Source organism: Mangifera indica, chromosome 7 (genome assembly GCF_011075055.1).
Source record: "Mangifera indica cultivar Alphonso chromosome 7, CATAS_Mindica_2.1, whole genome shotgun sequence".
Lineage (NCBI taxonomy): Eukaryota > Viridiplantae > Streptophyta > Magnoliopsida > Sapindales > Anacardiaceae > Mangifera > Mangifera indica.
In genome coordinates, this window is record NC_058143.1 from 14,615,483 (window position 1) to 14,858,429 (window position 242,947).

Below are 242,947 nucleotides of genomic sequence, written 5' to 3' on the forward strand. Positions count from 1 at the left end.
AACGGCTACTTTTGTCTCTGTTCATTTGTGTTTCTCTTCCATTTAAGTGTCTCTTGATCAATCTCAAATTGACAACAAGCAAAGCAAATCACCACCTGACGCTCAGTTTTCATCCTTTTCAAACCCCACTTGAGATCTTCTTATTGATCGCAAATTCGCAATTCCCGTTTCTCTGCTTCCTTCAAGGAGGTATACAACACCAATTTCATCAGCCGCTTAGTTTTTTTCTCTGCTTCCTTCAAGGAGTATACAACACCAATTTCATCAATTTTCATTTTTTTTAGTTCATTTTTATTGCTTCTATAGTTCAATTTTCATTTCGAGTTGAAGATATATTTAATCAAGAGCAACAAAAAAGGTTTTTTTTTTTTTTTCCCAAAACCCCACTTGTTGTTTGGGTTCATTTTTGCATGATTACTTCAGTCTAATTTTGGATTGTTTGGCTCATTTAAGAGAGTGAAGAATCTAAGTTCCAAAGATGAATGATCTAATGACCAAGTCTTTCATGAGCTATGTTGATCTCAAGAAGGTGGCTATGAAAGATCTTGAAGCTGGTCCTGACTTTGATGTGGAAATGGCATCCTCGGCAAACACTATGGACCAAAACCCACAACCTTTTCCTAGAAGAAGCTGAGAATGTGAAGAAGGAAATGGGGGAAATCCGGAAATATTGAACAAACTCCAAGAATCCATGAGCAAAGCAAGTCCTTGCACAAACCTGAGGCTCTCAATCTTTGCGCAATGAGATCAACAAAGATATTGTCACAGTGCTCAAGAGGGCCAGAACAATTAGGTCACATCTCGAAGACATGGACCGTGCCAATGCTGCTAACAAGCGCCTCTCAGGCTGCAAAGAAGGGACCTCAATTTACAGGACTAGGATTGCGGTTACTAATGGCTTACGAAAAAAGTTAAAGGAGTTAATGATGGATTTTCAAGGGCTGAGGCAGAGAATGATGACTGAATACAAGGAAACAGTTGGGAGAAGATACTTCACTGTGACTGGAGAGTACCCAAATGAGGATGTCATTGAGAAAATCATATCTGATGGGGGTAATGGCGGTGAGGAGTTTTTGACAAGGGCAATACAAGAGCATGGGAGGGGTAAGGTGTTGGAGACTGTGGTGGAGATTCAAGATAGGCATGTCACAGCGAAAGAGATTGAGAAGAGCTTGTTGGAGCTGCACCAAATCTTCTTGGACATGGCCGTAATGGTAGAAGCACAGGGTGAGCAGATGGATGACATTGAGCACCATGTGATGAATGCCTCACATTATGTCAAGGACGGCACCAAGCAGCTCAAGGCCGCAAAGGACTACCAGAGGAGCAGCAGAAAGTGGATGTGTGTGGGTGTGATTCTTCTGTTGTTGATCATTCTATTGGTTATCATACCTATTGCCACTAGCTTTACCAGTTCTTGAATTTTAAGGCTCTCTTTATAGGAGGATTTAATGCCCTGTTAAAAATGTCTGGTTTGGGTTTTGAGAAGCCTCAAAGTCCTAATGCAGGGACTGGCCTGTCTAAGAATTTTTTTCTTTCTTATTCTTTTCTTGATTGTAGTTTGAATAAAATCTCTTGATTGAAAATTACAAAAATTTGTTTTTGGTTTCTTCTTTCATGGGTTGGAGAACAAAGATCTCAGCCAATCATAATTAGCTCCTCTTTATTTAGCTCTGTTAAGCAATTTCCTCATCTTGTTGAAGTTCTTTGACCACCTTCTCCGCCTTTCCATCTCTTCAACCTCTTCTGCTGTTTTTTTTCTCAGTCTCTCCACTAAGTACACGAATACGTAGTCATCTGGATTATTCTTTATTTTGGAAGACAAATTAAAATCTGTACTTTTCATCGGACATACTAAGTATCCGTCGATTGTTTGATATACCAATTGATAAATTCAAAGCGAATTAAATATTCTTGTCCACCGCAGTTTCAAGTTAATTAATTACATGCTCTTCTCTGCATTTCTAGATTGATGTGATGATGAGATTACTGTGAATAATAACAATGAAAATTTAATTTCATCAACTAGTTTCATCTGCATACAACTGAATATGAGTGAAATGTTGAATTTTAAATGATCTAGGAGTACTTCAATCCAGATGCTATTGGTTCTATGGTCTAGCATGGTGTTAGTGAAAATTTTCAGTTATGGAGACTTTGTGGGATAATGGTGAAAGAAATTAGTTTTTCCCTTTTATCTTCCCACCTAAAAGAAAAAAACGAACTTCCAAAGTTCAAGTTTTGAGCTTTGGAGGCCCACCAAGAGCTAATTAACCTATAAAACTTGAATTCATCATATTGGTGGAAGAAATGAGACTTTGGTCATATGGAAATCTTTTTAGTGGTTATAAAGTCTGCATCAGCTAATGACGTTTCTAGGCCTGTCAAATTATGTAAAGGAATATGTAACCTCTTGACTAGAAAAGTTGAAGTTGAAATGATATTCATAAATATTGCTCATTGTTTGGGAAAAAAAAAAAAAAACCAGAATTTCATGGAGGAAATTTCATGATGCCCTGCATTTCAAATAGCAGACCTGCAACAAATGGACCTTCTATTTCTTTGATATTTGGAATTTATGGGCACTTGTATTGTCCAAATACAATCAACTATTTGGGTTGTTGCCTTAGTTTCTTTTATCTATTTACACAGGCAGTATGTAATTCATTGAAAGGGAACCTGGATACAGCCAACCTCTTTAGATTTCCACACTATCAATTCCATTATCATCTCCATTCACGGAGCTGAAATGCCCTCTAGAGATCATATTCATGATCGTCTTTGTGGCTTGGCCAACAGCATGGGAGGTCTTCTTTGCAGCTCCAGCAACAACAGGTTGCAAAGAGATGATAGGCAGACTCGCCCTCTCTTGAATCATTGCTGGATCATATAACGTGTTGCAGAAAATCAGTCATGGTAAAGCAAAGTAAGGAAGAGATAATTTTAGTGGTTATAGAGGGAAATAGCAATGGACACCACTATATACTTACAGATTGTTTGTTGTCGAGCAAGTGTGCCAATCTGTCGGATTCCAGCTTCCACTGCCTGCACAGCTTGGGCTGATTTGTTGACCCCATCAGCAATTTCTTGGCTAAATGACAATTCCCATAAACAATAAGGTAAGTACTTTAAATCAGTGATAGAAAATATGATTCTTATTTACAGGATTAAATGGATACACGACTCTGTTACAATCTCCATTTGAAAGGCGTTCTTTCCATAGGTTAACTGAAGAAGTCCTGATAATACTTACTAAGGAAAAAATATAGAGATTCCAACATATACAAGGGTGCAAAATTGCCAGATCAAAGTTATAAACAATTTAGTTAAATCATAAAGATCTAAATTTCACCTTAAATCACTCAGCTCCAGAGTGAGATCACTGATTTCCATGCCTGAAAGCCTAATTGCGGCCATTGTACTGGGAAGTTCCTCTCGAGCAGTATCTGCCAGCTTAGCAAGAGAGGCTGCTGCTCTACTCATTGCCTACAGGCCAGAATATGAAACAGATAAATAGTACCAAGCTTACATAAAATGAACCTTGGAACCATAGATTGCCTACAAAAAGGCAGAAAGAAAAGAAAGAAGTCTATAACACTTTCACCTCCCCAGCACAAAATACCCTGTAAGAATCAGAACCGTGGGTGCTTGGCTTTACATTCCGGTTCCAACCCAGAACTGGCCTACCCCTAGTAGGTCAGAGTTTCCAGTTTTTCTAGAACTGTCAGGTTCTGATTCCACCCCCTAATGAATTGGAATCAACCTGAGAATTGGATCCAAATAAAAGTTCGGGTGCACAACCCAATTTTTTTCAATTTCTTTAACAAAATGACACATTTTATTACTATATAAAAAACGACAGCCCTACACACGCTAGACCTCCCCGTGAACCCTAAAATCAATTTCTCTGCAAATACTCCCAATCTCCTTGTTCAACTTCTGTCTTCTCTGAGACAATAAAAATGGTTGAATCAACATATCAGAGTGCCAATGGAGAAGAAGAATATGATAACATGGATGACCTCACTCAGTTCTTCCCTCTGAACCCTCCAACCCCCCCACGCCCCAATTCTTCTCTCAAAAAGGTCACTCTTTTAGTTCTACTATTAGGTTTATTTTAGTCTTGCAAGAGCTTTGATCGCATACTCTGCACCATTGTTTAATATTCAATTTGCAACCAAGTTATTTTTTAAGTCTAGAATCAATAGTGATCCAATTGGGCCATTCAATCAACAATATCTTTGTATAAAATGATGACATCTGTGGTGTTCATGTCTAGTGAGCAATTGGGAGTCAAAACACTCTAATCTGCTTCTTATCTTTTCATGTTGATAGCAAGAACAATCAAGAGGAACTTCTTGTGGAGTGAGATAAGTTGGTGCTAATTATTTTGTATGTTTTATAAGTTTAATTTTCATAAAATGTGATGGTAATTTTGGATTTTTATATTAATGTACTTTGAAAATAATTGATGTCGATTCCTATATAGTCTAAAAATTGTGGCTTAACTTTTATTAAGCTATTAGATGGGTATGATGATTGTGCAAATTCCCTGCACAATCCAAGTAGTCAACAGTGTGGGCAGAACCAAAACTGACTGAACAGGTTCCAGGTTGGAACCTGTTTTAGCCAGTTTCAGTTTTGGCCCTAAATTTTAAGAACCAGCCGGTTCCACTTCCAGATCCAGTTCTTGTATTTTCAGTATGAACCCAGACCCGCTCACCCCTAGCATCCATGAGGGCTGGACTCGAGCCGAGCCGGCTCGAGCTCGGTCGAGCCCGAAACGAGCCAGACTCGGCTCGGCTCGATCGAGCTCGAGCTGGCTCGGGTTGGCTCGATAGATTTTTTTTTTAAAATTTTTTATACAAAACGACGTCGTTTTGATCAATATATATTAAAAACGATGTCGTTTTAATAATGAAAAACGAGCTGAACCGAGCCGAGCTCGAATCGAGCCGAACTCGAGCCGCCCATATATGAACCGAGCTGGCTGCGAGCCGAGCTCGGCTCAGCTCAAATCCAGCCCTACATGAGATCAACAGTACTTTGTGAGTTCTCATTTGAATATCCAACTACTCGAGGGCATTAACTTAGATGGTCATAATATAAGTTGATAAATTCCACTTGAATAAGGAATATAATGTTGCCAAGCATAATACTCTAACTAATTAACTGCTGAGCTAGATACAACCCGCAATAGAACATTCTCCAATAATTATAGGATTCAAGAGCTCATGAAACTCTAAATACTCATGGTCACTTTCTAACAGTCTGGTAATTTCATATTAGAAACAACGACTATGGCTTTTGGATTTTTTCATGCCTTATATTGATTCTCATTAACTGCAATTAGACACTCTGATGGCCAACAGTAGCACAGCTGTTCAAATTTGTCGAACATTCCAATACTAATTTAGCTAAAATAAAGATAATTGAAGCTTATATTGGCAGAGAAATCTCAAAATTCCAAGTTAGGGATGAGGAACAATATCTATTAGAACATAAAATATTATGCAATACTGAATATGCCAGACCATTATGGAAAGAAAATGTTCAATTACTTACATAGAGTGTCGGAATAGCTGTAATTACAAGGCTGGTGAAAGCAACAGAAGTCTGCATGCAACAGAAGTAGTTTGTATTTGTGAATAATGGAAAAACTTTGCCAGTTCAGTCAAGAAACTCATAAAGCCAAAGGGGTGAAAAAGAAACATTGGGCATATATCAACTCGAAGTTCAAGCAGAACAACACTATAAGGATACTGAAAGAATTTCAACAAAATTCAAACTTTTAATAGGATACAAAATTTTCCTCATAATTAACTCTTAAATTTGTCTTAAATAATCCACGCACTTGAAATAGTTAGATTCCAAATAGTTCACTGATCCAAACTTTTTTTGTGAGATATCTGATGCTCAATTATGGTTGTCCCTATCATGTAATTCCATTCTACAAAAACCCAAACAAAAATTACACTAAGTACACCTCTCAGAATATAAAATCCCAGAGTAAAAGAATGATTTTCGATATTGCAAGACATAATCTCATCATTACCATTTAAGTAACCTAATTTGCACACCAATCAAACAGTTAACATCATTAGACCACTACAGGGATAAAATGTTGAAGAAATATAAACTAAATAATTCAATTTAAGCTCTCAATCACAAGAAAACCCATAAAACCATTTTCAGAGCCTAGTACAATCTTCTTTTGTTTTTCCCCGCTATGACCAGCCAACCAATAGCAGTGCCTTGTTCGAATTTGCACAAAACCACATGTAACAAACAATACCAAGAAAGAATTCAAAATCTTTGAACTCCTAATCACTGCAAATGCCAAAACAATAAATTAATCATTCATAATGCATTTTCTGTTTTTGCAACACCATTATAGAGCTACTCAGTAGCATAATCTACTTCAAATTCATTTATCATGCCAAACAAGGAAGACCCATCAATAAATTCAAACCTTCTAAGCTCCATCAGAACAAAACCACAATACACAGATCCTAATTACACTCACGACCAAATAACAACATAACGAACTTGAAACTCACACAAAATTCATATGAATAATTCAAACAAAAAATACCCATCAAAGAATTGAAAGCTTCTAAACTCCCGACCAGAAAATCCTGAAAATTGCATACCGTGCAAGCAATAAAAGCCAGCAAAAAGAAAGCTTGGTCACTCAAGCTCAGTTTAGCGGGCGGAAAATATGAGGGAACGATGGGACTTGCTACTTGTACATTAAATTGAGGTTGCAAAACCTCGTCAGGAACTGAACTTTCTGATATGGGGTTTGATGTTGATTGTTCATTGGAGGATTGTGGTGTAGTAGTAGTTGTTGAAAATTGAACTGGGGGCAAAAGAGAGTGTTTTCTGATTAAGTGGGAGGTTAAAGGGAGGAATTTGGGTAGCGAAATTGAGGTTTTGGGAATTAAAACAGGGTTCTTTGCAGGAATTGACAGAAAAGGAGTGAAGGAATAAGAAGAGTTTGGTGTTAAGAGATTTGGCTTCATTGGGAGAATTGGAGAGAAAATACGGAAGAATGTTTCTTTCTGGAAGACTATGCTACTGTTTTGTTGTTCATGAGTATTTCTCTTTTTATTCTTTCCCAAAACAAAAATAAATAGAATTTTTGTGAGATTTTAGGAATATTGATTCAAATTTTATTACAATTCAATGATTTCACCGACCTGAAGAAATTGTTTTGTACTAATAATTCTGGTTATGAGAGCCAATAGACAGAGATCAAGTTTAACAAGGAGAAGTTTTTGATCAATTCTATATATTTTTTTAATCAAATTTAAGAGACAATTATGTTAATTTTTATAATTTTAAGAAATATTTCTTACAAATTTTGAGATCAACAGAACTTTTCTTGTATGAAAAAGTCAATCAAAATCACCCTTTCATTTTCTCCCTGGAAGGAACATCGATATGATCATATACCATCATAATTTTCATTTCATTTATATAAACTTTTCAAGAATTTCATTAAAAACAAGAGGAAAATTCAGCACAATCTTCAATGGTCCTAATGAAAATGGGAAACTTGAATGGTTCACCAGTTACTTGTGTTAAAATGCTAGCTTAGTGAAAGTTGACAAGCAAAACAAAAATCCACAAAACCTATTTGAGAAAAATTGAGAGTCCAAGGAAGAATATGGGTTTAAATCATTTATAATAATATTTCAATATTAAACTTTTAATTTATCTAATATAATAGTTATGAAATCGATCACTAAATTAGAGGATTTATCTATTCGATATAGTTGGTTTAAAAGAATTAATCATGTATCAATCTTATGGTGTGTTGGACATATTATCGAACTATATTCAAGTTTTTCTTTTGTAGAAGTTATAAGTTCACGTATACTTCTCTAATGCGAGAAAAGCACAAATTTAGGACATAAAAAAATTCACTTTCAATTCAGTCTATGATCATAAAGCAACAGCAAATGACTGACTCAATTAATGAGCTAGTTATTTGAAGAAGGCAGCCCATTCATTGAGCCAAAAACAGGCCTCTTTATGGCACAATGCACAAAAAGGCAAGTCATGCAACTTGCCCTCCTCCTCCTTCGATGGTATCATAAACTAAAAATGAAATTTCAACATTAGATTTCTTTGATTCTCATGGATATTGCAAGCAGCTGGAAACTCAAACAATTCTTTGTCTCAAATATTAGTGTAAAATAATCTCTTCAATTGTCTCAAAGTGGCTTTCAGAAACTTGATCTCCTCTGCTATTCTCTAAGCTCACTGGATTGCTCCTGCATGAAGAAAATCTGTAACTATAGTTCCTGCTTAGCCCACTTATAAATCAAAGTTTAACAGATGTTTTCTTCACATTACAATATAGTAGGAGAGGCAAGAGGAGATTTGCATTCCCTAAATGAGACATGATGTGAGTGCTCAATAAAAAATAATAGCATGGAAATGGATTAATTTTTGTCTAGCATCAGTAATCAAAATATAATCCAGTGAGGCAAGAAAACCAATGGTATTTTTCATTACTTGCGTAAACTCTAAGTATCAAGTACTAATGACTAAGTTTTTTTTTCCCCTTTAACATAGGAATTAAGAAGTGAAGCACAGAGGAAATGTTTGTGCATGTCCAAGATGGGTTTAAGCGAAAAAATTTGATCTTGAGTTACTTATGGTTCAGATAAACAATGATTAATTAAGAGAAAAAGAGCAGAAAAGCAATGCACAGTTCTTTCTCTTCTCTTTTGTTGTCAAGTGGGTGAAGAAGAACTCATTGATTCCGAGTTTTACAAAATTTCAAGTGTAAAGTATGAGACTTAGATATTATATTAAAAAGTATAAGTTTCTGATGTGAGATTTATATGAGTTTAAATTCTTTAATTTCAACAATTGGTTTTTAAGTATTATTCGACCGAAGTTCCTACTACTTTCCTTTTTTACTTACCCACCTAAAATCCAAGAAAACCTACAATTTTGCACTGCCTATAAGTACCCCAAGTATAGACATTATATCATTTTGCAGTCTTTGCACTAAAGCATCCTAGACAACTGAAAGCATCTTATATGCAGCATTCAAGTTATTAAAACAAATGAAATGACAGCAGATTTGTGAGAGCTAGCCAAATATCAATGACACCATTATAGAAAAGTGAACCAATTACCCAGTATAAAGAATCTTTCCACATCTAGCAGCCAGTATTGGCTTCACTTTTTCATACTTTTGGCAGTCCATTTCCTTTCTCACAACCACAGAGGAGACACTAAACCTGCCCGTGCGGTCTTAGGCAAATATTCCCACAGGCGTTTTAGGCCAAAAAACTTATTCCTACCCAAGGTTTGCTGAAACCCCAAATTGGTATTTATTAAGTACTGAAAACTCAATCTTTCATGTATGATTAGTTAAAATTAATATAATCAATTAATTATAGGGGTAAAATCGTTATTTAACTAATAATACATTAAAAATAATAAAAATTTATCTCATTATTTTAGAAAACTAACAATTTTTCTTATGATTAAGTTTTAAAAAATAACATTATCCCTCTTAAGGTTTAGGGCTGGACTCGAGCAGAGCTAGCTCGAGCTCGAGCTCGGCTCGGCTGGGTTCGAGCCAGAAACGAGCTGGGCTCTACTCGGCTCGATCGAGCTCGAACTGGCTCGGGTTGACTAGGTAAATTTTTTTTAAAATTTTTTATACAAAATAACGTCGTTTTGATCCATATATATATACAAAACGATGTCGTTTTGATATGAAAAACCAATCGAGCTGAGCCGTAAACGAGTTGAGCTAAAAACGAGCCGAACTCGAGCCGAGCCGAGTTTGGTTTCAGTCGAGCTCGAGCCAAACTTAAGCTGGTCATAAATAAATCGAGCCGAACCCAAGCTAGCTACGAGCCGAGCTGAGCTCGGCTCGAATCCAACCCTATTAAGGTTTCATTTTCAACCCATCCTTCCATCCTCCTCCTGCAACCGGAATAAGTCTCACTCATTTCACCATTTTCAGTCAACCAAAACAAAAAAATCAACATTACAACAGTACCAAGTTGAACACCTGACTATAATTAAAGAGCAATTAGAACATATTAAGACAATACCAAATCTTATAATACATTTCAAATTGTGGAAGACCTTATTTTCTAAAAGCATTGAAATTATAACTTAAATATTTACTTAATTTGTTGATTCCCCAATTCATCCTCGTTAATTTAAAGATCATAAGGAGCAAAATGCGCATTATACTGGGCATAAATGGACATATTATGGGCCATTGCAATGGTTTTTGGATGGGCTTTCTATGGTTACCAAAAGGCCAAAGAACTATTTACCACCCAAAATATGTTATTTCCCCTCTTTAACTTTGAAAATCTCAAATACCTATCCATAACTGATTAAAATTAACTATAGTAAAGGTTAAATCATTATTTTATCTATAATATTAAAAATAAACTAAAATATAATCTTTTTTTCCTCCCTTAAACTTTAAAAACTAAAAGTTTTTCTTCAACCAAAGTTTTAAAAAATGATAGTTTCCTCCTAGAGTTAGTTTCTAGATCTCCGACACTAAATCCGGTGCCATTGTTGTCGTCTATCCCTCCTGAAGCTTCCTCTCCCTTTGGCAGTCTGTCTCCATCCATTTGGACGCCCGCTATGTGTTGATGGATGAAGAGCTTCATTGGGAAAGATGAAGCTCTTTGTCCTCCCAAAAAAAGACTTCTGGAAAGACGATTATCTTCTCAGATGAATATCAGAGAGACCGTCTGAGAAAGAGAAAGCTTCGAAGGGATAGACAGTGGGCAATGACGTCAGAGATCTGAAAACTAAACCCTAAGAGGAAACTGTTATTTTTTAAAATTTAGTTGAAGGAAAACTTTTAGTTTTTAAAGTTTGGAGGGGAAAAAGAGATAAAATTTTAAAAGATTAAGGTCCTGTTAATTTTAACTATTTATAGAAAGATATTTGAGATTTTCAAAATTAAAAAAGAGATACTTACAAAAATAGCATGCTTATAGTCCTTTGGCCTTACCAAAACCCAATTCAGCCCATTCATTTAAGAAGTGAAAATAGCAGTGTATCCATCCAAATCCAATCACAGAATACACATGAATACTTGCGATATTCTTAAATTCCGTTGAAAACTTTAATATATTGACTAGAATCAGAACCAAATCCTATTGAAATGAATTAATGGAGGGGAAACGAAACTCACGAGTATTTAAAGAAATGTTACAAGAATAAACGTAGTTATTAATTCAAAGTCTCAGTTAAATTTATTATTCTATCAATACAATACATTGTATAAACCCATTTATCACGTGATTTATTATAAATAATATTATAAGTATAATTTATATATAAATAAAAATATATTATTATCTAATTGAGTTATTTTAAATTAAAAATAAAAAAATATCTAATTATATAATAATATATTATTATTTTTTCGTAACTCTGAATCGGTGGACTTTGATCAAATTTCATCTAACCCAAAATCTTTTGTACAAGTACCAAGATATCCTTTTTTCTTTTTTTCTTCATGTAAATTTATAACACATTACAAATTCCAATCAAAAGCACAGAACAATTAAAAGAAAAAAAAATTTCTCCCTGAAACAAATTATGGCAATGGGAATGGGTTCTGCCATCCTGGGGTATAGCCTGCAAAAGCGGATGAGCTTTAATAAATATGTTACAACTTTTAAAAATTTCACCGATTAACGTTCTAAGATTTATTATCTTATAATTTGTTTATTTTTATACTATATAATATAATTTATTTTTATTTTTAAATAATATAAACATCATGAAATTTTTGGAGCTATTACAAAATCAACAGAAGAAAAATTTAAAAATATTAAAATAATATTGATTATTGTATCTACTGTACTTGATTCCAAAGAAAAATTACAAAGAGTGAAAATTAGTTAGAAGTTATTGAAAAAATTCTGAAGTGCTTTAATCATAAACAACAAAATATGTTAGGTAATTTTTATTTGAAATTCACAACAATTCTCTAAAGTCGTGCCATAGACTTTAGCTTTGAGGCAGACCAACACAACCCATCTAAAAGGATTGTGCCAAATTAGGCGCGACTCAGCTGCACTTGTGGCCTCATCACCATGTCGTTATTCCTATGACTTTAGATAGTCTCACCATCCAGTTTTTGCAGGCAACCGTTCTTGGCTAAGATAACAGAAGAGCCCCTTAAATGTATGTTGGATACCTTTGTTATTATTGAAAAGGACAAAAGTGTTTCATAATGAATTTGCTGTCGTCCATGGTGATGGCGGTGATGGCCGGTACTTCTAATCAGGCAAAAAGCAAAGAAACTGTTCAGTCAGAGCAACATGATGATCAACTAAACCAACCATGTTAATTATAAACAATAATGGCGTGTTGGTGTTAAGTTTGACTTCCAAATTCAAGCTAAGACTTTACTTTGTTTCGTTGGGTAAATTGCATGTGCATTGGCCGGTGGCCCCAAGTCAAGCTAGGAGACAGAAGGAAGACAGCAATGGTGGCACACGCGGCAGCGTGCACAAACCCCAACACTCGATCGACTATTGAAGTCAAAATATTGCTCCATGAATCACTCCACGAGGTTTTGTTGGGTTTAGATTAGATCAGAAAGATATGCACCAATGGAAGCCTTTTGTTTGTTGTATCTTTCTGTGATTCATACAGGGCCTAAACCCTAAACCTCCCTCTGCCTGTTTCTTCTTCTTCTCCTTTATATTTCAACTTATTGTCAACACTGTTTCTTTTCCTCCCACCTTTGTCATTTTCGGTTAATGCCCTTCAACCTCCACAAACCCACCTTCACCATTGATTTGGCACTAGAAATTCGTCTAATCTCTTAGTTAATTACTCTATTATGACAAATTTTAAAGATATGTTGTATCTTTCCAATGGTTTTTTTTAATAAAATAATTGTGGGGTCAAAGTGGGGTTATTTTATTGACAGACACTTGAACTAATTTCTTGTAATTTGGTTGTAAGTTGGCTCACATGGAACAAGTTTTTTACTTTGACGCCAGGTCAACTCATTCTTCTTAGTTTACTAGATTTAAATAATTCATTTCATTTCATATTAATTAGATAAAATTTTAAGTATAATAAATAATTTAAAATTATTATATTAGATAAATTAAAATTTTAATTTAAAAAAATATTATAGAATGTATTGATCCACAGAGCCCCTCTATTATCTTTCCAACATCTGTGTGGAGACTCATTTCACAAATATTGAGAACTCCATATATGGGATGATGGTAATACCCAAAACCCAAAAGCAACTAAAAATAATACTCCCTCTAAATTACCTTTGAATTGATCTCACTGACAAGTACTTCCTAAAAACGCACTTTGATTTTCTTCTTTTCCCATCAAATGCAAACAGCAGAACCCAAGTACCAATTACTCGGTAAACGTATGCCAACCCCTTAAACAGGAATGCCAAAAGCACTTTGTAAGAAAAAGGGCTTTTTTTGTTCTGAGTTTGGCGATGCCGTCACAACTACACCCACTTCCACTTTCTGTAACAGTTAAAAACCTCCAAATTTATGTTGAAAACCTGAGCCTTTGGCCCCGAGAGCCGCGTGAATCCCGGATAGCCCTTTGAATCAGAAACCCATTAAAATAATCTGAAAAAGTTTAGCAAACTTACCAGTCTCCCGTGGGAGAGCGAGTTCAGACTTCTGCCTCTTCTTTCTCCTTATGTTCTTTCCTTTTTGCTTTATGTTACTGTAGTCTGTAGTGTACTTGCTACTATTTTCCATTTAAAGAACTGATCTGAAGTATCTTTCTTGCTAGATTCTCCCTCTGTAATTCTGACCAAGAATTTATTTTTCTTCTGGGTTTCTTCAGAACCTCATGCCCTTTTTCTCCTCCTTTTAAACTTACTCTAATTCTTTCAACACCACACTTTTCACTTCACATCTCTCTTTGTTTTTGTCTTCGCCTTCTTGTCTTGTCTTTAATCTTCTGCATTACAATGGATGTAAGTATCAAAATCTTAGTACAAGTTTGTATTTTGATAATAATATAATAATATTTTGTTCTTGTTCTATCAGGAATATCACTGCAAAAGAAGTGGACAAATTCCAGCTTTTGGTAACTGGGATTATTCAAACAACCTGCCGATTACTCAGTATTTTGAGTCTGCAAGGCAAGCTGGGTTGCTTCGCTACAGTTCTTCTTCCGGTGAATCTGATCTTTACGTACGCCGTAGCTGCGGAGGCCGTGATTTACCCGCCGGCGATTCTAAGAAACCTTCTCGAAGTGTCAATGGTTCTCTTCCCAGAAAGGTGTCTCCATTTCTTGGTTTTCAGGGAAAAAGCATTAATTTTTCGTACTTGAATTAATCAGAAACATTTGGTTTAAGTTTTGATTAGTGTATAAATGCGGTATTAAATATGAAATGAAGATTAAAACATAATGATGAAGGAGTGATTATTTATGTTGGAATATGAAACACATTTGCAGACAAGAGTGGGAGAAAAGCGAGGCCCGCAAGTCAAGGAGCAGAAAAAGCAGCAACAAGTGAAGAAGGTGTGTGACAATCACGTGACTCAACCCCCGAGAAAGCAACCACCACCACTACCACGCTCTAAATACGGCGTCGTCACGCCCACCCAACCACCTGTTCGTCCTCCCAAAGCCGTCGATGAAGATCTCTACAAAATCCCCCCTGAGCTCCTCCACTCCCACAACAACAGGGTAATTTCCCACTTCACTCAAACAGTTTCTAACTTATTTTTTCATTTTATGTAAATCAAAGAATATGCAAACAGATGAATTTTTAGGGAAAGAGAAAAAAGTCTCTATTGGGTCCCCTGGAAGGATTGTTGGCAAAAAAAGACATTTATTAGACGAAAAAAGTTAGCAAAACTTTTGAATAAAATGCCCAGGATGATACAAAATTCAAATCAAGTTATCATCACAAAGTAGCCCACAGGAAAATGATATGTATCAACTTAAAGGGTGTGTTTTTTTATTATTATATATGGATGGAGTCATTAAAGGCAAGAGAGCACCTGATCCTGATGGAGTCAGGCAAATGCTCGGCCTGAATAAAACAGTGGGCTAGAGCTCGGGAATGGCAGGCCCCGGAGGCCTCCTGCTCAGTCTACTGGGTAAATTTAATGTTTACTTTCTGTAATTATAAAAATAAATTTCTGGATCTATCAATTAATGTTGATTGTTTGTTTGTTTATTTGGATGTAGAAGAAAATGACAGGATTCTTTTCATGCCTGGTGCCTGCTTGTGCCTCTTGAGTTTGGACCTTCACAACCAGCTTGTCTTATGGTTGAGGTGGAATGTTTAATTCAGTAATGTAATGGTCTCTGTGCACATTATTTTCCAGTAAAGTTAATGTGTGATATTAGCTAAAATCAAGCTGTGACACACTGAGAAAGAAGAAGAATAGATGTTAAATTTCAGTAGCAGGTAAATTGTGAAATAATAAAGTTAGTGATTCTTAGCCTTATTTAGTGCATAGTTGGTAAGGAAAATGAGTGGATATAATTTTTGGTGAGAAGGGTCAAGTTAATGGGCACTAAATTGAATTATTGTGCTAGACTCTTCAAGCCCAGATGCCAAGACAAACAAACTTTGCTTTGCTGCACAGCTCATATTTAGTGGATTCTGTTATGAGTAGCATTATTAGCAAAAATAATAAATATAATTTTATCAATAAATATCGATATATTATTATATAAGTAAATATTATTTTATTTTTAATTTATAATCATTTAATCACAGGTGATATATCGTTGTTTGTGTATGAGATTGTGCTCATCATCTATGTATATAGTCGTATCATTCTATTATTGCTCCTTCATCCAAGTGTCCCAGTGAAAAAAAAATTAAGGCCAACCAATATTTTTCATGTGCAAAAGTCAACAGAATGATTGCTCTCATCGTACAGAGGCATAATATATTGTTGTTATGACAAGAGATGTCAGCGGCATGGCGGGGCCTGGCTTTAGCTCGGTCTATTGTGCTGGGCTGGGCCAAGGGCCGCTACAGTATAGGTTAAGTTAGCTAGCTAATGAGGGCCTGTAATATGGCGCAAATTATGGTGCATCGTATCATACTGAACCTCACAGAATCAGCCAGCGAGTTTGTGGCGGGTTAGCTCGTATTTTTTAATAATAAATTTTTTTAAATTAAATAATTAAATATTATTAATTCATATTCAATTTCAAATTAATATAATCGAAGGCAGTTTGAAAATTGTGGGACGACCTTCTCAATTACATTTTTTAATTTATTTTTAAATGATTTAAAATCATTTGTGTATTTCTATTATTTATATAAAATTTAAAATATTATTAAAAAATTCATTTTCTGGAAACTTTAAATTTTCTTCAATCTCAAATTCTCTTAATCAAATTTTAATTATGTCTAAAATTTAGTTTTTATTTTATTTTATTTTTTCTTTTGAATACTTTATCTCTGAACATATTTTTCATTTAAAACATATTAAGTTTTTTTTTTATTATCAAAGTATTCAAAAAGATTAAAAAAGACAAAATTGTAAAATAAATAGAAACTAAATTGTTAGAGAAAATTAAAAATTGATTAAGAAAGTTTGAGAGTTTATATAGGGGAAAAAATATATATATAAAAAAAATAAAAAATTTAACCAACAGCCTGTAGTCATTGGATTGGAGGAGGGGGCCTTTTTATTCACAATTTTTTTTAAAAAAAAAGTTTTTCATGGCCCCCTATAAAAATGAGTCACGCTGAGTCGACCCAGGAGCCTAATTTCTAGACTTGGGCATGGCTTAGACAATCCACAGGTTTGACACAATCTACTATAATAATAAGGCCAAACGACTATGTCCCACTCAAGGTATGCTGCAATCTCAAGTTTTCATCCTTTAACTATAGAAATATCAAACACCCACCCATGACCGATTAAATTTAACGAAACCCTAACCCCTAAAAATTTAATCTCATTTTTCTCCCTAAAAGTTTAAAAACTAACATTTTTTCCTTAAGCTAAGTTTGAAAAGATCGCATTTCCCCCCCTAGGGTTTAGTTTCCAAACCCTTTCACTTTCTCTGACGCCATCGCCTGTCGTCTCCCCCTCCCGATGGTTTCTCTTCCACCGACGACCCCCCTCAACTCCACCTCAACCCATCCGATGCAAAGAGACGTCATCTGGGAAGAGAAATCGTCTTCCCAGATGATGTCTAGTCTTCGTCGTCTGGGAAGACGATCATCTTCCCAAATGAAGACGACGATGACTGGGAAGACTTCGTCTTCCCCGATGAAGTTTTTCATCTTCCACAACTTCTCAGACACCGATCGGGCATTCAAATAGGAGGAAAGAGATCGTCAGAAGGAGAGGATGCTTCGGGAGAGAGAGGTCATCAGCAATGGAGCCGGAGATGTCGCCGGAGATTTCAAAACGAAACCCTAAGATGAAACTACCATTTTTTAAAACTTAGATTGGGGAAAAATTTTAGTTTTTAAAGTTTAGGGGGGCAAAAGTAAATTCTATTTTAGTTTATTTTTAATATTATAGAGAAAATAATGATTTTACCCCTACCACTATTAATTTTAACTGCTCATAGGTTGGTGTTTGGTATTTCTATAGTTAAAGGGTGAAAACTTGAGATTGAAGCATACCTTGCGTGGGAAATAGCCGTTTGGCCTAATAATAAACCATACCTTTTATGGGGCTTGCCTGAAATGCGGATCCAATCCAGGCTTTAAACCGGCAAGGCCCTTGACAGCTCTAGTTATATTATCATTGATTTTCTCATGTGGTTGCAGTCTTAAATTGAGATGTTTTGTGTATATTCAGTTTATTATTGCACCAACCTGGTCTGGTTTTGACAGATGACTTATGGGTTGAGAGCAACACCCTAACGTCTTAAAACTCCTAACCGCGTCTTCAGTGCAGAAAGACAAATGCTTTTTCTTAGCTGGGAATATTTAGAGGTTGACAGTTTTGCCAATTTGTTATTGGAAACTTAGAATAAATAAATAAATATATGGTGTCGGTGAGAGCTTGATATTTGACAGAAAATAGATTGTCAACTATTGTGGCTGCTTCAGGGAGCCATTATATTACCCACTCATGCGTTTCAAATGTCTCATATCAAAATTAGTAGAATTCAAACCTTTATTAAGTGTAACCCTAATTTACCTACCGAATGTAGTGTTATAGGTCCCTCTGGACGTGACCAATGACTTGATGAATTATGTACACATTTTTAAATAAGGGTTTGTAAAAAATTGGGTGATTGTGACACAAAATGGCCAATAAAATGTTGAATATTTACCGGCGTGACAAGTGAAGCAAACAAAGCTGCCGTTAACAATATTAAATTCAACCAATCCAGATCATCTCTCAATTCATGCTTGACTATCAGTGGTTACTTGTCAAAGTGGACTATGGACAAATGAAGCTGCTAAAATCAACCACAATCAGTGGGAAGTTGTAAAAGACCAAAGATTTCTGAAGAATGGTAGAGATATTACTGTGCAAGTCATATTTAGGTAGGAAGATTAGCTCATTTCAAGACTTTTAAAAAACCAAAAGAAGATTCAAAATCTAATGAGCATGAGTTTGACAAAAACTTGCCTGAGCATTGGAACTCTGTGTAAATATGTTAAACTTTTTACAGAATTCAGCTCAATTCAATGTGTATATTGGGGGAAAAAGGAAGAGTATTTACACAATGAGAACTTGGGATTCTTCCTGAATTTGGGGGTTTGTATCATCAAGCTGTATTTGAAACTAAAGCAGCTTTATTCAACCTCTCAAGGATGGCACTGGCTTTCCTCTTAGCCCTTGAAGTCCCGTCTAGCGCAAGTCTAGAAAGTGTATGATTGGCATTTTCGTCTGCCCCGATCTCCCTCAATTTACTGCGATCGTTAAAGCAGATATTATACAGAATAGCAACACAATTTTCTTTGTTGCGTTCACAAGTGCTCTCTCTTATGATGCTTAGCAAGCAAGGCACTGCACCTAGTTCTCCCATTTCCTCTATGGCTGTTTGATGACTCGAAAGCATCGAAAGAATAGCCAACAACTCATCTACAAGTGTATAGTTTATGATCTTTCCCATAATCACTCTGACTGCTCCTGCTTGGACCGCCCTCCTCTTATTCTCCAGGAGAATGCATAGATTGAATATTGCAGAAGCAACATCCTTCATGGCTAATGGATGCCCTTCCTCTAGAAGATCAATTAAAGGTTTGAGAGCCCCTGATTTCCCAATAATGAGCTTGTTAGAATCTAGGGCCGATAAAGTGAATAGTGCTGCAGCAGCATTTCTTCTAGTTTCAATGGTTCCAGTTTTCAAGGAATCAATAAGCAGAGGTATGGCCAATGGATTCTCTGCAACTAGTCTCTTATTATCGTCATGAATTGAGAGATTTAGTACAGTTGTAATCAAATCTTCTTGAAGATCAGGATCAGTACTTGCTCTGCCAGGCGAAAGTGGATTTAGCAACTGGGGAATGGACTCAGTTGCCTCGCTGAAAAGGGCTCGAAATGAAGGCATCCTCTTTGTTAGCAACCGAAGCTCTTTCGCTGCTTCTTTTTGATCTGAAAGGGACAAGGACATCTTCTCAAGCAGCGAATTTAAATAGCTCTGGTCAACATCAGTAACAAAATCCTCATCAATATCCTGAATGGCTTTCGGCAGCTCATTGCCATGCTCCTTGCACCACCGTGAAATCATTCCGTGCACCAAACGATTAGAAGTGAGGACAGTATGGGAGAGGACTTGATGGGTTTGCGGACATGTCCGATTGCCTTCATTTAGCCACCTCTGAATGCTAGGGCGATCGAAAGTCTGCAAATCCAACACAGATAACTAAAATGAACAATAAACCATAAAATCATCATACAATACAGAGCTCAAACTTTATGGTTAGATGATGTAATCAATGCCTTGTAACTACCACACAACATTCAAAATTCTACACCATAGTTTCGCTATGAGCCAACAAAAATATTGTTTAAATAGAAAAGGAAATCCAAAGAAAAAACTCTTAGACCAAAGCACGTTTCCGAATTTCACGAAGTGGACAAAATTACAGTACCCCAAAGCCTAAAAAGTAGAGACACCTAACACAGGAAAAAAGTTTCAAATTAAGTTAAAAAATTCTGCAAAATCCAAACCCCATATAACAAAATTCCAAAGAAGAATCATATTTCAAAAAGATTGAACACTTAACAATCCTATTATCTCTACCCCACACAAAATTTAACCAAAAAAAAAAAAAAAAAAGAAGAAAAAATGAACAAACCCAGATATTAACAACCAAAATTGAGAAAAAAAAATAGGAGCCCAAACTAACCTGGCCATTAGCCAACACAACAGCGTCAGCCATAATCTCTCCAGAGATAGGACACTTAAACATCTCAGGGACATTCAAACAATCATCAACACCAAAAGAATGAGATTTCTTCAACCTCAACTCTTTTAAACAAGACAACACTCTCAAGGCCTCATCAGTGGCTTGCATGCCATAATCGTCTTCATCAAGAATGGTCTTTACAAGTCTCTGTAACTCCTTTTTCAACTCAAAAACCTTTCTGCTACCATGATCAGCCTCCTGAACTTTTGGGTTGGCCATAAAAGACCAGTTTTGAAAGTGAAAGAGACAAAAAAGATTGAAACTTTGAACCAGAAAATGAACAAAGAAGAGAATTCAAAACTGGGTTTGCAACTCATAACAAGTTGAGTAACCCATAGAATTTTCTTAAGAAAAGCATAAATTGGGTTTGGCTTACACTTGTTACTTATAGACTCCACTATTTTATGTGAACCGTTTTTGGCTCTTTGTTGATGCTGGCCGCCTTCTGAGGGAAGAGGGCTGCTGGGTTATGATAATTTCATCGGCTGAGGTTGTTCTTTGGTGACAGTCACAGTTAACCAATCATGTGTTGCCATGCAAGTAGGTGGAAGAAGAAAGCACTTAAAAAATATTAATAGATATTTATCATTTTCATTTTTTTCAATGTTTCGATTGAAGTTATCTAAGTAAATTCAATATCAAATAGTATTATTATTGAATAAATGTTGAAAACTTGAAATAGGTATCATGTGATGCCAAAAATTAGATAAGTTAAAATTTTATAAATATGATAAAATTTTAAATTTAAAGTTTTTCTAAAAATTTTAATACTTTTATAGAGAGAAAATAAATATTTTATTTATTTTTGTGAGATTGTTATATGCAACTTATTCAAAATTATTAAACATTAATATTTAGAGTTTTCAATATTTTTACAAAAGATTTTAGAATTTTTTTATCATTATAATATTTTTTTTCCTAAAATCCTTGTATGTTGATCAAATATAAATTGAGGAATAAATTCCTTCAAAGGAGGCCATGTTTATATGTAAAAGTGGCTTCCCAAATGATTTACATGGATATTAATAATGGTATATATTGTACCCACTTGAGATTTTGGATACTATTGTGGTCTCTTTTGTTATAATCAAATAATATGATAAAATTACTGAATTGTAAATACTTACAATTTTGATATGAGTTTTTTAATGTCTAAATATAATATTTATTATATTTTATTTTTAATTTAAAATTACTTAATCATATGATGATATATATTAAACATGTATTTATTTATGTATTAAAAAATACATATAATTTTATTATATAAATATAACTTTTTATTCGCATAAATACTTATATCCTTACCAATAAATAATATTGAAAGGATTTTCTTTGCAAATGAGTTTTAAAAGCAAAAGAGAGTAAATATCCTTTATTATTTTTTATTTATTTGACATAAATTTTGAGATAACATATTTAAAAAAATTCATAAAATCCATTATTATTATTATTATTATTACTATTACTTTGAAAAATTATTATCCAAAAGTGTTTAACATGCACAATATCGGTATAGTCTTTCCTTGTAAGATTCCATCATTATTAGGTTGACTACATATTTCATAAATTATGAAAATAATATCCAAAAGGCACTCAAAATCAATAAATTAGATTCAATTAATGAAACGATGAAGCTATCAAAAAAACTGTTAAGTGTGATTAAGATGTTAATCTAATCTATTTTAAAAGATAAAAAGGGTTCATGTATTTAGACATTTTAAGTTAATTAGGATCACTATTTAATTAATTGGCCACTTTATCTATGGAATGACTTTGAAAAAAAATGCAAAAGCAAATATTTTCTATAAATATATAAGTAGGCTAAATCACTATGTCCCACCCCAATTTTGATACAAGGGTTTTTAATATTTAATTTTGAAAAATCTATTTTTACACCCATCCGTCAAAATCAAATGTTAGTTTTAGTAGTCGAAAATGTATTTTAATTACTTTATATAATGTGGTTAATATAACTTTTATCCTTAATACTACAAATAATTCCACCATAATTATTTTAGAATTTTCTTTTCTTTTATTTTTTTCTCTTTCTTTCTCATTTCTTAGTAGTCGGAAAACACTTAGGATGTGCATAGAGACAATCTATTGTAATTTTAGTACTCGTAGCATTTGCATAATTTTCCTTATGAATATGTGTGTTTACGTTGCGAATCCCTTGGATTTCTTACTTACATACAAAAAAGAGAAATTAAACTACTTCACCTATGTTCAACTTGGGCTTTTGATTGTTTGCATTCAAAGATTAAAAAGACAAGAATTTGAATTATTATATAAACGAGGTGACAGGTAAGGTTCGTTTGGTCGGTGAGATAGGTGAAAATATGGGTGATATGAATGAAGTAGAAAAGTTGGTTTGATTGTTGGGTCACATTCGGATGTTATTGATGAGTGGTGTGAAGACTAGAATAACAGGTGATGAGAAAAAAAGTTGAAAATGGTTTGAATGAAAGTTCAAGCCAAGATAAGGCTCCAACATATGGTGGCGGTAATGGGTGAGGGCGACAAATTCTCCTTATCGGCAACAACAAAAGTGGATTATTGGAGTTCGACAAGGACTAGACAGATGGTTAATGACAAAACTGCAAAAAAAACAAAACCTTTTATGAGGGGTTTTCTGTCTGTCTTTCTAAAACCTATAGGCTTTTCAATCATTTCAGAAATTTCTTTTGGTTATTGATTTTTTTCATATAAAATATCCTTTTACCCCCTCAATGTTTATCTTAAACAACAAAATTAGCATGTAGAATGAAACTCTTGAAAATTTTCATTTCATCCAAATTTGGGTGAGAAATAATCATTAAGGCATTATATAATAATTAAGTAATAAAGACAGTATCAGTTGCAATCAAATCTCAATTACTGTGCCTCTTAAAAAGCTTTTTTTTTTTAATTTTAAATAAAATCAAAATGGCCGAAAATTAATAAAATTAATAAAATATTATAAAAATTTAAATTTAAATTTAAATTTTATTATATTTATAAAATCTTAATTTATTTAATATAATAATTATAGATCTAATCACTATATCGAGAATTTATCACCTTATTAGATAAGTGTTTTAAGTGTTCCTTTGAAAATAAACGAAATAAACATATGTTATAATGGTAATAAGCGAAATAAACATATGTTATAATGGTAATGTTTCAGTGCTTCAAAAAAAAAAACATTTTTAATGGGTCATGGTAAAAGTGTAACAACAGTTACATGTTCTCTTCTCTAACAATAACAGCAAATGAGTCTTTACTCAAAACACATTACTAATTTTAAATGTGAATTTTGGAAACTCTCAACCCTTCTACCCCAAAGGTATATTGAGCATTGTTTTTGCTTGAGATCTCTCAAAAAAAAAAAAAAAAAACTGGTCTTGTGTACAAGACTTGACCAACCCATATCAAAATTAAATTCTAATTCCTCTAATATAGTAAGGTTAATTGCTGACCTTAGATATTGAATTGAAAAAGATTATTTTTTATTTAAAAAAAAAAAAAACTCTCAACCCTTCTGGATAAATCTTTCCCAAACCAATAAAAAAAGAGCCACCAAAAGCCCTTTGGATATCAACTTTCCATCTCCCTGATACAAAAAATATTCCATTGAGACCCTTTTCTAGAAGAAAAAGCTGACTTTTTATCTTCCTGAATAAACCTGCCTCTATGAAAAATTAAAAGATGGCATTATTTTAAAAAGAGAGACTAGAGGGTGACCACACAGTTGTGAGATTCTGTTACTGCCAGGGCAAAGTTGCCAACCATTTGGTCTTGTGAATTTTCATGACTTGTTCTTTTTTGACTAATAATCCAACGATTCTATCATCATATTGACAAAATGATTGGTCAGAAACAATGGTCCCCAAGTTCTGATATATTTGCTTTCATATTCTTGGGTTTTATCTTCACTATAAAAGAAGAATTTGTTGTCACTATCAACAACTGCTCATCAATTAAACAACCTGGAATAAATTATAGATAGAGAGATTCTACATAGGAAGAATAGCAAAAATACTAATATATTGATTGTGCAGCAATCCCAACTGACCCTGATGATACTTTAGTAGAACAATAACTACTTCTGTTTTGCATTCTCAAAACCTTTGCAAGTATGAACATCTTCTCTTGCAGAAGCAGTGGCCTTGTCTTGTGCTTGTGATCTACAGGTAGCAACATAAGCTATTATTGACGTGCAGATTATTGACCATGAGGTTTTAGGCAAGTGAATTGGATGATAAAAACAATTATAACAGGAGATATTTTGCTTTTGGCCCAGGAAAAAAGAAGAAAAATCCTAGAATATTTTGAGGCTTGTGGCCTTGCTCAATTGATTATTGGACACACAGAGCCTGATGATTCTTTAACGAAAGCTTGTTCTCTTACAGGCTGTAACTCATCATTTTTACCTTTTTTATGAGCTTTAAGTAATTGACTTCAAAGAATGTTGACCTCTTATGTCATTTACTTTTGTATTACGTTAATATGTGCAGCTCTTACCCAGGAACCATAACCAAGAGAAGGCATACTACGCTAGTATTCTTTGAGCCCTGTTCATAGTTTTAAACCGGCTTTATCTCACAAACCAACTTTAAACATCTCCCACAGCAATAAAATTACGTATACCCATTTTAGATACACAAATATGTATATACTTATATATATTATTATATGATTAGATGATTTTGAATTAAGAATAAAATTATAGTTAATCATATAATAACATATAAGTGTATACATAATTACATAATCAAAATAAGTACACAAAATATTGCTCTTCGCATAAATACAAGCTCGGCAAAGAATAAAGCTTTTCAGCACTTAACCTTGCTCCTTTCATGGTTATTATGAAGGTGAATGTCGAGGGGGAAAAAAAAATAAACGCCCTAACTCATCCTTTAGGTTTAAAGTGACATTTAAAGTGACACTAATGCACATTCTAGATACCGTTCCCAGGTTTAATGTTAAAAGCATTACTGTGTTGCTCCTAAATAGCCATCCCACAGACTGTCTGTTTATAATTGAAAAGAGTTAGCTGGGATTTTTAACATCCTGTTCATAATTGATAAGGTTTATTGTTATATTTCTAATTTTTTTTTTTGTACATTCATATATTGTTTTGCTTTACTGCTTCATCACCAATACTACCCATAATTTATCCATAAACTAAAATTGAAGAAAACCAGATGAAAATGTTAGCCGATCTTTCAGAAAACCTAGAACTCTAGCAAAAGAGAGAGAGATTTCTTACCTCCGACTCATATCTGGTTATCATGGTCATAATAATGAAAAGGCCAGATGGATGTAAGATGTCAACTGCTGACAGGAATATAAAAGGAGAAACTTTTGGTAATTTTATTACTTCTAATCTCCATGGTTTTCACCAATCCATCCTTTTAAATAAACAAGTGCTTCATCCACTCAAATCCATCAGCACAGCCATGGCATCATCTGAATAAGTAAAGATATCATTTTGATTTTTTTCTTTTCTTGGTTTCTGTTCCTAAATACAATCATCTTTCTGTTATTTCTCTTTGATTTTTTTTTTTAATCTACAATCCCACTCACTTCCCTGTACCTTATTTATCGCAAGGGAAGTCCAAGTCATTCTCAGTTACTTTAAAGTGCTGGGGCTTCTGCCCTGAGCAATGGAGATTCCACATTTTGAAATATGACCTCTCCAGATTCTTAACCTGCATTTAATTCATCAAAAGCAGATTTTAAGCTTTTTTTTTTTTTCATCAAATGGGCAACTGCAGAATGACCGGAACATATTATGTTAGTTTTCACTCACCCAGCGCGTCGTGTCAAATAGAGGACAAGTTAGGCGAACAGACTTGAGTTTATTTGTAAGTGCCTGGAGTTTTTGCTGATTCAATGCCAAAGATACTGCCCTCTCTTCATATTCCTTCATACTGTATCACACGGACGGGCCAAAACAATCATAGGATGTCAACTTCATTTTTTACTTTCATATGAAAAATATGATTACAATTATAACAGTGAATGCAAATTAAATACTAAAATGTAAATGCCTTACTTATTAACAATCATCTCATCTCCTAGTCCAGTAGCGAGGCAAAGTGATCCAGCAACCCTAGTAGCCATTTTCTCAAGAGGCAGAGTAATCATAGGCAGACCTGCCCATAAAATATCTGTGCCTGTAGTATGAGCATTGCACAAAGGCCTGAAAGGAAATCAAGCACCCAAGCAGCAAAACATGGTTTTCCTTGTAAGCATACAGAAGATACGAAACAAAACCTTGATATTTTATTTGAAACAGAGGAAGGAAAACAGCTAACGTGTCAAGAAATAGATCTGCTAAAGCACTGCGCCTGATGTGTTCATTTTTCATAGCAACATCAGTGAAAATAATTTGATCGGGCTGCACACCCTGGGCAATAGCATCTGAACAAAATAATCCAGGGACACTCTTTAATCAAATGGACTTATCATTTAAAAGATTTTACACACACACACACACACACACACACACACACACACACACACACATATATAAAAACCTTACATGCCCGAAGTCTCATCTCCCCTGCAGCAGGGAACCTAAGGAGCCAGAGAGCACTGTTGGCTACACGTTTAAGAATATTGCACCTAAAACGAACAAAATTGTTAATTTGAGATGGAGAACTGTGTGCCTACTGTACATGTAAATATATTAATTTAAGGGCCATCCTCATATTACCAAGTATTAAAGATTTCAGGATCCATTTTGTACAACTGGTTGAAGCATGCAAATATGAACTTGTCTTCAGGGAGACCATAATCTGATCGTTTGTGCTCGCAATTTGGATCCAACACATCCAGATTTTTCTGCAAACGAAATTAACAGATACTTGTAAGTTTACACAACCAGGGGAAAAAAGACAATAAAATATGTCAAAAGAGCATATAATAATATTAATTGTTTTCTTTCTGCCATCATATAAAAAATTTGACCTGTTTATAATCGTTAACAAAGTAGCAATGTGGAAGATGCACCAGCTTTTCTGAATAAATATGTGCATAGTGTAGAGGTGAAACAAACTGGCAGTCAAGAGAAAACATGTTAGACAAGGAAAAGAAATTCAATATTTAAAAACTGAGTCACCGAATACCTCATCAGTGACCAAATAATCAATGTATGATGCACCAGTGGTCCCAGGAAACCCCATGTATGAAACCTGTATAGGTGCAGGTTGCATAGCAAATATTTCATTCCTGGCTCCCTGCATAGTTACAATAGCTACGGATTTAAGTACTAATTCAAAGTTGCCATACAAAGTGCCGATCACCATCCCAACACAAAAAAAATATAAAAAAGAATTCAAAGAGAGTTAAATTATACCTTGGTATATCCGTTGAGGTTCACAAGGACCTGTATCTTATCCTCATTGATCAGTTTGGAAATCATATCTGACGACATGGCAGAGACGTCAATGAAATGCTCTGCTTCAGATTGGGTACGCTTTCTCCATTCAGTACCATCACTGGGACTCAACGCATAACAGAATACCTGCAAAAATCTTATAAATTCCTACATTTAATGATATAAAAAATAAAGCAAGACAACTGAACTTTTTACTCAGAGGAAACAATTCAAATTACAGACCTCAACATTTTCTCTATTGTGCATGCCAAACACAGATCCCATTAGATGTGACAGAGGATGATTACCAAAATCACTGCTCACATAACCAACCCTTAGCCTCTTAAATCCACCCTCGTGTCTAATACGGACTGGGGCAGGATGGTTGAATGGAGGAAGTGCAAAGCGAGATGCAATAATAGAGCAATGTGCTGCATATTTACGGCTGCATAAGAGAAAGATAAATTGTTAAAAAGAGAAAAAAGTACATATATACACACAAGCAAATGCAGTTCATTACATGCTGTGATAAGAGAATAATCATACCTTATTTCAAGTGCAAGCATTGGATCAATGGGATACGCTATAGCATGAAATGGTTGGACACTAGGAAGAACAGACATCTGAAATAAAAATTGCAGCAATTAGGACTCCAAAGGAAACACTCAAGAAAAAATAACAATAAAATATCACAGAGAAACTTATAGAGATCGTTTATTACATTGATCTGCCGCCTGATGATACCTTCAACCTCATTGAACATTCTGTCACGGTCTTCCCAACTACAGACAAACTGCAACATATAAAATCAATATCAAATTGCGTAAGTTATAATCCCTCATTTTCGGCCTAAATAAAATAGCATAAAAATTTTAACGTATAAAAATTAAGTAAATAAAACCTTAAGAAATCATAGCATGGTCACTACACAACAAGACACTTGTATGCTCAAAAACTTGGAGGAAGGGTATGACCATCAATGCATTCCACAGCATTAGAACGCAAAGTTATTCCTAGAATAATCTACAATCATATCATTACAAATAGAAATTATTTTGAAATCTCAGATCTATGGCAGAAATGAATGTTCCCCTGCTTCATGCAGCATTGCAACTCTTACTTCTAATCAATGTTATTAGAATGCCACATTGATGAAAATACTGAGATAATTGACACTAAAATACTATACAATGAATCAATACAGCTCATCAACAAAATTAATCATAGTGGAATAAAATAAACAGGTTATATATCTTCAAAAACTTCTTTAGAAGGTATAGGCCATTGGAAACAGAATGATACAATAATACACATCAAGACTGCACCTGTAGGGTATGTAGAAGGTTGCAAGTGGCTTCTGGAAAGTCAGCTCGAAAAACCAATGCCTGCTTGTAGCTCTTGATGGCAGCCTCCACATGTCCACTGCATATCAAAAGAATGTCAAATTAATGATACCACGATATTTACATTTAATAGCACAGCCCAACAGAAAGTCTTGGTACTGAAAGCAATAGCATTCAAATTCAATGCAGTGGAACTAAGATGGCAATTCACACATTTTCTAGGATTGAAGAACTCCAGAAGACATTATCTACATCAGAGACCCCAGATATATGTAGAAAGATCCACTGCACAAGTAGAGCAACAATTACCTATCTTTGTAAGCGGATGCCAAATTTGCATGGGCTTCAGCCATGGTAGGCCGAATTGTGATAGCACGTATATAGTCCTGGATTGCATCAGTCACTCTACCAATCTCCTTGTAAGTGTTTCCCCTATTGACCAGTCCATCAGCAGCCAAAGGATCAATGCGGAGAACCTCATTGTAGCAAGATATAGCATCAGCATAATTTCCCTGTCATCACAACACATGTAGAAAATTCAGAACTACAAAAAAGAAAACAAAGGCCAGGGCTTAAATCCAAACTCTACTTAACATACCCCCCCCCCCCCAAAAAAAAAAAGAAGATTGCAGAAATGGAAAATCAATACACTAGCTCTAGGGGTGTTAAAATTTTATTGATATCCAAACTGATCTGACATCTGAACCAAAAATTCGGATATTGTAAAAATCTGGTTTGGATATAGGGTTGCAAATATTGAAAACCATTTTTCAGTTCGAATACCAGTGATTCCTAAATTCACCAAAATATTGCAATACGCACATAGGCCAAAGGAGTCTGAAATTGGAGGTGAGATGGTTTCTAAATTTTCTGGATGTGACGGCAATGGGGTGGTTTGTAATGGAAAGGTGAAAGCTTCCGATTTGGAAGTTGAAGAAACAAAGAATAGCGAGGTGGGTTGTGTTGCTGATTTTGAAAAAAACTAGTAAAGATTCTGTGAAACTGGAAGTGGGTTGTCCTAGAGTTCAAGAATGTGATAAGTTAAATGAAGAGAAGGGATCTGAGGTTAAGGTTGAGATGAGTTGGGTTGTGGAAGGTGACAATGAAGATGGAAAAGAAACGAAATCTGAGGCTTTGTTGGAGGCCAAGAAAAAGCAGTTATTGGCTAAACTTGAAGTTTCTGGTCTCACAAGTCAAGAAATGCACAATTGGTGCAAAATAATGGTGTGGAGATTGATGGTGCAAGAGTAAGCGATGTGAATGTTAGGCCTTCTCTTAAGAGTGAAGTAATTGATGATACAGCATTGATTGAAACTATTAGGGTACCTAAAATGATAAAGAGAAACAGGAAGTAAGGAGAGAAGGAACAAGAAGTGGATGGACAGAAGGCCAGAAGATCAAGAAGGAATTTCAATTTTAAAATTCGATTCAATTACCTGGTTTATTTGATTCAGCTCAAAAACAGATCTGCCCCAAATCGGTTCAGTTTTAGTTCAACATATTAGTTTAACCAAATTTTCCATTTGGTTGAAAAAACCACAGAACCGGTTTGGTTAACTAGTTTTGAATACCCTAACCAGCTCTAATTAAAAAGCCTGACAACTACCTGTTGTTTATAGATTACAGCAAGATTGTTGAAAGGGGCAGACAATCCTGTTGTCACTATCAATGTTGCCTTGTAATATGAAGCAGCAGCAGCTAACATGTTCCTGCATATTCCAAGTCATCATTTCTCATTAGCAAACTTGTTAACATAGTCATTAAAGTAAATCAACCAATAAAATATGCAGCATCAGAATTGCATACCATTCCATGTATATATTCCCAAGATTAGTAAGCGCTTGTGGATGGCTTGGTTGTAAGGCCAGACATCGCTTCACCAAGACACAGAAAATGTCAATTCCAGAACAAATATCTACGGAGACATAAAAATCATAAGAAAAATAGCACACATTATAGCACTGAATTGCTTCCTCAACTCGACCCACATCTTTCAATGCATTACCCTACCAGTAACAGAACAAACCAAACCAAACCAAACAAAAAGTTAGAAACCTCTGTATCCATAGAATATAAAAACTCAATACTAAAACATATGATACTGCATTAAAAAAGAAGACCAACCATATTATTGTAAGCCTCCAAAAATCTTGGATCACAAGAGATGGCTTGCTTATAATAAAGGATTGCCATTTCTGTTTGACCTCTCTCATAATATGCACTAGCCAAGTTACCTGCAGCATGAAATATTTATGTGGTCATGTAATTGATGACGTAAATCATTCTCAACCATCAATGCTCAGCAAAATATATCCAATAACAGTTTGGAAGCCAACAATATATCAGGCTCGATCAGAATTTACAGATAAACAAAGTCAACTCCTACAAATCATTTCAAATGAATCTAAAATCGGTAGCAATATAGTTGCACTTACCAAAAGCTATAGCATTGGGACGAGTCTGAACAGCACGCTGATAACACACAATAGCTTCTTGAGGCATTCCCAAAGCCTGAGGCAAAATAAATATCTTGTTTTTCTCTGATACAGAAGACCATTCCAGGCAATAGCAGCCACCAGACCTTATGAACACAAGGCATGACATCTTACCTTATAAACATTTCCAAGGTTTAGGTAGGCATCAGGAAATGTAGGTTTCAGTTTCACAGCTTCCTGAAAATTTTACAACATTAAAATAACATTAAGAAAATAATACAATAAACAGTTGAAACACATGATAGCAAGACAGATGGACACATTTGCAAAAAAATACCTTGTAATATTGAAGAGCTCTATTAAGATCTCCAGATCCCATAAAAAGACCCGCAAGATTAGACCATGCAATAGCAAAAGTAGGTTGTATGCGTAGAGCCTCAAGGTAGCAGCTGTATGCCTGCACAAAATGTTAGATTCTGACAATTGGGAGTCTTGCACATGGAAGTTACAACAAGACCAACCATCATCTGAGCCCTGGCCTGTACATAACAACTTGACATCTGTATAGAACTGTAAATTAAGACACAGTTCCACACATCAATTACTCCATTAGTAACTTCACAGGAAAAGGGAGATGCTGTGACAGACACACTCTAAAATTCCAAAATAGCAATGCCTTCAAAAGCCACATGCAGGTTGGTCAAGGAAGAGTCAAGGCCAGGTGAACCAACCAATTCAGCATACAGTCAAAATGAAATAGATGTGTAGATTTCCCACTACTGGTGGCAGTGGGAATATGAAAAAAACCAACAGCATATATACTAACTGCTGAGAGCATCAACAACAATAAGTAGATATTTTGTAGCCCAATATTCCAAATCAAGGGCTATATGCTCTTAAGGAAAAATAATATTAAGCCGAACTATATAAAGTGAATGTATGTGCCATCACTTACTTCTTGCACCAATCCTTGTGCCTTCATTAAATTCCCAAGGTTGCTATGTGCATCTACCTGTTATAATAAACCATATGGAATTGGAAATTACTTCTAAACTTTAAAAAAAAAAAAAAAAACTTCTCATCAAGACCAACTAGTTGATAAACAATGGAAACATAAAAAGAAAATGATAAACCAGATTACAACATACCAAAAGAGGATTCAATGCAAGCGCCTGACGACAGCATTGTGCTGCTTCATTAGGTCTTCCCTTTCTCATGTATGCGCTAGCCAAGTTTGACCATGCATCAGCAAAGTTGGGACGAAGCTGCAGTGATGCATATAATATAGATAAAAATAACTCAGTGACAAGTAGAATAGAGGAAGGGAGAAGATCTCAAGCACAAACCTCAATGGCAACCAGATAATAGCGAATGGCAAGATCAATATCACCTTTCTCCTGAAACAAAAAAGTCACAGTGCTGAGTGGGCTTTTAATATTACTCAGTAGACTTCATATGAATAGTGGCAATTACCTTCCAAGCATTTGCCATGTTTCCATAACACTCAGCAAATCGTGGCTCAAGTCGAAGAGCTTCTTCATTTCTGGCAATGCACATATCATACTCATGCAACTGCAAAAAAATGGAGAGCAATGCTTAATGATTAGATGCATCCAAGATCCTAAATAATTAAACTAAGAATCAACTTCACATTAACAGTACAAGGCAAGAAAAACAAATGAAGCAAACTAACCTGATAGTAAATTGCACCCAAGAGAAGAAGATTATCCGTGCGTAGAGGACTTCTCTCGTAAACACAGTTGCTATGCTCTAGAGCCTGTTTAAAGTTGCCAGCCTTGTACATTTGATGAGCAAGGGCCATTTGCATATCTTCATCGACTTTAGCATAAAAAGGTTTGCATGATTAGCCCCAATTATTATGATTTCAAAATATAGCCACAATAACCTCCCCAAGATTAATACCTGATATTCCACACGAAACCACTAGGCATAAAACTAGACTGTATTTTTAAATAAAAAATTCGATTGATTACAAAAAAAGAAACACCATGATCACTAAAATAAGTCAATCATTTGCTTTAAAAACCTGAATTTTTTAGACAATGGGATCATTTTCGTGAAACATTTTTAACTTAAAAAGTAAAGAGAAGCACACAAGAAACAATCCAATGAAGATTAAAAGCCCACTTACAATTCTGGACGAAACAATATCATAACACACACAGATCTAGTTTCACCAATCAAACACCCAAAACCCCTAACAGGTACCCCAAAAAATTACGGAAAAAAATGCAAACCTTCATGTGAATCGTGACCCTTGAACGACGAGAGACTCAGCGATGATGCCGGCTCCTGCTTCACAGTCGGGAACCCAGCCTCACCGGCCCGATCCGAGCCCACCGACGCCCGGGAAACTCCGTTTTGCAACGAAATCATCATAATCTTTTTCCCTCAAATCAAATTAAAAAACTCAAACATCCAAAACAAAACCCGGTCATCTAACAGAAATCCAGATCCAACAGCGTACGATTAAACCCTAGCGCGGTGTTTTCGCGAGCTTGCTTCAAAACGACAGAGAGTTCAAGCGTTCTGTATGTTTTTATTTTTTTAAAGAGAATGTTTGAGAAAAAAAGAAAGAGAGGGGGAATAATGATAAATAAGAGGATAGAGAGACACGTGGCATGATCTTAAGCGTTAAATGAAAATACTACAGTTAACATTCTACCGGTGGATGTTGTGGAGATTCTGTTAACAGTGACACGTATCTAAAGGGGTTAAGACAAGTTGTTAAGACTTGACGTGCGGGGACTTCAGACTTTCATGAATCATGACATTTGGCCAATCATCTCTTTCTTCTCAGTCATGTCAGCTTTTCTGTCTTAATTTGGTAAATTTCTATTAAACTCATTTGGGCAAGTTTATTAACCGAAAATTAATTAAAATAATTTAATTTTATTGGATTAATTAATATTCTTTGGATTTTACTGATATAGCTTAAAAAAATCCGTTTTTTTTTTTTCTAAGTTGTTTAAATATATGAAGATGAATTGAGTGTCCTGTTAATGGTTTGAGTACCGTCGACCATATGAACAATTAAAAATCTGCTTATAAATATTGAAGTATTGCTGAATTCTCTGCATATTAAACCAGAACAAGATTTAATTTGAAATTAATTCAAATTCAAAAATGTCAATATGATATGAATAAACTAAAATTCAAACTTGATTTAAAAACTATTTAGCTTTGAATTCAAATACGAATTATTTATGAAAATATCCAAATTTTTAGATTGGGATCCATCTAAACTCAAATTAAAGTTGAACAATTTAAATTGAATCTAACTCCTCATGAAAGTTGAATCCCATTGACTTTTAATAGTAATTGAGACAACGGTCTAAATGCAGAAAAAAGATCCACCCCCTATCAAAAAACATTCACGCTACATTTTATACTTTTTTTGTATGTAATTAATAAAAGGGTTTCACAAACGTAACATAGATTTGAACCCATAATTATTATATAAAAATTTTAATACTCTATCAGTTTTGATGATTACTCCTACTTCTACATTTTATACTTGCCATTGCCAAAATGTGAAGACGTTACTCTTGCTACAGCACTCCTACAACTACTAGATGGCGCTTTCAGTTATTTAAAATCGGGCTATAAAATAAGAATGGAAGGCTACATATATATTTGCAGCTATGATGATGCATCATCGCCCGGAGTTTCAGCTTCAGCCGTTTGTCTAGCAGATATCACCCTGTCTAATGTCTGGTCAGGTACCGTTATGCCACTAGTTTCCATGTCTGCAACTATCGCAATGGCCGCATCCAGTTCTCCCAGATCAAGACATAACGATATTATTTCATCGTAAACGGGACTGCAACACCCAAAAAAGCCAAAGCAATTTATGCTAAGCAGAAACAATGAGCATTATCAAAACGAAACATCCAACGTGCTTAGTTTGCCTATTTGTGAATTAAGACTGCTAATAGAGTTTTACCTGCCAAATACATAACCAAGGCTGTGTGTTGTCTGTAAGATTTTCAAGAAAGCTGAAGGCAGAGGAGCCCTTATGGTGGCTCTTAATATCATAGCACAGTCCCCGATCGTAGGCTTTCCACCCAATTCTATAACCTGAAACATATGCCAGTATTTTGGTCAGCTTGAATCTGCTGGCGTAAAATTAGGAACTAATGTTTATATGAAAGCCCACCGGGTATAGAAAGCGATAAATGTAAAGCAAAGTTTTATTGATCTGAAATAAAATGGAGCATATAACGAATTGTTTGCACAGAAACGCAAGTTATGGAAACTACCTTCTGCATAACTTGGATTGCCAACTCAGCTTCCCATTCCTGTGACCATTTTTGAGGAGGTTTATTCTTCAGTTCTTTCTCCCATGTCCAACCCCAAACATCTGCAATTGTATACATGTCAGATACATCAAACACCTTCCTTTTCCTCATCTCCTTAAATGCTTCAGATAAATCGTCTGGAAACCAGTCCTCATCATCATCATCCTGCACCAAGGCGTAAAAATGATTTACAGAAATTCAGAGTTCAGCAGTAAAGTGCTATCAACAAATATAGGAGGGGATAACAATTACCTTCAAAAGAGGGTTTTTTTTTTTTTGTCTGGTTTGTTTTTTCTTTTAAAAAAAAAAAATAAGAAAGGAAAAACAAGTACCATTCATCACCAAACCAATATCTGACATGTTAATAATTCCAAGAACTCACCTTGACACCCAAAAGAAGTTACATAAAAAGAAAACAGAAGCACACTTTATTGACTTTATATACCTCCACCATTTTGGCCATTTTTTTCCTAGATCTTTTTGACGTGGTAGTAGATTCATCAGAATCTTTCAACAGCTGGACTCCGATCATTTGAAGAGGGTTCTTGGCTTCAACTTCCCTCTCCTTAACCCTGTCAACATCTTGGGACTCAGTCTCAGGTTGTTCTACTTCCTCATCTTCATCAACCTCATCATCTTCAACATCTTTTGCAGCAACTTCTACATCTGTAACATCATCATCCAATTCATCTGGAAGTTCTGATTCATCCATGTCCATAGTCTTATCATGATCATCATCCAAGCCTTCCCCAAGAAATCGGCGTTTCCAGAACTCAGTGTTTCCTTCTTCCAGTTTGATCCTTGATATGAGCTCATCTAGCTCTTCATCAACCTGCCATTAGAGACTCATTTATATTATATATCAATCACTAAAACCTTGATAGAGAACACTTACTGTAGAAATATAATATGAGAGAAAAGCAATGAATATCATATTGAAAAATATAAATCAGAGACAGTTTATTCAAGCAATTGACCTCCTCCTCCTCCTCCTCTACAGGTGGAACCCAAAGAGGTCGACCTCGAGAACGGTTAATTCTTCTTGCTTTTTGGACACGCTGATAAAGCACATTTCTAGTTCCATCAATCGGTAGACCTTGTGCTTCTAGCTCTTCCTTTAACTCAGACACTACCATTTTACTAGCAGCCTTGGGCTTTAAAACATTTCGCTCTGGACTCCTTATTATTTTCCTTAGCCTCTCTTGAACTCTTATATAATCAGATTCAGACACATCCCCCAGAACTGCACGTCCTTCATCTTGCAGTTTTTTCAAAAGCTTTTTATGGTACATCCTCCAATCCTCCTGACATCTTTGCTTGAAGGAGGTTTCAATTGGACTTGAATAAACGAATCCAACAGTATCAGGATCTAAAGGAGTTTTTCCTCTTCGAGGCACCCATCGTTTTCGTTCACCAGTAAGCCCACCTTCGGCAATGTACCTAAATTATGCACAAAGGCATGCATTAGGCCATTGATAATATAAGCAAGAAAAAGGAAAATAATTAATAAAGATCAATTAATGAGTTTCAACCAAAGGACTTTTTCAAATTTCAAATATTAGGTCAGATTGGGGAATCAGATTCCAGATAAATCCTTGTGCCAGAAGCTACAACAATTCACTCAGTACTGTACTGACACTGATTTAAATTACAGAATGCACCTCATTAATGAACCCATTTCCATCACCCAATCTCATGTGAAGCAAGCCCAGCAGGCCCTGAGTGCTCTATAACACTATTTGCTAATGTCAATTCCATGTGTCTAGAAAATGGTAAAATAACTTACAAATAATGACTAATGACTGGTGTTTGGGGAATAGAGTGAGAAAAACAACTTATGACCACTATTTTCTTGATGCAATTTATCATTATTATGTTCACTAGGAACCAAACCTAGCAATGTAGTCAATCTCGTATCCCAGTTCAGCTTCTTCTTGTAAAGGTTCAATCCATGAGCTAACTAATGTCCGATATTTTCTGCTCAAGATCATGGCTCTTGGTGGAATGGATTGATTATCTTTGGCCATTGCTTCTAAAGCTTCAAGTAAATCAACTATCCTTCCTGATTCAGCGAAAAGACATTCAGGATTTATATAAAGAATTCAATGTAAAAATTGTTAAAACCTAGCAAATCATCCAAGAGATTGTAATTCTGCAAACTGCAACCTAAACATTATCTTACAGAATGATAGGCCACCTATTGACAAAGTATACCAAAGGAAAAGGGCAACAGTGTAAATCCACCACATGATGAAGTGGGCTCAGTCGATAAAGCTGGAACATTCAAACTGGAGTACTTAAAAAGAAAGCAGATAAAGCTGGAGCATTCAAAAGGGAGAATGATCCCAACTGGGGTGATTTTAAAAAGGGAAGAAGCTGGAGGAGGAGAAGGCAAGGAAAAACAGAAGAAAGAGTGGGTTTTGGGGGCTTTAGCCTGGTTGGATCCAGCACCTCTGTTGCCAGAATTACATTGTTATTATTATCATCTTTTTAAGTGTTATCAGTGCTGAACTGGATAAATTTATAACTCAGTTGTTCATTCAATTAAAGATATTCAACTATTTCCTGAGATTATCTTGAGTTGTCTGCATTATCTGTGGTTGAGAGTTTGCTTGTTGCGGTGGACTGTGAAATATATTTCTGGACAGGAAGCAATTCTGCAGGGCTGAGGCAGGCTGACCAGAGTGAAGACAGGCTGGCTGCAGGGAGAAAATTCAGCTGGGACCAGGTATATATCACAGTACTAACAACAAAAGACCTAAATGGTAACATGAATGCAATGTGACAAACCCAGTAACGCCACCACATATCACAAAAATAAAGAAGTGTTCTGATCTAAAGTCTTAGATAACAGATTGGCCTGAAGGAAGAAATTCCTATGAAAATGGAGAATTATGACTAACTATAAACAAGCTAATAGCTTTATAAAACACTATTTTGATTTATATCAAACTCAAAATAATTTCCAGTTGGCTCACTCTGGTTGTTTTGTGATTTGTTTGCAACTCATCTTATGTGGAGCTCCAGAAGGCTTAACACAGAATTTGCAGGTTTGTAATTTTGACTGAAAGCTAAAATCAAGTTTTTTTGGCCATAAAAATTTCTACAATAAAAGAAAATGAAGAAGAGATTGGGAGATATGCCAAGACGAAGAAAATAAAGCAAAAAAAAACACTTGCACATGAGACCTCAACTCCCTATAATACCCTTCATATTAGGGCTAGATTCGAGCCTAGCTTGAGCTCAGCTCGGTTCACATATAGTTGAGCTCGAGTTCGAGCTCGTAAAAGTTAAGCTCGAACTCGATTCAAATTTGGTTCGGCTCATTTTTCGTTATTAAAAAGCTCGACTCGGTTCACATATATAGTTCGAGCTCGAGCTCGTAAAAGCTAAGCTCGAACTCGATTCGAATTCGGTTCGACTCGTTTTTCGTTATTAAAAAGACATCGTTTTAATACATATTGGTCTAAACGGCGTCATTTTGTATCAAAATTTTTAATTAAAAAATCTGACAAATAGCTCGAGCTCGAGCTCGGCTAGGGTTGGCTCGTTTCGGGCTCGTTCGAGCCGAGCTCAAGCTGGCTCGATTCGAGTCCAGCCCTACTTCATATGATAAAACATACCTTCAATTTCAAAATTTTAAGGCCACATAAATCACAACTTCTACTTGCATATTTCAATTCTCGAACAATTGTATGCTCTTTAAAGAAGAAACAAAATGCTTAAAATCTGAGATCGTTTCAACAAGAAACTGTACCTTCTCGGCATAAAGCCCGTAGATATAAAGACAGTGGATCCCCAAAGTTTCCTTCGTGATGCAAATATGTTGTTCCCCCCTCATAGTTTTTAAGTGCACGAAAGTGTCGAATAGCTTCCTTTACTGCACAGTACTTGGTAAAACACTCAACTATCAGCCTGTTCATGAAGATACAGTGTCATCCACAGAAGCCAGAAAGAATAAAGGCGCAATTTAACAAAAATAAACAGTAAAACACAAAATTATAGGATTGTTTACTCTTTCGCCATTATTCTTTAGTTAATCACAAATCCCAGATACACAATCACACATTTTTGTTTAGCTTCTGTCAACTCAATGATATAAGTCCATTGTTTCTCATTTAAAAAAAAAAAAAAAAAACAAAAATGAGAAGGAAAATTTACAAAAGAGTTGAAAAGTTTTCCACAGCAACTAAGGTGAAGCAAGGACAAATATAAGAGCAATGCTATGTGCACTTCTAATGAGTATTAATTTGGGTACCAATAATATGTTTCCATGTGATTGAGTATTGTTTTATTCTTAATTCAAAATTACCTAATCACATAGTGACACATCATCATTGGTACCAAATTTGGTATTCACTATAATTGCATATAGTTTTATTGCAAATTTATGAGAAGAAATACTATCAACTCCTAAGTTGCAATCCAACAAAAATAATGTTGCCTATAAATCTGCTCTCTATGGACAAACTCTCATCAACATTTACATAAAGAGCCAATGGCCCCTCTAAATTTAGGTTTATGAAGAAGTGTCATCTCTCTTATTGACTTCAATAATTCTCTTATTTCTCCCTCATCATTCCACCCAAACAAGAGCCAAAACAACTCAGTTCCATTAAATTTTTACTTTGCCTCCAATTACATATATCAACCCATACCTTGCCACTACTGTTAGAACAGAAGCTCATCAGGAGTCTTAGGTCTTGAGTATTTCAAGTATTTTCCTCTCAGTTACCATGCATGCCATAATCATCCTTGATTTGGGTATTATTGTTGGAAAAATCAAAACACCAAGTTACAAAAACCCTACACTGAATATATGCAATAAATGATGGCATGCCTAGTCTCACCTTGCTAGAATCACCAATAGGTTGTGAAAAGTAAAGGAGAAATAATTTACAAGTCACCGAAGATGCTAAAGAATCCTTGAAAACACTTTAAGATTTATGAAGCCTTGTCCGTCAACTTGGTTTGCCATTTAAAAGTTAAATATCATAGGATTGACTACAACAAATCCTTATATTGATTGCATATCGGACAAAGTAGAAGTTAACTATTAGGGTCAAGTAATAGTAACATAAAATTGTGCCTTAAATTAGGATACAAATTCTCAACCACAGGTTTATAGCAATCCAATGGATGTGAAAAGGAAGTTGGAGGTGGTTATTTCCTTTGCCACCTAAACAACTCTTAAAGCATTGGATTAAAACAGATTAATGGCAGATTAATTTACAGGAAAATATGGGAGAAGATATTCAATTATTAAGAAACTATTAATTTGTAATTAAGGACAACGAAAAAAGAAAATTTTCTTTACGCATAGGTTTTCATATTAGGTTGTAGACGTTTGTGATCTTCAACCATCATGCCAAGTAACTCAGCAACATCTTGCACCCTACATTACAAAAAGAGACAAACAACTTAAACCAAGGTCACCTCCTCCAAACAACCCAATTTTATTGTAATCTGATTAAAAAAATATATTTTTTAAATTAAAAGTAATTTTGTTGATGTCATTAATGTCTTAAGGAATTCACCTGTCATAAGATTCAGCTCGTGTATATGCTTGAATCACCCAATTATAAGTCTCAGTATCAGGTTTCATATAATCTGGAATGGAAAGAAAATTCTTAGAGCAATAAAAACTTTGGACATAGAGGGAAAAAACTTCAGAATTTCATGCAACTTGAACAAACATTGAATCCAACAATCAATTATATTAGTGGTATAACAGAATTTATTGGTTTAAGTATAACCTTTCATCACACCATTCCCTTCCAACAATTTGTTTGTTATTTGAGATGGTAGTTTGATGTTAACGATATCCAACCAATACCAAAATTTAAATTTAATTCTTCAAAGGGTTGAGCAAAAATGAACGAAAGCTAAATTTTCATCCATGAATAAGACCCCTCATCACAAGAAGAGCATTATAAAAAAAATTAGGGGCACAATTTTTATCTCAAGTATGCCTTCCATAAAACTGATTCTCCTCTTGATATGACATTAATGTTTATGATGCGCTAATATTCATGAAATTGCACAAATATATTGAGAGAATGTGAACCTTCTCCATATTCCATGTTCTCAAATGTTGCAAAAGCTACTTCAGGTATTCCACAAGTAGCCTGAAAATAAGAAAACCATGATGTCAGTGTACTGTGGAATCTGTGAACAAAACAGCCAGGTCAATCCAAACAACTCCAAAATCTTAAGCTATATAGAATCAGTAAGAGCGAAAATTGCTTAATGACATCCAGATTATGGGCCACAATGAATGCCTCCTATAGTGATTTTCACACATGCTTTATACAGGGGCATAGCCAGAACATTATCTAAGACCAGTCTAGATTTTTTCAACAAAATATTTTGGGTGCACCTCAATGACATAAGAAGTTAAAGATAAAAAGAATTTGAGGTATGCACTTAACAATGAATGGATATAATGAGCATTACTTTCATAATATATTTAACATATAATGAAATCAAAACAAGTATATATAATTAATTAAGAAATAAAAACACCATAATTCACAACCAATTTAACAAGCATAAATATATATCATATTTATGAATGAGAATTGAGATAATACTTCAGGTGATAAATAAAATTTATTTTGGTATAAGAAAATTAAATGAGATGAAAAAACAATTGTTCAAAATTTCTTATATATTTGTTTCAAAATAAAAATAAATAAATGAAAACTGAGTACTTGATACTTAATTACATAAATACACACACACACACACACACATTATTTATAAAAAAAATTCTAAACTTCATATTATTATTTCTTATATAAAATCCTAAAATTTAAATTAATTTTTTTACTCAGGCAGGCCCTCTCTAGGGTCTGCATTTGTCTTTGTAGGCAGATTATTCTACGCAACACCCATAAAGTTGTATTTGACATTAAGTTTGGTCACATGGTGAGATTGTTCAAATATTTGTCAGGCAGGCTGTTCCATGAACAGGAAAAAATCAAAGTTAGATTTAACATCGCTGTCCAATTTTATGATGATCAACAAGTAAATTTCATATTCTTAACAAAAATCACAAATGAATGGACACATTGAATACATGGCACATTCTACTGGCCAAGTAGAAAAACAAAGCTTGTGAGTGTTTGAAACAATCAACTATCTGAGTCAACTATCATCCATCAAGACCTTTACAAGCTGATAAATAGGAAAACTTAAAGTCTACAGCATCAAAGTTTACATATGAATTAGCTTTAAAATAGCCAACACTTTAGCATATTCATACTTGACTGATGCCTAATTCCACTCCATGCATAACTGTAATTGATGTATAGTCAAGAAGAAAATATGTATTCAAATGGAAATAAACACAGGTTGGTATTATACATTACGAGCTACATCACAGAGATAAGTAATCTAGAGGGAAAGATTTTGCACAATAGAACCCATGAGATATTAGTGAAGCCTGATTGAGGCACCAGAAATTCATAAGACAATCCTCGTTTCCCTATGCTATGTGTTTAATTTCCTCTTTCCTTAGTTGCCAATTACTGTTCCATCATTTAGGTACAATAGCAGTGGAGAAAAAATCTGTCATCACATTACTCAAAGTCTTGTTTCTTAATAAACCAAACAACACCTTTTTCTGGTAGCTTATTAGTTCAATTAAACCAAACCTCCAATTGCCTAAGGTTACCATTCCTGTAATTATAAAAGAAAAACTGTTTGCATGTAGCCACAAAATTCCAATATTTGATTAAAAAGATAACAACATTCAGAAAACTTACTTGCACACTGAGAAGATGATTAAAATGACGAGTAGTTGCCATCCGCCCAGCTGCCTCCATTTCATAGGCAATTTCTAGGGCATTGGAATGGTCCCCAGCTTTACAGTCTTCCTCAATCATGAGATCATAGAGTTCGTCGGTAGCTTTCAACCCCCCTTTGGCACCCCTCAAGAACACTTGGTTGGCACCTTCCAAAAACTTGTTCCTCACAAGCTCCTCTAATAAGGAACTTCACCAACTTAGATATGTGATCTGATAAAATGTATAAAGGAAACTGATTCATGTGACCTAATTAATGATGTTAGCAAAATATAGTACCAACAAAAATCACCCATGCTTGGCGAATATCATAGTTTAAATTTTCCATTGCTGCAAGGATTTCCAAGCCTTTGGTAGCATGCCCTTTGGACCCAAACAAACGAATGAGTGAAACAAGTGTTTCACGGAGAGGGACGAGACCTGCACTCAACTCCCTTTTGAGTGATTGCATCTGCACTTGCATAATAAGATTCTTCATTGTAATGTCAATCCAACTCGTGTAAAACAAAGAATCAAAATTACAACATATACATATTTACATTTATACAAATATGTTCATGAATTCATAAACCCCATATACACTCAAATTCCACATAGACAACACCTAACTCCTTACAAAAGGAATCATTAAACAATAAAATTCAGTCCATTTCAACTAAGCAATACTAATTGCCCATGGATTGCTGTGATTTCCACTTACGAATAAAACTACGGTTGCTCACACCAATGCTAAGATTAATAAAAACAACTAACTACTCCACTCAAACAGTCATGGAACAGATATTCATCCTTTGAATAAATTAAAGAAAGCTAAATGCAACACCGAATAGCATAAAATTAACAGCTACCTGTAGATATACACACAAATATAAAATGAGAACATAATAAAAGTTGAGTAAATACTGTAAATTTTAAAAATTAAAAAAAAAATCATAAAACACGAAAGCTTGCCACATTAATCCTCCTTACTCTCAACCTTTCCACTTGTGGAATATTAGATCAACCTTTTCAGGGTTTTCGGTAGGCAAATGTTATCTCTTTACAATTTTCGTGCTTTTTACTTAACGATTAAATATCAGTATGTTAACAGGAAAATGTTAACTTCTCACAACAATTCAGTTTCAATGTATTAATTGACTTTGATAGTTTAAGAATATGTTATATCTCGGCTCTTAAATCAAAATTCTGGTTCCACAATTACTGCTAGTGTTTGTAACGGATTGCACAAACCTCAATATAAATCGAATTTATCACTTTTAATAACAGAATTTAACTCTAAAAAATCTTCAAAAAAAAAAATTGTTTCCAACGTTGGTTCTCAAGTAACAATGTCATACAAATTTCTTTGGAGTTCTTCTAAAAGTTACAAACGTATAATATTTATGCCTTCATACCGCGCCTTGATCGTCGCCATTAAGCACATGGGCCACGACGAGCCCGTGGAAGGACCTTGGGCCGGGACTAAGCCCGGCGGCAATCATGTCATAAATGACATCATTAACTTTCTGCGCGTCACGATTCCTCGCATGCTGCATCAACTCCTCCATGAATATAAGTCTAAGCCCCTGCTCTGCCGCGGAAACGTCGTGATTTGACGAAGATGAAGAATCATCGCCACTTTTTTGCTTCCTCCTCCCGCGAGTTTTTTTCTGCGGTGGAGTGGACGTTGCGGCGCGAACCAAAACACCTTTGTTTTGATTATGACATTTAAAGAGTACCGATGTCTTGAAAGGGACAGGAGAATGGAGGAAAAGCGACATTTTTTTGGGTTGGGGTGTTTCTACTGCGGATAAGAGAGTGGGGGTTTACAGGGTTTTGAAATGAAATTTTGCCGAGGAAGATGAGAGTTTCAGTTCAGATCACGCGAGTTGCACGTGTTAAAGGCAACTTTCAGCATTGTGCAAATTTATGGAATATTTATAATTAAAATTAAAAGATTATCATAAAAATAAATTATTTTTAAAATTATTAAATATAAATTATTATTTTATTTAAAAAATTAATAAAATTAAATAAATATGAATTATTATTATATTTATTATATAAGGGAGAATGAAAGAACTGTTGATTGCCCATATCAAGAAATGAATTAAGAGAGTAATTCATAGATTTGATGGGCCAGTGTTCTCTTTGATTAAATTTTTCCTCTATTTGAAAGAGACCTACTCTTACCATGGTTAATAACTTAAATATGAATAATAAATTTCCATCTTTTATATTTATAAAAACAAATTTTCATCTATTTATTATCAACAAATTTTGTTAATTTTAGTGAAAAGATTTATAAAAAAAACCATAACATTAAATAACATTTTGTCCCTAAAAATTTATTAAATAATTTTATATCTTAATTTATATTAATTTTAATTAATAATAATAATAAATTTTAGAAGTACAAATATAAATAGAGGTGTTAATGATGTAAATTCATATATGTGGGGTAAACCATAACTTTTTGAAATATTAGAGATGCTAATGAGAATTATTAGGGTCTTTTGAAATTAAAAATAGTTTGGAATCATTTTAGAATTTTTTAAATTTCAATATGTCTTTGGTAGTTTAAAAAATGATTGTTATAACCCTAAAAACAACAAACATAATAAATTAGATGTGTAAATATTATATTACAAATTATTAGGGTAATAGTTATATTTTCAAAATATATAAGATAAATACGTTAATTTTTGTAACAAGATAGGGGAAAATTTTATATTTGCCTTTAGTAAGTTTTAAAAAATGACATTTACACCCCACATTACAAGTATATATAAAGAAGTCAATGATATATAATCTTTTGTTTAAAAAAAGTTGTAATTTTTCAAAATATCAAGTGTGCCGATGATAATTTTTAGTGGGTTTTATGAAAATTTAAAAAATTTTGGGGTTTTTCGAATTTTTTAATTATCGATATGCCCATTAATAGTTTCAAAGATTATGGTTACACCCATTAAAAATTGAATAAAAAGGCCAATAAAATAGGAGTATAAATATTATGTTACAAACTATTCGCACATCCAAGAAACAAACCGATGTTTCTTTATCATTAGTAAAAGTTGAATATCAAGCTATGACTAACACATGTTTAGAGTTAACTTAGTTGCAATATCTATTATAAGATTTTAAAGTTTCACAAACATGTAATAGATTATTGTTTTATAATAATCAAGTAACGTTATATATCGCAGTAAACCTCGTTTTTTATGAATGTATTGAAAAACTCTTTGATAGCTAAAATGATCCTAAAATGGGGTGAATAATATCTTTAAAAATTTAATGCACAAATTTAAAAATCAAAACAATAATAAATACAAGCAAAATTAAAGAGTTAAGGGAAAGAAAGTATTCAATATATATAGTGATTTGGAGTTTTCTCTTACAAGTCTCTTATATTCACTTCTTTAAACAATTGGTTTGAAATTTTACTATACACTTCAAATTTGTACATTTAGTTTGTTCGGGATTTCGCTCAATACAATGTTTGATATGAGATTTCGCCAACAAATGATTGAATACAAGTATAAGAGTGTTTGAATGCCTTGTAAAGGCGGATAACACAAATTTAGTACAATGATTCTCTCAAATATTTGAGTTTGAGCTTAGTGAGAGAGTGAGAGTGTTTGAGCTAAAAGAATGGAGCTTAGGATTTTTTGTCAATATAATGTCTAACCTTTTCCAACTTCAAATGAGCTCAACTTATAGGCAAATGTTACTGGAAGAGACGAGATAGCCATTAGAGTGACGAGGATGCTTTCTTGTGCATGGGTTGAAAATGGTCATGAACGGATGACACTTTTTGGTGAATGATCATTCATTACCTTATCTAATTTGTCCATAATTCTATAAGCGTGAAAGATGAAAGGAACGACTTACAAACGACTTCATGAATGGGTCAATTTTTGTTTGGTGACGATCGTTCATTCTGTCTATTCCTGTAAGTTTTATCCATTTTGTAATGTTTTAATATATTTTTTTAAACATGTTAATAATTTTAATTTATATTTTTATCATCATTAAAATACCTAAGGGTCAAATATGTAAGAAAACACATAAAGATAGATTATCATATAAGTCGAGAGAAATTATAAGTTGGAATGATTAGTCCTTCATATGTACCTACCCACTTACAATTGGCATATGTTATGATATTCATTCTCTAACTAGAGAGAGAGTATCAAGAAATATAACTATAATACATATAATTAAATTCATTAGTTGATTTTCCTAAGTGTGTATAGACATATCCCATGTATAAGAGGATTAGGATTTCTCAACCTAAGAATATTAACTCTAATTATTTCCCTTTATAATACTAGCACAAAGTCTTTATATTTTGTGTTCTATTGTGTAAATATATGGAAAGCTATTCAACTAATTCTTTCGTTACGGAGGTACTCCATTTTTATCATTGTCACACAGAAGGATGGGCCAGTAAATAATAAGAGCAATACTATGTGTACCCACTTTGGGTACACAAATGTATACACACTCATATGTGTCATCATATGATTAGTTATTGTTTTATTCTTAATTTAAAATCATTCAATCACATAATGACATATATAAATGTGTATATATTTGTGTACCTAAAGTGGGTACACATAGTTTTATTGAAATAATAAGTACTCACATGAAAACTTGCTTCAAACAACAAATTCCTGCAGACATTAAAACGGATGAAATGAAAGTTTACCCTTTTCCCCACTCATTAAATAATTTACATTATATCTATACATTAGCTTTGTCTTTCCATCAGTTTCTTAACTGGATTTTTCTGTCAGCATCTTTTGATGGCAGCCTGGTAGTGTACAAATTTAATTCAATATGTACAACTTTTCTTCAATGGCACCTCTATCACCAATCATCATGTGATTTCACTTTCTTTTCTTGATCTGTTTCTCCTTTTCTTGTTTTCCTTTTATGAACTATTCACAAGTCTATACCACCCAGCCTCTGCTTTTCTTGTTTTCCTTTATGACACGTTCACAAGTATATTTCATCAATCTCAATCTACTATTGTCCCAAAAGAGTAGTTTAAGTGACTAAGTATGTCAAATCTCTTGGGTTTGAATTCGAGACTCGACAATACCATATTGAAATCATACATTTTGATTATCTAATTAGTAATTATATAGTCAGTTACTGAACTTGAGTTTAAAACAGTTTGGTTTTAAGTAGACTTTATTATCTTAATTAGGAGAGAAATAATAATACAAAAAGTGAATTCATACGTACCTACACAAAGCAATATGACAATTTCAGTGCACTGATTAACTAGCACAACTACCCTTAATAGCTTACTTTTTTTATCACAGACCCTTTTAATATTATTCAGTACAGCGAGATTATTTCACAAGCTCTATATAAAGCTATTCCATTTAGCAGGTTCATCACAATTCTAAGTCCCTTTCAGTAAGCAGCTACTGAGGGGTTTTTAAGAAATTAATCAGTCATGTCCACAGCTGCTTCCCGATTCAATTTCTGGCTCATTTCGCTTCTTGTATTGGCAATGGAAGCCATTATTGCTCCTACCGCTGAGGCTCGAGCCTTCTTCATATTTGGTGATTCACTTGTTGATAGCGGCAACAACAACTATCTAGCAACAACTGCCCGAGCTGACTCACCCCCTTATGGGATTGATTTTCCCACTCGTCAACCCACAGGCCGTTTCTCTAATGGCTTCAACATCCCAGACTTAATCAGTTAGCTAGACTTATTAACCTTTTTTTAACATTATATTTATACATATCATGTTTAATAATTTACATTGTAATATATGCATCCACCACTTGCAGGTGAGAAAATTGGCCAATCACAACCCCCGTTGCCATACTTGAGTCCGCAGCTCACCGGACAAAGGCTTCTGGTTGGTGCCAACTTTGCTTCGGCAGGGATTGGAATTCTCAATGACACTGGAGTCCAATTTGTAAGCCAACAGTTTGCAGCTGAAATGAAAAATCATACAGTGTATTGCAAAAGTAGTTTTCTGAATTTGAAATGAAAATTTTGCAGCTGAACATAATTAGGATGTTTAGACAACTTGACTACTTCGAAGAATACCAACGTCGACTGAGTGCTCTCACAGGAACTAAACAATCTCGCCGACTTGTGAACCAGGCGCTTGTACTTATCACGGTTGGTGGCAACGATTTTGTAAATAACTACTACTTGGTTCCCTTCTCTGCAAGATCTCGCCAATTCGCTTTGCCAGATTATGTCAAGTTTCTCATTTCAGAGTACAGCAAGCTATTAATGGTAATTCCATTTTGAATTGGACACATGTTGAGATATAATACTGATAAAAACTATATGCATACATTTTGAATTCACAAAATAATTATACAAATGATATGTTATAATATGATTGGATGATTTTAAATTAAAGATAAAATTATACCCAATCAAATGATGATATATTATCATCTATATAGTTTTTTATGCTTGAAATGTCTATTCATAACATTATTTGGAAAAACATGGTCATAATTCACTTGCATGCAGAGGCTTTACAAACTGGGAGTATGTAGAGTTCTAGTGACAGGCACAGGGCCGATAGGTTGTGTTCCGGCGGAACTGGCCATGCGAGGAACAAACGGCGGATGCTCAGCTGAACTGCAAAGAGCGGCAGCCTTGTACAACCCGCAATTAGTTAATATGCTACAAGGGCTGAACAAAAAAATCGGAAAAACCGTATTTATTGGAGTAAATACTCAACAAATGCACACGGATTTCGTCAGTAACCCTCAAGCATATGGTATGCCAGTTAATTTATTCATCGCTACAGTGATTAATCAACTTACAAGCTAGAGAAATTGATTATTGCGTTTAACGTTGCAGGATTTACAACATCACAGGTAGCATGTTGTGGGCAAGGACCATATAATGGGCTTGGTTTATGCACAAGATTGTCGAATTTGTGCGCCAACCGTAGCCAGTATGCATTCTGGGATGCATTTCATCCATCGGAGAAGGCGAACAGAGTAGTAGTTCAGCGCATCATGAGCGGCTCTACCAAATATATGACCCCCATGAATCTCAGCACTATCTTGACCTTGGACTCCATGTCCTCATGATTTAATTTCTTTACTATAGAAATTATGTATTTTGATAATGCATGTCCAATGCTTTATCATATTGTTTATTTGTCTTTTGATTATGATTTTCTAATCGTAACTGGTGATTATTAAGTTATTTATGAAGAGGAAGAAATTAAGATAAATAATGGGTTTGGAAGTGCTTTATTTTTATAATAGTTCAGAAACTAAACTTATTTATTTATTTATTTATATCCTTTGGATTCCATTAGATTAATAAACAAAAATTTGTATCTCAAATTAATGGTAAAATTGTATGCTTCAATAATAGCTTAATTTGATTCTGAATTATTCTACATATTTTAAACTCGATCACCCCCAAATTAGAAATACGCAGCATATCTTCTTCCTATGCCGTAGGACAGTAATTGGCTTCGAAAAAGGAAACATTGGTGAAGAATACTGTCATGTATTTTAGCATATTCAATTCTTAGTTTTATTTTGGAGTAAAATGTTCCTATAGTCATACTTTACATAGGAATAATTCCTACGTGGTTATAAAAAATTTTGGTCCCAACTTGGACTAGATATAAATAGAAATAAACTCTACATCATAGTAAGTCATAATTTTTTTTTTAAGATATTGTTTTAAGAAAACTTGATACAGAAGATATTTTTGTCGGATGTTCATTGTACACTTTACACAACCTTTATAGGAGTATAAAAATGTACCAGGATTTGAAAAGGAATTTTTGGTGGTCAGATATGAAGAGATACAATTTTTTTTAGATTTTATTGTTGGACTCCCAAGGGTACAAAAATAGTATAATGTGTCATAGTTGATAATTGACAAATTTAGAGTTGAATTTGAGCCGAGTCAAGCTTGAGCATCTCTTTGCTAGACTTCGGCTTGCTTCAATAGATCCAAGCTCGAACTCAAGCTCATTTCAAAGGTACTCGAAATGAGATCAAGCTTACTTCATTTGAGAGGAGTCAAGCTCGAGTTTAAGTTTTGAGTTTGATTTAATTCTAAAACAACATCGTTCTGATGTGTATTAATCAAAACTATATTGTTTTAATTGATTTATATCAAAATTTTTAAGCTCGTAAACTTTACGAACCAAACACCTCTAAAGATAGAGCTCGAAAATATTGAACTTTTATACTCGAGCTTAAACAAACTCAATTTAAATATAGCTCTAGACAGATTGACTAAGTAAACACATTTCCTACTAGTTAAGGATACCACCTCCATAGGCCAGCTAGGCTAATTGTATGTGAGAGAGGTAGTTAAGTCACATAGAGTGCCCAGGACAATTATGTCGAATAGAGGCATCTGGTTTGTTTCAACTTTTTGGAGGAGTTTGTAGAGGTCTTTAGGCACAAATTTGACATTTAGTACAATATGTCATCCCTAAATGAATAGTCAGAGTAATAGAACAAATAAGTTATTAGAGGTTATGTTAAAAGCTTATTATTTGAATTATAGGACAAGTTAGATTAAGATTGCGCCACCAATGTAGTTCTCCTACAATAATAGTTATTAGACAACAAATAAAATGACGTCTTATGAGACATTATATGGTATATAAAGTGTCATTCTCTTGTACACTTGGATGATATGGGTAAATGAGACTCATTGCGCACATGCTCATGGGCTTGATATGACATAAAAAATGATTGAAGATGTTCAATTGACTCACATTAATACCCTTAGTATTTTAAAAATTACAGGTCACGATCAAACATACGAATACATGTTATTGACAAACCCAATTTATAACAATACTACTATCACTTATCATCATTCCTAATTTAAAATCAAAAGGAGAGAAAGAAAGGGGTGTGAGTGAAAGGAAAGGAAAGAAGTGAGTTCTTTTGTGATTTAAATATCTAAAAAGTTTATTTTTAATTTTTGTTGATAGGAAATTATATAATAATTTTAAAAAATGAAATGGTTGAGATAAAATGATAGTTTCACTTCATAACACAATGTCAAGTTTTTTTTAATAAAGATTAATTTTGGATAGAAAAATATTGGATGGGAAACTGCCATTTGCTCTTTATCATATAATTTATGAATTTGAGTCCATCTCCTTATCAAATTTTTTTTTTTAATAAAAGAATCAATATTCAACGTATTCGGTGGATATACTTTTAAAACACTCATAAATATCTAAAACTCACTTGTCATTCTCAAGTTGTAATTGAATTAAGCGATAGAATTCATAAATTCACCGATCAACAATCCAATAAGTGCAGCATCCACTTAAATGCTCTCTTTCTATTCACCTGCAAATTTAAACCACCACACATGGATGGTTGCTCCCCATCAAGTGACAGCTTCAGTCTAATCATACAATCCACTAATTATTTCAAAGAACCCTAAGAGAGAGATGACAGAGACTCCTTGAGTCATTCATTAATTCAACATGAAGTTCTTGCCAACAGCGATGGAGTCCAAACATTAAAGAAAATATTCGAATCTCTTTTAATAATATTTTAAAATTAAAGAAAGTTTTTTCCTCTTGGGAATTATGAGCTAATGAACTAATCATAGATTGTCATTGGCCAGAAGTTTACGAGAGGACAGAAAGAGAGATTTAATTCCCGATTGCCTCTACATAATACATAGAATTATTTTTTAAGACAACACTCCTAATTTCGGTACATTTCAGCACAAATGAAAGACATTGACTTATCAAGGTAAATATGTGGTTCCCTAAGTGATCATCAAATCCTGGAATCCAATTCCATTATGGTGCTGAGATTCATGGGATACATGTATTCTGTAGAGCCACTAGCCATGAACTGTCGAACTATAATCCCGTTTGCCTTTTCTGATGGATGGAAGGGATCCCAGAATGCGTATATATCCCGGTTCGGGCACAAATTTGATGCCGGCGTGCACAGTCCCAGACCGTTGTAAGGTCCTTGCCCACAACATGCTATCTTCGAAGTGGTAAATCCTGAGTGAAAATGTAATTACGTAAATATGTAATAAAAAATATATAGGTATAATTTTATTGATTTAAAATACGAAATGGAACCATCAGACTTGCCTTCTTTGGCTTCATACGGTTGCAAATCGCTATACCTACTTTACCTCAAATATCATTTTAAAATTAAAACTTTGTTCTTCCCTTTTAATATGGTCGAGATGAGGCATCAAATCGAAGTCTTAATGACATGAATCTTAAAACAACAAACAGATAATTTGTTGGAATAGGTTGCTTTAAATTAATTTAATTGATCACTTTTAATGTCTTGGCACACTCATTTGGTCCACGTAGTAAATAGAAGAGGTATTAATTAAAATAGTTATATTTTTTTGTTTTATATATATATAATTATTTTTTTATTATATAAATATAATTATTTTTTAATTAGGATATTTAAAAAAAAAATTATGAGACTTAAAATTAATTAGATAGATTGGTCAGATGGGTTGATTGATCGGTCAAACACCTGACCAATCGATTTTTAAAAATAAATTAGTTAGTTGGATGTTTGACTAGTTGACCAACCACCTTGTTAACCAATTTTTTACAAATAAATTGGTTGACTGAATGCTTAGCTGGTCAGCCAACCACTCAGCTAACCTTTCAACTGTCAAAGTTGTCAAAATTTTTTTCATTTTTATTTCATTTCACTTTATATCTCAGTCTTAATTGGATGAATGTGTGAGTTTTATATCTTCACTGAGTGAGTTTACATTTGACAGGTGAGTCTTGGTTAGATAAGTACAAACCCTAAGGTATTTTAGATATTTTCTGTTTTAAACTATATATGTATAATAAAAAAAAAAAAGATTATATATGCATATATCGAAAAAAAAGAAGACTATTTTAATTAATATCCCAAACCAAAATGCATCTTTTCTTATCTTTAACTAATTTTTTAAACATGGGAGTGACGACAATTTGACTTGTGAAATTGGTTCTTTTGATCTATCTTTCTTTGTTTGAAAAAGAAATTCTCTAATAATAACAAAAAAAGATATGGGAATGATTAAAATCTCTATCGTTGAAAACAAAAATAAATATATCTTTGACCTATCATCTCTTTAGTTTATTTTTTTTAATTTGTCTTCTCTCTTAAATATTTTTTAAACCCTTATTTATTAAATTATTCTTACAAAATTTAAATTATTACAACTATGTTTTAAAATCTAATAATTATTTTATTTTTTTCTATTAGAGATGAAGAGAAAAAAGTACGAAAGAAAATTTCCAATTCCCCACAAGAATGGGCAAAGATTCTTTGTTGGGTTGTTACTTCAACCGATATCACTATTTCTATCGCCTCTTTCTAGTCGATCATCTTCATCTTTGCTATCAACTAGATTCAATTAATCTTTGCCATTAATTGGAACTACAATATTGGTTTAGGTTTTTCTCTGCATTCTTTTTCTATAATAAATGAAAAAAAAAATAGTATTAACATTTTAAACAAGAATATTTATTGACTTACAGATCAATGTACGTACCATATGCTTGAGGATTAGTAATGAAGTCATTTTGCATAAGTTCTGTGTTAACAGCAACGAAGACATCTGAACCAATTTCACTATTGAGCCCCCGAACCATTTGACTAAGTTGGGGATTAAACAAGGCGGCAGCTCGTTGCAAATCAGCAGCGCACTCCCCATTTCTGCTTCTCATGGCTAGTTCCGCCGGAACACAGCCCAATGGCCCCGTCCCTGTCACCAAAACCCTACGTGCTCCAAGTTCATACAGCCTCTGTAATTAAACAAAACTATTGTTTCAGATCGCTTTGCATATCATTGATATATTAGTATTAAAAAATTAGGTCTTCGTGTATACCGCTAAAAGTTTTTTGTACTCAGAGATGACAAACTTGACATAATCTGGAAGAGAATACTGGCGAGATCTTGCGGAATAAGGAACCAAGAAGTAGTTGTTTACAAAATCGTTGCCACCAACGGTGATGAGGACGAGTGCATTATTAACTAGCCGTTGAGCCTGTTGAGCTCCAATACGAGCTGCAAGTCGGTTTTGGTATTCTTGGAAGTACTGAAATTGCTGGAACATTCTGATTATATTTACCTGCGAATACATGTTATTTCAATCACTACATGGAGTAAAGCTTAGGGTTTCACTAATTATGATAGAAGCTTAAATTCAAATCCATTTTTGAAAGTTTTATTATTTCACTAGTTTTATTAACCCTAAATAATAAACCAATATTATGGCGAATTTTCTAACTTACAAATTGAAAACCGGTGTCATTGAGAATTCCAATTCCAGCAGAAGCAAAGTTGGCACCAACAAGTAGTTTTTCTCCATTGAGCTCCGGGCTCAAGTATGGCAATGTCGATTCTGAGCCGAGCTGCCTACCTGAATACACACATTTTCCGTTAATCCAATTAGTTGGATGAATATCAAGAAAATTAATCTAATGTTCATGTTAAATGCAGCAAATCAAATGAACCCTACTGATAAAATCAGGAATGTTGAGGCCATTAGAGAAACGCCCAGTGGGACGATGAGTTGGGTAGTCAATGCCATAAGGTGGCGAGTCAGCCCGAGCATCGGTTGCCAGATAGTTGTTGTTGCCATTATCAACAAGCGAATCACCAAAAACAAAGAAAGCTCGAGCTGCCTCTGCTTGAGGGGCAAAAGTTAAACTTCCCATGGCCATGAATAGACCTAAAACTATAAAGACCAATGAGCTCGCCATGGAAGGAAATAAATTAAAATATTTTTTAAACATCTTTAGCATGTGAATATATTAAGATATAGACGGCTTTATATAAGTTGTAGTTCATTGAGTAGAAACGCTAGGCTCCGTCAGATGACAAGCTTATGAGGTCACCATTGTCATCAGATACATTAACGAGTAATATCTACTTTTACTTTCTAATTAATGAAGATTTAATGATTTGTCTGAGCAATTTGCAGTATTGCTTGTAGATGATTACCTTTGAATACTGAGTCTTCTAGTGCATTTAATTTTTTTTTTGTCTTCAACAAGATAAGTAATTCAAGATTTGAATACTACATTATTCACCAATCAATTACCAATAGAAAAATACCTGACAACTATTATTACCCAAAAAAAGTCAAAACCCTAGCTGAATGCCCTGGGTTTGAAATTTAGTATTTCACTTATAATTAATAAAATTATAGCAGGTGATGACTTCTATGAGCAAAGCTATTAAGATCTTTAAACGTATATCACCAATTTCCGCAGGTAGCTTGGGACAGTACCTATTATCATACAGAGAAAATTACTTTGTTTTTTTTAACCAACCCTTCATCCATGTTAGTTAGGTTGATAAATTCAAAGTATAATAAGCAGTTATATAATTACTGTATTAAGTAAATTATAATTTTATAAACATAATAAAAATTTGAATTTAAATCCAAATCTTCTTTCTGATGGTTCTAATTCTCTTAAATTATAAACTTTTGTCAAAAGCACAACTTGGTTAGAAAGAAGATTAACTCTAGACCATAAAAGTCGTACCATTTTCCAAAACTTTGAAAAAAAAAATTGAAAATATAATCTATGAGCAGTGGATAGTCAAATTGCATCCGACAAAGTGTAATTCAACGAGATAATGATTCCTTGGAAAATCACACTTAAAAAGGTGAAATTTAGTCCAAATACACCTCATAGGGTGTGATTTGACAAGATCTCACATTGACTTGCGATTCTAGTAATTAGATTGGACCTTGGCTGCAACTCTAGCCAAATTGCTAGCAACTACTTTTAGAGGTAATGCAATAATTTCAAAAAATAAAAAAAGTTTTGTAATATGATAATTTACTTGTCAACATCCTGTCAAGACTATTTTCCGTGAATGGAGTTGAGTTTTTGGCAGTAGTTTGTAGTTTAAAAATTCAAAAGTTTGGCATTTGTTTTTTCCATAAACCATGGGTAGGAAATAGTCATTTGCTCCTGCACTGCAACAAATCAATGCCACGTTTATAGGGTAAGTACACTTTTCGCCCCTATTTTCCTTTATCTTGCTTCATTAAATATCAATAGTAAAATGTGTAAGTATTTTTTAATATATAATTAAATATTATTATATATAATTAATAATAAAAATATAAATAATAATAATAATACGATGATATATTATTTATATACTTAATTATATATTTAAAAGTGTGTATACATAATATTTTTATATACATAATATTTCTATGTAAATAAACTGATGGTAGTGGGGTTAAAGTAGTTTTCCAGGAAACACAGTTGATGCCCATATTATAACTTCAGGTTTCCACATTTTAATTTGTTATGCTGATCATCCAAAGTTATATTAAGGCCAAAAGACTATATCCCACCCAAGTTTAGGTGCGTTTTCAAAGTTACATATGTGGAGTTTGAAAAAACCGAAGTTTCACTTATAACGTAATTACAGTTAAAATTCTCTGTTAGAGGTAGAAGTAAAATCATTATTTTACTAATAATATTAAGAAATATAAAATTCATTTATTTTCTATCTTAAATTTTAAAAACTAACAACTTCACCTCTACTTAAAGGTTTTTAACTTTAAAAAGTTACATTTTTCTCTTAATTTTTTTTTCACCTCTCCAACGCTGACGAACTACTCTCTTTATCCTAAACCGTTGGTCGACATATATAAAAAAATTTGAAACAGATCTTTTCGTATGAAGATGAAAAGATTTGGAATCTCTTCATTGAAGACGAAGAGATCCAAAGCCCAGATCTCTTTGTCGAGGAAGAGATCTGGAGTCTCTTTGCCGATGAAGAGATCTAGATCTCTTCAGCGAGGAAGAGACTTCGTCATTGTCGTCTTTTTCATATCACCCGAGAAAGTGATTAGAGGGGAAGAAAAAAATTCTAAGGTTTTGGGGGAGGGGAGAATATGACTTATTAAAGTTAAAAAACTTTAGGATGAGTGAAATATTAGTTTTTAAAACTTAAGAGAGAAAAATATAATAAATTTTATATTTTTTAATATTATTAATAAAATAACAATTTTACCTCAATTTCTAATACAAAAATTTTAATCTCAATTAGTCAAAAGATGAGATTTCAAATTTTTTAAACTAAAAAAATATGACATTTGAGAATGCAACTAAATTTGGGAGTGAAATAGTCCTCGGGCCTTATATTAAATATAACACAACAAATAGTGCATCTAATATATGACAAAATATTATCAAGTGTCGGCAATTCTTTTCAAATTATCAATGTACGTACATTCCTTAATTATAGACATGTCCACTACATTGAAGAAGCCCTTTGATTTAATTTTACTTCACTAAGGGATAGTTCAGTTTTAATAAATAAAAATTATTTTGGTATTCTATTTTTTATTATTTATATTATTTTATTTAATTTATCAATAATTATTCATGATAATGTAATATAGGTATTAAAATATTATCAAAATAATCTTGATTTTATTATATTATATTTTTATTTATTAATTTTTAGAAAAAAAATAATTGTATTTATAACTAATGTAACAAGTAATATAAAAAAAATTAGAATAATTATACTTAAGTACATTTAAGTAAATTAATTTACTAGTATTTTTCTATTAACTCTAACTAAATACAATAATTATTTATATCTTTTCATTTTTACTAAATTTTATCAAATATAATAAAAATTTATACATAATAATTTTTTAAGTAATAAATTTTTAATATAACTTTTTAATTTTAATAATAAAATATTATCTAAACTAAACGTATCCTAAATAAATTCTTGAAGTTGCTCATTAGATCCAGACGCATTCACCATTCATTTATGAGCCGGGACACTTTAGGTGAAGCTGGCCATGTGACCACTTTGACATTTTACCAAACTTAATTTTATGAATATATTTTTGGAATACACATCATTTATTGGATGTTCCAAGAACTTAAATATTTTTGGACGGATGATAAGTGACCTTGGAAATGACCATTAACAGAAGCCTAAATTGGGGACCAGAAATTAACTTATGCAAAGTATTTGCGAAGAGGTTCTAAAGGACACTTCGAACGAAAAAAAGAGAAGGTTTTAGATATAAAAGAGTAAAAATTTAAATTATTTTTTATAAAACTTCAAAATTAAATTTTTAAATTTTCTGATACAATAGTTATAACGATCCGGAAATCACGGTCTAACTCAAGTAAGACTTTCTCCTAATCAAAAAGTATTTGCCAAGAGTGCTAAGCTGATAAAGCTTTTAAAGATATGCCAACTACTCTCTCTCAAACTCAACCTAAGTTAGCTGGAAAAATAGTTCAACTAACAACTTTCAACAAGATTCAATTCCCAAATTAATTCATCGGTACTTTTCGACCTGCTTTGCTGACCCTTTAATTCCCCCGAAAAGCAACTACACGGAAGAATCATGCATATGCTTTTGATTTTGTCTAATATTTTGATTGACAATGCGGTCTATATATTGCATTGCACATTGGCTAAAATAAAGAGTTACTAAATCAAATTTCAATTTCATTTCTAAAAATATTTTTCTAATATAGTTTACCTTGAATTATAATACATTCTCCATAAACGTGCATTTCCAGCTTGCTATTTAATGAAACAAAAAAAAAAAAATTGTGAATATCTAAAACAAATCGATTGATTTTTATATAATTGAATCTAACTGAATATTTACAAGTTTATAATCCCATCTAATCTAATTTCATGTGAATCGATATTAATCAAAATAAGTTTCATTAGCTTAATACTCTAACGTCAAATCAAACTATTGAAGTTATCCTCAAATAATAGTTTGCGTAATAAAGAAAAAAATTTTATATATGAAAAAATATGAAGGCAGGTTTAGGGATTTAGGAAAGAGAGGTTGAAAGTGGAGTTGGTGGATTAGATTGTAATACAAGCTAATTGATTTGTATAATATGAGTTTTGATCTTCATATATATAAGTCTAATAAATATTTTTACATCCGACAACATATTAAAATCAAACATTTGAGTTACTTAGTTCAGTAATTGTGAGATTAGTCATTAAACACAGAATTTATCTTATTCAATATGATTGGTTCAATCTTAATGTGGTAATCCAACTTAAATGAGATTTCTCGTTTAAAAAAAAAAAAACTATTGAAGTTGAATCTCTAATAGATTTATGGGTTTCACTATCAGAGCAAATAATTAGAATATGATTTGGATTAGTTTGATCGGATGAGAGTGCATTTTTGTGAACTAATTTTAGACAGTGACATTCATTATGGATGATTAATGATAAGTTGAAAGAGGCAGGTAGATAGAAATAATTGGACCTTATGATGCAACAAAATTGGAGGCTAATTTAATTTGGCTTGTCCGCCAAGTCTTGCTACATTCATAGTTAGATTGGTATATAGTTGTAATCTAATAACTTAATTAATTAAGGCTCTTTTATGCTGTGACATTGCTGGCAGGCACATTTGCATACAGCATGTGTATTTTCGATTGAAATTAATGCTCCGATCGCCCATTGTGCCCCACACGGTCGCTCGTTGGCATTTTCGAATTTTCACCTTTTTAATTGGTCTAACTAAGTATTTGAGTAATTTTACGCGTATCTATTTTGAATGCATAAATAAATATATATTTATATATATTATCATATGATTGAGTTTTATTTATTTTTAAATTTAAAATCATATAATTACATAATGACATATATCAAATATGTACATATTTATATACTTAAAACGGGTATGCATAATTTTATTATAAACATTTTTGTTGATATAACTAGTGTTTTGCAACACTAAACTTATTTGGTTGTGATCTTACATCATATGCTAAAAAATATATAGATTTAGTACTTTAAATTAAATTATTAATAAGATTTTACAATGACAGAGTGATCGATATGATCAATCAAATGTTAAAAGTGTTTTAAATAGGCATAAAAGAATGAAGAGAAAGAAGTATGGATATCATCATTTTCCTGCAGAGAAGAATAATTAACTCTTCCATGAAGTAAAAACAGTAAATTTATAAATATTAACTTGTAAACTTAATAAGAAAAGTTAAATGAATACAAATGTGTGTTTATGCATACATGCGTGCATATCTCTGTGTGTGCGTGCATGCATGCATATCTCTGTGTGTGCGCGCATGAGTGTGCCCTTTCGCGTGTGTCACTCCTATAAGCTCCCTCTGAGTCCATGGTAATGGCGAAAGACTCAATGCTATCACATTTTGCCATCCAAATTCCCTGGTTTGATACCTGCTTTTGATCTATGCAATGTAAAACACTTCAAATGTGATATTAAAATGTCAAATCACTTGTTACATAACACTTTTTCAATATATCTCAAAGTTTCTTTGAAAATTTATGATAACCAAATTCTTCATACAAAAATCGATGTATTTTGAGATCAAACAATGAATCGATAGTTTTTGTAATCACAATCTTTAAGACATTTTTCATTAATAGTTCTTTACAATTTTTTACCTTTAAGAAATTTGGACATAGATTGAGACCATGTGACATAATTTGTTTCATTTAAAAGAACATCAATAGGCCTGGTCCTTCAGTAGCAAACATAATTTCAAAGGTATGAAAAAAATTAGTAGAAGAAAAGGATGAAGTTATTGAAATTGGTACTTTCACGTTGTCACAAATTTGCTAACAAATTGTGTGAATTAGCGACAAGTAAATCAAGTGGGGAAAAAGAAAAAAAAAAAGATGACAAAACAAGTAAGATATTTTTTACAATAAATGACAAATGAATATAATATGTGGTGCAGAATCAAAGAGGGGGAATTGAATCGGATAACATTGGTTGGAATGGTTTTGCATAGGTTCTGATAGCGTGATAACTTTTATGTATAAATAATAATATATTTTTATATAATTAAATAGTTTTAAATTATAAATAAAATAATATTAAATTATATTATGACATCTTTAGAGAAATCTCATATCGATAAAATACGAGACACATATTAAGTCTGTTTTTATATCTCACATCAGTTAAAAAGAAGAAGAAGATTTAATTAGTTAAATAATCTGTGAGTTTTTTAAGCTATTAAAACACGTTTTGGGTTTTAAAGCTAAAAAACAAAATCATAATAGATTGTATATACAAAGTCGACAATATTTTGACAGTGAATCTGACTATTAGACTAATGATGTTACAATAGTATTAGAGCCGTTTTTCATTATGAGACTCTTAAATAAATCTCGTATCGATAAAACACAAAAGAGATATTGAATTTGTAAAACCATGATGAACTATGACACCTTTAAAAAAATCTCATATCGATAAAATATAAGAGGTATATTAGGTTGTAAAAACAAATCTTAAATTTATAAGATATGAGAGAGATGTTCGGTGTACAAAACTATAAATAAAACACGAAAGAAATATTAGGTATATAAAATTATGATAAATTGTATATCCGAAATGAATAATATAATGATAATAAACTAGATTATCGGATAATAAACTGAATTATCGGTTCAGGGAAATTACGTGCATGATGAACACATTGTTTTATGTTGGTAGAATGTTTTGCTCTTTCTCATATTTCTGTCTTCAACTTAACTATAAGTTGCTCATTCTTCCATGGTTGATTATCATTCAATGCAGTCAATATTGGCTTTCAACAATTAGATTATTAACAATAATTAATCTGATCTGGTTTTTAGAGTCTATGATGTTCATGTTATATCTACCTCTTCCCTTTTAATAAGGGTGTGTCCACATTTTTCTCTTTAAAAATCTAACCACAATTTAGCATAGTCTTGATATTTTAGTATATTTTGATTGAAGAATATGTACATATGGCATCCATTAATTTGATTCTTTTAGGTAGCTATTGATCACAAGGGCATGTATCTATGGAGAACTACACGGCTAGCATTATGGTAATTGAATCGTATATTATATCATATATTAAAATTTTAATTTTTTGTATTATGTATTAAATATTGTATGTTACAATTTTTAAAAAATAAATAATAAAATATAATAAATCTATATGTATTTATTTTGGATACATAAATATGTACATATTTATATGTCTCATTATATGATTGAATGATTTTAAATTAAGGATAAAGTGTTATTTAATCATATGATGACACATATAAGTGTGTACATAATTATGTATCTAAAGTAAGTATATATAATATTGCTCAATAAAATAATAAAGAAATTATAATTGACACATCAATATTTTAAAATTTATCATAAACACCTTTAAAAATTTAAAATTTCTCATATACATCTTTAATATATCATTGTTTTCTTTAAAAAAATGTATCGATCTATATTAGTAAAATGTATCATATCGTATGATATGTTCACTGTATCATATTAATTTAATACATCTTATGATATATATTGTTTTTTTTCCTATACCATATCATATTGTATATTAAAGGGTGCTAATAATTATGAGCAACATGAAAGTTTGTAGTTTTCTTTTCTCAAGAACAAGAAGCTTCAACGGATGCCCGGCCCATTGCATATAAGGAACCACCTTAATAGGAGTGAGACATATATAAAGTGAGACGTGCAAGGCCAATTTTGATATGAAGGCCATTGAAATAACAAGTCTTTCCATTGGATGCGTTTTAAGATTCCTACATATTGAAGGGTTACTGTGCTTTGGGAGCCTCAAGTGTCACGCTTGGCTCACTCGTACTACAAATTGAAAATAATTTTTTGCCTACATCTACATCTTTGTTCTTCTTAATTGAGCTAAATTAAAAATTTGGAAACATTTACCGAGCCCATCGATGAAGATGTTGAAAGCATTTGGGAGGCCTCAAAAATCTAGAAAAGACAACGGTGGACCTCTGCTTATTCATGCTCTGAAGTTTGGCCCATCTAAAGTTGTGTTTTGGAAGAAAAATTGAAGCAAATGTATGTAAGATTCATATCTTCATCAATGACAAGTCATATTGATTTCGAAGAATTTGTGGCAATTTTTAATCATATTCAGATAGAAGCTCTCTTATTTACTTGTATAAACCTCTTTAAAGATGAACAAATGTAAAAGACAAAGTTCAGGGAAAATGAAATTAAACTTACATCATGCTTAGATTGCAATCTTATGGATGAACTACAATCTGTCCACTTGATGATCGTTACAGACATGAAGCTGTTATTGTTTTAAGAGTCCCACATGCAAGCTAATACTGCAGACAAGCTTAAGAATACTACCATATTTATATAAGACAACTGATGATGAAACTGTATAATATAATCTTTCAAACCCTGGAATCTAAAGCCATGATGGTGCTGAGATTCATCGGATTCATGTACTTGCTAGAGCCAGTCATGATCTGGTTTATAATAATTCTGTTGGCCTTCTCTGATGGATGAAATGGATCCCAAAATCCATACAAATCTCTGTTTGGGCACAAGTTTGAAGCGGCTGTGCAGAGGCCAATGCCATTGTATGGTCCTTGGCCGCAACATGCTATCTTTGATGTCACAAACCCTGTGAAAAATTACCATATTTCAATATTTACAGGCATCTCACTTCTGCTAATAATCAATATTCCTATAAATGCGAGGGGACCAATCAGGAGACATCAATAAAGGGCATTTATTCGAAATCTGTTTTCACCATTGTATCATCTTATTGCCAAAACTGGTAGTTGAAGTTATTAACTCGTGAAGTTATGACTGATTGACTTACCATATGCTTGAGGGTCACTGATGAAGTCCGTGTGCATTTCAAAAGCATTTGCATAAATGAAGACATCCGATCCGATTTCACTGTTGAGATTGTTTATCAACTGGACAAGTTGTGGGTTGAACAACCCAGTTGCTTGTTGCAGTTCCACTGCACATTCACCATTTCTGCTATGCAGGGCCAGCTCTGCAGGGACACAACCCAAAGGCCCAGTCCCTGTCACCAAAACCCTTCGTGCTCCCAATTCATATAGCCTCTGCATTAATGGTTCGAAGTAGCATTTAAATATAAAGTTATTGAGATTGAAATATACATTTCAAGTAATTAATTGTCTAAAAAGGGCTTTTTAAAAACAAAATAAGTACATGATGTTGAATGTTTTAAGGCTATTGTAGGTAATTATGATTGATGTGGATCTCATGATGAAGGCTCTTTAATAAGGACATTGTGATTCATGAATGTTATAAACAGCTTCTGAATGAAACAGCAAAATCCCTATTGGCCTCACCAATCAACCAAATCCTGCATTAACTCATTCTGTCTTCACAAACCAGAGAAAGGACATCTCATCAATCCATGATAAATATGAATAATAAATACGTCCCCACGTAACAGTATTATTGTTTTAGCTCCTTGCTATTTCATGTGCATTATTAAACAAAAAATTTCAGTGATAATAACTTAATCTATTTACCACTAGGATTTTGCGGTACTCAGAAATAAGGTACACAACGTAATCAGGGAGAGCAAACTGGCGAGATCTTGCAGAAAAGGGCACCAAATAGTAGTTGTTGACGAAATCATTGCCGCCAAGAGTCATTAGGACAAGGGCTTGGTTTACAAGACGCTGAGTCTGCTCAGCTCCTATAAGTGCAGTCACTCGCTGCTGGTATTGCTGAAAATATTCCAACTGCTGGGTGATTCGAATAATGTTCAGCTGCAAAAGACATGGTGAATTAGTAAAAATGAAGATTTGAAACGGAAAACTAAAGTGAATGAGTAAGTAGCATTTACAAATTGGAATCCAGTGTCATTGAGAATTCCTATCCCTGCAGAAGCAAAGTTGGCACCAACCAGAAGCCTCTGTCCAGTGAGCGCAGGGCTCAAGTATGGCAATGTAGGTTCCATGCCAATTTGCTCACCTGGTCATGATAAAACATGTCAACATGAATCTAAATATGACAGATACACACTCTAGGATTAAATAACATAAATTTGATTCTTTATCTCTTACTGATAAGATCAGGAATGTTGAGCCCATTAGAGAAACGACCAGTTGCTCTGCGAGTGGGATAGTCAATGCCATAAGGGTAAGCATCAGCCCGTGCAGTGGTGGCAAGGTAGTTATTGTTGCCATTATCAACAAGCGAGTCGCCGAACACGAAGAAAGCCCTAGCCTCAGCAAGAGGAGCAACAGTCCCCATTGTGATTAACAGGCCTAAAATGAACACTGAGGAGCCAGCTGCTGCCATAAAGAAATACTAAAACAGATAGGTAAAGCCTGAGTTTGACAAACTTACTTGGAGATGAAAGAGTGAACAAGATTAGTTATATTTATATACAAGGATTTCGTTGTCTACATTTTATGTGATATTAATGGTGAGTTCTACCACAACTGGAGTAAGATAGGGACCGCCATAACAAAAGCTCGAATGAGTAGTTCAGTATGTTAATGGAGAAAATTAAAATATATATTTATCTTGAGATGAATTACACAGCACATGGCCAACAAATTAAATTGCAATGCAGACAATTTGTCTCTGCAGTGTCCACTCCATTTTATCTATTGTGGAAAAAAGCAAATTGAGCTGGCATAAAGGTAAAGCTCCATTTTATCACCATGGAAGATCGATAGCTTTAAAAGACTTTAACAACATTTTATAGTATGAGCGACACAGGAATCATAACCATGAATTGGGCGAAGAGCAAATCGATGGAGTTGGGAAAGAAAATGAGTTCAATCAATTCCAACATAATCAAAATCTAAAAAATATATAAATTGCAAGATTCCTTGAATAACTGAGGTATAAGATTTCCAATGTAGTTCAACCTAAACAATATTTGACTCCCCAAGGTGTCATTAAGTTATCACTAAAGTGGAGAGACAACAAAAAAATTTTAAAGGTAAGATTAAAGATACAAACAAAGGCTCTGTTTCTAACTAGGGGAGCACTTCAACACAGTATACTAAAGCAAAAACCACTGAGCAGTTATAAGAGTAGTAATTCCAACTTCGAAAAGTGTTTCAAGAGTCAAAGCTTCAGTCACATTGTTGCTAATTATCCAAATCGAAGAGTAGTATATTTCATTGATGAAGCTTCTAATGAAAAGTATGGTGAAGAAGGAGACATAAGGGACACAAGTGATGATGGACACCTTTGTGGACAATGGTGAGATGTTAGTAGTATATTGATCTTTAAATCTTGCCATAATTGAAAAAGATGATTAGATCTATCTAAATGTATTTGACAAATCAAGAACATTTATGATCACATTTCTTAAATTGTGTGCACATATATGACAATTTACAAATTATAAACAAACTCTAACAAAACATCATGAATCATTATGTAAAAAGGTGTAGAGTTTTTCACGTTACAAAAACCCATGGACAGAATAATGGTCTTTACACATAGATACTAGTTCCTAAAGTGGCCAAAGCACTTATTTCCACCCAAGTTTTGATACATTCTCAAAATCATACTCACGAGATTTGAAAAACTTAAAGTCATGAGCCAACTACCGTTAAAATTTTTTATTAAAGATAGGAGTAAAATTGTCATTTTACTAATAATATTAAAAAATATATAACTCATTACGTTTCCCCCCAAAGTTTTAAAAATCAACAATTTCATCATTGCCTAAAGTTTTTTAATTTTCAAAAGTAACATTTTCCTCTCCAAAACCTAGGGTTTATTTTTCAAAAGCTTTCTGATCACTAGAGACAATGTTTTAACCCACAAATCTCCAGTCATCCTTCATCTCTCCAACACTTTCAGGAGATGCGATGAAGACGCGTCTTCGTCGATTCGATAAGAATCGACAAAGATGAGTTTTCTGGAATTGATGAAGTTTTCATCGATACTAAACGAATCGACAAAGATGAGCGTCTCCGTTGATTCCAAAAGAATCAACAAAGACTTTCATCTTCGTTGATTCGTCTGGAATCAACAAAGACGAGTATTTGTAGCATCTTCTTGCGTCAGAGAGGGAAGATCCAGTGGTTGAAGATGGTAGGTTGAAGCGTCATCACTAATAGCCAGAAAATATCTGTAAAATAAACCTTAAGATTTGAGTGGAGGAGGGGGGGTATTGTTTTTGAAAATTAGAAAACTTTAAGTAAGAGTAAAGTTGTTAGTTTAAAAAAATTTTGCGAGAAAATATAATAAATTTTATTTTTTTATTTTATTAATAAAATAATAATTTTATATTTCTAAAAAAAAAATTAATGATAGTTAACTTATAAATGATATTTTAAATTTTTAAACTTTATGAGTGAAACTTTGCATATGTGTGAGAACTTTGGTGAGAATAAGTCCTTTGGCCTTCCTAAAGCTCCTTGGGATGATGCTAGGATGGATTTTTGTCATTGGTCTACCGTGAGTAAAAATTTGGTTATGCGGCTCATTTTGTACCATGTAACAGGATTTATTATGCTACTCAAGTTGTCAATTCGTACTTTTGGGAGATTGTGCATCCACATGGGATTCCAATTTTGGCGAACCTTTTGATGCAAGATAGGGCCACAACTACAATTTAGATTGGGAGCACATCCAAAACTAATGGTAAAATTGAAGTTGTGAATAGAAGTGGGAAATCTAGAGATGCCAATGGGTCGGGTCGGATCAGATCGGATCGAGCTAGCTCCGGTTTGGTTCATTGGGCTAATGAGTCGGGTTGAAGACCCAAACAGTAATGGTGTTCGGGTCGGATTGACCCATTAAAATATAAAGGCCCAAGACATGACCTATATAATAACAGGTTTTAATTGGGTCGGATCGGGCTTTAATCGGGTCAGATTGGGCTTTAATCGGACCGGCCTTGTCCATTTAATCAATTTTTAAAAAAATTTTTTAATTAAAATTTTTTAACATAAATTTTTTTCAATTATTAAAACCGATAACAGTATCCCAAATATTTTATTTATAATCCATCACTTGTAGCAGAGGAATACCATGGTTATATGATGAAAAATATTATAAATTGATAACATAGTACAAATAAATTAATTTACATACGGTATAAATTACAAAACATAAATAAAATATACCTACTATATAACATTTATCTACTCATCTTCTATATTTAAATCTCTGAATTCTTTAAAGATAAATAATTATTATTTGTGAATTTAGATATTTTATAATATTTTGTAATGATAAAATTAAAATAAAATGAAATTGTAAATATAAAAAATTATTATTTACGAATTTAGATATTTTTCGAGAGAGAGTTAATAAGATTGAAAATATAATGAAATAATTGAAATTGAGAGATTAAAAGATTTATAAATAAAAATGAAAATAAAGGAAAATAGAATATATTTATTTAAAAAAATAAATTAATTAAAAAAAATTATGCAGAGGCTAATCTGCCCTTCTGCTGCCTTTTGTTTATGCCGCCTAGAAAAAAAAAATTTATTTTATAAACAGTGTCAGATCAGGCCAACCCATGGGCCTAATATTAAAGCCCTAAGTCCGGCTCGATAGGCCCATGGGCTTGGCCCGACACTCTACAGTGTCAGGCCCAACTTTATTGTGTCCGGACTTTTTTTCGTGCTTTGGGCGGGGCCAAGACATGTCTAGGGAAATCTATAAAAGGATTGATGTTGGCTATGGGATTTAGTCTAGCTCAAGAAGTTTGCCTATGATTATCTCCAAGTCAAACAACAAGTCAAAGTCCTTTTGAGATTGTTTATGGACAAAATCAGTGCAAGCCCATTGAACTTGCACCAAAAAATACTAATCAACAATTTAGTGGAGACACTAATAAGAGAGCCAAAGAGATTAAGATGCTACATGAGCAAGTTAGAGAAAATATTTTGAAGCAAATTGAGCACTATAAAAGACAAGCCTACAAATTTCACAAGCCTGTTACTTTTATGAGGCATTTGATTTGGGTAATATTTTATTATTAAAATTGAGAGATTATCTTGAAGATAGATTACTGAAAAGATTACTGGGTATAAATGATTATTACGTTTAATAAAATTTAGTAAAAATAGATGATATAAATAATTAATGTGTTTGGTTAACGATAATAAAATAACACTAATAAATTATTTTACTTAACGCCCTTGAATATAATTATTTTCAAATATTTTTATATTATTTATTATATTAATTAAAAATAAATTTATTTATATCTTAAAAAATTAATAAATAATAATATAATTATAATAAAATCAAGATTACCTTGGTAATATTTTAATACTTAAGGTAAAGATGGTAATCAGATTACCACCTATATTACATGTCACGTCAGTATTAGTATTACCACCTATATTATCTGTCACGTCAGTATTAGTAATAGAAAATTATTATAATCTTTTATTATTGATAAACCAAACAAGGTAATATAAGTAATAAAAGATATATTACCAAAGTAATCTTTAAAACACCCTAACCAAACGGTCCTTTAAAGAAAGAGATTTAGTATGGATTTATATAAATAAAGATTCCCCTCGTATCCCTATATGAAACTTAATTCTAACATTGATGTATTATTCAAAATATTTAAAAGCTTTTATAAGAATGCTTATATACTTGAATTGTCACGAGACTTTTATGTATCCAATTTATTTAATGTTATTGATTTGTTAATTAGGTTCATTCATTCAAACGCAAGTGCATTAAATAGAACAAATGCACAAGTAAATAAATTAAAAAAAAAAAAAGTTGATGAAAGCACATGAAGCTCGAAACATTTAAGTTTTTTTTTTTTCTAAGCAAATAAGTATTATAGACAAAACAAAGCGTCACCTTATGGAAAAAAGGAATTAAGCATTTAAGTTTATGTCCATTTAACAAGTTCGAGCTTTTCTATCCAATAAAAACCAATGCATGTGCATTATACATACATAAGAAAAATACTTAGATAGTTATTGTACATGTATTTGTATATAGATTTACAACATAAGGTAAAAATAAATATCAAAGTGGGTTGTCGTTATGGTAGAATTAATTGCCAACTACTTAACAACAAACCTCAGTAGGGCAAGAGTGACAATGAAACCTCGCATGCAAGAACAACAAAAGAGCATTTCCGCAAATTTCAGTGGAGCTGGCGCAAACTAATTTTTCAGAGTCGTTAATTCTCCCTAGTCCAATCAAACCGAAGTTAATGTTCTTCCTTTTTTACTTTCGAATTTACTCTCTCTCTGTGTGCTGCAAATACAATGAACAATCTTAACTTCTGACCCTAGTCAATGCCAGTAATGCTTCACAATGTCTCAGGAAGATTACTGGTAGCACCGTCAGTATGTTTTAAGTTAATTAACCACAGGAATCAAGCGTACAGCAGAAATTTTTTATGTTAGCTAATAAAAAGGGGGAATGGCAAAAGCACTGCATTTCAGTATTCAATTATGGGGCAGAATTATTCTCCATTTTTCCACACTATTTTTTATTTTTTGAGTGAGTATTTTTTCATACCATTCGCGGTGTTTGTTATATTAATTTTTTTTCTAAGAAAAAGAATATTTTATACTAATTTAAAATTAAATAATTATATTCAAACCAATATCAGTCTATCTAATGTTTTAAAATAGGACCAACAAAAAAAATTATATTAGAGTTTTGATTGACATTGTTAATAAAAATTTAAAATCATAAATATAATTATCCAAGAGTATCGAAATGACAGTTAAAATGTAATTATTTTAATTAATCTCAACTCAATAATTTTTTAAAGTATTTATGGATAAATTTATGTTAACTAAAAAAAAAAATTAAATTGCTATAAATAAAAACCCTAATTTGAAGTCTCTTCATTAAGAAAATGGTGTGAAGAAGACCTACGAGAAATCTTTGTCCCATAATAAATCCAAAACGAAACTCCATAATTAATCTTTAATTTTCGTTCTGATTACAGTTTGATTTGACATCAAATTGTGAAAATAGATATAAAATTTGATTACAAAGAAATGGAAATAGACAGGAAAACGACGATGCAAAAGCCAAGGCAGCTTGACTTCTTCAAACAAAGCATTTTGCAATTATTGAAATGATCATGACCCTGATGGCGAAATTTAGGTGTCTAACGTTATGATTTTATTTTAGATATTTTGGATTGCTTTTAATTAATTCGTGAATTTCCTCATTAAATGTAAGCATGCATGCATATATATATATATATATATATATATATATATATATATATATGTCGAAAGGGTTTAGATAGCCCGAGTAAAATTACCGAATGTACTAAGACCGCCAATCACGAGGCATGTTGGGGCCTTGGATAACGCCTGCAAATCGATCCGGTGAATTAAAAATAATAAAATATTATAAATAATTAAAATAAAAAAGATAATTTAGTTAATTAACTTTATAAAACATACATGTAAATCTGTTAATAAAGACGTATCTAAAAAACTTATAGTTGTATTACAAGTTTAATTATGCTTATAGGCCAACCTAACCTACAAGATCAATCAATTGATGAGCTTTAGCATGACACGATCTAATGTCATGATAGATTGTATTAGATTCGACCGATATGGTGTACTATCGTATCTATCCTTGCTATTTAAGCAAGAGTAATGAAAATGAGAAATAACTAGAATATTTATTTTGTAAATAATATAAAATAATTATTTTGAGTTACCTCTCAATATAAGTTATTATTTTAATATGGTAATTCGTGTGCTTCTGATCTGCTTTTCTTTGAAACAATATGGTGTTTTCTTCGTAAATTTATCAGTGACAAATGTGTAGCTTAAAATCCTATATGTTTTTACTTTTGTGTGTTAGTTCATAGTACAGAGGGAGGTATGATTATATTTATCGAACTTTTTGGATCTCGGTGTTCTTCTTAAAACCTAGGACAAGTTTAGTAGAATTCCCCCTTACTTAATATTATAGAACACAAACATATTTGTTGTTGACTTCCGTCCACTATATATATAAAAATATATACATATTTAGTAAAATTGATGAAATATTAAAATTTATAAAATGAAAATCTGATTTCAAATTTTTATCATATTTATAAAATTTTAACTTATCTAACATAATGATTATAAGTCTGATCACTGTATCCTAAATTTAAGCCCTGACTTAAAAAAACAAACCCACCAGATTTTGCTAAAATCATAAATTATAATTCATATTGCCATTAGCATTGTTGGGGATTGTAGTTAGACAGCACACGGCATGGTGCCATCATACAGTAGCCCTGAATTTCAGGCCTTTATTTTATACATAAACCGAAACGAGTTCAACGGTCTGCAAAATTGAGCTGGAAATTTGAAATCTCACACACCTTTCAAGAAATTAATTAACGCAGCGTCTTTTGGCAATTAAAGAGCAAGTATGGACACTCTAAGGGGGCGTTTGGTTTGGGTAATGTTTGATTACTAAAATAGAAAGATTACCTTGAAGATAGATTACTTAGAAGATTACTGGGTATAAATGATTACTATGTTTGATAAAATTTGATAAGTATAAATAATTATTGTGTTTGGTTAAAAGTAATAAAAGATTACTAGTAAATTATTTTGCTTAAATGCCTTTAAATATAATTATTTTTAAATATTTTTTACATTATTTGTCATATTAATTAAAAATAAATTTATTTTTATCTCAAAAAATTAATAAATAATAATTTTTCTATAATAAACTCAAGATTACCCCAGTAATCTTTAAATACCTAAGGTGAAGGTGGTAACCAGATTACCACCTATATTACCTGCCACGTCAGCATGGGTAATAGAAGATTACTGTAATATTTTATTACTGATAAATCAAACAAGAGAATAAAAGATAGATTACCAAGGTAAACTTAAAAACCGTCAACCAAACGCACCCTAAGGTTCTCTACCATTATGGTAAAAATATGCGAAATATTCAGCCCCGTATTTATAGTCTAATTTGTGTAAATTTCTGCAGAGTTGCTGCTTGTATGAATAAGATTCAATACTTTATGTATTCGGGTTTTTTTTTTTTTCTTTTTGGTGGTTTGAGATAAGATAATGGTAATTATAGTAAAACTAATAAAATATTAGAATTTTTGGATAAAAGACTTAAATTCGAATATTTTTTTGAGTACAAAGTGTATGCATATATGGCCTCTGTTTCCGGCTATCTACCAACAAATTTGCAAAAAACAAAAGAACAGCTGAAGGCCACCACCCAAACTCGAACTGACCCCAAGCATAGTAAAGTCTCATGAGTGAAAAGAAAAGGCCACTAAAATATGCGCATATTAAGCCACCACCAAGGACCAAGCTGAACACCCCAAAATCTACACTTTATTAGCTTCTGAAACATCAACTCTATACCCAACAGCGAAGAACCGGGGTCCAATATGAAGAGGCCCGTAAAGTAGTTGAAACTCAACACCCAGGTGACCAACAAATTAAAACATATATGTCATCGATGTTATTTGTATATATTTTTAGATAAACAATTGAAAAAAAAATTGATATATTATTATATGATTAATATTATTTTATATTTAATTTAAAATGATTAAGAATATATCATTCGTACGTTCAATTGTGCATTCAAAAAAGTTTTGTTTTTTTTAATGTCCGGAAGCTGCATGGAGATTGGAACCTTTACCACTCCTTCAAATCTTCTCCACCCAACAAATCACTCATCGAAAATCCAGTATCATTCACCTCCAGCAACTGCGGCCAACACACATTTTCTTCACCATCAATCCACCCAGAAAACGAACTCCCCTCCACAAAACCATCCTCCGAAATCCCACTCAAACGTCCAGAATCCCCAACAAATAAACTCCTCCCAACTGACTCACAACTCTAGCTCATTTCTTGTCTCAGCACAACTTGATCCGAAGAGAAACCATAGCCAAAAACTGAAGCACTAGGACAGTTGTATGGGAAGTTAACGTTTGCCGCAGGGCCATAGAGTTTCCGCCCGGCTTCATCATAAGCCAGCGCCACTTCAAGAGAAGTGTTGAACGGTCCAAGCCAAATCCGGGCGCCGCCGTTCGGCTCTCGGATTTCAGCCACCCATTTACCCCAAGTTTGCTGCCTGACGCCTTTGTAAGTGCACGTAGCATTCTCTGGACCGCCTTTGCCTTTCATGCAGCCTCTTCTTGATCTTCCCATGTTGGTTTTCTTGTAAACTGCTGGTTTCTGTGAACTTGCTGCTTCAGATCTCCCCATGTTATAAGAAGTAAGGTTGTTTGTCTTTTGGAGTCTAATTTTGCACTGAATTGAACGTATGCAGACGTTTCTTTTATATGCATGTCATATAAGCCAAGATTGAGTTTCATATTTTCCATGGAGGACTTGGCCATGGACACGTATTGTTTTATGCAACAGCTAAGGCCATATATATGTGATATCAAGGGTAAATGTCAAGTGTCATAATTAAAAATCACACTTGTCTTTGAATCTTATGAGCTCCTTAACCACGAAGTACCTTGATTATAGCTAGCCTAATTTTTATCTCAATTTTATGTCTTCTCCCTTTAAACAATCAAATACCTGGTCAGAGTGGTTCGTAATCCAATTCAATCTGCAAATCGATTCATCGAATCTAAGCTAAATATATTTCTATTCCTCTCTGTTGATCATTCTACTCAAAAGTACTAGTAAATAAATGGTTCTTTGAAACAAAACACTTTTATTATAACAATCCTTTTAAACGTTGGATTAAACTAGGCCGCACAGTCATTTCTGAGATTGAATTGGAGAATGTTGGATCGAATTTTAACCATTGATTGAATGAAATCGAATATAAAAAATCTCTAAACCATCGATCAAATTTTGGGGCGGATACAGATGTGGCATATCATATATTGTGTGAAAGGAGCTTGGATGTCAGTGTGAAATGAGATAGAGAAGAATAAAGATAAGAGACAGGCAATAGTTTGACTTTGAAGGGATGTTTATGCACCCTCTTTATACAGGTCGTCCACTATGACCTATTCTATGTATCACACATGGTCGTAATTATCCTTCGCACATACGTCAATCAGTTGTTAGAGTCTCTAACCTGTCAGACACGGGCATGCATGCTCTTGTGCACGGTCATACGTCATGTGCAGTTCATCTATAATATTGCATATCACAGTTGCGTCTGTACTTAGAACGACCATACATGCATGTATATAAGGTCAATTTGTACCTTTTTCCTAAAAAATTTGAGACTTATATGAACCCATTCTTGTAGTCCAAATTTCAGCATTCCGAACTCATCAAAACACAAAAAGAGCCCCAAAGAATATAGATCCGAAACTTTTGAAATCTAACAAAGTTGCACTTGCGAATTCATAGATTTTGAGCATATAACAATGATCATGCATTCTACACAACATCACCCCATACAATTGTCAAATGTTATAATAGACTATTCAATTCAAGATCAAAACTACCGGTTCAAATCTTTAACCAGGAATTCCTACTTGCAAAAGTTGAATAGTAAGCTAATCTTATTATTCTTCAAGAACAATCCTAGTTTATAAATCAATTTGATCGACTTTCCTACTGAAAAATAGAAAACAAATTAAAGTAAAACAAACTGAATAATAAGATTGTAACTAAATCCCTAACAAAATAATAAATCTAGAGTTTCCTAAATAATAGAAAAATTAAATTATATGTCTCAACTCTCAACACTCCCTTGATCAGTGGATGTCTCTTCTGTTTTTAAGCATTATATCGTTTTATATGATACTGACCTATGATTGCAGAATCAATACCCAATAGTAGTGATATGTATGATTAACACCACACAAGTAACATATAAAGCCAAATACCAACTTTTTTGAATGTATAGCATACATTACTCAAAGATAAATACGGGATACGGTTATACAGTTATACAGTTAAGTATCGAAAGAAGATGATGGAGTTGAAGAAGAATCAAATTTGTAGTATTTATCCATAGCTACAGAAACATGCCAAGTACAAGTTATTCCCTTGGGGATTATCACAAGATCTCGTGCGCCAAATTCTAGAAATTCTGATGACCCTTTGGGAAACACTTTCACCTTGCCTTTGAGCAAGTAACATGTTTCTTCTGCGTTATATTTAAACGTATACTTCCCCGGAGGACAGCCCCATCTGATGAAAGAAGAAAGAAATTTCAGAAACGAAACAATATCTGCCTGCAGCAACAAGTAATAAATAATATATTTATAATGAACTTACTTAGGCCACGACTTGATACCCAGTTCAGATAATTTAGAATCTGGGGGATTGCATTCAATTATGATGCCGAAATTGGAGGATGATTCAGGTGTTGATGATGATGTTGCCATGAGACTAAAATAACAGAAACAAAAGCAGAGAACACGATAAGAATTTGAAGAAGAAGAAGAATAAAAACAGTTGGGTTTGGCTTCTTTAAGAGTATGCAGATGCAGTGTGGTTGGCCTGCTTATGTATGTATAAATAACATATTGATAGGTGTTCGTTTAAGGAAAACAGATATGGATCTCTCTCTAGCTTAGCCACACACATATCATGTATTTATTAATAATTACATTAAATATTTTGAATTAAAAATGAATAATAATATTAACCATATCCAATTTTGAGTACATAAATAAATATATATGATATCTCTTCACGAAATTAAATATTATTTTATTTTTAATTCAAAATTATTTAATCATTTAATAACATATATTAAATTTGTATCTATTTATATAATTAAAATAAATACATATAATTTTATTAAAAATTACATATTAATATTTATTTTTAATATATATATATATATGCACACTAATAATTTCGAATGTTTCTAATATTTTGAAGAAAAAAATGTTTATATAATTATATATATAAAAATATATTATTATATAATTAAATATTAATTTATTTTTAATTTAAAATTATTTAATCATATAATTTATACCAATAAGAGCTCACTATTTTGATTTATGAGCAATACTATATATACTTATTTTTTGTACATAATTCATATATACAGTGATATATCATAATATAATTAAGTGATTTTAAAATATATATTATTATATGATAAAAAAATATCTAATCACATGATAATATTTTATTTATGTATATAAATTATATATTAAAAATAAACATATTTCGATGCATGTGATAAACGGGTAAAAGAGTTGACCAAAGGAGTTGAATAGAAAAAAATTAGAAGGGCGGTTGTAAGGAAATACGTGGCCATGTTGAGTAGAATGTTTGACCGGTGACACCAATGGCAATGGAGACGTTTTCATTTGAAAGGTCACTGTTTCGGCTGCCAGTTTGGTAAAACCGTGGAAGATTCTCTTTCCGAATTGGTTCATTGTATATGTTTTTAGAAGGATTATTCAAATTGAATTTAACAATTTAATTAATCTAAGAAATTATTACATGTTCAATTTACAACGTGCTATCTTGTTATTTTCCTTACATAACATGTGATTAAATTTAAAAAATGTTCAAATATAAATTTATATGGCATATCTTTTTTATTACTGTTTCTCCTCTATTCACGTTTCTTAAATAATAAAATTATATATATTTATTTTATGTATATAAATATATATACATTTATATATATCATCATATGATTAGGAGATTTTAAATTAATGATAAAATAATATTTAATTATATAATAACATATATAAATATATATATTTATATATCCAAAATAGATATACATAGTATTACTTTTTGTTAAATATTTATTAGAATAATTGTTTATATATAATTTATTTATCAGTCTATTTTGTCTCACAGTGATTTATATTAAAAAAATTGTATATATAATTTTTTATCTATTATTATGAGTCCAAACAACTATTTTCCACTCGAATAATGACAAACTAACAATTTTCATCCTTCAATTTGAAAAGTTTATTTATATATCAGTCATTTATTTTTATTAATGAATTTTGTTTAATTTTATAATACATTATTTTTTTGTCCTTTGTTAGTGTAATAACAAAAATACTCTTACCATTTAATATAAATGTCAATTATCAATATGTTTTTAATTTTATTGAAATTACGAAAACAATTATTATCATTATCTTCTTCACCAACACTACTAACCATTTACGACTTTATATTTACAGTAATATCATGCTTACTTTTGATACTCTAGAGAAACAAATCTTAATTGAACTGATATTTTTCCAATGGATACGATATACTTACGGAAAAATTTTATATGGTTTTGATGTCTTTTTATCTTTAATGATTAGCCCAACATTCAATATGAGTTGAACTATATAGTTGCATGGCTGGTTAAATGTTGTTAGCCTTTCGTAAAAGAAGGGTTTTACTTTTACCCTTCCTTCTTAGCTTCAATGGAATGCTTAATTGTTTGTCCTGAATGAATGAATGACAAGTAGAGACCAAATGGCGTAGGAATTGTAATGAACATTTGCCAGAACGGTGCCTAGAAAATAAAATTTATCGGCCCAAAAACAGCTTTAAATTTTCAATTTTTCATCTTGGTCCGAGATTGTGCTTGCGAAAAGATATGACACATATTCAGATGAAGTCAATTACAACACATTTTATTCAGAGCTTCGTGGTTGTAGCTAGGGTAACACTTGAACTAAGTTCATTCAAACTTGAGCTTTAATTTGGTTTGAACAATTCTAAAACAAGTCACTCTTATAAGAATTCAATCAAGTTTGAGCTACTCGTCAAATTTTCTAATTAAAATTTTTGATATAAAACAACGTCGTTTCGACCAATATATATTAAAACGATATCGTTTTAATAATGAAAAATGAGCCTAACCAAATTTAAATCAAGTTCGAGCTTGACTTTCACAAGCTCAATTATATGTAAATCGAGCCGAGCTTGAATCCAGCCTTAGTTGTAGCATATAATAAAAAATAATAAAATTATGTATATTTATTTTTTATACATATATAAGTATATATTTAATATATGTTATCAAATAATTAATTATTTTGAATTAAAAATAAAATAATATTTAATCATATGATAACACATTATATATAGATGTATTTATGTTTCAAAAAGTGAATATGTATAACATTGTTCAATAAAAAAAGTTCGTGATTGAAGCAAAAATTGGAGATTTTCCATTCAACTTTTCATATTTTTTGACCATTAAAAAAAATGAGAAAGGCGCGAAAGAAAAAAAAAATAAAGGTGAAAAAATAATTTATTTGCATTGTTAGGTTATGAATCATATTATTAATCTCATTATATATTTTACAAAGTAACACAACAATAAAATTATGTGTATATATTTTTAGTATATAATTTGAATACATAGATAATGTGTGATTATTAGATTTAATTATTTTAAATTAAAGATAAAATAATAATCAATCATAATATAAAATATCTCAAGCTTATTATATGTAGGGCTGGATTCGAGCCGAGCCGAGCTCGGCTCGCAGCCAGCTTGGGCTCGGCTTGCTTTATTTAGGGGCGGCTCGAGTTCGGCTCGAGCTCAACTCTAGCTGAACTCGGCTCGGCTCGAGTTCGACTCGTTTTTGGCTCGGTTTGGCTCGTTTTTCATATCAAAACGATATCGTTTTGTGTATATATATGAATCAAAACGACGTCATTTTGTATAAAAAATTTTTAAAAAAATTTGCCCTGTCAAGCCAAGCAGAGCCTGACTCGTTTTGGGCTCGAACCGAGTCCGAGCTCGAGCTAACTCGGTTCGAATCTAGCCCTAATTATATGTGTGTGTGTGTTTTTTTTTCATGCAGTTGGTCGATATACAAACGTACGCTCAACATGTATAGTTGTACATCGAACTACAATCACAATCAAATTCTAAATATAACCATATTCAATTTGGATTCAAATTAAATATGGCATTATAAAACTTTGTCCATACCTTTATGTCCCTCTAGCTAATACTAGAAAATTATACATCCGAGGAGAATATCTTTCTCTTGCACATACAATGCGACTCACTTCATCACCTTTAAATCTCTTGCCTTAAACTCTTAAAACAACTAATAGGAGAAAGAAAAAGATGAAAGGATCCAAAGAAACCACAGACAAGAAGGCTAAGAAAAAATCCAATGAAAAGATCTTGTAAATCCAAAAGCGAAATTTAGACGTTGGTACGTCCATAAGTGTTACTGATGTAGTCATATCAAAACATTGCATGAGTGTTTGGATGGAATCAGTTAAAAGATTTTTGTGTCACCACTTATAAGAGTATAACATGTCGTCATCCATTCGTAGGAATGGGTTGGTTTTTCGATAGTGGTAGAGATGGTGAACCATGATCATGGCCTTCTTCATTAATACAACTAACAGTAGTCTTTGATAGAGTGACTCTTCTACTTGATGACATTGTTGAAGTTATAAATTACTGTAGCGGGCTTATCTACAAGCATATGCTCAACATGTACAGTTGTATATACGGGTGAATGAGTTTGGATACTCTATAAAATTTTTAAGAATCGGAATAAGTCAAATTCCTATTTTTGGAATCTGAGATCTGAAACCCGTAACATTAAACAATTTTTCTATCTCTTCAGAGTTTGGTGATTTATGAAAAAACTGGAAAAAGGTATTTAAAAAAAAAGGGGAAAGTCAAAGAAAGAACGGAAAGGACACACTAATGGAAATAAATGGGACTCTTTTCTGTTTCTTCAGAGTTTGGAGATTTATCATTCTTCTTCATTCACCAAACTTGGGAAACAGCAAATTGAAAGTAACGCAAATTGAATTTTCCCTACCAGGATACATAAATTGGCTAGAATAGCCTTCTTTTAGTCTCTACGTGGATAGTTGTTCACTGCACAGAAAATCCCTTTTTACCTTTCATAAAATAAAGTTCTGACTGTTCCTTATAAAACAAAACAAGAAGGAAAAAGTGAGAAACAGGGGCGGCACCAAACGAAAAGAAAAAAGTGAGAAACAGGGAAGCAGAAAGGAAGCAGGAAGGCTGGGAAAGAAACGATAACGGGGAAGCAGAAAGGAAGCAGCGGTTAGGAAATAAAAGAAACTAGGTTAATTTGGATTTTTACTTTTAAATTAACAAGGCCAGGAACCTAGCCCATTAACCAGGTCGGTTCTGTTTCCAAAGACTGAGGAATCCGAACCGGTGTTGGAACTTGTAGGTTCCTTTGATTTAATTCTCAAAGTCTACCATTTTTTTTTTGGTTCTAGGTAGGAACTAAAACCAAATATCGGATACCTGATGGTTTTAATTTTGAACAGGTAATTTGTTTGCGCCTAATTGTGTATGAGACTAAAATCACAATTAAATTTTAAATTTAACCCTGTTCAATCCGGATTCAAATTAAGTATCACATTAGGAAACAAACTTTACCCACACCCTCATGTCCCCATAGCTAAAAACCAGAAAGCTATTACATCCAAGGAGAATATCTTTCTCACACACACACAATGCCACTCACTCCATTGATTTTCAATCGCTTACCTTAAACTCTTAAACAGCTAATAGAAAGAAGAAAAGAGAAAATGATCTAATGAAACCTCAGACAAAAAGGCTAAGAAATGATCCAACGAAAAGATCTTGTAAGCCCAAAAACAAAATTAAGACGTTGATGTCTCTACAGAATTTTTGGTCAATGGAGTAATTTTTTACTTCAAATAGGATTTTTTATGGCATGACAGTATCTAAGCAAGCAACACTAGGAAGTATAATTTTTTTACACATTACAAAAGGAAATGTCACTGTTCTTCTGCACTTGAAAAACACAGAAAAATACTATAAATGTGTACCTTGAATTATTTATTACCATATCTCAAAATTGGTCGTACTGAATATAAATTTTAATCATATAATTCCAAACTAATCCTGTTTCCCTTTTGGCCTATACTTTTGTACTAAGTAATCGAGATTTCCATAACAAAGAAGGAATCATGTTTTAGTAAAAAAGTCCGACTTGAAATTGCCAAACTTTCTTAGGTAACTTTTTCCTTTTCCCCTTAAGATTTAATTTCTCAATGACTTGCGCATTAATATTCCTAAATAACCCAGGACCTCTCTGCTCTTCTCAACCATATATACTTACTTCCCACATCGAAATAAAAGAAGTGAAATAAAAATACAACAGTAATGCCTTGTTTTGAGAAGGCTTTTTCAATGGGGAATAAATCTTTCGACAAACGTATTAAAAACCTCGAAAAGAAGGTCACTCAAGAACATGAAAAGGCTTATAAATTCACTGAAGCTCAGAAATTCAAAGCTGCAATGGAATGCTCAAGGAGAATCAGGGATTTAGAAGGTAGAATTGAAAAGCTGGTCAAACAGAAAAGCTCTAAAATTTTAAAGCCGCGGCAGCCATTTTAGAGAGTCACAATGTGTTGTTGAGTACTGAGTTTATCAGTTGATTCAGGATATTCGTATGTTTTTGTTTTTCTTGCTTGATAAGTAATTTTATCATGTACTAAATATTTTTAATATATGAACTTAATTTTTTCTTGTGGATTCTATAACTATATAATTTAAGAATTAGAATCATATAAATCATGTTGGAAAAGGTTCCAAGTGTTATAATTTCAATTGGGTTCGAGACTAAGTCTGAACATAAGTTGGTTTTATCTCAACTTTAATTCATAATAATCAGTTTGGACTCATTCAAATTAATTAGAAATGTCGTTAACTTTAACTTAAATTTAATTCGAATTGAACTAAAGACCAAATTAAGTTAAACAAACTAAATTCGGATCTAATCTTAATCGTAATAAAAAAAATGTTCTTAATATTATTTTATATTTATATGAACTGAATTTTTTTTCTTTAAGATTGTGAAATATATAGTTTCAATGGATGTGAGCACAATAAAACAAATAGGAAAGTTAGCATTTCTTTTCATGAGTTTGAAGTTTTTTTTAAAATTAAGTTTGAAGTTGACATAAGAAATAAAAATGGTATTTTTCACCACATTTTAGTTTAAAAGAAAAATCTCGAAATAGTTGAAGTGGGAGATTTTATTTTGGTCCTCCGATAATGGTAAATGATTTTTTAGTATACTCAGTTTCAACCACAAGCATTTTGGTCCTTTTTGCCTTAAAAAAAATAATGAAAAATGTGATACATAAACTATACTAAAATAATTCCAGCTCTTTCCCTTCAAATTATTGAACAAACACATTAAGCTCAAATATATGAAGTTTCTTTTTTAAGGTATCCTTTGAGATCTTTATTAATACTAGATTGCTATCATAAAAAAATAAAATAAGATAAAATAAATCTCTACATTATAATTTAGTGAGTTAAATTATAAATAATTATCTGATAAGATAATATGATGTTGCTGATTCAAAGAGAAGACTAGGGTTTTAATTTTATGATATGAACATTTCCAGGAAATAATATTATTAGATTTTATATAAAATAAAAATGGTTCCTTGGTTAAATAATTAAAAATCAAATTGAGTAATTATATTCCTATGTGTGAATAATTAAAAGACAAATCGATCAAGTTGAATCGTCGACACGATCTTAAATTACGATTAGATAGATCGTGTATAGGGTTTATATAATAAAACCGTGACAATAAGGAGCTAACATCGGTTAAAATTTTTCATAAATTACAAGATTTTGATCGTATATTTTTAAACCATTATAAGGGGATTTGTAAAAAGTTATTTTTAATTTTTTTTTAAAATATCTAGATAATAAAATTGTTATTTTATCTCCATAATGTTAATTTTATGTATTTATTTATTTTTATAAAATTTGATTTTAAATGAAAAAGTGTTATTTATATTAATATATTAAAACAATAACATAAGGTTTTGCGGTTTTCCATACTGCTTACTCACCGGTCACAGGTCAAATTATGAGGGAATATCTAAATGGAGAGGCAGGAGCCATTATAAATAACTCCTATTTTCCAACACCAAATAATTGGTTTTTCACATTGCTCTTTGTTATAATAAACCTTGGCTTATGTGCAAATCCAACAATAGAAAATGTACATTTATTTTATATAAGAGAAATACAACAAGTAATAAATACAAGATTTAATATATCTACCTCCCTATAACCATAAACTGTTCAAATCTCTCCTACAACTTTCAAGCAAAAGGGAACAGAGTGATATCCAAGACTAAGAGTCATAAACAATCAAAATAGCAATTTTGTCCATGAACCCAAGAATGGGAAAACAGCAATCAGCAGCCTCAACAACAATGGCTTGTCTCTCATTCTCCCTAACCTGCTCAGTTTATCTTTCTTCTGTTGGTTTGGTATTTCGTTTTCAATTTGGCTTGATGGGATTTTAGAAGCTTTCTGGTTTCCAACTTCCTTGTCTAGCTCATCCCAACCACCAAATCTTGGGCCAGTTTTGCCACCTTTCTCATGTGAACAACCCTCTGTTGCCACCCATGACTGATAATTTCCCTTGCCTTTGCGACTTTCATTTTCTTGTTTAACATGGCTTGTTTTACTATTTGTTGTAGTTCTTGTGAAAGGTTTTCTTCTGCTCTTGGTCCTGGGTCTAGATTTTTGTCTATTGCTTGGACTCCCCCAGACTCTATCAACTGCAAGAGAGACCAGTGACTGTCCTAGCGGAACCGCTAATGCCATTAAGAAGGCATTGGGGCCTGTCCCCAGTAACAATGATATGGCAATAGCTGGAAACATCCAACCAAAAGCTCTAAATATCTGCAGATGGAAGAAAAATATCAAGAAATCTGTAAGGTAACAACATTATGTTTACTTAATATATAGTAAAAAGAATTCATGATTAACCAACTACATGAGCCACAAACTTTACTGGTTGGGAGAAGTAAAAATGAACAAATATTGGTAAATGCAAACAAGTTTCATCAAGGGTCAAAAGAACACAAACCAAAACGATAAGGCAAAAAACTTGTGCATATTTGTCTAGTAAATTTGGTTGTGGTGGCAACTTCCAGTAAAGCTTTATCTTTATTTAAGCCCTTTAAGTTATATATGACTAACCTACCTGACTATTCTTATAAGCTTTCATCAAGAAGAAAAAAACTTGTGTTAAACAAACATGATTTGACTCGAATGATGATTTCTGTAATATGATTGGAAAGTAAGACTAAAACGTATCACAAATGCCAGAGTCCACAGTCTTGCCTCCCTAGGATAACTCTAATATTAGTGCAGTTTAAAAATCATTTTGTCAAAGCAAATAATTTTGACATGGGAGAATACTCTTGAAATTGCAGAATTTACCCTGCCGCCTAATTTTATTGAATTCCACGCAAGTTCTTGTGACTTGCTAATAGTAGAATAGCTCTTTGAATCCAAACCAACTACTGTTGCCCACTTTTTTCTGTCTGATAAGTTACTAAACTTTTCAAAGTTCTTGAAGTTGTCCCAGCAGCAAATAAAGAAAGGGGGAAAAGAAGGGAAAATAATGATGTAGAAAATGGGCATAAAAATTTTAGTTGCCTCCCCTGACCAGATCAAGCTACAGCATAATAATCAAACAAATCCAGTTAAACCGATATGTTCTGTCACAAAAAGTTTTGCAAGTGCCCTGTTAAGTAATTTGATGCTTTTTTCTTGGCTCATTGTTATCAAGTATGCATCAAACTCTGTGTGTGTGTGTAGCGATTCAAGTTGAGAGTTAAGTGATAAGATTAACATAAATTACTACCCATCTTTTCCTCAGGTACTCTTCTGTTATATAAAAATCTCAAATGACCTGTCCCATAAAATCCAGAAAGTGGAGCTCAAAGCTTGGCAAAGACAACAGATTTTGGAATGAATTTCAGCTCATCTGGATCTCACCTAGCATAGTGAAATGCTAAATTGTTTATATTTGATCTCAATTTCAGACAGAGCAATATAACATCTATAACATTTTCTGAAAAAGATAAGTTATAATATTCCAACATGCTTAAAAAATAATTCAAAAAATTCAAAATTTTCCGCAGGTACATTGTCAATATTATCCCCTTTCTCTGCTATCTAATTCAAGCGACAAAATAACGGAATTTTACATCAGTAGTTACTGTATAAAAAGTATAGTGATTACCTTAAAAATCCAAAACTCGTCTTCTTCATCAACTTCCCATGGATTATCAAAATCAAAGTCACCTTCATTTTCGGACCACCAGACCCTCTGCTTCGCGGAGAAGTCACGAACATCGTCATCACCATCGGAGTAAAACCCATCATCATCGTGATTGAATCTGGAGCGTCCAGAGGGTGTGAACCCAGCATTGGTTTCCCATTTAGAGCGGTGTTTCAGAGGGCAACAGCTGGAAAATTTCGTGTCGGTAACTTTACTGGGTTTTAGCGAAAAAGAAGTGAAGAGAGTGTGCGGTTGAAGTTGCGGAAGAAAGTGAGCTTGAGCTCCCATAGCTTATAGCGCTAGCTTTTAAAAGGATAACATAATAATATCTCGTGGAAAGTACACCATACTTCATTTTCGCGAAACTCTCGTAATACTAAAATAATATTCATTTATACATTAATAAATTATTATTTATATATAAAATTATACATATAATTTTATTATAATATAAAATAATAAATTATTATTATTATATAATTGAATGAGTTATTTTATATACTCAAATTACATACATGTAGGATTGCTGTTTAACAATAATTAAACTTGTTTCCTATTTGGTTTAATTTTAATTGAGCTTCTAAAAAATCAAAACAAAAAATTCCCTTCTCATTTGAATCAAATTAGGAATATATATTTATTATAACCCCTAGAGGATAGAGGATCTTGATCCAATCAAATTTGAATTTACTTTTCTTTTCAAAAAAAGATTTTATATATACCAATAACGAGGGAGAAAAAAAAGGGAGATGAAAAGATCAAAGAAGAAAAAAACAAGATTGATTTTTAAACAATCTTTGTTAATTAGACATCAATATCAATAACAATATCATGAACGTAAGTATTCTGTTTATAACATTGAACTTCATTAAAAACCTCGTGTTTTATCACTTTATATTTGCTTTCTTTCATTTACATTAAAATTCATTGTAGAAAACATAATTGAGCCTTTTCATATTCTAGTTATTGCTAATGTAACTTATCTTTTATAGAACTCAAAATTACGTACATTAATTAGTGATGAAAAACTGCATTAACAGTTTAGCGCTAGAAGTAAGGCATGACCATATACCAGCTTCTCAACTTCAACAAATCTTAACAATGGCTCGCAACAGATGTTACAAAACCCCTCTATTCTATCGAACATATCAATTCCACTTCAAGGTTGGCATGACATAGCTTAAACAAGTTTCAACTTCTAAGCCTAAACCAATGATAGACAATCTCCCCAACATTGCTTAACAAGTACATCATGTATCCCATCACTATGCACCTCACCAAAAAGGCTCACCCTAATAGGGAAACTATCACAGTAACATATGTACCATACATAAAGACTTCACTCTCAACGACAATGAGAGTGATGAACCAATAGCCAACAAATCTCAAATCCTCCACAACACCTCTCCTAACTTGAACTTGTTGGCTCCTAATAGAGACATCCCCCCTTGCCCGACAAGGAACAAATAAAAATATATTGGAACATCTGACACCATGACAAGCTTTCTTAGGATGATACCATAGGCCAATACCTGCAATCCCTAAAACTTACAAACTTAATAAAGTTTTGACCTTGGATGACGACCAGATAAGTAGCTAGGATTGCCCAACCCCAAGGCCATTAGTGTATAACCACTTGAATGCCCTTCATGCTTCCCAGGAGAAGGTGGTCGAATGTGCCCAATACATATCACTCCTCAAGTCATGGGATAGGCTTCTCGCCTCACTAGTCATGCTCATTAATTGGTCTTTAAGACCAACTTTTTGTTTAGTTACAGTAGGCAAGGTAACCCAAGTCAACCGACTTGAGGTACAAAATGACATTTAATGGATAATGCTTATAGATATCAAAAGCAAACTTTTCGTATACATGATAACATTCGTTTAGTGTCCAAGGACATTAGTGCCGAAACTAACTTAATTCAGAGTTTGAAACAAGTTATTAGATTTACAAACTAGCCTGTAGCTCACAATTGAGGAAATTTGTATGCAATAGTCTATAGCTCGCAAAAATTCTACTTGAGACGCAAATGTCTCGACAAATGATTAACCAAACAACTTTTGCCCTACATTTTGCGAACAAAAAGACTTTTTAGATTGAGGAAATGATTTCATTCCTAATAGAAGGAGAATCAATTCAAAATTTTGAATTCAAGATTTTGAAAGATATTCTCATAACACTTACCTAACAAGAAGATATTAACAATTTTCCTAATTGGGATAATGCTGATAGTTATTATAATTCTTTTTTATTTAAATTAAATTAGAAATATATTTATTATAACTCCTAGATCAAGGATACAAGATCCCTGATCAAGTCAAATTTAAACGTATATTTCCCTCCAAAGAATCATATATATACAAGCAGAGGGGTTAAAGAAAAGAAGAAAGAAAAAATAAAGATTGATTTTTAAACAATCTATATTATTCTCTTATAATACATCACTGTCAACAACAATTAATACAATGGATGGATACATTTTGATCATTTATTGTAATAGACATACCCAAGTTTTTTCATATTTGAATAGTTGTTATTGTAACCTATATTGCACAAAGTTTATAATTGCATACATCAATCAACAACGAAAAATTGCATCACCATTTGTTTTATTTTTTAACTATTAGAAAATAATAAAATACTTTTTATTAAAATTTTATAATTTGGATATAAAGATGATATATTATTATGTGATTGAATATTATTTTATTTTTTAATTTAAAATTATTCAATCATATTATAACATACTATTTATATATTTTATGTACCGAAAATATATATAAATAATTTTATTTTTATAGAGCTTTTTTCTCCTGCACAGGTTTTCTTGATGGATTTAAATAACAAATAATTAATTTTAAATGTGTGTAAAATATTAATCTATTTTCTGACCTCAATCTACGCAGTTAAGATTTGTAAAATTCCAAAATAGCTCCGAGAAACAATTTAAATAACTGAATTTAAGTAATAAATAGATAATCTAAAATTAATCTTCAAACATAACTATCATTGCTATACGGTAAAAGGAGGTAAATTATAATAATAATAATAATAATCAAATTAGAAGATTGGAAGAATCAATTTAAAGTGTTCTAAGATTCTTGTTTTCTTTGACCTTTTACAATCATTCAACAAAATCAGACTCTTCAGAAATCACAACACATTCTACGAAATCAAAGCCTTGCAATACTAATCAAAGTTCAAAAGAATCATCGTCTTCCAAAATTTGTCTGGCTTCACTCTCTTCTTCATCATCAATCAGTAAATATGGATTCTTCTCAACCGGCCTAAAATTATAGAAAATGAACATATAAAACGCCAGGCTCGCTCCCTCGTCCGCCGCATAAATAAGCCATTCGTATCTGTAATACAAAACAGCCCCTATTGCCGGACCGACAATTCTTGTGAAATATAAATATCCCACCACAACAATGTAGAATTGCTTGAAAAGGGTTAATTTTTCCAGGTTTCTGGCTGCTTTTCCATCCGTTTTCGATGCCTCTTTCAGGCTTCTTATCGACCAAATTATCGGAAAAAACACAGAACAACAACAAATGATATCAATCAACAAGAACATATGATTCCAGGCCATCCAATCTCTTGTTGCAGGTCCTGTTTCATTAATCACAACATAGGCTATATTTTCCAGGACCTGTAAAGGAATTACGGTCATCAAAACATTTTTTTCTCGCTCCTGGAGGTAGGGTTTCAGGAATGACCAGCCAGTGCCTATCAGGATTATCACAGTGAACAACATTATGCCTTTGAAGAATCCGAAAATGTAAAATGCCACATCCCAACCATGGGGAGTTCCAGTTTTGCTCACATACATTTTGTCCTCAGAGGCACAGATCATTTTCAAAGCCTTTACAAGAAGCAATGCAGCCATTATGATATGGATCTTATCAACTGATTGTCTTTCATTGATGCAAATGCAAACCCACAAACCGAGAAAACATGTATAAATGAGGAAGAAAATGAGATAAAGTTTTGGCAAATGTGTTTGGCCTGCAGGAAGGTAATCTATTGCACCATCTTTCATGTTATGCATTTCAGTTTTAACATCCATTGAGACCTCAAATTCAGGCTGGCAGTTTCCAAAAAGCAAATTGTATTCATCAGGATCATCGATAGCTACAGAACCGGAATAGGTTGAATTGGGTGTAAATCTTTCTATTCTGTAGACCAATTTCACATACCTGCTTGATAAAACGCAAAAGTCACCAGTGTGCTCAGACTCATTCACAATCTTGGGAAATGCAATGTCCCTGGCAAGGAAAAATCCCAGGGAAGAAGGCTTGAGTTGCGCATTTGGTTGATTTGTTTTCCATGAAATATCCCTGATGGTAATGGCTGCCTTGCCACCTTCTGCAAATCCAAATCGCTCGAATAAGATCATGGACCGCGAATCATGGGTAATGTGGGTGTTCTTGATTTCAGAAAAGGAGCCTGGAAAGCTAGAGATGATGACAATGATGAATAATGCATATAAATGTTCCATGTTGTGAAGGAGATTGAATTCCTTTGGAAGAAGAGAGAAAATCAAGCAAAGATTAATGAAATAATGTTAGCGGAGAAAAGTGATTGAAGATTGGGAAACATGGAGATGGATGTGAGCTTCTCCATGGACTGGTGGCTAGATTTGAGCGAAAAATAGTTATGGTATAAATAAAAGAGAAATGACTGGTGTGGCAAAGATTCGGGAGAGTGAAGGAACACACTGAAGACATGTGTTGAGTTTACACTAATACTAGTAATGAAAATTTTGTTTGTTGGCAGGAAGTAATGTAAATAATCCTGTCATAGGTTTCAATTTGTATAATTTATTTTTTATTTAGTCTTCAAACAAATCTCCATATGTCTAGTTAATGTAATTAATTTTTCATATTAAAACGCCTTCTAATTTTCTTTTGAGAATGGGGAACAGGTGTACTCTATCCACAAAAATTGGAAACCTCAGCCACAGTGCGTTATAGGTCCATTAGTATATTACGGGCTCAAAGCGTCGATGAGATATAAAACAAAGCATTAATACATCTCTGCTTTAGAATTTCACCATCAAAATATTAGTCCAAGTTAGAGATGTCAGTGGGTTAGGTCAAGTTGAGGTCTGTCAATCGGCTAGACTCAACAAAAACAGAAGCCCAGGGATATGACTTATAATCCTTAACTGAAACCTAGAGATAGGAAATAAAATATATAATTTTAACGCGATTTAATTTAGTAGTCAGAATATTTATATCCATGGTGTAGTTATTGATAGTTTTGTATTAAAATTGTTATGATACTTTTGTAGCTTGTTTCTATGTTTTTCCTTTTCTTGTGTTTTCATCTCTTGTACTTACATGACCATTGGAGAGAAAATTACATTCAGTCTAGTGAGATTAGGATTTTGAATCCTAGTGAGATTATAATTGATATATTCTTATTTCAATTTGAAAAAAAAAAAATTGAGGATATCATGAATATTTTAATTAGGAAGGTGAGAATATTTCCCTATTTGCCATGAGAATGTTTGTAGAAGATTTTGGATGTATTCCTATTTGGGTGGGAGCGTACTTGTTATTTCAACTAATCTATAACGTCTTTCACCTAATAGCGTGATTCATTATTAAAATATTATCTATTTTATAGATATAATTTGTCATGATTTTGCTTTTAGATTTTGTAACTCAAAACACGTCTTAATAGTTTAAGGAATTTATAAAATATTTAACTAGTTACATTTTAGCATTTTTAAGCGATGTAAGATATATACATACCCAACATCTCTTGTGCTTTGATGATATAAGATTTACCTAAAGCTATTACAATTTTAGTTATCAATGATGATATGAAATTTGCCTAAATGTATCACAATTTTTGTTATCAATACCGTATAATACGATATGATACAAATAAAAATTATGTGTATATTTTTATATGTATCTTTGTATATATAAAAGATTGGTACAATACAGTGTGCGTATCATACAATATGGTACATATAAGTTTTTATCAATAAAATTAATGATATAGATCGATATTCTTTTTTGAACTAAATTGAGTAAGTCATACTTAAAATCGGGTCACCCAATTAGATATGAATAAACCCAGTTCAAAAATTTTTTAATGTTTTTAACTTTTTCTAACTTATCGTAATGGATCTATCTATCTGCCTCATTTTCTCTCACTTTGATTAACTTTTCTAAATCCTTCAATTGGAGAAACATAGTAATTTTTATTCTTGGGGTGTCGTTGGTTTGGGTCTTGTTTCATTAAGCCTGTTGACTCAAATGGATAGAATCATAGCAACAAAGGTAAGCATCAAGTTTTGTTTCTGTTGCGTTATTTTATAAGCATGTCAACTCAAGTGGATAGAATATGAAAAGGAATAAAGTTTTGATTTTGTTTCATTCATCGTTATTTAATTAATATTCTTTTAATATCTTCAAGTGATAGAAGATGCACATATATACCAACACCTCTCGCATGTTTTGCAGATGTAAGATTTTTGTAAGGTTGTCATAGTGACTTCGAGAGTTCATCCAAGAGTTTGACATTTCCCTGGTCTGATATGTTTTTCCTGCAATGGTTTCACAACCGTAAATGGTATTTATTTCTCTCTAAGCTTTTCCTATTGTGTAGCATGTTCTAAATGCTCATATTGTGTGTTGGCAAGCTCCAGGTTGCATTCTCCCGTTGCACAAAGAGAGGGGCCGATGTGAAGGTAGGCCATGAATTAGAAGGGAAAGTTTTTGTTCGTAAAGGAGAGCTCAGACTACTCATACTGGGGTCACTGTAGATTATACCCCATATAGGCTGATTAGATGGGTTCTAGATGGATGTGTGAACACACCACGGAACTCTTCTTTCTCAATGATTTGTTGGAGAGTTCCCAAGTTTGAGTTTAGAGAGTAGCTCCAAACTGAAGGAAGATGTTACAAGCGCGTGGTGTGTTCACATGTCATTGATTTGTTAGAGAGTTCCCGAGCAACACGTGAAGGAACTTTTCTTTCTCCTTGATCGCTGGTTCTGTGGGCATGTAATCTGTAAAATGCTGCAAGCCAATACCATCTAAGGTATTTCCAAAAATGCCACAGTTCTGTTTTTAACAATGCACCTGTTATAGACATTCTTCTGGGTGTAGAACCAGCAGAGTTTTATAAGCATAATATCTTATTCCGAGATCACAATAACAGTGGGAAAAAAAGAGCTTTCAAAACTTTGATTATATTGGTATTGTATTAACATGTATTCTCACTGAATGTTTTTGCATTCGACGTGTGAAATTCTAATCCTCATAAAAGGAGTATCAAATGGGATGAAACTGAAAGCCAAATTAATAGTTTTTTAATGGAATACATCTCAAGACTTTGTGGCCTATATCAGCATCTTCTAAAACCAGCTTTCCAAACCTTTTTGCCACACTGCTTTCCCAGATTCAACCTGACAATATTGAAATAATAGAGTAATGATTACTAAACATAGTACTTTTGGCAAAATATCACTGACTTTATAACTTTTGATGCTCGAGTTTAAAGAATGATAGCAACCAGTGTTATAGTGAACTTCAATAAACATTTTGAAGTTTGAAGCAAGCAAAAGGCTGATAAACAGTGGTGTCTTAACAGTATATTGTTCTTACAATCAGGTAAAAAGCAGAAGGCAGTACACCAACCTTTCTCATAACTGAATGAAGACATTCTGTGACTTATTACAGTCAAGTGTTTTCGCATATAGTATGTAAATATATGAGCGTGTGTGTATAAAATGAAGCCAGTAAACACAGGAAGCCAGTTACAGTAATTCACCTTGCAAAGATCCAAAGAAGTATGAGAAAAGGCCATGGAGCATTTTCTAATCTGGGACAGTGTTGCCAAGTGCTCATCACATATGATGCTCAGATCAGCAATAATGATGTCCTGCAGCCATTGGTGTTCTAAGTTTGTGACTGCAAAACAATATAAGGTGCGAGCAAGTCATATGAAGCAGGCATCCTTAAAAGTCTAAGGGAAGCTCAAGCTGAAAGAAGAATCTGGAAAGCTGGCCTTAGAAGAACCTGACATGGTCTTGAAATGTACTTGTATCAAGATGCTAATTATTTCTGCCCTTGGATTTATTGATACTCTATTTATAGGAATTAAAATGCAAAAAAAAGAAAAAAAAAAGAAGTCAAAACTCTAATGATCAGAACATAAACTGATGCAATATCAATATGACCAAAGTTTTGAAGGCTCAGCTGTCTGCCTTCCCCATGATATGTTCTCAAGGTATAAAGATGACACCCACCTGCAAAAAGTGTAACTTAACTCATATTCTTGGCATGTAACAACCAAGGTTTATTGCCATATAGAAATGTCTTACAACTGAAACAAGGTGACTAAACATGTTTCCATGAGAAAGGAGACAGAATACAAATTAAAGAATTCTTCAGCTGCCAGACCATAACATTTATTCCAAATCCACTCAGCATTGTTAGTGAAATTATAGAATTAACTTCTGTACATGGAAGAGTATCTCAGATTTACAGCACAAACCCAGGCAAGATAACGCCGACAAATTGTCACTTTTCCTTTGATGCAAGCTGTCTCGCATATAAGAAAAGCCCAACAGTAGTGAAAGCAGACAAGACAGTGGATGAATAGCAAAGTGCAAGTAGAGCTCCCCTTAGAGACTGCATCCAAAAGTTTTTGAGATGGTGAATTATAATGCCTCATAGATTAAAATGAGACAGGCCATGCATACAATAGAAAATCGTTTTGAAGAACCTTTGCCAGCAACAAAGCATTGTCATTTGCATACTGCAATGAACTCTCAGGAATGCTCTGGATGCCTTGCCCTAGCTTCCAGGAAAGAATCCTACATTGCAGATTCTCATTATAGTTTTATGCTTTTCTCATTATAAATGAATTCAGAAAGAGAATTAAAAGCTGAAGTTTGATATTTACCCAAAAACAAATCCAATTGCTGCACCAATGTTGGCTTTTTCTGGTGTTACTTCAACCTGAAGTTCTCCAAACTACAGTAGGAAATGACAATAAGTATTGGTATTGCATGCATCTGCTTGAGGTAAAAACCTGAGAAGTTCGGAGTTTTCACCAACCTTGAACATCCTAGTTTCCTTCTTTGGTTGTTCTTCAGCTGTTGTTGACATTGAACTCACAGAAAGAAGCTTTCCAGTTGCAATCATTGTCTTTGCAATCTGTAAAAGGATCAATTTGGTTTTTTCTATTCAAATAATAAAATATACTTTCTCAGGCTAACGTAGTTCTTTTAGACCATAACAAAATTAGACGAGAAAACTCTAAGAGTGGCATGCCAATCCCCAATTAAAAGTTGACAATGAACAGATGTACATCATTTCTTTACTTTTTTAGTCTTCACGCGCAATTTTGCTCCACAAACTTGTAAGAGAAAATTATGTATAAAATGATAAAATATAAATAATAAGAATAATGAAGAGCAACCACAGAAACTGCAGGTTATGCGTGATACCTTTTGTAGTTCACCTTGACCATACTGTCCCATAGATTGGAACCTCCTTCCAGCTGATATCAAGCGCTTGCCAAATGCTAAACCAGCAAATAGATGGAAACAAGCTTCAGAAAAACACTTCAGAATTTATCTAAAGCATCAACTGCAGATGCTCTTGCTCTTGCCTGATTTCGAATTGTCAGTCAAAGAGCTCTCTAGTTCAGGGAGTTTCTTTGCCAAAGCACAAGAAGTTGAAGTATCGGCAAGCTCCCAAGCCCGAGAGAGATTTAACAGTGTTTCTCCCAGCTCTTGACCACACTGTAATAGAAAATTCAATGAAATAATTTGGCATTAATAGTATACTCCAATCATGATATAAAGCCTATAGATAAAAGGCCTTAAGTTTGATTTGAATGTCAAGCAACTGATGACTAACATAACTATCATTATTTGCACAAATGAATGAAAAATGACGCAAAGACTATATGTGAATTAAATGGGATCCAATTATTTTAATAGCACAAATATACTAAGTTATTTTAACATTGAAACATACCAAGTGGCCAAAATTCGGAAGTATGTCAGTTGGTATACAATCTTTAATTTGATAAATTTATCCAGTAGAATAAACAACCAGAGTTAATTATATAAATGCATTCTAGATCATTAATAAATAATGCTTCGAAATCAGAATAGAGCATCTTTTTACCAGTAATTCCACTTTGCTACAAAATCCCTATTCAATAATCAAGAAAAATAGAAAGAAATAAAAGCCCACCTCATTGATAACTGGTCCGTTTGAAAGATCAAAAGCAGCATCGTTTAGCTACAAAAGAACAGGAAATAAGAAACACCAAAACTTTGTCAATTCATAGCTTATAAACTATAAATCAAAATCAAAATACGGCAACCCAACTTTGTATGTGATACAACATTAACCGGCGGTCCTGAAACACAAAAGAAATAGACTTACATCTAAACGAAGATCATTTGGTAGCTGTGCAAAATAATCAGACTTAAGATCAAAACAATCCTGCACCTCCACCAACAAGAAAAACGTTAAATATATCTATTCCAAGAATGAGAACAAGTAAGAAAGGTAAACTGATGCTTACAGCGAGATTTTGAAGGAGAGAGTGAAGGGAGGGTGGGAGTGAGTCGGGAGAGTCAGATTCGGTTTCAGTGAAAGCAAAGGAGACGGTAAGATGCTTTGAGTTTGAGAGAAAGGGTTTTCTGGAGAATTTGAGAGAAGAAATTGAGTTGGGAGTTTGGTAGAAGAGAAAGGCTGGAGACTCAGAAGGAGAAAATGAAAACGAAGAGAAGAATTGAAGGGGAAGAACAGAAGAACAAGAAGACGAAGCCGCCATTGGTAAGTGAAGTGAGAGAGCCAGAACCATAACTGGAAATTGAAGTCACAGATCTTTTCAGTGTACTTAGACCCCCGCCACGCAAATTTATAAGGATAAGATACGACACAAGGGAATTTAGACCCAAATTTAGCTTTGATTTTCTGATAAAAAGGGATAAGTGGACGAAAACGAAAATATCTGTATAATCGATCACCGAAAAAACATATGTTTCTATTCTTTCCTTGCTTTATCTTTGTCCTTTGTTTCCGTTTCCATTTTTTGTCATTTAAATTAATATATTTATTTAAAATATTAATATTTTTTTAATTTTAAATTATTTATATTTTTATTATACATATTCAAATAATTAATATATAATATTTATAAGATTTTATAATTTAATTTTTATCATTCAAAGTGATAAAAAGAATTAAAGAAAAAATCGTCAATCTCAGAGAAGAAAATTAAAGTGGATTTGAGTTTAAGGTTTTAAGGAGAAAATGGTAATTTTTTAAAATCTAGGTTTTAAGAAAAATTATTATTTTTAAAAATTAAATGGAAAATAAAAAAATTTTAATTTTTTAAATATTTTTAATAAATAATAATTTTAGCTTAATTTAATAGATATTAACCTTGGGTGGGAATAAATAGAAAAGAGTAGAAAAGAGTCTATAAAAATATGGATAATGTAGTTTATTCCGGTGAAAACAAGCCCAAAAACAAATAGAAAAGAGTCTCAAACTGAAAACGCCAATCCAATCCATTATCCTCAACACGACAAAGCAACAAAGACAAAGGCACAAGAAAAAAAAAAATTCCGATTCACATTTTCATCTCTCTCTCTCTCTTTCTCTTTCTCTTGCTCTATTCGATGCGTGCGCTCTTTACGAACCCAATCAAAACCCCATTACTGTCCGATCTTTTCTGTTGCTCTAACTCCCTCTCACTCCGCCTTTCTAACTCAGTACTCTTGTCTTTCCGTCGTGTCCATTCACCGCCCTATTTCACAACTCAAAGATCGCCACTCTCGATGGCGGCAATTCCTCCGAAATCGCCGAGCGCTGAAGAGGAGGGACTGGCCAGAAAGTTCTGGATTAAGTTTAAGAGAGAATCTGTCTTTGCCATGTACACTTCCTTTGCACTCTCTTTAGCTTCTGGGAATCTGAAGATTGATACCTTCAGGAATTACATCGCCCAAGATGTTCACTTTCTCAAAGCTTTTTCTCAAGCGTAAGTGGGTTTTAGGACTTCTTTTGGTTTGCGTCTCGTATTGGTCTGTTTGGTTTCTGGGAAAATGTTGGAAGATGTCAAGAAATGGACAAGACTGTGAGAATCTGAGATTCAAATTGTGTTTCTTTCAGTGCTTGCAAGGTTTAGGAAGAGGGATAATGTTGTGTTTATTGAATTTTTTTTATTTAGGGACGTGCAGCATTCGGGAATATGTGGCAAAATTTAAAAAAAAAAAATCTGAGAACGTAAGATCGAAACTCTAGGGAAAGAAAAGAGAGATTTGCACTTGTTTTAATATCGGAGATTGTTTTCTGAGAAATTAAGAAAAAAATATTTTGAAAATTAGAATCTTCAGGTATTGTTTTGATACATGAGAGTTTAATTATTTTCGCAGCTTAGTATGACCTTTTGATGTAACTAAACGAAGAGTTGCATCGAACATATGATTGAAGGCTTTTTATTCTCACTTTTCTTCTGGCGAGCTTTTGCGGTAACTAAACGAAGTGTTAGACTTTTATTGATGGGAAAAAAATCATTGCGTTATGGTTCTGTTTTAAACTTAAATCAACATCTGATTTAATTGTTAAGAATATTTATATATATTTCTGTCACTTGGATTTATATAGAATTAAAGGGCTAGGTGCCTATTGGTGGCTGTTACACTTTTTTTTGTCTGTTTGCATATTTAGGTATGAATTGGCAGAGGAGTGTACAGATGATGATGATGCAAAGCTGTCAATCTCTGAGTTGAGGAAGAGTGTTTTGGAGGAGTTAAAATTGCACGATTCATTTGTAAAGGTAATAGACATCCGGTTGGCTTTGATAGTCAAACTATTGCAATGATCACAACATTCATTGTTCTATAAAAAGTGATGCCATTTTCATGTTGATTTAGATTCTTAACTCGTAATCAAAGCATTGGATGTTGATTTTAGTGGATGGCTGATTGTTTTGTTTTCCAGCCGCTACCAAGATGGAATCTTTTGGTTGTTTTTCTTTTTGATATTGACAGTTTGCTTCAAAAGAAATTAACTATTCTGATTTAAGTGGCACTTTGTCTGACTCAATGGTTACCTTTTTTGGTTATTACAAAGGAAATTCTCTGGATTTTCTCTAAGAAGATAGAGCTTTTCCTTCGGATGCCATGTAAATCACAATGTAGCTTCATTTACTCATTGTTTTGTATTGATTAATATGGAAATAAAACTTCTCTCTTTACATGTAACAGAGTATAGTATTTTCGTTGTCTGAATGTTTGAGTATTGCAGGAGTGGGGTCTGGACCTTGTCACAGAGGCTTCTATTAACTCTGCAACTGTAAAGTATACGGAATTCTTGTTGGCAACAGCATCTGGGAAAGTTGAGGGTGTCAAAGGTCCTGGAAAACTTGCAACTCCGTTTGAACGAACTAAAGTTGCAGCTTATACATTGGGTGCTATGTCACCTTGCATGAGGTTGTATGCTTTCCTTGGTAAGGAGTTCCAGGAACTTCTAGATCTTAATGAAGGTGATCACCCTTACAAGAAGTGGATTGACAATTATTCTTCTGAAAGTTTTCAGGTAATTCTTTATTTGAATGGTAAAGTCATTTTTTATTTAATGGTGAATCTGGTAATAGTTTGCTTAGTCCTGGAGGAAAATGAGATGGCACTATTACTTCATTTCAACTATTGTATTCTTTGACCTCAGGCATCAGCTCTGCAGATTGAGGAGTTGCTCGATAAACTTAGTGTCTCTTTGACAGGCGAAGAACTAGACATCATAGAGAAGCTATATTACCAAGCCATGAAACTTGAAATTGAGTTCTTCAATGCTCAACCACTTGCTCAGCCCACTGTAGTTCCTCTCATTAAGGAGCATAATCCTGCCAGAGATCATATTATTATATTTTCTGATTTTGATTTGACTTGCACTGTTGTTGATTCTTCTGCCATTTTGGCAGAGATCGCAATAGTGACAACCCCAAAATCTGACCAAAATCAACCTGAAAGTCAACTTGGTCGGATGTCATCAGCTGAGTTGAGGAATACATGGGGTGATCTCTCCAGAGATTACACAGAAGAGTATGAACAATGCATTGAAAGCATTGTTCCTTCTGAGAAAGGTATTTTGCATGACAATTTAACATCCATCTCTTGTTTCTAATCATGCCAAATTTTTTAAGGAACATTTTGGATGAAATTTTTGGTTTTAGTGTATTAGGGTTTGACTTTCTGGAATTTGGCAGCGGAGAAACTCAACTATGAAGCCTTACATAAAGCCCTTGAGCAACTCTCAGATTTTGAGAAGAGGGCAAATTCTAGAGTGATTGAGTCTGGAGTACTGAAGGGTCTCAATCTTGAAGACATTAAACGAGCTGGTGAACGCCTGATTCTCCAAGATGGTTGTACTACTTTCTTTCAGAAAATTGTAAAGAATGAAAATTTGAATGCAAATGTCCACGTACTTTCATATTGTTGGTGTGCTGATCTCATCAGAGCATCTTTTTCAGTAGGTATGCCTCGCCATATTGAAGTGTGGAATGCAGAATTCATTACTTATACATTTACACCATGATTTGCTATGTTAAGATTATAAAAGTTCAACTTTCTTTGCTTTTTGGACTTTGCTCAATTGTCAGTTATTGTGATGCTAGTGTGTAGATACTTGACCTTCTGCAGCTGAAAATAGTTTTAAAGACATAGTAGAGAAAACCCAATCTACTGATTTTACTGCTCTACTCTCCCATCTGGAAAAAAAAAAAGGGTTCAACTTTCTGGCTGGTCTTGGTTTGTCTGTCTTTCCATAATTCCATTATATTAACTTATTCTGCAACAAATTCTTTATGTCTGCTTTTTGTCTCTAATTTAATTATATTGTTATTATTATTATTACTATTTCGCTTTATGCATAAAATTTGGACTGTAATTGGTTTGTTCCACTTGCTTCTTCATAACTCATTTCCTTTATACCCAGATATATTGAACAATATATGAATCAGACTCTGCTTCTAGTATCAATTCTGTATTTGGCATGCATAATGCTTTGAAATGATCAGTATTTGTGGTTTTATTCTGTAAAAAAGTTTTGTGCTGAGAAGGGGGAGTTGGTTAATATATGCCTGTTTAAGTTAAATACACATACAGTCATGCATATGGACATGCACGTGCATTCCAACACATGAAAACTATTTTTTTTTTTCCTTCGCTAAGAATTTTCTACCTTAATTAATATCATCTGAAGGAGCTTTATAAGGTTTTATACTGGGCTGCCATTCTTTCATGGGCTTCAATCATAATTTCCATTATGTCCATGTACCATCTTCTTTCTATTTGCTTTTTTGGTCAAAGGATCAATAGAATTTCATTATTTTCTTGTAAAACTTGGTAGATGACACCATTGCCGATCGGAGATGCTTTTCAACTACTTCTGTAGCTGGTTGAATGTGTATCCCATGCCATTTGGATCTGCCTGTAATTTTTCATCAGTTATTAGATTTAATTAGGTGTTCTGTAGCTTTCTTTTATCTGATTTTTTAAGCATCTGCTTTATAACTCTGCAATCTCACTTTTTTTTTTTTCCACAAAATTCTCAATCAACATTCTGTATTTGGCACATGTGAACGTTTCTGCTTTTTCCTTCTGAGGTTTGTTAGAACACTTAATACATTTTTATATTAGAAATTTTCTTTTATCAAGCAGGTGGTCTAAATGTTCTGAATATACATGCAAATGAGTTCATTTTTGAAGATTCTCTTTCCACTGGTGAAATATTAAAGAAAGTGGAGTCTCCCACAGACAAGGTTCAAGCTTTTAACGATATTGTACAGAACTATGACAGTGACAGAACAAAATTGACTGTTTATATTGGAGATTCAGTGGGTGACTTACTATGTCTGCTTAAGGCAGATATAGGCATTGTGATTGGATCCAGCTCAAGCTTAAGGAGAGTGGGTAGTCAATTCGGTGTCTCTTTTGTACCATTGTACCCTGCCTTGGTTGAGAAACAGAAGCAATACATTGAAGGAAGCTCTTGCAACTGGAACGGGCTATCTGGCATTCTTTATACAGTCTCAAGCTGGGCTGAAGTACATGCCTTTATTCTGGGGTGGTAGAGACAATTTTTTTTTCCTTTTTGCTCTCACACCACTCTTCTTCATTTTAGTTAGGAGAATGAAGAAACCATTTATATGTGATATAATGGAACATAAAAACACACATTGCTGGCTGATTTTATTAGGGGCCACATCTGCTATTATTCCCTTTTCCTTTTTTTTTTATACCACAGGGTCATTCATTCTAAAGTGTAATGTGGGATCTATTGTGTGAAGAATGCTGTAAACTAGGTATTTATCTTCTACCATTTGTCCTTATTTTTGTCAAACATATCATTCTTTTTTGATTCATCATTGCACTGACTCAAGTATATTGCTCCCCAGGAATCTGGAGATTTGAAGCTGCAGTGAGTTGTAAGGAGAGGGACTTATATCAAGTTGTCCATATTAAGTGACATATATATGAGTGATGTATTTCTACTTTTATAGATATAACTGCAGCTCCCTTTTATAGATAAACTAATTCTTCCTTGCTCAGTGATTGAACAGTTTATAAGCTCTTTACAGTTCTCCTTTTAATAATTCTGTGAGATTGATTTAGTTTCAACTAACTCATATGAATATCAATAAAACTATGTTTACACACTTTTGGATATATAGATAATAACATATTATTTATATATCCAATTGTGTATTCAAAAGTGTGTCCTAGTAGGATTGCTCATAATATATTTCGATTTTAGGTATGCGAATTTGGATTCTTTTCATTTTTACTACCCATTTGAGATTTGTATTAAAATCCTTTCCTTGAGATAAAATAACCCTTTTTTATTAACAAGAAAGAATTTAGGTGGCTTTATGATCTTGTCTAATCCTTAATGTGGGAGGGTCAAAAAGTTGTGTCAAAAATAGGTGTAACATCAAATCTCAAATCTAAGTGTGCATCCATTTTGAATATCAGAAATCCATTTTTGACTAACCACTTTCTGCTTTCATGGAGTTTATTTAGAGCTAGAGGAGAAACATCACCCACACGCCCAAGGTTTTGATTAATATCCCAATTCAAAATTATCAGGAAAATTCCTTGTAGTTTCATAAAAATGAATGATGGTTTGGTGTACAGTAACACTCATAATCAAAAGATCACCTGTAAAGCTTTCCCTCTATGTGAAGTTATTTCTTCAATAATTCTTGCTTTGAAACTTTGCCAAGCTTAAAAAGCTCTTGGGAAAAAAGCACTTTCGAGCTTTTGGCTGATAACAACAAATATATATAAATGTAAATAAATTAATGTTAGGTGTGTGGGGAAAACTTGTTTGGTGGCAGCCATGATCTGGTAGGGACAAATGTCTTACTAATAGAAAAGAGTAATGCTTAATTTCCCAATTAAATCTAGGAGTATATTAGTATTATTACATCCATAATTTTAATTAGGATTGGATTCGAATTCAAGTTCGAACTCAAGTTTTAGGAGTATTCGGTTCATAAAATTTGTAAATTTGAAAATTTTGATATAAATCGATTAAAATGATATTATTTTGATCAATACGTATTAAAATGTTATTGTTTAGTATCAAATTAAATTTAAAATTCTATTCAAATTTGATTCAAACCTAACCCTAATTTTGATTAGTGTTAATTTCTTAAAATAAATATCACTACCACTAAGCACTTTCTAAAGGGTTTTACCTTTTGGTCTCTTGATAATAATTAAATAAACATATTAATCATATTGTTTGATCCTCTGTAACTGCTGATAGACAAATCTTCAATTGGGCGCCATTTGGTCGATCTATTTTATAATATTTATTTGAAGAAGCACTAACAATTATTAGAAATAAATTTTAAGTGATTTTGCCAAAGAAGCACAAGAATGTTTTCCTGAAAAGCATCTAATAAAAAATTATTTCTCCATGATTCAAACCTCATATTGATTTTTTTTTTATATAAGCTTTCCGAAAGTCTACTATAAGGTAGCCTCCACAAAATAATATTTTAAGATTAAATTCTTAATTTATATAATTATAGAACTAATCATTACATCCGAGATTTAATTTTTTCGTTGTGATTAACTTTACCTTAAAAGAGTAGTCTAATTCGGATTGATCTTTTTATTTTTTTAAAAAATAAATAATAAATTCATTCCATATCATTGGCCAAAATACAGAAATGAAATAATAATGTAATAATCTTTGTGATTAGAAAGTTACTGATGGAGGGCTTTGATTTGATGATGAACATTAATTAATTAAGCCATTAATAAAAAAAAAATGTGGTAGCTAGCAAGGATTAAAACTTAGTCGGATTAGCACTGGGAATCATTCCTAAATTATAAAAATTAAAGTTAATATATGCCCTTAATTACTAAAATCTGATCAATCTTAACTATCCAATCAAAGTCTCATTGACTTCTAAACTAGATTTTAACTTACTATGATGATCCACTAGACTTTCCCCACAATGCATTTTTTCCTGTAATTCCAGTATTGCATTCTCAAAAGGGCTGAGTAAGTCAGTGAGTGATTGAGCGATTGTTGATCTGTCTGACTAGTCTCTGCCAATGTTTTTCTTTACTTTTGAGGCCAAAGAAGCTTCTTCCCTTTGCAGGATTTTATTAGATCCATGTATTTTTTTAGAGTTAATGGATCGAAAAGAACAACCATTTTTCGTTTAAACTATGTCAAAATAACAATTTTGTATTTTTAAAGTTTAAAATGATTTTTTTTCATCTCTCATCCATCAAATATTGTTAACAAAATTAGTTAAATTTTATAATAGACATATAGAAAATACAAAAATATTTTTCATAACTTTTGATATATACAAGGGTAAATAATATTTTACCTTATAACTTTATTAAATATATTTTTTATTTATGTTTTATAAAAAAATAATTTTTAAAACCTGAAATAATCCCTAGTTGATTGAAATGTCTATATTTATAGTATTCTCACTAATTATAATGTAGTACAAGAATAATACAATGGGTATTTTTTTCCCTTTTCCTATTCTTTTTCCCTTTCTTTTTTATATACAATTTTTTTCAATAAAACTATATGTATTTACTTTGAGTATATATTTATGTATACTATCATATAATTGAGTATTATTTTATCCTTAATTTAAAATCACTCAATCGCATGATAATAGACATAAGTATATAACTATTTATATATCATTACTTTTATATAAATGCTTGAGTATTGCTTTAATGGTTATGAAAATAAACCACTTTATGTCATATTAATTTAAATAAATTGTAGTTTAGATTAAATAACCTGCTGGGATGATAATGATGCATGTTGAACATGGAAATGAAAATAGGAAAAGGGATTTGGTGTTTCAAAACATTAAAATGGCGTTTTCGAGTTCGTCTTTATAAGTCGAAAAATGATTTTTCCTTATTCAAAACCCTAGTGAATTCTCTATTAGAAAAACAGATGTGTGGGTAAAAAAATCAATAAAACTATGTATATATATATTTTTTTAATATATAATTTAGATATATAAAAGATGATGATTTTGATTTAAAGACAAAATAATATTTAATAACATAATAATATATTATTTATTTATTCAAATTATATACATATAGCATTGCATATAAAGCCTTCATAAAGTTCCTGTAAAGGCTATTTTTTTTTTTTTTTTTTTCAATTTTCTTATTCTAAGTTCATCTTTCTTCTGCCTTATCCACCTATGCCTTTACTTTTCCATTTTCTGGATACTACCATTAATTTTACACCTGTAATCATATACTTAACAACTAATCACCATGCATCTCTCTAGATTATACAACAAAATTTGACTACCCACATAAGTATACCCTAATCTTCGGCCACGTGTCCCATTCATTAATAATTGAGTACTTGTTGTAAACTAATCCCTTGACAATCACTTTGGTTTCACTTATTATTTTTTTGTTAATCTTTTGCTTAATGGACCCTACAATTAGATGGTCCATCTTTGATTCTCACTCTTTCTTGAATTTCTTCATCTAATTTCCCTTTAACTTACTAATGTTTGAAGTAGGCCCTAGCTTTTACGTAAAATTTTATTAATATTATTAATGTTAATCATCTTTTTTTTTTTGTTTAATCCGTCTAAAATTACAAGAACAAAGCAATGTAAGTCTCATTACATTATATATGTTACCGACAACTCCATAATATTTCATATTTTCTTCTTCTTCCACTTCTTTCTCTTCAAGTTTCCAAATATTTTTTCTTTTTTTTACTTTTTGTATTGTTTGTTTTATATATGCATGCTGTTGCTCATGCGTTTGTTTAAACTGTGGAGAAGAAGACCATGAAGATGAAGTCCATGGCATGTACGGAGTTTGAAGGAATAAGAAGGTTATTATTTCGTGGCGAAGTTTCTTTCATGTTGATGAAGAAGTTTATGGATTTGGGGAAGGATCCGTGGCCTGAATAATCAAAGGTTATCCTGAATAATATTCAGTGAAGTCTAATTTCTAGGCAAGTCAGATGCTTGGCTCACAGTTATCTTCCTTTTTATTTTCTCTCCTTTTCCTTTTCCCTTTCCTCTTTGGAACTTGTTTGGTTGCCAAGAAAATGCATGGATGGAGGATATATACTTATTAGAATAAGGTATGAAATCTTGAACCCCAAGATTTCTCTTTCTTTTCCATATTGTGTGCTATTAATGTTAGCAGCTGAACAAATTTATTGACAATATCTTTGTAAAACACAATAGTCTAATTTCTTTCTTGTTCATTCAGATTCTCTAATTTTCAGACTTATACATCTCTAAATTTCTGTCATTTTTTCTTTAACAACAAAGCCAAATGTTTAGTTTATGGTTGGTAGGTAAATACATATAAAGGCTAATCAACTATAGTTATTCTAGTGGGATTTTTTTGAGGGAACTATAGAGCATGATTCATCTGGCAGCTGCATGAGTATGAATAATTTGCAATTCAGAACTTAATTATATGTCCACAAAAATTAGCTTTCTTTCATAATTGTGTTGCCAGTTTGCATTCTAAGTGGAAGGAGCTGAAAACCTGAAGTGGGGATTTTAACAAAATGAAATATAAGAGAGGAGAGTTAACTGTGAAAGAATATGTGGATTCTGAAAAGAATAGTATAAAACTTTTAAGGCTAGCTCATCAATCAGATAATTAAACTTATGTGATGGAATCTGAAAATACTCTTACCCGAATCTTTATTGATAATTTAAAGCATCCAAAAGCCAACTTCAACAAATCTGTTAGTGTCAGAATTACATCCATTCTCTAAGTGTTTTCTCATTGGTACTTAAAAATTTTCATGCTCCAATGGGAGACTAGACAATGTGATTTTCACCAGAACATTGATCTCTCAGTATCCTGAAAGCCTGCAGCAGGTCCAGACTCCAAATATCTGGGGAGAAAATATAAGGATAATGTATTAAAATCAACATGAATTCACTATATAACCTTAGAGATTGAACAAAAGGGTATTCAAATTGATGATCAAGTGATAATTTTTATGTGTTTTTGTAGTTGCAGATGATGAAAATAATTCATGTTTGTGCTAGTTGCCTTTTTCTGTTTCTTTATTGGATGGTTTAGGTTCAATTTGGCCAAACAAATTGGGGCATCTGTCCCTTGAATATATTGAAGAACTGCAAATCTTTTCCATGGAATCATTTTTCCCAATTTGAAAAGGAACTTGAATACAGGTGCGAGTTTGTAGTTTTCTGCAATTATACAACTTTATGAAAATTATATTAATAGGTTTCATGAGGATAAGGATGATGATTCACTAAAGTCCATACTTCACCGTCTCCTTTTTTTTTTTTTTCCTTTTCATTATTAATCCAGCTTGAGTTAGTCGCCATGTGTCCTGTTGTTCAGTGGAAAATGATGTGCAACTCAAAAAGAAAAAGTGGAATATTATTAAAAACATCAATTAGCAATTTTCTATTGGTTCATGACTCATCAAAGACAAAGTTGATGCTGTATATTGTACAAAATGGGGGATTAGTTCAGGAGACAGTTCACCAAAAACTTGAGAAAAATAAGATTTTCAAGAAGAGATTAGGTGCAGCGACTTAGTAACTTAGTAAAGGTTGAAAGGCCAAAGGACTTATTCCCACCTAAAGATTAGTGTTTTGGGGATAAATTTTCACCTATTAATTTTAAAAATTTTAAACATTTATTTATCTGTTAATTTTTGTAATTAATATCAAGGATAAAATCATCATTTAATAAAATATTTAAAAAACTATAAATTTATCATATTTTTTTTTTAAATTTAAAAATTTAATAATTTTTTTATCTCAATTCAAGGTTTGAAAAATCATCACTTCTCTCTTAAAGTTTCAATCTCCTTTCTTCAACGACAATCTCTTTTTTGACTGCTTACTTTTTCTCTCCCTCTCCCAGCGACAATCCCAAGGTTTGGTTCATGACTGATCAAAGACAACGTTGATGCTATATTTTATAAAAAATGGTTGATTAGTTCAACTGACAGTTCACCAGAAACTCAAGAAGAATAAGATTTTCAAGAAGAGATTATGTGCAGTGACTTGGCAACTTAGTAAAAGTTGAAATGGCGATATTACTTTAGGGTTTTATTTATTTATCTTCTATTGTGGTGGGTTGTTTTCTAAAATTTGTTGAAAATTTAGGCAAATGGGAATTGTGAAAGAAATTTTGAATGTTAATAAATGAGTGTTTTAACCTTAAAAGTTAGTAAAACTGGTGAAACATTAAAACTTTTAAAGAGAAGGTTTAGATTCGAACCTCTGTTACACTTAGAAAATGATGATTTATCTAATACAATAGTTATGAGTTTACCACTCCAACAAATACATATGCCTTACTAAAAGGAGGAGGTTGTGTTTTTCAATTAAATTTTTTAAAGCAAAGAGGGAGGTAACCTGAAAGCATTTTCTTTCTGTTACCAACAGAAGAATGATCACCCTACATTTACTTCATCAGTGTGGCAGCTGCAGATTATGGATTTTATTGGACGGAATATGAATAATGTAATGCCCGTTCAGAAGAAATTATAATAAAAAGTCCAAATATTAATGTGATGGTTGGTTTGATAAATATTTCTATAATATAATAGTATACTATTTTAATGAAATTATGTATATTTAATTATAAAATTAAATCTTAATGTATATAATATTACTCATAATATTATATCAAAAAAAATATAAATGATATGATATTATCCACAAGGCACACAAGAATGACAACTATTATATCTTTGAGGATTATAAATGCAAATTAATCTTATTTTGTCAAGAATGCGGGGAATAGAATAGGTTTGGATATAATCCAAGCCGATTTGGTTTCAAAAGTTGGTTTGATTAGATTTAGTTTAGTTCAAATTCGTTTAATTTGAATTCAAACTGAATCTAAATCGGAAGATTTAGATTGTTTTAAAAATTGGACTGGGAGGTGTTCAATTCGAATTTATAGCTCAAATCAGTAATTTGAATTCATAACTTAATTTGGCTCAAATTTATGACTTGAATTCATAGTTTGAACTCGTGGTTCGAATAAATAATTTTGAATATTATTTGAGTAAAACGACATCGTTTTGTCAATGAACTACTAACTCAAACTATAAATCTGAGTCATAAATTCGATCGAAACAAATTATGAATTCAAACCATTAATATGAATTATAAAATCAAATCGAACTCAATTGAAAATAATTGAATTATTTTTTATTTAAATTAAACCATTTTCTATTTAAAGCAAATTCAAATCAAATGGTGTTCATGTCTAACCTCCTATTCATATCCACACCTAAAATAGAATTTGAAATTTTAAAAATAATAAAATTATATATATAAATAATAAATATAAATTTTAATATAAAAAATAATATATCACTATATAATTAAATAATTTTGGAAAATACAAGGCAATGTGATTTTTTTTTCAAGGGGGTACATGCTATCTGCCTCTCCATTTCAAGTCTCTTTCCAAGCTTTTAGTCCGACAATAATTGGGAGGGTCATGGCCTCAGATTAGGCCCAGAAGCTTACAAACTAAGAAAAAACAGTTGTCATGTTATTTTTTATTCTTTCAAGGCAGATACCTGAGAATCGACAACCTGCCTTTGTTGGATTTGGTTTAATCCGACAGAACAGCTTGTAATTTTCACATTTTTAAGTCTTGCATTATCTGTCACGAACAACTCCGTATGCTTCATTCCTCCCTTTTTCCGTACAGCTTTCTTTCAATTTGGAATGTTCTAGATAGGGATGACAATTTGGACTTGACTTTAACGGCCCTGACTCTCCCTGATCGACCATAACGGGGAGGAGATTCTCTGATAAAAACGGAGAAAAAGGCAGAAATTGAGACAAAAAAAATCATCGTAATCAGGGACGGATCAGGGACGGGGATACATGTGTCCCCGCCCCGCCCCGCCCCTCCCTGCCCCACCCCTCCTCACCTCACCCCCTAAACCTAATATATTAATATAATAATTTCTAAACTATTAAGTTTTAGAAATTTTTACATTATGATTTATTAAAACTATAACTTTAATTTTACTAATTTTTGAATTATCAATTATTAGCTTTTACTAATTTCTAAACTATTACTCTAATATATTTAAAAACTCCCAGAATCTCATTATCATAAAATACAAATACACCAAATTAATTTTATTTCAACTTCAAAACTTAGGCAGTCAATCCACCAGGTTTTACACAAAAAAATAATAAATTATAAACTTGATAAAATCAATTGAAGTGAATGAAAAGTGTTAAATTTAATGTTATTATAAAATTACCTTAAATCACATACATGAAGAGCTACTAATGAAGAGATTGATTATTACATATTGTTAGATTTTATGAAAACTTTATATTTGAACTAAAATAACAAAGAATATTTTGTAGCTTTTGTAGCAAGTGATATTTTGAAAGAATATGATTTATTTTATTTATTGAAATACATAAAAGAATTAAAATTTATATTTATGGGTATGAGGAGGGGATTTTTCCCCACGGGGACGGGGCGGGGATGGGGAGGGGATTTTTCCCCGCGGAGACGGGGAGGGGATGGGGAGGGGATTTTCCTTCGTGGGGAGGGGACGGAGATTATTTTTTATCCCTGCAATAAGGACGGGGATTGATATCCCCTACGGGGACAGGGACGGGGATTGATATCTGCTCCCCGCCACTCCCCATTGCCATCCCTAGTTCTAGACTTGCATCCACCATTTTTGGACGATGTTCATCACTTCATTCCCTACCTCAACCTAATGTGTTATACAAAATGAGTAATATTATATACATGTATTATAAGTATATAAATATATTTATATTTATATATAATTAAATATTATTTTATTTTTAATTTATAATCACTTAAATATATAATGACACATATAAGTATATATTCAAAATAGATACACATAATTTTATTAATATAAAATTAGCATTTTATTACTCTATCTGTTAATCTAACACAATATGATACATTAAAAATTGGGTTAAGGTCGTATACTTTATTTTTTCATACGAAATCTAATTTAAGTCATATTCGAGTTAGTCTAAATTAATTCGAACGATTTTTAGGTTGATACTAAACTAATAACATATCATTCCATTTTAATTTTATATTGCCCGATATATACTAGTTTATCTATTTATTAGTTTTACATTTGTAGTTGGAACAATGATTGAAAAACCGGACCGGTCCGGCCGGTTTGACCGGTTTAACCGTGACCCGATACTGTAGACGATTTATATAATGGATAAAACCGTTTTAGAGTAAAAATCGCGCTGGACCGCGGTTGAACCGCCGGTTCACATCCGATTCACGGTCAAACCCGGTTTAGCGATTCATTGTTCAGTATTTTATTTAAAAGTGAATAGTTTTCTTCTTTCTTTTTTTTCTTCTTTCATGCTGTGAAGTTTTGGCTGTCGGCGACTTATTCTAACTTCATCCCAACAGTTGATCTTTTGCCGACGACGACAATAGTTGACGACGACAAGGACACTGCTTAATATTAGTTTCGATCAAAGGTCTAGACAACAACAAATGTTAATGTCTGTATTTGTTGTTGTTGTCGACGATATTGTAGGCTGAGACGACAAATTCCCGTGCTACAGTAACCAACGATTGTACTCCAACAATACCGACGGCAAGCTAGTCCTTGTAAGGTTGTGTAATTTTGATTTAAATTTTTTTCGTTTGAACGTATAAATTTTTTTCTATTTGAATGTATAAACTAAGAGCTGGAAAAGTGCGTTCTGGAAAAGTAAAAATAAACTGTTTATATTTATTTTGAATTGCTGCGACAGTAACACTTTATATTTGTATTCTTTTGTCAAAACTTGTAACAGTAAGTCTTTGTTTTCTTTTGGTTAATTGATGCACAGCAACCCAGCAAAATCATCATCATGTTTATTTGTTTTCGTAATTCAAGTTGGTTGATTTTAGATTTTATTTAATACATATATTAGATTTTTGATTTGTTTGAGTGTTTAATAATTAATAATGTATGTGTTTGTAGAATTAGATTTGTTTAATGCATATATTTTGTTTTGATGCAAAGTTAGTTATTATTACTTATTAGATTTATGTTCAATAATACATATACTTTGTTAATTATGAAAACTGAAAAGTATGCATAGTATAAAATTATTAATTAGACATAATATTTTTAGGTTTTTACATAAAACTATAATTCCAGTCTAATTGACCAGTTCAAACGGTCCAACCGGTTCGATCGAAACCAATACCTAAAACGGTTTTTATCCCAGTTCGATTTTGAAAACCTTGAGTTGGAATGAAAATCTAAAATATAGTTATTACAACATTAATTATCAATAAAACTACGTTCATAAACTTACACACAAATAATGATATATTATAATGTGATTAATAGATTCTGAAATAAAGCTAAAACAATATTAATTATATAATGATATATCATTATTTATGTATAAATTTATATATATTATTTATATACATCGTTCTACCCATTAATTAATACCAAATTAATCTCAATTTGACTTTCAAAGTAGACTGGATCACATTTAGTTGTTTAATATATTTATGAAGATATTTAAATTCATTTAGATTTTCTAATTAATAACCAATAGAACTTATGGAGTAGTATATACAAATATAAATTAAGTGAAAAAAGAATTTAGAAAATCAATTTAACAAATATTTAATAATTAAATATTGATAAGTAAAATTCGGTAGAAATCATAAAATTATGTTAGTAATGTGCAACCAATGGATATTGAATTAACTCGAAATTAACCTGGCATTACGTGAGACTGGGAAAAAGTAGATAAAAATTATTCCCTCTCCCTACAAACACACCACACACACACACACACACACACACACACACCACCACCCCCCCCCCCCCCCCCCCCCCCCCCCCCATTCATACACACACACACACACACACACCACAACACCACCACCCCCCCCCCCCCCCCCCATTCATAGGTGGTTAAAGTTGACGAAATTTTAACTCCTTCAAATTTTATTTTTTTTACCCTCTAATTCCTAAAAAGTAACAAGCTCCCCCCTTACTTTAAGTTTTGAAAAATAGTAATTTCCTCTCTAAGGTTTTTTTCATTATTCGACAGCTTCTTTGTCAACATCTCATTTCTCTTTTTTCGGCAGTTGCTCCCTCGTCATCTTTCTCTCTAGTCGACAACCGTAAACCTAGTGAAAAACGATGTTTCATTGGGGAAGATGAAATATCGTCTCCCTAACGAAGACAAGAGATCTAGTATTTCTCGAAAAAGATGAGATCTCTTGTCTTTGTCAAGGAAGATGAACAACTTCGTCTTCCCAACGAAGTTAAGAGTTCTTTTTAATGTCAATTGATGTAATCTAAGCTTTCAAACAAGAGAAGTTTTGTCGTCGAAGGGAGAGAAAACATCGAAAGATATTCATCATTGGTGATGACATCGAAGATCTGAAAACTAAACCCTAAGAGGGAAATGTCATCTTTTAAAACTTAACTTAAAGGAAAACTTTTAGTTTTTAAAGTTCAAATAGGGGAAATGAGATTAAATTTTAGTTTATTTTTAATATTACAGATGAAATAATGATTTTACCTTTAAAACTATTAACTTTAACTATCCATAGATGAGTATTTGAGATTTTTAAAGATAAATGATAAAAATTGAGAAAAACAAGATGCTTTGGGTGGGACTAAGTCCTTTGGCCTAAAAATAAAACTAAAAAGAAAATTATATATATTGAATTAGCATAAAGTTAATCCAATAACAAAATTTGCCCAAACACAACTTGTTGCATAGTTTAAATCAATTACTAAAAGTGGAACTTTAATAAATTATTAAATATAAATTATTATTATATTAGATAAAATTTGATAAAAATTAGTATATATAAATAATTATCATATTTGTTTAAAGGTAATAAAAAAATATTAAGATATTATTTTATTTAAATATCATTGGATATAATTATTGTAAAATATTCTTCTTATTACTTATTATATTAATTGAAAATAAAAATATTTTTGTCTTAAAAAATTTATAAATAATAAAATCAATATTAATTTGATAATTTTTTAATACTTAAAATGGAGGCTATAATCACATTATCTTTTATATTACCTTTTACAAAACTATCAAAATTGTTTATTACTGATATACAAAATAAGATAATATTAGTAATAAATGATAAATTATCAAGCTAATATTTTATTCTAACAAACCAAATGATTTCTTGAATTCATATCAGATCAACTTTTATATAATTCAGATCAAATTACGATTAAAAAATTTTAATATGATTCTAAGTATGATCCGGTTAAAGTATACTATCCTTTGAACTGCTCACAAAGACATACCCAAGTTTTATGAAAGCCATTAAACAAGAGCGAAGAAATATAACCACAATAAAGGGTCTTAGTTTCAATTTCAACTGAAATCATTATCACAGGCAAGTTAGAGAATTCAATAATGCTGCAACCTGCAACCCAACTCTTCCTTTTCTTCCAATATTTTAAACAAACAACTATTAAATCATTAGATTAGCATTAAAATGCAAACCGTTCTCAAAGCAAATTACCTCTAAAAAGAGCTGTGACTGCAAATAAACATGGTAAAGAAGGGAGAGCTACAGCTAAAAATACCATCCCCATTTTGTAATACCATGTAGCAATATCACAAGCGGAAGCCTTCTGCTGATGACCTGAAACACATACAAGAAGTAACAACTTCTACTTAAGGCAGAAGGAAAGGAACTATTGTGTGTATTTCATTCAATGGCACTGGCATTTTTTATTCTATTAACCCACATAAACCACCTCCCTCATACATAGTCAAAATTAACGCACCTTTTCCAGAGTCATAATCAGAAGTCTCTATAAGAAGGATCCTGCTTGGAATGCACTGTACTTCCCCACTGATAAAAAAGAAAGAAGAGTGTGAAAGTCCACTCATACACCAAGATCAAACTAGTCCATGACATCACTTGCCGAGGGACGCCAGTGCAACCATAAAGCACACGAGGATTCAACATACATAGAAAACTGACGACTCCACCTAGAAAGGCAGGCACCGTAAGCTGTGCACCATTAGAGAACTGTATGACATGACAACAAAGACTTTTCAGCATACATAGAAAACTGAGGATTCAACCCTGGAATTAGTGGAACAAATGCAGGCCATCCAATGTAGCGAAAACATAGACAACACAACAATCAATTTGTATACTTTTTGCCACCGAATTTACTTGGAAATGTGACTTAAAAACCCCAGTAGCATATTTTTGCACAACAAACCCTAGAACTCTATGCAATATGAATATACATATAATCAAGGTCATAAAACCCACCTTCACAACAATAAGCATATATGATTTCTGCAGGTAATAAGATTTAAAGGGTCCCTTTAATGAATAAATCACATTAAGATTACCAAAGAGAGCAAAGAACACCAGAAGTTTTTGAAAAAGTATGGATGAAAAAGCAATCGCCATCAAGTTTTTATAGGGAGTCCGAACTATGGAGAAGCAATTACCACTAATCTAGACTCCTTAGTGACGTGAATCATCATGTTTGGCACACACAGTGAGTACATGATACACTGAATATATTGTATGAACTTTATTTTTATAGCTTTTCACAACCTACCGCGATGCTCCACGTGTCATCTTTGCAATAAGACACCGTTTCTAATATTTTATTTGTATTCCAAAAACTGCAGTAGGTGTTATCGATAAACTCCTCCTTGACCTGAATCAAAGTATGACATTTAAAATGTAACTAATCAATGACAATCCACAAGAACTGTAAGTAGAAAGGCTACATATCCACAAATCCTCTAGGAATGCAAACAGAAGCCCTATCATTTAGAGACAACTAGTAGACCTCCGCATGGTAGTATATATTCTTAATATCGATAAGATTCTTTTCCTTTCCTTTTTTTTTCGTTTCTTTAGGGGCACTTATAGACTCTTATCAAATTGGGATAAAAAATAAATCATTAGAATCACATTTGAATTAGAAATTCTTTGATGCAACATCTACATGTAACTCTTCCTATTCGTCCTATAATTATAATTATAAAGGACCAACTCAAATGTGGGGGATTGTAAGATGAAATCCAAGGATAAAGCATTCCAAGTCTCCACTCGGCATATTAGTCACACAATATCTTCTTTTGTAATCACTAACTAAATTTCATTAAAATACTTGCACAAAGATAAATAATTTAACCGTGGTCGTAGGCAGTTGATTAGCGATCTAAACTACGTTAAAAAAAATTATTTTTATTTATTATTCCTTCTCAAATTTGTAACCTTTTCTAGTCAATAATGTAGTAGATTAAAAAAAAAATGAAAACTTAGCTGAATTCTAATGTTATAATCATAGTCTGTATTGCGAAGGGGTTTATACTGCGTACTTCCACTTGGCGGCGAAAAATCATGTCAGTGGGATGTGTAAGAGAAAGTAAAGTTTCATTATTTTACCATGAAAGTCGCCTTGTATGGCAACCAACATCTTTTTACACTACAGCCACAATTGGTAAGAAAATCTGGGATAGATATAGTTTTATATGGTAAGATATCTGAAATAAGGAATTTGATTTGATCAACTTTAAATGGTTTGCAAATCTTTCAAGATCCTTGAATTCTATTCTATATAAGTGGTGCATCATGCGCCTTACTAAACATCTCTATTTCCAAATAGATTCACATCATTCTTCACTTCTCTTGTCATCATTTTTTTGTTTAGCTCCTTCTCCACCAACACAAAATGGACTCATCTTTCTGGGTGAAACAAGAAACGGTACCCAAAAATTACATGTGGCCAAAGGAAGACTTGGTTGAAGCTTGTGAAGAGCTGAATGAGCCACTAGTGGATCTTGAAGGATTCTTGAAAGGAGACAAGGTGGGAACTCAACAAGCTGCAAGAATCATCAGAGAAGCTTGCTTGAAACATGGATTCTTTCAAGTGATCAATCATGGTGTTGACTCACGAATTTTAAGAGCTGCATATGATCAAACAGAAAAGTTCTTCCAGTTACCACCTGACGTAAAATCAAGGGCTGAGAAAATCCCTGGAGCACTTTGTGGATATGCCCATGCCCATACTGATCGTTTCTCCTCTAAATTGCCTTGGAAAGAGACATTATCTTTCGATTTCCATGAGAACTCTCAGGAACCTGTTGTTGTTAATTACTTCAGATCCACTTTTGGTGAAGATTTTGAACAGACAGGGTAAGATTGAACCTTAAACCTAACTTTTGATTACGAATAGTCATATTATATATGGTAACATGCAATTTTTCTGAATTCTGTAGATTGATTTATCAAGAATACTCTGAAGCAATGAAGTGCTTGTCCCTGGAAATAATGGAACTTCTGGCAATCAGCCTTGGAGTTGACCCACATTTTTACAGAAACTTTTTTGAGGATAGTCGCAGTACAATGAGATGTAATTACTATCCTATTTGCAAAGAGGCAGGGCTTACTCTTGGCACAGGTGCTCATTGTGACCCGATATCTTTAACCATTCTATACCAGGATGAGATGGCAGGCTTAGAAGTGTTCGCTGACAACAAATGGATGTCCGTTCGGCCTCGTCCCGGTGCCCTAGTCATTAATATTGGCGATACTTTCACGGTGAGTTTTCTCTATGATTTTTAATGTGAGTATTAATTTGGCATGGATAATATTTACAGTATATCTATGCATATCTATTTTAAATATAAAATATATATATATATATTTAATATATATAATTATATGATTTTATAATTTTAAATTAAACATAAATTAATATTTAATCAATTGATAACATATATAAATGTGTATATATTTATATATCAAAATGGGTATACATAATATTGTTTATATTGTTAATTGATGTTGTTGGATGTGAAGGCATTAACAAATGGGATATACAAGAGTGTGCTGCATAGGGCTGTGGTTAACACACAAAAAGATAGACTATCAATGGCCTTCTTCGTTAACCCAAGAGATGACAAGGTGGTGACTCCTCCGTCGGAGCTTCTGGGCAACCAAGGGACAAGGATGTACCCTGATTTCACATGGGCAGATTTGCTTCGATTCACTCAATTCCATTACAGAGTTGATAGTGACACCTTAAAAAATTTTATCGAATGGTTTCAGTCTTCCAAATCAGTCAAAGATCCGTCAGTTCATTAAAATGTACTTGTTTGTTTTACATTTGTGTCTTTCTGGGAATAAAGAGTGTGATAATAAAGTTAGTTCGTCAGCTATATGAATATGAGATTCATGGCTTTGCTATAGATTTCTAGGTCTTATATAAAAGTTTCTCGAATGAAATTTATAGTGGAAAACCATTGTAGTCATATAAATGATCAATGAAAACGAAGGGTCCTTAGCTCTTCTTTGTTGGAATTGGTACTGTTTTTTGTTTTTTAACCTATAGAGATTGTTTGGCTGATGGTAAAATTTTTTATTATTAACAATATTTTGTTTATTTTTGTAAGTAATAAAATATTTTATCTTAATGTTAGTTCTAATTCTATCTTTATTTATTTATTTTTTAGGATAAAAATATCTTAATTTTTAATTAATATAATAATTAATATTTAAAATATTATAAAATTGTTAGAGATTAAAGAGTTTCACATCAAATAAAAATAATATAAATAAGTGATATATAAGTGTGATAGATTAAATTTTAATTAAGCTGATTAATTTTATGTAATATAGTTATGATCTATCTACTTATAAATTCAATATATTTTTACATGATATCAGAGCTTAAAATCAAATTGACTTAATATATTTTTACAACAATAATTATACCAAAAATATTTATGAAAAATAATATTTTAATATTTTTTTAACTCATTTAACTCGATACGATTATTTTAGCTATATATGATTGCAGTATTTTATGATTTCAATATAATTGTTTACAAACTGAATTTTATTATTTTAATTTAAGTTACAAGCGCGTCTGCGATCATCATGCATTTAGGCTTTATTTCTTTATTATTTATTAATAATTAATGTTAATTCAATTTTAATTACTAGCACTCCCATGTGGCAAATTTTCATTAATATTCGATTAATTAATTTCAGTACGTTTCAACTACAAAGGCCCAATAGCACAAGATATGTCTCAAAGTTGTGGGCCCTATATTGATTTGAGGCCTTAAAAAATTAGGCGAAGGGCTTATTCCCACCCAATGGATATTGTATTTTTAAATTCTTATTCTTTAATTTTAAAAATTTTATTTTTTAACTATAAAAAATTAAAATTAACGAAACTCTAATTTTTTAAAATTTTATCTTATTTTTTCCTATAAATTTAAAAACTAGCTATTTTCCCTCAAGTTAAGTTTTAAAAAATAACATTTTTCCTCTAAGGTTTAGTTTTCAAACTCTAATATTATTGTCGATAACTTTTTCCTCCTGACACTTCCTCTCCCTTCGGTAATCTTTCTTCTCTCACTTGCACCTCTGGTCAGCATCAACTAAAGCTAAAAAGACGAAAATCTCATTTTTGTAATCATCTTCCTAGAAGAAGACGAGCATCTTTCTCGTTTTCTGAAACAAAAACGAGATTTTCGTCTTAGTTTATGAAGATGAAGAGTCATCTTCCTGACTTCAATTGTCGTCAATCAAAGATCTAAGTGAGAGGAAATAGATGATCGGAAGAAGAGAAAGCCTCAGAAGAGATAGGCCATTGGTAATAACACCAGAGTTTGAAAACTAAACCCTAAGTGGCTGTTTGGTTCAAGTATTTAAAGATTACATTGGTAATCTATCTTTTATTGTCTTGTTTAGTTTGTCAGCAATAAAATATTACGATAATATTCTATTACCAATGTTGATGTGACATGTAATATAGACGGTAATCTAATTATCATATTTACCTTAGGTATTAAAAGATTACCAAAGTAATTTTAATTTTATTATAATTATATTATTATTTATTAATTTTTTAGACAAAAATAAATTTATTTTTAATTAATATGACAAATAATATAAAAAATATTTAAAAATAATTATATTCAAGGGCATTTAAGTAAAATAATTTACTAATTTCTTTTATTACATTTAACCGAACATAATAATTATTTATACATATCAAATTTTATCAAACATAATAATCATTTATACTCAGTAATTTTTTAAGTAATCTATCTTCAAAGTAATCTTTCTATTTTGGTAATAAAATATTATCCAAACCAAACGCCCTCTAAAGAGGAAATGTCATTTTTTAAACTTTGGCTAAAAAAAAAACAATTAGTTTTTAGGGTTTAAGGGAGAAAATGAAATAAAATTTAAGTTCACTTTTAATATTATAGATAAAATAACGATTTTATCCTTAAAACTAATAGACTTAACCTTTCATGGGTAGATAAATGAGATTTTTAAAGTTAAGAAGTAAAAATTTTAAAAAATAACATACTTCGGGTGGGAATAAATCCTTCGGCCAAAAAATTAATAGAATAAAGGATATGTTTTTATTGAAAACAATGTCTATCTCTAAAGACATTCAATTTCAAGTTTGATTTTAAAATATCATTAATAAGATTTGAAGCATTATTCTCAAGTTTTAAAAGAGATTTTGAGGACATTTTATATAGCGATTTTAATTAATCTAAAAAGTTATATTAATCAAAATAAATTCTTTAGATTTTAAGATGATTGAGTGGAAGAAAACTTCCATTGTTGATCCATTTTAAGCTCCATCATTTATTAATATTTAATTTCTTCAAATAAATTGATGATCATATTGATTATAATTAATTTATAAATTGTTTAATAATAAAATTATATGTATATATTTTCGATTTATAATTTAAATATATAAATGATGTATTATTATATGATTAAATAATTTTGAATTAAAAATAAAATATCTAATCACATTATGATATATAATTTATATACATAAATTATGTATTAAAAATATATATATATAAAATTGCTTATTTTAAAAACAATAAAACTATAGATGTAAATAATATATATAATTTTATATATAAATAATAATATATCATTATACAATTAAATATTATTTTTTTAATTAAAAGATAATATATAATTATTTATATATAAAATTATACGTATTATTTGTGTGTAGAAGTGGGGCATTCAACTTTATACTAAATTTTTATAAACTTCAAATTCAAAACAAATTAAAATTTCCATAAAAAGTATAATAGAATCTTTACATTAAAGAAAAAACAAAAAATATTTAATAATCTAAAATTTTAATTATTAAGACACTTCAAATTTACCGAAACCCGACCAAACGAAGTGACGCAGGACGAAGGTTTTTTTCACTGTAAGAAATATAAAAATAAAACTTTTTCCCTCCTCTGAGTTCTTCACCCAATTGACTCTCTCTGCCTCGCTTTAATCCCAAGTCTCCTCCATTCACTTCGTACTTCAGTCAAATTCGCTCTCCAATTTTCGGTATTTATTTACCTTTTTTTTTTTAATATTATATTTATGTTCTTCCTTTTGATTCATGTTTTTCGTATGAAGTTGAATTTTGTGTAGTTGAAGTACATGTAATTGTCCTTTTTTTACCTTCTGATTGATTTGTTGCTTTGATTCTGTTTTATATGGATCTGTTGAAGTTAATGTCAATGGTTTAGAGGGAGTAAAGTGGAGTATATGGTAATTAGTGTTGTTTAATTAGGGCTTAGGTGGTTTTTTGTTTTGCTGTTGGAAACGAATTGGTTTTTTTTTTTTTTTCCAGAAGTGTGCATTGCATTTGAAAGCAACAAGTATGAAACTTGTTGGGTTTGTGTTATTTTGACTAATAGATGGCTGTATTTATTGCAGTTTAATGGTTTATATATGGTTGCATTTTGTTTCGTGAAGTTTAGAGGCATTTCCCACTGTTTTTAGATTAAGTTTTGCAGTTTTTTTAGAGAGTTCATTTGTGAATGTGTGAAGTTTAACTTTGAATTAATGGTTGGTCTGTTAAAACTTTGAAATTTCATAGTTTTTCACGGTAGTCCATGCAAAAGTTGAGAGCTAGTGAAACTAGCAGATATCTTCATGGCATTGTGGAATTGAAATGGCTTGAGAATGTGTTTGATTGCATTATTAGTATTCTTGTTCTTTATATGAGTTTCTCTAATAGTGTAGATATATAAAGGAGTAGCTTCACAACTTATAACCTTAATTGACCAATCTATAATGTGATTCACAAAGTTGTACATGGTTAAGAATCGTTATTTATAAATTTTCAACTCTTTTTTATGCATATTTTTGAAGATGACACGAATTGAAAACTTTCTAGCCTTCTAGGTGAACGATTGTTAGTGGAAAGTTCAAAAGGGAAGTTGCAATGCATCAATAGCTTACTTACGTGTCTAAAAAAGGTGTCCTTATTTTCTATCTTCCTTTCTTTTAATAATAATTTGCTTGTTTCCTAGCCAAAACAAATAAGAAGCTTTTTGTAATTCTTGGAGATAAAAAAGTGGTTTCAATTTGATTTACTATCATAAGAAGGCATATAAATGAACATGTGATGGTTCATGGAGTGCAATAAGACAATGTTTATCCTGCAGAATAAATCAGGTATAGCTGGGAGACCTACAGTGTCAATTGATCCAGCTTGAACAGCCTAGGGATTATCTGGCCAGTGGTTTCCCTGGATCAGGTTCAGTTCTGACATTTTAAAAATAAATTCTGATATAAAAAGAAGAATGAATTTGAAAATTGCAGAAAAATGTGAACCACCTATACCTAGTATCGATTGTGTTAGCATGCCCTCATTCTTCTATGTTTTGGAAATGATGGCTCTTGAATCCTTGAACCCTTTTATAACAATGAGTAGAAGAGAGAGAGCAACTCATTTCATTGAGGGTGGACTACATATATCATAACCACTTTGCAAGGACCTTTCATGGAACAATAATAACCTATTGGAGGACCAATGACACAAATTTATTCTCCTTGTACTTAGAAACAGGGAAATTCAGGGAAATGGGAGAATTGTGACGTAGGAACATGTATGCCGTGAATTAATAGGCAGTGCCTTTTTGGGCTTGGCTTTTTTTAAAAAATTTTTTGTGTGTGTTTGGGCCTAATTTAGCTGAAATAATGGATAAAAAATTAGTCTCGATCCTCAAATAATTTAGGACCTTCCTAGGTTTTACTCAGACCTAGACCTAACATCCCTTCGCCACCTTAGGTGAACCTTGGGTTGGGTCAAATGATTAGCACTTAGTTGTGGTTTTGTCCATCCCTTGTGAAATTTAGTTTCATGTGTATACTTTGCTTCAGAAAATGTAGAACGACAATTATCTTGGTTATGATAGAATTCACTCCCTTGTGTGTTCAAAAAAGTATCATATAATATATATTTCTTTAATTTTTAATAACTTCTCTCAGGAACATAAAAGGTAGCAGTGTATATGATCAATTCCTTTGGATACTGGCTATTGCTAATTCTTCCTTTGACCATACTCATCAAAGGGTGACACATCAGCCAATGAACACCAAAGTAGTAGTTTGGAAAAACTACTTCAGGTTTGAACATTAAAATGCATTAAACGTTGAGGGTTTTTTTTTTAATTTTTTAATTTTTTTCTTCTTATCTTTTTGATAAGAAACAGATAAATATCATTGACTGAAAATGCATTTAACTTTGAGTAAAAAATTTGTCAATTCTTTTTATGATGAGAAACTGAATTATTAAAGACAAAAGTTTACAAGTGTGAACCATAGTTATATTTTTAAAGCAGAAAGAAGGCACTTACAATATAAAGAATCATTTAATGATAAAAAAAATCTGAAAATAAATACATGCCAAATAGGGAAAATCACCTTAATACAGTGGAAAAGCTTAAAATGGTTATTATTATTCTTATTCTTATTATTATTTACATTTGTAAGAAACTGAAAATGATTTATTTTGTAATTAAGAGTTGTCTTAATGTGTGCAAAGTGGTGGTGAAATTTTTTTTTAATAATGCTTCCTGAGTATTGGAACAGTGAATGGCTTAGGAGTCAATATCAGATTTGAATTTACTGATAAAAAACAAACCAAAAGTTGCATTATTATTCTTCCAATTTTTAAAAGTTTGTATAAGCCTACCATTTTTGTGCTGAAAAGTGAAATACTTGGATAGTTGTGAAAAGACAACATAATCAAGAGAAAGACTTGAATATTTATGTGTTATTGATTGAGAAGTGTGTTGTGAACAATTGAAAAGCATTTCAAACTAAGCTTATTAGTTTCTGAATTGATCTAATGCTGAGGGTGAATTCAATGGCTTACTTTAATTTGTCATACCGCTAACACGTCAAGAGAAAAGTTTGTTTTGCAACTTGCTGGACGCACCCACCTCATTAATTAAAGGGGACTTGTTTTGGAAACAAAAAGCAACAACACAACACCACACACATGAAAATTGCTGTGTAGCCTGACCTCATCTTAAGCGTTACTGAATTTCTTTTCCTTTTGAAGCTTGCTTTTTGACATTATCCTGTTTCTTGTTTATATTTTCTCCCTCATCAGAGTTGTTTGCAGTTTATCCAAATTCTATACTTCGTATGTGAGTTATAAATCAAAGCAATTTACTTCATAAGGAATTTCTCCTTTGGTATTCAATTTGTTTTGCTTGTGGAATATATTTGCTTCTGATTATCTTTTTGATTTTCAATATTTTTTCTTCATTTTGAGGGTTAAGAGGTTTTGTCTTGGTGTTTTCCATTTATCTATTTTTTTGATAGGAAACAAATACATATATTTTTTTGATTTATTATATGCCCCTTCTTTGATGCCATTTATCATTTTCATTTTTTGAAAGATTTTGACATCATCAATACTCTTAATCAAAATGTTTTTTAATGATGTTTTATTATTTTTTTGACTTGACGAGGTTGGCGATGTCATTTTTTTTATCATTTTACAATTATGTATGCATCGCTTTCACATGCCATCATGTGGATGGCTCTAATTTTTCAGTGAAATACCTTCTCTTTTCACTTTTTTTTTTCTTATTTTAAAAAAATTCTTTATGTATGCTCTCTTGGGTTGGTACATTTGCCCCAAGTGTTGCCAAAAGCTAAATTATGTATTTTGATTTGGAACCCTTCTCAAATTACTGTTTACTATTAAACAGTTTCAATAATGCTCAATTTGATGGTTATTATAAATTCAACTACTTCTATTAATCTTTTTGATGGCTGCTATTTTTGGCCATTAAATTTCAATATGATTTACTGCTTTTGTAAAATTAGTAAAAAAATTGAATGTTTTATATTAATTAATTTAGTAAGCCAGATGGTAGGTGTAGCTCTTAATTGACTATATTTTCATTTCTAATACGGGAAGTATATAATTGATTCCCCTTTTCTTTTGGTTTATACATTTTTTCTAACATATTCAGATGTAAATGAATTGTTAAAATATGTAACATTTTGGCCCACCTTTAAAATGATGCAATCTAAACTGTTGATACATTGAGTTAACATTTTTGTTATCATATTGTGGTCCACCTTTAAAAGAAGATGTTTGCAAGAGGGATAGTAAATTGGACTGGGTTATCCTTGCTGATTTATATTATGTATATATAGAAGAAATGGTCACATTGGTTTATATTTTTGGATGCTTTTTTTCTTTTTTTTTTCAAAGCCTCTGTAAATGCTTCAATATTTATCTGTTCACGTCATGACATTTTTTATTTTCCTTGGATCAATGTAATAATTGGTTTCATTTAGGTTGTCCTGTGTGTTTCATCCAACAAGGGACATTAGTTTATTAAGATATGCCTTGCTTATTTTTCTGATTTGTTTATTCATATCTCTTTGGGCACTGTTCAGAGGGTTGCTTCTTTCATTGATGTGACTGGATTAAGAGATGGAGGACAAACATGAGGAAATGGAGGATATCGAGAGTGCTTCCGGTGACTCTTTTATTGCTGACTCAGATGATGATACGCCATCTATTTCTGGACAAGATGATGAATTGCACATTGAGGCTAGTTGAAAATTATGTTTTCTTTTCTTCATAGTTACACATTTTTTTTTCCGGTTTGGCAGATTGTTAAGAACTGTTGCTTTTGTGATACATTGCTGTTCTAATTCCAGCTTCCTCTTGGACCTCTTTTTGCACTTTTGTTTTATTTTCCATCTTTCTTTTGCAGGAACATTTGACCGAGGTAGAAATAGAAGAGCTGGTTGCTGAGTTTTTGGAAGTTGAGAGTAAGGTATTATATGTCATTGTTTGAATTTGACTTCTATTGGGAATTTTACTTTGATAGTTTCCTCATACTTATTTTAGGCTGCAGAGGCTCAGGAAGCACTTGAACCCGAGTCCCTTGCCAAAGTGGAGTGTGAGGTTAGAGAGGAGTTGGCACAAACTCTTCATGAGATTGATGTTAGTTTTCTGCATCTATCTCCCTCTTTTGAATCTGGTGGCTTGGGCCTATTGCTGACCTTCTTAGTTAACTACAGTTGAAGGTGGCTGTTGAAGATGAAATGACTGCTTATAGAGAGCAATGGGAAGCAGTGCTGGATGAACTCGAAACAGAGAGTGCTCACTTGTTGGTCTGCTTCTTTCTTCAGTTTTGAGTAAAATCTTTGGTTCTCGATGTGTATTTTATGCTATATATTCCAAGAAAATTTTTTATTTTTTCTTGAAAAATCAACATTTTGTATAAGTCTACATTTGTTAACCGAAAAGTTCATAATTTTGTGGCTTTCTTTTTCATTTTTATTCCTTTTGAGGGAATTGAAGAGGAGATTTTGTAGTTATGTTGGGCAATTTCTTATTCTATTGTCTTTTATGTTGCGTTAAGGTCTTCTTTCCTCAACAAGCTTGTTTTGTTATAATTCAGTTATTGGATTTTAAATTGTGGATTTGGTTAAGCTTAAAGTAAAAGCCTTCATTTTGCTTCGTTTAAGTATTTTAGTCACTATTTTTGTTTTTAACATGCCATAGATTCTTTTCTCAGGAAGAAATTTAGTCTTGTGTGGAGTGGTTCAAATTTTTGCTTAGCCTGTGTCCTCCAACATGTCGATGTTTGATGAGAAATATCCTTTTTTCTTTTTTGCTTTTTGACTTCAATTGTTTAGTGGCATACTTTACCCAATGAATAGCATATTTGTCACTTTTTTTGAAAATTATTATAGGCAGAAACATCAAAATGTGTTTGGTGCAATTTTTTTTTTTAAATTCTTGCCGAGTATTTTTTTGAAAATGTAATTAAATTATAGTTTGTTTTGGTTTTATACAGGAACAACTTGATGGGGCTGGTATTGAGTTACCAAGCCTATATAAGTGGATTGAAAATCAGGCTCCTAATGGTTGCTGCACTGAAGCTTGGAAAAAAAGAGCACACTGGGTAGGATCTGAGGTCTCTGGTGAAACGAACAAGTTAATAACTGATGCCGAGGAGTATCTTCAAACCCAAAGGCCTGTAAGAAGGTATGGTCCTGCGTTGGTATTATGGATTGTTCAGGTGCATATGTTTATTTCATATGAATGTACATTTTTGGGTTCAGGCGACATGGTAAACTGTTGGAGGAGGGTGCTAGTGGATTTCTGCAGAAAAAACTTGTTAGTGATGATAGCAAGGAGGCTGAAACAGAAATTACAGACCTTGATTGGAACTCTGTCAACAAAATATTTTCTGGTGATGTTTCTGAGGAGTGTAAATTTGGTGGCAAGCATTGGGCTTCTGTGTACTTTGCAAGTACTCCACAGCAAGCTGCTGCAATGGGACTCAAATTTCCTGGAGTCGATGAGGTGACTTGGTTTTATCTGATAATTTGCTACCTTATGACATGATTGCCTTCTACATATTGGCCCAAACATTGATGTTACAGCCAAATGTCATGACATCATGGTTTTACCTACTTATGACTACTCTATTGGCAAAGTTTATAATCTAACTTATTTTTAGAATGTTATATATACACGAGAGTGTGTATAGTTTTGAGCAATATTTTAAGTGATGGAAGTCTCAAGTTGATGGTCAAGAGTAGATTGGGGTTATTTTGTGGCTTCTAACTCTTATTGGTTGTTGCCTATGAATTAACAAGTTTTCTGATCTATCATTCTGCTATTAATTTTTATAGCCTTTCCCTCCCTTCTTTTCTCTATGCGTGTGTATATGTGTTTGTCTATCAATATTTTGGCCTTGTGTTTTGTTCAACTTAGTGCTATTGGGTTTAAAGCTTTGTTTTAATCAGTTCGAAAAAAATTTGAATTTTCCAGGTAGAGGAGATCGAAGACATTGATGATGATTCCAATGATCCATTTGTTGCCGATGCCATAGCTAATGAAAGAGAATTGATTCTTTCTGAAGAGCAAAGAAAAAAATTTAGAAAGGTATGTCAGTATCCATTTGATTAACAATTTTATTTGCTTTCCTCAATTTAAAAATATCAGTCATGGAAGTGTTGCGTCTGTCTCATTTGAGATCCATTTGGCTGAACAATTCCTCCATTTTCTGCTGCATGTTCAAAACTAAACACATGTTCTGGAAAAAAAGTGGAACTCACATCCACACTGAGTAAACATCTGAAAATTGAGAGTTAGGTGTATTTGTCACTGTTTTTGGGGGTGGGAGATAGGAGTATATTGAGTACAAATGTCACTTAAAAAATTGAGGCAGTTTTTATAAGAAACAAATTTATGTGGTATCTATACAATGTGAATGGAATAACTTTGTGGATCTATTTATGATCAATCTCATTATAATTAATGGTTGAGTATATTGTTTACTATTTAGACACGAGTGTTAAAGTTCATGTGACCAAATCCTTTTCCATTTGAAGGTCAAAGAGGAAGATGATGCAAATATCGATCGCAAGCTTCAACTACATTTGAAACGAAGGCGGCATCGAAAAAGATCGAAACTGGTATAATGTCCATACATATTGGTTCTATTGTTCTAAACAAGTGGTGTAGTCTTAGTTAATTTATTAAAAATTTCTGAACCATCTGTTTTCAATGATTTTTCTGCTCATAAAAAAAAATTAAGGAAAATAAAAAAGAGAAAAACTTTGTATAACATTCTTGTACAGTCACAAGAGTGATGCTGATGTAGATTCTTAATTGATCTTTTTGTACATATGTGACAGTTTATCTTTTGTCATGTTAATGATTTTCAAGTTTTACAGTTTCCAGTATTCAGACCAGTAGTACAATTATGGATGTCATTTGTTAAAGAGTGAAGGCGTTACGTTGCATTGTTTAAGAGTGTCATACTTGGGTTTCTCACAACCTGTGGACATGGATATGTGTCTCAATTAGGGGAGCTAATGTTAGGTGTTAAGGCTTAAGTAACATAATCTTCCTCCTTCATGATATCTATCTACTTTTTTCTATTTTTGAATCAGGGAGCTACCCAAAAAGAAGTTTTTTCTGTTGATGGTGTGATCAAAAGTAATTCAGATGAACCCCAGCCTTTTGTTGATTCTTCTAATTATCTTTTTAGCAATAAAACTCATGAAGATGGTGAAGGCATGCCTGACAAAAGCAATGAGGTTACCAGGCAAAACTTGCAGACTGATGTGGTTGAAAGTCCCAGAAAGTTGGATAATTTTGACAAGGCGAGGCCAAAGAGTAATGGCACTTCTTCAATGTCAGATTCTACTTTTTCTGATTCCACTGAATTGAGAGGCTGCAAGCGTTCCAATGAGACTGAGGAGCCAAATGGTGATAAAAAACGGATTCGGCCTATTATCATAGATTGTAATGAAGAAGCTAATGTGGTGAATGATAAATCTGTTTGCACCAACTTGGAACATCATTCTGTCTGGCATGAAAATTTTAATGTTTCTGTCACTGCTGATTCTCTTCCTTCCCAGAGTTTGAAGGGAAAATTCTTTTGTACTGCCTGTCAGAAGGTGGCCTCCGAAGTTCACCCACATCCACTTATGAAAGTAATCATTTGCAAGGATTGTAAAAGCTTGTTGGAACAAAAGATGCATGTGAAGGTACGGACTTGGTAGTTTTTGTACATTTCAGTAGATTGATTCCTGTAGTCTATAAATTTGGGTAGCGGAATAATAATAATGTTGGTAACCCAAAGTGTTATTTTCTTTCAAAAACCCAACTTTGAAGGAAGCATCATTTGGCAAATTAGATTTGCTAGAAAGACATAAGAAAAATCTCAGAATTAACCTCTATTCACATTTTCCGATGCATCTACATCTTTCTATTAGGATCAAGAAAAGGATAATTGAATAAAGTTTTTGAATATCTATATGTGTCTATCTTTGTACTGACTTTGTATCTGTGTATAATGATCAATGGAATTTTGCAGCTGTATGTGTCTGACCTAATGACTAGTGTTATAATTACTATGTGTACGCTATAATCTGATTACATTTGATGATTTAGTGGGATGGAATTTCTTTTTGAAATTTTCTTTTGTGTTTATTCACCATGTGCTAAGGATAAGAGAAAAAAATTGCTGAGAAGCAATAAAATGCATGATAAATTGCCTTTCTTTTTTACTAATGCTTTGACTATTAAGTTTGTTTTTTCTTAATTCTACATTCGGCGCACTAGATTGGGTTTCTTAAATTTTGTGTCATCAAGTGTATAGAATTTAAACAAACATGCTGCTGGAGCAATAAACTAGTTTTTTGACGAGCTTTGATACTCACAAAGATCATTAGGCTGTTTTCAGTTAGTACTTACATCCAGTAACAACAGTATTCATTGATCATTGCTCTGCTTGATTGTTTTTAAATGATAATCTGAACTCATATTTCATGTTGGAATTTGTATTAAATTAATTGATTGTGGCAGGATGCTGACTGCTCTGAGTGTTTCTGTGGATGGTGTGGACAAAGCAGTGATTTAATAAGTTGTAAGTCATGCAAAGTATTGTTCTGTACCACTTGTGTGAAGAGGAATATTAGTGAAGCATGCTTATCTGAGATCCAGGCCTCTTCCTGGCATTGTTGTTGCTGCTCTCCAAGTCTCTTGAAAAGACTGAACTTAGAATTTGAGAAAGCCATTGGCTCAGGAGACCTTACAGTTTCTAGCTCTGAAAGTGATTCAGAGAGTTCAGATGCTGACAGTAATCAGACAGTAGGGTATGATGATTTCCTCTGTGAACTGAAATGAGCATGTAATTTTTAATGATTTTATTGAATGGTCTTTGCCGACTGCATTTTCTATTGTTTTATGAAACTACGATAACTTTAAATTCCTTTGACTTTTTGCAATAACAAAATTTTTACACATGCTTTTGAACTGACTCATTTATTACTATTCATTTAGTAACAAAGTTCTTTCTTGATGGACTTCTATGGGCACCCTCACTTATTCCTATCTCTCTCTCTCTCTCTCTCAGCCACAAGAGAAAGCAAAAGAAGAAAATCCGGAGGATTCTAGATGATGCTGAATTAGGAGAAGAAACCAAAAGAAAAATTGCTATTGAAAAGGTACCTTTAAATTGGTTGATTTGTTTAGTCCATGCTGATTTTGTATACCAAATAATATATTGTGGTAAAAAAAATTTTGTAGGAGCGCCAAGAGCGTCTAAAATCTTTGCAAGTGCAGTTTTCTGCCACATCTAAAATGACAAGCTCTGCAAGTTTTGAAGGGGACTTGCCGACTGCTGCTAGTGCCGAAGTGCTTGGTGATGCCATTACTGGTTACATAGTGAATGTTGTGCGGGAAAAAGGTGAAGAAGCTGTGAGAATTCCACCAAGCATATCAGTGAAATTGAAGGCTCATCAGGTTTTCCTTTTATTCTTGTAGAGTATTTAATTATGAACTATCTTTCATGTTGTATATAATTTAACATGAAATATTGTCTGGAAATTTCAGTTTGGCTGATTGTTCTCAGTAATTGTATTATTATTTTGGGTGGGCCTGCTGTTGCAAATTTTGCTGATGTTAATGTACTATATTTTGACCTAGCCTGAGGCTAATGCTATATAGAATGCATTTTGAACCTGCAACCATTGGCAGTAGCTGTTTGTGAGAAAATAAATTTGGGGTTGTTCATGGGGCAAGTTTGAAGTTGGTGTGTGAGCCTCGAAGATATATAGCTTCTTGTCATTTGCTTGAATTTGTTGGCAGAGGCTATCTGTTGCAGTTATTTGATTTTATGACCTTGAAGGTGTTATCATGGAAATCTTAATTTATTTTTGCAGGTAGTAGGGATAAGATTTATGTGGGAAAATATTGTACAGTCAATCAAAAAAGTGAAGTCTGGAGATAAAGGGCTTGGTTGCATTCTGGCTCATACAATGGGCCTTGGTAAAACATTCCAGGTATTACGTTTGGTGCTTCTCTTGGATATTCTGTTTTCTCTGCTCGCTAGAAGTAACCATATTTTCGTTATACAATGGGCTTTGACATAACACTGTGTTGTCACCTTCGTAGTATGAGCTAGATATGCAAGGGAAGGGAGCAAATATTTTCTGGGTAGCCCTAGCATCATATGTTGCTCTACGCGTGCAGCATATTTTTGCTTTCTCAATTAGGCAGAAACCTAGTGGAAGTTATATGTCCTCATTCTTTTGTGGGTGATTTGGCAAGAAACTAATAGTTTATGTTTGAGGGAAACAAAAGGAGGATTTGAACTACCCATGGGATAGAATCCCTTATTTGCTTCTATGTTGGTCTTAGTTTAAAAGATTTGTTGAGATTCTTCGATTTTCATGATACATTTTCAACTAGGATGGGATGTAAAGTTTTATTTTTGGGGTTCGCTTTCATATGCTATTACAATGGTTTTGGGCTGATATAATATATCAGATATAGAATTGTTTATGAGCTTTGGTTTTGTTATGTATACATTCTTGATGCTTTTTGAACTGCTGTCTTGTTTCTAGCTGGTTCACTCTTGTAATCTTGCACCCTGTTCAAAATAATCTTTTCCAGCTTCCCAATGGAAAAAAAAAAAAACAAATAAAATATAAATAAAAGAGAGAAGTTAATAACTGTGTTTTTTGTATGTTTAAGTTTTGAGAATAATTTTTAGCATCTTATGTGGCCTCTACATATTTTATTTGTTTGATGGATGTGTTTGCCTGATTTGCCAAAATATATTTTCAGGTTATAGCCTTCTTGTACACAGCAATGAGAAGTATTGACTTGGGTTTAAGAACTGCACTTATTGTCACCCCTGTAAATGTGCTTCACAATTGGAGGCAGGAATTCATGAAGTGGAGGCCTACAGAGGTCAAACCTCTCCGTGTCTTCATGTTGGAGGATGTATCAAGGTCTAATTATATGTTTTTATTTTTTTCATTTCTTACAAAAACTTATCTATTAATCATGATGGGCATTATTTCCCTTTTCCAGGTTTACTATTGAATTTTCTAAATTTGTGTATAATCTTGTCATATGATGCACATGTCCTGATTTGTATATTCTCAAAATTTGATTATACACACTTATCATACCAATGTATTGAGTTTTATTTTCAGCTATAAATATGGTTGCTGTTTAGTAGAGTGTTACTTAACGCAGACAGGTTGAATTTTAATGTCAAAACTACTGCTTTCCGTGATGAGGAAAATTGTGTCCACCAACACAGTTTGGAAGCTCAGGTTGTCTAATAATTGGATGCAAGAATTCTTTCGGTACTGACTTCTGGATGGTGGCTTGAGAAGGATTGCCTTTTAGGTCTGTGCTCGATATCTAATGACCTGTCATCAAATTGGATAGTTATCTTTCTTAAATACCCATATCCCTCAATCTTACCTTCTTGCTTTTGGAGTTCGAAACTGGGGGCTACACTCTACGACTTCTGTTGTCAAGAAACTCATGTGATATAATTTCCCAAATAGGTGGCCCTAAGGGAATTTCATTAATTTCAACCCTTGATCTCTTTGTTGAAACCTAGGGCTTTTACTACTAAGCACAGTCCTTGAGGTTAATTGTGTGCATGAAATAATATCTAAATATGTGTGGAATGGGATCAAATACGTTGTAGCATCTGGGTAGGAGACTTGAAGTAGGATTCATGGCAAAGAAAATGTACTGGAAATAGGATAGATGTGAAAATTTTCTTGGATGTGCTTACAAGGGTATGCAGACAACAATGTATGAACATTCTTTTACTTTAATCTTTCTGGATTGTCCAGATTTTTTGAATTGTAAGAGAATTGTTGGCTTTGGTTGTTTTTGCACTGAATTACAAATTCACTTGATCTGTAAAGGAATAATGAAAAATGAAGGGATGCAATTTTGGGGATTAAAATCAGAGATCTATGGGTTGATCTGGTTTGTCTTGGATAAAATGGTTGGAATCTTCTTATTGTTGGTTCTTTTGGTGGACTGAGGTGCTAGTTGAGATAACTCCTTGCCTGTTGTGCATGATCTTGAGTTGTTATGGAGCACTTTCAAGAGTTTTGAGTGATGTGATTTCATTTGTCATTGTGAACTTTGCAATGCTGATTTTTAAGTGGAAAATTATACTAAAGGTTAAAACTGGCTAGATGTGTGGTGTTGGTGAACTGGCCTTTGTAGCGGTTTTTATATTTTTTACTAGCTGTGGATGAAGATATTTCATTATATTGTTCTAGTAACCTATATTCAACATTGCAAGAGAGATGGAGAGGGATGATGCTTTGAAGTTCTGCGAGAAAACAGGACCACAGAAGAGACTGTATAAGCTTTTCCTTTTTATCTATGATTTAACCTTTACGTTTGTTTTCTTTTAGCTGTATGGAAGACACAGTTTTTCTTGTCAAAAAATTGGATTCTATTTTGATAGACACAGTCCCTATTGTTACTTACAATCTGTCTGATATGCTTTCTTCTATTATTACAATTGGCAGGGATAGAAGATCAGAATTACTTGCCAAGTGGAGGGCCAAGGGTGGTGTATTTATAATTGGCTATGCTGCTTTCCGGAACTTGTCCTTTGGAAAGCATGTGAAGGACCGGCAGATGGGTAGAGAAATTTGCCATGCCTTACAGGTTATTTTCAGTTTATAAAGTCTTATATTTAACATCTTGATACTATGATTCAGGGTAATTGGAGCTGAATTGAACCTTTGTCTTCAGTTTAACTGTTACCAATAGAGGTGCCTTTGAAGTCTAAGATCTTGCTAAATCTTTATATAAATTAGTTTTTTTTTTTTCCTCTTTTCATTATGAATAAGAAAATTCATTATGTCATAAGAACTTTCTGTTTGAAGTATGATAATTTCATCCTCTATCAGTTGGGAAATCTAAAAGTATGTTTTTGCAGTCTTGTCAGTGTTATATTTTAAATGTTATGATATTATTTGTTAACAGTTTCATGGTTTAAAGAAATATAAATCATTGATTTCTTCAGCGCCCTCTTTGCTTTACATTTCTGGAAAAATTTGTTTTAATTAGTGAAAGATAGCTAGGTATTCTAGAGTCTTGTGGGCCCTGTAAAGAATTTAAACGTTTGGGAGGAAGAAAGAAGGTGAACAAATTGTGGATTTTTTGTTTTCTGTGGGGAGGAATCTGCTGAATATTGTAGGGTGGGGTTTATTTTCTTGCTTTTATAAGTGTTGGTCTCTAATATGTTGAAGGATATTCCAGTTTCTTATTTAGAAAAGTTAAGAAGTTGTAGTTGATTTCTGTTTTGGGTTGTCTTTTTGTGAAAGTAGTGTGTCATTTTTGATGGACTGCTGCTCTACCTTTCTGTAATTTTTTGGATAGAACTTTTTCTTATTGAAAATTAAAAAAATAATAATAATAAATGGAGAAAGACATGTTTCTTGTATGATTGGTGGTTGAGTTCTCTGGATGTTTGTTACTAGGAATTTTCTGTATTATAATTTTCTTTTTTTGGTGTTAATTTGTCCATATTTTCATGCAATTGATAGAAATTTTGAATAGTTGTTTTATGCCATGTGCTCTCTTTTGATATTGCAATTCCTTCATAAAATTTTCCCCTTAATAAAATTTTATTTTCGTATTCTAGGAGGGACCTGATATACTTGTTTGTGATGAGGCCCATATGATTAAGAACACCAGGGCTGACACAACTCAAGCCTTGAAACAAGTGAAATGCCAAAGAAGGATTGCATTGACTGGATCACCTCTTCAAAACAATCTCATGGAATATTATTGTGTAAGTCTGCACTAAAGCTATTAATTCTGGTATATTAATTTTTATTCCTTATTTTCTATTATGATTTTTATTGGATTTATTGTGGAACAGATGGTTGATTTTGTAAGGGAAGGTTTCCTTGGTAGCAGTCATGAGTTTAGGAACCGGCAAGATTTCATCACTGAATATTAACTGATTTTTATATACTTTTTACTTGGATTGGTTTACCTCAATCATGTTTTTCTTGTATGCAGCTTCCAGAATCCTATCGAAAATGGTCAGCATACTAATTCAACATCTGAAGATGTTAAAATTATGAATCAGAGGTCTCATATCCTCTATGAACAACTAAAAGGATTTGTCCAGAGAATGGACATGAATGTGGTGAAGAAGGACTTGCCTCCAAAAACTGTCTTTGTAATAACCGTGAAACTCTCTCAACTGCAGAGGAAACTATACAAGAGATTCCTTGATGTGCATGGGTTTGCAAATGATAAAGTCTCTAATGAAAAGATAAGGAAGAGCTTTTTTGCTGGGTATCAGGCCTTAGCTCAGGTGTTTTTCTAGGCTTAGACGTTAATTGCAGGTGCATCTAAGCATGTGTCTGAAGCATGTCATTGATGCATGCAACTAGTGTTGGTAGCATTAGATTGTTATGGTTAAAAGTTTTGAGAACCAATCTTAGTTTTAAGGAAGAAGAGAGTGGAGAGGACAAATTAAGTATGCATGTTTTCTGATAAAAGTTTTGGAAAACTGAAATGGGGTTGTAAAATGTTGGACTTGGTTCATGTCAGGTTAATATATATTTATGGAAAGTTAGAAGATAAAACATTTATATTGTTGCATACAGGCATTTGCTATATTGAAGACAGGATGTGATGTCTTGATAAGATACCCTGGCAGATTCAATACTTGTATGGAGACCAGTACTAATATAATGTGCATGCATGGAAAATTTGTTTCACTACTGCAATTTGTCTGTGTTATTTAGTCTTGAAAAGTGCATGAAGATAATGAAATGAATCAATTACTCTACTGTTTTAACCCACGTTTAATGCATTTCATATTATTTACATTTATGCTTCTTCTTTGAGTTTTTTGATGGAAGTGTCTTTCATCCTAGCAGATATGGAACCATCCTGGTATCTTACAATTGAAAAAAGAAGATAGGGGCTGCTTAAGCCGTGAGGACGCTGAGGACAGTTCCAGCGACGAAAACCTAGATTATAATGTGGTAATAGGAGGTATTCTTCGAATTTTCCTTTTGCTTTAATGTAAAATAATGCATGGATATTGTGCCTTGAGTACTTTAGAGCTTTTGGATTTATGGATTTGCTATATTTAATTAATGTGGAGCAGTATCTGAAATTGATAACTGGGGTTCTGCTGCAGTCACGATTGGTGACCTTAGAGTAAACAATACCAGATAGGTTGGTATAGTAAAAAGAGTATGGAAAATCAAAGAATCTCACAAAGTCCTCCTAGAAGTCTTGCTGAGCATCTTAATGATAACATACTATTATTAGAAGCAAAGAAAATTTACCCTTGAGTTTTCTGATACTTGGGCCAGGCCTGACAGAATTATGGAAAATTTCTTTCAACAAGATTTAGGTAACACACCTGCAGGCATTCATAACCTAACTAATAATTTATATTGTCACTTATTTGGAATTTTTCCTTCCATAATAATTTCTTGAGACTTATGTATTAGAGTGCATGTAATCTATTCTCATATCATTGTTTGAGAAATATAGTATGTATTGATTTAGTGTTTAATATTTAATGCTTCATGATTGACAGAGAAGCCAAGGAATACAAATGATGTTCTGCCAGGAAAGAATGATGATGGCTTTTTTCAACAGGTTTGAGTTTGGACAAATTTGATCATCCATTGTCAGTTTTCTGTTTTACTTGTTTTGGGGTGAATATTCTGCAGGTAGTTTGTGGTACTAAAGTTTGTAGCAGTAGCATTCTCTTTCTTTCTTTAAGGATAATTTATAATTATTTCTTAACAGGATTGGTGGAAAGATCTTTTGCATGAACATACTTATAAAGAGCTTGACTACAGTGGCAAAATGGTTTTGCTGCTTGATATTCTAACCTTGTGTTCCGACATGGGTGATAAAGCATTGGTTTTTAGCCAGAGTATACCAACATTGGACCTTATAGAGATGCATCTTTCAAAATTGCCTCGATCAGGCAAACAAGGGAAGTTTTGGAAAAAGGGAAAGGACTGGTATAGGTGGGTATTTTTTCTGCAAATTTTCATGTCATATTCCATTTAGGCATGAAATTCTTTTGTAATTTTGATTAAAAGCCTCTTTTCTTTTTATTGAATCTGCTGGACAGGCTAGATGGGAGAACCGAGAGTTCTGAAAGGCAAAAGTTGGTAGAGAGATTTAATGAGCCCTTCAATAAAAGGGTGAAGTGTACATTGATTTCAACTAGAGCTGGATCTCTGGGGATAAATCTTCATGCTGCCAACCGTGTAATTATTGTTGATGGTTCCTGGAATCCAACATGTGATCTTCAGGCCATATTTCGTGCTTGGAGGTGTGTTTCTTTGTTTGTTGGGCATGCAATTTGTGCTTGTGTGTGGATTCTAACTAATTTGCTTTAGAACTTAGGACTCATGATACTTTTTTCACATATGCAGGTATGGGCAAAAAAAGCCAGTTTTCGCTTACCGATTGATGGCACATGGAACTATGGAGGAGAAGATTTATAAACGTCAGGTAAGAAAATAAAAATTTTCTATTATGTTGTAGGGTTTCTGTTGTCTCATGAGGATAATGCTTCATAGGTGACAAAGGAGGGGCTTGCCGCAAGGGTGGTTGATAGACAACAAGTACATAGGACTATCTCCAAAGAAGAAATGTTACATCTCTTTGAATTTGGTGACGATGAAAACCCTGATCCTCTACCCAAACTGTGTGAAGAAAATGGACAAGAAAACAGTCAAACTACTACATGCAAAATAGGAAATTCTCTGAAGCATAAGTTGCCTTTTTCTCATGGAAGCTGCCCTTCTGACAAGTTAATGGAAAGTTTACTTGGCAAGCATCATCCAAGGTAGTTTATTTGAAATGTCACCCTGCATTTTTTATCTTTCTTCGGCTTTTTTTGAGAAGGTTTGATGTGTTACATTACTTTGTGAGCATTTCATTCTTGGTACTTAAAAAATCCCTGTCATGTAACCACATCCATTACCTTGTTTGGTTAGGTGGATTGCCAATTACCATGAACATGAGACCCTTCTGCAAGAGAATGAAGAGGAAAGGCTTTCGAAGGAGGAGCAAGACTTGGCCTGGGAAGTGTACTGGAGATCACTTGAATGGGAGGAAGTGCAGCGTGTACCACTTGATGAATCAGCACCAGAGCGAAAGCCTGCTCCTGTGTCAAACGTGGGTCCTCCCAAACCAGAGACCAGCAACATTACAGCACAACCGAGAGGCATTCTGAGGAGTCGTGTGGTGTTGAGGAAATGCACAAATCTTTCTCATTTGCTTACTCTTAGAAGTCAGGGCACAAAAGCTGGTTGCAGCACAGTATGTGGAGAATGTGCTCAGGAAATACGGTGGGAGGACCTAAATAGGGATGGCAAACCAGCTAGGTGAAAGGAAAAAAAAAAAAAAACTTACCTCCATTTTGCTCATAGTTTTGTTTTTAGCTGATGTAATTAATTATTGATTGTATATTAAGGCTTCAGTATGTTCAATAACGTTTTGGACATAATGTATTCTTTTTTGGGTGGTTAATTAAATTAGCCAATGTAGGAGGGCTTGTAACACACGGATATGGTCAAATATATCAAATCGTGACAAGATTGTTCTCTGGCTAAAAGACTTGTTTCCCCTCACGGTTTACTCTGTGTAACTTTTATGGGTAAGTTTTGCAAACTTAAATAACTATTTGTTTGATAAATTTTGTTGTTATTATTAGAGTTAAAAACATCATTTAATGAATTTATTTACGAAAAGAAAATTTTATTTTTTTTCATTGTTGTTTTGAAAACTAATAATTTTTTCTTATTTAGGTTTAAAAAGTTAATTTTTTCCATTCTCAATATCTATGGGTTTCATATTTTAAGGTTAATAGTTGTACTTTTTAAAGTTTAAAACATTATATTAGCACTTCAAAAAATGTATTCTCTTTTTCTGATAATCGTTCTTCTTATTGATTCACTTGGGCATGTCCTTTGTCTCACCATTGGCATACTCGCTCCCTTTTCGATGGTTTCTCAGCGTAAAAATCACTCAAAATTCAATTGAAATGGTTGGTCGATGTTGTACAGATATATGCATTGATCATTGTACAAATCTATGCATTGGTTGTGGCATATATTTGTATATTAGTCAACGCTTAAAATAGTCGAATCACAGATTTGTGTAATGTCGTCCAACGGGTTGCACAGATTTGTATCGCATAAATCTGTGTGATGTTGTTTGGTCATTTTAGTTGGATTTTAAGTGATTGTCACACCAAAAAACCACCATAGAGGGAGAGAAGGTGTCAGTGATAAGGTTCTCAAAATATTTGGGTTTTTTTTTTTGGCCTAGTTATGTAAGTTGAAATGTAATTTTTTCTATTTATTTGAATAGAGAGTTACTCGATATTTGTGTAATATTTTACTTATTGTAGAGTTGATTGATATTTTATGCATTAGGGGGTTAAATAATATTCAATCTATACTTGATAGGTTTTTTTTTTAATATTTTATAGTAAGGGGTAAAAAGAAGTTTTCAATTTGTGGTATTTAAAAAAAATTTTAACAGGATTTGCTCTTATTAATAAAAAAATATATTTAATTTCATAAATTAATAGTAACAGGGTGTATGCGAAAGTGCTTTTAATTTTCTCTCATATTTGTTTTGTTTAATTAAAAAACAAAAGATTTAATTTAATATTTAATAATCACAAATAACTCGTAGATTTGTTGTATGTATAATTTGATTTGCTTTTGACTCATATTTGTCTCAACCTGACTTGTATCAAAGCACTCTGTTGATATATCAAGTCTATTGAATAATATTTTAAATTATTAAATTACTTTTATCAAAATATTTTATGTTCTATTGTAAAGATACAAGAGATTTTTAACCAGTAGGAATTATGTTGGTGTAAATTTGAACCATTCTAATGAAGTAAACAGGGAAAACACACTTTTGTTTGTTGTTATATGATTAGGTTTGATGGTTATGCATCTCTTTCATTTATGTCCATGCCAAAAGACAATAGTTTTGAAGATCTTTGAGGAAACCTGTACCCATTCATTACTGTATTTTACTTGACAAGGGGTTAAAAAAATTGATGAAATATTAGAATTTTGAGAAAAAAAACCTGAGTTTGAACCTCTATTATGCTTGTAAAACCAGTAATTAATTACTTGAAAAAAATATATATACAGCAGACCAAACAAATCTTGTACAATGATATATTGTACAAACTGCATTTGACTAATTGCAGGAGAGAGAGCATAAATTTATTTGATAATACACTATTGAATGTCCCCAATTCACCTGTAAACATTACACCAACACTACACTGACCCCTGCCATTGTTAATTCTTCCAATTGACATCTTAGCTGCAGCTTGAAAAGCCAATCATATTTAAGAAGCTTGGCATTGCAGGTGTAAGTTTGTTCAAGTCTCCAATTATCAATCTTCTTCACCTGAAAAGAGTAAATGCCTGATCTGTGCAATTCTTCAGGGAACTTGGCTTCATGGGAATCACTTGCCTTGCCACCCAGAAGAATATAGTATAAATCTTCTTTCTCCACTGTAACTAAAAGCAGCCCTGGTGCAATCTTGTAGATACCAACCCAGAATGAAAAAAACCAGTGTTTTAAATGACAACCCAGATTGAAACTAAACATATAGCTAGACCTATTACTTGTACAAAATTACAATATACAGAAATTAAGGAAAGGCCTCAAATTAAACATGAGAGCAGTAATTGTATGCACAATGAACCTACCATCTTTCATCACCAAACCAATTATCCTTCTCTTTTGGTCCTGTTGGTCCTTCCTCACCATAAAGCTCTGTAGGAAACAAGTCAAAGAGGTTTTCCACTGAAAATCGAACAAGAAATGGAAGAAGATTGATGATCTTATCCGCCTCAATTCGTGCACTGTACACAATGGTTGGACCCCACTCTCTCATATACTGTAACCAAAATGGTTCGATGATAGCTCCATCTCCAAGATACTCGGCTGCAATCATCTGATACTTGGTGCTTGAATCAACTATAAATTTACTTTGAGCACACTTATCCATTACTCCTATCCCTAGCTTTAATGGCCCTCGAAGGTATGTTCCAGCATGCGGATAACTAGCATGCCCATGTTTAGATGAATACACAACTGGCTTATTCCCTTCAATAAACTCTAAGTTAAAAGCATCCACCCATTCACCACCCCAGTGTTGTGAAAAATACACTTGCCAAAGTTCTCCAGAGAAATTGTTCACACGAAGGGTGAAGTGTTCCCAGTCACCCACATGTTCCCCTATCTTGGTCATTTCCATAGTCACTAACCCGATTTTCAGGGTGGCTGGTCCATTGAAGGGGCAAAAGACCCACATTGCTATATCTGTAAATGTTCCTCCTAACATGGGTTTGACATGAACATAAACTTCTGCGCTTTCAAAGTTCCCCTTCTTGAGATAATTTTTAGCTTCATCCTCAAATGGTAAATCCATCCAAAAGGCACCATCATTTTCCCCACCACAAGGCAAGTTTGAGCCTCTACAATCAATTGGCACACCTTTCTTCTTCCCCTCTTTGTATAAAAGTGCTCCATTTTTGAAATACCATGGCACTGATGAGGGCATATACTCCTCATCAGGATGAAAGAACACAGTTGGTCCATAGTGCTTGATAAGCGCATGAATCTGGATCAAATTGGGCATTGCAGGCAGTGTAGGGTCAAGATTCTTCAAACAAGCAATATCTAGCTTTTCTTCAGAACTTAAGTAGGTACCACAATAAAATGTCCCAACAGAAACGCCTCTAGCAAACATTCCTCTTATGCAGGGTCTATGGCTCCAGACCTGAAATGGGAACTTGGAATAAGTTGAATCAATGCTAAGTATCACTTCATAAGTTTCACAACACGCCGTAAGATCCTTCCTGACACATCTAACTTCCTCAGGTTCAGGCTCCTCTGGGGTGCTGGTAACCACCATGCCCATAGCCTTATAACCCACTGGGGGATTTGGTAGCCAAAAGTAACCACAACAACCATATTGTGAATCTGTACTCCAAATTAATGAGTAGTCAACAGGCTTTCTTAGAGCTGGAAGATCTATCAGTGAATTATCCAAACAACCAGCTTCTGTCTTAGAGGCAGCAGCTTCACGAGCCACAAGAAGAAACCCTCTCAGAGGCTTATCATTGGGCTGGCAATAGTGACCAAGACAGTAAAAGCCATCTGGGATTCCTACAGGCTTATAAAATGTGACACCTTTTGCTTTTTCATGCAATGGCATGCAGCTCCAAACGCTCTCACACTCAGTGACTTGGAAAACTTCCAACTCTCCTAAGTGTATTCTTCCGGTAGCAAAACCTTGGCCTGTACAGATTATAAATCATCATTTCCCAAGTTAGAATAGAGTCATGATATTTAAAGAACTACGCTACTGGATGAAGAGCTAAACTAGTTAAGAAATCAGTAGGGGAATAAATTCCTGGATTCTGTAAGCAATTTAAAGATAAATCCATAACGAGCAAACCACACAATGTTATGTTCTAAGTAAAGTACCCCTAAATTATTAATTTTATGCTTTCTAATAATATTTCCAAAAGTATAAAATCCAGCAGAACAGAGAAGCAAATTTATGAACCAGAGCCTCAGCAGAATCCAAAATTAATAAGAACTGTTCCACTTTAAGAAAAATTCAGCAGATCCATTGATTTACAAAAAAAAAAAAAAAAAGGGCACAAAGTTAGACAGGTCAGGAGGGACCGGATCACCACCAATAAAAATTATATATATGAGAGAACATGGATATCCATCGCATATTCTGGTAAGTATTCAATGAAGTACACACTCATCATCATCTTCATGATGATCATAACATCTCGAAAATGTAAAAACTAAAAAAAAAAAAAAGGAATAAAAGATAATGAGAATTAGAAGAATGTGGAGATGAAAGAAACACTACCCAGAAATTAATCTCTATATGAGCTACTTTCAAACAAAGATCTTCATTTAGAAAGTAACAAAGTAAAATTCACAATTTAAACTCCCCAAAAATTGTTTCTTTTTAGATAAAATGGGGGGTAAATAATAAACTAAAATCTATACTTTTACATAGAGGGGTGCATGTGCAAACCTTGTGGCCACTTTGGAAGTGGAGAAGGGAAAGAGAAAGGTTGTGGCTCGGGCGAGCTGTAATCAAACCCAATGGGTCGGTTCCAGTAGAAGCACTCACAATTAAACATTTTGAACTTTTTATCACCAAACCTTCTCGACCCAACAAAACACAGATATGACTTATCAAGAATATGACCTTAGCCAAGTCTCCCTAGTTCATATGCACATACACCCCTGAAGAGGAAGAATAAGAGAGAGTTAGAGGTAGTAGAAGGTCTCCCTCTCTACCTTCAGAGCTCTCAATTAATCAACATAAAGAAAGAGAGGCAAGGCAAGCAAGAAATAGCTAGTTGAAAGAGATTATTATCATAATCATTATCATTATCATTATTATTATTATTTTGGTGGAGGGTGAGACTGGGGTGGGGGGCTTTAAAATGAATAATGAAGAAAGAGATGGATGGTTTACTTGTCTTAAGGAGAAAAAGAAAGATGAGGGCCACTGTTGAGTAAGAAGAGGGGAAAAGTGGGGAAGAAGACGAAGAGCTTCTGCAACTAATTTTCTGGTATCACATCCATCACATCCTCTCTTCCAAGTTCTCCTATTATTACCACTGAATGCAAAATAATAAGGCCAAAAGACTTGCTCCATGTAATTCCAAAGTTTTAGGTGTCCAACTTTTTTAAATCCAAATATAATTTTGTTAAAAATTTAAATTAAAATTAAAAGATAAAATTATTATTTTAATTATATTTTTAAAAACATAAATAAGTTATTATATATTTTTAATTTTAAAAATTAATAAATTTAATAATATATTATTATTGTTGTTATTAGAGATGTTGGGTTTATTATGATTTTTATTTATCAATATATAAAAATTAGAAAGGATTTGACTATTAGAAACGGGTCGCTAGAATTACAAGGAGCAGCAAAACGAATATCCAATATTAGTACTCATCGAAACGGTGCGTGTCATTTTCTTTTCTTTCTTTTCATTGTCAAATAGATTATTTTGGGCAAAATTGACATTCAATATATATAAATTCTTTTCAACTTATCAAATTTTTATACAAGACCCGTGGATAAGGCCGGTATCACTCATTAAAAATAAGTAAAGATTAATTAAATATTATTTAAAATATATAATTTGGCCGGTTGGCATGCAAAAATATGCTAGCCATTTCGCCAAAAGCTTGCAAAAATACAATCCAAGAGGTCTTGAACCGTATTGTACACCTTTCAATTTTAATGGATCAACTTGATTTACTAGACTCATTAATTGACAAGCCTAAGTCCGATATAGTCCTTAGGTGCGATGGATTGTGCATCCTAGAATGGAGGTTGGTGTTCGATGTTGTGCTCATTGCAAATACCAATTCTAACAAACATTTTCAACAATTATTGAAAAGTTTTATATATGAAAAATGTTATGTGCATAACTTTTGCATATAATTTTATGCATAAATAATAACATATTTTTATATGACTGGATAATTAAAAATTAAATATAAAACAATATTCAATTACATAGTGACATATTATTATTTATGTATAAAGTTATGCATATAGTTTTATTGTTTATATATATAATTTTCAAAGAATCCTAATAAACAGTGTAATATATTTTTATAAGGCGAAAGGACTATTTCCTACCCAAGTTTCAATGTCAATACAAATACATACCCTTGAGATTTGAAAAACTTAAAGGTCTACTTATAAACTAATTTCTATTAAAATTTTTTGTTAAAGACAAGGGTAAAATCATTATTTTACCAATAATATTAAAAAAATGAATTCCATTAAGTTTTGCCCCTATGTTTTAAAAATTAACAACTTTATTTTGTCTAAAGTTTTCTAACTTTGAAAAGTAACATTCTCCTTCCTCCCCCAAAAAAAACTTAGGGTTTATTTTCTTGTCTTCTCTGACCATCAGCAACAATGTTTAAACCTACACACTGAGCACGATCTCCCCGATGTGAGGAAGAGTGTCTGAGGCTTTGTTGATTCATCCAAATGATGCTTCTTCGTCGATTCCTCTGAAATCAACGAAGACACATCTCCATCATACGTCGAAGAAGGTGAGAGGTGGTCGTCAGTGTGTTCTCAGGCAAAAGCAACGTTGCCAATGGCCAGAAAGAGTAAGAAATAAACCTTTGGTTTTGAAGGGGGTAAATGTTACTTTTTAAAGTGAAAAAACTTTACGTAGATGTGAAGTCGTTAGTTTTTCAAACCTTGAGGGAAAAACTTAACGAAATTTATATTTTTTTTAATATTACTAATAAAATAATGATTTTACCCTTATTTCTAACATAAAATTTTAACATAAGATAGTTTATGGGTAGGATTTTGAATTTTTCAAACCTTAAAAATATGTATTCGTTTTGATATTATAACTTAAGTGGAAAATAGTCTTATGGCCTTTTTATAAATAAAAAAAAGTTAGTGGACAAGAACGTGAAGTCATTTATATTGATAATTAGAAGTAGAATAATAATTATTATGAGTTAATTATTGGATAGTCAACGATGTAAGTAAATAAGCCTAACACGGCGCATCCCTACAAGTTTTATCCAAATACTGTGAACAACCTAATAAATTAAAATTATAAATATTATATCCGTTGTGTCTGTTTCTAACCCTAAATTACAATCAAAATTAAGCTGACTTTTCCCCTACAATCCCATATAAATTTATCATCAGTTTTTTTTTTTTCCTTTTTAAGATAAACATATAAATCAATTGTGAGAGTGAGATAGATGGGCTCATCATATGTGGTCCCTCAAGGATGATTCACAAAAAATAAGTAAAATAAGATGTTAATATAAACTATTTTGAGAGTTTATTTGTGTTGATGAGATTTTGCTTATCAAGTAATGTATGTAATTTAAAGTTCTGTTAGTGAGGGTATAATACCAATACAGCGCTGATGATTCAAAAAGATATCTTGATACCTATTATGATGATAAAATTTAAGTATAAAAAGAGATTAAGACGTATAGTGATTTTTTAATGTAGTTCAACGTATCACTTAAATACGGTTATAATATTTATAATTTTGAGAGAATACTTTGATGAAGTTAACATAAAGATTACATGAAAATGTTCTAAAGGGTATTAAAAGGTAGAGAAATACATTCAAGAAGGTTGTTGGGTTTGAGGGTACAGATTGTGAAACTTAGGATGAACTAAGGTTGATCTTAAGTACAGAAAAAAAAAATTTGGTATGTGTTTCCTCATTTTTCCTTGGTGATCATTCATATTTATAAAATCTTGGGAAAAAGTTACAATGTTATCAATTACAAATTATAAATTTAATTTTAAGATATTAACTTTTTAAATAGTTACATCAGAGGAGTATCAATATCAATTGTGTTGTAAAAAATTATAAAAAAATTTTTATAAGCTTTATTTTGATAAAAATTGACTTAACTCATTAAGTTTGAAAAATTATATTTTAACCCAAAATTTTGAAAGATATAAAAATGACAATTTAATATATTTTTGAAAAACTTATTCAAATCCAAATTTGAGTTATGATATTTTAGTTCATAAAAATTCATTATTTCAAATAGTTCATTGGAATTTGACCAAAAAATTGGTTTAACTCATTAGGTTTGAAAAATGACACTTTAACCTAAAAATTTGAAAGATTTGAAAATAAATTTTAGAAAGAACTTTCACATACAAAAAAATATTTTAATCAAGATTAATGTTTTAAGATTACAAAAATATTTACCTAAACTTTAGTTTTTCTTCAAATCTTCAAGAATTCTTTATTTGAGTTTAATTATTTTTAATCTTCATTTTGATATTTCTTCAAATGTATTAGATATTTAAACTTATATTTAAGTAAAGTCATTAGTTAATAAACTTAAAGATATATTAGTTTATTATCATCAAAAGAAGAGTTTAATGACTCATTGAGTCAATAAACACAAGTCTCGTTTTGTTGTAACAAATATGATTATGCACTCTTAGGTTATATAGAGGCATTTTTTTCCATAATGACTTTCTTAACAAGGATGCAAAAGACTGCCTCAAGTGGGCTTACTTCATTGTGAGAAGTGTACGCATGTTCTCCCTCTTCCCCCACTTGGGTCCATATTGAAGAACCATGGGTGAGGGCTGATCTTGGTCCTTACCATAAAGGTAACTTAAACAAGGTACGTTGAACCATTTGGAAGAGATTTCAGTGGCCCTAGCATAATAATAGAGCATGACATCCTTAATTATCGTGATGTAGAGCTAAAGGATTGTACTCTATAATTACATATTTGATTTTAGAAGAAGTTCTAACTTATTTGTCTATTTGTATTTGCAACTTCCAAACATGTAATGTTATGTGTTTATCTATGTATGTTATACATGGTTTCCCCTTTTTTCCGTTAATGATCATTCATATTTATGAGACTAATTAGGTAGGAAAAATATTCTTTTTCATCATGCACATATTCTCTAATCAAGAGATATATGTCTGTAAATCAAAGCACGGGTCATCACTTCTATTTATTGGTAGCTTTTCGAGAAGTTATTTTGCAAGTAAAGGATTACAATACATCATTTCTGTCTTGTTTAATATAACAAAATCCTAGAGTTGTCTCATTGGACTTTTAAAAAAATGCACAAATATTTTTATTTTTCAAGTACCCATCATCTTGTTTGGATGGCTAGAAAGCTTTTGTTACTACCATGAAAATGATACGTGGGGGAAGAAATTGTCTTAGATCTAATAAGGGGAATGTTTTAATACTTGGCCTTCCATGGGGCATCGATTATTAGATAAAAACAGAACCTTTTTTTTAAGGTGCATATTGCGGAGCAGAAATTGCACAAATATGATGAAATAATATAAAAATTAAATTCCATCATGTTGTATGAAAAAATAAAAAATTTATATTAATTCCATCAATGCCTTCACCGACGAAAAGTAGCACTATCATCAACCGTGCTAAGGTGACACATCTTACCAATGTGCCCCTCCGCCACCACAAGAAATCGACACCTCACACCCAAATGCATTACCAAAACACGAAAACAACCCTCCTCCGTCCGTCCTCCGACTTGCACGGCCACCGCGCTTACTATTAGCCCTCAACTTTGAATTATCATATATTGGTGGAAGTTCATGCCGCCATCTAGCAACCGTCATTTTCAGGTTTTCTTTATGGTCCTCCTCCCTCGTCAAATCATCAGTCAGCAATACAACCTCTCCCGCTTTATTCTTCGCCGGCGTCGGTGTCTTGTACAACCCCTTCGCTATCGCCGCCGCCACCACGGACGCTGAAGGCCCCACGTCCGTGGAAACCAACGACCCGTTTACAATGCTGCCATAATTATAATTATTATTTCCATTTACCATCGAACCATTGCACATTGAGCCAACGTTAGCGCCACGATTTTTCGCCCAATCCTCGCTGGTCAAATCCGTCCTGTCGCTCATTGAACGGTGTAGTTTCCCGTTACCGTTCTTGGTGGCTTTGATGATGAGATTCGTTCTCTCGTCATTCGGATCTCTCATCGATGAAATATCGCTGCACATTTCGGCCGACAGCGGCAGGCTCCGCCTTGTGTTATCCAAGAGGGTGATGCCCATGTTGAGGATCCCTTGGGGGCGACCGGAGGGGCGGCGAACCTGCAACGCCACAAAGGCGGAAGAGTTGTTGGAGAGGGAACCGAAGAGGTGGCTGATGAGAACACGAACGGAGCCGACGACGACGTCTTTCAACCACGCCACGGCGTAAATTTCGATCATAATGGCAGAATTTTCATCTGTGAGGAACGTGTCATCGACACGAAACATAAATTTCTCGTCCCAAAAGGGGTTGTTAAGGCCCGTTTGATCGATCCGTGTGGTGAGTTTTCGATCGCTATCAACCCATGCAGTCACATAAGTTTTCATGTTTTTAGAAACGAGGGCCAAGTCATGGGCGGAAGTTACATTGATCTCAAGAACGCGGCTAGGAACAACCATTTTAAATAAATTAGATGACCGCAGCGGTTGTATTGGTGATGGCGCCGGCGGAGTTGGAACTGTTTGTGCGACGGTTCCTACTCAGGGCCTGGTGCTCATCGTGGAGGAGGCTAAGATTTCATATGAGTTGATCAGAGCAAATTGTGGTGTGAAGAAAATAGAACATTTTAGATGAATTTGATGGGATATGGTTGGCGAAAAACAAGGTGGACCGGTTATATGAGAAAGAGTATTATTGGACCTAGAAATGTTACGTTGAAATGTATTTGCATTTTGCCAAATAACCATTTCCCACACCAAGTTTGGTGTAAACTAACATTTCTACTAGATAATTACATCAAAAATCTAAATATTTATTTACCTGAAATCTGGTATAAATTGAAATTTTATGTAATTAATTATTAAAAATATAAATATTTATTTATTTGTTAAATTTTATTAGTATTATTAGAATAAAATTATTATTTATTAAAATATTTAAAAAATAAAAAATTTATCATATTTTTTCTCTAAACTTAAAAATCTAACAAACTCTCTCCCATCCAATTTTATTCCTAATAATAATAATAAAGTTTAATAGACAGATGAATATTTAAATTTTTAATAGTTAACAAAAAATTGAGTTTACATCGAACCTTAGATGAAAAATAGTCATTCAAGCCTTTGCATTTTTGGGATTTTTTTTAAGAGTTTAGAAATAAATCACATTTATAGTAATAAATTAAAGTGGTAATTTATGATTTAGTGATATGAATTTTTTTTTTTCACTTTAAAATCATTAAATCAAATGTTATTAATAAATAAATTTATATAATTTATTTATAGGTGTATTATTTTCCGTGAGGAACAATTGATACACAAAGACAGCATTTTGTTAATGAAATGTTAACTATAGTAAACGATCTTATGTTTGAACGGATCAACTAACTTTGAAAACAAACCGCAAGTAAGCCAACTTCCCGTGCCAAAGTCATTTATTGCCAGAAGGTTTTGTTTCATTCTTGCACTTTGTGGTAAGAAACTACGTGTCTCTGAAACCGCCAGAATAAGTTCAGCTGAATCAACTTAATTTGAGCAAGCTTTACTTTCCAAAAATGGATTCAACCCTGTAACTATTCCCTCTTCTTCTTCTGTTTAACTTCCTTTTGCCATTTGTCAAGACCAGTTCGGATTACAACACTTTATTCTTCAAGAATTGCTCAAGCCAAACGTTTACACGCGCAACTCATGATGAATGTCACTCACAAAGACTTTCTTCTGTTTTTCAGCAACTGGTGCCTCGCTCTTCTCAGTCCAAGTACTTCAGAGCCACTGCAGGTGAAGACCCGGAAGATAATAACAATGGCGCCGGCGTCTCCGGTCTCTTTGAGTGCAGAAGGGATTTGAACAACCATGATTGCTTTAACTGTGAGAATTCCCTCCCGAAAACTAAGAAGCACGGAAACGCACAGCAGTGTGCGTTTCCACGAACCCGAAACGTTTCGGTTTCCGAAACGGCCCGAAACTGGTACGAAACGTTTCGGGCCGTTTCGGTAATTTTAGATAAAAGGGATGGGCGTCTTCTTCTTCTGCTGGGTGTCTCAATAAATTAATTTGTTCCAGCAAAAAAAATGTAAATTCTGGCAGCATATATAATACTGAATATTAGCAGAGAAACTCACCAAGAAAGCATAAAAAAGCTAATTATGGAACAATGTATGTTTTTCAAAGAGAATGAATGTTATAGGAATTGGTAAAAATGAAAGAATATAAAAAAACATCTTTGAAACAGAATTTTCTTTCTGCTTGTCCTCGAGATTATCGCTGGAAACATTCATTCTCTTTGAAAATAGGACAGCATTCCATATATTTTGATAAAATATATTGATTTATATACATGTTTATTTTCCATTCTAAAAGATGAATATATAAGTATTGATTTTATTTATATATACATGTTTCAAGAACTTGAATTTATAATTTATTTTTTATATAAAATTATTTTGTTATATGTTATTTTATATTGATTGGAAAAAATTAATTGTTGTATTTTTTTAATTAAAATATAGGTTATTTTATTTTTTATAAAAATTTCGTATTTATAAAAAAACCCTATATTTTTTATATTTACACGTTTCCCCACGTTTCCGTTTCCTACTTTTTAAAAAAAATACGTTTCCACGTTTCCGTTTCCACGTTTCCACGTTTCCGTTTCCGTGCTACCTAGCCCGAAAATATCAAACACCTTGAGAAAGAAAGCTGTAGCGGTGAGGATTCAACTTCATGGGTGCTACTTCGGCTATCAGACTGATGAATACTTTAGCATTCATGAGACTTCGAAATTCGAGGTTCCTCACAAGGTTTGCGGCGAGAAGGCTGAAAATATCGGATTCGAAGACTTGAAAGATAAGGCCTTTGTGAAATTGGAGAATGTTATAATGGATGGTAAAGGGTTTTACTCAGGAAGCCATGAGCATGTGCTTGTAATGGCGCAATGCGAAGAAGATTGTTAGTCTGGTGAACGTGTGAGGATGCTGTGCAGATTGCTCGTCAAGAATGTGGCAACAGAATTTCCGTCCAAATTCATTTGTACAGGTGGTTCCGCTATGGATTCATTCCAAATGAAGAGCTAGGCAATTCATAGAGAGTTAAGCTACAAGAATATTATTTGTAACACAAACGTTATGTAACAGCCTTTGTCTCCTTCTTTCGGGCTCTAATTCATAATGGAGATCTGATTTCCCTCATGTCCACAATTTATGGTAAGAGTTTCGAGTGTGTGTCCCTTAATTTAAGCCCAGAATTTATCTTTACAAACGAACGAAGAGTTCCAATGAATACGCGCTCATAACTTCAGTAGAGGAAGTATGGTATGTTAAATATGATATACTCATGAGTACTTTTTCTAACACAGAAATTGTTGAGCACAGAACACGAGGGAGGAAACTACTTGAAATTAATTTCCATGATTTCTTAATCATTTGTTGTTGTGAATCATACATCGAAGTCACCCAGTGCCTCGCTGGATTTTTCTTGGTCAATGGGAATACATTGATTAAGAAAAGGAAGAAAATCCAAACATTTCTCATTGCAATCAGAAATTCGATGTTTCAGCCTTTTCATTCTCAACTAGATACGCTGCCTTCGTCCATTGACCTTTGACCATGGAGACCATTCACCACCATTCACCACCATCACGAGCTAACCTTACAGGAGGATAATTTTTACCACTACTGCCACGGTTACTGCAGCGGTTGCTTTGAAACCATCGCCGACGGATCTCCAGCTTACGTTTGTGAAACTTGCAGGTTTGGTCTTCACAAATCATGCTCAGAATTGCCCACAGAAATTTCGCATCCTCTTCACCCTCAACACCCTTTGACCTTTCTTTCCCACCCGTATCCTCCTCTCGTTTGTGTTCGATGCAGAGATTTGTACTGCAGCTTCGGTTTCAGTTGCAGCGCCTGCTCTTTCAATCTTGACTTAAAATGCGCCTTGTCAAAAAATGACACTCTTTCCCAACAGGAAGTCCTGGAAAGAGATATAAAAGCCACCTTTAAACATTTCTGCCACAAGCATGAGCTAAAGCTTTGCAATTTATTAGGACGCTGTTTGAGTTGGCATTGTTGCGAGTATTGCATTTCTGATTCGGCGTCTTATTGTCGTGATTGCGAATTCTTGATTCATGAATCTTGTTTGGAGATTCCTCAATGTGTCGAACAACATCCACTTCATCCTGAACACCCACTTCGCTTTTGTGATGTCAATGAGGATTTTAAAGAAAGGTATAAACCCTGTGATGCTTGTGGCTATTTAATTCATGGATTCAGCTTAATGTGTGGATCTTGCGAATGTTTCTTTCATGTTACATGCGTTAAGGCAATTGGACGCCCACTGAATCATAATTGTCACAGCCATAACATGTTTTATTTCAAGGATGTGAATGCGGAAACATGGCTTTGCGACCGTTGTAAGCATTATTTATCTGGGTCTTATTATGGCTGTGTGATTTGTGGGATCAGACTGCACCTCCAGTGTGTACCTATACCCAAGATTGTGGAGCATAAATGTCACTTGCATCCTCTTGAACTTGTAGATTCAGTAGTAGAAGATGATTATTCAAGAGTGAATAATTGTGATGTTTGTGAGACACCACGGGATGCCAAGAATTCTTTTTATAAATGTAAGAAATGCGGCTTTGTTGCTCATATTGAATGCATCGTCTCAGAGGTAAGTTTACAATCCACCCATTTAGAAGAATCGTGATCTTCCATTGTCAAATTTACATGAATGCTTAAATTATTATGCTTTTCATGTGCTTGTATGTGGTTGATCATCTTTATGCTATAATTTGATCGTGCTCTTGGCCTGTGGTGGATGGTTGCTCTTTGCTTTAAACTACTGAGTTGATTCGGAAATGCAAAGTGTTTGATAAATTGCCAAACTGGGTTTTGATGATAGATAATTTATTAGTTTACCCTATGAATTGGTCTGCCTTGCTTGATTCAATTTACATTTTTTTAAATGTCCTAAGATATATAAAGAAGTAGGTATTCTTGTGCTTAAGCAATTAAGTCTTACATAATCTCTGTTAAAGATGACAAAATTCTGCAAATAATTGTTCAGATATTACAGAATATACGGAGAATTAAAATCTGATGAATTATTCCAAGAATTAATATAGATGACTAAATTATGTGGATAATTGCTTACCCTTCTCTGAACTTTGTAAGTATTGATGACACTTCATTGGAGATACTGTCATCCTTAAATCGCGGGTTCGAAGATAAAGCAGAGCAATGCAATGATGAAAACAAGAATATTGATGACACAGACGGAAACAGGATTGTGGTGATTGAAGGTAAGATTGATAAAACAGAAGAGTGAGGAAGTGCAGGAGGCAGATGCAGAAGAGTAGCTTAATGTGATACAAAAGACTGTAGCCTAGCCGAATTTGAGCTACTTGCTAATTTAAAATAATAACAGAAGATGTTTTGATAAAGACGAAGGCATTAGCTTCAGAATTTGGGGCCGCAAGAAAAGATGTTATATCAAGTTGAATACCCTACTTGATTCAGGGAAGAAGATTCATGACACGTCAAATTACTTCATGGTAGGTTACTAGTACTACCCAGGTCAGTGAACAATGATAAATTTATTTGCGATTTCCTTATGAGAACTTGGGATCAAGCTTTCGAACTTTTTTTCCCTGCTCAACCTTCAATACATATTCTTTTAAAAAATTATGGGAGCTGTCACTAGTTTATAACCCAAAAAAGTAGAATTCATGGACAAGCATATGCACAAATAAATGAAACACAAATTGTCCTGATAGATTGATGTATTTTGTTATGCTACAGGTGATCTCACTAAGATAGGAAAAATGGGAAGTGTTGCAGAAGAGAGCTTACTAACCTTATTTTCTACTGTATTCGATTAATTGAGCCTTTCACGTAGGCATGAGTAGTTGGTGCATAAATTGTTCTTGTTGGATGAGTAATTTATGAGATAAGACTATATTGATAGCCACTATGGAATGCTAGAATCAAATGACTCTCTTAAATTGTCAACAAAATTTTTTGAACACTTCTCCTTGAACACAAATTTAGCCTAGATCTTGTTCTCTTAACTTAGATCATGTTTGTTTAATCTCTGGATGACAATTACCTGCAGATTTCAAGCAGATGTACAGCAAATACAGAGTAGTGTAACATTTGTATTAATGTTAAGGATAACACAACTGTGGATGAAGTGCAGGAGATGTTGGAGTTAGTGTTCTTGAGCGAATCTTCTCAACCATATAAATTCATGTAAAGTTGTCTTTAAACATTCAAGTGACATTTTTATCTGTGAGTCACCAGAACGTGACAGACACCAATTCGCCTAATTTAATATACTAGCCACATGTTGCCTTTTTAGGAGGGCAATCAGTATTATAATTGATGGTTATGAGACAGAGATTTATTGTTCGAGTGAATTTTGAATACGAAAGTCATATAAGGAGGAGAAAACATAATACCTATAGATTCGACTCTAGGGTATTCTAATAATTTAATTTATTGGATTATTTATTTTTAAAAATTTGTAAAGATGAATGGTTATACATGTTGGTTGTACACCTGTTCATATGTTTGGAATCGTTTATATAACATGAATGATCAAGAAAAAAGTAAAATCATATATTTGAACAAACGTGCATGGTCGATGTATAACCATTCATGTACAACTGATATGGATAAATCATGCCTTCGGGAGTTGGGGAGTACGATCTAGGTGGTTGTAACTGCCCCGAGCTTTATATTACTGACTTAAAATACTTCATGCACAAGAGAGAGAGCGACAGATTGAAGTGATAATATTGTTCATCAATAATTTTTTATCTCATCTACTAGCAGCACCTCTATGAACTCATTCGAATAGCTTCCATCACAGCAACGTCGTATAGCCTTCTGCATCCTACAATTTTCTTGCAATCCTATGAAAATTTAGAACTATTTAATCAAAGTATGCATGTGTAAGGCCATATATATGGATGAGACAAAGAGAAAGAGAACGACTGATACCAGCCACAAGAATCAAATGCATTGCTGCTGACTCAGTCATGTGCCAAAGCTCCCTTAGCGTAAGCTTATCAGACAAGGTATGAGCAAATTTGCTGAACATGTTCTCAATTTTGCTGCAACAAACCTGAAAATTTTCCATTTTCTTTTTCAAACTTATCTTATATTTCAAGTGGGAGATATAAATTACTTTGAATAAAGACATTGAAAAATCAAAACTTATCTGTGGTCAAAGAACTCGTAGGTCAATCGTATGCTAGCTTTTCTTGGAAACTCATTCGATGCGGGAAAGAGAATAAATTGGAATAAAAAAAGACAAAGCAATTCAATTGAGGTGTAAACACTTGAGAAATTACACTGTTTTTCTTTTTCAATTTCTTATCGAAGCAGAGAAGTAATAAACCTTCGACCAAATCGAAGAAAGACTCAAGTGGACTGACGAAGCCAGCCACATTAAGTACCACAAGAAACAAACAATCTACCTTGACCCCATCTCCTTGCTTACAAAAGCAGCCAGTATTCATCGCCTACATCTCTTTCCTCTCGCAATAAAATAAATCCCCACATCATTACCCTTATATAAATCATCAAACCTCTATCACAGGAACTTTTTACTGATCAAACGGCTATGAATTATGAACTCAGAAAACATTACATGTACGTTCAGTTTGATAATGATTACTAGAGAGACAAATGAAGCCAAATACGTGTTCCCCTCTTCAAAAGAGGGTGGTTAAAATCAAGAAGACAAAAGCCGTATTGATTGTCGATCAAGAATATTTTTGTCTGCCCGCGTGTCAGCCTCTTTGACATTGGGTTTCTATCCAATCATTCGCTGCTCCACGTTTATAATATTGATTTTAACGTTGTTTGAAGAAAGTTTTATCGGTACCCTTTCGGAGTTTTTGAGTTATGTTGTGTCTGGACAGGGCTTAAAAGCTCATTATCTGCAGTACCCTTGTGAATTTCAGTATGTTTTTTACCTGCTTTCAATAATTATGAATCTGGGTTGTGTTTACTTTGATTAAGAACCAGCAGGTTTGGCGCTATATTATTGTGGGATTCATTTGCCTATTTTCTTGGAGTTTTTGTGATGGTAAACATGTATATCTATCTTTAAAGTTTTGATTTTTTTCATTACTGGAACTTGATGGTCATCCAGTGAATAATGACTTTATTATGATCTTAAGTTCATGTTCTGTATGTGTCTGGGCTTGAAGGTTTCATGTGAAGAATTGAGCCTCGAATTTGGCTATTTTATACTGTCTCTTGATATTGTGATTGGCCTGCAAAAGTATTTGTGTGATTTCATATAAACAATACAATTTGAGTTGGATGACACATTATGATTTATTCGATAGATAGTGGTGACAAATAATTCTTTTCGACTTTGCATCAGTCTAAAGTTGCATAATTACTTAATAATATTTTGCCTCAGCTTAATATCGGTCCTTTTGCTTATTTTAATCGGCTTTCTTTTCTGAACTTCAGTTCTAGTTCAAGAGATTGTGGTACTTGGCTAATAAAGCTATGGTCTTGAATAAAGAATATATCTAAAATGGCTTTTAATGTAAGTTGCTGTAAATATCATTCTGCCATGTGTAAAGTATACTATTGCTGATTTTCTGCCTAAGAATCAACTTTTATAATAGTTTATATGTATTTTCTTACCATATACGAGTTAAAGATGTGATTCAGACTCATTTTGCATCTCAAGGTATTTTGTATGATATTTAATGTTATCTCAAATTATCAAGAGTTAGACTTTTTTTTTTCCTGTGTAACTGTGTTCACCTGATTGTCTGTGTAAATTTATCTCTGAAAGGTTAAAGCCCCGAGAATAAGTTTCATCCTCTATCTATCGATGATGAGAATTTAGTATGAGTAATTTCATATTTGAATAGAGTTCTTTTCCCTACTGGTTTTTCACATTTGTAAAGGTATACTTCATTGTTTATTTTTCACACAGGTGCCATAGTTGTGCTAAATGTGACAGTGGCCTTCTGAATTAGTGATAATGAGCTTTAGAACCTGTATTTGATGATTGTGCTCACAACCTCCGGCGAAGTTCTAGTGAGGGTTTAGTCAGTGACATTGGTTGACACATACAATTTATGACAGTAATGAACATACCCCTGTTTTGTTTAATCAGGGACAAGGTGCAAATTAACCGAGTGATTTTAGGATTCTGTGGCTATATCTTCATCTTTTCCTGTTTTTCCTACCCCTACTGGAGTGAGATATTCCAAATTGCCCCAACTCTTGTCAGTTTTCCTCAGAAATAGAACATATGACTAATACCATTTTCCCTCAGTCATCTCCTTCAGTTTTTAACCGTGCAACTGCTGGGCACTCATTTTCATCATCTTCCAGATTTCCCAATGATATGCTTGTTTCTTCTGTTTCACCAGATGAAAGGAATTCCCACAATTTTCCATTCATTTCTCAATTGTCAAGAGGACGAACAACATTGCCACCAACCCATTTTTCTTCTTCAGAAGAACAATCTACAGGATCAATTAATTTTCCCGGGGAGAATAAGGAAATGTCCTGGTGTAGAGGTCTACTTCAGGATTTTCTTCATTTTCCCAAAAATGTCCCTGTAAGAACTGGGGTGGTGGAAATCAACACTGGTGATATGGGATCTGAGGTTAGTGCCAAGTGGCAGGAGTGGGCAGATCAATTGATCTCTCTTGAGGATGGTCCAGACCCACATTGGAGCAAAATTCTTGCTAATGTCAATGCTGTAGATGCAAAACCAAAGGTTAGTTCCTCAATTCAATTTAATCTTGGAGCAGGGCATTTGAGCAATGACTTTAGAAGGAACTCCTGGTGCACTTCTTGCTCTTAGTTAAATTCTTGATTGTAATGCTTAATGTGCATCATACATGAAGAAAATATAGAATTTCATTTATGCAGTTGGGCCTCTAATAATATCTAAATATTGTGTAGGACTATTCTTAACCAACATGTCACAGTTCTTTTTTTTTTTCTAGTAGATGCTAAAGGGTTAGTGGAAGGTGGCCTGAGCTTATTTTTCATAATGTCTTTGGAAATGTTTGATTACCATAACTATGCGTTATGTAGTAACCTCAATTCTTCTGTGCGTTTTTATTTTCCTTTTCCCTTAAATTTGAAGAGCAGTATGGTATTACCTTTTGTTCCCCAAACAACGAAGAATTTGTCTCCTTCATGTGCTTCAATTTGTATCCACTGGTTCCATTCTGCGTTTAATAGTTCTAGACATGTGCTAGGTGCTGAAAACATCTACAAGTATCTTGGTGCAAAAATCCCAAATTCATCAGCACCAGCCTCTGCAAAGTGAAGAATTCCATGCTGTTACTAACCCATTATCCACAGTGCCCCAAACGAAAGCCAGAATGCAATGGACTCCAGAACTTCATGAGGCATTCGTAAAGGCTGTCAAACAGCTGGGTGGTAGTGAACGTGAGTGACCTATTTGGTAAATTGCCCCTTTTGATTCTAATATGACTTGGGAAATTATTTGTTTTCTCTTATTTTCACGAATAACTTAACTTTGCAGAAGCTACTCCAAAGGGCATCTTAAAGGTCATGAATGTTGAAGGCCTAACAATTTATCAAGTTAAAAGCCACCTGCAGGTTCTGTGTATACTCCCATCTTTTATTTAGATCTATCTCTCAACCTTGTTCAGCAGTTTATTGATATAGCTAAAATTTAAAATTTTGAATTTCAGAAATATAGAACAGCAAGGGACAAACCAGAGTCTTCAGAAGGTATGAGCCATTGCTTCCACTTATTTTTCCGTGCCTTAGTCATCCCATTGCCATACTTTAAGTTATGATTAATTTTGGTAGAATACAATTGGTTAAAAAGTATTTTGCTCTTTGCAGAAACATCAGAGAAGAAATTGACCCCTGCTGAAGAGATGAAATCAATGGACCTGAAAAGGTAGGCAAAATTCTACACACACACATATATATATATATTGTTATGATTGGGATATATTAGGATAATAATGGAAATAATGGAATTGGATAATATTTGAATAATGAAATATTAGGATAATGATTGAATAAATTATAGGGAATTAAAGATTTTAATAGAGTTTGAATTAGGATGGGATATTATGACATGAGAAGAATAAAAGCGTAGTGAGAAGAGGGAAATTATAATTTTGGGCAACTGATTAGGGAGGTTTTGGCTCCTCGAATGATGAAATTGGGAGATCTTAGCTTCTCAAATTGTCGGTCTATCCTATTTAATCCCCTTTTATCAATAAAATCATCTTTTTTTTTTAATTTCTGTTGTGTTATTCGTTGTTGTTGGTTGAAATTGGTTGGGATTTTAATCAAATAGTATTAGAGTGGTGGATTCTAGCAAGGGAGAAGGAAAATTAGTGAGATATGGTGTTGGGAAGACAAGCCATCACTGAAAAAGCTTGTCAAAAAATAAAAAGTCACGGCAAAGCTTGGATCAAGCAAAGGAGGGTTGGATCAGAAAGGAGGGAGGCAAGGAAGGCGAATTGTCATTGGGATGATGATCTAGTGTTAGGAAGTGGTCGGAAAATGGTGAGTTAGGGCTTGGTGGAAATTGAGTCCTAAGCTAGAAGAAAGTAAAAGGAGGAGCAAAGAAAAGAAAGAAAAAAATTGGGACAGGTGGTGGTTGAAAATTATTTTGAGGGTGGGATTATGATAGTAATTGAAATAATGAAAATTAATTATTAGGATAATATTTGAATAATGGAAATAATGGAATTAGCTAATATTTGAAATATAAGGATAATGAATTAATTAATTACAGGGAATTAAGGATTTCAAATAGAGTTTGAATCAGGATAGGATATTAGGATATGAGAAGGAAAAAAAAAAAAGAATTTTGGGCAGTGTATTTGTGGGCAGCCGTAGAGCTGATTAGGGAGGTTTTAATGCTTTGAATGGTCAGAATTGAGAAGTTCTGGTTTCTCAAATTGTTAGTCTATCTTATTGTAATTCTTTTTTATCGATAAAATCGTCTTCGTTTGTTTTTTTGTTGTGTTGTTTACTGTTTAAGCCTAGTTAAATGATGCCAACACATAGGTTATTCACTAAAAGCCAAAAATATCAGATATGGTTTTTTTGCATAAAAAACTGTATAGTCTTGTCTTCTAACGTCTATTATTATTGATAATGGAGATCTGGATTTAAAGAATTGCAGACTTGTGCTACTGAGAATTCTTGTATATGTGTATGTGCTTGTGCCATTTGTCATGTAGATCAGTTTTTCTTTTTTTTTTTTTTTGGTCTTCTAGTTATCATATCAGTTAATCTGTGTACCAGGCAAGATTAGTCATTCATGATGTGATCAGATTGTGATTAGATTCTGAAAGATATCTTATCACGGTATAGATGAACTTCAAGGAAAAAGCAGAATTAAGACATTGGTTAATGGGAATAGTGAGTTGCGACTATATTTGCCTCACTATCTTGATGAACTAAGTTCAATCAATCTCTTTTATATAGTTAAGATTGGCTCACGAATTATCCTTTAGCTTAATACAATGGTTTTCATGGGGTGCAAGACCCTGTTTGAGAAATTCAATCCAAACATTCTCTTGACTGTCTTGCTTTCACTTATCACTCTTAGCTTTAAATATTGGTTCTGGTGAGTGTACGGTACTGTTATATGAGGATGACTTCTTTTGTCATCTTTTCGTGCTCCCTCAATGTTACCTTGGTGGTTGTTGTTATGACAATCCAACAGTTATTGTTTAAAAAAAAAACACTTATTTAGTTAATCTAAAAGAAAGCTTTTTAGATAAACTATTTGTGTGAAGTCATCATCCAAAATTTTATGATCATAAGAAATTATGTGTTGCAAACATGTTCGTATACTTATGATAAAGTGTTAGATTAATATTTGACTTTTAGTACAAAAAAGTTGCCCTTTTTTCTTCTATCTAGAATGGTACCCTTTCCACTTGTTGCTTCTGGGTGATTGCAGCTATAAATTACCCATAGCAGCTCTTCTAAAACTTTTATGTTACTCCCAATGCAATGGTGAACAGTTAGTGTAATTTCTGTTTTGAAATTCTTTCTACGTTGGTCTGGTAACAGGGCAATGAGCATCACCGAAGCATTGCGGTTGCAGATGGAAGTTCAGAAGCAGCTCCGTGAACAACTTGAGGTACACACCATTAGTTACCCTAGCTTCAGTTTTTTTGACATAAAAATGAATGCAAAATATTAGGGACAACACTCAAGATAATGCAGTGATGTGCGTTGTTTTTCATATGCTGAAATTTTGGACAAATTTTATGGTCCAAGTTATGGAGATCAAACACAATAACTGTTGAAGAGATAAAAATAAGTTGCTTCTTGTAGTTAAACCTGGAAAAGCCTTCATGTTGCATTAAATAGTTGATGATGGAAACAATGAATTGTTGAGAAGAAAGTTGTAACATGGTTGTCCAATGTCCACTGTGATAGTCTCTGAAAATAATGAGTCAATTATGCAAGAAGGTAAAAAGCGAGATAGGACTGGGCGAAAATTTCTAGTATGAAGTTCAAGAGGTTTAGTTTTTGAGAACCTTTTTTTTTTGTCTCTCTCTAATAAAATTGTTTCTTAGAAAATACTGTTAATGTCACGCCTACAGTTTCTTCTTATATTTGCGGTGTCATAATTTTCCACAGATTCAGAGAAATTTGCAGTTGCAAATTGAAGAACAGGGGAGGTATCTTCAAAAAATGCTTGAGCAACAAAGAAAAATGGAGAATGATAAGTCCAATTCTTCTTCATCCAACCACAGCGATCCTTCATCTCCATTGGCAAAGTCAACGCCTGAAAATGAAAAACCAGAAGCCGCAGGGCTGGATCAGACCAAAACTGGAACAAATACAGGTAATGCCAACACTACATTGGAAGGAAGTTCCAAGAGTTCGAGCAGGAAGCAGAAGCTCCCTGATACCACACTGTTCGACCTGGATGATGACAAAACTGGTCACACTAACGTAAAACGAGCAAGAACAAATGAAACAGCAGGATACTGAGCGAAATCTGCATCTGACTGGAACACCTTGTAGAATTATTATGTTATGTTCTCATTTAGACACAAGATTATTCGATCCAGAGTTTTTGACAGTTGGGTATTACTACTTCATATTAGCTAAGAACATATGAAGGCTGAGGTTTCGATTTTATGTTCACTGTGGCCTGTGGGGTTGAATTTGCACTGAAAGCTATTTAGAAGATGGATTTGCTGTAAACGTTTTGTGTCTCCATGGATAATAGTTCAACAAATGTAACTGTTTATTTGTATATGGATACAACTAATTTGAACCTCTTTTTCTTATTTGACTCTCAAAAAATGCAAGTAAAATGCTTTTCTCGATATCTCATGTAAAGAGTATGTTATGGGTATAATTTTTTTACATAATTTTATACATAAATAATAATAATAAGGTAATAATAATAATAATGTATTATCATATAATTAAAAATTAAAAATTAAAAAATATTTAATTATTTATTAATATATTATTATTTATGCATATATACAGAGCTATGAGAAATATGCACGTGTAAGCCACAAATATGGAGGAGGATCAAACCATAATCATAACTAATTCAAGAAATAAAATAAAATCTTTAACTCACTTACTCACTCTAATAATATCTTTTTGTTTCTCCACCTAACATGATTTCTTTAATTTTCTGGAAATGGCAGCAGGGAATGATTATGACTTGAGAATTGAGACTTGGACAGATAAAAGAGAAGATGACGGGAAAAACTGGGGCTCACGTGAATTGGTGGCACCCCACTTGAGCTGGAGGAGGAATATCTTCTGAAATGGGTTGGCTTCACTCTTTAGAACTGCAATGAGTGACACAAAATCTTGCTGCAAATGAAACCGAGTGATGTAAATTTCTGTTTGTTTCTTGAGACTCTGAACCCAAAAAAAAAAAAACATGCGTGTGGTTGGCTTTCAAACGTCTTCAGATTTCTGACTATGTATGTGTAATGTGTTTTGTGTCATGTATTATCTAAAAAAGGACCACAGAGTTACAGAGCTTACAGTTTGTAGGTTCGCAGCTACTGCCCTTCTGCGACATCTTTTTATATCTTGGTTTTGGTTATCAACTGTATTTTAAAGCTTTGAGGGCTTCTGTCTTTGTACATGTTTCTTTTAATGGGATTTTAAATTATATTTACTGCGATTATAATCTAGTTACAGTTGTGAGCTCAGTCTTTTTTTAGCTTCTTCTACACACTAGTTCAAGTTATTTTGATATTTGATGATTTAATAGTCAAATTCTGTTTTTTTTCGCTTCCTCATCTTCCTGCTTTGGCTTAAGTTTGTCGAAGGGACCCTTTACTACCTATGTTCATTTTCTTTTGTTTTTCTAAGATTGCTTTTATCTCTCAACTTGGTTCCTGTGAGTATAAATTTTGTAACTTTATGTGTTCCAGAAATCTTTTAACAACTTAAATGAATTCTAAGACTCTGTTTGTTTATTATATCTCTAATTGCAAAGTTAATTTGTTGGTAAAGTGTACTGAATTTTGATTCGTCTTTCATTTATAATTTGCAGCTGGAAGGCAGATAGAAGTGGACCAGCTAAATTCTAAAGTTTTTGAATGTGATATATATGGCTGAGAAATTGAGAGAGTAAAATATTTATAATTAGAGCTAATTCCATATTCAAGTATTTGTTTAAGGCAAATAGTCCTAAAGGCATAAATAGAAAACATTGGACGTCGTTTCATGTGACTGAACTGACGTTATGAGGTAGTTGGCAAGCCAAAAGGTTTTCGAGAAGGCGTGGAGAAGCTTTTTGAGGTTCTTTACTATTTGAATTACTTGACAAATTTTTGTGAAGAAAGGGAAAAGATGGAGGCACTGAACCAGAAATCTCTTGAGAGAGCAGTGTCACAGAGAGCTCTGCAAATGGGGAGTTCATTTCCTTGTCAAATTTGTGTTATGGGTTTTCTCTGTGGAGTCTGCCTCACCTCATTGTTTCTTGCTACTCTCACTTCATTTGGTAGTTTTGAGTTTGGTGGAATTTCATTTTCTTCCATCTCAATGGGAACTACACCTGGGAATTCAAGTTCTGAAGTCATCAGTAAGTGAAATTATTTCTTTCTTTGTTCTTCATCGGGTGATTTGTCTATCCTTCTTTTTTTTTCTGCTGATTCTTTTTTCTTATTTCTGTATTGTGATTATGCAATGTGCAATTTTAGTGGATTTTCTCAATCCATTTTTTTCAACCTTTTCGTGAGAAAAAAGTCATCATCTTAATTACTTGAATTGAGAGGAAAGAAGATGAAACTTCATCTCAAATTTTAAGAAATCTGTAAAGTTGCATATAAATTTTGTATTTCATGAATAATTTTAGTATGAATTCAAATTAAAAGGGCAGCTCATCGATGAGAGAATTATAAAATATAACTTTAAAAAGTATGTGAATGATCAAAGAGTGTTTTAAAAGCAAATTAAAGTCGAGTAACTTGTTGATGATAGTTGTGTTTTACTTCTCTAGTTGCGTTTGAGTTGATTTGCTATATCATCCTTTATCTTAATTAGTCTAATCCACAAGCTTCACTAGATTTGCTTGGCATTGAAGCCAATGATTCTACTTTTAGACTAGTGAATGGAAAACATTTAATCATTATGAAGATAGACACAATTGGAGACAATTTTTTACACTATTGAAAGTATCTTACTTCATATTAATTTTCAAGGCATCCCTACTTACCCCAAAAAAAAAAAAAAATTTCAAGGCATCCCCACTTTATGGATCAATCATTGGTTTACATTGGAAAACTTTATTGCTTACTGATAATTTATATGCTTTACTTTGATGGTTAAACAATTTTATGAACTGAATTGTAGATGCAGTTACGAGTACAGACTGCAAATTTATGTTGAAAGAAACAGAGAGATGGGTTGATTCACATAGAAGTGAAAGAGAAGCTGAAGATCAGAAAGTGTCCTTATTGTATTCAGCTTGGGGTGCTTTAGTAACAAATTCAGTAATTGAAGAAAGAGAGTTTTTGGAAAGGTTCAGACTCAAAAGATTCAGTGTGCCCAATGCCCCTCATTTTGAGGACTGCAAGTTGAGTACAAGAGTAAATACACATCTTGATACCCGATCCGAGAATGGGGACTTCCCTCCTTGGACAAGTTGGAAGGGACTACTGGACATGTATCCAGTGTCTTCTGTCGATGAACAGATTAAACATTTTCGGCATCAAGCCATTTTGGAAGGCATTTATCCTCCTTGGGTATGTATCCAATTTACACAATTGAATTACAAAGCAATGCATTGCAAAACTTGTAGTTTTCAGCAGCATCTATTTAACAAGCATTCCTAATATTTGAGCTTCTTGCAGATTTCAGGGTCAGATGAGGAGAATTATCCCCTCACAAGGAAAGTGCAACGTGATCTATGGGTCCATCAGCATCCATCAAACTGCAGTGATCCTAATGTAAGATTTCTTGTAGCTGATTGGGAAAGATTGCCTGGCTTTGGTATTGGGGCGCAGATTGCTGGAATGTGTGGCCTTCTTGCTATTGCAATCAATGAAAAAAGGATCCTTGTCACAAATTATTTTAATCGAGCTGATCATGATGGTTGTAAAGGTAAAAGGTGACAATCAGTTTATCTAATAGCTATCTCCTTAAATTTGACAACTTTTAGTGGTGTATATAGATCTGTGTAAGCCCTTGTTCACTTGAAATACACATTGTTTCCTTGGACACCAATGTGTTCAAAGCTTGGGTTGATAATAAGACTTTTTAACTATCATTTTTGCAAGCACTTCATTTATTTCGTTTTTTTTTTTTTAACAGGTTCATCTAGATCAAGTTGGTCTTGTTACTTCTTTCCTGAGGCCTCCCAAGAATGTCGAGACCGTGCATTTGAGCTTATGGGCGGTAAAGAGGCATGGGAAAAAGGAATCATAACAACAAAAGACAATTATACTTCAAAGGAAATATGGGCTGGAAGGACTCCTAGGCAAGTGATTACATGTCTGACCTATTATTTTTTCTTAAAAAATTGTGAGAAATTTGCCTTTTGATCCCATTGTGTCTTGATTCATCTATATCAATACCTGATACAGGGAATGGGGTGATCCTTGGAGTTATTTGCAACCAACAACAGAAATAAATGGCAGTCTAATTGCCTATCATCGCAAAATGGATCGAAGATGGTGGAGGGCACAGGTGCACCTTAGAATCCATCTCAAGATGAGATTAGTTATTTAAAATTTTATGATAGTATCAAATAATTAACTATAGAGTTAGACTGTTGGAACTTATAATGTTAGCTACAATTTTTAAACCATCCATTTTAATTCATTGGTGGTGAAAAAGAAGTTAAAGGCATTTATGTCTTTTTATCTCGGCACATCAAATATAAACTGTTCAATTGCAGTAGATGGGATAGTTATGAATTAGTGTTGCAAAATTATGTCAATAATTTAAGCACATAGACTTAGCCCATGATTGAATATTTAGATGTGGATGTGGCTATAGTAATTTAAAAGTTTTGACTTAAATAGTTAACTCAAATTTGGGTCATTTATCCAAAAATCTAATTGTTGGAAATGTGTTGAATTGAGATCAATGATCCTAAATTTGTGTCAATAATTTAAGTCAAATTTTGAAGTTACTTTAGGCTTACCCTTGAAGTATTTTGTGTTATATTATATTAGCTTTAACATGATGTGGTTTATTTCATACTGAGAGGGACCCTAATTTAGTATATATATTCTCAAATATAGTATGGCGTTACACCGATCATAGAGCAGTACAAAATATAGAACAATTAGTGTATCAATTCCGATCCAAAAGAATCAATCCAATCTAGTGTTGCCCAATCTTGCGCATGAAATGTTCATGTATTTTGATCCCACTACCTTCCGATTTTGAGAATCAAAGACTCTGAGGGAAATTTCTACTGTCAGGCAGTGCGTTACTTAATGAGATTTCAGAGTGATTACATGTGTGTTTTGATGAATGATGCCCGCCATGCTGCATTTGGGAAGGAAGCTGCAAAAGTGGTTCTTGCAAGTCTTCCCAAAGAATGGCCAAAAGTTGTAAGTCCTTAAACTCTGTGCCATTTTATTTGCCTATCTTGTAAAGACTGAAATACAATTGAGTCTCATGCACTTGAAAAATATTTCTGCACATGTGCTTAAAATATATTTTAGCAGATTTGAGAAAATATAGATATAAACTTTCATAATATAATTTTTCTAATGGGAAACCAGTAACCTATTTTACCCAGATCTCAACACGACAAATTGTGTTGAAGCTTCCTCTCTTGTATGCTAAACATGAAAACTTGTTGAAAATAACAATTTTCAATAAACCATATTGTTTTCAGGAAGTTACAAGCAATTCAAGAACGGATATTGAAGAGTTTGTATGGTCAAGTCACAGACCATGGATCCCGAGGCCATTGCTAAGTATGCATGTAAGAATGGGTGACAAGGCATGTGAAATGAAAGTGGTCGAATTTGAAGAGTATGTGCATCTTGCTGGTCGTGTTAGAAAGCACTTTCCGCATCTCAACAGCATTTGGCTGTCCACTGAAATGCAGGTTAGAGGCGCCCTCTTTCTCTCTCTCCCTCATTGAGTTTAATATAGTATTGTGGTTTCTGATACATGATCTTAAGTATCAATGATCATATTACTTTCAGAAAATTGTTGATAAAACAAAACAATATCCCCATTGGAACTTCTACTACACAAACGTGACACGGCAAGTGGGAAACATAACAATGGCAAAATATGAAGCAAGTCTTGGTAGAAAAACCAGCACAAACTATCCCCTTGTGAATTTCTTAATGGCGACCGAAGCTGACTTCTTTATTGGAGCTTTGGGTTCCACTTGGTGCTTTCTTATTGATGGCATGCGGAATACTGGTGGAAAAGTAATGGCAGGATACCTGAGTGTCAATAAGGATCGGTTTTGGTAGAAATGAGTGGAGCATGAAGTTGTACAGCTATGTACATTAGAACAATGGTCAACAAATCTTTTGAAATACAAGCAGACCTCTTCAAGACTGCACAAGGAAAGAATTTGAAATACAAGCAAACCTCTTCAAGACTGCACAAGGAAAGAACCCTGATACCTTCCTCCTATTGGAGGCGAAGTGTCTAGAAATCCTTGGTCCAATTTTTATGATAACAGTACAGTACTGAGAGAGGAAGTTAAGAGTTCTGGCAAATTTATCTGTATGTGGGTGGTATTCATTTATTCTCAAATGTTTGTATTGTAAATATAATCTAATGTATGAAAAATAAAAATAAATTTAACTGAAATCACTATGTCCAATTATTTATCTCCTGGATAATTGCCCACTGGTGTGTCATGTTCAAAAATGATGCAAAATCCTCTGACCATCTAAGCTTGCAGAGAAACCAATCTTAAATGGGTTACTAAAGATCCTTTCCTGTTTTATTTGAGGAGAATTTTACTCTCTCTAGCAAAGGGAAAAAACCCAAGACTTACAGAAATGTTTGGGGGTTATTATCTGCAATTTCAGCTCAAAACTGTCTCATTTCTATATCAAATGAACGCTCAAGAACAAGCAAAACGAAGGCGGACGAACAGTACTCCTGAGACAACAATTTTGAGTATCAATTCATATCCCGAAAGACTTTGTCATTGAAATATAATTGACTCTCAAATTGGTAAGAAGTGTTCTTTCTGGGGCAGAAATTTAGAACTTAATTTGTTTCTTCAATGCATTTAATGCTGGAAGTAATTTGGTAATGATTATGGTGTCTGTTCCCTGTCTTGTTCCTGTTTCAATTACTGAAGTTCGCGAGAAAAAGGGAGGTATTCAAAGAATGAAACTAAAAAGAAGAGAGCATTATTAGCTACAATAATGAAAAAGGATAAATTTGATAATTATCAAATAGATACAACAATTTTGCGTCTAAGAAAGACTAATATGGAAAACAAACAATTAACAAACCGAGGAGACTCTGATCCTCTCCAATTTCACATCACATGACAATACAACAAGTGATCATGTAAACATTATCTGTAAATCCACTACCAGACAGTCCTAAAAGTAAGAATAGATGTCAGATGGGCACGGGGAGCAGCCTTACCTCCCCCTTTCACCACAAAGTACCTTGAAACTCAACGGGATAGAGAGGTTTCCTGTGCAACTAACTTTCAAATCTTCATCTAACTGATGTCCCCCATCATCACCACCGCCGAAAAGTACAAAGAGTTTTCCTATGTGATTATTCTTCCACTTCTTCACTTGTCTGATGTACCGCGTCACCACTTTTGGCTGCCACTGTCTGTTTCTTGTGTTTCTTGTTCTTAGCTTTCTTGGCTTTCATGCGGCGCTTCTTCTCATTGGCATCCACCCAGGTATAGTCAGATGGTATAAGGAAAGGATCAATGTCATCCTTATACCTGTGACTATCGCTATCACTTGATTGGCCACCACGACTCCCTTTCATCCATGAAATCCAAGAAGAGGATCCTTCCGGTTCTTTTGACTTGGAATCCTGGAAATGTGTTGGGCTGGAGAGAGGGGTTGAAAACTCCTCTGGCAGCTGCAGCTCCTCAAATTTTGTAAAAGTAACAAGAACCCGAATAGTTGGAACAATAGGGATAGCAACCTGCAGTAGAGAAAATCAAATATTATCATAATAGTCTCAAGCACAAAAGATTATATGCAAAGTATTCTATTGGAACAATGGTTGTAAAATTGTTATAATTCAAGTAAACTGAATTTTACATACTAGCAATAATTTAATAACACCAGTTTTATATAAGTTCATATTAACAGAGCAACTCAAGTTCATAAGGTCCAGCAATTTAAACACAGATTACCACCCATCAGATGGGCAAAATAGTTTATACTTCCAAGATCATACATAAAACAATACTGATCTTCTATACAAACAGCAGTTATAAATAACCATAGGAGTGAACCCTGATTACAAGCAATTATTTCATTTCCCACAAGATAAACTATAGAACCATCCAAAGAGGTGAACCAGAATTTTTCACTCTTATCTAAACAGTTTTTAACAAGTAGCAGCAAATATCATGGACTTCCCAAAAAAATAGCAAACATTACTTGACATGGAGTAGATATTCATGTTCATAAAAATCATTTGTTAATGCACATCAGGCCAAGCCAAAAGCAGCCAACCCCAAACCAGGTCAATAATCTGAACAAAGGCATAACTTGGTCTAAAAGCCAAAAAGAAAAACAGCACCAACTACCAACAAGATAGCTCTGGCTGGTCCAAGTTTCATTGAGCAAAAACAGTTCTTACGCATGATATTTCAAATTCAGAGAATTCCTTTTAACAAGTCATAACATTCATTAAGTTTGTCTCTCACTTCAGTTATATCATTACTCGACCAAATTAGCAAGTATCTGATCGTAGGCCAGAATGCATGAGCTATTCAGGTCACTGGTAACATGAGCACGAGTCAAGATGTGCCGGTACAGGTCCAAAAATGAGCTCAAAACTCAACTTTATGGGTAAAAGCTTAACATTTGGGTAACTGGACTCATGAGAACAAAAGGTATAGATCAGCAGCAAAGAGCTAATAAAGGACATGACCTATAACTTGCAGCCCATTCATGAGTGGAAGTAGCTCCCAGCTTTGCCCAAACCAAATGCAAAGACCATATTATTAGTCAACAGCGATGACTCAGCGTCTCAGCCCTAGGATAAAATAACTGGTGTCACACCCCAACAGCTAATGCACAAGCCAGATCAAAGAAAGATAAGTTCAAGCACCCATTCCCCCAACTGCCATTCCTGGATAAGTAATAACAGTTTATAATTGCATTTCTAACAAAGTATAACCTGTTTATGGAACAAACTAATCAAGTTACCCATCATAACAGCAGCAACAAAGAAAAACAAAATATAAGAGAAGAATCGCAAAACCAACCATATGTAAGCCAGGTAAACATACAAGATTTAAATATCCCAAATTACCTTGACAGGAAATGTTCCATGAGGTAGCTTGGTGGTCAAAAGCTCCCTAAGTCTCCTTACAGCCTTGACTTTGTTGGCTAATATGTCAAGTAAAGGCAGGAGCTCATCTGTTTTTAAAGGGAAATCTGGTGTCAACCAGAGGACAGGCCTCAAACCCTTTTTATATTCGCTCTCATTCTTAGATTCACCACTGGGTCCCTTCTTCTTTTTCTTCTTATTGCTTTTGTCCTTTCCCTTCTTTATATCACTCACATCCTCCCTCTGATGTTCAGATGAAGGTCTTTGATTAGCAACTGGCTTCTTGTTGCTACCTTCAGGAGCCAACTTTGAGAATTTCTTCAAGAGTTTCGAATCCTCCGGATCATCACTGTTATTTTTGGTGGCCTTCTTGTTCCAGCCAAACCAACTCTTCTTTTCTTTAGCAGCACTATCAGATTCACCATTTTCATAGGAACCTCCTGAACCATTTTCTTGAGAGCCAGGGGCCCCATGTTCATCATCCTCACAAACACTATCAGAGTTCCCCATGTGAAGTGCAGAATCCAATTGCATCCTTTCCTCAGCTGTCAATACATCATCATACTCATCATTATCACCACCATTTGCCAACCTTTCTTCATCTTCCACAGCAAAGAGCTCTTCGTCAGTCATGGCACCCGGAACCCGTCTTGACTTCACACTAACCATCACATGGAGCATATCATAAACTTTGGCCTTCCAATTTCCAACCATTTCAGTCCTCTCTTGTCGCCTCCAATTCAGGTGGGGAGCAAGCTCAGCCTGAGTGACATCTATGCCAGGACGATACATGTTAGTTTGAGACATCAAGGCCACTTCATGGGCAACTTCTGATTCCGTTGGCTGTGCGCCTGCCCCTTCCAAAGCATTTGTGACTTCTTTCTCCTTATGGGAAAGAACAATCAAAGAACCAGGTGGCAAAGTTACATTACTATCCTCTGAAGTACAGCCCTCCCCCAAAAAAAGAAATGTCTGGTCCGACCGTTGAATGCGAAATCCATCAAATCCAGCAAGAGTCATATCTGCACGGAGATTGGATCCACGCTTCCAAATGCGGTAAGTATCAGATGGGGCAATGCGACCAATAAACGGAATGACTGAGCTCTCAAAATGGAAGGTTATCTCCATGTAAAAATCACGGATACGATTTGCTGAGGCAACAATACGTGGAAGTCTTCGACACCATTTTGCCCAGGCAAGAGGCTGATAATGCCTAGCAATAATCATAGCTATTGACTCCTCTCTTGTGCAAACAGCTTCTTGCAAAGCACTCCAACCATTCTCATTCTGAAGGCTCCAATCTGCCCCGGCCGCCATCAAAATCTCTGCAGAGTTTGGATCCCGGAGCCTGACTGCAAGGTGCAAAGGTGTTTCACGTCCCGGAACATCCCGGCGATCAATAACAGCCGAGACAGCATCAGCTTGGAGCTCAGCAGCTAGAGACTCCTCTTCAGTATTAACCTCCCCAGCCTTGGCAAGCCGTGGAAGGTTAGCAATAATGCGCCGCAGGGAAGCATAGTCACGCCGAGCAACTGCCAAATGAGCAGGACTATGGACATATTTGGAAAAATCTTCCATTGTATTTTCCCCCAATTCACTTTCTAACTCCACTTTTAAACAATAATTCCTCCCATTCGGTAAAGCAAACCATAAAAGGTAACAAGCCCTATCCTAAATATCAAGATTAGGGTTATAAAAATTCGAACTGCAAGAACTTAAAGAGCCCTTGGAAATAAATCAATAACATAAGAAAAGATTAAGATTCACACAACTTCAATGAAAAGACTAAAAAAATGTCTTATCTTCTTCATATTCTTCAACTTTCTTTCGTTTTCTCAGCTCTCAAACAATCTTATCATACTTCAATTTCCTGACTTTGAGCTCCACAGAATGCACTTCAGCGTCTATAGAGCTCAATTCTGCAAAAATCGAAACTCAAATTAAAAGAGAAACTACAAATAAGCCCAAATCTAACAAAAAGCACCTCCAAAAAAACAAATCAAAGGAACATTTTTCTTATTCTTTGTTCCATTTCATGGCCTCAATTTTCGCAGGAGACTAACAGAAATTGCAGAGCACAAGAAAATACCTGAGAGAGGAGGCGAATTTGAAAGAGATCGAGCGACTTAGTAGTCAGTGAAGGTTAGGATTGATTTAGATTAAAAAATTTTCAGGTAGAGAAAGAGAGAGGGAAAACAATCAGACGTTAGATAATGAAATGGAAGACGAGATCTAACGGTGAGTATGCTGTGTACACTTACTCCGCCATTACTTCTGACTCAGTCTCGGACTCGATTCTTCAACTCAGATCTCTGTCTATCTCTATCTCTGTCTGTGTCTGTACATTTTTCATGTTGCGTCTCTTCACTTTAGCCTTTTTTTTTTTCCACCCTCTCTGTATTCTCTCTCTCTGTCTCTCTCTGTCTCTCTCGCTCTCGCCGTTTTAGAGCCAGAGTATAGTTTTTGCCACTCTCATCAACTGAATTTACTTGTCTGCCATCATGACTTTTTTCATAAAATATAAATGAGAAAATTGCTGATGTTAATATCATTTTTATTTTACTTACTTTTTTATATGTTAAAATCTCCTTATGTTGGTTTATTTTTTATATTGCTAATATCCAGTTGCCCCCGAAAAATAACCAAATTACATCTGTGCCCTTCATCACGGAAAAGTAAGACAAAATCTTGCTTTTTCACATAAAAAAGTCCAAGGACTAACTCCCACCTAAAAATTTTTATTTTTAGTTTTTATTTATATTTTTAAAAAACTTAAATACTCATTTATAAATTATTAAAGTTAATCAAATTTATTAATTTTATAATTTTACCTATTTTTCTTTAAACTTTAAAAATTACCAGTTTTCCATTAAACCAAATTTTAAAAAATAATATTTTTTTATTTAAAATTTAGTTTTTAATATTCGTCTTCATCTCCAACCTTTTTTTTTTCGATAGTTTTTCTTTCTCTCTAACTATCTCTCTCTTCCTATCTCTTCCCCCGACCGATCATTTAAATCGAGAAGATGAAGATGAGAGATCATCATCTAGAAAGAGGATCGTAATTAATTTCTTACCAAAATAATTATGATATATAAAGAAAGCAAAAAAAACATAATATATATGTATAAGTATTGTAAATAATTGTATTTATTTTGGTGAAAAGTGAATGCAATTATGTATAGGGATGCCGTAAAGTTTACCACACGACACATTCATTGATTGTATGTTAGAAATTATTATTACATAAATAATTGTTAATTATTATCCTTGTAAAATGACTTAAAGTAACCTGGAGTGTAGGTGGTTCCACCTGAATTCTAGATTTGAAACTATCAAATAAACCCCCTCTCAAATTTTACATTTGTAATAAAAAAACATATATATATTTATTTATAAATTTGAGTATACAAATATATATTTATTTATTTATATGTATTGTTATATAATTTAATAATTTTAAATTAAAGATAAAATAATATACAATCATATGATGACAAACATAAATATATATACAATTATATATCATAAATGGGATTACGTAATATTGCTGTTAGATTTACCATTTCCAAATAAACAATATGCTAATAGTAGTAAATACCATTTTCCCACCTAAATTTAGTCTAAATACTTTTGTCACCTCTAGATAGGATAAAGAATACTTTTCTGTCCAAAATTAAACTTTATTAGGGAAAAAAAAACTGGCATAGTGTTAGAAAATAATTTATCATTTCGGCCTTATTATTTTATTTTTTAAATTATTACATAATTTTAAATTAATAAAAATTGAAAATAAATTTGTTGAATATACAAATTATATGAGAATCCACTTATTTACCATTCCTTTCATCCTCACTCTTTTCTTTCTCTCTTTATGGTTTCAAACACAGTTAATTTCACTCTCTTCCTCTTATTCTTAGTTCTTCGTTCCTCTTCTTCCCTTCAATCAATTTGTCGATTTTAATTCAATTGATGAATCGATCATCAATCAATTCATAATTAAATTGATTAATTCGTCGACTAAAAATTGTTTTCAATGACAGTTTTCTAGTAGATTGATTTAATTGTCTTTTGATAATAATTTGAAATAGATAAAAGAAGTGACAGCTTAAAATAGTTGGTTGACATCGATGAAATCGTGATAGTAATAAAAAAAATGAATTTTCAGAAAATTTTAGAATCTAATTTTTAAGTTTTCAAACAAAGGTGATTTCGACCAACCAATCACATGTTTCCAACACACTGACAATACAAGCAAAACCCCTTCAATGAACAACTCCCACTACAATTATTTGTTATATTGATTTATAGGATATTATTTGTACTCTACAACACAATCCATCTCAGCTACTATTGATTCTCTCTCTCTCTCTTCTTTTGATATTTTGTTATCATGTACTGTGAGAAGAAAATGAAGTAAGAGGAGTAAAAGAGGGCTGGAAATAAAGAAAGAAGACTACAAAAGTAGGCTTGAATATTCTTGGAGTTGGTAGTGTTTGGTGATGAAAAATGAAAAGGAAAATAGGAGAAGAACAGAATGGAAGATGGATGATTATTGGGTTTTGAAAGGGTAAAAAACAGAGTCAAATTCATTAAAGTTTGGGTTGCAAAACAGTCATTTTGGCGCATACAAAACAAGAGTCACATCACACTGTTAGCGGTTAGCAAAATATCAACCAACCAACCAAAACAGTAAGTGATTTGAACTGATTTTATACCTGCAGTGGCAGGCAGATTTTAATTGAAATAGAGCCAAATAAGCCGTACGTGTAATCTGATTGGTCTGTACTAATATTAGCATTTTATGACTCATGCCATGTGATGTCACTCTAAAATAGTACCTCTCTGCCCTAACCTTACGAAACAATACAGCCTTTCGTCATTGCTTCATACTTCAGAGTTCGTACTAGGCCAAAAGACTTATTTCCGCCCAAAAATTTAGCGTAAGTTTAAATTTGTACTTAGTTAATTTATTTTTTTTATATATAAACATTTATTTACCTATTAAATTTAATTATTATTATCAAAAATAAGATTAAATTTAATAATAATAATCTTATTTTTGATAATAACAATTAAATTTAATAGATAAATGATTATTTAAATTTTTAAAAATTAATAAATTTAAGCTTGATTTTACGCTAAACTTGGAAGGGAATAAGTATTTTGGCCTTCATACTATTAATTGCCTCACCTTCTATTCTACCGGCTTTGAGAAAGCGGTCCATTTGCTAATATTTGTTCATAACATTCCTCAAGAATTTACATTATTTTTCAATATTTAAGAATATTTTACTATAATAATAATAATAATAATAATTTGATCTTAAATATATGTATTGGATATGTATAACTGTTTTGATCCTCCTTTACCTAGACAAATCAAAATGGTCAAAATGATATACAATATGATTTAAATTCTTTTTTTATTTTTACATGATTTATAAGAGTATAATATGTTACTGTAACAAATCATGTTACGCTTATAGGCCATACGGATTGTATCAAAGGTCTGTCCGATACGACTTATAAAAATATATTAAAAATAATAAAATATTAACAAAAATCAATTAAAAATATTAAAATATTATAATTTAACAGATTAATCTGTAAAAACACATGGTCTCATCCGCTAAAGCACAATCCAAGGGGTCTTAAGCTATATTGTGAGTCTTTCAATTCTAATAGTTGACGCTATAACTAATCTTGACACAACATAACCTGTGGGCACAATAGGCCGTATCAAAGCTGACCTGACAGGACCCACTACCACCTCTACCTTACTGATGTGTCTATTGCCATTCTTCTTGCTTTCCTTTGCTTTCTCTTTAGAATGGCTTTTGGATTCACAAAAATACTTGTATTGCTTTTCTAATAAAAACTTGAGTTGTTCATTTCTATAGAAAATTCTTTTACTCAATTCGAAATCTGAGGGTATATTTACAAATAAAACATCTTTCAAATAAAAGTAGCAAAAGTGGACAGAGTCCAATAATATAAAGAAAAACAAATAAGTTGTCATATATATACCTCTCTAATACTCGTACCTCACCAATCACCACCACAAAACAAACAAGATGCTATTCGAAATGTCATAATATAAAATGTCCATCTTCTCTAATCCAATCCAACATCACTATCAAAATTCCTACAATTCATCAAGTTCAGAGATGAAGATGGTGATGGCAATGGCAATTGCCCCCTAAAACACTACCTTTTTGAATAAAATACTTGCCTTCCACACTTTCAAATAACACTAAAGAAATTCCCTAAATAATATTTCAATAATAATAAACAAAGAGTTGTCATTCAATCACAATCCCATGTTAGGTATCCTCAACAACAATTAAAATTTTCCATTTTCATGTTATTGTATTCCAATTCTATCTTCATACCTTCTAAGAAAAACTTTTAATTAGATGTTAAATTAATGAACTAGTGTGAGTTTATCTACGCAATTATACATTATTTGAATAGGAATTCATTTCCGTAACGATCGTATAATATATATGAGTGTGTGTTGAAAAAAAATATTATAATTTTCATCTTTCTTAACCAAGGATCAAACTTTGTTTTTTCAATTGAGAGATTGAGTTCTTTATTTTCTTTTTGGAGCAGTGTTATATGCACTGAAAACTACATATCATCAAGTGATTAAATATTGTTTTATCTTTAATTTTTAACTATTTAATTACATGATGACACGTCGTTATTCATATATAAATTATATAGATAATTTTATTGTTCTTATTAAAGTGATCAAACCTTTTTATTTTACTATTAAAGAAACCAAACTTTTACTATTTTTTTAATTGAAAAAATCAAACTACATAGAAATGATATGATAGTTTTTTCTGTTAAAAACATTAACGTTGATATTTTATGTAATGACGTGAACAATTTGTGTGCTAATATTAATATTTACAACCAACAAAAGCCTCAGATTATATTTTTTTCTTAAATTTATTTCCAAAAAAACTACAAAACATATCAAAAAATAACAAAACCTGCCCAAAAATAACAAAACCTAATCAAAATTAATTTGTTATCTTGTTTTTGATAATATGAACTTATGGACAATGGTTAAAAACAAAATTCTTTAAAATTCAATAAAACAACATTCTGATTAAAAGAATTTAAATTAACCAAACTTATAAAATAAAAGGAAGCAAGATTAACATCAATAAACATGATTAAGATCAAATAAATTCTAAATAGATGGTGTTTACAAAATAAAAAAGTTGTAGAAAGACATAATATGCATTTAGTGGTTAAATTTGTTTTGTATGATAAAATAAAAGTTTGGTCTCTTTAACAAAAAAAATTTGAAAATTCAATTTCTTCAATTAAAAAAAGTTCATTTAATTAAGAATTATCCACGTTAATCAATAATTATTTTAGTTATCATTTTTGAATTAAAACAAAAAAACCCATAATTAATTTTGATTGACATTAAAGAATAAATCTATTTATGTGTGATAAAATATAAGTTTGACCATTTTAATTACAAAAATAACAAAGTTTACTCTTTTTAAAAGAAAAATCGAAAAATTTAACCTCTTCAATAAGGAAAAAAAAAAAACAGAAATCATCTTTTTGTTAAAAAATCGGTAGTTTTAGTGTCGTTATACCTTGAATTAATGTAAGAACTTTGATTTTTTTTTAATTACTACTTAGATTTTAGAAGCACTTTCAACAATACCAAGCAAGCAGTATTATAAGAAGATGACTTCACAATCCTGTGATAGAGCTAGAGAAGCACAAGAAAACTGAAACATGAACTTGTCAAAGGCCATTCAAAAGCACTTACTTTCTCCCCAAAAAGTTGAAACACAAAACGAAAGTGGCTCTGGGAATGTATATTCACATGTCGATTCAATATTTGCACAGGTCCTACCAGAGCAACAAATAACTACCCATATTATAATCTTTAAGAATTGATTTGACAATTTGTTGTCAATTAAGCTGGGTAGGCGCCTCACTACCCACCACATGTTATTTTCCAACATTATATCAATGGTTTTTCAGGATTTAGACATCAGACATGCTCAATCATTATGTCTCAATAATCAAATCATTGATTTTTTTTTTTTTTTTGGGTTATGTGTGATTGCATTCAAAACTATTCCTGTAATTAGATTGAAGAAAAAACATGAAACTAATTCTTAAAGATTAAGATTCAATCAATAACTGAATGGTTAAAAATAAACATCTTACAGCAAAATCAAAGGACTTAAAACCATACATACCTCAACCTTGATTTGAAAATTTATTTCAGAGTCCTGCATAAAAGTGAGAGCTCTTGGTGATGTTAGTTTGGGGAAAAAGAATTAGCAGAACCACAACAAAATAGAATAGTCAACAGCTATAGATCAAATCAGTATCTATGAATAATTAAATTCATACAAAATGTGCAGTTTTTTGTTGAAGAAACTGACCATTAGTCTCCCCAAAAAGAATTTGTTTTCCTGATAATTATATTGAGAAAGAGTAATTTTATATGTATACACTTTTGAGTATATAGTTTGGTATACATCTGTGCGTCTAATATGCCATTTATTGATACTACACAGAAAATCTTGCCTGAACATAATCAATACGCCATGGGCTAGAGAAAAATCAACTTTGAGCATTTTTCATATAAGCTTAAAGATTTAGTTTATAGGGCTAAAGTTTGGCAGAAAATCTCTCTTCTAACAATTTAATACCCAGTATGTAAAGTCTGGAATCACCAACACCGCTTTCTCAATTTAAACAAGTGAGCGCACAAACAGAGCAGCTTGCACAGTGCAACCTAGGACCCCAATTAAACAAGGAGCTTTCAGTGGCTCAGCCAACTTAGTAATTGCACTTTTGATAAGTGGATGCAGGTTCAACAAGCCTAAAGTTGCAACAGAAATGTCAAATGCACAGACATATATAACCTTTTGGTAGATCAGAGCTTAATAAAACTTTCGAGCTTGTCCTGTATCTTGAGTCTCTCAGACGGTGCACATATGATGTACAGTAAATAACAAAATAAAATAGTTGACGTAGATATCCGTGTTGCAGCGCTTGCTCCAGCTCTGTAGCACGGCCTCCATCAGGGAGAGTCATGATGGGAGGATCAAGGCCCAGCTGTCCAGCCATGTGAACTACTTCCTTGTGCAAGGTTGCCTGCCAATGACAACACCATGTTGAACATTCCTAGAATATGGAAGCTATCACTTACCATTGCACATAGGACATTTAAACCATTGTTCATTCAAAGCGCAGAGACAAACCCTAATGCTTAACTTATAAAATGAAAATGCTTGTGATGCAAACCCCACTCGGTAAGAAAAAAAAAATGTAAGATTTTTATAGAGATTGTAGTGTCGGTGGTAGCATGAACAGGTTGGTGATCCAGCAATTTATTATATCTTGACGACATGGTCCAATGCTAACTAGGTGCCCAGCAAGATATACTATGTACATACAGAACCTTTTTGCTTTAATCGGTTCCCACTAGAACTTCCATATATGCATTTTTCAAACCCCATTCCAACAAAGGCAGTTCAATTGTACTGCAGGATGAAACACCAAATAGGCAATTCTCCACATTAAAAATTTCTGCTAGGCTTCAGGTTCTCGGGACATATGTCTTACTTCTAGAGGTTAGGGTTTAACATATAAATGATAGTTTTGATTGCAAAAGAGGAAAACGGAAATTAACGTTTGGTTAGCTTACGTTATCAAAGGTTTTCAGTGCCTCAAATAGTCAGAAACGGAAAACCCGAACTCTTTATCCGTTGTAAATCCTCTTTATTACTAAAATAATTTATGTTTCTTTGTTTATTGTGTTTGTTTGCTGTTTTTGGGTGAATATTGGTTGGGTTTCTAACAATTTCATCTTTTTTCAGCTTGTTGAACACCCAGTAGTCTGCGCAAAAAACTCAACCTTCAATCTTTTTTCTGAACGAGCAGGATTGGACTAGAGAAGGGGTTGATGCTCGGTCATATGATCCCAACTTGCAAAATCTCACGAACTAACATTTTCACCTCATTTTTCTGATGAAGCCAGTATCACTATGATTGGATATTCGAGGGATGGGCTCCCTCAACTAGATGAATCGCATGGCCATGCCAGCATTGTGGTGGCAGTCTGGTCGGCTCAAAAAAATAACTGCAAGACTTCTCCAATATTTCTGCTACTGTCGGATGATTTATAGGGTATCTTGAATTTCTAGTCCCTCCATGTTAGCGAGTATCCATCATTCCTTTCATGATCGATTTCCACATCCTCTTGAAGGAAGTCTCCGTGGTCATCAATGCGAGATCTTTCGTAATCTGAATCTGCTATCCTTGCTATTCGACTCGCATCGTCTGCGTTTTCCAGTTGCTACGGACTTCTCTCAATGTGGACAACTAGCCTACAGCTAGGATTACGTTGATGTTTCCCAAATGGAACAAAAAGTAGTCTTGTGCAAACTCAATATCCACCAACTCCAGTCACAACAAATCCCGGCTCCTTTAATCCACTGTCCACCCCCCTGAGGTAACTGTAATTTTTTCCAACTGACAACTTCAACTGACCAACCAATTTCCAAAAAGGAAAACTGTCTGTCGTCCCACGATCTATTAACACAATCACCAATTCCCCGCATGATTTTCATTATCTTCGGTGAGCCTAGTCCGACAACAGAATTTTGCGATAGTTCAACAACTCTAATATTTCTCCGCCTGAATTTCTTCTTCCTTTTCTGACCCTTCCCCGGCTTCCTCGTCCTTTTGACATAGCATGAAATTTCCTGTAAAGACATCTCCCAAAGTATCTCTAGAATTTCAACACTGAAATTAAACTGCGATTTTAAAGAACTCAATTTAAAGATGTTTTCTAGGGTTTTCATACTAAACGAAAAGATTTTGTACTTAACATAGTAACATACCACATGCTAGTGAATGAAAATTATAGAATAACACCTGTATTCTTTTACATACAGAAAACCGATTAATTTCTTCAAGCTGCAGAAATTCTGGGATGTGCTCTGCTAAATTTCCACTATTTGCAAAAACTCAAACTTTCAATACAACACATCAAGAGCAACCATGATCCGAAATAAAACACCTTAGTGTTCCCCAGCACAGCACTCAAAAGATCAGCCATTGCATGTGAGTACATTAAAAATAACTAAATCAGCAAGTCCAATAAATAATAACCTTACAAATTGAAAGCTTACAACAAAAATAATTAATGTATGCAATACACGTTTTGAACATTTATTTTAGCATGAACTTGATCATCACCCCTTCTGCCAAAAAAAATCTGAGCAGAAATTTCAACATGACACCACATGAGCTTCATTGCAATAATTTTCCAACTAATTATGCACACATATGGCCTCAAAATTCTTCCAACTCATACATTGAAGTTTGATAGATCGCACCAAGCTAAGCTCGAGTTCCCCTCTGATGGTAAGAGGTATTATCAGTACAGCCCCATCAAAGGACTGACTCCTTCAAGTTGAAGGTTTCTCCGTGTATGTGCCCAGTTCAAAATTAAAAATACATTTGAAGCGTTTCATCAAGCATCTGTAGAGAAACTAAATTAAAACAACATTTATAAGATAATTAGAAAGAAAGAACATGTGAACACACATTCAATCTTCCAGGTTGAATGTAAAGAAAGTAAGAGCTCTCCAGCTACAAGAATAAAAGGATGACGTAAAGGGAAAGGAACTTTGACACTAATATAATTGTTAGTGTCAGCTGCAAATTGAAAGCCAGCAATATCATCATCTACATGCCAAATACATTTTTTCCCCAGAGGTGTTTCAGAAATTAAACAAAAATGTCTTCTTCAGTACTTTTACTTCAGATAACAGCATGTGGACACCTAGTTTTTAGATTGTATAGACTGGAAAAAGAATCAAGTTTACTTAAGATCTTCCTGATGATCACTTTAATGATATTAGGGCTCTCCCATAAATTCATAATTTTGGTATCATTGTATCATACAGATCTCAAATGCTTGTCACATTAATTTGTTACATCAATGACCACTTATCTCAACTCAAGATAATCAAGCCATGAAGGACAATACAATCATTAATCTATCCTGTCAATGGGCTCTCTATGCTATTACTAACTCTCTAGAGAGATCCCATCATAAAATTAAGCTGGTATAACTTCTAGTACTAGAGAAACAAAAATTGCATAGGGCAAATTAGCTAGAACATCTTAATGTAAAATGTATCTTACCTAATTAAGGTCAGAACGTCTCAAGGGACTCATCCCAAACGTCTGCACTTCCATTGGAGGCATCTTCAACATCTTCTTCCATTGAAAGCCTAATATATTCTCTATGCGCAAAGCGATCCCATTCTGTCAATGTAGGATTCTCAAGCTCCTATAATATCAGGGGGCATCACCATTACCGACCACATAGTACAGAGCTAAACAGTATCTTCAATTCTATCAGTACAATAACTAAAAAAGTTAGGTCATGTACCTGCCGAATAAGAAATGGGTCACGACTTTCAAAGGCCATAAATTTATTTAAGTTGAAAAGAATATTGAAAACGCTTCCTGAAAGTTTACAACCTTTCAAGTCACGTAAGGTAATATAGCTCTCATTCTGCAAGCAGAAGTAAAAAACAAACGTCAAACACAAATAAAGTCTTTAAACCAATGGTGTATGAAGGGCGTACTCAAGGAAACCTAGCCTAACTGCAAATTAGAATACCCAATCTTCCTGCATAGAAGAAAATGTCTCCTGTACAAGTGGAATACAGAAGGAATCCATCTGAGACTTCAAAAAACAAATAATGTTTGAACAGCTACATTCCACCACATCTTATGATAAACAAGGATCTACATCTACAAATTAGACTCGGGCAACATTTTGAAAATTTATGACTATTAAAAGTCAATTTCCATGATCCTGCTTGCATGCACTCCATAATACTTTGCTACATAAAAGACACCAAAAAAAAAAAAAAAAAAAAAAGAAAGAAAGGGAACAGAAAGAGAAAAGTATGAGCCTCTGGTCCAATCATATCATTTGCAAGAGGGAAAGAAAGACAACCAATAAAATTGCAAAAGAGAAAAGGATGAACCTCTGGTCCAATCATGTCAATTATTTGACACAATATATCCTCAAAGAGCACAGGCTCTTGGGCCATGCATTCCATTCGATGCAACTGCTCTTCATAAAAGAATTGCATTTCATTCCGTGTGAGAACTCCATTTCCATCCAAATCTATACACTTGAACCTAAAAAAACACATTTAATGTCATGACTTGTACGCCATTGACAGAGTAACCTCACTATTTAAAGAAAGATTTTGTTATTGGCTCCATATCTATGTTTGTTTGTATGATCAGACAGAAAAGAAAATAACAAAGCACAAGCAATTCAACCCAAGTTCAATGTACATAGAACATCATCTTACTAGAAGTGAAATCAGTTTATTGTCCACTACTGCCTTGCGCTAAATTTATCATCTTCCATTTCTCAAAAACTATTTTGGCAATATCATCCAGGCTCATGTTTCATTGTACTAGAATTCATTTGAAAACAGTAGAATAAAAACCTATCTCTTTAACTTCTTTCTTTCCCTTCTCACTCCTGAGAAGAAAAAAGAACTCATTCACAGTCCTAAAACTAGAAAATCATAAGATTTATGCTTGTTGCCTAATGTTGTCATGCTTTTTTATGTGTGATCAAATCTGTACAAATACAGTTAGAATACTACCTATACTCAAGATATGGACATGAAATTAATTAATTACCAGTGTTATCACGCAAAAAACTTCCTAAGATCTCATTGAGTCAGAAATTCAAAATAATGTTTTTAAACCCACAAAGAGAGGGAGATATATACCAGTATTCAAGACTAGGCTCAGATGATTTATCCTCCTCTGCCAGTATGAAGTAGACAAAATCTTCATAACCCATCTTTCCTTCAACCTTACTAGTAAATTTTCTTGCAACCTGAGACAAAAAGCAGCAAACATGAGTGCAAGCTTAAATCTTAAAGAAAAGGAGCAATCCATTAAGCAAAATGTTTCTCTACATAATAACAGTCATCTCGGTTTGATAAACAAAGAAGCCATCAGAATGACGAACCTGAGAAAATACTCTATCAACAATCCTGTAGGTAAGAGAATGGTTGCCATATCTAATGAGGTTCTCCTTGTCGATCAAGAAATCATGATCTGTATCCAGCTCCCAGAACTTGCAGTATATAACATAAAAGTGTTCATACGAGAAGTACCTGTAAATAGGACAATATTATTAAATTAAATATATAAAAATAAAAACTACATTAAGAACATGATCCTAGCTAGCATGTCCTAAGCATGTTTGTATTCATAATATGCTTAGCTTATTGCAAGTGATCTATATTAAAAGATATATCTATTTCTATTCAAAAGACAAATCTAATTCAAGCATTGGTAAAACTACCTTAAAACTTTGTTGATGTCTTCTTCTTCATCAGCATGTTGCATTGCATCTATTAAGTTTCCACGCTTAAGCTCTCTAAGAGAAATCTGACCATTTCCAGATCTATTTATATAGTAGAATATTCTGTATATTACAGTATCAGCTGGTCCATACCAATAAAATTGAAAGTCAGAGAATAATTCATAGGATACAATGATTAGAAAGATGTACTAGTAAAAGTTGAAGTTCCAGAGAAGGAAAAGTTAAAGGCCGCCACAAATTTATCTATACTGCATAATTGTATAATTTGTTTTTTTTTGTTCTGATATAAGTATGCCTGAGGTGACAAACTTTAAAATCTAGAGCAAATTGAAATATACATGCAAAACACAAAGTAGTTTGGGTAGCACTTCAACATGCATAATCACTCAATGATCAACACACTTAAAAGAGGGGGGAGGAACCCTCCTAGCAAAATACTCAAGATCAAACTTGTCAACAAACAAAGCCAAATTCAGAAAGCAATTTACACCTGATTAATAGATAGAGAACAAACCATATCTGTCCTGAAACTCAGGTGTGCTCTGTAAGAATTCCAATCCTGGATGAGTTGCCAACAATTCTCGTAGTAAAGGTTTAAAATCCTCCTGTTATCAATGTAGCAAAACCTTATTAGGCGTAAATGAGTATACACTGAATGATTTATCACAGACCCTTGTCGGATGTTGATATCAATAGCAACAATAACAAAATTAAAATTCTAAAAAATATATTGACAGATTACTAACAATAATTTCCATAAATAAGTATAAGAAAAAACTAACTTTAAATAAAATAAAAAGAGCATGAAAAACATTAATAGCAAAAAGAGTCAAATTACTCTTAAAAGAAAAAAAGATAAAGACAAATGCACCTTAGTAAGGTACTTGAGATCTGGCTGCTTCAATATTGAAAATATCTGAGTTGCTATATCCATTGTCAACATGTTATGATTGACCCAATAATCAACAAATGCATTCCTGCAAACATGTTAGAAGAAAACATGAGATAAATTTATTTTTCTCTGCTGCTATTTATAGCTTTCCATAAAATAGCAACCTCATTTTAAACAACTAGCATCCCAACAAGATTTAATGCAGGAAGTAGTTAGAAATGAAGTTAAAATTACCAAAACCCAAAACGCTTTGCCATCCTAAAATGATTTTGAAAAACTATGTTACAATTTAAAAGTCAAAGTTGTATCTCAATATTTTTTATATTAGAAGGTAAGTTTGATTTGATATTCAAAATCTATTTCCTAAGTTTGAAACTACAGAAAACAGACAAAATGACTAAATGTTCTCTGTCTGATTTTATGCCAACTAAATATGTTATCTTAAAATTTCTGGTTCCCAATTTTCACAATAAAAAATAATTGTATTTTTATTCTAAACTAAACATGTCCTCACTTTTAACAAAAACCAAAAACTCAGATCTTTGTAAGGATTCCTGAGATCTGACCCCATCAGTTTTAGTAAGTGCTAACAAGGTTATGGTCTTCATTATCCATTAAAAACACTTACTCAATACAATGCTTGGCAATAAAAGTATAGTCAGCATTTAAAAGCATTACTTAAAAGAGCCGATGAAATACACAACCTATTACTTTTGGGAAGAACCCATGATCCAGAATAGCATAGATACCGGTTACATTTGACCCATAAAATAAGGAAAAGAAACTATTCATTTTTATCTAATGGTTTTACTTTTACCACCATTGCACTGTGTTATATATCACAACCAATAAGTTAAAATCCTGGCAAATTCAAGAGTGTCAAATTCTCTCCTCAGGCCTCATATTCGAGAGATCAGGTTCTCTCCCCAAGATTTTTCCACAATAATTTTCTGCTTATCCCTCTCTCTCCCCAGTTCCCCTTTTATTCTCTCTATTTCCCAAACCTTCTCTAGACACATGTCCCTCCTTTTCCAAGTGGTCCTTCATTGTTGTTGTACCACTACCCCAAAATTTGTTTTTCTAGCAGTGGTACACTTTAACCACCCAGGGGTCTAACATATTGTATGAAAGAATGACCCTTTCTAAATAGTGCAAATATGAAGAGAACAGCAAGAGAGTTCCAAGAATCACATATAGTTTACGGATTTGATAAGAAGAATTTTCTTGCTTAAGTACCGATTGTAGATTAATGATTTTTTTAAGATAAAATTAAAATGCAGATTAATAATTTTTGTTTCTCTAATAAGTTAAAAGTGAATTAATTATAATATGACAGAATCTCCTCCAAGTTTGATTCATCAAATTTCTACTACTTTATTCACAACTTATGATCAGATTCACAAATCATCAAGATTTTCTAATATTTATTCTAGTTTAGAAGCATGAATTGCAGCGGAAACAAAAACAATATAGGGGACAGGTGAGTATGGAGCCTCAGGAGAGAGAAGAGACATTGCAATAAAAAAATTGCACCTAGATCCTTTGAATAGCATAGTGAAGAACTTTAGACCTTGATAATTCAAAGCAAAATAATATAAGTATGGCTTATTTAAACACTAAAGGCCTTGCACTATAAGCAACATCAAGCTAAATAATCAGAAACTTACTGCAACACATAAAAATAAAACAATAGTTAGCAAACCTTGTGACACGACCAGTGTTATCAACATCTAACTTTTTGAAAAGAGCCGTGGACAAGAAGGATGGTAGCTTGCAGATCTCCTTAGTAATTAATTTGAATTCTGACAATAAAAAATGAAAAAAGAAAAGGAAAAATTAGCAGGCCAGCAACAGAAAGAGCACTTATTGTGGTGTTTTATGCATACTTCACCTTGTACAAGCAGACCATCTGAATGGCCATAGAAAAACTGACTAATCCGGAACAAGCATTGTTCTTTTAGTTCGCTTGGAGGAGGGCGACCATTTTGAAAGTAAAACTGCAAGATTTTGACAATCCATATTAAAAATTACTTCACCCTCAATATACAGCACCCAAATGATGCCAAGCATGAAAAAATATCACATTCAAGATAAAAAGTATAAAAATGATGCCAACTCTTATTTTCATTTTTTTTTTCCCCTAGTTTCTTGAATAAAGCACCCAAATAAGTTTAGAAAAGAAACAGCATTTTTTCAAACCTGGGGTATCAACTCTCTGACTGGCTCACTAACAACTTTTAGTGGAGAACCCAAATTCGAAGGGCCAGCCCTCTGTTTCATCACACGAGGGGAACCAGTTATGCTTCTTGGTGAAAGTGGAGGTGCACTGCCAGCAGGAAAAGAGGGTAATGAATTGGTTGAGGAAGCATGTGGGCTAGTAGAGTTCCCAGTGACATTCAAGGGTCCTGCCTTTGCATCATTAATCAACAATGTAACCTAGCCAAAAAAGGAAAGTATTTGAATATGATCTTAAGGAAAAGAATAAGAAACACAGATACAAATTTAAATATAAAAAAAAAAATAAAGTGCCCTCCAACATAAATGTCAATTCATAAACAAGCTTTAAGGGTATATACTCCTATGGTAAGAATTTAAACTCAGCAAACTGGCTAAAATTGACGGTCACTATCTAAGTGACTAAGAACATCATCTTCGATATATTTCAGGCTGGAAACTACTTCCAGGTAACCAAATCTTACCTCAATAAGTCATATTCACCACCAAAAAATTTTCATGTCATAAACTGTCCAACATTTGTTCAGCCACCATTACAAATATACATATTACATGGCAAGTTGGCAACAAGATACTACATAGCTACAAGCCATATGGGCAGTGAAAATCCCATTAGCTGAAATTCCATCCGAGAGCTAAAAATTGCTATACAACTACAATCAATCCACCCGACCCCTTCATCGACAGGAGCTATTTTAGAAGCCTACAAGCATATCTTCACATCCGCCTTCTCCAATTTCACTAATTCAACCACCTCATAAGTGATTCACACCATATCCCACTGAAAGCAAATTACTAATTCAATATCACTGCTGTTATTGTCGTGCACCAGTCAATGCACATACAAATTAGCCTCCAACCTAAATCTAAATACGTGAAATAGGAAGCCAGCAAGTATTAACTGTCTCAATCAATTCATCAACAAATATCGGAATGCACCTAAAACTCCATAGACAAACACCAAGTAAACACAACATCTCAGCAACTCATTATAAATCCTCAATACATCCATAACTTCTTGATTAACAAAACAAATCAACATCTACACCAATTGCATCGACTTATGTAAAACAATGAGATTAAAAATACCAGTTTATTAGCTTCAGGAAGGGAAAGCCATTGCTCAAAGAGCTTCTGTGGAAACTCCAAATTCGATTTGAGTGCCAACGGAAACATCTCCGGAAATTGCAATAACTCCGTGTCCAAACACGCCATATCTCCGACAACACTTTCCATACTCAATAAAATAAACCAAATCGATACGCATAAAAATTACGTTGATTGACTCTTTAGAAAACAAAACATAAGATAAAACCCCGGATGTTATAAATCGAAGTTCGAAAATCTACTTTTTCACTGTCAACAAATCGATTGCAAAAAAATTAATAATTACCGAATTTTAATGATCAAAATAATGAAATTTTGATGAAAATGCAGTCTTCGGAGTGAGTGAAACCCTAGATCTTTGACAAATCCAGAATCTAATTATCTCTAGAAAGTGATGGAGACGGTGAGATGATTGGCGAGAAAGAAATGAGGGAAAGTGACGGAAAATTGAAGTAAGATCGATGTGCGACTCAATAGGTGATTTAAGTGAGAAAATCTAGAAAGAGATAGTTCGAGAGATTTTCTCTATTTTTATAAATATAAAATTAAATAAAATGACATCTGGAGGCTGAAATGGTTGAACAAATACGCAGGACACGTGTCCATGTACTTGAAAATTATCCCATTTTTTATCACGTGATAAAAGCACGTCGTTGGTACGCCGATGAAGTGAAAATTCTTATACGTCCCTCCATTTTGTCAATGTCACAGAGTCCTATTATGCATTAGAAAATTCCCTTACGTTTTTTATTCGGTGTTGTTACTTGCAGTCAACTAGTAACGTTAGCAATATTATTATTACAGTAATATTATATATCTAATTTTTATGCATAAAAAAAAAATTATACAAATTGATATAATATTGATACAACAGAAGTCATATATCAAAAATAACTATAATGTTATGTCAGTATCCATATTAATGTCACATTAATTCATATAATTATACATACAATATTAATTTTATTATAATATAGAGTAATTCTGATTATACAATAGAATGAAAGCGATTCAGTATTAATAACCAATATGAACAAAATCTTTTTCTATCCATAGTCACATTAAGTAAATTAATAGTTCTGATAAAGTTATGTATTAATGTATATATTGGTAATATCAAAATTACGAATATTTTAAAAATAATTATCTAATGTATATATTAAGTTCTCATGAGCAGATACTAAACGCTAAGTTTCTTGTCATGACTCAACTATTTTTTAAATATTCATCTGAATATATATTAACGTGTTTTATAGAAAAAGAATATCATAACAAATTATAAATATGATATTTGTTAATGAATTAGTATCCTCATAGGGATTAGTTTTAGGATGTTAATTCTAACAAAAACGAGCTTCCAATTTAGAGGGTATAGGTAGAATTGAAAGGGCAAAAACCTAAGATGTAATGCACAATCGTGGCGTGAGGACCAGTCGAGGCATGATCACCCTCCCCTTTGCTGTAGGTATGGGCGCAAACATACTGGTGATAGTGCAAGCCTAAAGTTATGTTTCAAATGTAAGCAACTAAGACATTTTACCCATTAGTGTATAATAATAACACTAACCGTAACTAAACAGATTATTGAAGAAGGATAACCTGAATATACGTAACATCACAAATCCAAGTTAAGGCAAATTGATTTTAATACAATCAATTAGACTCGTGTTAGGATATATCAAGACCTATCACTTAACAGGTTTTTGGGTCAATCTGAATAATTCTCAAAGCTTAGGGCACCAACCAAGATCTTTGGGGCATGCCCCCATCAGCCCTTAACAAGTACGTTTGAGAGAATAATTTTTTTATTATTATTTTGATAATGGATATCAAATGCATTGACACATCTTAAAAATTAAAATAAATTAGTCTGATAATATCTGACCATGCCATGCCAAATCAATCTATAAGTCTTATCTCATAATGTGGGATACCATCTGCTAAACTTAGAGACTTTCACAGCCAATTTTCCCTTTTTTTTTTTGGGCCAAACGACTATTTCTCACCCAAAGTATGTTGTAATGTCAAGTTTCCACCCTTTAACTATGGAAACACCAAACACTCACCCATAGCTGGTTAAATTTAACAAAATCTTAACGGTGGTAAGGGTAAAATCGTCATTTTCTCTATAATATTAAAAATAAACTAAAATAGAATCTACTTTTGCCCCCCTAAACTTTAAAAACTAAATTTTTCCCCAGCCTAAGTTTTAAAAAATTGCAGTTTCACCCTAGGGTTTCGTTTTGAAATCTCCAGTGACTTCTCCAGCTCCATTGCCAACGGCCTCTCCCTCCCAAAGTATCATCTCCATCCGGCGATCTCATTCCTCTCATTTAGATGTCCGATCGACGTCAGAGAAGCCGTGAAAAACGAAGAACTTCGTCGGGGAAAACGAAGATCGTCATCTGGGAAAACTATCGTCTTCCTAGACGAAGACGAGACAACTTGTCGTCCTCTGGGAAGACGATTTCTCTTCCCAGATGACGTCTCTCTGTACCGAATAGGTTGGGATGAAGTTGAGGGGGGTCGTCAGTGGAAGAGAAACCGTCAGGAGGGGGAGACGGCCGGTAATGGCGTCAAAGAAAGTGAAAGGGTTCGAAAACTAAACCCTAGGGGGAAAATGCGATTTTTTTAAACTTAGCTTAGGGGAAAAATGTTAGTTTTTAAATTTTTAGGGGAAAAAATGAGATTAAATTTTCAGGGGTTAGGGTTTCATTAAATTTAACCAATTATAGGTGAGTATTTGATGTTTTCATAGTTAAAAGGTAAAAACTTGACGGTGCGCATAACATGGGTGGGACATAGTCGTTTGGCCTTTTTTTTTTTTAACTTCGGACCAAAGCGGCCCTGGCCCATTTCCTAATGAAGAGTGTACTCGGGAACGCGCGTGGCATAACAATGCGCGTGTAATAGGTTGGAGCAAGCAGTTATAGTCCTACCTGTCTAATTAAAAATGTTACTACGTATGGCTTCCAGTGTCAATCTTCTTCTATGTAGTGACAAAATTTTCAAATGCTTTCCATTCTTCACTTTATTTTTATTCTCTCCCTTTCTGCCCAGCCATCGGTTACTCATTTTCACGCCCATTTTGCTTTATAACCAGTTTCTTCTCCATCTTATTCTTCATATCTAACTCTCACTAGCTCTGTGTTCATTTCGTCTTCCTTTCTCCTCTTCTAGATCTCCATTTCAACAAAGAAAAAAAATCAAACCCAATGGAGGGACCTAGCGTTGAACAACAACTCAGAAACTTCATTCGCAACATGCGTGACCAGGTGGTCATCACTTTCAACATCACCTTCATCATACCTTATATACCCACCTCCTCATCAACCTTTACCTTTTTCTTATAAGATTATGATTGTGTTTGCTTTCTTTGTAATCCCTCTTTTTTTCATGGGTTTTCTCATTTGGGTATTTGCTTTTTGATGTTACAAGGTTATGTATTTGTTATGATATGTAGAATATATGTGTATGAGAAGCACGTTTTTATCAAACAGTTGTACAGCAGCTTGTTTTTTTGCTTGTTTTTTATGGATTTCGTTGTTGAAGATAGAGTTTTTCATTAATGCATGTTCATTTTATGAGGGTATCACGTTTGTAATTCAACTCATGCTACTTATTATTGTTTTAGTTTCATGGTTTAAGGGATTTTTATTCTGATTGAGCTGTTCGTTTTACTTGCAGGGTATTCTGGATCATCGTTTTGAGAATCTTAGGAGATCGGAGGCTCATGGGGATCCTCAGGTTCTCACCGATGAGATCTTAATCTTCATCGTTGATGCTGACATTTCCACCGCAGAAATAACCAGCCTTATGTACGTGTAAAATTTCGTATCTCCTTGTTGGTGTTTTGATTCATTTTAAGTATATATTTCTGTAGATTTTCTCAGTATGATTCCTGTGTTCATCTATTATCAGGAATAACCCTGCACTGGACTATCAAACCTTAGGTGAACAGCTCTATCAGTTAAGGAGGAAGACCGCGAGGTAATAATTTCAAATTACAATACGAAAAAATGGAACTTTGACGAGAATCCGACTGACTGCTATGTCTTGTTTGTTTGCATGCAATTAACTGAGAATGTTCTATTTCGATGTGTGTTTGTCCAACATGTGCTAAAATTTTAGGGTTTAGGGCTTTTTAGATTTTTTGCTGAGTTGTTTCTTGGTTTGTTTAGTTGGTTATGGCTGGTCTGTTTTGTAGTTTTTCTGCTGGCTTCCCCCAGGATTGGTTGAGCTTAGGTTGTCTTCGGGTCTTCTTTAAGTGTCCCTTTTTTGTTAATATACATATTTACCTATAAAAAAGAAAGAACCACAGTGCTAAAGGTTTCTAAAATTGTTAGAAAACCTATTAATTAGCTGAATGAATGACTGCTGATTGCATGTAATATTATGTGCATAACGACAATCGATCTAATTTTATCAAGATATGTATTTTGGTATGCATTTGATGGATATAAAGGGTTGTATACATTTACAAAATACAAGAAACACGCGCGTGCGACATATATTATTCACTAAATAGTAGAAACATACAATAGACGTAGCGCGTGATATGCATTCACAAATGATTAGAGAATCATTTATAACTAATATTCTTTTAAAAATAAGCTCAAATTTCTTCATTAATTTTGGAACTTGTATATGACAATTACTTTCCATCAACTACTTGAAATCTTAGCTTATTTGGCTTCATCTGGGCATATTCAGTGAATTCAATTATTAAAAATATAATCTCCTCTTAGCAAGTAAATATGTTATGGTTGTTTTTGTTTTTTTTTTCACATTGTCCTTAGATTGTGAGAGAAATTATCTCTATGTACTCGTTTGTGATTTTGGTTGTTTGTACTTGATGTCAGTTTTTCTTGTGATTTTATCTTTAATTCAAAATCACTCAATTATATGATAACACACATAAATGAATATCTATTTATATACCCAAAATAAATACGCATAATTTTAACGTATATAAATTGTTATGTACAATACGAGTGAAGCTAGTAAAACACATTCTATATATAGAAATTAATGTCAAATTGATATAACCAATTGTATGATTTTCATTTAAATTTAATGCATTGACTAGATGTATATATCTAGTTTGAGTCCTCTGCCATTTTGCTTGCTTAGCATGATTTTTCACTGTTTAATTCTCTGATTATAGCATATCACGTTAAACCTCCACACATAATTTCTGAATTTGAAACTATAGAGTTGGCGGTTTCCGGATGGTTGCTGCTTGCCTTGAATTTTGCCAAGCCATTGATGCCAGGGACAAGGCAAGGTAAGAAGTGCCCTTCTCTCGTTAGTAAGCTTCTCACATTAAAATAACATCTCTTTGGTTCTCTCTTGTGTCTATACAGTTGTGCGTGTTTGTGGTTTGTAGCTTTTTTTTTTTTTTTATTTGTATGTTTTGTTTTCTCTCACTTTTTGTAGCGTTAGAACTTGTTCACTCATTGTTGTGATGCAAATAATGTCATAGACGGTGGCAATTTTATTTCATGCATAGCAGTCTCCAATACCCAAAAAAAAGCTTTAATAAGGTGAAAACCTTTTCCATTTCCTTCGTTAATATTTTTAATAACAAAAACTATAACAACGATTGACGATATGATTTTTTTCATCGTTAAAACTTTCTAACGATGAAAAATAGTTTTTAACAATTTTTTTTTTTTTATTAAAATTATAAATTTCTTTGGTTTTAATGAAAGTATAAATAATTTGTCATTAAAATCATAAAAAAATCATTATAATGATAAGATATTATCCCTTCGTTATTGCTTCTCTCAGTCATGCTCGTGTTTTTTATAGTGCTCAACATTTCCTTAAAACCAAACTATACTAGATTCATTTCCTTGAACAGAAACCATGTCTACAAAAAATCATGTAGATTTTTAAAATTCTTGTACACTTATTCAAGCAATTCTATTATGATCATAATAGTTCATATCGGTTTGCATATTGAAGGACCGGTCAATTACATAGAAAGATAAAGTGGGCATCCATAATCCATACTTATATATTTATGATATTTAACTAAGCACACGAATTTTTATCCTCATTAAGATGTTATCATATGTAATACATTGTCTTAATTTACAAGTTTTGTTCTTACTTTACCTCATTTTGCAAATACATGCAAGTTTCAAATTGCTATTCCATATATTTATCGCATCATTCGATAGGCTTTTTCTTGGGGTAAACACTAGTTAAGGAAAATATAACATTTTTATATTTCTTTCATCTTTTTGCCTAATTATTTATGAACATCTTTACGGAGATGAAAAGGGATTTTTATATTACATTTATCAGTGTTTTTTTCATTAACTTGTTAAACTTGATTGTTCAATGTTGAGATAACTTGAGCATTTATTATTTTTTAGATATTTTTTTCTCATAAATATTGTGTGTATGTTGTTAGGTGCGTAGAAGGATTTCATGGGATTATCAATGAGTATCGGGATTTCCGCATCTGCCTTGTTAGTATTTTACAGGTAATATGCTTTATCTTCTTCTAGGTATAAACATAGAGTGTCCATCTAGTCAGTTGTTTCTCTCCTCGTCAATAATCATCCTCCATTGCAAATTTTGTAAAACTCAACAAGAGTTTAAATTGGCAAAGACATGCTTGACTACCTGAGCCAAATCTATACATCAGTGTTGCAATTTCCTTTTTCAGATGCTTGAGCAATTAATACAGGCACAGCGTTTAAACGTAGAGAATCGAAGGCGTCGCCCATAGAGAGTTGCGCATGAAAGGGGACCTAAAAGCCTGCTTAAGTTATGGTTATATGAATAAATGAAGTTCAGTAGAACTGAACATGGAACTTGTTTAAGGATAATTTGTTTGGTTGGTTGATTTGAGGATATTTCATTTGGTGGGTTTGCCTTATCAGTTTAGTTCGTGTGTGAACTCTGAACATCAATACTGCTTTTGTTATACAGTGTGTTTGAATCTATTAAAGCTTATTATTTTAAGCAGGCTTCCTTCAATGGATGGAATGATAGATAGCATATAACTATAATAAAATGAAGTTATTCGGTAAGTTTCATTTATATTATCTTTTACATTATTATTGATAATAGAATATTACTAGGTAATGTAAATAATAAAAGATATATGAATTATCAGAATAAATTTTTTTTACTGAAATCGAACATCTTCTAAGAATAGTGATTCACAAATATATCAAAAAGATAATGAGAAGGACAAATGTAAACAAGATAATGACCAATACAATATTCCTTTTCCTATGTGAAAACAACTAAACTATACAAACTTAGCCGAAAACTTCCTCCCAATTCTTGAAGTCTTTTGAGCTAAAGCCTACAAAAGGACATGAAAGGGACTTTAGTCTTCTATATCATGTATGTAAGGTTTAAACTTTATTAAAGTCATCCATGGGGGACTCGTTTACTAACCTCCCATAGAAGGATTTATTTATGTAATGGCATGGGCTTCCAATTTCTAGTTTCTAATCTAATTTTTAGTCTCCTAATGTTCAGATTTTCCACCAACTCTACTCAAAGAAATCTCCTCTTCCTCTTTCATATAAGGTCCTTCTAAAATTGAAGAGAAAACCATACAAGAGTCCATAGATGAGTTCTTATTACGACAAATTCAGCCTATAAAAGGTGAGGAACCTTATCAGTCATGGTAGCATCATCTGTCCATTCATCTTTCCAAAGCCTAATATCTTTCCAGTCGCCCAAAACTGAAGGTTGAGATGTTGAAGATTAATTAAGTCATTGTTGTACTTAGAAATACTCACAGTATAGTCATTAATAAGCGTATTATTTCTATTTCTCGAAGAAATTAAAATATTACTTTTTCCACAAATATAACTTCGTGAAAAATCTCATGAAAAAAACATTGTCTTGCACTTTATTATCAAAGCGTTACAAATTTTTTTTATCACCAAATCAAGGCTCAAGTTCTTGGTGCTGGGAATATTGATACACTCATTTGAATGAAATGCCAATTTTGTTTCCAAACTTTAAAATGAAAATGACATTAACGAACTAAATAATTGTCCGAATTCTTATTCCAAAGTATAAATCTCTTGGGGTCATTTGATTCATATACAATAAAGATTATCCTGATAGTATTTTGTTTATTATTTACATTATTTTATTTATTTTATTAATAATAAAATATCATGGTAATCTTCTATTACCAATGATAATGTGATAAATAATACAAGTGGTAATTTGATTATCATATTCACCTTAGGTATTAAAAGATTACCAAGATAATCTTGATTTTATTATAATTATATTTTTATTTATTATTTTTTTGACAAAAATAATCTTATTTTCAATACATATAACAAGTAATATAAAAAATATTTTAAAATAATTATACTTAAAGACATTTAAGTAAAATAATTTATTAGTATTCTTTTATTATCTCTAATTAAATATAATAATTATTTATACCTATTAAATTTTATCTAATATAATAATTATTTATATCTAATAATCTATCTTTAAAATAATTATTCAATTTCATTAATACAATATTTTCTAAACTAATTGGGAATTAAACTAAAACTCATTAATTTTATAATATAAATTTGAACATTGATTAACAAAACCCAACTATAGTTTACCCGGACAACAGAGCATTCTGACCTGACCCGTTATCCATTCTATGTGGCTCCCAATTATCCCTGAGATATGTCTCAAAATCCAACTGCAATCCATGTAAAACTCAAGAACACAGTTCACATCAACTTCAGCCGCCAAATTCTTCTTGAGTTCTAGTTATTATTTTCTGCATGGAATTTCAGTGGTAATTTCTCTCCCTCTTCCTTGAAACTTAAATTCCCAGAAATCATTTAAAATGTCACTATTTTCAGCTGAACTTGTTCCTCACAACCTCCTCTTTACCGCCCAACAACTGAATCTCACTTCACATTCACACCAATGTACTGTTGTGAGTTGCAGAAACCCTAACCCTAATGAAAAAAGTACCAACTTTAGAGACCCACCAAGGGCCAGGGTCTCTGCTGAAACAAGACCAACCCATTTGGTATCTTCTGATGTGAAAGAGACCCAGTTCATGAAACTTCTTAAGAGGTCCATGAAGAAAGGCATGTATGATGAGTCACTCTACTTTCTAGAGTGTATGGTTAGTAAAGGTTGTAAACCTGATGTGATTATTTGTACAAAGCTCATTAAAGGGTTGTTCCATTCAAGAGAGAATGAAAAGGCTGTTAGGGTGATGGAAATTTTAGAAAAATATGGTGAACCTGATGTTTTTGCATATAATGCTTTGATTAGTGGTTTTTGTAAGGCTAATCAGATTGAATCTGCTAATAAAGTGCTTGATCGGTTGAGAAGTAGAGGTCTTTCACGTGATGTTGTCACTTATAATATATTGATTGGGAGCCTTTGTAGTAGAGGGAAGATTGAGTCTGCTTTTAAGGTTTTTAATCAATTAATGAGAGATAATTGCCAGCCAACTGTCATTACCTACACAATTTTGATACAAGCCCTCATGCTCAAAGGTGAGAACGATAAAGCTCTGGAGTTTTTGGATGAGATGCTATCAAGAAGGCTGAAGCCAGATATATTTACTTATAATGCAATTATTAGAGGAATGTGCAAGAAAGGCATGGTAGATCAAGCTTATGAGTTTATTAGGAGCTTGAAATCTAGAGGTTGTCAGCCACATGTGATATCATACAATATATTGTTACGTGCACTTTTGAATGATGGGAAATGGGATGTTGGAGAGAAGCTAATGAGTGAAATGATTTCCACTGGTTGTGAGCCTAATGTTGTTACTTATAGCATTTTGATTAGCTCACTCTGTCACGATGGCAAAATTGAAGAGGCGGTGAATATATTGCAGGTTGTTAAGGAAAAGGGATTAACTCCAGATGCTTATAGTTATGATCCAATAATTGCTGCATACTGCAAACAGGGGAGATTGGATCTGGCAATTGAATACTTGAATAATATGATTTCTGATGGTTGCTTGCCTGATATAGTGAACTATAACACAATTTTGGCTTCTCTCTGTAAGCATGGCAATGCTGATCAGGCTTTGGAAATCTTTGAGAAGCTGAGTGAAGTGGGTTGTCCTCCGAATGTGAGTTCTTACAACACAATGTTCAGTGCATTGTGGAGTTCTGGGCATAACATTAGGGCGTTAAGAATAATATCAGAGATGCTAAGCAAAGGGATTGAACCTGATGAGTTTACTTACAATTCACTTATATCATGTTTGTGCAGAGAAGGATTGGTGTATGAAGCTGTTGGGTTGTTGGTGGACATGGAAAGCACTAGATTCCAACCATCGGTTATTACTTATAATATTGTCCTTCTTGGATTGTGCAAGGCACGTAGAATCAATGATGCCATTGAAGTATTAGCAGCAATGGTTGAGAAGGGATGCAAGCCAAATGAAACCACTTATGTATTGTTAATTGAAGGGATTGGTTTTGCTGGATGGCGAGCTGAAGCTATGGAGTTGGCCAATTCCCTTTTTACCATGGATGCTATTTCTGAAGATTATTTCAAACGTTTGAACAAAACCTTTCCTTTACTTGATGTATACAATGAAATCACTTAATTAGATTCCAAGAACTAGCTTCTGTTGATCAATTTTCTCCACAAATCTTTGGAATTGACTGCTCTAAATGTATTACTACTCTGTCTTGTTTGATAACTCTTCTGTTGATTCTCATCACTTATGTTTCGACTTTCAAGGCAAAGAAGATTCTGACAAAAAAAAAAAATCAACAGAAGAGGTAAGTATGGTTTTCTCAATCAGAAGAGATTTCCAATCATTCAATGGCCACTGTAATTTATTCCTTATTGAGGGTTCATTTTGGTCATATATGTTATGAGGGTCCATAGGTTTGATTTTGAAGATAGAATAGAATAGAGGTTGATCTGTTATCCATGGACAAATTTCATCCTGTAGTCTTTGAGTTTTGATAGTAGTGAAGGAAAAGATCATTGGTAGCAATATTTTACATGTTAGTATGTTTTGTTAGTAATCCATATCCAAGTCAGAGTTACTCAAAAGAGAATGTGTGAGTATTAGGCTTACGATTTTGTTTTTGATATAATTTCTTGTGAAGCATGTACAAGAATGGCCAACTGGGCAGAACTTTTGAGTAACTGATTGTTTTTTCATTTCTTACTTAACCAATTTCACATATTCATACTAATTTCAAGTTCCATTGACTCTGATAATTTGATTATACCTGATCAGTATTTTTCCTCTTTTACCTGCAGAAATTATATGGGAGATGACTTGTAACAAAATATTTTATAATCCAAAAACCTGTTCAGTGTCGAAACTCTAAATGACAATGAGAATTGCATGACTGAATGCTAATTGAATTCTTGCTAGAAAACATAGAGAGAGAAAAAAATGATATGGCAAATGACTGGAGATTTCTATAGTACCGTGTATCAAACAAGCCCCATATGGTACAATCTATAACAGAATTGTGTCTTTAATGATTTACAATTCGCTTGCATACAGGTGCATTTGTTGCAGACAATGAGAACATGCAGTGCAAAAAAATTCACATATTTTTCTTGCTGGTTTCCATGGATCCTTTTTTTCTATAGACACAAATTAGCCAACAATAATTGAGCAAAATACTGATCCCATTGTCCTTGCATCTGTTTATCTCAATTTCTTTCTTTATTTCTTGGTGAATTTCTTCTGTGAAATGACAATGAATCTGAAGTAATTCCCTTGCCATTAGAAAATTTAGCTCAGAATGACAGTATACAACATTGAGTTAAAATACCCCATTGACACCGCTCAAAGTCATTTAAATGGAATGTACATCCTTATGTGGTACAAATTCAGAGAAGCTAACATCATCTTCCTGGTAAAAGAATTGACTATACTATGGATTCTGTGGGAGTGGCTGTTTCTGCAGATGAAACAACTGCAATTGCAAATGGGTGAATAAAGATGGGGAAAACACATAATGAGCATGTATATTTTGTAAATCCTTTCAGCAAAATACTGATGTCAAGATTCCAGAAAACATATGATAACACTGAAGTTTGCTTAAACGCTTCTTCAATTCAATCTGGTACCTTCTTTAAAAACCTTCCACTCTATCAACTTTTCACGCAACTTGCTAGCCTCTTCTGCCATTCCAGCGTCGGCTACACTTTTAAGTATTGTGGAATAAGTTGCTTCGTCTGGCTTAGATCGAAGGGAGATCATTAATTCTAGAACTTGTATTGCCATATCCAGCTTCTTACTTCTACATAATCCACGGACAATTCTCTTGTAAGCACTATTTCTGATCCTATGGCCTCTTTTACCCATTTCTCTCAGTATCTCTACTGCTTCCTCAATCAGATCTGCCCGGAAAAACCCCCAAATCAAAGAGCGATGAGTAATATCATCAGGAATGATCCCATTCTGCGGCATTTGACGATATAATCCCATTGCCTTCTCCATGGAACCCTTTTGAGCCAATCCATTAATCACAGTATTGTAGGTGATCAAACAAGGAGAACAATAACTGCCATTCAACAAGTGAAGTAACTGAAGAGCTTCATCCACCATTCCCTCTTTACAAAGAGCACCTAGGAGGGTATTATAAGTTACAATATCAGGCAAACAATTCTGGGAAACCATTTGATTATAAAAGTTGATTGCTCGATCCAAAAGCCCATATTTACACAAACCATTGATCAAAATGTTAAAAGTGATCACTGTTGGATGATGAGAGGTTTCATTCATGATTGCAAGAATCTTATCTACTGCATCCCAACACCTACGGCTACTGAGAGAATGGAGGAGTGTATTGTAAGTTACAGTATTTGGCTCCAATCCATGAGAAAATATATTGTAAATGACCACAGCTGTATCCCCATATCTCCCTTGTCTACAAGTGAAATTAACAAGTGAATTGTAGGTAACAATATCAGGGTAACAACCCTCAGTAGTCATATCTTCCAATACTTCCATAGCACGTACAGTTCCACAGTGCCTGCAGACTAACTCAATGAGAACAGTGTAGGTAATCAAATAGGGAGGACACCCCTTTCTCAGCTGCTCTTTCCAAAACCCAATAGCCTGCTCAAATTTTCCATTATCAAACATGCTGCGAAGTATCGTGTTATAACTAATCACATCCGGTGCACAGCCACTCACGCTCATTTTGTCTAGGAGACTAATGGCAGATCTTATATGTCCTCTCCTACAGAGACCACCAATCATCATGTTGTATGTAATAGAATCTGGAATCCCACCAGACATTACCATGATTTCAAGGACCTTGGAAGCTTTATCTATCAGATCAACTTTAACAAGACCACGAATTAAATTTATGCAAGAAGGAAAGTCAGGAATTTGACTACGACGTGCCATTATATCAATCAACCTTGTTGCCTGGGTTAACTTCCCACTGATGCATAAATTGTGAAGAACTTTATTGTTGGTTTCTTCATCATTTTCAACAAAGGGCCCATCTAAAGATGGTAATGAAGAATTTTGAGGCTTTCTTGTAATCATCTTCCCTTCGAAATTTGTATTGCCACCCAATAAATCACTGTCTGAGCTCCATTCATCTTGGTAAACTTCATTAACTCTGTCAACATAAACACTTCCAGGCAGTCCTTGGCACTTAACACAGAACATGTTTCTTCCCACAACAAGATTTCCTTTCCAAAAAGAACAAGATCGAGTTTTGTGATTAAACTTGATTGAAAAGTGACGAATTCCACGTTTCGGGTCAACTTGTTTCAAAGTAAGCAAACAATGAACCTCAGTTCTAGAATTCGGTGAAATAACTGCATAGTCCATCTCCAATGCCCACTTGATAAACAACTTGACAAACAAATTCTTTCAAAATACTAAGCAGTAACTGAACATGTTTAGTAACACAAAAATTATTGCAGCTAAAACCAGTTTATAATAAAAAATAAAAACAATGTGTTTATGTTCTTATTTCCTAGTTTCCACCTATATTGAAGATCATCCAGTGATCATTTTCAGCTTCGTCTACCCTTATGAATGAGATGAGTAATCTACCTGTCAAAGTTCAGATATAAAAATTAGCCAAGAAATTTCCCTATGAGTTTCTCAAAACAATAAAAATAAACATGGACCAGAAACATTTAGCCAAACTACCTATGTAACAACTTGCAGATGGTTAATCAAGGAAAATCTGATTAAAGTAGAAATACAATCACTAAGCTCTTAACAACAACCAATTTCATATTTCCATTTCAGTCGAAAGCGCCCTTCAAATTTACAAAAAGTAATAATAAAAATGAGAGCAACAGACAGCAAATAAGAGAATCTCTGGAAGTCGAAGCTCAATCCTCAGAAATCCCAACATATCCCAAAACCCACCTCACCAAAATCATACGTAATTGATTGCCCTACAAATATGTATCATTTAATCCTACAGGTTATAACACGTCTAAAACCAGAAAAAATAAAACCAAAACCAAGTTTACATATCGCTGTGATATAATACAAATTAATCCTCATAAACTGACTAAAAGACAACCTTTCATCACCTTGTTTTTCAAAATATGCAAACTACTCAAACAACTGCATTCCATCTTTATGCAGGAAAATATACAAATTATTTTCTTTTATTAGCTATAATTTACTCCCAAAAAGTAACAATGTCATAGCAATTGAAAACAGAAACTTATCTATTTATGAATAAAATCCAACAGACATACATTGACAAAGCATTTCTTTCTGCAACATCAAATCCTAGAACACCATTTCCAAAGCTCACTGATTTGGCGGAGAATATACAAATGTTTAAATCACAGCTAGGAGTAAAAAAGATACAGAGAATTGTATAGACAGAAGAACAAGCTAAAACCCTAAACCCTGGAGGAAAATGTCTTGAACAGAATGAAATTACCAGGTCAAAATATAGAAGAAAGCCCGGTTGGCAGTTCTGGATAAAACTAGGGTACTGCTGAGGGTGAGTTATTTTGCCACCCAAGATTTGGTTCAAAGATCTTGCGCACTCCTACATTGGTACAAATAATACAATTCACCCAAAATTAAAATACAATAAAAGGGCAAAATAGTCAAACATTTAACTTTACAAGTGTTATAAAAATCAAAAATAAGAAAATAAAAAGAAAAACAAAGTCTTCTATCCTGTTTCTTTTCTTTGATCTGGAAATATCATTAAAAAAAATTTAAATTTAAATTTTCTTATATATATAATTTTTTTTATCATTTAAACAATCCTTTAAAAGTAAAATACAAAAATGGTTTTAAAAAAATGTATAAATTTTTAGAAATAAAATTGTTATTTAGCTGTAACAAAAATATAAGACATTTTTATCATTTTATTAAAACATTTAAAAGGCATGGAAATATGAATTCCAAATTTAAAGGGAAAAAGGATTTTAGAACGAAGTTTGGGTGGGACATTGTAATTCAGCCTAACAATGATAATGTAGCCCTTCATTTTGTGGTGGCTCACATTCTTGCACTCGTTTAATGGCTGAGTTTACATTGTGTCCAAGTAGGAAAGGTTGTTTGAGGGAGGTAAAATTCTAATTGTTGAGAAGTAACTTACCAAATGTTCTGAGTGATTGATGAATATGGTAGAATTAAATCCTAATTAATTAAAATCTGTATTTTGTTTTGTCCAAGTAGAAAACAAAGTAGTTTAATGATAAAGATGGAAGCATATATTAAAGCCCAAGAGATTCCCACCCAAGGTTTAATGCAATTACAAACTTTTATTGTGAGATTTCAAAAACCTAAATATACATCCATCATTTAACTTTTATTAGAATTTTTTATTACATATAAGAGTAAAATCATCATTTTACTAGTAATATTAAAAAATATATAATTTTATTTCATTTTCTCTACAAGTTTTGAAAACTTACATTTCACCATAATCTCAATTTTGAAAAGTGACTCCCCCCCCCCCCAACCCATCTCTAGAGTTTTCTTCTCTCCAACAACGATGGCAGCTACCAGCTCCTCCATTTTCTTCCATTATCCCTCTACCACTTTTGATGATGTCCGATGACGAAGCTCGATAATTGAAGACGAAGAGTCTTTGTCAAATCAACTCCAAGCAAAGAGAATCTATTTTTTTCATCAATTTGGTTTTTAAAAAAAAGACAAATCGTACAACAGAAGCTTCATTTGGAGTCTATTCAATGAAAAACGTGACAAATCTGGAGAAGATGGTTGGGGTTTTTTCATCTTTGACTTGTCATTAGTCAGGGCTTCGTCGTCACTGAAGAGAAAAAACCCTAAAAACATAGGGGTAAGTTACTTTTTAAAGTCAAGGTTAAGTTAAATTCTCAGTTTTAAAACATAGGGAAAAGAGAAATGAAATAAAATCATGTTTTTTCAATGTTATTTATAAAATAATAGTTTTATCTTTAACTTTAATAAAAATTATATGACAAATAAATATTTAAGCTTTTAAAATCCTATAGATAAAAGTCTGTATTTACACTAAACCTTAAGTGAAAATAAGTCTTTTGGCCGATATTTAAACAGTGGAAAGGTGGCCCCGCTAACTCGGGGAAGCTAAGTCGTGGCCAAGGTTTGATCAAATCGAGATTTGTATACATTTTGGAGATTACATTTCCATATGGAGGGTATTCTGTAAGTGGTTAAGATAAAATCCATTTTGGATCCGAATAATGAGTTTACATTTCTAGGGCAATGCAATCCATTTTGAGAACAGGTTGACATAATTTTGCAAATTGAAGCTGGAAATTTACCAGATTCGGTATAAAATATTTGTTCAGTTACCAGGACAATGTTCAATATCTATAATGAATTCATTTTGGTTCTCAATTTTAAAGGTTTAAACTGGAATTATGCATATTGAAATGGGTTTAGCCCTAAAAATATTTCGCAAATTAGTGTAATGGAATTAAGTTCACATATTTAACCCTTAATATGGTAAATTGAGAACTCACATTGGAAAATTAATGTTAATTAGGTTGTTTAAATTTTCATTTTAATTTTAATGTAAGAAGTAATTCTGTCATTATACTATAAAAAAAGGCAATTCAATTCAGTAATTCACATTCAAGTATACAATTAAACAATCTAAATTAATAATTTAAATTATATTTATTAATTAAAGTATTTTGATTATTATTTAAAAAGGTAAATCATTAAATTAAAACCCTAAATTAATAAAAGACATTAAAAAAATTGGATGGCAGGTAATATTTTAGATCTTTAAAACTTATGGGGCGGGATTTTTTTAATGGACTAAACTTTGGATGGGGATAAGTAATTTGGCTAAATGTGTAATTAAAAGTGTGTACACATAGTATTGTTTTGGATACCCAATTAGGTACCAAAACTAGATATAAATAATTATATTATATTAGAAAGGAGCAATGGTATATACACATAATTTTGAATACCTAATTAGATACATATATTATATGTTATTATATAATAAAATATTATTTTATCATTAATTTAAAATTATTCAATTATATAAATAATACATTATTTGAATACTCAATTAAATACTCGAAATCGAATATATACGATTGGATATTATTTTATTATTAATTTAAAATCACTCAATTATATAATAATACATTATCTAAATACTTAGTTATATACTCAAAATTAAGTACATATGTTTTGTCAAAACACAATAAAAAAAAGTAATATTATATGCACAACTTTACGCATAACTAATAATATATTATTTTGTGATTGAATAGTTTAAAATTAGGCCAAAGAACTATTTCCTACCGAAGTTTTGATAAGTTCTTAAAGTCACACATATGAGATTTGAAAAACTTTAAGTCTTACCCATGAGCCAACTATGGTTAAAATTTTTTGTTAGAGACGGGGTAAAATCGTTATTTTACTAATAATATTAAAAAAATTAAATTCATTACATTTTCCTCCTATATTTTAAAAACTAACAATTTTACTCATACTTAAAGTTTTTTAATTTTGAAAAATCACATTTCCCCTTCCCCAAACTTAGGGTTTTTTTTTTCTCTCTTCCGACCACCATCTTCGACGCCGATGACTTCCCCCTCCACCCCAAAATGTTATTCGACACCTTTTCTCTCCAAATCTTTTTCTTCTCGATGAAGAGATTGGTCTATTTGTCAGAGACAAAAAGATTTAGAGAAGGGAGATCTTCGTGTTTTGTCGTACACCAACCAATGTTTTAAGGTAAAGAGGGGAGGTCTTCGACATTGAAGATGGTGGTCAAAGGGGCGAAGGAAAAAACCTTAGGGTTGGAGGGAAAATTATGACTTTTTAAAATTAAAAAACTTTATGTAGAAGTGAAGTTGTTAGTTTTTAAAACTTAGAAAGAAAAATATAATGTATTTTATATTTTTTAATATTATTAATAAAATAACAATTTTATCTTTGCTTATAACATAAAATTTTAATGACAGTTAGCCTATAGATAGAATTTTAAATTTTTTAAATTTTATAAGTGTAATTTTAAAAATATATCAAAACTTAAGTAGGGATAAGTCTTTTGAACTTAAAGTTGAAAATAAAAATAATATTTAATTATATAATAATATATAATTAATTGTAAACATAATTGTATCAAAAAAAAAAAGACAAAAACAAAAAACAAAACAAAGACACCTGACAAGAAACACGCATGCATGACTCATCCATCCACCCACCCACCTAATGACCAAACAAATACAAGAAAGGGCAAATCCATGGGACCCGCTCCTGTAAATAATATATAATAATAATATTATCATTAATTTGCCACTTTTATAGAAATTATAATTTCTCCACGTCACGCTCCTGCCTTCGCTTCAAGCAACAAAGCGTTTTCAATTACCAAACAAAACAAAACAAGACAAAACAAAATCGCCACGCAACCCCTCTCCCTCAAACCGCGTAAGTGTCCGCTGTCCTCCCCTTTTATCTCCCCTATTTCTCACGTTTTTTTCAATTTCTCTTCCTCCAAACTTTTAACTTTTTTTTTTTCCTTTTCTTTAAGAAATCTCTGTAAATATTTTACTCTACATGTGTTGCGCATTTATTTTTATCCCCAAATTGCCCCTCAAAATATTTTCTTCTAACATATGATTTTCAGTGCTTCATCTGCAAACATAATTAAGGCCATTTAATACAAGGTAACTATTTATTTTTATTCTAACTCCAAAAAAAAAAAAAATTAAAAAGTAAAAGAAAAACATAAGAAACACAGTAAGTTACAAAATTGCTTTTAATTTGTTTATTTTTATTTGTGTTCTAGGGCCTAAGGGCTTGAGGTCTTTTTTTTGTTTGCTACAAACTCTGTTGATTGCAATGACCCAATAATGTTTCTTCCAGATTTGCCCTTATTCAAGTTCCTTGTGATTTATATTTGTGATTCTGAATACCCAAATTTTGTTCTAGATTTCTAGGGTTTTTTTTTTTGACTAATTCAGAAAGTTGATCTAATTTGTCATATCTGGATTTGTGGGGTACTTGGTACCCCCTTGAAGCCATACTTTTTCCTGTAACTGTTCAGACCATCTGGGTTTGGTTTGGGGTTAGGGTTAGATCTGAAATCTGATAATAATCTGATTGATTATTACTTTAGATTTTTTTCTTGGTTTTTGGGATAAGGGTTTGAGGTTTAATTTTTTTTTGTTTAATTTTCTGAATTTCCTAAATTTGGTAATTTATTCTAATTCGGTGTATTAAAGGAGTTTGAGCTGGATTGAGTAAACTGAAAATTGCAGACTCTTGGATCAGGACCTTGTAAGCCCAAAGCTTTATTCTTTTGATTTCTTGTTGATTTTGTCCTTTTATGTAATTTTACCTGATTGCAGTGGGCATTCAGTGATGAATTCGTAATTTTAGGATTTTAAAATTAATTATTATAGTTAGATTGGCTGATCTTGATTTAATTGTGGATAAACTGTGGTGTCTGTGTGTGCATGTAGGTGATGATGAAATTGACTCGAGTTTTATGAAAAAATTGTTAGGGTTTTGGATCAAATTAATTATGCTTGAGGTCTTCTAATGGAAGATTTTAGTTGGATTTTTGAGATCACCAGCAAGATTTGTTTTGTGAATCTGGATTCAGCTGCAAAATCATCTTGGATCTTCATTCAAATCTTTATTTAAGAAGACAAAATTGAAGTAAATAGATATTCCCAGAAGATAGGTGAATAGTGAATCTGTCCTTTAAATTGAGATGCTAATTCAAATTTTGATTCATTAACACTGAATACATTACTTTGCTTTTGATGGTTTATGTGATGATTTTCTGTAGTAAAGCTGAAAAGGAGTAAAAAAAGATATCTGTGAGATTTTATTGTGATGACTGAGCATGGAGCTCTTCAATATTATTGGTGATGGTTGAAGTGATCTCTAGGCTAAGTAGATATTAGCATGCTAATGTCCCTTTTAAGCAGAAGATGCTGAAGTATTTTAAAGGTTATAATCAGGTTTACATGCTATTGGTATTTTGGATGGAGAGACCTTTGAGTAATTAGGATCTTCTTTCTCTTGAAACTTTTCTTGAAGTTGCTGCTTTACTCCAGATTTTATAGTTGTAAGGGATTTGTAAGTGTTTTGTTTAACAGAGGGTAAAACACAAACCTCTGGGTGGGGAGGGAGGGAATTCTGGAATAGGTATCAGTCCGCATCATGAAATTGATTATGAAAGTAATTCTATGCTCTCTCTTCCCCCCTCCTTCTCCCTCCTTTTGCTCTAGGATAGAGCCAAGTTTCAGTTTGTTAATAATATATTTGCTTATCAGTTAGAGCAAAGCACGTACTTTTTTTACACCCTTTGCAATCATGCTTTTCTTTTTTACCAAATTATGGTTTCCTATAGAACACCAATTCTGTGCAGTAGAATATGATAATGTAGCATGTAGTATAGATTATGAACTAGATCACAAATTTTAACTATAATCATCTATTATAAGTTTTTTATTGGCCATTTTTTGAAGATACTACTTTTTGCACTAGCTACCATGGAGTTGTACACTAACTTTGTTTTACTGCCAGGTTATAAGCCCTAAGATCGGCCGTTATCCTGTGTATTGGAATTTTAACTTAAATTGCTCACTTTAACCTTTCAATTATGATTTATGGACATATGGCCTATTGTCTTTGTCATACAGTAAATGGGGACAGAACTTGTGAGAGTTTGCGTCAAAGAAGAGAATGATGAAGTTCCATCAGTTCCACCAGGCTTTGAGTCATGTGCATCGTTCCCCTTAAAACGGGTACAAGATGTTGAGAAACATGATAATGACATGAAAAGCAGTTGCTCAGCTTCTGTAAGTGCCTCTGAATCACAGCAAGTTCAGTTAGAAACTGATGGTGGTGATTCTGATGGTGCGAAGATGAGGCCCCTTCGGCGTAGACCATGGATAAACTATGGGCAGTTTGATCATAGTTCAGAGGATGAATCTGATTCCAGGAAGCTTGGTCAAGTAATGCTATTAGAATTTTTCCTCTTAAAGTTCTGCTTTCTAATTTTCTTTGCCTGAATTTAACAATATAACCTATAATATTATTTCTGGAGTTCTGCATGTCTTGATAGTGACATATTTTCTGTTTGTTAATGCAGAATTTTACTGTAAAACCTTGTCTTCCTAAGGGGGTTATCCGTGGATGTCCAGATTGTAGTGATTGCCAGAAGGTTATCTTTTGAAACTTCTGTACACATTATTTTACATCACTAAGATCCCCTTTTATTCTTTCCTATCTTATTATCATAGAGGCAATTACTGCTGAAGTACTACAAAGTATTTGACATTTGCTGTTTGGCTGGTGATCATAAGACTAGCTGAAGCTCTGTAGTCTGGACTTTGCTTTTGATATATTCCTTCCTGCTTCTTGTCATAATTCTTTTATAGTCTGTAATTGATTTATGGATGGAACAGGTTACTGCAAGTTGGCGTCCAGAAGATGCTTGCAAGCCTGTCCTTGAAGATGCTCCTGTATTCTATCCTACTGCAGAGGTCTCTATAATTGTTCTCAGCAATTGAATTATGTGAAAACAAAAACTGGTTTTCTATCTACTGCTTGTAAAATCTGGCATCAGAATTTAGATAACTGAACTGTTTTATCCTTTTTCAGGAATTTGAAGATACTTTGAAATATATAGCTACCATTCGTCCAAAAGCTGAACCATATGGAATATGCCGGATTGTTCCCCCGTCCTCTTGGCAACCTCCTTGTCCACTTAAAGAAAAGCAGAAATGGGAGAGTTCTACATTTGCAACCCGTGTGCAAAGGGTTGACAAACTTCAGAATCGGCATTCAATGAGAAAGATATCAAAGTTCCAACAAAACCATAATAGGAGAAAAAGACGCAGATGCACAAAAATGGCTGTGGACTGTGGAACTGATTGCAGCAATGTCCCTGGAACTGGTTATGGCGGATATTTTGAGGATGAGAGATTTGGGTTTGAACCTGGCCCAGAGTTTACTCTGAATAAATTTCAGAAATATGCAGATTTTTTCAAGGGTCGATACTTTAGGAGGAATGGGAATGATATTCAAAATATGGGAGTTAATGCAGCCATGCTTCAAGAGAACTGGGAACCATCCGTGGACAATATTGAGGGGGAATATTGGCGGATAGTTGAGAAAGCAACTGAAGAAATAGAGGTATGACATGTGAGTTGTCACAGTTTTCTGGTTTATAAGTATTAGTTGATTTGCTTCTTTGCTAGCTCTTTGTTTTGCTTATCAGATATCTCTTCCTATTTTCTCAAAAGAGGTTGTGAAACTGAGCCCTTAATTGTATGCTGGTTCGCTGTGCAGGTCCTATATGGGGCTGATTTGGAAACTGGGGTTTTTGGTAGTGGTTTTCCTAAAATGCCTATTCAAGTTGGTTCTGCTTCAGATGAGCGGTACATAAAATCAGGCTGGAACTTGAATAACTTTCCACGGCTACCTGGATCTGTCCTCACTTATGAAAGCGGTGATATATCTGGTGTTCTTGTACCATGGTTGTATATAGGGATGTGTTTTTCTTCCTTTTGTTGGGTAAGAACGCATAACATTTTTTCATTGGATACAATGAATTTTGGTTTTTCTTTTGTAAACATTGTATTTTAACATGACAAATTCCAACTTTCAGTCAGATTACTGCATCCAAAATAAATTTACCTAATGAATTAACTTATTTATTTGTTTGAATCAAAATTTGAGCTTGTTTAAATCTGAAGCCATAGTTTTGTTAATCTGTTCTAGATTTTGATGTTGCTTATTTATACGTTTTGTTTTACATGTGCGAGAACAGCATGTCGAAGATCATCACTTGTACTCTCTAAATTACATGCATTGGGGTGCTCCAAAAATGTGGTATGGTGTTCCAGGAAACAATGCCCTTAAATTGGAAAAGGCTATGAGAAAGCATTTGTCTGATCTTTTTGAAGAACAGCCTGACCTGCTTCATAAGCTAGTAAGTAGATATTCATGTGTTTTTTGGTGTTATCTAGTCTAATAATGAATTTAATTTTTTAGAAGCATGATATACGCATGCTTGCATGCACAACATTCTGTAACATTTATGTTTGTTTAGTGATTGGGAAGGCATAAATCGGGTTTTACTATATTTATTTTAGTTCTTGGGGATAGAAAGCTAAATCCTGCTAATTTTAAAATGAATGGCTGTACATGTTGCAGACTCAATTTGGAATTGGTCTCTCTTGTTGTTCAGGAAATGCTAATAACATTGTCGTTCTTAGCTATAGTTCTTTATGATTTATGATTTTGTTCCTCTCTCTTTTCTCTTATATTTGGTGCATTTTAGTCTATCTTGTTGCTTTTTGCTTTTCTCTGTGCTTACTTATAGTCTGTTAGAAAATGAGGTCTCCCTCAAAGTGTACCTGAAAAATCTCTGATTTCCTTGCTTGCGATGTAAGTTAAAACATTGCTTTCAACATACCACTCCATAAAACCTTTGCCTTACAATCCTACCAAAGGTATAATGTTTCTGAATCAACACTGAGATACTGGGAGCTGAATCAGAAAGGTTTCACTGCCTTAAAAAGTTTAGACCATATTTTTCAGGGATGGATAAGAAATAAATGCTGAATGATCTCCGCCTCCCTTTAACACATTAACACCAATTAGGTGATAAACAAACTTGTGATCTATTCCTCTGATCAGAATCATAGTATTAACCTTTCCTGGGGTCGCAGTCCTACAATAATTTGAATCTTACAAGAACTTCTGCTTTAGACATCATCTGTACTGATTGAAATAATAAAAATGGACTGTAAATCAAACCAACTGAAGTAGGATTTTCATTATGGCCTCCAAAAACTACAAGCCATTTTTTAATCATCAAGTGAGAATTCTCTATTTGAGAAATAAACTTATAAACTTTTTATGCTTCCTAATCATTTATCTTGTCATATACATTATGCTATATTTTATGTCAGCCTGAACTTGTTCTTTCATGCAGGTTACACAGCTTTCCCCCTCCATACTGAAATCTGAAGGTGTACCTGTCTATCGCTGTGTTCAGAATGCTGGAGAATTTGTTCTGACCTTCCCTCGAGCGTATCATTCAGGATTCAATTGTGGCTTCAACTGTGCAGAGGCAGTGAATGTAGCTCCTGTTGACTGGTTGCCCCATGGGCAGATTGCTATAGAGCTATACCGCCAGCAGGGGCGTAAAACTTCCATCTCCCATGATAAACTTTTGCTTGGGGCTGCAAGGGAAGCTGTTAGAGCTCATTGGGAGCTTAATTTACTGAAGAAGAATAATTTGGATAACTTAAGATGGAAAGATTTGTGTGGAAGGGATGGAATCTTGGCAACAGCACTTAAGGTCAAATTTGCCTTTTTTATTCTCTTCTTGATTGGACTTATTTTATATGGCAGATATATTGTAGTTGAAATAGTACTTGTGACAAAAATCAAGCAGAAATTTGGAATTTTTTAAAGCCAGGACACCAATGATAAAATTAACTCCAAGCAGGATATCTAGAGTAAAAGCAAACTCAGAATTACTACAAGGAAAATTGTGGATCTTGCATTTTAAAGATTTTTTAATATAGAGCTTCTGGCCTAGGTTTTGAGCTCCTAACAGGTCTACTTTTTATAAGTATGCATGCTACATTAATTTAATTGTGAGTACTGCTATGCATCCTTAGTACTATCCCACATTTGTTATCCTAAGTGATGTGTCTTCCTAGGTAGTATTACCTTATATTTTACAAGTCAGTGCCCATAGGAAGAATCATCTTTTAGATGGAAGCTTTGGGAATAGACTTGGGATACAGTGGCACTACTCATCTGTATATATATAACCGTAAATGCATAACAGCACATTAATTAAGTGGTGCATGAAAATCTAGATATTTTTTGGTTATTCGGCGGCTTTATTTCAGCTCTGTTAGGTCAAAGTGGCGTCTCTGTTTTACATATTAGTTTAATTTATGGAATTGTTTTTGTGAATTTCACACGAAAACCTGAAACATTAATTCTGGACTTACTAAACCTGTAACTTCCCAAAGTATACACGTTGCAGACAAATATGCACATGTAATTATAACTTTACTCTTCTGATTTTGTTCATTTCTGCTGTTTAGACTCGTGTAGAAATGGAGCGTGTGAGGAGGGAATATTTTTGCAGTTCTTCACTAGCAATGAAAATGGACAGTAATTTTGATGCCACTAGTGAGAGGGAATGTGTTGTATGCCTTTTTGACTTGCACTTGTCTGCGGTGGGTTGTCATTGTTCCTCAGATAAGTATGCCTGTTTGAATCATGCAAAGAATTTCTGCTCATGTGCTTGGAGTGCCAAATTTTTCCTCTTTCGTTATGACATCAGGGAATTGAACATCCTTGTTGAAGCATTGGAAGGGAAATTAAGTGCAGTTTACAGATGGGCAAGACTAGATCTTGGACTGGCCCTGAGTTCATATATCTCCAGAGACAATGTGCAAGTTGATAATTTATCTCATTCCATTTATGGCAAGGTACTTAAAGATGTGAAATCTCAGCCTACAGAAGCCAGGATCTTTGGATTAATGTCATCTCAACAAAATAATAATCCATCAGAAGCTATGTTGCCCTTGAAAGACATGAAAATATCATCTACATCTGACAAATCTTCTCATGTAATTGAAATAAAAAATTCTAACTTGAAGTTGAGGACTGAAGAATCTATTCATTTGGCTTCCAGTCCAAGACAACCTGTTTGTCAGTTCTCTCAAGAAAATATGTCATATAATACAGATCAAGCTGACCAGAAATCTTTATTAAATAAGCCTTCAGTTTTGGGAAATAACACTGTTATACTGCTTAGTGACGACGAAGATGACGAACCAAAAGAGACGGTTTCAAAAAGATCTACAGGAAGCTCTGTAAAAGATGTAGAATATTCTGGGCAATCAGCTTCTTCTGAAGATAAAACAACCACATGTAGTCATGATAAAGTTCCAGTCTTGTTTGCCCCAGTCACTAGTGCTATATTAACGAGTCAAAAGGATTTGTGTACTGTATCTGATGTACAAAGGATTAATTGTCCATCTAATACTGTGCAAGTGAAAGCTGAACATCATCCAGATGGTGGAACATTGTTGGAATCTAGTCCACCAGAAGTTTCCTGTCTTGTAGTCTTTACAAATGAAGAATCTGGTAGAACTCTTTCAAATTCCACAATTAGTGGGGAGACCAGTTGTCATAATGTGTCAAATGTCGGGAGTAACCTTGAGCATCTTCCACCATGTGAAAATGGAAATTCTAACTATGAGGACAGTCATGAAAAGTTGGGAACACCTTCCACCTCAAATTTAGCAAGCAATGTGAGAAATAATACAGGGAATCCATCTTGCTCTCAAAACAACTTAGACAGATCATTCCACCAGAAAGGTCCTCGCATTGCAAAGGTTGTGCGGAGAATCAACTGCAATGTTGAGGCCCTGGAATATGGCATTGTGCTTTCTGGAAAGTTATGGTGTAACAGCCGGGCAATATTTCCCAAAGGTCAGCATATGGCTTCTTTATAGAGATAATTAATTTTAGAGAGATGGCCAACTACAAGAAGAAGAAAAATACTTACGTGAATTTATTTTACTTGGTGCAGGATTTAGGAGCCGGGTTAGGTACATAAGTATTCTAGATCCAACAAATATGTGTTACTATGTTTCAGAAATTCTTGACGCAGGACGTGACAGACCGCTCTTTATGGTAATTAGTTTTTTCCCCTTACCCAAAACTGCTATTTTGCCGTACACATTCTACTTTTGCTCTTCTGCAAGTCTCTTGCAAGAATTCTTGAGAAAGTAATTTTTCCAGTGTTGATACGACTTCTGATGATGATATATTCATAAAACAAACTCATAGAAGATTTAAATGAATGATTGCTGCTGTATCCAACTGCTAAACAATTACTGAGCAAGGTCAAATTTTGCTTGCTGACACAGCTACTTTGTAGCCTCTTTTTGCTTGTATGGAGAAGAAAGGGTTATTATTAATTGAAGGACACTTATTTTTAAAATCTTAAGGAAACACAAGTTTCATTTGTATCAATAAACAAATATCTTTATCATCACACACTCTTCTATATACTTTTTATCAATAAATGGACACTTTTTAAGAGACATCAATAAAGTTTCCTTTGAGTGAGAGAAAGTGTCTGTTTATTGATATAAATGAAACTTACGTCATTTTTCTCGAGTTTTGAAATTAGTATCCTCTAAATGATTATAACCACCCAAGGAAGAATCAATCTAGTTTGATTATCAACTTTCATTCCAACTCCCTTCACACAAATAATTCAGCATCATGTCATTTGAATTATGTTGTCATGTGCTCTGTTAAACTAAGGCTACAATATATTTTGGTTAGCCTAAGAGATTGTAATCTAGAGGATAAATATCATGGGTGTTTTTTTTTTTTTTTCATTCTTTCAGTTTCACTAAACTGCAGAAAATCAGTAAGTTTATATCAAGCTGGCATGACATATTCATTTAATTTTCAGGTTTCCTTGGAGCTAAGTCCCAGTGAGGTATTCATTCATATTTCTGCTGCCAAATGCTGGGAAATGGTTAGAGATAGAGTAAATCAAGAGATAGCAAAGCAACATAAATTGGGAAGGACAAACCTTCCTCCTTTACAGCCTCCTGGGAGTGTTGACGGCTTTGAAATGTTTGGGTTTTCTTCTCCAGCAATTGTGCAGGTAAATCAGCCATTAGGACTGATGACAAGATAATCTATGCAAGAACTTCCGGGAATTGCATTCCTTTTGCATGTGTCTTCTTCTTCTATTCTTTTTTTAACTGTACTTTAGGTTGTCTCTTGGTTGATGTGGGGTTTGAATAAAATCTTCGAGGGTTAATTTTAGGACCTCTAATTTGAACTGCTGGACTAAGGTTGACATAATGAGAAGAATCATTAGACTTTAAGTATTATTAGGTGCTTCAATGCAATGTATTATTATTTGTGATAGAGTCTATCAATACATGTTTTATGGTTGTGCATGTGATGTTTTTTCTTGTTCTTTTTCATCTTTATTTTAAGCAAGAAGTCAAGGTTCAAGAGATGGTTGAAGCCTACTGAAAACATAACATTGTCTTCAACCTTTTGAACAGAAAATCAATCGATAATGGAAGTTGGTTTGTTTTCTTTATTGATCTGTTGATTTCCCCGTTTTCAAACAAGTAGCTTGAAAGTTATTGCTGCCATGAGTCAGTTAAGACTCTCTACGAAATGTTCTACATTGTTTTCTTTCTCTTTGTTATTCCATTGTTACGAACACTGTGAGATAGAATATCTTGAAAATTTGTATCTTTCATTTGTTTTCTCTTCCTCTCAATCTTCTTCGCCCTTCAATGGCTCAAGCAGTAGTGTATCATATGATTTCATGGCTCCTTAGTTTATTACTTCATGATAGACATGTTCATTAAATATGATACCTGGTTCAATTTTCATTTCTTTTAACAGGCCATAGAGGCAATGGACCGTAATTGTGTTTCTATGGAGTACTGGGACTCCCGACCCTTCTCCCGGGCTCAAATGCAGATTCAACAACCTTCTCAAAATGGCAGTAACTTAAATACAGCGTATGGGGATCAAAATAGTCAGGATTCACCGGTTGGAGCTGAATCAATTCTTAGAGGCCTCTTTAAGAAAGCAAGTCCTGGAGAACTGCATTCACTTCATAGCATTTTAAAGGACAATAGACCAGCAGGTGATCGATTCTTGCTGACTCAACTTCTTAAAAAAGAGATTTACAATCGTCCCCGATGATTCATTATTTTGGATCAAAACTAAACATACCATGGCAGTTTTGACTTTGTAAATTCCCCAGTTCTTGCATTCATCTAGCACATGCACCCACTATTCTCATTCATCACTTTATTCTTTTTGTTCTTCGTAGATAAAGAAAATAGAGAGAAAATAGTTCATGGAATTCCATTTCTGGGAATTTCAGCCAGTGGATGCTACCCCCCACCCTGTCCTATTCTAACAATTACTTATTTGGGACACTGTATAAAACTTTAGTCGAGTTGAAAAAGCCTATGGATCTTCCTTTTGTTAAAAACAATTAAATATGATTCGGCCTAATGTACAAAATAGTTTCATGTTGGGCTCATTTTGGTTTATGTCAGTTGGGCTTTTTGTTGCCACACTTAACTTCTGTTTGTTTCATCCATGAAATTATTTCTCTTGGCAGGGCAGGATTTCACATTTACTATTTTTTAAAATTAAATATGAGAAAATAAATATGTTGCATCAATCACCTATAATTAATATGGTCTTATAACCAGTGTTTATAAATAATCCTAAACATTATTAATGTGAGCGCAATGCGGTGATAGTATTTAATTTATCATTAATGATACACGCGGTTATACATAAAAGGCTTGCAATAAATTAATGTTATGTGGATATATCAAGAGAGTTGGGAATAGTTAAAATTCTTTTCTTTTTTTTTTTCTGATATGGTATGTAAGGTTATGATCTACAAAATTATGAATAGTGATGGAGGCCTTGGGATATAGCCCACAGGTTGGCTTGATGTAATGACAATAAATAATAAAAAATATGATAATTAAAATTAAACAAATTAATAAAAGGGAGAAGGACTATTTCCCACCCATGTTTTGATGCATTCTCAAATTGGAACCCACGGCAGATGAAAATCCAGTTTTCCCACCCGTGACCAAACTGCCGTCCAATTTTTCAGTTAGAGACAGGGCAAAATCGTCATTTGCTATTTAAAACCTTAAAACTTTTAAATATTATCGTTTCCCCCTCCAGGTTTTAAAAAGTAATAACTAACCCATCCTCAAAGTTTGAAAAGTTTAATTTCACCCCCTAGGGTTTGCTTCCTTCTCCGGCCACCACCGACGGCCGCTGCAATCGATCGATGGGAGATCTCCGACTACAAAGGACGACGAAGGACGACCCTTCGTCGCCCAAATCTGGACGACGAAGCGTCGTCCAGATCTGGAAGAACAGACGAAGGACGACGCTTCGTCGTCCTTCGTCGTAGCGTCTGGACGACGCGACGAGCGACGAAGGACGACGAAGAGTCGTCCTTCGTCGTCTGGGTGGAGCGACGAAGCGTGCGACGAAGAGATCTCTGTCTCTTCGTCGCATTGTGCGACGAAGAGATCTCCGTCTCTTCGTCGCACCGTGCACCAGGAGAAGGAGATCTCCATCTCTTCCTTCTTCGGCCACCACCGTCGTCGCACCAGCAGTAGGAGGAGGCAGGTGACTACGCCGGAGACGACGTCGGGAGATGAAGTTGAAAATGGGGGTGAAACTGCTAGTTTTGAAAGTTATGGGGGGCGGCTGTTTTTTGAAAAATTTGGAAACCCTAGGTTTGGGGGTGAAAATGTTAGTTTTCAAAGTTTAAAAACTTTAGGTTGGGGGTGAAATGTTAGTTTATAAAACCTAAGGGGGGTGAAAGAAACCCTCACAACAATTTTGGGATGAATTTTGCAGAAGGGCATTTTTGTCATTTCATCTAACAAGGGTAAAATAGACATTTTACCCTTATGCAAACAGAAATCATCCATTTTAACAGCTCACGGGTGGGAAAACTGGATTTTCATCTGCCGTGGGTGCCAATTTGAGAATGCATCAAAACATGGGTGGGAAATAGTCCTTCTCCCATTATAAAATAGTAGGTTAGTCTATCAAGAGCCTGCGAATGCATGGTCTAGAGACAGGTTTAGGCACATCACGATCCGTGAAAACGACAAATCACATTATATTTGACGTAACTCAACTCATTGTCGTATTTAATTCCATAGAACTAATATCATATTTTGAGCATTATTTTATTTTTTACCCCTCTTGAAATTGCTCAATGTTACGTGTGTCAACATCTTTAAAAAGTTAAAAAAAAAAACTAAAAACCCTTCGATAATATAAAAAAATTCCCTTAAAAATATCAACTAGCACAAAACTATCACTATATGATAAAAGCTATTTATATTTTCAGATATATTAATAAATATAAATTAAACCCAAATAAGTTAGGTAAAATCCAGCTGGTCGTTACAGTAGTTGGACAGGAAAGTCTAATAATGGTATAGAAACAGTAGCAAATCAAAGCCTAATAAAAATACTTGATAAAACCCTTCTGTTCCCTGACTAGAAACAACTGAGCGCAGGTGGGAAAAAATAGATTTACTTTTGCAGAGAGAGAGAGGTGATCAGCTTATCCATTTTTGTGTAAAAACTAAGAAAGAACTGTCTACTCTTAATGGAATTAATTAAGTTGACACTATTTCTTGGTTTCAACAGCTAGAGATAGCTATGACTACGAAGACACTGAGTCTGGGTCACAGGAGGGACCATTTCTGTATCTGATACAGTAAAAAAAGTGACCCAATTTGCAGGATTCAGATCCCAAATGCAGGAATGGTGTTTCTTACTTTAAGTAGAAGTTGCAGAGTTTTCCTTTACTAGTATTATGTAGACTGGTGAGGTTTTTTAATTCTCATTGTTGACTATCATGATGAAAAATATTATTGGGTTCACAAACATTCTCTTTTTCCTCAAAATTTACACATAAATTAACAACGTTGGAGACTTGGAGCTTGGATTTGATCATCAAAATCTAATATTTTAGCTGCCTGCGAGTGATGTGCAAGCTTTTTTATTACTCCAATAATCTATAAATGTTTAGATATTCAAGGTAAATGGTCCCTCCTCCCTTTGTTTCTCTAAACTCTAGTCTCATTTCATGAATTTGCGTACAATTAATTTGTTTAATTACTCTTTCCATAAAGCTATTGGATTGTCATGTAATTATAAACCCTAAAGTTACTTCTAAATATCTACTTAACATACCCACATTGTAAATTGGGATAATTATTCAACTGATAACTTTTGATTTGTTTAAAAAGATGATGTTTATACGATTAAATTCAATCTGAATTGTTTGAACTTGAATTTAAGTTCAGATCAAACAAGTTAGATTCAACTTAATAATTAAACTCGTTTTTATAAAATAAGTTTTAACTAATTTAAATCAAATAAAAGTTATAAATTATTTTCAAACTAAGCTTGAGTTAAAATTTGTCAATTTTAAACTAATTCTTTTAGATACAAATCATCATAAATAGAGGTGGTAGTATGTCAGATTTGGTCTAAGGCCTGTACAGTCGTGGGCCTTACATGCGACGTTGACCCGATGAAAATAGGAGGCCCATGGCCTGGCCGTATATACATAAGGTCAGATTGAAATCTATAATAACAAGCTAACCCAAGGGCTCGCTAGTTAATTTTTTTAAATGCTTTTTCAATTAAATTTTTTAAATTATGTTTTTTTTAAATCGTTAATAGTAACGGGTTTGTTGTCTAGGCTCTTGACTTTGCCTGAACAGTCTTTACGTGTCAAACTTCTTTCTCAGACTTTGTATTAGGTTTTTTTTTTTCGAACTTTAGACTCTTTATTGTCAGACTTTTTTCTTGAGCTTTGACTAACATGACCCAATTAACGCCTCTAACCATAAAATTAGGCCAAAGTATACCAAAATTATATCCATAAACCATTCAAAACTGTTATCAGATCCTAAAGCCAAAACTAGTAGTTCAATATTTGAGAGTAGATTAGACATTTTTCCTCTGCTAATTATGCAATAACTAATATCCTTCTAACTTTTTGTTACTTCGCTTTATGAATCCTTGCACAATTTTAATCACCTAATGCGTTTTCTCTTTTTTGGAAACAAATAAAATCATGGATTCCACAACAAGTTATACAGTTTGAAAATGAACCGAATTCAGTTAATCTTAAAGATGACTTCATCTCCAAATCCATTTTTATCATCCAAGAGGTTTCTTGTTTGTTTAGAAGAATGTTGCATTTGTGGGTAATTGCTATGAAGTTTCGTAATTTGTTCCTTTATATTAAATGCAAATTGTAAGTGTTGTACTAAATCGGAAGTAAGTGGACAAAAATAGAATTCATGGAATAAGTTATTTTTAAATTTATTTATAATAATATTATCGGTATATATTTTTAGTAAGTAAAAAATATATATATATATATATATATATATATAGATAATATGTTTCGTATAATTAAATATTATTTTATATTTAATTTAAAATTATTCGATCACATTGTGATATATCATCTGTGTATTCATCTTATGTACTCAATAATTTTTTTTTTTTGGTTTTTTGAGCTTTGGATTCGTGTAGACATTGCTAGTTTATAGTTTAACGAAAAATCTAAATCGAAAAATAGTGAAAGGCGACTGGAAAGAAAAAGAAATATAATTACCTTTATCCCATTAAAAATTATAGAATAATACTATACGTACAAATAATAAGTATAATTTTGTATATAAATAATTATTTATTATTATGTGATTGAATATTATTTTATTTTTAATTTAAACTCATCTAATTATATAATGATACGTCTTGTTTATGCATACAGTTTTACTAAAATATCCATTTTCATGTCTTATATTGTTTTCTTTAATATTTTAAAACATTAACTTTTATTCTAAACCAAAATCTTAACATACCATTATTAAAAAAAATGGATACACAAAATTCAAAAAAGAATACACCCAAAATAATCCCTTCAAATTTTATGTGAGTTTTAATATTTAGAAAAAAAAAAAAATGGAAGACAAAGTTTCATATAAATATAAATATTCCTGGTTTTCAGTAAAATCAAGTTCATATTATTTCTTTAAGAAAGCCAGTTTCATGTTTCTATTTTTTCAGCCATATTAACATCAATGGATCATAGCTTATTATATATAAATAAGAATTAGTATTCTTAATAATCTAACCTTGTTAAGGTCATATCATAATAGCTTAATCAATTTGATCGTTTTGGAAGTGGGCAATAATGTATGAAATTTGTTGACCCGTTTTCAGTGGAATTATGTAGTTGTCTTTTTCAATCAATCAACCCGAGTGACACTCAATGGCCAACAAGATATTCCCTTCCACTATCAAAAGATTATTGGAATTGATTTTATATTCTTATTTTTCCAATTACCTATCTAGACTTGCATTAGTTTTGGATATTAATTGTCACATCGGTTACTAATTTTGAAAATGAAAAATAATTATTTATGTGAAAATTTTTTAATTTAAAATTATTTTTATCCATTCTTTTGAGATAAAAGGGTATACCAATTTTTTAATTAATTAAAAACTAATAACTTTTAAAATAATTAAAAACTCTAAATCTCTTAATTAACTTCAATTAAGTAAATATGAACTCGATCTTAAATCTTAATCATGGGGAAGATTAGTGATTAATGAAACAAAAAGTGAAGGGCGAAATAAGAAAAACCCATTTAAATAAAAAATAATTAAATTCATTTACTTAAAAAAAAAAAAAACTCTTGGCAATTTTTAGTGATGAATTTCGAATAAAATACTATTTTGTTTTTATTGATGTGTGGATTGAGATGATGCCGATGAATTGCCACCCACTTCTGTCAAGTCAGTCCTGTAAAATCAAGTATTATTTTCAAAGTATGTGAATAAAATTAAAAGTCAGATGTAGGGGTGAAGAGTGGCACAATAATGAACCTTGTATGGCCGAAAAATATTCTAATTTCTGCTTTCGTCAAAAGAAACTCCTACGATTTGACAAAGTTTTATTTTTTAACCTTTTTTTATTTTTTAATTTTCCATTTCTTCTTCAATTAAAAAAAATGATTTTGATGTAAAAAATCATTTTATCATTGATGTTACACGATTTTCTTAAGCATGTAGAATTTCTATCCAAGAAACAATCATTCGAAGAAGTCCATACAGGCAATTACGATTAGTAATCGAATGCCAGATTAGATCTCTCTTAATCAAAAGGTAGCAAAAGGGCTAATTTGATTAGAGTTGGGTCAAATCAAACTTGAAATAATATTATACTGATATGTATTAGTTAAAATAATACTATTTTTATCAATTCGTATAAAAAAAGTTTCAGATTTTCAAACTTAACAAATTGAACATTGCTAGAACTTAACCTTTAGCTTAAATATGAAAATATTTAACTCTCATACTTGAATTTAAACTCAAGTTTGCTTAGCCTAAACTCATTTTGAATTTATTTGAGTCAAACTCATTTTTAAATTCGAATAAACTCAACTCAAATCTAAACTTAAACACAAATAGACTTTTCAGTTTGAGACAACAAAAATACTTTCGCTTAGTGAGGAATCTAATCATAATTTTCTATAAGGATTTTCTATTTCTCATACGTAAAAGTAATGAAAACCTATTTTCACCTTCTTAATCAGGGTATTTTTAATATGGTACATATTCTCTTTTAATTGAATTGTAATTTAAATAAATCCTTATAATCTTATTTGAATTATAAATTCTCTTATTACCTTACTTTGAATGCAAATTTTTCTCGCTACTCTTATAAATTTGAAGGATTGTCTTAGAGAGAAGCTTACGAGAGATCATAGCAAAAGATTGGATACTCTTAAACTAATTCATTAATTTTTTTTCTTTTACATTCATGCTACCTTAGTCTAACTTGTGAAAGATTTTGAATTACATACATTAGCTAGTAATGAAGTTCACACCAACGAATTAGAGCTTAAAAGAGGGTTCTATTCAGCGTTCCATTCTCATACACATTCACAATTAATGTTTCTAACAATAAATCGTGGAAGCCGGCACAAAAACTTTTTAGATAATAAGTCATCTAGAGATTTAGATAACATCCCATAACCAATCTATTTTATAGAATAAAGTTAACTTGCTCCAACAATTGATATCTTACAACCAGATCATGATATGGTTCCCAAATCAAAATTGATCGGAGGTGACTCTTTTAACATTTTCCAACAAGTGCACAATGTTACCTTGGTAGTTCAAGCTTCACAAGAAGGATCCACCCTCATAAAGGGAATTACTATAGAAAATTTTACATCATCTTAAAAGTCTACTTGCTCTCGTCAATGATGATAATAATAGTTAAATAACTAAATGATCCCAAATCCTTATCACTATACCTCATGCTATGAACCTATTGACTCTAAACAAAGAAACCCTTGATAGGAAAACTAAAAATACTCCAAAGCACCAGACACCACATCCAACTCCATTAAGGTGACAACATTTCATAACTAATCTCTTTTATAAAACAAAGTTAGTCTACTCTAACAGTTGACATCTTACAACCAGATCATGATATTGTTCCCAAATCAAAATTGATTGGAGGCGACTCTTTTAACATCATCCAACAAGTGCACAACATTACCTTGGTAGCTCGAGTCTCACAAGAAGGATCCACCCTCATGAGGGGAATTACTACAGAAAAATCTACACCATTTTAAAAGTCTACTTGCTCTTGTTAATAACGACAACAATAGTTAAATAACTAGATGATCTCATATCCTTATCACTATATCTCATGCTATGAACCTATTGACTCCCAACAAAGAAACCCTTGACAAGAAAACTAAAAATATTCCAAAGTACCAGACACTACATCCACCTCTACTAAGGTGACACTTTAGGGCAAACAATTAAGTTTATAGGACTTACAGAATTAGGGGTAATTATACCTTGGTAGTTAGTGGGATAAACAATCTAGACTGCCTAACCACAAGATTATTATTACAAGATTACCTGAATGTCTGTCAGACCTCTCAAGAGAAGGTGGTGGAATATACCGTAGTAGCTAATGCTTCTTGACTAGTGGAATAGGCTTCTTGCCAAGCAAATCGTGCTTATCAACTAGCATCATGAGCATGCTCATCGTCTATTTAATATAACAGAGGTAATTCACCCTATCAAGCCAAGGGTATGAAGCAACAATTATCGGATAACACCTGATAACACACAAAGCTAACCTTCATATAAAGAATAACTCCATTCAACGCCCCTTGTATTAGTGCTATAACTAACCCTTGTGTATATATCCTTTTTTATGAACGATAAATGGAGGGTAAATTGAAGTTCATGATTTTCATTCAAAAAGTAAAACGAAACCAAAATAAAAAAGTGAAAAATGTAAATCAAAATTGGAATCGATGAATTAATTAACGAGTTTTCTTTGTTTGATTTTATAGGCTTTGAAGTGATTTGTGAGTATTTCAGTTTTTTGAACAAACCTAATAACAGGTATAAGTAAATTAATATGTTAATATATAATTTAATAACTTTGAATTATAGGTAAAATAAATAATTGAATTAATAGATATATGTACCCATTAACCTTCACTATTTATACACTTAAATATTAATAGAAATAAATTTTTATTTTTTATTTTCATTCATATAATATGGTGACTCCCATATTTAAGGCAACCAATTTACAATCAATTATTTCCCTAATCTTCGTTACTTTTTCTAATCCATCTAGTTATAAAACAAAGAAATCACACAAAATATTTAGAAAATCAGTGGTAACCTCAACATTATTACTCCATAATTAATTAAGTGATCCAGTCTGGCCTGTGATGGACCTAGCAAATGATGACATTTCTTATTAAATCTTGATTTCTTTTTTAGTTGATACGCTATGCCGACAAAGCAAATATAATATATATTTTGAAAGAAAAAATAAAATAAAATCCATCCTAGTGAAATTTTTCTATGTCTCTGCAGACATATGAACTATTATATAATTAAGCTTTTTCTTATTGTCATATTTCTTATCGGGAGAGAAAATCAAAATGAGAAAACACACACGTGTATATACATACAAAATATATATATATATATATATTTATATATATATATATAACAAATTATTAAATAATTATTAATACACTAAAATTAATGTAACTTTAAAGAATTTATAAATTATATAAATAATATAAAAGTTATAAAAGGATTATTAAATAATTATTAATAACTACTAAGAGACAATCATGCACTCAAAGCCAAATGCCATGATTGGGAAACAACAATATAACAATGTGTTGGTTTATATATTACAATATTATTTTATTTAAATATCAAGATAAATATGAAAAAAAAATTATTTTAGTAGGGGCATAATATTTTAATTAATATCTTAACTCAATTTTAGTTAAATTAGACGACCCCATCAACCTGAATTTTGTTAGATTTTTCTTTTTCCCTACAAGAAGAGTGGTTATTGTAAAATTTTGTAGCAAAATTGCCTCTGTTTTGTCCATATATAACAAAATAAGTAAAAGTTAAAGAATCAGCAGTTATTTTTACCAATCATAAGAGGAAGTAATAATATATTTTCAAAATAAGTTCAATGTATTAATAGTTATTACATAATTGAGATCGATAGCCTTTAGAAACAGTGAGATGAATTTCAAAAGCAATTCGCATTTTGGTTCAATGATTTCTTCTAAAATCAATAATACTGTAATACATAATTTTATTGCAACATAAATAAGAAGAAATTTGAGTCAAGTCATTATATTGGTGATACGAGGTGCACATATGGTTTAAGAAAGTGGAGCCACTGCTATGACCATTCACCTAACAATCAAACCATGTTTATATATTTTTAGTATATGATTTAAGTATATAGATAATATATCATTATGTAATTAAATAATTTTAAATTAAAGATATAATAACATCTAATTATATGATAACATATAATTTATATATACAAATTGTATATAAAAAAATATATGCATAAAAACATTGCTCTTCACCTAATCACTAAACTGAATGAACTACCTGTTTTCAATCACAATATTGCCCCATCTAGTTCTCCTGTCGTGAACTTTAAATTTTGGTCAATGGACAAAATTTGATGCAAGATCCTGATTTTTGGGAAGACGACATTATAAAAAATATTAAAAACAACGATAATTGAATCAAATCTTATCGTGACATGTTTTCACGACAAATCTCTCACATATTTTTTTGCTACACGTACAAACTTAATATAAATATTAAAACTTATGTGAAGAAAATGTAAATTTGGAATGAGACCCAACGATATTACTGGTAATGAATGTATTAAATTAATGGTATAGTAATAAGTATGTGTCATTACTTGTAATTTAAAATTCTAAAGTTCGAAAGTACTCATACCACAGGTAGGATTTGCAGGGAGGGAGGCTAGCGAGTCCAGATTAGGGTTGTGTCAATTATCCATGCAGAATTAGAATCGTTGGGTACCCAATATTCGTTTTGGTTTCTACCCAAAACCGAAGAAAATATGATATGTTTTGTGTATTAAATTAAGGGTGTGTTTGGTTGACGGTAAGATAGATTACTTTGGTAATCTATCTTTTACTCCATTGTTTGGTTTGTCAATAATAAAAGATTATAATAATTTTTTATTACCAATGCTGACGTGACAGGTAATATAGGTGGTAATCTGATTACCACCTTCACCTTAGGTATTTAAAGATTACTAGGGTAATCTTGAGTTTATTATAAAAAAATTATTATTTATTAATTTTTTGAGATAAAAATAAATTTATTTTTAATTAATATGACAAATAATATAAAAAATATTTAAAAATAATTATATTTAAGGGCATTTAAATAAAATAATTTACTAGTAATTTTTTATTACCTTTAACCAAACACAATAATTATTTATACTTATCAAATTTTATCAAACATAGTAATCATTTATACCCAATAATCTTCTAAGTAATCTATCTTCAAGGTAATCTTTCTATTTTAGTAATCAAACATTACCCAAACCAAACGCCCCTAAAGGAATTTGTAGGATCTAGTTCGGTTCCTTGCTCTCGGAAACTAAAACCGACCTGATGGATCGGGTACCTAACCCTATTATTTAAAAAGAAAAAAAAATAAGTTAACTTAATTTCTTAATTTCTTTTTCTTTCTCAAGCCCTTTTCTGCTTCCCTATTTTCTTTTCTTTCCCTTTCCAGCCGCTGCCTCATCCTGCTTCCTCTCTGCTTCTCTTCGGTTTGTGTTGCAGAATGTGATTAATTGGAGAGCTAAATGAATAAAATAAAAGAAGTGTAAAGTTTGTTAACTGATTGTGACTAGGATATCATTATATTTGAATTAAAATATCGACAGCTAAGGTTTTTGCTGCGCTTGATTAATATTTATTTGAACTATTCATAAGTAGTCAATTTTTATCTTTTTACATTGTTTTAATAATGAGAAAAAAGATATGTTTTGATAATTAGTTAAAAAGAAAAAAAACTTAAAACTTAGACAAGTTTTAGGTAAAAATAGGAATTTATCTAAAACTTGTAGGGTCGGTTCTTAGTAGAAACCGACCTTATAAGTTATAAGTTTCAATTCTAATTTCAATTTCTATAAATTTTGTAAGATATCCGCATCTATTCACTTTTAGTTAAGGTCTCTTGATTTTTTTTTTTTAAAGTATTTTATTAAAAAATCAGGTAATATAGTTATATAGAGTGGTTTTCCATGGGGTAGGTATGATTTAGTTAATTTTTTATTACTAAAAATGAAAGATATAAATTATTTATAAAATTATTCGGTATAAATTATTATTATATTTAATAAAAATTAGTTAGTATAAAAAATTATTATAGATAATTAAAAGTAATAAAAAAATATTAAGATATTATTTTATTAAAATGACTTTGGGTATAATTATTTTAACAATAAAATTATGTGTATCCATTTTATATATACAAATATTATATACTTACATGTGTTATCATATAATTGAATGATTTTAAATTAAAGATAAGATAATACATAATCATGTGATGATAAATATAAATATATATACATTTATGTACGTAAAATAAGTATGCATAATATTACTCTATCGAAATTTTTTATTACCAAAAAACTAAATAAAATAATATTAATCACAAAAGATAGATTATCTGAATAATCTTTATATTCCGTGAATCAAACGCTCCCTTGAAATTTTTCTTGACTTGACTTTTACACTTATTGAAAGGAGCTTCAAACTCTCACCATGGCGATGCAAAATCTGCTTGGAATAAGTTATTGTTTTTTTACTTTGTTTCTTTTTAGCATCTCATAAAAGTTCTGAAAATCACTTGTTCTCTTTGTATTTCTTTGCAACGCCAATCTCAACATATTTTGAATGCTATGCACCATGTTGTGGGTACAAAATTACTTGTAAACAAAATTTAGGGATTATAATTGGGATTATTTCTTTGGAAAGGTGAAATCTATTAGCCAGCAACATCAGATTGATATTCTGGATATGGGTGCTACATATGTTGAAGCGTGGGCGATCTCAAAATAAGAATGATGAGATTACTGTAGAGCATTATGGTCGAATTGATGTCTTCATTGCAACAATTGATAATCAACTATGAGAATTGAATAACAAATTTAATGAGTACACTGTTGAATTACTTGTTCTTAGCACTATTTTAGATCCTAGAGATGGATTCACATTTAACATTGATCATTTATGCAAACTTGAAAAAGAAAATTCTATTATAATTATTTTACAAAATATGAGCTAGTGCGTATGAGGATAAACTTCAATTATTTGAGCTTGATATTCCAGATCACCCTAAAGTGAAATAGACATCTAACATTCATGAATTATGTCAAGGATTTGTGAAAATAAGAAAGTTGGCAATTTATCTGTTAATCAATGGATTAACCAAGTTTGTTCTTAGTCTTTTTATAACAACAATAAGGGTAATTTTTCATTGTAAGAGTAATTAAAATGAAACTTTGGAACAAAATGTAAGATAATTTCTTGAATTGTAATCCACCAATATATATTGAAAATGAAATTGTTATGAAGTTTAGCACAACTTATATACAGGAAAAAAATTTGCTTTATGTCCTATTTGAGAAAACAATATCCAATATTTTTTTCCCTTAACTTTTACCTACATTTAAGTATGAATTTTGATTTTTCATCATTATATTTGATATTTTTTAAAATCATTTAGCTTGACCCCTTCAAAGTGCTTGAAATATGCTAATAGTTTGGAAACATTATTGGTAGAGTACTTTAACATTTGTTGGTAAATAATCCCTTAACAACAAACTCTAATAGTATCTTATCAATAATATCATTTTTTATGTATTGAGTAATGCTATATACATAAACAACAACGTATCATCATATAATTAGATAGTTAAATATTAAAGATAAATCAATATTTAATCACATAATAATATATCATTGTTTATACATAAAATTATACATATAATTTTATTGATTACGAAAGACAGTAACCTATAGGCAATACAACCTAAGTTCAACCTCAAGAAAGGAGGAAACAAATTCTCTAGCATAAACATTACCAAATTGAGACATAACTTAAATCATAATTATAAATGTCTGGTTTACTTTAATCCTAGTGAGACACCAACTTACATTTACAACAAAAGCAAACTTCTAAACTTTAATATAACATGTTAGGGAGAATTGTTGAATTAAATCCTAAATTATAAACCTCTAACCCTAAATCCTATTTCAATATTAATATTACCCTCCATTAAATCCCATTGATATAAAAACGACTAAAAACGACATGCACCATGAAATCATAAAGCTATCTAGCTTATAATGTTAATATGAAAATCTGTGGTGAGTAATATATGTAAGTCTTAATTTTTACACTAATGCGAGAGAGAGAGACAGAGAGAGAGAGAGGGAGGGAGGAAATGTGTAATTGCTATGAAGGTTCCTTCCTATTACTTGAAATACAAGTGTAAGATTGGCATCAATCAGCTCGACCTTCCAACTTTTAGACAATAGAGTGTTCTGTCTTGTCGTGTTGGCACGCGCCTTATACAAAAATAAAGTGAATAAATGACAACCTTGGGTCACCATCAACTTTACTCCCAGCTAAATCTTGTCCTATTTTCAGCATAAACAGTTGCTTTTCAACTTTACTTATTACCTGATACTCAAGACCCTTCTCTTCATCCATTGGATTTCTCCTTCCCTCTCTCTCTCTCTTTCACTCTCTCTCTCTCTCTCTCTCTCTCTCTTTTTCTTGCACTTTATCTACCAGTAGTTAAACTTGAGTTCCTGTAAAGAGAATCTGATGGCTCTGATTTCTTGTCATCATCTTTTTCCTACCGCAAGCTAGTATATTACTGTAAGCATCCCCCCATTTGTAAGTGCAGTCTTTCCACATTTCTTGCACCTCTGTTTGCTTTTCTTTGCTCAAACTAATTAAAAGCTCCAATTATACTTCTCTTTTCAATTTCATTTCTTTTCTTCTTCTTCTTCTTCCTCTTACCCTGTTGATATATTATGGGTTTCGTGCAGAATCTACCTCTCAAAATTTCTCCCTTTTCTTCAATACATGAGGATTTAAACTAGTGCTCATTATTTCATCAACATCAGCTTCAAGCTCACTAATTAATTAGTAGCATAACACCTTCCACTAATTTCTCCGTACACCTCCATTGTCAACTCTCTATGGTTCTTTATACCATCACGAGAAGCCAAACATTAGAGGAAAAAAAACCCTGAAAGAGGGCCAGGAGGAACCCTAACTTTGTAATATTATCAACAAGTCTCAACTTATTCAAGATCTGAACAAGAGAAGTACATTTTCCATGGATTTAGTTTCACTACTACCACACGCTGCGGGCTACTCAAGCCCTACTCATGCAAGCCCAGTCGCCAACACCACCATCGCATCAAACACTCCAAATAGCGGAAGCTCTCCATCGCCATCAAATTCCACAACTCCTACAACTCCAAGCCGCTATGAGAACCAAAAACGCCGAGACTGGAACACTTTCTGCCAGTATCTCCGCAACCACAGGCCCCCTCTTTCTCTGCCCATGTGTAGTGGTGCCCATGTCCTTGAATTCCTTCGCTACTTGGACCAATTTGGGAAGACCAAAGTCCACAACCAGACTTGTCCCTTCTTTGGACTCCCGAACCCGCCTGCCCCGTGTCCATGCCCCCTCCGCCAGGCGTGGGGGAGCCTCGATGCACTGATTGGGCGGCTCAGAGCAGCCTTTGAGGAGCACGGAGGGAGACCTGAGGCGAACCCATTTGGTGCAAGAGCTGTGAGGATTTTTCTGAGGGAGGTTCGTGATTTTCAGGCCAAAGCGAGAGGTGTTAGCTATGAGAAGAAGCGAAAGAGGCCGAAACATAAGGTAACAGTTACACCACCACCACCCGATTCTGGTCCAATTGGGTGAAAAATAATAAAATGAATAACGTTAACACTACTTTGCTTTCCAGGTAATATATATATATATCTATAGGGGTGGTTTCTTTCTTTTTACTTATTTTGTGATGTTTTCGCAAGTTTCATTTTAGGTGTCCTGAATGTACTTTGATTTCCTATATATTATGAATAATGTTTTGCTTTTTGGGTACCTTAAAATTGCTCTTTCAAGGGGAACTTGAGTCTTGAAGTAGCAGAAATCAATGACTGCACCGAGTGAAATGATATTAAAACGTATAAAATTTATCTGGTCATTAATATTTACTTGCCGTATATACTATCTCTTGTGTATATACCAGATTTTCTTAAAAATGTTATTTCTTTCCTCCGTACTCTTTCGTCTAATTTACCTTTCTGTTTATGTTCTTAAATTTATAAAATTCCCTCTTGTTTCTGTTCACACAAATATACATATCTGATCGGAATACAAGAAAGATATGCATGTAGATTTTGTCTTCCACATTATCAAAAGCCATAGAGCTCGCTGTAGCTCAATTATGATTGAGAAAAGCTTTATAATTATAACCCTTTTCACTTTTATTTGAAACAAAGCAATTGCCAGGGGCAAGCAGACATTGTGAGTATGTTTCACGAACATGGAAACTGCAACACAGCTAGCTAGCTCTCTGATTATATAATTCTTTAGAATTTATTCTAGTAAAATATGTATCTAACGAGGGACAAAAGGTTAGGAAAGGTGCTCACTCACGAGCCTTTGAAAGGTGAAGTCGATTGGCCTGTAATTTAAAGATAATCTCAAAAGATTTATTATTAGGCAAAAAGACAAACCCTAGATTCATCTTTTCTAATATTGATGCCAGCTAAATTTAACACATGTTGAAAAGTAAATAATTACATAGGAGGGTGGTGTGTATATATAGATTGGAATATTATCAGGAGATTGAGAGGCTATATTTCCTAATCCACTTGGGGGACAAGCCTTTATTTGACATGATTAATTAATTAATTAATTAATGATATTAATTTTTTTATTAGTTGGTGTAAGTTGGATTGTTCTTTTGGGACCATCTGATTTGGTGTCACTCTTGAATGATTCACCATTAAAATATTCAAAAGCTTCAAGGGGAAAACTAACAAAATGAATAAATGTTGATACGATGAGTATATATGTATGTGGAGTTTGATGATGATATAAGAAAAGATGCTCTGCAGAACTGCTGTATAATTAATTAGCTTAGATATCTAACTTTTTAGTTTAAGACGATTTTTATGTCTTTTGGATGTGTTGAAATATTCTAGTTATGTAATTTACTTGTTGGTATTGGCCTGTTTCTCTTTGCTTCCAGGATATTATATAAAGGGTATGATATATTCTTTTACTTTAAGAAACAATTGTGCTTAATCATAATTAGCAAACATTGATATTAATCCTAATTATTCAGAGTGAAGTTTCCTTTTTAAAATCTGTCAATTTGCGATTGCCTTCTTAGCTATATATGCAATTAGTGAATCATATGAGCATTGAACTCTGAAAGATTCCTTGAACATATATTATTCATCATTTTATCCTATTTATTTTGGTTCATTGAGATTTGATTTTGAAGTGATTATTTTGAGACGTATTCCTGATTCTCATATATATGATCTAATTATAGAGGCATTTGACTTATACATATATGTAATTGAGGTCATCATTTTTGTCTCAATAATCCCAAACAATTATATGTCATAGATGGAGGCACTGTAGTTTTCTGAACCAAAATGGATATAAAGAAAAACACACACACACACACACACACATGACGATACTCTTCATGTGTGCTTGTTTCTAGATGTGAATATTCTTCTTTTTTTTGTTCTAAGTGAACCTTACTGGAGAACTTAATTAAGTGTGACCTTACAGAGTCAAAACATACCGCCCTAAAATGTCTCTGTGATGCATAGCATACTTTAGAGTTGTATTTCTATTTCTCTAGTGGTTGAAGTGAATATGCTTTTTCCTTTTTTCTCTAGTGGTTTTCCTCTCCATTTTCCAATTGTAATTTAAGTTTGATTTTCGTAAGATATTGAATTAGAGTCACACAATAATCAAATAGAAAAATAACAGCAAAAAAATAGTAATGTCATGAGACATACAAATTTATGTGGTTGACAATGTGTTTACGCATTTTCTGCCATGGTTCTTATCATGACGCTGAAGAAAATCTATCAAAACGCTGTAAATACTTGGATTTCTCTTTTATGTTGGTAACCTAATAAATGTAAAAATACTATAATGTCATGATAAAAATTTTTCTTCATGAATGACATTCTACTTGGAATGACCTTGTTCTTTTTTGGTTTTGTGTTTTGCAAATCCACATGCTTTGGAATGTCTACTGGAATGACATGTTCTTCCTTGAAATGACTAAAAGACTTTTGGTATACACAAGAAAAAATTTGCGGAATGATTTGTTCTAATATTCTTAGGATGCCTGGAACGGTCAATTTTAGCTTGCAATGACAACCCATACTACTTGGCTAGTAGTAACTTTAAGGAAATCCAAACAATGTTTGAACTTACCTAATAGTAGCATATTTGTCAATTTGGTGTGCACCGTCCTTGATAGATTCACACATGATGAAATTGATTACCTAACCTTATGATACCGCACATCAATGTACTTGGTTTTTGCATGAAACGCATGATTTTGATAGCTTAATGACATTTGGACTGTCAGTGTAAACTAAGGACTTGTTGCTTAAAACCAATAGCTGACGTTAACCCCCTTTTAATCACAATGCTTCTTTACCATGCATTTTGTATTAGTGGTAGATAATGCTATTACATTATGTAAAGTTGACCATTAACTAATTGGACTGATTGCAACTATAAATACATAGCTTGTAGTGTATACTTATCATTCATATTTTTAGCATAGTTTGAATCAATATAACTATGCCAAAGAAAATCCCATAATATACTTGCACCTTTAAAACATCTGAGAACACATTTAAACTGTTTGTCAATGTTCCTTGCTTGGATTATTTATAAACTTGCTAAAAACACAGTGTTTGCGAAATTTGGTTTAGTGCAAACCATTGTTTACATCAAACAACCAATTACGGAGGCATCAGGAACGTTTGACATAAATTGTATTTCATGATCTGAATTTGCACATTGATAACTTGGCAATCTAAAATGATTAACCAGTACAATATTGATTAACTTAGCTTTGTGCATAGCAAATCTCTCAAATACTCCTCCTTAACATATTTCTTTTGTGAGAGCTACACCCACTTATTCATTTTATCCCTGTTAATTTTTATATAAAAATTTTTTTAGCAGCTCCTGAATCTGCTGTATCAAATTCTTTGCTCAACAAAGAAATAAGGTGACAAACATCACTCAAACATTGTTTAGGAGACTGCTTCAATCCATATGCAAATTTCTTTAGTTTGTAAATTAGGTATTCCTTCCAAGTTCGTTAAATCCCTTATTGCTCCATGTAAATTTGCTACTCCAACTCACCATGTAGAAAAGCAATTTTGACATCTGACGACGCTTACTTCAAGTCTAACTGAGCTGTCAAGGCTAATAATAACACACTGCTGGTTGTATGTTTTACCACAAAAAAGAAAATCTAATTGTAATCAATCCCCTTTCTTTATGAAAATCATTTAGCAACAAGTGTTGCTTTAAACCTATGACCTTCTTTTTTTGAACTTCTTCTATAAGACTCACTTGCATCCAAATGGTTTTTGTCATTTGGAAGTTCAACTAACTCCCAAGTCTGATTCTTGTATAAAGATTCCATCTCTTCAGTCATAGCTTACATCCATGTAAAATTGTGTTCATTGTTGACAAAAAAAGTGCCAAATGGGAGTTGCTTCGATCGTGAAACAAATTATTTTAAAGTTATGAAATGGTAACTTAAATGCCGCCTTGGTGTATAATTCTTACACTTAACCCCTTTATTCCTCTTAGCGTAAAAGGTTTACACTTATCCTCATATACTCCAACTCAGCTCCAAGCCTCAGATTATACACTATTTGTGTAAGATTACGATAACTAGAAAATTGTGATAATCTCCTTTTAAGCCTAAAATTCTTACACTTAGTCTCCCCAACCCTTGGGTACGTCAACTCAGTTCAATACATGAAATTGTACATTAATCGAATGTATAAATTTTATTTTACATTGGAGACATTTACATAAAACCCGAATATAATATCATATGGGTACAAAAGTGGGATTTTTTAACTAATGACCTTTAAAAAATAATTTTAAAACTTTAGAATAAAGTGTCTATGAGAGCATTCCATAGTTGGGTGCCAACACAAGAATTTTCTCACTTTCTACCTATGGCTCAAGAAAAAAATCCCCAGGAGAAGAAAAAGAAAGACGAGGAATCCAAGATTGGAGCGAGGTGACCATGCAAAGCCTTAAAGGGGCAGTTGAATTTGCATTTTTTTACTTTTAACTCGTTGAATAATACTATACACTTATTAACTATTCTTACTAATTTATCCATTCAGATTGATCTATATTCATATATCAAGTGTTAATTGTTTATTTTATTTTAATTTAAAATTATTCAATTATATTAAAACAGGTAAATTTGTATAAAAAATTGGCAAAAAAGGTTAGTAAATGAAAATTATTCTTACCCATTTACTTTCTTCCTACTTTTTACGTCTTTTGTTCTATTTCTAATTTTGTTTAAAAAAATTTTGTTTTGTTTTTGACTCTCCCTATAGTTTCGTTGGTGTGGAGAGATCTACCTTGGTTTTGGATTTTGGTGGCATTTTATTGTAGATCAATAGTAAAAGCCTCTTAAAGCCTTGATTGTCTTGGGTTTCGGCCGCTGAGTGTAGCCGACCAGTCCACTGCTACAGCCTTGATGCATATGACATATGCCCCAAACACTTCGTCTCCTCTGAAGAGAAATTGCACTTTTTTTTAACATATAATTTTTGTGTC

At 32.9% G+C, this 242,947-nt stretch overlaps 28 protein-coding genes, 2 long non-coding RNA genes and 1 pseudogene across 52 annotated transcripts; 13 read left to right on the forward strand and 18 right to left on the reverse strand.

Moving 5' to 3' along the window:
* Window positions 1-458: 458 nt before the first annotated feature.
* Window positions 459-1,714, forward strand: LOC123220575 (annotated as a pseudogene).
* An 823-nt stretch (window positions 1,715-2,537) lies between these two features.
* On the reverse strand, window positions 2,538-7,164 carry LOC123219979. The gene is made up of 5 exons (XM_044641960.1): window positions 6,654-7,164; window positions 5,566-5,616; window positions 3,353-3,486; window positions 2,991-3,091; window positions 2,538-2,880 (listed from the first exon to the last, which is right to left on the reverse strand). Exons 1-5 carry the CDS (start codon window positions 7,023-7,025, stop codon window positions 2,699-2,701), a joined length of 840 nt encoding a protein of 279 aa, XP_044497895.1. The 5' UTR covers window positions 7,026-7,164; the 3' UTR covers window positions 2,538-2,698.
* Window positions 7,165-13,290: 6,126 nt separating this feature from the next.
* Window positions 13,291-13,747, reverse strand: LOC123220445. Its single transcript, XR_006503046.1, has 2 exons — window positions 13,661-13,747; window positions 13,291-13,529 (listed from the first exon to the last, which is right to left on the reverse strand). It is a non-coding gene; the product is annotated as an uncharacterized LOC123220445 (long non-coding RNA).
* LOC123220444 lies at window positions 13,593-15,482 on the forward strand. Of its 2 annotated transcripts, none has more exons than XM_044642664.1 (4): window positions 13,593-13,993; window positions 14,067-14,300; window positions 14,479-14,712; window positions 15,223-15,482. In XM_044642664.1, the coding sequence occupies exons 1-4, from the start codon at window positions 13,988-13,990 to the stop codon at window positions 15,268-15,270; spliced, it is 522 nt and encodes a 173-aa protein (XP_044498599.1). In that variant the 5' UTR covers window positions 13,593-13,987; the 3' UTR covers window positions 15,271-15,482. The 2 variants fall into 2 exon arrangements, with proteins under 2 accessions (XP_044498599.1, XP_044498598.1); XM_044642663.1 differs by having other exon boundaries at window positions 13,599-13,993; window positions 15,220-15,482.
* Window positions 15,483-18,510: 3,028 nt separating this feature from the next.
* LOC123220286 (U-box domain-containing protein 9-like) lies at window positions 18,511-20,808 on the reverse strand. The gene is made up of 2 exons (XM_044642397.1): window positions 20,324-20,808; window positions 18,511-19,815 (listed from the first exon to the last, which is right to left on the reverse strand). Exons 1-2 carry the CDS (start codon window positions 20,600-20,602, stop codon window positions 18,736-18,738), a joined length of 1,359 nt encoding a protein of 452 aa, XP_044498332.1. The 5' UTR covers window positions 20,603-20,808; the 3' UTR covers window positions 18,511-18,735.
* A 4,912-nt stretch (window positions 20,809-25,720) lies between these two features.
* On the reverse strand, window positions 25,721-34,121 carry LOC123221098 (probable UDP-N-acetylglucosamine--peptide N-acetylglucosaminyltransferase SEC). Its single transcript, XM_044643794.1, has 27 exons — window positions 33,792-34,121; window positions 33,227-33,372; window positions 33,007-33,105; window positions 32,880-32,930; window positions 32,682-32,798; window positions 32,489-32,545; window positions 31,871-31,990; window positions 31,708-31,770; window positions 31,534-31,609; window positions 31,223-31,332; window positions 31,051-31,104; window positions 30,905-30,972; window positions 30,705-30,807; window positions 29,408-29,610; window positions 29,081-29,177; window positions 28,477-28,548; window positions 28,302-28,378; window positions 27,999-28,200; window positions 27,735-27,902; window positions 27,505-27,615; window positions 27,347-27,433; window positions 27,093-27,220; window positions 26,919-27,001; window positions 26,692-26,797; window positions 26,430-26,576; window positions 26,184-26,304; window positions 25,721-26,082 (listed from the first exon to the last, which is right to left on the reverse strand). The coding sequence occupies exons 1-27, from the start codon at window positions 33,931-33,933 to the stop codon at window positions 25,969-25,971; spliced, it is 2,922 nt and encodes a 973-aa protein (XP_044499729.1). The 5' UTR covers window positions 33,934-34,121; the 3' UTR covers window positions 25,721-25,968.
* Window positions 34,122-34,989: 868 nt separating this feature from the next.
* Window positions 34,990-45,522, reverse strand: LOC123221652. Its single transcript, XM_044644524.1, has 13 exons — window positions 45,058-45,522; window positions 43,943-44,114; window positions 43,625-43,842; window positions 41,923-41,983; window positions 41,393-41,465; window positions 41,173-41,250; window positions 39,613-39,770; window positions 37,749-37,917; window positions 36,833-37,295; window positions 36,301-36,687; window positions 35,817-36,020; window positions 35,501-35,634; window positions 34,990-35,377 (listed from the first exon to the last, which is right to left on the reverse strand). The coding sequence occupies exons 1-13, from the start codon at window positions 45,421-45,423 to the stop codon at window positions 35,197-35,199; spliced, it is 2,664 nt and encodes an 887-aa protein (XP_044500459.1). The 5' UTR covers window positions 45,424-45,522; the 3' UTR covers window positions 34,990-35,196.
* Window positions 45,523-49,058: 3,536 nt separating this feature from the next.
* LOC123221678 (GDSL esterase/lipase At5g18430-like) lies at window positions 49,059-50,890 on the forward strand. The gene is made up of 5 exons (XM_044644564.1): window positions 49,059-49,362; window positions 49,456-49,586; window positions 49,673-49,915; window positions 50,162-50,414; window positions 50,498-50,890. The coding sequence occupies exons 1-5, from the start codon at window positions 49,113-49,115 to the stop codon at window positions 50,731-50,733; spliced, it is 1,113 nt and encodes a 370-aa protein (XP_044500499.1). The 5' UTR covers window positions 49,059-49,112; the 3' UTR covers window positions 50,734-50,890.
* A 2,271-nt stretch (window positions 50,891-53,161) lies between these two features.
* On the reverse strand, window positions 53,162-56,443 carry LOC123220240 (GDSL esterase/lipase At5g33370-like). The gene is made up of 5 exons (XM_044642325.1): window positions 56,154-56,443; window positions 55,927-56,054; window positions 55,521-55,763; window positions 55,184-55,436; window positions 53,162-53,663 (listed from the first exon to the last, which is right to left on the reverse strand). The coding sequence occupies exons 1-5, from the start codon at window positions 56,437-56,439 to the stop codon at window positions 53,428-53,430; spliced, it is 1,146 nt and encodes a 381-aa protein (XP_044498260.1). The 5' UTR covers window positions 56,440-56,443; the 3' UTR covers window positions 53,162-53,427.
* An 8,245-nt stretch (window positions 56,444-64,688) lies between these two features.
* LOC123220425 (GDSL esterase/lipase LTL1-like) lies at window positions 64,689-66,915 on the reverse strand. Its single transcript, XM_044642645.1, has 5 exons — window positions 66,548-66,915; window positions 66,328-66,455; window positions 66,008-66,250; window positions 65,317-65,569; window positions 64,689-65,115 (listed from the first exon to the last, which is right to left on the reverse strand). The coding sequence occupies exons 1-5, from the start codon at window positions 66,783-66,785 to the stop codon at window positions 64,883-64,885; spliced, it is 1,095 nt and encodes a 364-aa protein (XP_044498580.1). The 5' UTR covers window positions 66,786-66,915; the 3' UTR covers window positions 64,689-64,882.
* Window positions 66,916-75,094: 8,179 nt separating this feature from the next.
* Window positions 75,095-75,670, reverse strand: LOC123221512 (dehydration-responsive element-binding protein 2A-like). Its single transcript, XM_044644348.1, has 2 exons — window positions 75,346-75,670; window positions 75,095-75,288 (listed from the first exon to the last, which is right to left on the reverse strand). The coding sequence occupies exons 1-2, from the start codon at window positions 75,668-75,670 to the stop codon at window positions 75,095-75,097; spliced, it is 519 nt and encodes a 172-aa protein (XP_044500283.1).
* Window positions 75,671-77,207: 1,537 nt separating this feature from the next.
* Window positions 77,208-77,942, reverse strand: LOC123221954. The gene is made up of 2 exons (XM_044644944.1): window positions 77,663-77,942; window positions 77,208-77,575 (listed from the first exon to the last, which is right to left on the reverse strand). The coding sequence occupies exons 1-2, from the start codon at window positions 77,770-77,772 to the stop codon at window positions 77,338-77,340; spliced, it is 348 nt and encodes a 115-aa protein (XP_044500879.1). The 5' UTR covers window positions 77,773-77,942; the 3' UTR covers window positions 77,208-77,337.
* Window positions 77,943-85,319: 7,377 nt separating this feature from the next.
* LOC123220305 lies at window positions 85,320-87,808 on the reverse strand. Its single transcript, XM_044642430.1, has 2 exons — window positions 87,430-87,808; window positions 85,320-86,078 (listed from the first exon to the last, which is right to left on the reverse strand). Exons 1-2 carry the CDS (start codon window positions 87,754-87,756, stop codon window positions 85,539-85,541), a joined length of 867 nt encoding a protein of 288 aa, XP_044498365.1. The 5' UTR covers window positions 87,757-87,808; the 3' UTR covers window positions 85,320-85,538.
* Window positions 87,809-90,662: 2,854 nt separating this feature from the next.
* LOC123221513 (protein CANDIDATE G-PROTEIN COUPLED RECEPTOR 7-like) lies at window positions 90,663-91,970 on the reverse strand. Its single transcript, XM_044644349.1, has one exon. It carries the CDS (start codon window positions 91,968-91,970, stop codon window positions 90,663-90,665), a length of 1,308 nt encoding a protein of 435 aa, XP_044500284.1.
* Window positions 91,971-94,650: 2,680 nt separating this feature from the next.
* Window positions 94,651-98,506, reverse strand: LOC123221934. Of its 5 annotated transcripts, none has more exons than XM_044644921.1 (12): window positions 98,041-98,506; window positions 97,899-97,958; window positions 97,704-97,751; window positions 97,111-97,243; window positions 96,947-97,023; window positions 96,555-96,653; window positions 96,400-96,470; window positions 96,220-96,310; window positions 95,989-96,125; window positions 95,511-95,740; window positions 95,263-95,402; window positions 94,651-94,897 (listed from the first exon to the last, which is right to left on the reverse strand). In XM_044644921.1, the coding sequence occupies exons 1-9, from the start codon at window positions 98,320-98,322 to the stop codon at window positions 96,015-96,017; spliced, it is 972 nt and encodes a 323-aa protein (XP_044500856.1). In that variant the 5' UTR covers window positions 98,323-98,506; the 3' UTR covers window positions 94,651-94,897; window positions 95,263-95,402; window positions 95,511-95,740; window positions 95,989-96,014. The 5 variants fall into 5 exon arrangements, with proteins under 5 accessions (XP_044500856.1, XP_044500855.1, XP_044500857.1 ...); XM_044644920.1 differs by having other exon boundaries at window positions 95,816-96,125; window positions 98,041-98,505; XM_044644922.1 differs by lacking the exon at window positions 95,511-95,740.
* A 502-nt stretch (window positions 98,507-99,008) lies between these two features.
* Window positions 99,009-104,073, forward strand: LOC123221313 (bifunctional TH2 protein, mitochondrial-like). Its single transcript, XM_044644124.1, has 7 exons — window positions 99,009-99,504; window positions 100,194-100,302; window positions 100,773-101,063; window positions 101,193-101,607; window positions 101,731-101,997; window positions 103,184-103,827; window positions 103,921-104,073. The coding sequence occupies exons 1-6, from the start codon at window positions 99,146-99,148 to the stop codon at window positions 103,594-103,596; spliced, it is 1,854 nt and encodes a 617-aa protein (XP_044500059.1). The 5' UTR covers window positions 99,009-99,145; the 3' UTR covers window positions 103,597-103,827; window positions 103,921-104,073.
* A 14,646-nt stretch (window positions 104,074-118,719) lies between these two features.
* LOC123221874 (gibberellin 20 oxidase 2-like) lies at window positions 118,720-120,417 on the forward strand. Its single transcript, XM_044644837.1, has 3 exons — window positions 118,720-119,248; window positions 119,332-119,653; window positions 119,915-120,417. Exons 1-3 carry the CDS (start codon window positions 118,785-118,787, stop codon window positions 120,197-120,199), a joined length of 1,071 nt encoding a protein of 356 aa, XP_044500772.1. The 5' UTR covers window positions 118,720-118,784; the 3' UTR covers window positions 120,200-120,417.
* A 2,873-nt stretch (window positions 120,418-123,290) lies between these two features.
* LOC123220736 (protein CHROMATIN REMODELING 20-like) lies at window positions 123,291-141,864 on the forward strand. Of its 4 annotated transcripts, XM_044643300.1 has the most exons (28): window positions 123,291-123,457; window positions 124,567-124,658; window positions 125,393-125,530; window positions 127,829-127,985; window positions 128,152-128,214; window positions 128,289-128,384; window positions 128,462-128,554; window positions 129,244-129,434; window positions 129,512-129,755; window positions 130,227-130,340; window positions 130,790-130,873; window positions 131,354-131,953; window positions 132,774-133,063; window positions 133,324-133,414; window positions 133,497-133,712; window positions 134,132-134,251; window positions 135,039-135,205; window positions 136,769-136,910; window positions 137,893-138,042; window positions 138,133-138,188; window positions 138,276-138,576; window positions 139,148-139,265; window positions 139,822-139,883; window positions 140,037-140,263; window positions 140,371-140,574; window positions 140,678-140,756; window positions 140,825-141,093; window positions 141,245-141,864. In XM_044643300.1, exons 4-28 carry the CDS (start codon window positions 127,866-127,868, stop codon window positions 141,636-141,638), a joined length of 4,491 nt encoding a protein of 1,496 aa, XP_044499235.1. In that variant the 5' UTR covers window positions 123,291-123,457; window positions 124,567-124,658; window positions 125,393-125,530; window positions 127,829-127,865; the 3' UTR covers window positions 141,639-141,864. The 4 variants fall into 4 exon arrangements, with proteins under 4 accessions (XP_044499235.1, XP_044499234.1, XP_044499236.1 ...); XM_044643299.1 differs by lacking the exon at window positions 124,567-124,658; XM_044643301.1 differs by lacking the exons at window positions 124,567-124,658; window positions 125,393-125,530.
* A 1,514-nt stretch (window positions 141,865-143,378) lies between these two features.
* LOC123221267 lies at window positions 143,379-146,946 on the reverse strand. Of its 2 annotated transcripts, none has more exons than XM_044644062.1 (3): window positions 146,359-146,946; window positions 143,999-145,595; window positions 143,379-143,828 (listed from the first exon to the last, which is right to left on the reverse strand). In XM_044644062.1, coding segments are annotated over exons 1-3 (1,707 nt in total). In that variant the 5' UTR covers window positions 146,468-146,946; the 3' UTR covers window positions 143,379-143,827. The 2 variants fall into 2 exon arrangements, with proteins under 2 accessions (XP_044499997.1, XP_044499996.1); XM_044644061.1 differs by having other exon boundaries at window positions 143,379-145,595; window positions 146,359-146,573; window positions 146,809-146,943.
* A 4,136-nt stretch (window positions 146,947-151,082) lies between these two features.
* Window positions 151,083-152,504, reverse strand: LOC123221819. The gene has a single exon (XM_044644739.1). It carries the CDS (start codon window positions 152,312-152,314, stop codon window positions 151,307-151,309), a length of 1,008 nt encoding a protein of 335 aa, XP_044500674.1. The 5' UTR covers window positions 152,315-152,504; the 3' UTR covers window positions 151,083-151,306.
* On the forward strand, window positions 152,353-158,317 carry LOC123221515. The gene is made up of 6 exons (XM_044644350.1): window positions 152,353-152,379; window positions 153,583-153,846; window positions 154,600-154,776; window positions 154,836-154,888; window positions 155,464-156,523; window positions 157,031-158,317. The coding sequence occupies exons 1-6, from the start codon at window positions 152,353-152,355 to the stop codon at window positions 157,178-157,180; spliced, it is 1,731 nt and encodes a 576-aa protein (XP_044500285.1). The 3' UTR covers window positions 157,181-158,317.
* Window positions 158,318-158,421: 104 nt separating this feature from the next.
* Window positions 158,422-159,129, reverse strand: LOC123221184. The gene is made up of 2 exons (XR_006503228.1): window positions 158,857-159,129; window positions 158,422-158,768 (listed from the first exon to the last, which is right to left on the reverse strand). It is a non-coding gene; the product is annotated as an uncharacterized LOC123221184 (long non-coding RNA).
* Window positions 159,130-159,636: 507 nt separating this feature from the next.
* On the forward strand, window positions 159,637-166,163 carry LOC123221183 (myb family transcription factor PHL13-like). 4 transcript variants are annotated; one of them, XM_044643934.1, is made up of 9 exons: window positions 159,637-159,823; window positions 160,345-160,423; window positions 160,823-161,617; window positions 162,108-162,300; window positions 162,398-162,474; window positions 162,570-162,609; window positions 162,727-162,784; window positions 164,929-164,998; window positions 165,505-166,163. In XM_044643934.1, the coding sequence occupies exons 3-9, from the start codon at window positions 161,144-161,146 to the stop codon at window positions 165,859-165,861; spliced, it is 1,269 nt and encodes a 422-aa protein (XP_044499869.1). In that variant the 5' UTR covers window positions 159,637-159,823; window positions 160,345-160,423; window positions 160,823-161,143; the 3' UTR covers window positions 165,862-166,163. The 4 variants fall into 4 exon arrangements, with proteins under 4 accessions (XP_044499869.1, XP_044499867.1, XP_044499865.1 ...); XM_044643932.1 differs by having other exon boundaries at window positions 159,640-159,949; XM_044643930.1 differs by lacking the exon at window positions 160,345-160,423 and having other exon boundaries at window positions 159,640-159,949.
* Window positions 166,164-166,407: 244 nt separating this feature from the next.
* On the forward strand, window positions 166,408-172,166 carry LOC123220475. Of its 5 annotated transcripts, none has more exons than XM_044642709.1 (9): window positions 166,408-166,665; window positions 167,405-167,935; window positions 168,706-169,097; window positions 169,206-169,455; window positions 169,666-169,831; window positions 169,938-170,040; window positions 170,784-170,915; window positions 171,206-171,421; window positions 171,522-172,166. In XM_044642709.1, exons 2-9 carry the CDS (start codon window positions 167,704-167,706, stop codon window positions 171,798-171,800), a joined length of 1,770 nt encoding a protein of 589 aa, XP_044498644.1. In that variant the 5' UTR covers window positions 166,408-166,665; window positions 167,405-167,703; the 3' UTR covers window positions 171,801-172,166. The 5 variants fall into 5 exon arrangements, with proteins under 5 accessions (XP_044498644.1, XP_044498643.1, XP_044498641.1 ...); XM_044642708.1 differs by having other exon boundaries at window positions 166,603-166,731; XM_044642706.1 differs by lacking the exon at window positions 166,408-166,665 and adding an exon at window positions 166,699-167,248.
* A 537-nt stretch (window positions 172,167-172,703) lies between these two features.
* LOC123221020 lies at window positions 172,704-177,259 on the reverse strand. Of its 3 annotated transcripts, XR_006503196.1 has the most exons (4): window positions 176,921-177,259; window positions 174,814-176,750; window positions 174,430-174,630; window positions 173,333-173,469 (listed from the first exon to the last, which is right to left on the reverse strand). XR_006503196.1 is itself a non-coding variant. In XM_044643685.1 (3 exons), the coding sequence occupies exons 2-3, from the start codon at window positions 176,407-176,409 to the stop codon at window positions 173,083-173,085; spliced, it is 1,983 nt and encodes a 660-aa protein (XP_044499620.1). In that variant the 5' UTR covers window positions 176,410-176,750; window positions 176,921-177,255; the 3' UTR covers window positions 172,704-173,082. The 3 variants fall into 3 exon arrangements, 2 of the variants coding, with proteins under 2 accessions (XP_044499620.1, XP_044499621.1); XM_044643685.1 differs by lacking the exon at window positions 174,430-174,630 and having other exon boundaries at window positions 172,704-173,469; window positions 176,921-177,255; XM_044643686.1 differs by lacking the exon at window positions 174,430-174,630 and having other exon boundaries at window positions 172,704-173,469; window positions 177,093-177,253.
* An 8,640-nt stretch (window positions 177,260-185,899) lies between these two features.
* On the reverse strand, window positions 185,900-194,025 carry LOC123221186 (serine/threonine protein phosphatase 2A regulatory subunit B''beta-like). Of its 2 annotated transcripts, XM_044643937.1 has the most exons (13): window positions 193,497-194,022; window positions 192,372-192,608; window positions 192,064-192,169; window positions 191,875-191,974; window positions 190,152-190,257; window positions 189,795-189,885; window positions 189,260-189,401; window positions 188,921-189,068; window positions 188,676-188,785; window positions 187,908-188,064; window positions 187,301-187,426; window positions 187,051-187,198; window positions 185,900-186,381 (listed from the first exon to the last, which is right to left on the reverse strand). In XM_044643937.1, exons 1-12 carry the CDS (start codon window positions 193,641-193,643, stop codon window positions 187,061-187,063), a joined length of 1,608 nt encoding a protein of 535 aa, XP_044499872.1. In that variant the 5' UTR covers window positions 193,644-194,022; the 3' UTR covers window positions 185,900-186,381; window positions 187,051-187,060. The 2 variants fall into 2 exon arrangements, 1 of the variants encoding a protein (XP_044499872.1); XR_006503229.1 differs by lacking the exons at window positions 185,900-186,381; window positions 187,051-187,198 and adding an exon at window positions 187,535-187,760 and having other exon boundaries at window positions 193,497-194,025.
* Window positions 194,026-196,575: 2,550 nt separating this feature from the next.
* LOC123219879 lies at window positions 196,576-200,495 on the forward strand. Its single transcript, XM_044641830.1, has 6 exons — window positions 196,576-196,789; window positions 197,202-197,332; window positions 197,436-197,504; window positions 198,730-198,801; window positions 199,939-200,011; window positions 200,197-200,495. Exons 1-6 carry the CDS (start codon window positions 196,730-196,732, stop codon window positions 200,257-200,259), a joined length of 468 nt encoding a protein of 155 aa, XP_044497765.1. The 5' UTR covers window positions 196,576-196,729; the 3' UTR covers window positions 200,260-200,495.
* A 1,645-nt stretch (window positions 200,496-202,140) lies between these two features.
* Window positions 202,141-204,195, forward strand: LOC123220372 (pentatricopeptide repeat-containing protein At3g04760, chloroplastic). The gene has a single exon (XM_044642575.1). The coding sequence runs from the start codon at window positions 202,363-202,365 to the stop codon at window positions 204,097-204,099; it is 1,737 nt and encodes a 578-aa protein (XP_044498510.1). The 5' UTR covers window positions 202,141-202,362; the 3' UTR covers window positions 204,100-204,195.
* A 1,034-nt stretch (window positions 204,196-205,229) lies between these two features.
* On the reverse strand, window positions 205,230-208,416 carry LOC123220141 (pentatricopeptide repeat-containing protein At1g08610-like). Of its 2 annotated transcripts, none has more exons than XM_044642168.1 (2): window positions 208,212-208,416; window positions 205,230-207,546 (listed from the first exon to the last, which is right to left on the reverse strand). In XM_044642168.1, the coding sequence occupies exon 2, from the start codon at window positions 207,316-207,318 to the stop codon at window positions 205,579-205,581; it is 1,740 nt and encodes a 579-aa protein (XP_044498103.1). In that variant the 5' UTR covers window positions 207,319-207,546; window positions 208,212-208,416; the 3' UTR covers window positions 205,230-205,578. The 2 variants fall into 2 exon arrangements, with proteins under 2 accessions (XP_044498103.1, XP_044498104.1); XM_044642169.1 differs by lacking the exon at window positions 208,212-208,416 and adding an exon at window positions 207,646-208,177.
* A 4,099-nt stretch (window positions 208,417-212,515) lies between these two features.
* Window positions 212,516-223,060, forward strand: LOC123221213 (putative lysine-specific demethylase JMJ16). 2 transcript variants are annotated; one of them, XM_044643985.1, is made up of 12 exons: window positions 212,516-212,624; window positions 214,614-214,928; window positions 215,066-215,137; window positions 215,382-215,459; window positions 215,578-216,111; window positions 216,268-216,492; window positions 216,749-216,910; window positions 217,919-218,287; window positions 219,051-220,449; window positions 220,550-220,653; window positions 221,447-221,644; window positions 222,409-223,060. In XM_044643985.1, exons 2-12 carry the CDS (start codon window positions 214,617-214,619, stop codon window positions 222,712-222,714), a joined length of 3,759 nt encoding a protein of 1,252 aa, XP_044499920.1. In that variant the 5' UTR covers window positions 212,516-212,624; window positions 214,614-214,616; the 3' UTR covers window positions 222,715-223,060. The 2 variants fall into 2 exon arrangements, with proteins under 2 accessions (XP_044499920.1, XP_044499918.1); XM_044643983.1 differs by lacking the exon at window positions 212,516-212,624 and adding an exon at window positions 212,732-213,237.
* A 13,711-nt stretch (window positions 223,061-236,771) lies between these two features.
* On the forward strand, window positions 236,772-238,174 carry LOC123220525 (protein LIGHT-DEPENDENT SHORT HYPOCOTYLS 1-like). Of its 2 annotated transcripts, none has more exons than XM_044642772.1 (2): window positions 236,772-236,949; window positions 237,105-238,174. In XM_044642772.1, the coding sequence occupies exon 2, from the start codon at window positions 237,398-237,400 to the stop codon at window positions 237,992-237,994; it is 597 nt and encodes a 198-aa protein (XP_044498707.1). In that variant the 5' UTR covers window positions 236,772-236,949; window positions 237,105-237,397; the 3' UTR covers window positions 237,995-238,174. The 2 variants fall into 2 exon arrangements, with proteins under 2 accessions (XP_044498707.1, XP_044498708.1); XM_044642773.1 differs by having other exon boundaries at window positions 236,772-236,931.
* The last annotated feature ends 4,773 nt before the right edge of the window (window positions 238,175-242,947 follow it).

Coding starts and splice junctions, on each gene's coding strand:
- LOC123219979 (XM_044641960.1), bottom strand. CDS start 7,025: ATGAAGCCAAATCTCTTAACACCAAACTCTTCTTATTCCTTCACTCCT. Junction 3,092..3,352: donor CTGGAGCTGAGTGATTTAAG/GTGAAATTTAGA, acceptor ATTGTCATTTAG/CCAAGAAATTGCTGATGGGG. Junction 2,881..2,990: donor TGCTCGACAACAAACAATCT/GTAAGTATATAG, acceptor TATATGATCCAG/CAATGATTCAAGAGAGGGCG.
- LOC123220444 (XM_044642663.1), top strand. Junction 14,301..14,478: donor ATGGTTCTCTTCCCAGAAAG/GTGTCTCCATTT, acceptor ACACATTTGCAG/ACAAGAGTGGGAGAAAAGCG. Junction 14,713..15,219: donor TCCACTCCCACAACAACAGG/GTAATTTCCCAC, acceptor ATTTGGATGTAG/AAGAAAATGACAGGATTCTT.
- LOC123220286 (XM_044642397.1), bottom strand. CDS start 20,602: ATGGCCAACCCAAAAGTTCAGGAGGCTGATCATGGTAGCAGAAAGGTT. Junction 19,816..20,323: donor TTGTGTTGGCTAATGGCCAG/GTTAGTTTGGGC, acceptor TTGGATTTGCAG/ACTTTCGATCGCCCTAGCAT.
- LOC123221098 (XM_044643794.1), bottom strand. CDS start 33,933: ATGATGATTTCGTTGCAAAACGGAGTTTCCCGGGCGTCGGTGGGCTCG. Junction 31,991..32,488: donor CACAAGGATTGGTGCAAGAA/GTAAGTGATGGC, acceptor CATTTTGTGCAG/GCATACAGCTGCTACCTTGA. Junction 27,221..27,346: donor TTGTTAACGATTATAAACAG/GTCAAATTTTTT, acceptor TTTCGTTTGCAG/AAAAATCTGGATGTGTTGGA.
- LOC123221652 (XM_044644524.1), bottom strand. CDS start 45,423: ATGTCGCTTTTCCTCCATTCTCCTGTCCCTTTCAAGACATCGGTACTC. Junction 44,115..45,057: donor ATGGCGACGATCAAGGCGCG/GTATGAAGGCAT, acceptor ATGCAAGTGCAG/ATGCAATCACTCAAAAGGGA. Junction 43,843..43,942: donor AGCATGGGTGATTTTTGTTG/GTACTATATTTT, acceptor GTTCCTTATTAG/AGGAGCTTGTGAGGAACAAG.
- LOC123221678 (XM_044644564.1), top strand. CDS start 49,113: ATGTCCACAGCTGCTTCCCGATTCAATTTCTGGCTCATTTCGCTTCTT. Junction 49,363..49,455: donor CAACATCCCAGACTTAATCA/GTTAGCTAGACT, acceptor CACCACTTGCAG/GTGAGAAAATTGGCCAATCA. Junction 50,415..50,497: donor CAGTAACCCTCAAGCATATG/GTATGCCAGTTA, acceptor TTAACGTTGCAG/GATTTACAACATCACAGGTA.
- LOC123220240 (XM_044642325.1), bottom strand. CDS start 56,439: ATGCTAAAGATGTTTAAAAAATATTTTAATTTATTTCCTTCCATGGCG. Junction 55,437..55,520: donor AGTACAAAAAACTTTTAGCG/GTATACACGAAG, acceptor GTTTAATTACAG/AGGCTGTATGAACTTGGAGC. Junction 53,664..55,183: donor TACTAATCCTCAAGCATATG/GTACGTACATTG, acceptor ATTTTCACTCAG/GATTTACCACTTCGAAGATA.
- LOC123220425 (XM_044642645.1), bottom strand. CDS start 66,785: ATGGCAGCAGCTGGCTCCTCAGTGTTCATTTTAGGCCTGTTAATCACA. Junction 66,456..66,547: donor CAACATTCCTGATCTTATCA/GTAAGAGATAAA, acceptor TATCATGACCAG/GTGAGCAAATTGGCATGGAA. Junction 65,570..66,007: donor AGTACCGCAAAATCCTAGTG/GTAAATAGATTA, acceptor CCATTAATGCAG/AGGCTATATGAATTGGGAGC.
- LOC123221512 (XM_044644348.1), bottom strand. CDS start 75,670: ATGGGGAGATCTGAAGCAGCAAGTTCACAGAAACCAGCAGTTTACAAG. Junction 75,289..75,345: donor TGCTTCAGTTTTTGGCTATG/GTTTCTCTTCGG, acceptor GTTGTGAGTCAG/TTGGGAGGAGTTTATTTGTT.
- LOC123221954 (XM_044644944.1), bottom strand. CDS start 77,772: ATGGCAACATCATCATCAACACCTGAATCATCCTCCAATTTCGGCATC. Junction 77,576..77,662: donor GGTATCAAGTCGTGGCCTAA/GTAAGTTCATTA, acceptor TTCTTTCATCAG/ATGGGGCTGTCCTCCGGGGA.
- LOC123220305 (XM_044642430.1), bottom strand. CDS start 87,756: ATGGGAGCTCAAGCTCACTTTCTTCCGCAACTTCAACCGCACACTCTC. Junction 86,079..87,429: donor ACGAGTTTTGGATTTTTAAG/GTAATCACTATA, acceptor TTCCATCTGCAG/ATATTTAGAGCTTTTGGTTG.
- LOC123221513 (XM_044644349.1), bottom strand. CDS start 91,970: ATGGAACATTTATATGCATTATTCATCATTGTCATCATCTCTAGCTTT.
- LOC123221934 (XM_044644922.1), bottom strand. CDS start 98,322: ATGGTTCTGGCTCTCTCACTTCACTTACCAATGGCGGCTTCGTCTTCT. Junction 97,024..97,110: donor GACTGACAATTCGAAATCAG/GCAAGAGCAAGA, acceptor TTGCTGGTTTAG/CATTTGGCAAGCGCTTGATA. Junction 96,126..96,219: donor ATGCTTTGTTGCTGGCAAAG/GTTCTTCAAAAC, acceptor TTTTGGATGCAG/TCTCTAAGGGGAGCTCTACT.
- LOC123221313 (XM_044644124.1), top strand. CDS start 99,146: ATGCGTGCGCTCTTTACGAACCCAATCAAAACCCCATTACTGTCCGAT. Junction 101,608..101,730: donor CATTGTTCCTTCTGAGAAAG/GTATTTTGCATG, acceptor GGAATTTGGCAG/CGGAGAAACTCAACTATGAA. Junction 101,998..103,183: donor CAGAGCATCTTTTTCAGTAG/GTATGCCTCGCC, acceptor TTTATCAAGCAG/GTGGTCTAAATGTTCTGAAT.
- LOC123221874 (XM_044644837.1), top strand. CDS start 118,785: ATGGACTCATCTTTCTGGGTGAAACAAGAAACGGTACCCAAAAATTAC. Junction 119,249..119,331: donor GAAGATTTTGAACAGACAGG/GTAAGATTGAAC, acceptor TGAATTCTGTAG/ATTGATTTATCAAGAATACT. Junction 119,654..119,914: donor ATATTGGCGATACTTTCACG/GTGAGTTTTCTC, acceptor TTGGATGTGAAG/GCATTAACAAATGGGATATA.
- LOC123220736 (XM_044643300.1), top strand. CDS start 127,866: ATGGAGGACAAACATGAGGAAATGGAGGATATCGAGAGTGCTTCCGGT. Junction 136,911..137,892: donor AAATTTGCCATGCCTTACAG/GTTATTTTCAGT, acceptor TTCGTATTCTAG/GAGGGACCTGATATACTTGT. Junction 141,094..141,244: donor CTTGGCAAGCATCATCCAAG/GTAGTTTATTTG, acceptor TTGTTTGGTTAG/GTGGATTGCCAATTACCATG.
- LOC123221267 (XM_044644061.1), bottom strand. CDS start 146,467: ATGTTTAATTGTGAGTGCTTCTACTGGAACCGACCCATTGGGTTTGAT. Junction 145,596..146,358: donor ACTTCCAAAGTGGCCACAAG/GTTTGCACATGC, acceptor TAATCTGTACAG/GCCAAGGTTTTGCTACCGGA.
- LOC123221819 (XM_044644739.1), bottom strand. CDS start 152,314: ATGGTTGTTCCTAGCCGCGTTCTTGAGATCAATGTAACTTCCGCCCAT.
- LOC123221515 (XM_044644350.1), top strand. CDS start 152,353: ATGGCGCCGGCGGAGTTGGAACTGTTT. Junction 153,847..154,599: donor AAACGTTTCGGGCCGTTTCG/GTAATTTTAGAT, acceptor TTCGGCTATCAG/ACTGATGAATACTTTAGCAT. Junction 156,524..157,030: donor TTGAATGCATCGTCTCAGAG/GTAAGTTTACAA, acceptor TTTGTAAGTATT/GATGACACTTCATTGGAGAT.
- LOC123221183 (XM_044643934.1), top strand. CDS start 161,144: ATGACTAATACCATTTTCCCTCAGTCATCTCCTTCAGTTTTTAACCGT. Junction 162,475..162,569: donor AAGTTAAAAGCCACCTGCAG/GTTCTGTGTATA, acceptor TTTGAATTTCAG/AAATATAGAACAGCAAGGGA. Junction 162,785..164,928: donor AAATCAATGGACCTGAAAAG/GTAGGCAAAATT, acceptor GTCTGGTAACAG/GGCAATGAGCATCACCGAAG.
- LOC123220475 (XM_044642709.1), top strand. CDS start 167,704: ATGGAGGCACTGAACCAGAAATCTCTTGAGAGAGCAGTGTCACAGAGA. Junction 167,936..168,705: donor TTCAAGTTCTGAAGTCATCA/GTAAGTGAAATT, acceptor ACTGAATTGTAG/ATGCAGTTACGAGTACAGAC. Junction 169,456..169,665: donor TGATCATGATGGTTGTAAAG/GTAAAAGGTGAC, acceptor TTTTTTTAACAG/GTTCATCTAGATCAAGTTGG.
- LOC123221020 (XM_044643685.1), bottom strand. CDS start 176,409: ATGGAAGATTTTTCCAAATATGTCCATAGTCCTGCTCATTTGGCAGTT. Junction 173,470..174,813: donor ATGGAACATTTCCTGTCAAG/GTAATTTGGGAT, acceptor TCTCTACTGCAG/GTTGCTATCCCTATTGTTCC.
- LOC123221186 (XM_044643937.1), bottom strand. CDS start 193,643: ATGGAAAGTGTTGTCGGAGATATGGCGTGTTTGGACACGGAGTTATTG. Junction 190,258..191,874: donor AACACTGGTCGTGTCACAAG/GTTTGCTAACTA, acceptor ACATGTTTGCAG/GAATGCATTTGTTGATTATT. Junction 188,786..188,920: donor TTGATAGAGTATTTTCTCAG/GTTCGTCATTCT, acceptor TTTTTGTCTCAG/GTTGCAAGAAAATTTACTAG.
- LOC123219879 (XM_044641830.1), top strand. CDS start 196,730: ATGGAGGGACCTAGCGTTGAACAACAACTCAGAAACTTCATTCGCAAC. Junction 197,333..197,435: donor GCAGAAATAACCAGCCTTAT/GTACGTGTAAAA, acceptor ATCTATTATCAG/GAATAACCCTGCACTGGACT. Junction 198,802..199,938: donor GATGCCAGGGACAAGGCAAG/GTAAGAAGTGCC, acceptor GTATGTTGTTAG/GTGCGTAGAAGGATTTCATG.
- LOC123220372 (XM_044642575.1), top strand. CDS start 202,363: ATGTCACTATTTTCAGCTGAACTTGTTCCTCACAACCTCCTCTTTACC.
- LOC123220141 (XM_044642168.1), bottom strand. CDS start 207,318: ATGGACTATGCAGTTATTTCACCGAATTCTAGAACTGAGGTTCATTGT.
- LOC123221213 (XM_044643985.1), top strand. CDS start 214,617: ATGGGGACAGAACTTGTGAGAGTTTGCGTCAAAGAAGAGAATGATGAA. Junction 220,450..220,549: donor CCGGGCAATATTTCCCAAAG/GTCAGCATATGG, acceptor TACTTGGTGCAG/GATTTAGGAGCCGGGTTAGG. Junction 221,645..222,408: donor CTTCTCCAGCAATTGTGCAG/GTAAATCAGCCA, acceptor TTCTTTTAACAG/GCCATAGAGGCAATGGACCG.
- LOC123220525 (XM_044642772.1), top strand. CDS start 237,398: ATGGATTTAGTTTCACTACTACCACACGCTGCGGGCTACTCAAGCCCT.